Genomic DNA, 282,550 nt, shown 5'->3' on the forward strand with positions numbered 1-282,550 from the left:
TAAAGTTCACCCACATAGGATTTAAACATACACATCTACTGGTTACAGTGTTTGGAAGCAGTACAAAATTGTCTCCAGCTTCAGTCAACCTGGTAAACTATGAAAAAGCTAGGAAAACTTTACTGATAGACTGAATGACACCTTTAAAAAATGACAAAGTCTACAAATGTCACTCAGAATACTAACCCTTTCAGAAACAAATGCATACACACTAGATTTTTATACAAAGATTTTGCAGCATTTCCTGCCATGTTTCCCCTACGTCTAAGGACCACAACTTTGAAATTTCCAATACTGTAATACTTTAAGAAAACACACAGATATCACACCACCTATCTAAATAACATCCACAAAATAATTCCTCAACTTTAAGTTGTGAACTTGCACCAAGTTTTTAAACCTGATCAAATTGATACTGCTTGTTATTTAACATGTACACTGACATAACATAACCTCACTTGCAGAAGGAGAATTAGAAATTATATTTCATGTAATTCATGAATGAGATACATGGAAGTAGACAATGTCAATGACCCCTAGGTCAAAAAATAAAACTGTTATAATGAACTCAATGAAAGACAATGGCACAGAGGAGGACCATGTAAAGAATCACGTTCGTGAAAAGCCCTTTTCACGGTTACCTTTGCTCATTTGCATTACAATAAAATCTAGCATTGATGTGAGGCAATTTCAGGCTATTTTGCAGTTTTAGCCCGAAATTGCCTCGCATCCACATTGGATTACATTGTAATGTAAATGAGAAAGATAAACTATGAAAAGGGCTATTAAAAAGTGCACAAATAAAGCTCAAAATTTATAATACACTGCAAATAAATTGAAAATATAGAACTCATTTTGCTTTTGCCCAATTATCAACCTTTGTTCTTTGAGTTTTACAGTTACACCATCATTGGAAATTAGGATGATCTACAAAATTACTTGAAATCATTTCAAATTTTGAAACAGAGTAGGAAACAGAATGGTAGTTCATGTATATTCTGCAACTGAATGTTTAAGTGTAGACACTATACATTTTGCATCCAAAGGCTTTCATATGCCTGAAGTATTTTACATTTGTTTCTACACACATGTATGAGGGCTATTTTCACTTGTTCCATTCATGAGTGCATATATAATATTCAGATAAATTTTGGCCTGATTTCAGGGTTTTAATTACCTGCACCTATCAATGTTATCTGATTTGCACTTTCTCATTCCTGAATTTGAAATTGTACCATTATTTATTGATTGCCCTGCATTTCTGAAGTCTGAATGTCTGAAGTTTTTGACTGTTGGAATGGGTTTCTTCCCATAACCTACATGTGGAACTTCCCTGACAATTATGTTTGTTTAAGTTATAGATCTACATTATTGGGCTAATGAAGCCCTTACATTGCCAATAATTAGTTCCCAGTGGTTTTAAGAAATACTTTGATTAGCTGTAGTTTTTTATTTTCAGGTTATTTTTTTCAGACATGCTTTGGTAGTTCTGCTGCCATCATCGGCTCAATGATTACACTATGTTTCAGTAAAGTTGGTAGACAGTGAAATATGGCAGTTATACATATCTACATACTTCAAACCTCTTCACACGATACTATCAACTACGTAATTTCATCAACTTCAGTATCCTTCGCAGTTTCTGCTAAAATCAGCTCTTACATAGTAGTTAACCAATATTTATCCAAAATCTGGAAAGCCAGACTGGTAAAGGAAATATTTTTGCTTCTGGCTTTTCATGTGGTAACTGCACATTGTTAGCATTGGTAATCAGTACATGTTATATTTTGAATGTAAAAGTACTGAAGTAAAGTTTTTATTAAATGTATGAACAATTCAGAAATGTCAAGTATATATATAAAAGTTACCAATGAAAGTATACCACACAAGTAAGATATCTACATGATGTAAACTTTCAATACTCAGTTACAACTGTAGTATAATTATGCATACGTTAACTGCAAATTTGTGACTGCTCAGGCAAAAAATTATGTACACTGACAGGTTTCCGTTCAAACGGCAAAGAACTGTTCCCTTGCTGTATAACATCCATTCATGATCAATAGGAAGCCATTCAAATGGCTGGGGTTATCCATTTAGAAAAATATTTAGCTGTTTGAACAACTGCTGTTAGCCATTCAAAAAAATATTCATCTGTTCAAACAGTTGGGACTGTCCATTCAAAACAAAATGCAGCCACGGGAATAGCTGAAGTTAAACATTTGGAATTTCTCTCAGCAGAAGCAGTCACGATGTTTAACACAAACACAGATGTACTGTACACTTCAAATAACACTAATCCATTAGTTTACATAACCCTGGTTGTCAAAAGTAGCAGGCAGCCGGCAAAAATCACCATTTTTTTTGTGATCTGCTAAGCTGTGTGTCTGATTCTGTGCCGACGCATACTGATTTTCAAAATAAAAAGTTTCATGCTTGCCATTATCACTGCGTGCACTTTACTTTTTGCAACTGCAAGTCAAAAGTAGATAATTAAAAAACTGCATTTGTTTATCACAGCACTGTGAAGGTTTGTCATAAAGTCAATCTGTCGTTTTCTACAAAGTCTGGTATTGTTAAACAATGAGTAAAGTTTTCTTTAGAAAACTAAATGACATGTTAGTTAAGGTTACAAAAATTAAAATAATTTGATTTACCACAAACAGGGTAACATAAATATCAAGGAGTAATTACACCTAATAAAATACTCATAATCTTACTTTTAATTAACAACAGTCATAATTAATTTACATTCTATGCCCACAATGTGAAAAGACCCGTTAAAATTCACTCATTTGCAGTAAAAGCTTTTCCTAACCCATGATTAAAGAATGCAATTTTAATCTGAAAAATTATATACAATCGCCCTTCAAGTGAAAGGAAATGACAGTTTTTCCACTTGGGTAATCTTGCAAGCTAATAATCAAATTTTTTCCAATCTGACATCAAATAAAAGAAAGGCCATCCAAGTTTGTGAAGGTCGTCAAGTTAAAATGAATGTTGCGCCAAAAATTTCTTATTCATTCGATCGTGCTTAACAACTAACACATGCTTCTAAGGCTAAACTGCTCAGACACCGGGCGATTGCGGGAAAAAATCGCCGAGATAAAGAATGGATCAAGATAGTTATCTTACATGAACACGGACAAAACAACACAAAGAGTGGTCAATTCTAACACTACGGAAACACAACATTAGCGTAAATAACTTCGTTAGAACCTATTGTGTTCAAAAATAACAACACTGTTAGTCCTAAAGACGAACGCGCTCCAATAGCACAAACATGGTCGAAACCGAGGCATTCGATTTCTTTTACCCAAGACTTCTAAACGATATACGCTATGTTCGTAGAAGAATCCTTCTTGCCTAATACTAACACTTCACACAGCCGAAAGAGGATTACTTAAAGGCGGTTTACTAATAATCTTCCATTTATGCGAATGGTTTTTTGCGTTGACATTTTGCGTGAGAAAATATGCTCCACAATAGCGTTTACAAACGTGTGGCATTTTGTGACATCGGACACAGTCAAGGCAAATATAAACAAGTTACTCAGTTTAATTTACGAATCGTGTAAAACGTGCGAGCTGCTGTTTTGGTTTAGAAAATTTACAAAGTGTAGTGTAGAATATCAACTGACAGCAACTAGGCATTCAGTGGAAGCTAACACGCCAACGAAAGGCCATTCACTGAGGAATTTTCACAAACCCCCGCCGGAAAAATTGCAATGTTTAGAAATAGCGATTGTCGAGTTGGATCAACAAAACCCGTAACTTCTATTTAAAACAGAAGCATTGTGATAACTCACCTCCACGTTTCCTCTAATAGAAGCCATATGTTTCTGTACTACAGCTAAATTTAACCCATGTCGAAGAGCCGAGCGAAGGAGAAACAAACTCCAAGCACAATCGTAAAGATACACCAACAGCAACTGAAGCCGCAATTCCCGCAGTTCTCGAAATAAATTGCTGTAGTTGATAATTCGTAATTACACGTTTATATTCCAATGTTACAAATGATTCGAAGACCTTTTGCGATGGTCAGCTAGTCAGGGTGGCGATGCCGTCCCGCAAACCAAATCACAGATCTGCGAAGGAGTAAAAATGGGTTTGACCTTGAGAAAGGCTCCTATAATATTAGGCTCATACCGACCAACAGGCTGACTTCCAGGACAAACAGCACACTTTGAGCTCGTAAATTCAATTAATACACCCTGAAAAATCAAAGAGGGATAACTGGCTGTTGCAATGATATGAGGGGCGTCGGCACAGAATCATTCAGGGAACACATCCGGCATTTTTACCCGAGTTTTACGCACAAACGTCCCAGCTTCCCGTGAGAGAGGTGGTAGATGAGTTCGTTCAAAACAACATTCCATAAAGCGGATGCTCCATAATTCGACGTATATTTCCACACATGCAAATCGCCGATACAACCAGTAGCTGTAATGAAGTGCTCTGTAACCGTCAATGGTTTTGTAACTTGCCAATCTGGCAGCAGTTTGCGGAGCAAAACTTTCAATCTCAACAACTAATCTTCTCGGTCTTTAGCTAGCGCCGAGCATAACCTGTCACGTGACCATAAATTCCGATCCTTCCTTCAGATTGACTTGGAAATGAGGCTAGAGTAATAAAAGATGGCGCGGACGTCAAATTTCAGCAAATTTTGATTATTCCATCCATTCTTTTAATCCACTTATGGCGCGTTCCAGCTTTAAAGCAGACCGTGCCTCGCATTTCCGACAAAAAGCTAGACGGGCATGAATTTCTGAGCACTTTTCGTGACATTTGACGCTCAGTCATATCAAAACATTGTTAGGAATATGATGCCAAGACGTCATTCAAAATGAGGCCCACCGGAAGTGAGAAAAGATAAGATAAGAAATCAATTTGGAGGATAAATTTTCCTTTTATTGGCACCTCAGATAGCCTGGAGTATACATTAATATATATTTAAAACGAGTTACGGACAACGTAGCTTATAATACATTTGCTATATAAATTATTTACCGACTACCCTCCACCCCCTCCCCACTCCTCTATTTTTTACTGGGTCGCGTGGACTCGGCGGAGCATCATCACGGAATATACAGTTCACCAAATCACTTCCTGCTCGGCTTCTCGATCGTTCAATAGCAGACATTTATTATAGAATTATATACGTCAGGGGTGCGGTTGAAACCACACCTCAATGATGAACTATTTTCAGCTCTTATCTTCTTGACTTGCTAAACAATTTAAGCCTTTACCTGTTTTGTTTTTGATTATGTGTGGCAGTTTAAAGACATGTAAGGTGCCTAGTTACTGTTTCTTTTTAGAGCGGGAGAACTAAGAACGGGAACTGACGGAACACTTAATATGGTTTTTAATAATGACATGGATTTGTGACATCATACCTTTATATTTTGCAATATTTACAAGCCTTACGAAGGGAAATTGTACATTAATAATGCTAAAGCCAGGAGAGTTTCAGCTGGGGGATTTAAACTGAAGTAGGATTAAAACAAAACTGGCAGGGAAAATATGAGTTTAATTCATTAATTTGTTAAAACTAATAATCCACTTTTAAGAGCAAATTAACCAGCTCGCTTTAAATGGTATCTATTCAATCTGAGCTCTTTTGAAACAACATTTCTTACAAATAGTCGAGGATACCTGATCAACTTAAAAAGCTAGAGAAAAATGAGAGAGAACCTTGAGAATAAGTCGTGAAAATCAAGCGCCATTGCCGGTAATCCGCAAACTGGTTATATTCTGTGCATTCAGGGACACAATCCTTTCTTGAGACATATCGGCAGTTAAACTTCAGCGGCGGAGGTCACTCATCGTCTATTTACCAAACTTCCCTGATCTGACGATTCTGGCTCTGTAGGAGACGAATTCTGTCTAGTTTTACGAACTGGAGGTGTTTGTAGCCTGTTCGTGCACAAGATCTCGGGCACTCTAACGATGTCACACGCTACTCCGTGCTGCACTTGAATTGAGTACCAAATTCACCCGAACTGCTTTATTTTTACCGATTGACTGCTAAACTACAGAAATCCGGGCCGATGAACAATTGCCCTAATACCACTTGTGGCGTCATCACGATACCATTTTGCCAATAGACCTTCCCTGAAAATACCATAATATTTTTCAAACCACAGCCTCGCATTTAGGATGCAAAACCTTAGTGCTGAACGTGCCATGAAACAACTTCTCATAAAACTAAAATTTGGATAATTAAACGCGGGCCGCGAATATAGGAAAAAGTCTGAAAAGTAACAGTGTACTTATTGGTTTTCCTCTGTTTGTAATATTACAGAGGAACCTCCACTAAAATGAGTTAACAAAATCAGAGGAAAAAACTTGCGAAGTTAAGGCGTGCGACCACATCGCGATATCGATCATCAGGAGCGCTTTAGCAAACCACGAGTCCACGACGGCGACGCCAGCGAGAGCGTCACTAAACAAAAGGTTTCATGAGCACAACAATATTTCTGTAGCTTTCTGTAATGAAGTGCGTTTTGAGTCTTGGAACATTCCTCACCCATCATATCTGCAAAGCAACAGCGTGGAATGATCAAGTTCTACGAATTTTGGAGAACTTGAACTGCAACGATCTGCAACGGCTTATTTTTCGAATTTGATGACGTCACGGGAACACACCCTATCAACCGAGCAGGAGGTCTGTATGGGAGAATCTTAACGGAAGTCGTGCGTACAGACCGAACACGCAGTGCCAAAGTTTGCTCATCCTTTTCGTGTTTTTTTTTTTTTCTCATCTGGCTTTTTGGCACTTCCATATAGATATTGTTAGAAGAAAATACAAAAAAAAGTTATAACAATGGGGTGACAGGCGTACACAACTCATATCCACGTGTAATAGCCGCTTTGAAAGTTTTGCTCGAGCTAGTATATCTTTAATGATCTGCCCCTTTTGTATGGTGCGATAGGGGGATCTTTGAATGTTTCGCTAAGCAATAATCCTTTGTTTTTAGGAGTCACTGACTGAAAATATCGAGAAGGCTGGCCAGGTTAGAAAAATCGAAAATCCTGAAACTTTGCCTAAAGAACACTTTTAGGGAGCCACTTTCGAAAATATTATTCCGATTTTCTTACAATTTAAAAGTCTTCGAGAAATTCGCAATAAAAGAAAATATAGCTTTTTGCCTCATTAAATATGCAAAAAATATCTGGAAAATTGACAAAGTTCTCGGTATTCACATTGAAACAATTTGCAAAACTAGAACTCGGGGTAAACTTAGCATAAGAGCTTTACTTTTCTTCTATCTAACAATAGTCAACAATAGGAAGTTTTAAATTTTTCAAGCATTTTGAAGGATTCCGTCGACCGTTGAAGAATTGCCTTTTCAAGCCCTTATGAAAACGGCAAAAACTGCGTAGTTTTACGGGCTTAAAACGCATCTTGGTATGTCCGATATGGAACTAAAACAAGTACTGTGCAAAAGAGTGTCGTTTCTACTATGATAATATGGAAAAGAAAATTCTGGGCAATCGAGGTTCACACAGGTAAAATGCAAAAGTTCGCGACAGTCTCTTCTTAAATTTGCATAATGCGGTATGTTCAAAGAACTCTATTGTTGAGCACTCTAGTCTGTTTTTGTTCCATTTGTGGGCCATGCTTTGTGGGAAATATACAAAAAGAGAGTTTATTCATGTCGTTATTACAACATTGTTTCATAATTATACGCAAGATACAAAAAAGCTATATAAAAAGCCCAAAATATAAGTTCAAAGTCACATAGATTAAACACGCTGCATGTATTACGTGACTGGCGTCACGTAAGATATATTTTCAGTTAACTCCCAATTGGAATTCCTCGATTATTGAGGTTTAGGCACTTGATTATAATAGGAGCATATCGGGGTTTGTCTTTCCCTTTTAAATACACTCGATTAGTCTGCAAATATTCGAAAGGAGACTGGTCTTTTAAAGTAAATTTTAACATTTGTCTAGATTTTGATCTTGATGGAAAACGAATTAATTAAATACACGAAATGAAACGAAGAGGTTTTATTAACGTGATCCAGCCAGAACAAGAAAGCAACTTTTCTTGACAAATAGAGTAAGACTCTTTGAAATCGATCTCGCGATCTGACCTCGGTTGGAATTCGGCCTAGTTCAAACGTCGCGTTTCTGCCGTTCCGACCTCAAATAAATTTGTCCCGGCAGTGGCAATGACAAGAGAACAGCGGTGATTCCAAACGTCGAGTTCAATCAGTCGCGCAGAAGATCGAGAGACGCTTGCTTTGCTGAAGGCCATTTTAAATGCTACAAATATTAGCAACGGCAGCTGATGCAGCAGGCTATGAATTCAGTTCGGCACGGTACGTAAGAGCACGCCGAAGCCAAGTCGCGCTACACGACTTGCAAACTTTATTCATTCCCGAGGGGGGGGCGGAGACTCATATAAAAATAATGGGGGTGCTCGTCGTTCATTTTAGGGGTCAATCTTGAAAAGGTCCACCGCGAGAGCTTTTGCGGTACCTTTTACGGGATTGAGCCGAAAAATATGACAGGGGATAATTTGTTATGTAAACGGTTGACAGTTTAACCATCGATTTTCCCTCTTTGTTTATTATTTGGAAACTATTAAGGCTAAGTAATTGAAGACACCAACAAGGACAAAAAAAAACAGTTTTAGAAATATATCGAGTAGTCATTCTATGAAGAGACTTTTCAATTTTCAAAAAAGTTCACCTAGCCTTACAAACGTTTGTGTTTGCTGGCGCGCGTTCTTACTGCCCAGATTTTTTGTTCCAAATATTGATTGAAGAAGACCAAAAGTTAATCAAAGTATTTATTTCGACCCGATAATGGGCAAACTAAAACGCCTTTTAAGCCCGTAAAATTACGCAATTTTTGCCGTTTCCATAGGGCCTTGAATTCTTCGACAGTCGACGGAACCCCTCAAAATTTAATTAATATAAAGCTTTCAATTTGTTTAGTTTATCCGGTGTTCTAGTCTTGTAAATTGTTTCAATGCGAATACCGAGAACTTCGCCTTAGGCAAAGTTTCAGGATTTTCGATTTTTCTAACCTAGCCAGCCATTCTCGATATTTCCAGTCACTGACTCTTAGGAGGACATTTGACCAGGGTAGTGCCGTTAGAGGTCATAGGTCTGTGTGGTTTCCACTGTTACCCTCTGTTTTTGCCACGTGCTAAAAGTCCTACTCTCTATTGAAAAACAACGTCACGAATCTTGATCCGTACCGCGCGTCGTTAGTCTCTGATATATTTTGATCGTGTTACATATTAATGTACTACAAAAAGCATTTTTAAAAAATAATGTTGCACCCCCGAAAAGAACGACAGGTAAATGTCGAAGCCGAAAGGAAACAGGTCGCATCATATTACACCCCTACGTAGTACCTCCAATAACGGCCACCTCTCCACAACGACCCCTAGATGGCTGTTGTGGAAAGGTTCGACTGTATGTGCCTTTGTATCAACCTAATACTTTATAGGGATACTGAAATCTTCTGTGAATTTGCCACCTCTCTCATAGCCCCTACTGACTTAGCACCAAAAGATGATTGTGGGAAAAGTTCAGTGGGTGCCGCAAGCTACCGCCGAAAGTAACCATGACAACCTTTTAAGTAACAAGCACCCAAAAATCTACAGGGTACTTGGACAACAAAAGGCACGTGACCAGGGTGGCAAGGGGGACGGAGTTCACCCAAAGTCTCAAGCACCAGGGTCCTACCCTGTCCACGGGAGGTCGATCATCTGTATGAAAAAAACATGGGCGCATACTTTGCGAGCCTAACACAGATCACACGAAAAGGGTCCGTTTTGAGACCTTAAGGCGAACATGAAGGCAGGTAGACGATTCGCACGAGTCGATGTACATATCTGCCAAGCTCATATAAATATTTTTTGAAAGTCCGGCCAAATTCGGAACTGTAAGCTCCGATAAGCGATAAATGGCCCCCCTAGATTAGCACTTGCTATCCGCGGGCCAAATAACGTGTACCTTTACAATGAAAGAAAATAAAGATTATTGTTGTTAAAAAATAAGTGGAGAAAACAGAACTAAGCAAAATTACAGGCGACCCAAAACATGCATACAGTTCAGTGTCAGGAACATTGATGTCCAGCCAGTTGAAAATAATTAATGAGGTACTGTCGGTGACAGGGCGACGCGTGGACTCCGAATCACCCAGCAAACGTTTGATTCCACGCAACACTCTCCACAACCAATCAACCTTGGGCAGTTTTACACAAAGCAGGGATGGCGTAGTGGTGAGAGCGCTCGCCTCCCACCAATGTGTCCCGGGTTCAGTACACGGACCCGGCGTCATATGTGGGTTGAGTTTGTTGTTGGTTCCCTTCTCTGCTCCGAGAGGTTTTTCTCCGGGTACTCCGGTTTTCCCCTCTCCTCAAAACCAACATTTCTCAAATTCCAATTCGATCCTTGAATGCACGGACATTTCTGAACGAGTTCTTGTGAACTCCTTGGTGCTCCGTGGGTAAACAAATTCCATTTACATTTACATTTCATTTTACTACTTACACCACTGATACGTCTACTTACACAATTCAATTACTTACAACTGAATTACTTACGCCCTACTTACAATACAATTACAGGTGCTACTTACAATAATACAATTTGCATAAATTACTCCCTGATAAAACAATACGATACGATTACTTATTTAACTTACGATACAATTCTTACACTACTTACAAAAAAATACGATTACTGATGCTACTTATATTCATGTTATAGCATTGAGCAACAATTTTAATGATACATTCATATTAAAATAAAAAAGCCCTACAATAAGATGGGCATAATTAATTATTTTGGAATGAGTGCCCATTTCTTTTCAAAGAAGTTTTTCTTTTTGAATTTTTTTCAGTTTCATATTTAATCTTACGTTTCGATTGCAGTCCTTGAATTTTAGAAAGTGCTTGGCTTCTTCTGCAGCCCCACAAAAATAATTTTTCAATTATTATGAAATAGTTTAATAAATTTGATAAAGGGCATCGTTTGGATAAAACTCCAAATAAAACGTTTTGCGTAGAAAGATGGATTGGCTGATTCGATAGATGGTACCAATACGATTCGAAATCAGTCCAGAGCGTTTTGGAGTGAGGGCATTCATCGAAAAGGTGATATAAATTCCCAGGTTCATCATTACAAAAAGTACATGCATCGTTAATCCTAAATCCAATTTTGCATAGTTTGCTGTTAGTGTAGAGAATAGAATTAATCACCTTGTATTGAAAGGCCTTGACATATGACTCAAGTGCAACCAAATGTGGTGATGAGAAGATTTCTCTGAATTGTTGGGTTGTGAAATTAAAATCACTCTTCAATTTGTGGATAATATTAGGAGATTGAGCTTTTTTTGACACCAGGAGCGAGTAATAATCTTTAATCTTTGTCTTTAATATCGAAGATTTTATTTCCAATTATAAGTGATGGAGATATGGTTGATATATCTAGGCTGATTTCTTTTAAATGTGAAGGTATAGAATGATGGAGGCCCGCCCATTGCAGAAAACTGCTTTTGTCAATTTTGTTTTTGTTCGAAAAATAGTTATAGGAGTCTGTTGCATCTACGTTAATTAGAAGATCGTGTATGTAAATGATTCCCGACTTAAAGTAATTTTTATAGTAAACTGGTTTGTTGTCTATTCGAATTTCTTTATTATTCCAAATAATATTTTTCCAGTCACTTTCTGAGGCAAAGGATTCGTGGAATTCCGACCACCATAACAAAAGTTCGTGGTAAAATTGAAAAGATATCGTATAATCAGAAACTTCATAATTGTAATTTAGAAAGAACAGACCTCCTACGGGCTCTAACAGATGAAGTAAATACGTCTTCCATGTTGCATTTGAATCGTTAAATAGTCGTTTTAGCCAAGCGAACTTTAAAGATTTGACCATGCTTTCCAAACCTGTCATTTTTTGACCGCCTTTCTCATAATCGTTTATTGCTGACACGCGGGTTGCTTTGTCTGTTCCTTTCCATAAGAACTAGAATAACAATTGATTCAGTTTATTCACAATTTCCTTTGGTGTAGGAAGTAACGAACATACATAGACGAACTTTGGGATTTAATTATTGTCACTTTACCATAAATAGACAGGCCCCTAGAGGACCAAATATTAATGAGTTTTTCAATACTATCCAGCCTTTCAATTAAGTTCTTTTCCTTTAATAGTTTCTGATCATATGTGAAATATTCACCTAGAGCTTTAATCGGGGTTTTAGGCCACTTACTACCAAAATGTTCTTCTTTACTTTCTTTTAAAGATCCTATCCACATACCCTCAGTTTTTGAGCAATTGATCTTGAGACCGGAAATGTTTCGAAACCGGTCCAGTAGTTCAGATAATACTTCGGCTGAGTTAGTATCTACTAATACCGCCGTGGTGTCGTCAGCACACAGTAGAAGTTTCGTTTCTTGCTCTTCTCCGATATAAATAGTCTTTTCCACTGTTGTTGTTAAGGAAACCTCATTAAAAATTCATGTTTTGACGTCATTGTCACGTGTCGCGTCAACTAATTTTTATTCTCTCGGCTGGGGGGGATATCCCCTTACCCCTCTATCATCCGTGGAACGAGCAGGAATTGTTCTAGCCCTCCGGGTGCCATCTTGTTTTTTTACCATGGGTGCCGCCATCTTGAATTTTTAATTCGGCTTCTGATTGGTCCAGATGCCTTGACCGAGAGAGGTCGTGGGTCGAGTTGCCAGTGTCCGCCATGTTTTTGATCACATCGGTGCAATCTGGCCTTCTGATTGGTCGAGAGCTGTTTAAGGGGACAAATCCGGCCTTCTGATTTAAAAACTCACTAACGTATTGTTGCGTGACTTTTAGTGTTAACATGCAAATTTAGGACAGTCCAATCTGATAACGTCAATTAATTTATGCAATAATGAATAAATCCGCCATTTTGTTACCATATTTGGCATCATGACGTCATCTCTTGGTCACATGGTCGAGAGCCTCATTTGCAAACGTTAATGAGATGCAAATGTATTCGGTCCTGTATGAGCGTCCTTTACTACCTCGAAAGTTATGCAAATCCTCCACTGCGTCTGGAGTTTGCACAACTGTCTCGAATTCTCAGAGCCCCCTCGTGTTTAGATGAGGCTATGTAATCACGTAAAAAGTGTCCTATTGCTTAAATCGTGAAAACGATGGCGTACCATCTTTGGCTGAGAGGTTAAAACCAATCGGCCATTCAAAAGAAGCTTCGGTTCGGGAGGTTTTGCAGGCATAAATCATTTAGATCTCCTCACGTACGTCCCAGCTAGGATCTGAGCTACCAGTTTACCGGGAACTGGGCAGCAATACGGTCGGATTGAGAACTTGGGATTTTTATTGTAAGAAAGACAGCTACTGAGGCTATCAAGATTTATACTGGAAATAAAGCGTCAACTGTGCAGTAAGGAATTTCCGTTAGCCACACGTGTAAGATCAAATCGTGCTAAATACGAATTTTTATTTTGCTGCGAACCATATTCATCCATCTAACTGTAATTTTTTCGAGTGTTTTTCCTGCTTTCAATGAATTTATCCTTACGTTTGCTTCTTTCAAGCTAGTTCAGGTTTAATCATTTTGCAGCAGAATTCTCAACAAAGATTAACCATTCACCACGACAAAAGAATCTTGTTGAAACAGGTTTGTAATGATTTATACTGTTTTGGTAGGGAAAATAATAACTGGTCACACAAACCGCCGATATCCATGTGACTCGCGCGGTTGTAAGGTTTTTCCAAGCTTGTTGTAATTTATGGAAGCCTGAACGGCACCAACTTATGTTTCATAAAATGTCAGAAATTTATTCCGATGTGGATTGGATTTGGTATAAAATAGTGTTCAAAATTTTGTGATTCATTTATGTCAAGGGTTGTTAATACCATACCGAGTGGGCAGCCGAAATTAAGGAGGGCTGAGTGGGGAGTGGAGCTTGTAATGGGAAATTTAATGGTGGTCTATTACTCATAAATATTGAATTTAATTCTTGATTAAGTAATTGTGAGGGGTAACCTGTACTACCCGGCCCTTCCATGCTAAGTCCCTATTAATATTAGTCTTTCACCCCAGGCCCCTGGAGACCCCGCCTCTCAGGGACTAGGGCGAGAAGGCGTCTGACATCTCATATTACTGATCAATGCAAACAGTTCACTCTGCTTTTTAAACACTTTATTACCCTGCATCCTTTACAGTTATTGCTCCTTACATTTTCGATCTACTAAACTACAACTGAAAAACGTTTTACAAGCTCAGGGTAAAACTCGAAAAGAAATCTTCAGTTCAGTCATTTTCGGCCATATCTATATCCATATCCATTTCCAACACCGACATTGCCCGAGTTGCAGTTGGTTCCCTGTTGGCCAACTTTTGTACCGATGTGGCCAAATAGCCCGTATTGGCGGCGGCCATATCCTACATGGACATGGCCCAAGTTGGTTCCTTGTTGGCCAACTTCTCCAGCGCTGTCGCCAAGTGTCATGGAATGTGGGTCGTTAAGCTGCGTATCTGTAAAAAGGGCATGTTACAAGTGAAATAAACCCAAGGTGTTTCCTTGAATATCGATAAGTTCTCTTAAGGGCCAAAGAATATACATCGAGTTACGCTAATCGTACGCGTGTAGGCATGCAAAAACCTTATTTCGAAATTTGTTAGCGACAAAATTAGCACTTTTAGTGTAAATACACCTCAGCTTACGTTTCTTTGAGCCTCGACGTACTAGTAGAAAGAAACAGTTGTCAATGGTTCCTAATATACATTGTTACTAAGAGACAAAGTTTATGTCACCAAAAAGAAGCCTTAAGTTAACAAATGCATAAACAAACACTGAAGCAAACTAAAAGAACTGATTCAAAATAGCCCCAAACGACTTTTGATCGTAAGAGTCAAACCCAATCAAAACGTCAGACCAATCAAAAAAAAAACTTTAAAACGGGGTTATTTTTAACCTAAAATTTTAACTCTTCTTTCGGAGTTAAAATAACTCTTTGAAAATTACTGTGCACGAGAGAAAACAACGAACCAATCAAAATGCGAAACGAACCCACTACAGGAACCCAAGAACAAAGCAAACAAACGTTTTTGTTTCAGTTTTGAAATTCCAATGAAAAACGCTATTAAAGATAGACTGAGAGTCTCGATCAAGTTGTGAAATAAGGCGATAATTCTTGTGTTGGTTTAAGGCACATTTTAATATATGATAGAAAATTGGCCATATAAAATTAATTTTATCTTTGCTATAGCCTTACCAGTTATCATGTCTTCCATCTTCTCAGGATCATGTTTCAAGATCATGTTCCAGGGGCATGGTCCACGCAAGACCCACAGTTATCAAGATAATAACCAGGCACTTCATATTCCTTCAAACTGAAATATATAAAAGAAATAAATAGATCATCCTAGTACCTTGTAGAAAGTCTGGCATGACTGTGTGTGCCTTTTCTGTGCCTATCGTAAATCAACAACAGTTTCTTAGTCAATTTTTTGCGCCAGATGTCACGACTGTCGAGAAATGTTAGATGTAGAAAGGTTAGAAGGAAGAAACTTAATCATAGCTTGAGGTACAAATAAAACCTAACATTCCAACCTGTGCATTCGAAACTACGTAAAGAAACATATGCTAGCTTGTTATTGAACCGAGTCACCTTGTCACACGAAATCACCATTTGTTTCTCAACAGACAATGTTTGGATACTGTGAAAGTCTCCTTAATCCCCGTCGGTGGCGAACTGATCTATCAAGCAAACGGTCTGTTTAAATAACGTCCGAAAAATTAACATACTTACTGATTCATTCCACGGTTTAATCCACAGAGACCTACTTCAGGAAACGGATGCTAAAAGTCTACCTCGTTAATGGTCGCTAATTATATAAGCTTTGTGTAATGCTTCAATTTTTGTTTTCGCTAGAGTGCTCTTTGTACCACATAATAATAACTCAAATCCTCATAATAATTTTTGTTGCAACCTTTCTTTTATCTTGTATTTTAAGCGCTCCAAATAGAGCTTAAATGAGTTCCAACGTTTAGAAACCGTTGATACCTCCCCGGGTCCTCTGTAATTCCTTGAGCGTTTGGACTGTGTCTCATGGCACAAGTGAGCATAATCTGGGGCTAATTAAAGTTCTGTGAACTGTGCCATTTTATTTTTAAATTTAGAAGTCCTCAAAATTACTCATGTAATGCTTGTGGCTTGCAAATAGGGAGGAATAGTGATTTATTTATTGACCTAAGGTGATTCCACTGAATTGCAATGCGCATCCTTCCGCGCATAATCATTCCTTGGCGTCATAAGAGCAAGAGCATAACATTGTGAGATTTTCGGGGAAATAAGTAATTGTTTTCTCACTACCAGCGCTTTTTAATGCCAAATATAAAGGAGATAAGATTGACTGCAATACAAAAGTTCTGCTTTCAGACATTTTTGCTTGATTTCTGTGAACACGTCATTAGCAAATGCTAAATGTTAGGTATGTGCAAATGCGGCAAATTCTTGAATTTGTTTCACAATCTTCACTTCTTTTCAATCGAAATAGTTCACAATGTAAGATTTTGTTAAGCAGTTCGGGTGTTGAATTTTTTTAAAAATCGTGATTCCCATTTCCGAATACCATGCAGGATCAAAATAAAAGCCTCGAGGATTTTACAACTATCATTATGACCATAATGATCAGCCATGCATATTGTGCAAACAAGAGAGCTTCGCGACCATCATTTTGTTCCATTTTAAAATATTCATGAAATAAATACCAAGTGGACCAAGTTTTGAAAAAAATTGATACAAATATTTTTTCTTAAATTAAGGTTGTTTCGTGACTGATTTCTGAAAACCTTTCTGCCTTTCTGTGGTCGCAAGATCTAGAATGTGTTTGTTCTCAACAAAATTAACCTTACAGTCATATTTTGACGTTGTATATAACGTGTCTTTAAAAACATAATTAAAGTGCTTGTATTGTGCTTGGTATTTATAGCCTCATTAAACAAAACAAAAGCTTATTCGGAAAGAAAAAACTTCAGGAAGTGGAAATGCCGTGCAACTTACGACACGGTAAACAATTAAGATTCGATAACATCTTGGTCCAGAAGGATGCCGACTCGTCTTCATTTGGTTTGGTTCAATTCCCAGGGCGGGGTTTGATTGTATTCGTAGGGGGAGAAAGAAACTTCTTTCGTGTTGTGTCTGATCAATTTCTTCAATCAACATTAACCGGGGTTGAATTGGTGGATTAAAAATGAAGTTTGGTATTGCAACTGTTCAACAATTCCTATTAAGGTGGCTCAAAACAGTTTATAGTTGTTAGATTTTGATGGGTCATTATAACCACTCTTTTTCACTTGATGCTATAATCATGGTATCAAACAAAACTGTCCAATCATTGGTGAACACATTGCTATCATATCGTGACACGATAGGTGACCATAGCAACAGTGTGATATGCTAAAAACGCCCTTTAATTACAGCTTTAGGGGCTTATGATTCAAAAACGGCACGGTGAAATGTTTTTATATTATCGAATTTTAATAAGAATGATAAGACGCAACTTTTGGGAAAGCAATAAAAAAAAATCTGTAAATATAGGATTCAGAGCAACCTAAAGTTTTGAAAATTGGTAAATGTTTTGAGCCACCTTCAAGCTATTCAAGGTGACGAACTGAATGCATCCTGTCTCAATAATAATAATAATCAATATTTAAACAGGGTGACCCCTTCAGTCGCAGGACTGGTATCAACGGGGGCCCTGTATAACGTAAAATAAAAAGAGCATGTATAAATAATATATATCTATAAAAAAACTAACTACTTTAAAAGATACGCTGAAATGTTTAAAAAATTTAAAAGCTTAAAAAGGTAATAGCGTTCTCATAAAAATTGGATATAGAATTGAAAATGTTCTAAAAAATAACCTAAGAAAAAAAATCGGAGATAGCCTTGAAACGTTCCTTAGGTGGTAAAATCTTTATGTTCGTTGGAAGGCTATTAAATGTGCATGCACCATGATAATAAAAAGACTTTTTAGCGACATCTAAATGAAATTTAGGAAGTATAATGTCAGTGATTGACGATCTAGTGCATCTGTTAAAAACATGTTGGTTGTCGCTCTGGCAGCGTAACAGGAAATAGTCTTTAAAGTATAGAGGAACTTCTCCGACCAAGCACTTGTTAACTAACAGTGCACAGTGCTTTTCCATGGTTTTTGTAAGAGAGGGCCAGCGTAGGTTCTCGAGTATTGTTTCCGTGGCTATGTCAGGTTTAAAACCGTATACGATTTTCGCAGCTCGTCGTTGCAGGCGTTCAAGAGTCCTTCTGTTAGTGCTTCCCAGAGGGCAAAAGCACGTATCACAATAGCTTAATATCGGTAGCACCGTGGACAAATAGATCTTATTTGCTGCTTCCGTGGTTAAACAACCTCGTAATCGTGACAGGAGGCCAAGTCTGCTAGCAACTTTTGACCTTAAATAGCTTATGTGATCGTTGAAAGATAAACACTCGTCTAGCAAGACTCCTAGGTACTTGAACGACTTTACTTGGTTGACTTCCTTTCCTTCCATGCAAAGCGGACTATGAGATTCAGATCTGACTAGCCTTTGCCGAGTTCCAAATAAAACATACTCAGTTTTCTTTAGGTTGAGGAAAAGACCGTTTGCTGTTAACCAGTTAGAGACGTTATTGAGATCAAGGCTTAAGTTCAGCTGTAGTTGGTCAATGTTTGAAGCAGCAGTAAAAATAACGGTGTCGTCGGCATATAACATAACACTAGACAGACCAACGGCCAAAGGAAGATCGTTTATGTAAAGAATAAACAAGAGAGGCCCTAACACAGAACCTTGAGGTACTCCGCTACTGATGTTGGCGGCAGAAGAAAGGTGATTTTCAATGGACACTCTCTGAGTCCTGTTAGTGAGATAGCTCTCAAACCACGAGAGAGGCTGGTCTTGAATTCCATATCTGTACAACTTGTTTAAAAGACCGTCATGAGGAACAGTATCGAAAGCCTTTTTCAGGTCAATAAACACTGCCCCCGTCAATAGCCCTTTGTCCATATGACCACGAATTTTATCTGTAAGGAAGGTAACGGCCAACTGAGTTGAATGATTTGCGCGAAACCCCGATTGATAAGGCGAGAGAAGAGAGTTTTCTGATAGGTAGCTATGTAGCTGATGGAAGACAGCTTTCTCCAGAATTTTCGACAAGATCGGTAAAATTGATATAGGCCTGTAATTGTCCAGATCATCTTTGTTTCCAGATTTGAACAAGGGTACAACCTTTGCTTGCTTCCATTCAGACGGGACTGCACCAGTTTCAATAGAAAGATTTATCAAATGTCTTACACAGTCAGCTATCACAACTGCGCTGTCCTTTAAAAGTCTAGCAGGTAGACCATCTAGACCTGTAGCTTTCTTGAGTTTTAGGCATTTAAGTTGCTTAAGCACAAACGGTTTACCCACTGCTGTGAACTCAAAATGATTCTTTGTAAACAGCTCCTCGGTTGTAGAATTAAAAACTGGTCTTGCATACCGGCATGATTCAAATAACTTGTTCACAACAGAAGTAAAGTAAGTGTTAAACAATTCTGAAATGCTTTGTTTATCAGTAACAATCTTGCCCTCTGCCTTGATACAGGTCGGAATAGATTTCTGTTTCGTGTCCGGCATTATTTTCTTCACAGACCTCCAGAAAGATTCAGAATCGCCGCTGTTCTCTTCAAGTAGTGATCTACTATAGCTTTCCTTAGCACGTTTAATCCTTGCACTGACTTTGTTTCGGAGTAATCGATATGCCGCCAAATCGGTGTCTAATTTTGATCTACGATATTTCTTGAGACTGGCATCCCGAGCTCTCATCATCTGTTTGATTTCCAGTGTAAGCCATGGACAATTACGTCCTCTAACTTTTTTGTCGATTAGTGGAGCATGTTTGTCACATTCAGCCGATTATTTTATTTTTTCAGCTCGTTAAACAAAATGACACCAACTGCGTTGTCCAGTCGGCAATTTGTTGTCTTGTGCTTCCGAAGAAACTAATATTCATTAAATTATAAAAAAAATCAGGAATTCCATCAAGTTAACCAGCCAACCAGAACCGCAGTTTATCCCAAAAACCTCTCAGTCGACCATTTCAACAGAAAATAGTTGAGGACGTGCTTTATTAATTGGAAAACGTTGGAAATGGTGTCTACATAGAACACGGCCTAGCTATATAAAAGATTTCTCAGCATTAGCTAATTAGCATTTCATATTTCTTGTCTCCCTTCAGTCAGGTGTGAGCGTTCAATGCGGACCATCATGGACAATCGTTCGGTTAGTGTGACACAACAACTCCATTATTTTGACATTGCATCGGAAATGAAATTCTTTATCACTTTTAATAAAGTTTTAATTCTTAAAAAACTTTAACAACCAGGAAGTTGAGTGTCGAGGGAACTAAAGCGGGATTTGAAGTTTCGTCCATATTTGTTGAAAATATCTTTTTTCAGCTCGTTAAACAAAATGACACCAACTGCGTTGTCCAGTCGGCAATTTGTTGTCTTGTGCTTCCGAAGAAACTAATATTCATTAAATTATAAAAAAAATCTCAGATTAGCAGTTGTTCTATTTTGCGATTCAACAAAAAATTAAAGCACTCCACTGGCTCTAAGAAGTTGTAACCTAAGAGTTACATTATAAGGATAACGTCATGTTAATTAGCAATGTCTGACAACAGAAGCATATGCTTCCGCTGAAAACAATGGCCGGCTCACTTAATTAATGAATCGCATAAACAACTTCATTTCTACGAATTAACTGTCTATAAACATCTCGATAACTTCAAAATATTTATGGGCTGCAAACAGAGTGCAAAAGCAGTTCTGAGGCCAAATCGTTGATGCCTTCCTTGTCCTGTCTTATGTCTTGAGCGTACTTACCGAATAACATGACATAACAAGCCTGATTAAATTTCACTTCCTTGAGTAATTCGACCAAGTGGAACAGTAGCGTGGGTTGTGCCGTTTTATTTTAATAATCTTCAAGTCCTCAAACCTATTCACGTACCGCTTGTGGACCTTGAGGCTTTCAAATAGGGAGGAATAGCAATATATTTATTAAAGATGTTTCCACAGAATTCTATAATCGTTTGTGTCATAAGCGCACGTACACAACATTGTGATATTTTCGTCAAGCTAAGCTTGATAGCGAAATAAATGACTGTTTTCTTCTGAACGAGCACGGTGACCCCAACTTTTTAATGACAAATATAAATGAGATACGATTGACTACGATGCAAAAATTCTCGGCTTTTAGACATTTTTTACTTGAATTCTGTTAACAACACGTCTTTAGGAAATGCTTGATATTGGGTATGTGCAAATGCGGAGAATTTTTTAATTCTTCATTTCTTTTCAATTAAAAAAGTTCATAATGAAAGATCAAGGTCTATATTGTTGAACTGATCCATTTTTTGCAAGAAATGAATATTTTTTTTACAAATGACACTTCCCTGATCCCAAGTGAAAAACCTCGAGGGTCTTACAGCTACCATTGTGAGTATAATGGTCAGCCATGTATACTGTGCAAAAAGAGAGCTTCGTGACCCTCATTTTGTTTCATTTTTATAATAGTCATAAATTTTCCCGTGGATGATGTATGAAAACCTTTCTGCCTTTCTGTGGTCGAGTTTATGTGGTCACAAGATCTAGAATGTGTTTGTTCTCAACAAAATTAACATTACAAAGATATTTGAAAGTAAGTGTGTTTAAAAACATAATTAAAAGGCTGGTATTATGCTTGGTGTCTATAGCCTCATTAGAATGATTTCACAAACCCCGATTCTTACGTGCTAATTGGAATCCTTAAATGCTAATGTGCAAGAACAATAGAGCCAGTACGTTCTAAAGTGCACCGTTCTAATTTCGACATGGTTTCTCGCAAACACAAACAACAATGCTTCCAATGTTTTAATCTCTGTTTATCGAGCAGAATCGCTCTCGATCTAATTTCAATCTAGGTCTTGCTTGAAACTTGAACTGATTTAGAAAGCTTAGCTATGTGCACCGAGCAAAACAGGTTCAAACAGAAACTATATTTTAGTGGTCAAAATGCGTTAAACAAACCTTATATTAAACAGTTCAATTAAATAGCCGAGAACTGCCTGACTAGAGTAAATATTGCGAAAAACATGGCTTTTTTCTTCCTTATTTCTTGGCCTTATCCAAATAGGTATTCACTTTTGTGAGCAAGTCGTTCACATTGTTCATGGTGTCCATGGCTTTCTGACACATTTTTTGATGGGCACGTTATGCTTCTTTTGCGCGATCAATCTTTCGCTTCTCCTCCTCGTACCTACCATTCTCTCCTTCCGAACTATCCAATGATGAAGCGACCAATTCATTGTCAAGTTTTCTTTTAACAGCTTCCGCTTTTCGTTGACATGGAGTCATCAGCGTGGAATACTTTTACTGAAGTTTTACCTTTATCTTGGTTGTTTTTAGAACGCACCGACTCTTCTTCGCTTTCTGCGTCCCATGGGCGCCATAAATTTGACATTTTGAGAAAACTAGCTGAGGAACCTGTGAATGAATCTTCTCTCAATAATCAGGAATTCCATCAAATTAACCAGCCAACCAGCACGGACGTTTATTCCAAAAACCTCTCGACCATTCCAACTGAAAATGGTTGAAGAAGTGCTTTATGAATTGGAAAACGTTGAACAAATCTATTTGTTAAGGAAATGGTGTCTATATAGAACAGAACCTAGCTAAATAAAGAACTTCTCCGCATTGGCTACTTAGCATTCGGCATTTTTGTCCCTCTTCAATTGTTGGCTTTCAATTACCATCATGGGGATGGTTCGGTTGGTATAACAACAACTTCTTTATTTTGGTAACATTACAAGGTAAAAAAGTATTTTTTATCACTTTAAATAATATTTATAGTAGCCTTCTCATGTTAAGTAATCAAGTACACGCCGATTAGACGCCACAAATCAATCGAAAAATTATCATCTGTTTCATCAAAGCGAGGACACGTCGTGAAAAAGTTGATTTAAATGATTATCAAATGTTTGAAAGTTTGGCAAACCGAAACGAAATCGACTTGCGCGCCCGAACTAAGCACGGCTGTTACTTAGTATCTTCAAGAGATTATCGAGGTAAGCTTACCTTGATAATCTCTTGGTATCTTTTACCGGGTTGTCAAGGCTGCCGGTTTCCACTAGCGCTTAAGCATAAACACAAGCATAACCAACCTTTGCAGAGGAAGTCGAGTGATACTAAGTAGTACATTTTGTTAGGAAATTATCCTGAGAAAAGGTCGACGGCAATTTGGCAAACCGTTGATACCTCCCTTGTCCTGTGTAATTCTCACCGCGTCACAAGACACAAGTACATGAGCCTGATTGAATTTCACTGCCTCGACTACGTCAGTCGTGTGGAACGTACCGCTTAAATCTCTCAAAAAGGGAAGAATAACGATATATTTATCAATCTAGAATCAAAGGTGATTTCATTGAATTGCGCATCCTTGCGGCACGCACAATTTGTCGCGTCTTTAGCACTCCAAAGCGTGCACGTACACGACATGGTAACATTGATTCAAGCTAAGCTCGATAGGGAAATAAGTGATTGTTTTCTCTTGAATGAGCACAGGGGGCCCAAACAAGCGGCTTGTCTGTATGTATGTTCGAAATATATAGAAATGTATGGGAATATTAAAGAGTGTTAATATCGTGAACTGATATCGAGTAATGTCCATGTTAAAGCTCAAAATAAACGTAAATCTACCTCAGTTGTTGTGTATTGTCATTTCTGCGGCTCAAAATGGCGAATTTGAGCGATTTGGTGGGTTTTGTGTTGGTGGGTTAATCCTGTCTAAAGATTCGTTTATTATTATTATTATTATTATTATTATTATTATTATTATTACTGTTACTACACGTTATAAGAGGGAGACAACTTGTCTCCTTCTTACAAATGGGTAAATTCTTTACTTCATTCCTCTACTAGTAAAACATTTCATAATCATCAATGTCTATTTTGTAGGACAACTCCAATTTTTCCTTTACAAGCTTTACTGGTTTCTGTGAGTAAAAAGAAAGTACCCATGGATTAATCTTCTCGCGTAACGACCGCGAGCTTTTCAAAGTACGTGGTGTACTCATATTGTTCGTGGTTAAAAATATTTATTATTCAACTTTCATACACTGTACGAATTCCGATTTTCTGATTGGCTGATTTGTACCACGTGATACTGGGTTGTGACGAGACAACCACCTTGACGTCATTATCGTGGTGTAATAGCCGTGGTGTAAATTCAACACACCACTGTCATTACACCATGGCTTCGACTGACTCAAATACAGTGGTTTCAATGCAGTGTTTCTTTGTGCAGTGTATTCAATTTGAATGATAAAAATGTTAACGCACTAGCTGCTCGTGAATTATCGGGATTTACCTGTACTCGTTCACTAACGATGAACTTAAAATTTTCAATACCGCACGAGGCTTTGCCGAGTGCGGTATTGAAATTTCTCGTTCATTGTTAGTCAACTCGTGCAGGTAAATCCCGATAATTCACTCGCTGAGTGCGTTAACCTGTAAATATTTTGCATTTAAGTAATGAAAAAAGCTTTAAGGAGGCTGTCATTAATTTATTGGAACTTTTTTCCTCTTATCAGAAGTGCAATGCAGTAAATTCATTTATTGCAATAACGTCGCCGTAACTGTAGTGGGAATGCGTTTATAAAGCGAATGTTTCAATACATATATTCAAATACCTACTACAATTTATTGAGCAAGGTTACCGATAATTAATTAAAGTAATTTAACCGACTGAAGTACAACTCAGGGAGTAATCGGTAATTTAGATGTAGATGTTAGCATACAACTATGTGTTTCATGGTGGCAATAACACTTACTCAAACAAAGTTCAACACTATTAAATGTTTTAAATAAAAAAATATTTACATTCAATTCAAAACCGTGATCCTATTTCAAGAAGAGTACATTTCCGGCATTGAGGTCGGATGATGATGAACTTGAGTATGAAGAGCAGCAATTCGTCCTAAAAAATGAAACAAAGAAATAGAAATACTGGATAAAACACAGCAGGGGATACCGTGCGAGTCTTTTCCAATATTGTCTTCCTATCTGATGGTTTGTATTCAGCAGGGACGATGCTAGAAAGAGCCTAATAAAAGAGATCCTTTTTAATGTTATGTATATGAATTTTAATATTTATATGAAGTTTAAAGGAGCTCAGTCACGGTATTTTGAGTTGTTTTGGCCACATACAAAATTACCTTTAAATGGTAGGAAACCTGAAAATAACAGTTTAATAAGATAGAAAAAACACCAAAGAGATAATGATAAACCATAAAGGAACAAGGATGGCTAAGGATGGAGAAGATTAATACGAATTACAAACGACGAATTTGAAAAATTGTAGCTTAACGTTTCAACATGCGCAAACCATGACGTAGCTCCTCTAATGCTTGTCAGTGTTGGGGAAAACAAAAACTTACCCAAAAGGAAGGCTGACTTTCTTAGCTCTCGTCGCTAGAGGGAAGAAAAATGAGTAGACATCATACATGGAGGTGTATCAAGAAAAATAATCCAAGATACAATTATCTTAAACACTTATTCCTCTCTGCAGCGACATCATGAATTGCTCGTTGGCGTGTGAAATGAGAAAAAGAGTTCGGCGTTGAGGTAGCATAGAATAGGGTTAGGAAAGTATTGTACTGTTCAAAGAGTTTTCATGTTTTACTTCACGACTTATTGAAAGGTATTTCTTTACATCTCGAGTTTAATTTTTTTAAATGCCTTTCAAGAACATATCCCTTACAATACGTGCAATTCCATCCAATAACATGTTTCAGAATATAAGGAGACAACATAAATCAGAAAGTTACATAGAAAATTTTAACCCCGTGAATCCATGTTTTAAAGTCTGTATCATTCTTAAAGAAATCATTTAAAAGTAGCATCCCCACCTGTTGTGCCCGAGATTCAATGTGACGTCATCACCAATAAGCACAAATGGAGCCCAGTACTTCACGTCACTGAAGTTGGCAGATTCTCGCATATATTTCATGGCCTGATTGAGAGACTTACTCGCACTGTTTCCTTCTAAAAGATGCTGGTAGAAATGTCTCATAAATTCTTTAGTCGCTTTGTCATTGATCGCCCATAATGTTGCCACAACAGAACGAGCACCAGCTCCTAAAAAAGCACGCGCAATACCAACCACACCTTCGGCCATTATCTCCCCTCGGCTCGTATGACAACAGCTCAAGACAACCAGTTGCGCTCGCAATTTGGCATCCAAAACATCTTTCGTCGTCAACAGAAAGTCTTTCTCCTTTGGTTTTTTGGACGACGTGGATAAAATGATTTCACCTGTTTCTTTAAGACCATGTGCTGCAATATGCACTAAAACAACCGAGTCTATTCTTCTCAACACTTCAACTTTTGTTGCTTCTTCTCCAATGAGAGGTGTAGTATTCAGTACTTTGCCGATCATTTCTACTTCTTCTTTGGCAGATTTTAGCTGCTTGAAGTTCTTGATGTTTCCCACATACGGATCTCCAACAAGCAGTGCTCCAGTCGTACAGTGGTGCCGTTCTGGACACTTTCCTGTCAGCTGTAAACTGGTTAGTGAGGGAGTCAGTCGAATTCTAAATGTTTCTGATAGATACTTGGAATTTTGATCCTTGAGCGCGGCAAAAGGAACCAGAAATAAAACGCCATCAGGAACAATGATAATCTCAGTACTTTGGATCAATTCGGCAATCGGGCCAATAAGCATGTCATACCATATTTTCAAAGTATCCCTGCTGGAGTCGAACAACACAGATCCTTTATCATGAGCTTCGGGTGGAGTAACATCAATGTCTTGATACGTTTCCTCTATCAGAGGATCTAAGTTGTCTTCATTGATTGTTTTTTGTACAAAACGAATTCCATGTCCTTTCCCCAGGACCCAGAGATTTATTGCCCTCCTTCCGCCGGCGACAAATATTGTTTGTGATGAGTTATTGCTTGTAACATCTGAAATAATTGTTTCCAGCTCTCCACTTGTCCCAGAAAGAGCCAATTTTAAATCATATCGGGATTCCATAAGATCAGAGAGAGCTTGTGCACGTCCCCGCTCAGCTGTTTGAAGTGCTTCAACAATCTTGTTTTGTTTCAGCTGAACCATCAACAAAGCATTGTAGGCATCTTTATACAGCTCTCGAAGTTTGATTTTCCAATCGTCTTCCGAATGAAGAAGGTCCCTGATTTCTTCACAAAAGCTGACACTGGACTTAAAATGATATTCAGCGTTAGACAAGTCACCGAGAGAATGATAAACACGGCCAAGGTTACAATATGCACGTGCCTGTCCAGACATAGCTTTACAGTCTTTGGAAATTTGAAGATCTTGCTGGTGGCACTCGAGCGCTTTATTGAAATCTCCGAGAAAGTGATAGTCCCGGCCAAGATTCGCACATGCACGTCCCTGCCCAACTTTGTCACCGCATTCTTTCCACATATCAAGTTGTAAGTGGTGATACTCGAGAGCTTTTTGGAAGTTGCCAAGATCGCGCTGAACAAGGCCCAGATTAGCGTACGCACCTCCTTGCCCAGCTTTGTCTCCGACTTCTTCGGCAATCATAAGATGTAACTTGTAACACTCTTCGGCTTCTTGGAAGGATTTGAGAGAGCGATATGAATTGCCGAGATTAACATTAGCACCTCCCAAGACAGTTTTATCTCCTACTTCTTCTGCAATGCTGACTTCTTGCTTGTGGTAAGCGAGGGCGTTATTGAAATCGCCAAGAGAACGGTAGGTAATGCCAATATTACCATATGCACGCCCTTTTCCAGCTATATCTTTGACCTCTTTAGCAATACGAAGATCTTGTTGATGATATTCCAATGCTGTTTTGAAATGCCCCAGAGAGTGATAAGCAACGCCTAAATTAGCACACGCACGTCCTTGCTTAACTTTGTCTTCTACATCCTCGGCGATACTGAGATCTAGCTTGTGATGCTCGATGGCCTTATTGAAGTCACCGAGAGATTGATAAGCAATGCCAAGATTAGCATGTGCACCTCCTAGTACAGCTTTGTCTTCCACCTCCTCGGCAATACTGAGACGTTTCTGATAATACTCAAGGGCTTTGTTGAACTTACCGAGAGAGTGATGAGCGCGGCCAAGATGAGCGCATGCACGTCCTTGCCCAACTTTGTCTCCTACTTCTTCAGCAATGCTAAGACGTTTGAGTTGGTACGCGATGGCCATTTTCATATTACCAAGAGAACAATAAGCACGTCCAATATATGCACAGGCAAGTCCTTGTCCAGCTTTGTCGCCGGCATCGTTAGCATTATCAAGTTCTAACTGGTGGTACTCAAGGGCTTTCGTGAAATTGTTGAGATTAAAATATTTGATTCCAAGACTGCGTTGCACATGTCGTTTAGTATCTCTGTCCAGCACTTCTATGTTCTTAGCTCCGCGGTCTATCTAGAAATGTAAAAAAGACATGTGCCGCAAACTGTAACAACTAACGCAAAATGTAACGACTTTCGACGCAAAATGTAACGTTAACCCGATCTGTAACAACTGTTGCCCCAAAATGTAGCAATTTCTTTAACACGAATTGCAACAACTTTTCAACACAAAATGAACCAACTTCTTTAACACGAAATATAACAAAGCAAAATGTAACAACCCTGGCCTTAATATATAAAAAAGGAAATTCAGAAATATTAGCGTTTTTGTCAGTCTTATAGTGAGGTGGCTTAGGGAAAACATCGTTACCGACTGGAAGAAAGCATAAAATTTGGCACACAAACTCATTTTGGTCCTGCGAACAAATTTAGGCTGGGTGCCACATGATCCGATTACCCGGGGAGGGGGGGCGTGACACGCAATTTAATTTGTGACACTCTTTGCCAGCATGAAAACGAGCCTTGTATATTAAAATGTTGTAAAATATCCTTATAATCGGTTAACATTTGTTTAAGAACATTAGAAATAATCATTCGGTTACTATATTTATTTCACAGTGATTTAATAGTAATTATAATGTAATCACCTGACAATCACATCCCGAGATTTTTGTTTTCTCGCGCATACTGAATTCATAACAAGAATGTCATTACAGAATGGAGTAAACTAAGAAAAGCACACACATCCCGTGTTTATATTTATATTGTAAACTGTAAGTCGTACTACGAAAATATAATTTATGACAAGCTCGAAAGAAATCAAATTACGGAGATGTGTCCAGGGGTTGGGGGGCGTCTGAGGTTACCAGCTATCAAGAAAACTTTGAAAACTGGCTGGCAACACGGCATTTGGAACACATTCTATTAAGATCAGGTTAATGTTAATTATTGCTGCATTCTCCTGAACAGTGACATAACCCTGTACAAGAGAGATAAGCTTTGATACATTTACATCTGCCAGCACATTCTTGTTTGCAACCACATTTAAGGAGTTCTAGACAGGCTTTGGCCGCTTCAGGAAGGGTCATCCAGACAGGTTTCCACGTGCCATCCATGTCAAACCAACCCCATCCCTCGGGCGAAGGAACCATCTGAACGGCCTGCAGGCTTGTGTACCAGATGCTACTTTGGTAAACTACTCTTAACGCGTGCTGTAATAGCGAGTCCCACATAAGCAAAATTAGAATTCAGCTTTGCTACTTTTGTCCCTATCGTTACACATTTATCACTGCAGAAACACGGCATGAAATAAATAAGAACAGTAGAATAAGTCGAAAGCCTGAATTTCACTCCTTACAAAATGTTGTGAACTCAATTTACCTGTGTGGGAGGAATGTTCTCTAGGGTCCTGTTCCTTTTGGTGGAAATTTCTTTGCGGGCTTCATTTACATTGATCACATTGCTGGCCTTGTCGTAGAGAACTACGGTAAATCGCTCCAGAAGTTTGAAGATGGAATCATCCTTGTCCAGCTTGTAATAAGGGTGATCTTGCAGGAACTTAAATGCCTGTCACGTCAGGGAATGACTTCCATGCGTTCCAGGCGGACTTCTTACCAGTCCCAAAGGAACAGGAGGTCGTGTCGCATCCAATGAATGAATGAAACATAGGGAGTGCCCGAGACGTTTCAGGGCCAAGAAATGCGCAGGTGGCATTCACACTGATGTATTGGACATATTTCCCCATGCCCAAACCAGTCCAGATGGCTGCAGACGGATACAAAGCGATCAAGTCATGAAAAATCCCTATCATTACGACAAGACCATCCGTATCCACTTCGCGGACAAAAACCTGACTGTATCCTTTGTTCAGCACGTGTTGAACATGTACACCAATTCTTGTGTCGGCTTCCTCGTGGTCACATCTCTGTATATCGGTAGAACCTCTACTTGAGACTACAGATTCGTCTGAGGTGATGTTTACTTCCTTGTTCTCTGGAAACTAGAAGTTTGAAACTCTGCTTGTCAGGAGGGAAAAGAGTTCTTTCTTGTTGGTATTGTCTTGAAGAAATGGTTTCCAGTTTGGAGGAATCTTGGTGTCACCTGTTACCTTTCTTCTCTGACCCTTACCTCTCTTCTCTCTTGTTGAATCCTTGATACTCTTCGCCTTATACGTATCCCAAGCAATGTCCACTCGTTTACTTGATTGGAGACGATTCAGAATGAATGGGATAAAGACGTTTTCAGTATAGCTATCAAAGGTGGAAACAGTTGAGGATGGAAGGGCGTGAACAACAGCTGCTCCATCAAAGATCTTACAATCGTAGAGTGGAAGTGGATCCCGCTGCTTTGTGCTGGCAGGCTTAACACATGTCAAGAGGTCTGACTTCTTCCCGAATCTTAGCTTTCCAAACTAGAAGAGATGTGGGTAGGGCTGGTTTTCGTGCATAAAACATTCGTCTGGGTCTCCGCTTCGATGCTGGGTGACAATGTACAAACGGCTGAAAAAGTTGCAATCGCTTCTCAGTGCACTTACTTGTTTTTGGCTTGGGTTTTTGTCGTTTAAACAGCGGCAGACAATTATTCTTGATGGTATAATGAATCGATACAGTTCTATCTTCGATCACTGCCTTTATAAAATTCTTGTACTGATTCTGGTCCACACTCAATTAAATAACTATCAACCCAAAGTAATTAGGAAACCAAGCATTCTGTCCAATATAAATAGAAAGTTGGCCTGTTAAAATTAATCTATTTCGCCGGCTATCTCAAGCTTAAATTGCATCGTTAGGTAATCAAATATTCTGTTTGTCTTACCTCGTGTTGCCTGAACGAAGTTAGCCTATGATCAAAGGTTGTTTACAGATCACACTTCCGACATAAAACCAAACCTGATCCTCAACTGAATTCCTGGACTCGCGTTTCCCGTATTTGGCGTCTTTTGCATATCTTCCCGCGCTTGGCACCGGTTGTATATTATACTTTGCATACCTGGCAGCGATTGCATATTTTTCTGTTTCCCCAGTTTCTCATTCGCTTTATGAAAAACCAAAGTAAAACTATATTTAAAAAAAAACGATTTCAAACTCAACTGCATGCTCTGAAGTCAGATCATTCAACATGAGCCAAAAAGCAAGAAACATGCTATTTTCACTTGACATAAACACGTTAAGGCTATCTAAGTGAACCACACAACCTAATTTACAAGCTGTTGACGTATTTTGGTTTAATTTGGTGATCAAAAGCATAAAAGCTATGGATTGATTTGTCAGCCTCGTTTTCATGCTAATGAAGCTTATCGAGAATGGACCAAATTCGATGTATTAAAATTCAGCCTAACACAATAGACCTCAGCACGAGGCTCTGGGGATTAAACCCCACAAACTCTGTAACTATTCCCCAGAGCCTCGTACTGAGGTCTATTGTTTAAGGCTGAATTTTAATATATCGAAATTGGTCTATTGAAATGACGTGTCTTCCCCCCCCCCCCCATCATCGAATCACGTGGCACTCAGGCTAAATTTGTTTCTTATACCAACAAGATTCTTTGTGCCAAATTTCATGCTTTCTTCCACTCTGTAACGATCTAGCCTTAAAATCACCCTAAGCCACCTCACTATTAAGAGTCCCTGTCCATAAATATGAAAAATCACTCGGCAAGGTTCGAAAATTCGATTTCGCTCATATTTTTATGTTACATAGGCTAGGGTATGACAAAAGCTACTGGGTAGTTTTTTTGGCAAAATATCCTTTTATTTTAAAGAAAAATGCAAATTACCAAATTCCGTTAAAATCGTCATTTGACGCACCATTTTATTAAAAAAGTTCGAGAGCGTCGCATCCAAAACCGCGGTAATCTTTCGTCTTTAAAACACTCAAATAGTTTTGTACAATGTTTAAATGTGTACTGGGTTGATTTTGGGGAATGTTGCGTTGTCGTTTTGGGTGCAAAAATTAAATAATTAAATTTCGAAGGCATGTATTTCATTCACTTAAAAGTACTTCGTAAATATAATTAATTTTCACCATGTGCGAAACCTTCAAGTAAATTAAGATTCCTGTAAAAATTTCTTTGGGCAAATGATTGTGAGCGACGCGAGAGCTTTTCAAAGTACGTTAAAAATGCAAATATTTGACCTTCCGTCGTCAAATTTCAATTTGCGGGTTAGACATGCGCATGCGCCACATGTCCTATATTAAGTTGAAATAGACACAGAACAAAAAGCCGATTTAACGTGTTTGTCTCACTCACCATTCGTCACATATAAAGCAGAAAAGTTGTTTTCTGTTTACGCTACGTCCGATGTACGTCGCCAACTGTCAACGTATTTAATGGTCGACTACCATGAATCTGTGACCATCTTACGGCGCATATGATCACCACTACATCTAAGTCAAAAACAGCCGAGTCATTTGTAGATAGTTGCTTGCTTTGCACTGCACCAGAATATTACGTTTAACGGCAGCCAATATATCTATATCTATAACGCTGCTTATTATATGGCTGAGTCTCACAGACTGGTAACTACCGAATTCACGCATTTGATCGGCTGAAATAGATATTGAGCGCGGTCAAGATTTTCCCATCCAGGCCGGCTTCTAGACCAGTTTCATTTTGCAATGAAAAAGTTGCAAACTAAACTACAAAAATATTTTCTTCTAAAAATATTTACTCGTGGAATTCGAAGTGCGAAAAAGCCTGATGAGAAATAAAAGTAGAGAGGACAAGCAAACTTTGGCAGATTTAAGTTCAGCTCATCACCGTTACCAAGCTAAATGTCAGCTAGTACAAACCAGTTACATTAAATTAAATTAAATTTAATTAAATTTTTCTTATTTGCCATATAACAAACATCTTGTCAACCGGGTTAGTCGGTCTGTATGGGAGAATCTGGACTTCGGCCGTGTGTACAGACCTCCCTACGTTCGGTTTGTACTCACGACCTCGGTCAAGATTCTCCCATACAGACCTCCTGCTTGGTTCAGCTTGGTTAATAAGAGCTTAGTTATAATAAATGGGTGAACGACCTAAAGATCATGTTCATGCAAAAATAGTGATGTAGACGTTCTCCAAAGGTATATTCGTGCTATCCAAAATTGGTGTTGTTGTCCATCGGTTCAGAACGCAAAAGTCAGCTAAAATGTTTATTTAATAACACTAAAACAATTTCTCTAGGAGAGAATGCTGATTTCACAAGCAATGCACTCGATTGAACTAGCGATATTTCCATACCGTAGACGGAGAAAGTCAATTTTAAACTTATCTGCAGTGTTCCGTAGCGCGGTTTTGTTTTACATGCATTCGGGAAGGCCTTCGATTCAAACCTTGCAACCCGAAGGACGATATCAAGCTTCTTCAAAATGTAACTGATCTATATGCCTCCGTCCTACGGACTTCGTACTAAAAAGGGGATTTCAGGTTATTGGTTCGTACATTTCATGCCTTTAAAGTTAGACTTTAATTAAACATTAAGAGAGCGCATACGCAGCAATATATACCTTGTGTTCTTCCACAGCTACAGATTTCCACTTGCTTTCCAATTTATCTGTGCTTGCGTTTTTTTTGTTTAGAGCCATGCTTCTAATTTCCAGCAACATCGTGTTTTCTTGGTATACCTTCTCAAGGTTAATGAATGTCGTATGGGATGACGTTATCGAAGAGAGTTTATAGCTTAATTTTCAATGACAAAAAATCGATCAGAACAGCAGAAGTTTCACTCACACTATCAGAGAAATTTATACACCTGGGTAGAGAGAGGCACTGTAATAGTAAAGTATTTTGCCCAAGAACACAACACAATGTCCCCTACCGGGGATCCAACCCGGACCGCTCGATCCGGAGTCAAACGCACTAGCCATTAGGCCACCGGCCCTCCTAATGGAAGTAGTATTAGACAGCAAACATTTGAGCAATGAAGAAGGGAGAGGAGTTCTTTCCGTCCCTCATGTTATACCGTTATACTACTTTTTTCCACGAAATTTATAAGTGCGATTGTGTTGAACTCCATGGAGGCACTATACTGGGGATGGCTTTGAGGTCAGTCAATAAAATCTCAGCATGCATATGGTCTGTAGAGGCACTCCCGTGTGCTTACAAAGTCGGGTCAACGAGACATTTACGCGTTTTGGTGAGAAAAGAATAAAAATAACATGGGTCGCACCAGCTGTAAGCACTGCAGGCAGTAACAGAATTTGACTCAAACACTTGAATTGTACCACTCTGTCGCTGTTTGTTGTTTTACATACTCTCCGTAAGAAAATAATTGTAAATAAATCAAAGGATACTGCTAATCCTTCATTGCACCAGGAGATGGCTTCTTCAAACAGATTCAACTTCAAACAAGCACTTGCACCTAAAAAGGAACACTGATAACATTCATAATTTCTTCAAAGAAAAGCAGACACTTTAGCCTGACTGAATCATCCTCGTAGTCACTAAAAACTTTATTTCACCAAATGCCACGCAATTTTGTCCTGTACATGAAATATATAATGTGTCGACGTAAGTTAGCATAGAAATGAAATCCAGTTGCTGTAAACATAGTCAAACTTTACCTCTTTCTATTGCCTTCATGTAAGTTGGTTGGAATTGTCTCGCCGACTTTGCATCGCTAAGCGCCTCATGATAATTCCCTGTCAGTAAAATCGAACATTCCAGAATCATCAGTGCCCAAGTCGAAGGACGAAGAAAACATAAAATCTTAGACCGAATTGAAAAACTACATAACAATTCTCACCCAACTGGAAACTGACTGTCGCTCTGTTTGTGAACAATATGGCTTTTAGATTTTCATCCTTGCAGTTGGTGTTTATTCCTTGCGTGTAACAGATAATGGCATATTTGTATTCTCCTTTCCTGCTCTCTGAGTTACCTTCATCGTTGAAAGCCTCGGCAGTTGCTATCTCTAAAATCATGAACCAAAATAAAAATCGGTAGCACTTTCCATCCATACCATGCATAACGTTATTTCACGACTAGATGAGTTCAGAGGGCCAAAAACTAAAAGTAACCGATCAGATTGCTCTATTGTGCAATATTTCTACAACAACAATAACAACAACAATGCTTTATTCACTCTAAACACTTAATACACATTTGCATAGAAAATTACAATAACTTACATTATTATCCAACTGCAGCGAATACCATCCAAATAACAGTACAAATATACAGCGATATTGCACAATTATTTGTACAGTAGAAAACCTGTTTGCCGCACAGGTCGGCGCGCATACGCAAAACTGTCACACTCTCCCTCTCTCATTGATAAATTTATTGACTACAGCAGTTGGATAATAAATCTCTCATTAGATGTTTTGGTGTGTGGTATTGCTGTACATTTTTACTCGATTTTTTATTTTGACGAGCCCATACACAACTCGTAAAAATATACAGCGATACTACACACCAAAACTTCTAATAAGATTATATAACAAAAGATATGTGCTTATTGGACCGGGCACTGTCCCAAACTATGCCGCCCAACCATTCTCACTCACTTTTCTAAGAAAATTAACTTACACTAGAAAGATTCTTTTTCTTATTCTTTCGGTTCAACTTTATTTCCCTCTGTATTTTGAAAAGGCTAAGCCATTTCCTTATCAGAATTGCAGGCTCGAAGTTTACTGTGTCTTTCCAGTCGATAATCGTGGCATTTTTTTAAAACATTTTCTTAGCTCTAATTAACTGAGCAAGAGGTCTGTATGGGAGGTCGTGAGGTCTGTACATACGACCGAGGTCAATATTCTCCCACACAGACCGACTAAGCTCGGTTAATAAAATGTTTATTATATGGCGCAAACGAGAACAATTTAATTCGTTTAATGTAACTGGTTTGTACTCAATGTTGCGAACGACGACGAACTGAATTTAATTCTGCCACAGTTTGCTCGTCCTCAATATTTTTTTTTTTTTTCGCAGCAGCCTTTTTGGCACTTCCACAGATAAATATTGTTAGATGAAAATAGTGAATGATTTTGCATTTCAGTTTGCAACTTTTTCACTGCAAAACATTAGCGATCTAGATGCCGGTCTAGATGGGAAAATCTAGAGCGCTTTAAGAGTGCCTGCCCGTAAAAATCAGACAAATTCTTAATTTCGCGGCAAGGGTCGAAAATTCAATTTCGCTCATATTTTTATGGTAGATAGGCTAGGGCATGACAAAAACTACTAGATAGTTTTTTTGGCAAAATATCCTTTTATTTCAAAGAAATATGCAAATTACCAAATTCCGTTAAAATCGTCATTTGACGCACCATTTTACTAAACAAGTTTGAGAGCCTCGCATGCAAAACCACATCATTCTTCCGTCTTTAAAACACTCAAATATTTTTGTGCAATGTTTAAATGTGTACTGAGTTGATTTTAGGGAATGTTGCGTTGTCTTTTTGGGTGCAAAATAATTAAATTTCGAAGACATGTATTTCATTCACTTAAAAGTACTTCGTGAATATAATTAATTTTCACCATGTGCGAAACCTTCAAATGGACCAAGCTTCTGGTGGTTGAATTGCAGAAGTATGGTCTACAGATTCCTGTAAGATTTTCTTTGGGCAAATGATTGTGAGCGACGCGAGAGCTTTTCAAAGTACGTCAAAAATGCAAATATTTGACCATCCGTCGTCAAATTTCAATTTACGGGTTAGACGTATATTTTAGCATGCGCCACATGACTTGACCTATGTTAAGTTGAAATAGACACAGAGCTGATAATTTCGAAATTTTCTAACCTTATTTGCTGTAAAAGGCAGGTCCAAAGCCGATTTGACGTGTTTCTCTCACCATTCGTCGCACATAAAGCAGAAGTTTGCTTTTGTTTACATAATGTCCGATGTACATCGCCAACTGTCAACTTATTTAACGGTAGAATACCATGAATCTGTGACCCTCGTTCGACGCATATGATCACCACTGCACCTAAGTCAAAAACGGCTAAGTCATAGATAGGTCGTAGATAGTTGCTTGCTTTGCACTACACCAAAATATTACGTTTGATCATCATGGTTTGATGGCTTGAATCCCTGCTTGCAGCGGTTCCTTATTCGTCACGCAAATCTGTCATCCCATTTTAGGGGGTAGGGGTAGGACAATTTCTATCCTAATACGTAAGGCTCCGTAAGGCTTGGAATCACTGGGAGCACACAATCGTGTTGAGTAGGAAGAGATTAAATTAAGAAATGAAAAGAATGAGTAATTTACCATTGCCCCTGTTGTTATCTTTTACTCGACCACCGCCACCTACATGCCCCTGCGTAATACTGTAACGCTAAACTCATACCTAGGTCTTTTCGCGCTATGCAATTATTTTTGGTCTACATGTAATACAGTGGGCTACCCTCGGGGAAATGGGTGGCGACCGCTTAATGGGGCTAGCCGCTTATATAGAGGTTGGTGTACCTTGAATATTTAATTTTTCACTATCGGGCTATAAATTTCTTGGTGAACATGGAGTCAATTCAATACAATCATGATAGACGTGTGTTTGAATTATCACTCGTCATGCACCTTCAATTTCAGACTCTTATCTGCCATCGCCCTTTCCAAAACAAAGTTCTTAAATTTTGGGTGGCCGCTTAATATGGGTAAAGACAATAATGAAACCCTTATCGGAATGACCAAATGATGGCCGCGGAGGTAACCGGTCAATAGGTGTTTTATTTACAATATTTTACCGACGATAATTTTGGACTGTATTGACAACAGTCCTCTATTTTCTGTTACATACCAATGCCTCGCCACTGAGCAAACAAAACACGCCAAATAAAATGGCATGGCCAGGGCTATTTACTCACGTAATTACTAATTAAATTTAGTTTGTTTTTCTCACGAATTAGACACGTTGTGATTTCCTATTTTTATTTCGGTTAGTTCTTGCTTCATTAATCTATAACTTTTTTATGACGATTTTCTTAAAATTCTAGTGAGTACAGGCACTAGCTTTATCAGCTGTTGTCTGAAACATCAGAACGTACAACAAACGTGATTTGGACCGAGGTCACATACGCTATAGAATATGACTATATAAATATACACATATATTATTATATATATGAAAAAACAGATGAACAATGATTAAATTGCGTCACTTATCCTGAGAGTACTCTATACAAACTAGATCAAAATGTGCAGCATATGCCGTGACAGCATTGCGTGACGAACAATAACGGTTGTAAGATTGTGCTGCGCCGACACGCTTATCAGCAATGGTCAGCAATCGATCAAACGCAATATTTTGGCGCAGCGCAAAGCAAGCAACTATCTATAAATGACTTAACCGTTTTGGACTTAGATGCAGTGATGTTCATATGCGTAGAAAGATGGTCACAGATTCATAGTATTCGACCAATAATAGGTTGACAGTAGGCGATGTACATCGGACGTTAACCTTGTGTAAACAAAAGCAAACATCTGCTTTATGTGCGACGAATGGTGAGAGATCGACTAGAAACACGTCAAATCGGCTTTGGACCTGCCTTTTACAGCAAATAAGGTTAGAAAATTTCGAAATTATCAGCTCTGTGTCTACTTCAGCTTAACATAGGTCAAGTCATGTGGCGCATGCTAAAATATACGTCTAACCCGTAAATTGAAATTTGACGACGGATGGTCAAATATTTGCATTTTTGACGGACTTTGAAAAGTTCTCGCGTCGCTCACAATCATTTGCCCAAAGAAATTTTTACAGGAATCTGTAGACCATCCTTCTGCGATTCAACCACCAGAAGCTTGATCTATTTGAAGGTTTCGCACATGGTGAAAATTAATTATATTCACGAAGTACTTTTAAGTGAATGAAATACATGTCTTCGAAATTTAATTATTTTGCACCCAAAAAGACAACGCAACATTCCCTAAAATCAACTCAGTACACATTTAAACATTGCACAAAAATATTTGAGTGTTTTAAAGACGGAAGAATAATGTGGTTTTGCATGCGAGGCTCTCAAACTTGTTTAATAAAATGGTGCGTCAAATGACGATTTTAACGGAATTTGGTAATTTGCATATTTCTTTAAAATAAAAGGATATTTTGCCAAAAAAACTATCCAGTCGTTTTTGTCATGCCCTAGCCTATCTACCATAAAAATATGAGCGAAATCGAATTTTCGACCCTTGCCGAGTTATTTTCCATTTTTATGGACAGGGACTCTTAAATATCGATTTCAGCCAATCAAATTCGTGAATTTGGTAGTTCCCAGTCCTTGTGAGACAGCCACATAATAAAACTATGTAATAACTCTCCTGTCAACCAAGCTTGCTCGGGATCGTCATGGTGAGAATCAGCTTCTGGTCTCAGTTTTTTGTACCGACCTTGCTGCGCTGGGTTCGTAATCTCAAGACCCCGGGCAGTTACTCCTCCAGTGCGAAGAAGAAGCAGAAGCAGAAGCAGAAGAAGCAGAAGAAGCAGAAGCAGAAGCAGAAGCAGAAGAAGAAGAAGAAGAAGAAGAAGCAGCAGCAGCAGAAGAAGAAGAAGAAGATAGTACTTTATTCATGTGTCAGTTGAGGATCTAGCTCCTAAGTGACAAGGAGCTAATTGAGGACACAGTATATTAAAAATGGAAATTCAGAATATATACAATAAGAATACCTTAATACTAACTTGATAAGATATATGTATTGTAAGTTTTATAACTATCATCTTGATATTTCCATTTGTTAAAAGGAACAGTTGTATATGGAGAAATTTATGTTAGTTGTTTTAGGACTTAAGTGTGTACAACCAGTAAAAGAAAACGTTGCATTTTTAGAGTTATATTAGACCCGTTTGACTTGCAACTGACGCTTAAGTGATAATGTCCCCGATGACGGCGTGAAATCACAAAAATGTGGCACATGCTTGAAAAATTGATTTCCCTCATCTTTCTCTCAGAGATTCCCCATTATGAGTAAATAAACGTGGTATATTTGTTTTGTTCAGATCTACTTTTGTTTTCCAGAAAATGTGCAAAAACTGTACAGGATGCAAACCGCTACAAAATGGCGGACATTAGTGCGCCGAGTATCAACACAAGAACTTCGCTCCTGAAAAGTGGGAAAGCAAGTTCGCTTTTCTTTAATTTGTATATATGTGTGGCAGGTATTGGCAAATTATTTAAGCCGAAAATCAGGATTTTTCGTCGTTTTAAAATCTAATTTCGGAGCATTTTTTCAAGACACGTTTTTCCTATGCGGTATTACTTCAAATCACTTGAGATTAAAGTTGTGGTTAGTGGAAATGTTCTTCTTTTCAAAGGTATAAAGATTAGTTTGGGGCTTTTAATTACTGCACGAAAAATGCGCACTCTATTTCGGGAAAGTTGCTACCTCGAGGTGTCAACAACTGCAAATAATCGAATAAGAGTCTCTGTTGTCAAACCCAAACTTCCAAGCAAATCTTAGTGCTTAGCATCCTATTAAATAAAAATTCACTATTATATGCTCACCTTGTAAATCCAGTGCCTGAAGATTTTTAAGCCCGAAGACGCGCAATTACAGAGTCTTGTCCAAGATAATAGATCGCTCATGTTTGTCACGCAATGAAACTAAGTGCACAGGAAACGCAACAAAACCAAGATTAATTCTACGGTAGTGTGACTGCGTCTACGTGTATCGGCTTGAAACTAAACCTCCTAGCTGAGATAGATACTAGATCTCTAGTCAACTTTTGTTATGATAAGATTATGCAATTTTGCTCAATGTTATGTTGTCACATGTTTGAAAACATGATATAAAAATTGCACAATTAAGTAAGTAGTCTCATTAAATCATTAAATGTTTTGACTGAATACACATCAAACCCTGTTATTTTTTTTGTATTTATCCATTTGTATCACTGAGGCACTACTGGCGAGTGCCGTAAGATGTCGGATGATTAATGTACAATTCTCACCTCTACTGGCCGAAGCCTTAGATAGGGGCTCCTCCCAGGGGGTGGAACTTAGAGGGAAAGAAAATATCACCCAACAACAGATCTCCGTGTGCAAACACCGTGCACACAGTACTAAATGGTACCGTCCGCCAAATAGCTACAACCGGTCCAATTTGATATCCCGGCCTAAACCGCATTCAGTCGACGAAACCAAACCAGGAAAACCGCATTTACAGGCTGCGACAGTCAGTGCCTGTTACTTCTTTGCCAGAAAAAGTGCAGGCGCTATTTAAGCTAAGCTATATAAAATAAGCGGTGTTAAAGAAAAAGGAAAGAAAGAAAATTAAATTGAACGATAGAAAGGTAGAAAGATAGAAAGAGACAGACAGACAGACAGACAGACAGAGACAAACAGACGGAAAAAATTAACCTACGAGATACGTGTCGCCTGGACTTTTTCAGTCTGTGGCTTAGGGTCTGTTTACAAGGAGTGAGGGTAACCCTAGCAAGTGGGTTACCCTAGCAAGCGGGTTACCCTAGCACTCACACATTTCCTCTTTGTTTCTTCGTCGTGTTTACAAGGCAGCCAGGGTTACCCGGGTAGACGGGTTACCCTATCTGCGTGCTAGGGTTACCCTGGCAGGCGGGTTAACCTTTTCCCTTGCAAGCACTCCAGGCAGGGTTAACCCGCCTACCCGGGCTAACTTTCTACTTGTTTCCACCCCCTTTGAGTGTAACTGCGCATTAAGTTGTCCCGGGTTGTAGGGTTACCCTTTCTGTGAAATTTTGCTTGTTAACCCGGGCTATCTTTTGCCTTCCAGCTAGGGTAACCGCTTGTTAGGGTAACCCTCCCTCCTTGTAAACAGGCTCTTAAATGCCACCGTTGCGTTTTAGTTCAAGTAACTGTAAAACCATAAATTAGCAAAACTGCATTGACTTACCAGAGCTAACAGGAATAAATATGCCCGCACGTTTAAGTATGGTCTTTGATTCTACGGTCAGCCTTGCGCGATTTCCCATGGGCATGACTCGATAATATTTCTGGCAAGCGGCATCGTTGAAAACCTCTTCGCCACCCAGTGCATAAAGATGAGCGATGAGCAGGACAGATAGTCATCCTCAAAATATCACCAAGGGCAGTAAACATTGATGTCCGCCCTAAGATTAAGTCGGTCTCGGACTCAACATCACTGACGCCGACAGACTAAGCGTGTGCGGAAATGTCTTTTCCACATGAGAGTAACGGGAGAAAAAGAGCACATTTTTCTTTTGCCCGACCTGTTTTGTCTTGGGAGCACTGTCCCCCACCTATTCTCTGAAAAGAACAGTTAATTTCCATTCCATATGTCTTCAGTCTGACAGCACAATTTCTGCCGGTGTACAAAACTCAGTGATCGTCTGTTTGTCTAAGAAATTTTGAATGTCGCGATGTTCATTATATCATTAGGACTCATTCAACCGATCTGGTTTTCTGTTGTGTTGAACACTCCCATTTTTGGTTTTAATTTTTTGTTTTTATTGTTACGTTCCCGTTCCTATTGAAAGTTAATGTTTGTCTCTTTTCAACATTTTCTCCATTGTATGTTTGACTGACTTACCTTACGTTTCCGTCAGAGACCTTCTTCAGTTATTACAACTTTTGAATAAAAACGAGCTTTAAATAAGATTAAGGTGCTACTGATTACGTAATTACAAGTGACAACTAATAAATGTACAAAATCACGTGAAAGAGCAGAAAGTGGGGCTAATTAACAAAAGACAAAAAACAAAATCAACAAAGCGAAAAATGTTGAATGAATCAAAAACAAGCTACTATGAAAGTATGAGAGATAACAACTAAAAACTAAAAAAACAAACTGGCTAAAACGAATAAAATAACCGAAAAGGCAACTTGGCAAACATTAGAAAAAGTTAAACCCTCCCCTAGATATAACTGAAAACATAAACTGTACCAAAATCCCAAAACGAGGCCTTTGGAGCCTGAAAGGGCAATTTAGCAACAAAATCCCTGGAGGGGCCCTTAAATAATATTAATCATAATAAGATCCCCTGACAGGGCCTTTGAGTCTAATCAATACCTAAAAGGCTAACAAAATCCAAGAAAAGGGCCCTTGAACGATTAATCAGTAAGTAGTAATGGACGCTCATATGAGCGGTAACCAATCAGGAGCCGAGAAAGACAATAGGCTATTGTTTGGAGAACAATGGACGCTATTGTTTTCCACATCCAAGATGGCCGCCACAAATTTCAGCCAATCAGGAGCCGAATTAAGAACAATGGATGCTATTGTTTTCCAAATCCATGATGGCCGCCACAAATTTCAGCCAATCAGGAGCCGAATTAAGAATTCAAGATGGCGGCGCCCACGAAAGTCGGCCATGTTGGAAAACAGCCCACCAGCCTGGACGGAGGACTGGGATCGGTCTCACGGATTTCCATAGCGACACAAATCACGCCAGGGTCACGCAAAAAATGTCATGCAACTTCAAAATCGATACTTACAGTATCCTGTGGTCCTAAACGACAGAGGTCCATCCAACAAGCGGCCATGATGGAGACTGAGAGACTTGTGTCCGAGGCACTTATATACCTTTCTATTCGTTCCAAAGCATCCTGGGACGCTGACCTCATCGGGAACCAATCCTAGACTTGCCCCACTCCCTTCACAGTCGAAGGGGTAAAAATAGGGGTAAGGGGGTACTCCCCGTTCCAAAGCATCCTGGGCTGATGACCTCATCGGGAACCAATCTTAGACTTGCCCCACTCCCTTCGCAGTCGAAGGGGTAAAAATTGGGGTGAGGGGGTACTCCCCATTCCAAATCCTAGATTTGTCCCATTCCCTTCTCGCCCAAAGGGGTAAAATAGGGATAAGGGGGTACTCCCTCTTAGTCTGCTATTTAAAACCTTCACACGTTTTGAAAAGGACCAAAACAAAGTTTGTTGACTCACGAAATGGAAGTTAGAAGAAGTCGAAGACTACTAGGATTGACCCCGAAGTAGATGAGTTCAAGGACAAATGTTTCATCTGTCAAGGCGACCTTGTCATTGACTCCTTGACTCGATGTAGTGCGAAAACTTATTGCTGTGGAAAATTTTTGCACAAGAGATGTTTGCAACAGGAGTTACAATACTCAGATAAGTGCGGACATTGCAAAACCTCAAATCCTCGGGGGAATGAAGATGAGGCACAACTTTCACCTTGGGAGGAGGTGGTACGAGAGAGGATTACCAACGCAACGAATGCCATCAATAGGTATCGGCGAGGGGGACGGCCTTATCATATTCACAATCGTAATATTGTTTCGTGGAGGACCTTGCCGTACCATGCGAATCTTTCCATCTGGTTTGAATTTTATACAAGACTCACCATCTTCGTGCAGCAAAGGGGAAACGCTACCCTGTACATCCATGCCTATGTCAACTTGCCGTGGATGACCATTACTCAATCAATAAGACAGACGGTGTATGAAATGTTCAGTAGAAACATCCCAACGGAAGTAATGCTCTGCGTGCGCGAAGTAAAGTTTAGGTTATTGTTCCTGTCGTGGCTGCACTACGACGTTGAGGATGAAGTGATTATCAACAGATTAACTCTTCAGTCATCTTTTTCACCCCTCATTTACCCTGAAGACACAGCTTGGGTGTAACGTGTAACTTTTATTGTAACTCGAAAAACTCGTAAAACAAAACAAAAACAAAAACAAAGAGTCTGAGTCTCTATAACGTTTACTGAATAATGATAATAAAAATAATAACATGAGCTCCGAAAGAGAATTGGTTACAATTTTTAACTCTTTAACTCTTGACCGTCGGTATTCCACAAAGTGTCGGGAACTAAACTCGTTTCCAGTTTCACAGACTCTTGGTCCCTGGCCCCAAAACGCACGATATTCTGCCCTAGTTTTCTTTGCTTTTGGTCATGAAGTCTTTGCCTGATCCGTTCCTTATTCTTGGCATAGTAACTTCTCCAATACTCGTTGATCCGTTCCCTGTTGTTTTTACAGTATTGTCTTCGATAATTTCTGATGTGCTCCTTGTTCTGTTGACAATAGGCTCTCTGGCTGCTGGCGAGTCGTTCCTTGTTGTTTTCATACCATCTTTTACGACGGGTTTTGAGAATCCCGATGTTCTCTGCACGATATCTCTTTTGTTGGGCCAGGATTCGCTGTTTGTTCTTGGCATAATATTTTTTGTGGTAGGCCTTTTTACAGACAACCCTCTGGTCATTCCCTGACAGTTGATTGGAGCAATTCATCTTGCATGTGTGGCGTCTTACAAATAATGACTAAAACCCTGGAATCACACACTCTTATAAGAGTCACATGGCTAATTCAGGTCTTAACCTCTTCTTCTACTTCCTCCTCGTCATCATCGTCGGGGAGTAACTTCTTCCGCATTAGTCTGTTTAGCAGGAATTTTCGTTTTGCCACTGCCGACTCGGCTGCTTCGTCAAAATCCATGTCGTCTTCCTCAATAAAGCGTCGAAGAGTCTTCATGACTTTACGGTGTATTGCGTCGTGTTAGATACGGTGACTCCATTTTAGACGCTCTAAGTAGGTCCTTCGTAGCCTTCTTCTACTTACAGGTAATAGGACGTTGAAAGCAGCATTTTCGGCATAGTTTTGGGATTTTCCCTTATCCAGGAACTGCTGGACTTCCTTCAGGTAGGTTTCTTTGACGTCTTCCCCGACGTTTTGACGTAGCGGACTCCACGGATCTGGTTCATCGTCGTCCGCTTCTTCTTCCTCTTCGGAGCTGCTACTATCTTCATCTTCTTCCTGTTCCTCTTCAGGCTCCTCTTCATCCACCTCTTCTTCCTCTTCAACGTTCTCATCATTGTTATCTTCCACGGGGCCAAAAATATCTGTTGAACGATCATCCATGATTCTCGTCGACCTTCACCCAAGACAACGTACTTCAAATGAACCGAGTCGATTAAACTGATGTTTAATATACCATTTTGGGCAATGATCAGACATCCTCTCTCTTTCTTCGATGCCAGCGTGAGTATCCTTCGTGCGTCATGAGGTGACTATACACGCGTTTCCTGTCATCACTGGCGGGATGTAAATCCAGGACCGTGTACCCAAACGGTCGTTCGGTCACTTTTTGATACGCGTCCATCATGTCTTGCCAGCAAGTGGGAAAAGCCTGAAGCAGTAAATTCTTCATCCCTAATTGATCTCTCGGATTTTTGAAGGCTACGATGTAGTGGGCGTTCCTGGAAATACTCTTGGCGTATTTCCCTGGTGGAAACATGTCTTGGCACAAGTACAACACGGTGATATTTTGATGATGAGAGTGTTTGGTGAATAAGTCTAGCAACGCTTTGTCCTCACCTCCCTCTGCCATCAGATCGTCCAGTACGAGTAATCCACCCTTCGGAAACCATGACTTGAGATGGTCTGACTCTGGAATCCCTTCGTGAAATTGCACACCAGCGTCTTCCATGTCTCTAAATCCGTCTTGCCACGCCCCGTAGCAATAATGAATCGTAGTGGGAGGGTTTACAAACAATTCTTCCAAGTGATCCAAGAGTAACGATTCGGTAAAACAAGTCTTGCCACAACCAGAAGGGCCCACGAACAAAATACTGGAGGGTGTCTTGAACCGAAACGCTTCTCCCATTTCTATTCTACCAGGGATCCCATGGTGCTTTTCGGTAGGAAATGTGATATTTGGGACATCTCGTGTCTTTTCTGATCCACTGCTTTGACAACTATGTTTTTCGTGACGAATTCTACTGTCTGCACGGGAGAATAGTCTATGACAATATCGACAATAAAGGGACATGACTCCTTGCTAGTTTGACTCAAAATGAATTGAGGCAGTTAATGCCTTAGTTTTATACATGATTAATGATCGAGTTGACGAGTGTGGTGGAGGCGGTAGCGGTGGCGGTGGTGGTGGTGATGGTGAATGTGGTGGTGGTGCAGGTAATGGATGTGGTGGTGGTGGTGAATGTGGTGATGGTGGATGCGGTGGTGGTGGTGTAGGTAATGGATGTGGCTGTGGTGGTAAATGTGGTGGATGTGGCGGTGGTGGTGGTGGCGGTGGTGGTGAATGTGGTTTTGGTGGCAGTGGTAAATGTGGTGGTGGTGGTGGTGGTGGATGTGGTGGTGGATGCGGTGGTGTTGGCGGTGGTAAATGTGGTGGTGGTGGTGGTGAATGTGGTGGATGTGGTGGTGGTGGTGGTAAATGTGGTGGATGTGGCAGTGGTGGTGGTGAATGTGGTGGTGGTGGCGGTGGATGTGGATGTGGTGGGAAATTTGGTGGATGTGGCGGTGGTGGCGAATGTGGTTTTGGTGGCGGTGGTAAATGTGGTGGTGGTGGATGCGGTGGTGTTGGCGGTGGTAAATGCGGTGGTAAATGCGGTGGTGGTGGTGGTGGTGGCGGTGGTAAATAGGGTGGTGGTGTAGGTGGTGGTGGTGGTGGATGCAGTGGTGGTGGTGTAGGTGGTGGATGTGGTGGTGGTGGTGAATGTGGTGGATGTGGTGGTGGTGGTGGTAAATGTGGTGGATGTGGCAGTGGTGGTGGTGAATGTGGTGGTGGTGGCGGTGGAGGTGGATGTGGTGGGGAATTTGGTGGTGGTGGTAAATGTGGTGGTGGTGTAGGTGGTGGTGGTGGTGGTGTAGGTGGTGGATGTGGCTGTGGTGATGAATGTGGTGGATGCGGCGGTGGTGATATAGGAGGTGGTGGTGAATATGGTGGTTGTGATGGTGCATGTGGTGGTGGTGGTGAATGTGGCGGTGGTAGTGAATGTGGTGGTGGTGGTAAATGTGGTGGTGGTGGCGGTGGTGGCGGTGGTGGCGGTGGTGGTGAATGTGGTGGTGGTGGATGTGGTGGTGGATGTGGTGGTGGATGTGGTGGTGGATGTGGTGGTGGATGTGGTGGTGGATGTGGTGGTGGATGTGGTGGTGGATGTGGTGGTGGATGTAGTGGTGGTGGTGGTAAAGGTGGTGGTAAAGGTGGTGGTAAAGGTGGTGGTGGTGGTGGTGGATGTGGTGGTGGTAAATGTGGTGGTGGTGTAGGTGGTAGTGGTGGTGGTAAATGTGGGGGTAGTGGATGAGGTGGTGGTGGTGTCGTAAAAGATGGTATGAAAACAACAAGGAACGACTCGCCAGCAGCCAGAGAGCCTATTGTCAACAGAACAAGGAGCACATCAGAAATTATCGAAGACAATACTGTAAAAACAACAGGGAACGGATCAACGAGTATTGGAGAAGTTACTATGCCAAGAATAAGGAACGGATCAGGCAAAGACTTCATGACCAAAAGCAAAGAAAACTAGGGCAGAATATCGTGCGTTTTGGGGCCAGGGACCAAGAGTCTGTGAAACTGGAAACGAGTTTAGTTCCCGACACTTTGTGGAATACCGACGGTCAAGAGTTAAAGAGTTAAAAATTGTAACCAATTCTCTTTCGGAGCTCATGTTATTATTTTTATTATCATTATTCAGTAAACGTTATAGAGACTCAGACTCTTTGTTTTTGTTTTTGTTTTGTTTTACGAGTTTTTCGAGTTACAATAAAAGTTACACGTTACACCCAAGCTGTGTCTTCAGGGTAAATGAGGGGTGAAAAAGATGACTGAAGAGTTAATCTGTTGATAATCACTTCATCCTCAACGTCGTAGTGCAGCCACGACAGGAACAATAACCTAAACTTTACTTCGCGCACGCAGAGCATTACTTCCGTTGGGATGTTTCTACTGAACATTTCATACACCGTCTGTCTTATTGATTGAGTAATGGTCATCCACGGCAAGTTGACATAGGCATGGATGTACAGGGTAGCGTTTCCCCTTTGCTGCACGAAGATGGTGAGTCTTGTATAAAATTCAAACCAGATGGAAAGATTCGCATGGTACGGCAAGGTCCTCCATGAAACAATATTACGATTGTGAATATGATAAGGCCGTCCCCCTCGCCGATACCTATTGATGGCATTCGTTGCGTTGGTAATCCTCTCTCGTACCACCTCCTCCCAAGGTGAAAGTTGTGCCTCATCTTCATTCCCCCGAGGATTTGAGGTTTTGCAATGTCCGCACTTATCTGAGTATTGTAACTCCTGTTGCAAACATCTCTTGTGCAAAAATTTTCCACAGCAATAAGTTTTCGCACTACATCGAGTCAAGGAGTCAATGACAAGGTCGCCTTGACAGATGAAACATTTGTCCTTGAACTCATCTACTTCGGGGTCAATCCTAGTAGTCTTCGACTTCTTCTAACTTCCATTTCGTGAGTCAACAAACTTTGTTTTGGTCCTTTTCAAAACGTGTGAAGGTTTTAAATAGCAGACTAAGAGGGAGTACCCCCTTATCCCTATTTTACCCCTTTGGGCGAGAAGGGAATGGGACAAATCTAGGATTTGGAATGGGGAGTACCCCCTCACCCCAATTTTTACCCCTTCCACTGCGAAGGGAGTGGGGCAAGTCTAAGATTGGTTCCCGATGAGGTCATCATCCCAGGATGCTTTGGAACGGGGAGTACCCCCTTACCCCTATTTTTACCCCTTCGACTGTGAAGGGAGTGGGGCAAGTCTAGGATTGGTTCCCGATGAGGTCAGCGTCCCAGGATGCTTTGGAACGAATAGAAAGGTATATAAGTGCCTCGGACACAAGTCTCTCAGTCTCCATCATGGCCGCTTGTTGGATGGACCTCTGTCGTTTAGGACCACAGGATACTGTAAGTATCGATTTTGAAGTTGCATGACATTTTTTGCGTGATCCTGGCGTGATTTGTGTCGCTATGGAAATCCGTGAGACCGATCCCAGTCCTCCGTCCAGGCTGGTGGGCTGTTTTCCAACATGGCCGACTTTCGTGGGCGCCGCCATCTTGAATTCTTAATTCGGCTCCTGATTGGCTGAAATTTGTGGCGGCCATCATGGATTTGGAAAACAATAGCATCCATTGTTCTTAATTCGGCTCCTGATTGGCTGAAATTTGTGGCGGCCATCTTGGATGTGGAAAACAATAGCGTCCATTGTTCTCCAAACAATAGCCTATTGTCTTTCTCGGCTCCTGATTGGTTACCGCACATATGAGCGTCCATTACTACTTCAGTAACTTACAATATAGGAGAGGAAATTAATTATAACAAATTCTGTTTTTCGAATGAAATTTCTTTCTTTTATTTAAACCATGGGGTGCCAAAGAGAACAGCTGAGCACTCCAATAAGCCTCTTTTGTAATTAGAAGCCTATCGATCTCCTCAGAGTTGTTTGGGGTCTGTACCTGATCAATACATTGGAACGAAAAATCACCTAGAGTGTGTGGGATTTTGTTAAAATGTGTTGCTACTTCACAAGTTGTTTTGTTTGTGAGCATAGCAGACTTGTGATTGCGAAACCTAATTCTAAAATCGTTAGTAGTAGATCCCACGTATTGCAAGCGACATTTCTTGCAAGAAGCCAAATAAATTACATTTTCTGAATCACAAGAAAGTCTGGAATGAATAGTGTATTTTTTGCCCGTCTGAAAACTAAAAAATGATTTGGATTCAACAAAGAAATTTCGACAAAGGTCGCATCTATTCCTATCACATTTGAAGCAACCATTGTTGTGAAGAATTATTTGTCCCTCTTCGACAGTTTTGAAACGAGATGGTGCTAATAATTCTTTGAGCGGAGGCTTTGGAGAATTGATCAGAAACTAATTTAAAGGGATAGCCCTGGTTAACAAGGTACTCTTTGTACTCAGCTGTTCTCTCGACAGGAAAAATTTCTTCAGAGCAATTTCCTTTTAATCTTGTGGCTACTCCAAAAGGAATAGCCTTGAAAACATGCTAGAAGGTGGATGATATAAGTGACTGTCTGTAGGTTTGGACATCTTAATAAACCCATCGATAAGAAATAAAGTAAGATCCAGTTCGCGAAGCTCACGCTCAGAAAACACTAACTCAAATTTAATTGTAGGATACAGAGAATTAATGTAATCCGTAAATTGATGTAGAGCAGGAAGGCCTTGCTGCCAAAGATCAGAGACATCGTCTCGATATCGCCACCATAAGGACGGCTTTATATTGTACGTTACTGATTAATCGTTCAAAGGCCCTTTTATTGGATTTTGTCATCCTTTTAGGTGTTGAGTAGACTCAAAGGCCCTGTCAGGGGATCTTACTATGATTAATATTAGTTAAGGGCCCCTCCAGGGATTTTGTTGCTAAATTGCCCCTTTAGGCTCCAAAGGCCTCGTTTTGGGATTTTGGTACAGTTTATGTTTTCAGACATATGTAGGGGAGGGTTTAACTTTTTCTAATGCTTGCCGCGTTGCCTTTTCGGTTATTTTATTCGCTTTAGCCATTTCTTTTTTTTTTTTTTTTTTTTGGTTTTTAGTTTTTATCTCTCATACTCTGCCGATTATTTTCATAGTAGCTTACTTTCGATTCATTCAATATTTTTCGCTTTGTTGATTTTGTAAATACCCTTTTTCTTTGGCCATCGTAGCTTAATAAGAAATAACACGCAAACTGCGGTGATAAACATGGCAATAAGACGCATGTTAAAAACAAAGTTCATTTACTTGACGTTTCGTATGTTTCAACATACATCTTCAGAGGTAGCCGTTAGGAATAGAAGTAACAACTAAATTTAAATTTAAAATAAGTAACTAATTAACAATTACAATGACAGAAGCTGAGAAAAAAAATTGCATATAAACAATGCAAACTAATAAAGATAAAGCTTTTCGCTGCTTACATTATCATTTAGAGTGGGTTTTAATTCCCTTATCAGCAGAGTCTCTTTTATCTTGCAATGTGTATCTGTCCGACCTTTTGCTAATATATCAAAGTGGTCCCATTTGAAGTTGAGACCAGTTTACGTGACGTGGTCTGCAATAGCAGAAGCATGACAGCTACTCGTGATCGATTTAAAATGTTCAGTTTTTCTGTCATGCAATCTACGTTTTGTTTTTCCAATGTAGAAATCCTGGCAGTCCCAACAACTAGCCTTATACACAACTTTTGACAGTTGGGAACGGTTGATCCTATCTTTGTAGGGAAATAAAGATTTTATGCGATAAGCGCTTTGGAAAATAACCCTAAGATTAATGCAGCCATAAAACTTATTAATGCAGGTCTTCAGCTGTTTGGTAACAATTTTGCTTTGTACCCCTAAATAAGGTAGAACTAAGATTATTTCCTTTTTAGGGACTGTGGTGGTTGGATTCTTCAGTTTGCGTTGCTGCCTGTTCAGAACATCATTAATGTTGTAATTGATAACACCCGCAGGGTATCCATTTTGTAACAACAACTTCCTCAGTTCATTCAAACAAGAGCGCAAAAGAGAAGGTGACGAACAGACGCGGAAACAACGAAAAGTGAGAGTTCGGATGAGGTTTACTTTATATTTCCTTTTTATTTTCTGGTATTTTTTCTCAGCTTCTGTCATTGTAATTGCCAATTAGTTACTTAGTTTAAATTTAAATTTAGTTGTTACTTCTATTCCTAACGGTTATTTCTGAAGATGTATGTTGAAACATACGAAACGTCAAGTAAATGAACTTTGTTTTTAACATGCGTTTTATTGCCATGTTTATCACCGCAGTTTGCGTGTTATTTCTTATTAAGCTACGATGGCCAAAGAAAAAGAGTATTTACGACATTGTTTATATGCGGTATGGTCAGGAGACGTATGAATTTCTAATATGGTTGAATCTGACAAAAACTACGATGTTTCGTGCAAGAGCCACACAGTATGATTGTTTATTTTGTCATTTGGTGAAACATTGTCGAAGCGATGATAACAGTTTGGGTGAGAAACTAGATATAAAATCCCATCTTCAGGCACTGGATTTACAAGGTGAGCATATAATAGTGAATTTTTATCTAATAGGATGCTAAGCACTAAGATTTGCTTGGAAGTTTGGGTTTGACAACAGAGACTCTTATTCGATTATTTGCAGTTGTTGACACCTCGAGGTAGCGACTTTCCCGAAAAAGAGTGTGCATTTTTCGTGCAGTAATTAAGAGCCCCAAACTAATCTTTATATCCTTGAAAAGAAAAACATTTCCACTAACCACAACTTTAATCTCAAGTGATTCGGAGTAATACCGCATAGGAAAAACGTGACTTGAAAAAAAATGCCCCGAAATTAGATTTTAAAACCGTAAAATAATGGTGGTTTTTAAACACGCGCTGTGAATTCAAAATTAGACAAAAAAACCTGGTTTTCGACTTTAATAATCTGCCAATATCTCCCACACAAGTATACAAATTGAAGAAAAGCGAACTTGCTTTCTCACTTTTCAGGAGCGAAGTTCTTGTGTCGATACTCGGCGCACTATAGCTAATGTCCGCCATTTTTGAAGTAGTCGGCAATTGTAGTATTTTTCGAATTTTCTGGAAAACTAAAGTAGATCTGCGGAAGAAAATTATACCACGTTTGATAACTCATTATGGAGTATCTTTGGGCGAAATATGAGGGTGGTCATTTTTTGGACCATGTGCCACCTCTCACTCGGTCACGAAAAAAAGGCGCTCTTAACATTTGTCCTTTCCTTACCCCTTAATGTGTCATCAGGAAGCGATATGGCATCACACTTATCTTCAGCATTCGCCGGCCCTGAACTACTCGCCATCAGTGGTGGTAAACGTCCAAATCCTTGCTGATAATCTCTAAGTCATAGTCTGTAATGTAAAGAATTCATAGATGGTTAATTGGTCATTCTTGAAAGAATAACGATTGTAAAGTGTAGCCTGTTCTCCCAAAACCGAGATCGGGCCAAGAGAAACAAGAATAATGTAATTTAAGTTATTCTTCAACAGAATTGGGAAGCAACATTTTTGCTCGTTTTATATCTTTTTATTGTTTGATACAAAGCGGATAAACACTTCTCAAGACTGAAGGTAATGACAAGGAATGCATGATGCAGAAATAGGTCAATATTGCAGTCTGGTTTACGGCGTCGACCAAATCGGGATCGGACCGGACCGGACCACGGATCGGATCACGGGAAAAATATTAAAAGATGAAAAAAATCAAATTCACCATTCAAAATTTTGCTGAGCAAATTACGCTAGAGTGACTACTGTGAGCAGAACGTTTTATTTCATTCAGATGAGATATTCCTTTAAGTTATCTGCAATATAATATCAAAGGTAAACTGTCATAAAAAAGTCAGCTTGGTAATAATAAGACGAACGTATAAATCGAAACACAAAAAACTAAAAACACACTAGACAAATTAAACACCTGATGATGTCAAACAATTTCCGTTTTCGGGATAAGTCTATACTTTTACAAGATGTGAGTTTGGAACACGATATTTCTCACTGAAATAGACCCTTTTCATAAATGGCTGCCAATTTAAAATTCTTTTATGTGCATTTAAATTAGCCTCACTAAACTCGTTTGGGAGTAAAAGTTCTTTTGAATTATCAACTCAAAAACGAGGTTAGTCAGGCTAATTTTAATACTTACAAAAGAATTTATAATTGGCAGCCATTTCTGAAAAGGGTCTATAAAACGAAACAAACCACTGGTATTTCAAAGAAATATACCTGTTTTACAAAAAAATTGTAGGAAACGTTTTCACACTTAAAGACATAACAACGATCGTCTGAACGACAACGTAACCGGAAAAAAAAACATTTTAGGAGTTACGTCACAATATTTAGAGTCATTTTTAGGGTCGTAAAGAGTTGCATTTAAATAGAAAAAAACCTTGAAATGATCGTCTTCTAGGGTAGAAAAACACTTAAGAGGCAAGAACAAATCAGAACGGAATGAGGATCCTTAAGGATGGCAAAGATTAACAAGGATTGCAAATGACGAACTTGAAAAACTGGGCTAATTTTTTCAAGATGCGCAAACCGTGACGTAACACCTTCAATGTCCTTGATCTTACGCACGTGAGTTTTCTCATTTACTGTAACGCCAACTGTAACGCCAACTGTAACGCTCACATATGACACGAGAATGTAGCCGAGAATTAGCTACTGCTACGAACAACAATTTCAAAAACGAGAATGGGAGGTTCAAGCAAGCTTCGAGCCAGCTAACGTTCAAAGGATATAACTTGCACCTTCGCCGTTCGCACAAAATATAACTACATCTGCCTGTTCATTACAATTTAAATTCGTTATAAATTAGGCGCTTATGTGGCATTTTAAATGACCTCTTGTCATTCTCTGTAATTAACATGTCATTACTTGCGTCAAATTCGGGATTCTTGGCAGCAATGCATGCAACACGTAGGTGGTAATGCGTGGACCCGAAAATGAACTCTGTAGTTTCCCGTCCTTCATAAACGACTTGTACTCTTTAGTAGACGCAATTACATCATTTGGCGGATCAGGAATTTCGCCTGGGACTCGAATGGCAGAGTCACAGCCATAGCACTTAAAGGCATTAGTGTTCTCTAGCCATTTAACTTTATACTTGCGGGTTGCGGAGCTCTTCGGCTCTTGTTTCAGCGGGACCTGCGCTCCATTATGTCACGTAGACTTTATTTTGGCTTGTCACGCAACATTTCTTATTTTCATTTAACATAGTTTAATTTTCCACTTTTATTTTTAATTCAATATTATCTTATAAACGATTTGACTTTTTTTTTTGTTTTGGATTTTTTTTTTTAACTTTTCTTCTATGTGATCCGATCCGTGATCCGGTCCGTGATCCGATCCGTGATCTGATCTGTGATCCGGTCCGGTCCGATCCAGATTTTGTCGACGCCGTCTGGTTTATTCCTCTAGTCAGTGCTTTTTACGCGGTCAACACTCAGGCAAACGAGATGCGCCGCGGTGATTCACGTTCTTATTCCTTACATCTGCTACTACAATGTTATTTTGGATCGATCTATTGATGAAGTTATATACATAACTGAAACAATAGCGAAGCAGTAATTATGGGGGCTTGTTCGCCGTCTTGAGAGAACTGAAGCGGCGTTGAGTAATCATTTTATAATAACTGAACGTAAACTGTAAACATATTGACGTGCCCGAAGGTCCTCAAACGAAAAACATTGCAAAGTTGATTGCATTTCACGACTTATATCTACTTATCCTCAGAGATGCTAATGGTTTGTTTGCCTGTTTCAAATGACTGATATCAACCAGAGGACAACTGACTGATGATCCTTTTGCAGCCATTTCTGAAAACCCGAACACTAAATACGCCGCTGTTTTCGGAAAAAAGCGATAAACGAAAACTCTCACCTCAACTGGCTGGCTTTCTGAAGCAAAAGGCATCTTGTTGATGCGAAGTCATGATGTGAAGTTTGTAATTTGATTAGAAATTCATGAATTCAATAACACTCCAAAAATATTTCCCTGTTGTTTTGTTTTCGCGAATAGACAACAAAATCACAAGTCATTCAAATCCGACCTCTCCAAGACAAAAAGAGATAATACTGATCTACTTATAGGTAATTGATAAATCTGTATAACAAATCCGAATTACTACGAAGTCGCGATGGTACGCATATACCGCGACTCTTTAAGCGTAACATTTCAACTGTTCGTTGTTGTATGTCTGTTTTTGGTTGTCTGAAGCGTAACTGCCTGTTGTGTCAAGTGAAAGCCTAATAAATGGACTAATATCAGCATGGAGTTAAAATGTGATTATACGCCTTAGTTTCGTGAAATACCTCATTTCGAAGTTGCGAAAAACAGCGAGGTAACATCGGTGTCTTTTCCACTTCAAGATTGAAGTTTGATTTGCATGAAGTTGGTCTCAGTAATATATTTGGGGTATTGAAGAAGCGTGGAGTCAAGATGGCTGAATACTGGCCCATTTCTTGGACCAATACCGAACAAGTTTTTTTCAAAAACAAAACACTTTAAAATTTAATGACAGTTACAAAGTGGACACACAATGTTTTTACTCAAGTGAAGAAAAACCTGTGGTTAAACTATAGGCTTTGAACTTAATGTTGAGAGTGGAGTAGTTTGATATCTTCACGGTTGGTGTTGGCATCGTGGCGTCGAAACAAAATTACGGTATTAATAGAAAAACTACTAACATTGCATAAAGAAAATTCATCATAAAAATGACAAAAAAATGACATTCGCTCCGAAAAACGTTAATAGCGAGCTTTGTAATAATAAATTGTTCAAGACGCGTTTCATCATTAGTTTTCTTTTTGGGGAGGGGGGGGATGTAGACGACACTTCTAAAAGATTGAACATTCGAAAGGACTTCAAAGTCACCAATTTTATGATTCTTCCCACAATTCAGTTTCGACTTTAAAACATGGTAACAGTATTCTCGGCGTAAACGTCAATCAATATATTCTCGTAATTTCAATGACTACCGTCATTGGAATTACGATAATATATTGATTGAATATAATCCATAGTAACATTTGATTTGACAAGAGTTTGAATCAATCAAGGGATTGTCATGCTTAAGACGTGAAGTAGGTTTTCCAGGGTGAGATTGTTTTGTTAAATTAAGAAGCTATTTAAAATGGAAGGTTTTTTTCTCTTGAGACTAGGAATTCATTTGTTTTCTACATATATTATGAGTTAACTCGACCATCTCGCAAATCGACTGCAATGGAATAACAGAACGCTTGACTGTTGTTTCCAGATAGAAAGCAATATTCCAAGGTCTTCATTTCTGTGAAGTATACAACCTTCGCTGACGGTTTGAAAAGGTTGGAGCACACTCTTTTGTCAAGGTTAGTGTGAGAACGTTTTATAATAATTTTTATTTTTAAGAGGACACAGATGCTCGTGTGTATGCTTACGATGACTTCATTCTGTAAAGTCGACAGACGAGGAGACTTTGAATTATTGTCAATTGCTAACTGATAGAACACCTAATGCACGTATCAGATGTAGCATAGAAAAGAAATGCATAGCAAAGCGATCAATACGACCGGTTTGGTTCGTGTCGTTGGTCAGATAAATATTGTCCTAGTGTAGTCAACATTTCTGTTCCTCAAGGTGTTATTTTCTCGTGCATCATGAGGTAAACAGCTTCCATTCGTTTCGTGAGTGGGATTGTCACGGTCCAAGCGGGCAGTTTTCGAATAACTATTCCTGATTCTTGAGAAGACGCAGAGGAAACGAAATATTTTTAATGTCTACTTCTCAATTTCCAAGTTACAATAGTCTGGTATTTCAGGAAACGTTATGCAGATTTCAATATATGATTATCACCGATATTATCAAAACGTGCATTGCTGAAATGCCTACTTTTCTTTTTGAAGGCCCATTGCTCTTTTGGAGACTTGTTTAAATCTCCCGAAAATATAATGAAAAAAATATACGGAGATGCTGGCCTGGCAACATTTGTAACAGTGAAAGTGGCAGTGCTGATTTCGGATTATTGAAATGATCACTGAACTCTGAGGGTAATTAGTCTTGTTATGTCTTAGTCAAATGCAAATCTAAAGGATACGCTTGATGCATAAAAACATTGGTGCTATGTTCCACTGAACACTCCTCTATGTATGAACTTACTTACAATCCATCTACCCTACATTAGAACAAACCTTCCTGCCTTTGCTTCCTTGCTTCCTTGCTTAATTGGTGGCTTTCTTGCTTGTCTGCTTGCTTGCTTTCGTGCACGTCTCTTGCTTGCTTGTTTAAGTCTGGCTTTCACTGGCGACGCAAGCACAAGCGCAAGCACAAACGCATGACCAAAGTGAAAACGAATTTCGACGCAAACACAAGCACAGGGTTGAACACGGGACAATTGCATTCGTCAGTGTTTACCAATACCTTTGGGCATTACGTAATGAACACGGGCAATTGCATTCGTTAGTGTTTACCAACACCTTTAGGCATTACGCAATCCTTTTGTTTTACTTGCCATCGTACATTTTTCATATATTAGTTTTTCGTTCATAAAGTTAAAAAATTCTAATCCTCGGTGTGTGCGGTACGAATCGGAACTTCTTGGGCGTTTTCGAATATCGAGGACACTTGGACTGTAAGGGCATCGTTTAAAAGTTTGGTTTATAAAATCGTGTGGAATAGAATAAATGTTTAATCCGGTAAACAAGGGTCGCACAAGCGAAATCATCCAAACATTCCGAATTGTTTAGGCGCGAGGTAATCTGGAACCACAAGGATCAAAATTATTCCTTTTTCTTGTGCTTGCGCTTATGCTTGCGTTTGCGCTGAAATAAGTGAAAACGAAATACCGCTCGGGCATAACACAAGCTCAAGGATATTTACCACACGTGCTTATCTTCGGATGATTTTGCTTGTGCTTGTGTTTGCGTCGAATTTCGTTTTAATTTGGGTCATCCCTATTGCTTGTGCTTGCGCTTGTGCTTACGTCGCTAGTGAAAACCAGGCTTTATGAATAACTAACTAATGACCAATTTATTTCATTCAAAGCAGGTGATATCCTAGACAAGCGCTAAGTGATGTCGTGTGCTGCAACCGCCAGTCCCACTAACACAGGTGACGTTACGTCCAGACCAGACGACGGATCAAAAGGTAAGAATGGACAATACAAGAAACGTCAGATGCAAGTAATCATTTTACAGAACAACCAACATAACCTCTCGTCAATAAATATACTTCCACAACTTTATATACGTTCCTAATTTCATTTCACTGCAAATTTTCAGGGTGAATTTGTACAGAGACTCAGAGCATTACTTATGTGTGAACCGCTAGGAATAATTGAGCTGTGTGTGTTTAAAGCTTTGAACATGAACGATTCAGTTGAGATTTAACCGCCGTTCGGTTCAGTTCACATCAGTTGCCTTGACTTCACTTGACTGAATGTATATTGAGAAACAAATAGCATGAAGGAATGGTGTTGAGCCTGCAATTAGAAACAGGGGTACGTACGCTACACAGAACGCAAAAGGTCTGCGAGGAAACATATATTGATAAAAATAACTAATATCAAAAGTTTCGAAAACTTAGCATCAAAAGAGTTTTATTTTCTTCAGTAACATTTTGCTTTTTGACCTCAGATGAAACAATCGCCGAGGTTTTCAACAATGAAGGCGAAAGTGAATACAGAAAAGGAGAATTCAACTACGCCATCGTCTGTTACACTGAAGGAATCAGTGTAAACTGTAACGATAAAAACCTTAATGCTGAACTGTTCACGAACAGAGCGAAGGCCCATTTCAATTTGGGTGAGAATCATTCTATATTTTTCACAGTTTTTAATCTTTTTAATGGTGACTGGAGGGATTGCTTTGTTCTGTTCCACGCCTTGTTGTTGTGGTTTTAACAGTACTCGATGTCAACGATAGGTAATTATCACGAGGCAAAGGCCGATTCAGAGGTCGCCAGGCAATTCCAGCCAGGTTATATGAAGGCGATAGAAACAGGTAAACGTAGCTTTGATACAGTTGATTAAACACAGTAAAGTACAGTTAAAACCAATAAAGAGGGAACATAAGTATTTATTTGTTAAAACCTGGCGTTAATTGTTTATATCGTGCACTCTGCCAAATTCCACAGCTAAAATAAACCATAATCTGTAACTAATCTCTTACCCTTGTTCCGTACGTATATCCTCATTCTGAAGCCGATTTATATCTCCGCGCTGTAATACTAGCATAGACAAAAAATGTGGAAGAAAATTAAATTGCAACCGAATTAGTATGCGTCAGTTTCAGAACGTTTTCTCTATTTAGTATTTAAAAATGAGCTACGTCTGTTAGTATTTCACAAAACTTGTTTATCGTTTTGTGATTTCTGCACTGCAAATATTGGGAGTACTATAAGTGAAAGAAGAATTGCTAACAAAAGATTTATCCATTAAAATTAACTTTTCGGAAAAAAAAGAATTTGTAATTCTTTCCAATCAAAAGTTTGCTCGACAGGAATCATTTGACTCTCACTTTCTGGGCATGGGCGAGGAGCTCTCCCCTGAGCTTCAAGAAATTCTTGGGAGCTACGCCATATTCCAAAATGAAATCTTTTCTGTAAAACTGTCGTGTGGCGAATTGCATAGTACAAAACTTTGGCTCCATTTTCCCAGCTCGAAACATCTCAGCGACCAAATAAATGTAAAATACACTATCTAAAGAATGTTGTTGTACAGTATTCGTTCGTTAAGACTCGCTTCTTTTGCTCCCGTGATGTTAAATGACGTAGTTATGTCTTTCTTTACGACGCGACCAATATCCTGAATTGAGCTGTTAATACACTGTACGCGCCTAGATACGGACTATCAAGGAACTTTAACATGAGCCATAAGTGATGTGATTGTCTCTTTGTGGCAATATTGGGTGCGAGGACCTGTGCGAAGCTGAATCTATTTGAAGAAGCCATCACATGGTGCGATCAAGGATTAGCAGTATCCTTAAATTAACCTTTTTTACGGCATTGGTTGTTTGCTTAATTCCAACTAGAAGCGTAAGTAATTATATTGTTAGGTAAAAGAAGGGACGGGAGCTTATGAGTGCACTTACTATTCCGGAAAACATCACGACTACCTCATATGGTGAGGAAATCCTTGTTTTTACCTGTCATCCGAAACAGTCTAAACAGATATCTGCCTGTAAGATTCTTTTTTTAAATAACTTGCATAGTTAATAGCGAAACGATTCTCCGGCTCAATCTTGTAGACTATCGTCTCATTTCTCCCACTCGACTTACGGCCTCGTCGGCTAATTGACGACCGTTACTCCCCGCGATTTTGCCGACTAATTCTTAATTGTTTACTTTTTCAAGTTAGAAGCTATTGCCATTACAGAAGTATTACTTCGTACAGATGTATTGTCAGTAATATGTTGTAACTTGTGGCCCTCGGAAAATAAAATGACAAACCTAATGAAAAAGTTGAAAGGTACATGGAATTCTAAAAGTAACAACAATACTATGAATACAAATACATAATGTAAACGTCAAAAGCCTAAAATTATGAGAGAGGCCCGAATAGTTGAATTACAATAATATTTTTATGTTATTATATATTAACTATGAACAAGGCTGACCAAGACAACAGAAACCTGTTGGAACTAAGGACCATGTGTCTAAAGACTGAAGATACATGCAGCGGCAGTATAGAGAACGATTCAGAAACTGGAACCGTGGAGGAACAATTGGTGAGGAATTTTATCAAAATCTAAAGCCCCGGCCAAACGATCGCACCATTTCAACACAACATATTGCAACATTGTTGCACTGAGCGCGTTTGGTCAACCTGTTGCGACATGTTGGGTGTTGTTGGCCCAAGTTTGAAAATGGTCAAATTATTCACGCAACGTTCGTGGATGTTGCATGATGCTGCAGTCGTCTGGCCAGGTTCGTGCTACAATGTTGCGCCCTGGCATGCACACTAGTTCGATTTTTAATACTCAACATGTCGCAACACGTCGCAACAGGGTGGCCAAACGCGCTCAACGTGTTGCACCCAACAATATTGCGATGTGTTCTGTTGAAATGTTGCGATCGTTTGACCGGAGCTTAACAATCGTTAGCCCTGGTATGAGGCTTTCCATTTAATATAAAACGAGGATCGCAATCGTTGAAGTCATTAACATTAACACTCTGTACTCTAGTTGGTGAAGCATGGCCGCTTTTTTATTTGGGAGGGGCGGGGGGGGATTTTTTTCAGTCCCCGCTGGATACCAATCATTAAGCCATCCCGGAAGACAATTGCTAACCGTGTTACGCGACTCCTTGGTTATTTAACATCGCGTATCCAACTCGGGCTCGTGGTATAATTGTTATTTATGGGCTGGATTAATTCCAGAGAGTGTGTCGACTTTTTATTTTGTTCGTATCATTGTTGCAAAGAATTGAAATTAAATCAGACTAGTAGAGATGCTGAAAATATCTGAAAATGCTGTCTGAAAATCTCCCTATCATAAGACATTCTCTAAGGCGAGTTTTTTTAGGAATATTCACGATTTGATGTAATATATCAAACACGAAAGACCGTGTTTGACCACATTTCCAAACACCGAGAAGAGAGTTGAAAATACGACGCGCAGCGGAGTATTTTTGACAAACTTCGAGGTGTTTGGAAATGTGGTCAAACACTGTCTTAAGTTTTTGATATATCTTCTCAATCGAGACTTAAACTAAGCAGAAAAAGGAGAAATAAAATTGTTAATCGTTAAATCCATGGACTTTGTCCAGCCTACTTGTCGTCCCTCCTACAACAATACCACCCGCAACGGAGCTTACGCTCATTCTCTAAACTTCTTTTCACTGTCCCTACTGTGAACTCTGTGACATACGGTGAACGTGCCTTTTCTTTCTCCGCACCTATATTATGGAACCGTCTACCGGATTTTGTTAAAAATACAACATCTCTTTCGCCTTTTAAATCTGCCCTCAAAACATTCTTGTTTCGGAAATCCTACTTCTGATTTATTTTATTTCATGAGAAACTGTATTTTAATTAATTATTTCATTTATTTTATTTATTACTGTTATTAGAAATATTTTATAGGATTTAACTAATTTATTTTTTATAGTAATGTAAGTGCCTTTTCTTTCTCCGCACCTATATTATGGAACCGTCTACCGGATTTTGTTAAAAATACAACATCTCTTTCGCCTTTTAAATCTGCCCTCAAAACATTCTTGTTTCGGAAATCCTACTTCTGATTTATTTTATTTCATGAGAAACTGTATTTTAATTAATTATTTCATTTATTTTATTTATTACTGTTATTAGAAATATTTTATAGGATTTAACTAATTTATTTTTTATAGTAATGTAAGCGCATTGAGTTCTTTTAAATGCGCCCAAAAAACTTTATTATTATTATTATTATTATTATTATTATTATTATTATTATTATTATCGTCCTCACGTAATGTTTGCTTAGAGTCCTTAGGGCCGAGACCAAACCATGGTCCTGGGGCACTAGGGGATAGCCAGTTTTTAGCTTGATAGCACCCTCCTCAAAATGTGTGCTGTACCTAGCAAGGTTATCTTTTGTAGTTCACTGATGCTTAATTGGCCGGGAATTCTTCCAAGACAAGTTCCTAGTCCCTTTTTGATAGCTCCAAGTGCTCCAATGATAACTGGTATCGTTTCCGTTCTCATGCCCCACATTCGGCTTGTTTCGATTTCTAAGTCCTTATATTTGGATAGCTTTTCACTGACTTTCACGGATGTGTTTCTGTCTGATGGTACTGCCATGTCAATAAATTTACAGGTTTTCGTTTTGTGGTCTTTAATCACTATATCGGGTCTGTTGGCTGTTATTTTCCTGTCTGTGTGTATTGGCATGTCCCATAATATCGTGACATCCTCGTTTTCTGTTACTGTTTGCGGCTCATGGTCATACCACTTTTCTGATGTCTTTATATTATAGTTGTGACAGACTTTCCAATGTATATACGCGGCTGCTTTATCGTGTCTGTGGGTATATTCTGTTTTCGCAAGTTCAGGACACCCAGACACGATATGGTCAATTGTTTCGTCGTATTTGTTACACATCCTGCATAGGGGGCTAGTACCGTCTTTGATAATGCTGGCGTGGTATGATCTGGTAGCTAGGCTTTGGTCTTGGGCTGCGATTATGAATCCTTCCGTTTCACTGGTTTATTATTATTATTATAATCATTATTATTATTATTATTATTATTATTATTATTATTGTTAAAATCTATGCAACTTAAGATCAGATATCCAAACACCATCACGGTCATGATTCCCTTTGTTTAAACTTAATGAATTATTAATGACTTTGAGAAGACGATGAGCACAATTACAAATGTTATTAAAACAAGTCGGACGTATTTACTCATCATAAGACTCACTGAGCCGCTTTCATCTTAGCAATGTGGTGGGACAGACACTGTTTAACTGTATTTTATGATGACAGCTCCGCTAAGTGATGCCATAGTCTGCTTAGTAGCATTATGAGTCACAGCTGTTTGCCGGAAAGTTGTCACCTTTAAAGGAGCTCAGCCACTGTATTTTGACCATGTACACAATATAATCTTTAAACCGTGGGCTGAAAACATCAGTTTAGTAAAACAGAAAGAAACCAAAGAGATAATAATAAAATATAAAGGAACAAGGATGGTAAAGGATGGAGACGATTAACTCGGATTGCAAAGGACGAATTTGAAAAATTTAGGCTAAACGTTTCAGAATGCCCAAACCGTGAGATCCTTTACTCCGCTCAGTTATCTGGTCTAGAACCCACGAGTTTTCTGTAGCTTATTGGCAGCGATTCCTCCTTTCGTGGCTGCTTAGTGGTTAATTTCATAACCTACTCACCAGTATTCTGCTTTATTCTGGCTTACTCGCTATTTCTGTTATGAAGAATATGAGATGCTGCTGTAGCATTGGAATCAGTCAGTTACACAAGTTACTCCATTATTATTACTCTCGTTTTTACCCAGCTTAACGTATACCATTATTTCTTTCCTCACAATGTCACTCATCAACAGAATTAGTAGTTTGGTATTTCTAGAAGAGATTTGCTTAACAGGTTTTACATTTACAGATCACCCGTACCCAGCAACAGAGAAAAGATGTACCCGTTGAAGCTGCAAAAGTATACGTGTACCGCAGACTTGGCACTAAATATTCCAGTTTAAGGAACTTCAAGAAAGCCTTAGAGTACCACATGCTAGACCTTAGCATTGCCAACGACGCTGAAGACAGACCTGGTACAGGGGTGGCGTATGCCAATCTTGGCCTAGCTTATGACTCTCTTTCTGATTTCAAAACAGCCCTAAAGTACCACCAGCTACATCTTGGCATTGCCAAAGAAGTAGAAGACAGAGCTGGTCAAGGACGTGCATATGCCAACATTGGCAATGCTTATCGCAATCTCGGTGATTTTGAAAACGCCCTCGAGAACCACAAACTGGAACTTGGTGTTGCCAAAGACTTTGGAGACAAATCTGGGGAGGGACGTGCAAATGGCAACCTTGGCCTTGTTTATAACTCTCTCGGTGAATTTTAAAAAGCCCTCGAGTACCATCTACGAGATCTCAGTATTGCTAAAGACGTCAAAGACAAAGCTGCAGAAGGGCGTGCATATGCCAACCTTGGTCGCACTCATCACTCCCTCGGCAACTTCACAAATGCTCTTGAGTATCACCAGATAAGTCTTGCTATTGCGAAAGATGTTGGAGACAGACTTGGACAAGGACGTGCGTTTGGTAACATTGGCCTTACCTGTCGTAATCTTGGCGATTTCAAAAAAGCCCTTGAGTGCCACCAACAACATCTTGATATCGCTAAAGAGGTTGGAAACAGAGCTGGGGAAGGAAAAGCGTATGCTAACCTTGGTACTGTTTACAATAGACTCGGTGATTTTCAAAAAGCTCTGGAGCACCACCAGCTGCATCTCAGTATCGCCAAAGAGGTCGGAGATAAAGACGGAGAAGGACGTGCGTATGGCAATCTTGGTATTGCTTATCGAAATATCGTTGATTTCAATGAAGCTCTCAGGTATCACAAGCTACACCTTAAAATTGCCATAGCCGTCGGAGACAGAGATGCAGAGGGGCGTACGTATGGTAACCTGGGCCTTATTTACCGTGCTCTTGGAGATTTTGAAAACGCCATAGAGAACCACAAGCTATTCCTTGGTATTGCCGAAGATAGTGGAGACAAAGCTGGACAAGGAAAGGCTTACGCTAATCTTGGCCTTGCCTATCGCAATCTCGGCGATCTTGAAAGTGCCCTAAAGTACCACAAGCTACATCTTGGTATTGTCAAAGAAGTGGGCGACAAAGCTGGGCAAGGAAAGGCCTATACTAATCTTGGCCTTATTTATAGCAATCTTGGCGACTTCGAAAGCGCCCTGGAGTGCCACAAGCTACATCTTAGCGTTGCGAAAGCAACCGGAGACAAAGCAGGAGAAGGACGAGCACATGCTAATATTGGTTCCGCTTTTTACTCTCTCGGTGGCTTGTCCGAAGCTGAGCGTTTTTATCAGTCTAGTGTAAGGGTGCGCGAAAATATCAGAGATCTCATCGGTTCGAAAGACGATTGGAAGATAAGCCTTAGAGATCATTACAAAAATGTGTACTCAGCCTTATGCGATGTTCAGTTGCAACAAAATAAGACAGATGAAGCTCTTGTTACCGCTGAACGGGGACGTGGACAAGCCCTGATGGATCTCATGGAATCAAAGTATGGTTTAAAACTAACTCAGACAGGTTCAAGTGAGCAAATGAAAACAGCCTCTGACATTTCAAAGTACATTTCATCACAAACGGTGTTCTTGGTTATTTGCAGGAACACGATCAATTTTTGGGTACTGCAGAAGGAAAACAAACCCCTTTTTTTGCGCAAAGAAATCAATAAGGATTTGGAGTCGTTGATCAAAGACGTTTATCAACAAATTGGTGCTGGTAAAAGCGTTAGGTGCGACGATCGATCCTTAGATGGGCCAACAGAGGAAGATGTTCCTGACGAAAGATCGAAGGTGAGAGAGTCGGCACCAATGCAATGCGGAAAGGATGCCTTACAGGAACTGTACGGCATGATCATTTTCCCAATTATAGACTTCATACAGGGGCATGAAGTTACCATTGTGCCAGATGGTCCTCTATCCTTTGTTCCATTTCCTGCACTTCTGGATCAAAATTCCAATTATTTGTCAGACATTTTTAGTATTCGCCTGATTCCTTCACTAACCAGTTTGAAACTGATAGCAGAGTGTCCAGATTGGTATCACAGTACTTCTGGCGCATTGCTTGTTGGGGATCCCTGTGTGGAAGGTGTTCGTATCAGAGGAAAGAGACTCGAACAACTCCCGTCTGCTAGAGAGGAAGTAGAGGCGATAGGGAAGATTTTGGACACTGACCCTCTCACTGGAAAAAGAGCAACAAAAGCTGAAGTATTGAGCAGATTTACCTCGGTTTCGGTAGTGCATATTGCAGCTCATGGCTGCCCCGAAACAGGCGAAATTGTTTTGTCACCTAATCCTACGACAGTGGGCAAAAAACCCAAGGAGAAAGACTTTCTGCTGACGATGAAAGATGTGCTGAATTCAAAGTTACAGGCCCGACTGGTCGTCCTTAGTTGCTGTCACAGTGGACGAGGCGAGATAAAGGCAGAAGGCGTGGTTGGCATTGCACGTGCATTTTTAGGAGCTGGTGCTCGTTCCGTTCTCGTGTCACTGTGGGCGATTGATGACAAAGCCACTCAGGAGATTATGAAGCATTTCTACCAATATCTACGGAAAAGACAAAGTGCCAGTAAGTCTCTCAACCAGGCCATGAAATGTATGCGAGAATCTGATGAATTCAGTGACGTGAGGTACTGGGCTCCGTTTGTGCTGATCGGCGATGACGTAACAGTGAATGTTGGTCAAACAAGGTGGGTGTCTTATATTGTGAGTGAACAAAATAAATCTGCATCTCAAATTACTCTCAATTAGGTATTCAATGGTACGTTTTAGAAAATAGCCCAAAGAAAATACGTTTAAAACCGTGTTTCTATAACTCGATAGAAACACAGAACTAACGCAAAATGTTGATGTAATGATGGCGAGAGCAAAAAGAATTTACTTTTCGATGACCAAAGTAGAAAGTAAACAAGTTGTTTTCTATTTTCGTCGTGAAGTTTTTTAAAAGAAATAGAAAATATGTTTCCCGTGTTTCTATCGAGTTATAGATACACTCGTGGAAGTGTAACACGCACCTGTCAGCTTGTGTTCCCACAGCATTTCTCGTTCTCCCAAACTCATGTTTCTATATAACAATTAGATTATGAGCTCGAGATTTCTATGAAGTGATAGTTGATGAGGCCGATGTCTGAATCAACTATCGGCTCACAGAAATCGAGAGTGAATAATCTAATTTTTTCAGTAGAATTCTGGAATTTGCTCCAAACAACGTTTCCAATTATTTCTGGTTTTAGTATTAAACTTCACGATTTATAAAATTCGCGCGGACTGAATTTACAATTTGACATTTGCAATTGTGTACACGCTTTCAAAAAATTAGAGTTTTTTTTTTAATTCAAGAAACCGCGAATGTCTTTCGTTTAGTCTCTTCAGGGATTTGATTATCCATTTGTTTCTAAATGTCCTTTCAAAACTTCGGAGAAACGAGAAAACATTGCAATTTTGTCGCCCACACCTAGCCACTGCCCACTTATGGCTGATAATAGAAATACGGTACATGTTTTCTACTTCTTAAATGGTATTTTCTCGTCTTTTCCAATCTCTTACAAGGAGACCTAGTACGTAGCAGCATCGCAAACAATTTACAGCTCATTGAGAGGAAAAACTAATGCTACAAAGAGTACTTCATGTTGCTCAGTTTAGAATGCTAATACTTAAGGTGATTCCTCAGTATTGTATTGCGCATCCCTAATGCGCACGATTTTAGCGCCATTAACCAGCGCGTGCACATAAGCGCGTGCACGTACAAAACGTAAGAGATTTCCCTCAAGCTAGGCTCGATAGCAAAATAAATGCTCGTTTTCATTTAAACGAGCATGGTGACCTATATTTTTTATCACATAATTTTGGTGTAAAAAATACCCTCTTTAGGTTACAAAATAAAGAAAAATTTTTTTCGGAGCTGAGGGAAAAAAAGATATGGCTAAAAGAGTGCGCAAAACCGTTACTCGAAGATGCAAATTATGACCTCGAAAACAACGATTCGAGGAACATTTTGACTCAATGTCGTTTAGAATTGTGTGATTTTCCCATAAACAGTATATAACATTGTTTCAAATGCCCCAGACTTTTTGCCTAGCAAGAATTTTTCGCAAGTATTGCTTTAATAACCTTTGCTTCCAACTACCGCAAAAATGTAACGTGGACTGATGAAATAACGCTCTTGGTTAGGTATAAATGGGGTAAGATTGACCCATAATATCTCTTAATAAAGGGAGAATGGCGACCCATCCCTTTTATTGTATTTTTCGAAACAGTGCTTGGTAGGGAACATTCAGGGAAAGTTTCACATTGAGGTGTTTTCCAAATCATTTTCTAAGGTCATTCGGCGCCGACGCGCTTTTAAGCAGTATTATATATAACTGAAACGTTCAGGTTGAATTGTGACAACAAGGTAATTCGTGGGCACCTGATTTTGTCTCATCTTTGTAGAATAGTAGAGTCATGGTCAAAAGGGTTACACTTACATTCTTTTTTTTTATTTTCTATAGTATTGTTTCAGCCAACTAAGAAAGGCCCCTCTCTTTAAAGGTAAGTTATTTCGTTTCGTGTTCTTTAGATAGTTTTTGAAAATGTTCTTCAATAGCTTGAGCGGAAAAACTAACTCCTTCGTTTCCGCAATCACTGGTTATGCGTGTTAAGCACAAGTTCTGTAGTTAACTTTTTTCAACGTTGTTTTTTTCCTCTTTGGTGTTACGGCTGTTATGGTTCCTGAGATCCTTACATGTTTGCAAATACATTTATCGGTGTTGTTTGTTTGTTTGCTCACGGTTCCTTTTTTTCCCTTTTAGTTCCAGATCGAAGTAATTGCTTTCATCTTAAAAAAAATCTACAGAATGAATGAAAGAGCTCCTTTCGAGGCAGTAGCAGCCTCGTGTACAGTACTTAGTGCTTATCTAATGATTTCCCTTTTCAATTTGTCGCTGTACGAAGTAACCGAAACCGTCTCAAGGATTTATGAGAAAATCTTCTATTTTATAGATGTTCTATCATATCTCTCTTTTCAAGGATCGAAAACACAAGAAAACATGATCACCAACTTCGTTTCAGAGCGAGATAAAGCATTCGATAAAAATACTGTGATTTTAAAAAATTGACGCATGTAACTCGGCATGATCTCACGGATTTTTTAACAAAAATATTTAACAGGTTTCAGAACAGGCAACATTTTTCAATCCTTTATTTTATAAGTGAGTATGAGCGTTAATTATTCCAAATATTGTACAGTACATTTCAAGTCGTCGTATATGTAGCTACACAAAGAGCAGTGGAATTTGATGTTATTTGTGGCAAAAATTTAAAAAAATGCTTTTCTGTGTTTTTGTTATTTTTATTTTTTGGCCAAATATAGAGGAACTGTACAGAAAGTGATCTACCAATCCACTCTATCAATGTTATGATATGTTTGGCGATTTTAAGCTTTATGATTATCGTCTAAGGTCAGGCGATGAAACAATTGAACCTCTCTACCTTGGCCCGGGCCTTGGCCACTCTGAGACAGAATTCGCCGTGAGTAGTACAGGATGGCCGCTGTAGGACTTTTCAAAAAAGTAAAGTGTATGGATCAGCGGATAGTGAGGCGGAAAAATCCTGGCCGTTGTGGAGAGGTTGCCGTTAAAGACGTGGCCGTTAGGAGGAGTTCGCTAGCATTCTGAAAGTCGAACGCGACTTGTTTCGATTAAAGCGTTGTCGAATGAATTCGGACTGTCGCTGCATGCGGCAGTTATTTAATATCAACTTGATCCCATTCTAAAAGCCACTTGCATGCAACAGCCAGGCTTTTTTTTTTTTTTTTTTTTACTCTCTCTTTTCCACTTTTTTATTTTAACCTTGTGAAAAAAAAAAAATACAGAAAAACAAAAAAGCGAAAGAGCCAGGCGTTTTCATTCGATATCGATCCTGCTGTGCTCCAATGCAAACATTTTACTATTTTGGACTGTTTTGCACAACGGTTACGTTTGTACAACGGCTAATTAATTCTGTCCCAAATTGCCTGTTGCACAGGGAGGTGCAAATGTAACTTTTCTAATACTGCTTCCTCCCCGAGTGTGTAAATGCTGCAGCGCAGTGATACTCCTCAAATCATGTGACTACTTACACTGCGTGGACTGATCTGAATTTTATTAAATGATCAACACACAGGCGACCCAAGCTCACGATGCGGGGAGTTATTATTTATTTTTTTTTAATCTTAATGCGAACGTTCAGCGTGACGTATACGGCCGACATCTACTAAACAATTAGATTGAGCTCGAGATTTGAGAACGTGATAGTTGACGAGGGCGCAACCCCAGTCAGCTATCACGCATGGAAATCGAGAGCCAATAATCTCATTGTTTTAGTATAAATCTATCACTCGTTCAAAACTTTATCCAAATTCTCTTTACAGGCCAAGAAGCGGCCATCATTTTTTTTTTAAAGATTACACTGCTACGGTACTCGCTATCTATCACAGAATAGATAATGAGTAGCGTAGCCAATCAGAAAATATAGAATTATACTAATAAATATTAATATAAATCTACTAGCGTTCTATCTCGAACGCCGTTCTCTGATTGGCTGCGCCCTGGTCAACTATCACGTTCTCGAATCTCGAGCTCAATCTAATTGTTTATTAGTAGAATTCTACAAGTATACTAATGCAAATGTTGCAATCTGATTGGCTGAGCTACTCGTATACTATCAGCCATTAGAATGCAGTAGCTGTCGGTAGTCCACGAAATGCGACGTTTTTATCGTTTTTCCAAAGTTTTGGAAGAAAGTTTAGATATACATGGATAATTAAATTCCTGAGAAGACTAAAAGAAAGACATGAACGGATTCTTGACTTTAAAAACTTGAAATTATCGAGAAACCGGTGCGCGCGCGTAAACAACTGGAAATTTACCAAGGGCAATTCAATACCTGCAATTTTGTTAAAGAGTAAAGTTCAATAATGCGTCGAAAAATACTTGGCAACTATTATTTGCGTTGATTTAAGTTAGAATTCTACTAAAACAATTAGATTATGAGCTCGAGATTTCTATGAGGCGATAGTTGATGAGGCCGAAGGCCGAATCAACTATCAGCTCATAGAAATCTCGAGCTCATAATCTAATTGTTGAGTAGATGTCGGCCGTATATGTCACGCTGAACGTTCGCATAAAGATTAAAAAAAATAATAACAACTCCCCGCATTGTGAGCTTGGTGCGCCTGTAATGGATATCGATATCAATAAACTAAACTGTTCTCGTGAAAAGAGGTGTAGACCGAGCTGGGTAAAGGCCAAATGGTATTCCTGGAGTGTAACCTCAAATATACCGGAGATAAATCATGATACCGTTAAATCCCACGTTAAAGGCTTAAATAACTTCATAAGGGGTTTGGGAGGGCTTATAAACGGGCTGGGAGGAGCTTATATCTGGGAGGCATGTAAGCGGAATAAAAAAAATATTCCGGAATGACGAGAGAAAACGTATTTGAGAGACAAATTAAAGCTAAAACATACCATTACATTCAGAGCTATTACCCTATTACCCTACTAACCTATAACTTTCGATTTAAAATTTTGATGGTTGAAAAGAAACGCAAAAAAGAACGGACTTATTCATTAGATGGGTTTACATCCGGGGGGCTTATATCCGGAATAATATCTTTGTTAGAAAACAGAAGGGCTTACATCAGGGGGGGGCTTATAACCGGGGGGGGGCTTTAACGTGAGATTTTACGGTAGTCGTGTAATCATTACTGTTACCCTAGAGTATCTACAATTTCGATTCATATCTCGAAATGAAATTACTTGGACTGAGGAATTCTGAGATTATCTTGGCTCTTCAACAGCCCCGCACCGATTATTTAAAGAGAGGTTTTTCCTAGAGGAGTGCTATGTTGTGGAACAGCTTTTCTCATGAGCTCCGATCTACAGTTTCTTTAGGCGAATTTAAACGTAAACTGCGTCATTACAGCTTTCAATGAGACAGGGCATCCTTGAAAAGCAACTTTAGTGATATGATATGTTTTAATTCTTATAATGCTATTAATATTAATTATTAGTTAATTTAGCTAGGCAAACTTAGGTATTTTACACTTTTAAGTAGTGCTAAAGGAATTTTTACCGTGTATAAATAAAGTTTTCAATCAATCAATCAATCAATCAATCTCAATCAGGTTACAGCTTTTTAGCTTTTTTTTGTTCCACTACAGTTAATTGTTCCTTCCTCCGTTAAGGTCTCACAAATGTCTCATCTCTTGTGATAGAAAGTTTTCTTCTAAAGGGCCAAACTCTGAGGTTTCGTGGCCACTATGTGTCGGGTATCCGCAAAGTCTTTATGTGCCGAGTCAAACTACCTGTGACTCTGAATGAGGTGGCTGCGCACCAAGAATGAGAGACCACTTGTAGATTGTTGCATTTGCGAGTTCCAGGCAATTCTGTTGATATGAATGAGGCAGTTGCGTTCCACTGCCATCGGAGCCACTCACGAGTCATATCTATCTTCCTCTTGGACTGTACAGCAGCTTTTTCCCGTTTGTCGCCCACTCCAAAGGAACTGGTCTCTAAATTTAGCTTCGCTACGATGTCTTCAAGGCCGGGATCAATGAGATTATTTCTAACACTAGTAAGAGACTCTTTCAATGTTTTTGAAAACGTTAATGACGTGTTGGGTTGGAGAGTCGTGGCAATCGTCGTGGCTTTCGAAGAACTTCGTATCTTCGTTACTAGCTCGGAGACATTCAGCGAGATCCCCCTGGTCGCTTGTAAATGGCGATTACGTGTGCAATAGTACCATCGAATCGCACTTTACGGTTTCGCGAACCTTCCATTGGCAGTCGAAAACCGTAGGTCAATCGGCAACGGCCGTCTTGTAACTCAGGAACCGATTTCCAAATTTAACATCCGTGCGATGTCGTTGCGGCCAAGATCAATGAAAATATTCCTTAGACTAGTAAGTGGCATCTTCATCGTCTCAAACACGTTAACGACGTGTTGAGTTGGAGACTCGTGATAATTCTTGCGGCTTTCCAAAAACTTTATATCTTCGTTAGTAGCTCCAAGGCATTCGGCGAGATCTCTCCCATCGCTTGTAAATGGCGATTCAACGTCCAATAGTTTCATTAACTCGCATCTTACAGTGTCGGAAACCTTAGATTGGATATTAGGCAGCGGAGATCCGTACTTGAGTCGATAACGGCCGCCTTTCTGTAAAAAAAAAGAAGAAAGGGGATTAGAATCGAAGTCTTCAAATCATGAGAGTCAACTAAGTGAAGAAAAAAGACCTGATACATTCTTATCGCTACAAGCAATTAACACTATGGTCTGCAGCATGAATGAATAGAGTACAATGCCAGGAGTCTCTCTCAGGTAGCCTCTAGACTACAAGTAGTCCCTCTTTCGCTTAGTCCGTCGAGCGAGACGCGAAAGAAAACTCCCGAGAAAAAATGGCCGCGTCCCCAGGATCTCGCGCGGCCATTTTTTTCTGTGGCACTGACCACAATAATTTGGTGATATCCATTTACCTGTTGGGTGGAGAGAAAGACACTTAGGATAAAGTTACCAGCCCAAGAAATCAATGCTTCAAGAACGAGCCCATGAACCACGGTCAGACTGAATGAGACATTCCAAATCAAGAAGAGCAAATCAAGTAACGCCTTTCCGTTATATACGAAAACACTTCGAATAATAACGTGTAAATAAATGTGGTGAACGGGAATAAAGGTTATAGTGAAGTTGAATTTGCTAAAACTTTCAGAGGTTTTTCTTCATGTCGTGTTCCTGATTCCAAGGCAATAATCGATCATTTATTCAGAGTTTGCTACTACAAATACGTTCCTTCGAAACTACACTCGATCCATAATAGTAAGTTACACGACAAAAAAATTTTCCTGATTTTGTGAACGAAATCTTATTCAAAGATACAACATGTTAGACTGAGAGTTACGGTTATGTATTCTCCAGCAAACTTGCAACATTCTTCAAACCATTACAAAGAATCATAAAAATAAAATTGTTTCTAATTTTCTCCATTTACATGCAGGTTTTGTTTTTCGTGTGTAGCTAAACGTGCGCGATAAATTTTAATCGCAAATAATGGTTACTGGTTATTTGAAAAAAATGAGGTTATGTGTTTTTTGCTTGCTTTATTTTAACAGCATTTGCCATTGCTGTGCCATAGCGTAAAAACATATAGCTGCGAAATTGTTATGAATAAATAAAAGCCAAAAAGAAGGAAACTATTGTGTTCTTGGGCAAGACTCTTACATTTGCACAGTGCCCCTCTCCAACCAGACCCCAGTTGTTCAAAGGGTGGATAACACTATTCACAGGACAAATCACTATCCAGTAGATACCGATAATGAAGTTTGTTTTGCCAACATTTATCCATAGGATAGTGATTTATACGGTCTCGGTGGATAGCGTTATCTACCCTTTAAAGAGATATTCGTTTAATATACAATGATAAGCGTAACCTCAAGTGATCCTGGAAAGCAAGCTACGATAGACTAGTAAAGGACCTTGGAGAGTATAACAATACTCATTGGCTTAACATAAAAACCGAATTAAATCAGTTGCTTGCTTGATTAATCACACTTGTCAAAAACAAGTCGAAAACATCTCCAAAAACGTGTACTTTTGAAAGCAACAGATAAAAATTGCAAACCTTCGTTAGGCCGATGTGAAAGACCTTGAAATATTCCCTCCAATAAGAGTGAACGTCATCCATATCGTCTTCGTACGCTGCTGAACAGAAAAAAAAAGGTTTGGTCAATATTCAAGTTATATAACCAAGCAAGCGCCACGAGAACAAACCAAAGTAAATAAAAGTGGGATCGTTGTGAATATCCGGATCAGCAAAAGACAATAAACAAACTTTAAAAAGACGCCAGGCCCATAAAACAGCTGAGAAAATGGTACTCTCCAATTTGCTTTAAACAAGTAAGTACATGAAAGATCTTAAATTTGAACTGCGGAGAAAGATATGAAGACATGATTGATCATCGAAGTTATATGCAAAGCTTTATTAGAAGAGATGAAATTAAATCTTGAAAAAAAATGATTCGAGCGCATGACCTCTGCGATACTGGTGCATTTCACAAACTGGCTCGAGTCCTGGTTCGAGTCTCGGTGTAGGCTCGATTTCCGCCGCTTTCTCGAGTCCGGTCTACGTTCCTCCCCGAGAAGAGACGGCTGGACGCGTGAGCGGCAAAGCATGTCTGTGACGCATCTTCATAATGTAATTCTTGCGGCGCTTCAGGCGGCAGGAAATGTCATCTGATGACAATCATAGGCAGGCACACATGACGCCTACGACTCGTAAAATTTGTGGCGTTTTTTCACATTATTGTTGCGGAAGGGCTTTACATGCTGTGTTCTATAGAAGAGTTTTTTTTTTTTTTTAAAGTAGAGCAGAGCTGTTTGACTATACTGTAGCAACTGTCATGTCAAAGGTCACACATATGTTGGTGTAAATGGCGTTGACACCATGTTTATGTTTTGCTTGTTCGGTTTGCTTTGGCTCATTTAAAAATTTAATTTTGTCTGGCTTCGCCAGAGACTGGTGTTGCTTCTCTTCAAGAAGACTAAGGTACACATCAATTTGACTGGGTGTTTTGTTTCTTGAAATCGATGTTTGCGTTTATTCCTCCCTTTGTTTACTTTGTTCGTTATCTCATATTCTGGTACCACATGATTCAAATATAGATTCTAACGTATAAGTCTGTTGACTATTTTTCGTGTTGTATATGCTACTATGGTTTAGATCAGGCAAGATTTCATCAGTTGACGGTATTTGGTCAAATATCCCACTAATGGGATCGCACTTCATATCGAACAACTCCTTTGCTACTGCGAGAAAGCTAATTTATGCAGCCTGCTTGATTCAGGCAGGCAGATTTCTTATTGGTTGAAATTAACAATGCCAAGTCCACGAGTCCAGCCGTGAGTTCGGGGGAGGAGCGCGGGCTCTTTTCCCGAACAGCGGCTGGTAATCGAGCCTAGTCGCGGTGTCACAGTGATTTGGGTATCTCTGAGTTTTGGGTACCCCTTAGCCAAATCCCTAGTGTTTTGGGTACCCGAAACACTGAAAGCGTAAAGGTCGGTAAAATGGGGCCAAGTGAAATCGTCCATAATTCTGCTCAAAAACCCATTTGTCTTCTTACGAAGCTTTGTCTCAATAAATATGACAGCCCGTCTGGTCCAGTACCACAGTTACAACGACATACAAAACTGGATTCACGCGCCATAGTTCCTTTAATGAACATGCGCTGGGTGCCTATCGATAACCCTTGAAATGCACGTTATTTTACACAAGAGAGACGCATTCTAAACTAGTTCGGCGATTGATTTTCATCAATATGCGAGCGAACACACTGAGATAGGGCCGTCAAGCAATATGCATGTCTAAAGCTATGCCTGACCTCTGTGTATGTAGGCTGTCTGAAACAGCAGAGGTGGCGGAGGGAGGGAAAAAAAACCTGGGTCATGCGGGCGTGCATCCTGTTTCAAATACCGCATGCTTATTTGGGGAATGTTCCAGAGCAAAAGATCGACTAGAAGATTTAAAGAGAACTGTCAAGCTTTATATTGTTCCTGGTCAAGTCTGAGCTAGAATTCGAGGAAGGAATTTGTCCCATACTTCCATTAAAAAAAATTCTCAAAATTGGAATATTTTTTTTTTTTTGGAATTCACTGGTGCTAGTATATACCTATAACCTAGAAACTGTGTGTGATAACAAGGGCAGCAAAGGTGTTGACGGCCTTAAACCTGCAGTAGCACAGTCATTTCTTATTGTTTCCTTCATGGTGTCATGCTGCATTCCATCACCTCCCAAGGTATTTTTAAGTGTCTTTTTCCCTCTCAGTTGAGTGCGCCACCATGTGAAGGTCTATTTGTGCAAATGCATATCTAATGTTCCTGTCATTTAACCCCTTTTGACTGTAACAGCTGCTTTGGTATATTTGTCTAATCAAAATTCCATTGTGATGGATGTTAGTTTTACTTTGTGTAAGCTGTTTCATTCAATTATTTTGGAAATGAAATATGTTATTAATGGCCTACATGTAGCTCCCCATGCATCCCATAGCTCAGTGGTTAGAGCAGGCAATCATCATCTGAGAGGACATGATCATGACTTCAAGTCTCTTTGTCCCACACTTTGTCACGTGATGAACATTTCCTTTTCACCAAAAATAAGATTTGTTGCCTTGTGTTCTTTCTTCTGTTCCTCTATCTGAGGAAATCGTATTTATACTCTTACTATTGCTTGACAAGAGTGAAGATTAATTATGTCAAATCTTTTCAAACATACAATAGTTTAAAAGAAGCAGTCTGACACTAAGTGATGTCAAATCTGCAATTTCCCAAAATTTTGGGAACTTATTGCACAACACTATTAAGTTGTATTTGGTTTGGAGGGCTGATAGTTACAGTGAATATACAGTAGATAATGGTATATTCTATCCCGTAGATACTGTGCATGCATGTACTGCTACATGTTTGGTTTGGTGTACGTGTTGTCATTATTTTTATTTACGTGTATAGTGGAATTCCTGAGTTTGTTTGAGCCTGCTAATTGTTGCAAGCATTTTTTTCTCTCTCTCGGTAAAATTTAACACTATAACAGTATATGTTTCTTTTGTTTGTTCCACAGTTGAATCACTCATTACTCATGGCTTCCTCGCCTTCCTCTGCGTGTGACTGGTGCAGGGTTCGCAAAAAACTTGAATTCCAACTTGCCCTTGGGACAAGTAGCTCTCAAATTATTTTTGCCATAGGCAATTCTTAATTCTTTTAAAGTGGTAGTATGGTCCAATTTTATCCGTACGAATTTTTAAGTTAATCTCATAGAATTCTACGAACGATAAAAAAACGCTGTTTACTGTTTGCAAATATCTGCATTGGTTCCGGAGATATTCAAGTTTGAAAAATGGGTAAAATAAGCAAATGAGAGGACTGGTGACGTCATACACTCATCCAAATATTACATCAAGTTATTAGTACAGTGGAACTCTGCCTTACGACCACCCCGTTAATACGATCACCTCGTTATTATGACCCGAAAAAAAGCTCATTCAGTCATTCTCCTATTTAAAGAACTCCTTTAATACGACCACCCCGTTGACACGACCAATTTTCCATGGCCCGAAGGTGGTCGCATTAACGGGGTTCCACTGTACCTACATACATACATACTTTACTGAGACTCCCTTCAACAGGGCTTTTCGGTCACAATATTAACTATGAAAACTAAGAAAACAATATTAACTAATAAAACCTATTTACAGTAATTTAATTAAATTTGAAATATATTCAAAATTATTCAAAATATGTCCAAAAAATTATTTCGTATGTACCATATTGTTAGAAAGTGTCCGCTTAAAACTATCAATTTCTTTAGTGTTCTTATGATTGTCGGCTAGCCCATTCCATTCCCTTGGACCCCGAAAGTAAAATGCCCTTTGTCCCATTGACAATTTACATCGGGGACCACAAAATTGTTACATCCCCTTGTGTTCCTGCTGTGAACTGTTGAACGTTTAACAAAATATTTATCTAAATAATCTGGAGCTAAGCCATTTACACATTTGAATGCTAAACCTTCTCGGTAACATCTAACCATCTAAGGGATCTCCGTCCCTGAGAGATATGGTCAAACTTCCTTAGACCTAATACAACTCTGGCAGCAAAATTTTGTACCAACCGCAGTTTGTGTAGATTACGTTTAGATGTGTTCCCCCACACTGAGGAACAATAAAATAGTTTACTGAAAAAAAGCTATTTATAAGTAATAAAAGTGTTTTCTTGTCTAAAAGGTGTTTAATTCTACTTATCTGTACTAACTGTTTCATGCAACTAGAAGCTGTTTTAGTGATATGTACATCTTAGGTAAGATATTAATCAATATACACCCCGAGATCCTTAGCAAACGAAACTAGTGAGATAGTTTTGCCTAACAGGGCTAAGGAGATATGAGGTAGTCTCTTAAGAAGTTGTGCTGAGCCAACAACCACTAATTTTGTCTTCTCAGGGTTTATAAGTACAGAATTCTTTACACACCATTTATGATGTTCCTAAGATCTTGGTTTACAGCTGCCATAGCACTTGATGAGTCTGACACAGAAAAATTAAAGTGCAATTGACTATCATCAACATACGCAGCGGCTTGACTGTGAGTAATAACATTGATTAAATAATTAATGTAAATAGTAAAAACCACAGGACCCAAGATTGACCCCTAAGGTATACTCCATTTGTTAAGGGTAACAACTCTGAAACTGAATCTTCGTATCGTACTCTTTGATATCTACCGGATAGGTAGCTACTAAACCAGGTAGTTACTGAAGTTTTGAGGCCCAGTTTTTGTAATTTTTCTCACAACAGATTATGATTAAGGCTATCCAAAGCTTTTGACATATCAAGCAGTGTAAAAACCGCAAGCTGGCAGAAACGAAACCTTTGTGCGTATAGCTGTTTCAGGTTTCAAGTTATGAATCGCAACGGCTCTGTACCCTGTCAGTTTCTGTCAAACGTGTTCATTATCGCTAGACAACATTAGTATCATGAGACTATATGAGGTCTTTGAGTCCTGTTGCAAGCATTTGTGTTGGCCTCTGACATAATGACATCTGTCCATTTTCGACGCTTGGGTTTGTAATCTTGACCCTCGATCCTTTCTAGTTTTTCTAATCTTTTAACCTTTTTCAGAGCGCCTGGCTTGTTTTGGCCAGTATGGCCACACTGGATGGCGGTGAGAGTGATTTACCGAACGAAGTATGCGACATTACAAATTGCGTCACCACATATTACGAAAAGGATGTGCGAGCAAGCTCAGATTTCAAGGAAAGTGAAGACGCTAAAAGCTTTGAAAGAAACTATCGGGTGTGTTTACGGGCCATCTCCTGAATGTGGGAATGAACAGTCTTTTTCTTTCACTGATACGTGGACAAAAGAAAGCAAAACAGTAAACCGTTTCCAGAAAGAAATGTTACAATCATTTACGCTTACTTATCTGCTACCCGTTGAATCTTTTTGTGATCTTTTATGCGATATCTATATTTAAAAAGTTTCTGTGTTAATCATTAGGTTAATTATTAATTTAACGAATTAATACTTAATAATAATGAATAATAATGGATAGTTGATTATTAATTTAATAAATTAATAATTAACGCAGAAACGACTTCGGAAAAGCGGGAGGGGTCGAGATTTTCAGGCAAACAAGTCGGCATGTTTTTAACGAGCTACGAGTCCAAAAACGTTTTCGTATTTAGCTCGTTTTATTGCAATATGATTTGTTTTACTGTGGTGTTCTAAATAATAACAGCAGTAGCCACATACCGTCATTGACTGCCTATTTTTTGCCAGTGTTTTCGTAGATTGAACTCATATCGCAATCGGTTCAGTTGTTATCTCACATGAACGTTTCGAGCGTGAACTTTGCTTACCTGGCTGGCTTTCAAGCAATATAATTCGTGGACCGACCCTTTCTGAAAACGATCGACATATTTGTATGTGAGATGAATGTATAAGGCGCGATTCTTGCCAAAACTTTCTCCGCAAAACACCGCGTTCTGTCACGAAGAGCGAGCAATGTCGCGTTTCTCGTCCCCAGTTTCCATGGTCTACGCATGGAACGGCTGGGACCATGAACCCTTTTGGTGACCTAAACGCCAGCATTTTTAAGACTCGGGATTTCCTACGGAAGCCCGAGTAAAAAGGGCGGGATGACGGGATTAAAAGGAAAAAATGGGTGGGAAAGCGGGGTCTGAGAACCCTATTGTAGACCCTCATGGAACAAATAGACAAAAAAGTAGAGAAGTCAAAGAAATATCAGGTGAACACAATAACGACTTACTGACAGGTTCAAAATGTCAACAGACTGGCAATTTTGATCTCTTGACAAACTTTCCTGCCCTTTTTTATTTACAAAAAATTATCGTTTTATCTGTACCATATTCTTATCCAATATCTGTGTATTTGGTGGAATTGTCGATGAAATGTGGAAACTGGGGGAGAAAATGTTTGATAATCAGAAAAGAGACTGTCCTATAAAATGGCTTCAGCGCTATATGTGTAAATCTGTCGCAATTTAAATGAGCTGTATGTTCTCAGCCAATGAGAAGCGCACAATGTATATTTATGAAAACAGTGTTAAAGAAATCGCGTCCTACTCAAATGTTTTTTTTTTCTCGCCAGAGACTATCTTCAGAGTAGACAATATAAAAATTATAAGGAATGTCATTCTTTTTCATTCTTCCAATCTCCTTTTCCTGCTCTTTTCTCTCTCTTTTCCTTCGCTTGGAGTGTTTTTAAGGCCTCAGGAGTCGTGAAATCATAGTGCACATGGGTGTTTTGGTTCAAAGTAGTGACACAGTTCTCATAAATCCTGAGTCCTATATACATTAATACGGCATTATTTGAGATGATGAAATAGCAAAAGAATAGATCGGAAGCTGCAAGTGTCCGTCTAAATCTAAAATCAATCTAAATGTTTACTGAACAGAAACTCCCGAACGGGATATATGTGCACAGGGACACGGTCAGCAGGTGTAGAAGTGGCTTTTAACTATGAGGTCACTGATGTCAATTAACGTCTGGGTCTATTATAAGAGCAACCTCGTTCCCAGGCTCTCTCTCCTGTACCTCCCTTTGCGACTGGTCACGTGACCACCCAGAATCTTGGTGGTAAAAAAATCTGTTGCGCGGGAGGGGTGGCAGAGTGTTCTGATTGTTGCTGTGACAAACTTTGTGGGTTTTGGATCCTTAAGCAGTAGCGAAAAACTATCCGCTTTATCGGAGTTCGAAGTCTAATTTTGCCGATGAAGATTGCTGCATTATTTCTGCTGTCTCCAAAATATAGAGGACTTTCGTGACCCTTTCGTTCACAAAGAAATTCGGCAACCGAATGGAGCACAATCTTTTGCACGTGAAAAACGTCACGTAATGAATGGAAGTGAAACCAGTGGATCAGTCTCTCGAATCTTTGAATTCGGAGGTAATTTATTTTCTTCTTTGTGCGGTAATTTGGATTTTAAAACGTATTTCTATTACACGGACTTGCATTTAATTTACAACAATGCAAACGGTTATTTACAGTTTTGTTGACATAAGCCCACTTATATTTCATCTGCATTAGGTTTATGCAGCTGTATATTTAGACAGATGTTCAATGGCATAATCAAGAATTATATTTTGCGAAATGCTAAATTAAGAATCGTTTCATATAGTAAACAATGTGCCCTGAGGCTAGGTTAGTTCAGGCAACATAAAACGGGGAAACAGTGTTAGTTCTTAGTTAATACACTGGATATATATACATATAAGTATGTTCCTTTCGACCCGTGTGAAGCTTAGCATATGACTCGAGAATTTCAAAGTTGTATTTGCCTGTGTGTGGTTAATTTAGCTGTGACCAGCGATCATCTTTCTTTCGCTTAAGTTAAGATCGACAAAAATGTATCCGTTGACTCTACCCCGCGGAAAAAGTTTGTGTCACAGGTGGTAACGTGACCAGCCGCATCCAGGGTCTTTCTCCCGCCAACAAGGGAGGCAGAGGAGAGAGAGCCTGGGAACAAGGTTGGTATAACAGAGGCTTTAGAGCATTCAGCCTGAGCTCGAACCTGGACTTGAACCGGCACTCGAGAATGGACGAATTCAAACAAATGTAGTTAAGCATTCAGAAAGAACAGAATGTGAACAGAGTGAATCTTATCCCAATGTTTCCTTTATGCCTACAGATCATTCTAAAAGGGTTCCATAGTACCAAGAAACGTAACGAACGGAGAAAAAGCTTACACGCGATATCGATCAGAAAACAATGGAATTACAGAAACGATACATCAAAAACCTCTTAGATTCCGGACGACACGCGACCAAATTAACCTATTGTCAAGGGGTCTCAAATTTATCTCCACGCCAGTGTCAAACGAAAGTCACATAAGGCTACAACTTTTAAACGATTTCAAAGCGTTCGCTAGACGAATGCGCCTATAGTATATGTTTCATGGCCAGAACAAAGAGCCACACCCCTTTCACGTAAAATCTAACTGGGAGCCGCCAATTCAAGCCTGGGTTGCACTAGCAACATATTTAGGAGGCCAAAACACAACTGGCGGAGGTCAAAATATTTATGCTAGGAAACAACTTGCCTCACAGGGAACGTAAAGCCATTAAAGAGCTTGAACAAAACACAAATATCACTGTTGAAAAGGCAGATAAAGGGACGACGACTGTCATTATAAATAAAGACGACAAAATACGAGACTGACAGGTACTACTGGACCAAAGAGAAAACTACGAGTCCCTTGCGCTACCAATCGATGGTGACAGAAACATCTCAAAAAGTCAAGGAACTCATTAAAGCGCTCTACCATTGTAATTATATTGATGAAATGACAGAGAAATGGCTATACATAACGCCAAATCGGCCACGAATTCCAGTTTTCTGTACCCTTACAAAGATTCACAAACCAAACCCGGTCGGAAGGCCAGTCATATCTGGCTGTGATAGTCCATCAGAACGAATCTCATCATTTGTTGATTACTTCCTTCAGCCTATTGCTAAAGTTCAGGAATCTACCTTAAAGACACAACAGATTTCTTAAACTTTATAGAGAAAACTAAGGTCGCAAAGGACACAATACTAGTGTCAATGGACGTTAGAAGCCTATATACTAATATCCCACAGCAGGAAGCAATCACAATTGTATGCAAAACATACGAAACATTCCACCTACACAAACTTCCCATACCTACCCTTTACCTCGAGATATGCTTAGGCTTATCTTAAAAGAAAACTTTTTCCATTTTAACGGCAAAAATTATCTTCAAACACACGGTACCGCAATGGGTACAAAAATGGCAGTCTCTTTTGCCAACATTTTCATGGCCGAGGTAGAAACAGAAATCATTAACCGCCGCCACTTACAGGTGGCTGAACACAGTTTTTGGTACCTGTGTTTTATTCACCTTTTTCTCTACAACCCGTGATCCTTCGGTCGTCAAAAATGGCAGCAAGCAAGTTAACAACACAAACTTTGGTTTTTAGATGGTTAAGCTGACGTATGTGCCGTTGCCACCCTTCACCTTGGGCTGACTTCACCTTGGGCTGACACCTTGCCGTGGTGGTGAAGCTTGTGTGTCTTCATGACCCGGAGAGCTGTGCCGGCGGGGACTTTGTTCCCTGGCAGGTCTAACCATGCCGGATTGGTCGAAGGGTAGAGGCCAGACGAAGAACAACCCCTGGTCCTCCAGGTTGGGGGTTGGGCGGCGGGCTGATAACCCGCTCCCAGAAAATGCTATTTATTACAGAAACCGAAGCTAGAACTACCACTGCACCCTATCGGGAAGCAGGGGTAAAAGATGTTAACACCCGGTTGGAACAACGTGCGAAGCAGCGAATGACGCATAAAAGCATGTTACGTGGAATGAGGCAAAAGGCACTGCACAAAATAGGGTTAGGTGGCGCGCGCTAGTTGAGGACCTATGTTCCACTTAGGAACGAAGAGGATTAAGTAAGTAAGTAATCTGCCGTTGCCATGGCAACATGAATTAATATAAACAGGCCTTTAAAATCGGTTTTGTTTATTTGTCGAAAATCTAGTCATTATATTTTCTTTATGATTTGCTTGCAAGAAGCCTGTAACGATTCTCACAAGTTAACACCGTTTTGCTAATAATTTAACAGAAAGATCTTTAATTATCCCTTGTTGAAGGTTCACTAGAATATCTAGAATTTCCTTCGTTAAAGTTCAATTATTTTCAATACTCCAGTTACTTATTTCCTAAAGTATTTTCGTGCCAAATTTCGTGAAATTCTAAAGAGTGGTTCTCGAGAAATATGCGTATTTTCCAGAGTGCAATTTTTCATTCAATCGCAATTTTTTGACTTACTACGCATGCGCTGCATTTAACTAGGTTCTTTCGGTAAGAAATAAAAAGCTGAGAATTTCTGGGTTCTTTGCATCGTTACCTTTTCTAACATATCTTGGTGATAAAAGACTAAAGCAATCAATACACTGCGTTCAGTTAGAGAGAAAAATAGCACAGAAACTGCGGGTGTTGAGTGAATAAAATGATCGCTCTATTGACGGCATGTTTGTTTTTTGCAATCCTTGTGCGCGCGCTGAATTGCATCAGCAGAAGTGCGCGCGAAAACTGTGTTCGGCCACCTTAAAACCGCTCACTTGGAAAAGATACATCGATAATGTCTTTTCTCTATGGCACATAAACAAAGAGGAAATAGACACGTTTATAGAGCTAGCACATAACTATTATCCAACCATAAAATTCACGTCTGAAATTTCAGATACAGAAATAACTTTCCTGGATTCATGCGTATATAAGGGCGAAAGATTTAAGAAGGCATCCACTCTCGGCGTGCGCACGCACTTCAAACGGATAGAAACTTTCCAATACATACACGTCACCTCCTGCTACCTTCAGGCGTCGGGAAAGGCTTTATCAAAGGCAAGGCCTCAAGACTTCTGAGAACCAACCTTTCAAAAGCTACATTTGAAGAAAACATTACACAGTTCAAACGTAGATTACGAGACAGAGGTTATCCAGATAACCTTTTAGAAAATACTCTCTCAGAAATTACATTTAGCGAAAAAATGTCGGCTCCACAAAATAAACAAAAAACACGCAAAAGAATTTTGCCGTTTGTTACAGACGTTACAGAATGTCGCCCATCTGTGCCTAATCAGAAAAATATTCTTCTAAATGGCATTGAATAGAAAATAAGCCTCTGCTAAGAGACATCTATAAAGACCCTCCCCCGCTATCAAACAGAAAAGGGAGATCTCTGAAAACGTACTTGTTAGAGCAATGCTTTCGAGGTCAAAGTTTTCCAATCTTGACCAATAGGAGTCGTGTTTGGCCTGTCAACCATCTGTATCATCATCATCTTATTTACCATTTCGCAAAATATAATTCTTGACTATGCCATGGAACATCTGTCTAAATATACAGTTACATAAACCTGATGCAGATGAAATATAAGTGGGCTTATGTCAACAAAACTGTAAATAACCGTTTGCATTGTTGTAAATTAAATGCAAGTCCGTGTAACAGAAATACGTTTTAGAATCCAAAATACCGCACAAAGAAGAAAATAAATTACCTCCGAATTCAAAGATTCAAGAGACTGATCCATTGGTTTCACTTCCATTCATTACGTGACGTTTTTCACGTGCAAAAGATTGTGCTCCATTCGGTTGCCGAATTTCTTTGTGAACGAAAGGGTCACGAAAGTCCTCTATATTTTGGAGACAGCAGAAATAATGCAGCAATCTTCATCGGCAAAATTAGACTTCGAACCCCGATAAAGCGAGGATTTAAAGGACTTAAACCCCACAAAGACTGTCGCAGCAACAATTAGAACACTCTGCCACCCCTCCCGCGCAACAGATTGTTTTACCCAAGCTTCTGGGTGGTCACGTGACCAGTCGTAAAGGGAGGTACAGGAGAGAGAGCCTGGGAACGAGGTTGCTTTTATAATAGACCCAGACGTTAATTGACATTAGTGAACTCATATTTAAAAGCCACTTCTACACCTACTGACTGTGTCCCTGTGCACATACATCCCGTTCGGGAGTTTCTGTTCAGTAAACATTTAGATTTGAATTTAGATTTAGACAGACACAGCTTCCGATCTATTGTTTTGCTATTTCATCGTTTCAGATAATGCCGTATTAATGTATATAGGCCTCAGGACTTATGAAAACTGTCACTACTTTGAACCAAATCACCCATATGCACCATGATTTCACGACTCCTGAGGCCTTAAAAACATTCCAAGCGAAGAAAAACAAGAGAGAGAGAAGAGCAGGGAAAGGAGATCGGAGGAATGAAAAAGACTGACATTTCTTATAATTTTTATATTGTCTATTTTGGAGACAGTCTCTGGCGAGAAAAAAAACTTTTGAGTAGGACACGATTTCTTTAACACTGTTTTCATAAATCCAGACATATATACATTGTCCTCTTCTCATTGGCTGAGAGCATACAGCTAATTTAAATTGCGACAGATTCACGCATATGGCGCTGACGCCATTTTATAGGACAGTCTCTTTTCTGATTATCAAACATTTTCTCCCCCAGTTTTCACATTTCATCGACAATTCCACTAAATACACAGATATTGGATAAGAATATGGTATAGACAAAACGATAATTTTTTTGCGAAAAAAAAGGACAGGAAAGTATGTCAAGAGATCAAAATTGTCGGTCTGTTCAACTGATTTTGAACCTGTGAGTGAGTCGTTATTGTTTTCACCTGATATTTCTTTGATTTCTCTACTTTTTTGTCCACTTGTTCTACGAGGGTCTACAATAGGGTTCTCAGACCCCGCTTTCCCGCCTATTTTTTCCTATTAATCCCGTCATCCCGTCCCTTTTTTGCCTGAAAATCTCGATCCCGCCCACTTTTCAAAGTCGTTTCTGCGTTAATTATCAATTTGTTGAATTACTAATTATCCTAATAATTAACACAGAAACTTTTTCTATATAGATATCGCATAAAAAATCACTTAAGGATTCAATGGGTAGCAGATAAGTAAGCGTAAATGATTGTAACATTTCTTTCTGGAAACGGTTTACTGTTTTGCTTTCTTTTGTCCACGTATCAGTGAAAGAAAAAGATTGTTCATTCCCATATTCAGGAGATGGCCCGTAAAACACACCTGATAGTTTCTTTCAAAGCTTTCGGCGTCTTCACTTTCGTTGAAATCTGAGCTCAGAACTTTTCTTTCTGAATGAAGGCATTCCTGCTAGCACATCCTTTTCGTAATATGTGGTGACGCAATTATTTATAGTGTCGTATACTTCGTTCGGTAAATCACTATCACCGCCATCCAGTGTGGCCATACTGGCCAAAACAAGCCAGGCGCTCTGAAAAAGGTTAAAAGATTAGAAAAACTAGAAAGGATCGACGGTCAAGATTACAAACCCAAGCGTCGAAAATGGACAGATGTCATTATGTCAGAGGCCAACACAAATGCTTGCAACAGGACTCAAAGACCTCATACAGTCTCATGATACTAATGTTGTCTAGCGATAATGAACACGTTTGACAGAAACTGACAGGGTACAGAGCCGTTGCTATTCCTAACTTGAAACCTGAAACAGCTATACGCACAAAGGTTTCGTTTCTGCCAGCTTGCGGTGTTTGCGCTGGTCAATTTATGAGGTCACGTAAGAATTGAATTCCCGTATCCCGCTCCCGCCCCTGTTTTCAACTGAATATCCCTAATATCACGACGAAAAAAAAGCCAAAACCCGTATCTCGCCAAACCTGTCGAAGACTTTCTTTTATCGCAAATTAATAAAGGAGGGTAATAGCATGCTCCATACTTATCAAACGACAATGGCTGTGGTAACATTAAGGCTCTTAACTAAAGTTAGGACAAGGGTAACTTTAATTAGCTCCCTAGCGGAAACCCCCTATATAAAAAGGACGGGGTTGCTTGCTGTACCGTTAAGGGGTTAATTAAAAAAGCGAATTTGGTACCTCGTGGGGTGTTGAGCCTCAAAAGGTCCACAGTGGGAGCTTTTGCGGTACCTTTAGTTAGCTACCCGGGGGAACCCCCTACATAAAAAGGATGAGGTTGCTCGTCGTATCTTTTTGGGGCTAAAAAAGCGGTTTTGTCACCTCTTGGGGTGTTCAGTCTCAAAAGGTCTACAGTGGGAGCTTTTGCAGTACCTTTCAGGGTATTAGCTGACTCGAAAAAAACTTCAGTGTTATCTAATGTGTTGCTTTAGACTAAGTACCTCTTAGAGGTGAAAAAGATATTAAGAAACGCCCACAAATATATTTTGTAACGTTTCGCTAATTACACTGGAGTATGTTCACTATGTATGGTTCGTGTTAACTGTAGAAGTATTTTAGGCGTGAATCACTAGTAGGCTATTTAAGAATTTGTAAGTTATGCAAGAGCCACTCGAAGGCATCTCTTTCAACTTTGCTTTTGCTGTTATGTGGTCGGATACTGAACGAGCGAGCGTTCCCGCTTCGATCGCGCAATCCTTCACTGAGAGAGATCCTTTTCATGAGACTGTATCACGAACATTGTTTCCTCGTCTTTTGGACGTTAAGTTTAATCAGAAGTTCGCTGCATTTAAACGCGATCTCGACGAGAAACAAGCTGCCACTCAGTCTCAACTGTAGAGGCTAAAAACGGTATCCAAGGCTTCGAGTTCTTTTAACTCTAAAGTACAATACGAGTTCAGCAACTCTCTGCTGGATGCAACAGACGGGACCAGCAAGACCGTCTCGAAAGGAAACCTTTCAGCAGACAAGTTATTTCGTTCCGCGGACAAGAACCCCGCTGTTTGGGCAGCAGTGCAAGTACGAATCGGACGAACTCGCCGAAGATTCAAAGGAAGAGAAAAAGCTCTGATCAGCCGGAATACGAGCGCTAGCAAAGATCCGGGAGAAAAAGCGGAAAAATGCGTCTAGCTGGCCAAGTTTACAGCTACCCGCTCTACATCCAGTGAAGCTCCATCTGCTCATGGTCTGTCCACTGGCAATTATTTTTCTTCTAATCAGCCTTTTTGTTTTTTTCGCATGCAGTCCTTTCGTGGACGTCAGCCTCAACTAGCAGACAAGTGTTTCAGCTGCGGCCAAAGAAGCCACTGAGCAAATCCATCTTCCTGCCCAAGCCGTTTTAGAGGAGCCGCTGCAGCCCCTCCAAGCAGTAAAAATACATACTTAGGGCAAATACCAAGCTGCATTGAAGAGAATGGGATAAGATGAGTATATAATTTATTCAATTTAATCAAATGATTGGAAGACTTTGACCCAGTTGAACTTATCGATAATTTTGTTGAATTATTTGATTCAAGGTTTTTTGGAAGTCTTGAAAAGACAATTTACTTTAAGGGGCTGAAAAATTTCCATAGCTGTTCATTCATCGTTCGCGTAAATTTTGGATATATCAATTGTGTCCATTACTTTTGACTTTGTCATGGCAACCGCAAACTTCGTATAGGTTTGGACAAAAATCAACTTTTTCGACATACTTCTGTATTTTTTTTTCAGCTTTGTTCATCATTTTGCTGAATTTCACTAAATTGTACATTTCATAAGCATTCAAATTATTTTTTTACTTTTTAAGAAAATAGTAAAATCCAAGATGGTGGATCCAAGATGGCGGGTCAAATGACGTCATGCGACATCACAACCAAAAAAATATGTCATTATTTTATAGAGGGCTTTCTATTTAATGAATGTAAATTTACTTCCTGTGCCTTAATAGAACGAAAACCCAAGGAGGGGTTTTCATCCCCCTTGTGCCACGATAGGGGTATTAGTCCGAGGGTTAACAATTGCACTAGCCCTGATGACCGAATGAATGAATAAAAGACTGATTATCAGGACGGAACGCATTATATTTAAGTTAAAGGCAACCTCAAGGTTAATGTAGAGTTTTGAAATCATATTGGTGCTTGCTTTATTCGCGATACTATTTTTGATGGGTATTAGATTCTCTTTATTTACATTCTACCCACAGCTCAGTTTTCTAATAATTGCTTAGCCATCCAGTCCAGTATAGTGATTTGTCGAGCAGGCTATTTCTGATCTTCTGGCCACAGGTTCAGTGGTCGAGTGAGCGTGTGCTCCTGCTGTTGTTAACCCGTTGTCAGTTTCCATACAGTTGGAGTTCTGGAAGAATAATGTTTCGTATCTCAATTCCAGTGTTTTGCAGACGTTGCTCGCAGACTATCTCGTATTATATGCTCGGATGTTAGCGCTATTGAATTGGCTGCTTTTATTGCTGTTGGTAACATGCCTGTTTTCGCACAAAAACTGAGGTTCTATGTAGACGAATACCAGATCGAGTACCACGTGGAGAGAACTCCACTGTGTTTGTTTTGCTTTGAAAAGTTTGCACATCTTCTTTCAGGGTGCTCTGTTAAGTGGTTTACTGACAACCAAACTGTACCTTTGATCGTCGATTCTGGTAGTATGAAACTGTGTTCGCTTCAACTCGCCGGTGATATATTTGATACCGCCAAGGAAAGTAATATCAAAATCGAGGCTGGGTTGAGACCTCGTTCATTTAAGGAGAAAGCTGATTACCTATGCAAGATCGTCGATTGATGACTGGTCAGTTAAAGATAGCTATTTTCAAGAAGTAACCTCTTACTGGGGTCCCTGTTCAATTGATTACTTTGCCAGTTGAAAAAAAAAAATTCAAGTTTTCCCAGTTTCTATTCGAAGATTCCCTAGCATTTAGTTGGGTAGGAGAAACCTGTTGGCTGGTGCCACCTGTTTCGTTAGTTAAAAATGTCATCCGCCACATATGTTTTTGTCAATAGAACTGGTTACTCTTTATTGGCCTTTCAGCTCCCTTTTGGCCTTTTTTGGTGGATCGTAGGTGGGGTTTCAGATCTTTTGTTATTGATTTTCTCTTCGTTGAGAACGGTAAAGATGTTTATCTGCATGGGGCAAATAACAGTTCCCTTTTGACTCGGAGAATTTTAGTTGCTTGTCGGGGCTGTACTGTACAGTGTCCAGTAGAACCTGTATATGGAGAAGTCATGCCGCGCGGTCACGATTACGCTGGTTTAGGCCTTTGGGCCATGTCATCTTTGTGCGGGACTGCCCGTTTATCATGTGTTGATCTTAGGTGATTGCACTGTTTTAGACCATTGGGCCATGTCATTTTTGTGCGGGACTGCCCGTTTATCATGTGTTGATCTTAGGTGATTGCACTGTTTTAGGCCGTTGGACCATGTCATCTTTGTGCGGGACTGCCCGTTTATCACGTGTTGATCTTAGGTGATTACACTGTTTTAGGCCGTTGAGCCATGCCGTTTTTGGGCAGGACTGCTAGTATATAGTGTGCTGAATGCAAGATTTAGGCCTCTGGGCCTTCCTTATGTTCTGATCTGCGTGTTGTTGCATTTTTTTTCTAATTGTTCTCACATTTCGTTTGTTATCTTTCAAGTCTACAAAGTGGATGTGTGTTTACTTCAAAGGTTGCCCACTCAAGAGATCCAGACGGCTTCCCAAGTCAACGGAAGGTCTTCCCTTGCGTGCCTGTAAAGCAAAGGCCCCTTCAACAACAGAGCGTTATTCAATTGACTTTCAAACATTTAGAGAACGGTCTTCGCGCTTTGAGGAAGTCGCTTGTTTGCCGTCTGAGACGTCTTTTGCTCCTTATTTGGAGTATTTTGCTGCAGCAGAGTTCCCTCTACTCCACACTTGAGTCTGCCTGTTATGGCATAAATTGGGCACACCATCGGTATGGCTTTCCGATTTGTGATTTGACTTGTGATAGAAGTGCTCTCGAGGCGGCTAAAATTGAGCATGCAAAACCTGTTTCCACAAAAAGGGGGGCGCTGTTACTCCCGAGATGATGTTGAGGATATATAATAGGTTTGCGGGCCCCAAGGCCAATCCTTCTAATCTTCACTTAACTGCAATTTGCGTGACTGCCTAGTCGGCTTTTCTCCGCGGCAACGAGTTAGCTAGCCTTCGTTGTTGTGACGTTAGTTTTTGCGATGCATTTGTCAAGATTTATATAAATAAGAGCAAAACAGATTTTTATTATATGTAATTTTTAGTTTTAATTTTATGAATTTATTTTCTTCGAAGATATAGCATATTATTGCTCTCAAAAAATTCGTATTAAAATAAAGTTTTAGACTTGGCAGGCGTTTGCGGAACTAGGATATCTTATACACTTGTTTGATCTACATACCTTAAGAACTGGGGCCGCTTAGGAGCAGGCATCAGCAATCTACACCTTTTATGTCACCGCAGATGGAAGACTGATCGAGCCAAGGACGGCTAGCTACGGCTATATTACGATAAGTTAGAATCTTTACTTTCAGTGTCTAGAAGTTTGCACACTTAGATTCCTTTGTTCTCTTTCTTTATCTTCCAAAGCGGGCATCAATAAACGTGATGCCCGCCCCTGATGCTGTGTTTGTGGTTATTAAGATTAGTTAGAAAATATTTTATAATCGTTTCAGGGTGATTAGAGTGTTTTATTAAATCCATTTTGAAATCACTGGTTTATCCTTGCAATCTGATTGGCTCTCAGTGGCGCGATTTATTCACGAATCGCACTATTTTTTGCTCTAAATCGCATCTTTTTCTCAGCCAATGAGAATGGGACAGTAAACCAAAACAACCAATCAGATTTCAAGATTAGTTTAAAGTAATCAATAAAATTTCAGGAAAATGAAAGGCAAAAACCCATTGTGTGGAGAATTTTGCAACTACATGTACTATTGCCAAAACTTTGTTGTTGTTGTTTTTCAAAAAAAAAAATTGACGAATTTAATTAATTACAGTTTTTGAATGACGATTATGAGCTCCCTCAGGCTGACGAACTACTTTAATGGAAGCTTCCAGCTTTCAGTGTCCATTTTGACGAATATTTTGGCGATTTTTCTTCAACATCTGCTCAAGATCCGTACGATACCGAGTCCAGTAAAACATAAACAAACGAAAACCACACAACAACAAATTCAGAGCCATCTCAAGTAGGTAGATGTTTCCAGATTTCCGGTTGTTTCAAAGGAAGCAACAAAAGAGCTCAACTCGGTCGCTGTGAGTAAACATAGTCAAACCACGCCCCGCTCCACAAAACAGTGAATGAACGAACGTCTTACGAAGCTGGTGCAAGTCTCGCCATCTTGGAAATATCTTGAAACAAATGGCGCCGCAAGAGCTTGACAAGGTCCTGAGTATTGCGTCCTTCGCCGAGGTCACAAGAAGAAATGGAGATGATAACGAGCTGGACTCCCTTAAAATCATGCCATTAAACGGTATTAAAGAAAAAAAAACCGTACCATCCACTGGGCATCATGCACTCCAAGGAGTTTCACAACTCAAAAGAAATCCATCGCTGAATTACGCAGGATGCACCTTCAAATTCCTTCTCCAAAGCCAATGAAAAGTCTCAGCCTCAACCACAGAATAAAGAAAGGCCTTCCATCATTGATTCAGGCGACGAGAATTGAACTTTTATACCTGAAGTAGAATATATTCGTTCTGACTTACAAACTGCTTGTTTCTTTGTCATGCTCGGATGAGTTTTCGTCACATGACATCGTTTTGCATACTAAATGAGACCTAAAGGCTGCTGTATTTTCACTGCTGTAATTTCTTTATGATGATGTAACGCTCGCTGTATCCTGCATCAATAAACGAGATGCCCGCCCCTGATGCTGTGTTTGTGTTTATTAAGATTAGTTACAAAATATTTTATTATACTCTAATCACCCTGAAACGATTATAACATATTTTGTAACTAATCTTAATGAACACAAACACAGCATCAGGGGCGGGCATCTCGTTTATTGATGCAGGATACAGCGACCGTTAGATCATCATAAAGAAAATACAGCAGTGAATAAACAGAAAAATTAAAAAGCAAAGTTGAAAGAGATGCCTTCGAGTGGCTCTTGCATAACTTACAAATTCTTAAATAGCCTACTAGCCCCTTAGGGCTAAAATACTTCTACAGTTAATACGAACCATACATAGTGAACATACTCCAGTGTAATTGGCGAAACGTTACAAAATATATTTATACTCTAATCACCCTGAAACGATTATAAAATATTTTCTAACTAATCTTAATAAACACAAACACAGCATCAGGGGCGGGCATCTCGTTTATTGATGCCCGCTTTCGAAAATAAAGAAAGAGAACAATGGAATCTAAGTGTTCAAACTTCAAGACACTGAAAGTAAAGATTCTAACTTATCGTAATATAGCCGTAGCCAGCCGTCCTTGGCTCGATCAGTCTTCCATCTGCTGTGACATAAAAAGTGTAGATTGCTGATGTCTGCTCCTTAGCGGCCCCTGTTCTTAAGCTATGTAGATCAAACAAGTGTATAAGATATCCTAGTTCCGCAAACGCATGCCAAGTCTAAAACTTTATTTTACTACGAATTTTTTGAGGGTAATAATATGCTATATCTTCGAAGAAAATAAATTCATAAAATTAAAACTAAAAATTACATATAATAAACATCTGTTTTCCTCTCACATGTATAAATTCTGACAAATGCATCGCAAAAACTAACGTCACAACAACGAAGGCTAGCTAACTCGTTGCCGCGGAGAAAAGGCGATTAGGCAGTCACGCAAATTGCAACCAAGCGAAGATTAGAAGGATTAGCCTTGGGGCCCGCAAACCTATTATATATCCTCAACATCATCTCGGGAGTAACAGCGCACCTCTTTTTATGGAAACAGGTTTTGCAAGCTCAATTTTAGCCGCCTCGAGAACACTATTATCACAAGTCAAATCACAAATCGGAAAGCCATACCGATGGTGTGCCCAATTTATGCCATAACAGGCAGACTCAAGTGTGGAGTAGAGGGAACTCTGCTGCAGCAAAATACTCCAAATAAGGAGCAAATGACGTCTCGTCAGACGGCAAACAAGCGACTTCCTCAAAGCGCGAAGACCGTTCTCTAAATGTTTGAAAGTCACTTGAATAACGCTCTGTTGTTGAAGGGACCTTTGCTTTAGAGGGACGCAAGGGAAGACCTTCCGTTGACTTGCGAAGCTGTCTGGATCTCTTGAGTGGGCAACCTTTGAAGTAAACACACATCCACTTTGTAGACTTGAAAGATAACAAAAGAAATGTGAGAACAATTAGAAAAAACAAAAATGCAACAACACGCAGATCAGAACATAAGGAAGGCCCAGAGGCCTAAATCTTGCATTCAGCACACTATATACTGGCAGTCCTGCACAAAAACGGCATGGCTCAACGGCCTAAAACGGTGTAATCACCTAAGATCAACACGTGATAAACGGGCAGTCCCGCACAAAGATGACATGGTCCAACGGCCTAAAACAGTGCAATCACCTAAGATCAACACATGATAAACGGGCAGTCCCGCACAAAAATGACATGGCCCAATGGTCTAAAACAGTGCAATCACCTAAGATCAACACATGATAAACGGGCAGTCCCGCACAAAGATGACATGGCCCAAAGGCCTAAACCAGCGTAATCGTGACCGCGCGGCATGACTTCTCCACAGACAGGTTCTACTGGACACTGTACAGTACAGCCCCGACAAGCAACTAAAATCCCCGGAGCCAAAAGGGAACTGTTATTTGCCCCATGCAGATAAACATCTTTACCGTTCTCAACGAAGAGAAAATCAATAACAAAAGATCTGAAACCCCACCTACGATCCACCAAAAAAGGCCAAAAGGGAGCTGAAAGGCCAATAAAGAGTAACCAGTTCTATTGACAAAAACATATGTGGCGGATGACATTTTTAACTAACGAAACAGGTGGCACCAGCCAACAGGTTTCTCCTACCCAACTAAATGCTAGGGAATATTCGAATAGAAACTGGGAAAACTTGATTTTTTTTTTTTAACTGGGAAAGTAATCAATTGAACAGGGACCTCAACAAGAGGTTACTTCATGAAAATAGTTATCTTTAACTGACCAGTCATCAATCGACGATCTTGCATAAGTAATCAGCTGAACGAGGTATCAACTCAGCCTCGATTTTGATGTTACTTTCTTTGGCGGTATCAAATATATCACCGGCGAGTTGAAGCGAACACAGTTTCATACTACCAGAATCGACGATCAAAGGTACAGTTTGGTTGTCAGTAAACCACTTAACAGAGCACCCTGAAAGATGTGCAAACTTTTCAAAGCAAAACAAACACAGTGGAGTTCTCTCCACGTGGTACTCGATCTGGTATTCGTCTACATAGAACCTCAGTTTTTGTGCGAAAACAGGCATGTTACCAATGGTAATGAAAGCAGCCAATCCAATAGCGCTAACATCCGAGCATACAATACGAGATAGTCTGCGAGCAACGTCTGCAAAACACTGGAATTGAGATACGAAACGTTATTCTTCCAGAACTCCAATTGTATGGAAACTGACAACGGGTTAACAACAGCAGAAGCACACGCGCACTCGACCACTGAACCTGTGGCCAGAAGATCAGAAATAACCTGCTCGACAAACCACTATACTGGACTGGATGGCTGAGCGATTATTAGAAAACTGAGCTGTGGGTAGAATGTAAATAAAGAGAATCTAATACCCATCAAAAATAGTATCGCGAATAAAGCAAGCACCAATATGATTTCAAAACTCTACATTAACCTTGAGGTTGCCTTTAACTTAAATATAATGCGTTCCGTCCTGATAATCAGTCTTTTATTCATTCATGCAGTCATCAGGGCTAGTACAATCGTTAACCCTCAGATAATACCCCCATCGTGGTACAAGGGGGATGAAAACCCCTCCCTGGGTTTTCGTTTTATTAAGGCACAGAAAATAAATTTACATTCATTAAATAGTAAGTCCTGAGCTTGCTCTATAAAATAATGACATATTTTTTGGCTGGGATGTCGCATGACGTCATTTGACCCGCCATCTTCGATTTTACTATTTTCTTAAAAAGCTGTGCAAAGTTGACTTTTGTCCAAACCTGTACGAAGTTTGCGGTTGCCATGACAAAGTCAAAAGTAATGGACACAATTGACGTATCCAACATTTACGCGAACGATGAATGAACAGCTACAGAAGTTTTTCAACCCCTTAGAGTAAATTGTCTTTTCAAGACTTCCAAAAAACCTTGGACTTTGATTAAATTGAATAAATTATATACTCATCTTATCCCATTCTCTTCAATGCAGCTTGGTATTTGCCCTAAGTATGTATTTTTACTGCTTGGAGGGGCTGCAGCGGCTCCTCTAAAACGACTTGGACAGGAAGATAGATTTTGCTTTGGCCGCAGCTGAAACATTTGTCTGCTAGTTGAGGCTGACGTCCACGAAAGGACTGCATGCGGAAAAAACAAAACAAAAAGGCTGATTAGAAGAAAAATAATTGCCAGTGGACAGACCATGAGCAGATGGAGCTTCACTGGATGTAGAGCGGGTAGCTGTAGACTTGGCCAGCTAGACGCATTTTTCCGCTTTTTCTCCCGCATCTTAGCTAGCGCTCGTCTTTCGGCTGATCAGAGCTTTTTCTCTTCCTCTGAATCTTCGGCGAGTTCGTCCGATTCGTACCTGCACTGCTGCCCAAACAGCGGGGTTCTTGTCCGCGGAACGAAACAACTTGGCTGCTGAAAGGTTTCCTTTTGAGATGGTCTTACTGGACCCGTCTGTTGCCTCCAGCAGAGTTGCTGAACTCGTATTGTACTTTAGAGTTAAAAGAACTCGAAGCCTTGGATACCGTTTTTAGCTTCTACAGTTGAGACTGAGTGGCAGCTGGTTTCTCGTCGAGATCGCGTTTAAATGCAGCGAACTTCTGATTAAACTTAACGTCCAAAAGACGAGGAAACAATGTTCGTGAAGCAGTCTTAAGAACAGGATCTCCTTCAGTGAAGGATTGCGCGATCGAAGCGGGAACGCTCGCTCGTTCAGTATCCGACCACATAACAGCAAAAGCAAAGTTGAAAGAGATGCCTTCGAGTGGCTCTTGCATAACTTACAAATTCTTAAATAGCCTATTAGCCCCTTAGGGATTCACGCCTAAAATACTTCTACAGTTAACACGAACCATACATAGTGAACATACTCCAGTGTAATTAGCGGAACGTTACAAAATACATTGATCGTTTCAGGGTGATTAGAGTATAAAACAGGACCTTGGTACATCTTAGGAGCTCTTTTCAACATTTCTGAAGATCATCTCCGTCCCGTTTTACTGTCTTAAAGATGAGCGTTTTCGAGAAAATTGAGGGTGAAGTTTCAAGGTGTCGAAATTACAACAAAATGGAGCTGTTTTAAAATGTTATTGCAAACTATGTCCAGAAGACTTGACTGAAAGCTATTGTGGTCTTAAATGAATCTTATAGCATCTAATTACCTCGAGTGAAAATTTCAGAGAAATCCCTCCATTTGACTGTCACGAAACTGGATTAATTATAAGTTATTTGGCAGTGTCATTTAAAATGGGGTATGACGTCATAACGTTGCTATGGTATCTCAGACCTTGATAAAACGTACCTCATTTGAAACTTTCATCTTTCTTTCTTGAACAGCATCGTCACCCAAAATTCCAATCAAACCACCTTAGCAGGGTTAAGTTCCTGCTGCAGGGTACCAAACAAAGTAGAGGGCCTGGGTGCATGTTAAATTTTCAGAACCTCAGGAATGCTATTTCAGGCATTCTGGCAGAACCTTTGCACTACTGTAGAAGCAGTCTTTGAGTGGCCCCTTTTGAGCCATATTTCTTAAGCATACCCCAAACAATATATATCAAAGCTATATATTGTCTCAAAATTCTTTAATCCCGACCTGTAATTTTTCAGATGAAATCTGTAGGGGCTCAGGCCTTCCTGACAGTTGATATTTACTGACTCAGTGTATGTGATGTTGTAAGTAAACATAAGATGTTGATCTCAAATCAACGTTTGACCATGTACTGTAGTGTTAATAATACTACCTAAAATGACAGAAATATGATCAAATGCACATTACAATAAAAAATTTTAAAAAATCCAAACAGGCAAACAAGAATTCTAAAGGACTAAAAACTAAAAAAGTTAAATCTTAAAACTTCATTACACCTTAGCTGATGATTAACCAGGTGCATTTTTCACAAGTAAACTACAGGTACATATACATTCATAATATTGCAATCATTTTCCAGGTATGGGTACACAATATATATTGCATTGACACCAGAAGAATAAAGACCCACAATTCACTCTATGGTAAAACTTAGAGATAACCAAACTAAACTCCAGGTCAACTTACAAAGTCTCCACATAACCACAACATGATATAAACTGTACTACAGGTTGAAATTACATGGACACCTCAAACTCAAAATTCAAACAAAAATTGTTAGAAAATAAATTTTACATTAGCTCTTTAATTGCACTGATTTCTTTGTGCATGATTATTTTTTTCATTATCATACATAACTGTTTTATCACATTATTATATTTAACAGTCAAAGTGTAAAAGCAGAATGATGGTAGAAAAAACAGTGATCTATGAAGCTATAACAGTAAAAAGTGACATTATTGAGTTCTGATGGACACCACAGGGTTCGAAAAAAGCACCATCCGGTCGTCAGGGACAAGTAGGTTCTCTTCTTGGGGAGTAACTTTTTATTCACTCTTGCACCATGGACAAGGCATTAGGGAAGCCGTTTGCCAACTAAATCATTAAAGTGGTACTACGACGAAAACCACATCCTTCCTATCTAAGCCATTTTAAAACATAGACAAATAGTCTGTACCAGAAGAAAAATGCTGCTTACTATTTTCAATACCTCTTTTTGTTCCAGAGCTACAGATATTCAAGTTTTTAAAATATGCAAATTTGCTGAGTGATGATGTCATAAGCTCAACTGAACTTTGATCAGATATGATGAACAAAGATATTTTAGCCAATTTGAATCAGAAATGTTTGATTCTTGGCAGTATCATTCTACTAGGGGTGCTCTGTAATATGAGCCTAACATTTTTGTTACTGTGGCAACATACTGGGTTCCAGACTACCCTGATATTAAAGGCTTTTCTGGCCACCTTTAGCGTTGTATATTGATAAATGTCAATGGTGCCTGATCTACATGATCCAGCAAGCATATAAACACATGTACGTCAGGTCGAGTTCATGGTCTTGCTTTATGTCTTTTGAGCTGAAAATCGCTAAAATATTGAAATCAGGTTGGAGGAAACTGGAAAAGAGTGGGTTGACATGGGAACTGAAATTAATGTAGCAGTAGGTGTGTTGCAAGTAGAACTGATAGCCTACCAAGTTTCAATGGTTTCTGCTGCAAATTGACCAAGATAGTTCTATTTATATACTAATAACTTGATGTAATATTTGGTTGAGTGTATGATGTCATCAGTCCTCTCATTTGGTTATTTTACACATTTTTCAAACCTAGATATCTCTGGAACCAATGTAGATGTTTGCAAACGTTAAACAGCATTTTTAATCTTTTGTAGAATTCTATGAGATTAACTTAACAATTCATACAGTAAAAATTGGACCATAGTACCACTTTAAAAGAGCAAACTAAGAATTGCCTAGGGCAAGGAAAATTTGAGAGCTACTTGTCCTAAGGGCAAGCTGGAATTCAAGATTTTTGCGAACCCTGCACCAGTCACACGCAGAGGAAGCCATGAGTAATGAGTGATTCAACTGTGGAACAAACAAAAGAAACATTATATACTGTTACATGTATACTGCTAAATTTTACCAAGAGGGAGGAAAAAATGCTTCAAATAATTCCCATTCCCACACACTTCTCTTAGCTAAATTCTGTTGTGTAGGAGAAGTTACCTCCTAATTCCCTTAGGTAAATCCTGTATTTGTGGGCAACAAATACACTCCCTAGCCTTATTTGGTTTAGAGTTATTCCTACAGTTTCCTCAAATCTGTAATAAATTGGCAACCATTTGTTCAGCAAATTCAGTTGATTCAGTTGGTTTATTCTGAGCTATACACGAGTTCTCAAGTCAAGCACTGGTTTAGTTCAAAAGCCACATTCTCAACCTTTGATATGTAATGCATTATTTTGTTTTATTTGTACATTTCCTTAAGGCTTTAGGTTTAGTTCGTTTCTTTTATTTCATTAGTTTCAGTTAGCAGTTGCTATTTATTTGCCTTTACTAGTTTTGTGTTTTTGTTTAGCATTATTTCCTTAGCTTTATTGACCTTCAGTCTAACACAGCATGTAGCTTTATCTCCATTTATTTTATAGTTTTTGCCAGTAAATATTGTATTATTCACTTACCACATATCCTTGTTGATTACCTGTGATTGTTTGCGCAAATCCATATTCATTTCAGATCTGTTCCTTTATACGTTTGTAGCATGTTTTTATTGCAGTAATTACTTGTGTGACCAACCTGTACACAGCTTAACACTATTGTGTAATCCTGTAACTTGAACCTTTTTTAGTTCTGCATTTGTTGACAGTTTTTGTCACTCAATTTCCTGTTTCTTTATTTTCGTCATGCAATCTTCCTATTGCAATTGTCTTGTTATTTGCACCAAATTACTTTGTCATTTCTTAGCTAAGTTAGCTTATTTTGTTTAATTTTACTCTTTATTAACATTAGGTTTATTTTAGTTTGTTTATTGTATTTCAGTGTTACTTGATCCCATTTTTTTTGTTCCTTGTTCCCGTTGTTGTCTCCACTATTTTTGTCAATAAACTCATAAATCGTACACTTGTATCTGTCGTTGCTACATCGACTGTTTTGGCCATCTTACACATGTATGCACAGTAAGTATAGGATACAATATACCATTATCTACTATATATTCACTGTAACGATCAGCTCTCCACACCAAATACAACTTAACAGTGTTGCACAGTAAGTTCCCAAATTTTTGGGAAATTGCAGATTTGTCATCACTTAGTGTCAGACTGCTTCTTTTAAACTATTATATGTTTGAAAAGATTTGACATAAATAATCTTCACTCTTGTCAAGCAATAGTAAGAGTATAAATGCGATTTCCATAGATAGAGGAACAGAAGAAGGAACAGAAGAAGGAACACAAGGCAACAAATTTTATTTTTGGTGAAAAGGAAATGTTCATTATGTCACAAAGTGTGGGACAAAGAGACTTGAAGTCATGATCATGTCCTCTCAGATGATGATTGCCTGCTCTAACCACTGAGCTATGGAATGCATGGGGAGCTACATGTAGGCCATTAATAACATATTTCATTTCCAAAATAATTGAATGAAACAGCTTACACAAAGTAAAACTAACATTCATCACAATGGAATTTTGATTAGACAAATATACCAAAGCAGCTGTTACAGTCAAAAGGGGTTAAATGACAGGAACATCAGATATGCATTGGTACAAATAGACCTTCACATGGTGGCACACACATTACAGAGCTCAACTGAGAGGAGAAACGACACTTAAAAATACCTTGGGAGGTGATGGAATGCAGCATGACACCATGAAGGAAACAGTACTGCAGGTTTAAGGCCGTCAACACCTTTGCTGCCCTTGTTATCACATACAGTTTCCGTGTTATAGGTATAAACTAGAAAGTAACCAGGATAAAAAAAACTACGCACAGAACTAATTACCACTCAAAGAATGTACTATCCAAAACCAGGACATACTCTACCTTCCAAAAAAGGTGAGAGAAGGCACCATACCCGGATATACATGTAGAACTGCTTACAAAACAACCACAGTAGGGCTTAAAACACACATGTACCTAAGGACTGAGATGGTGCTCTACTCAAGTTAGTATGGAAATATGGAAAAAAGAGAGAAACCTCCACTCTCTATTCAAAAAGGAGAGAAATTTAGGCACGAACTTGGCATACCTGATGAGATTCATTTTTTTGGTGTTTGGTAATATATTATAATAAATATTAAACAAAGGAAAACACCAACTTGTACCAAGGGTAAGACTGAACCACAACAGCCCCAATTTAAACAACGAAGAAAATGAACTAGTTTCTAGATACAACTGTATGCAATAAAAATAAAAAATAAATAAACCAAGGCAGAACACCAGTGATGCCCAAGACGAAATATCAAAACCACAAGAATAAAAGATATCTCAAAAAGAACTAAAGGGCCAGATTTTGACCAAAAGAAGATCAGTCAATGGCTCAGAAGAAATGCACTAAAAGCAAAAACAAAATGGCTAATATTTGCGGCACAAGATTACAGTTTGAACATGACCATGAACAAGCAACAGTCACTGGAAACAAAGTAACAGTATTCTAGAAGCCAACAAGCTAAATAAAGTCATCAAAGAGTAGAAGAACAAAACCTATACACATGATTGCAATGCAAGGGCCAGTAATGTCTCATTATAGATTAAAAGTCGCAGAAAAAGTTTTCTAAATACAAAGAACCTGAAATTGAGACAACTGGGATGTGGGGACTGAAGATAGAAACAATACCAGTAGTTATAGATGCCTTAAAGGGCTCATAGGGAATGGATTGACAAAGCACACAAAGAAAATTACTGGGTCAATTAGCTCCAGTGAATTCCAAAAAACGATTCGAGTTTTGAGAAGTTTTTTAACAAGTATGGGACAAGTTACTTCCTCGAATTCTAGCTCAGACCTGACTAGAAACAATATATAGCTTAAAAGTTCTCATTAAATCTTCTAGTCGATCTTTTGTTCTGAAACATTCCTCGAATAATCATACATGGACGGTACAGTATTTGAAACAGGATGCATGCCAGTATGACTCGGGTTGTTTTTCGCTTCGCCACCTCTGCTGTTTCGCGCTTTATATTACTGCCTATATGTTCACTTTCAGAGTAATTTTGAATATCCTAGCGAATTTGGACAACAGTTATCCATTTTATTTGTAGGAATTTATATAACCTTAAGCCAAAACGTAAGCCTATGTAACATTCCAAAGTTCATTCCAATCGAGATCGTTCTGTCTTCGATGTCGAATATTACCTTAAAAACATCTAAGAAAAGAATTTTAAACAACGACAAGGACGGAAAAGGCGATTTTCTCTAAGAAAGAGAAAACTACGTAGCTAGCTGAAATACGATTTCATTTTCTAAGATGCAAATGAAGATAGAACCTCCTGCCATTCGCCATTTTGTTACCAATTACCGTGGACATTTATCGCTAGTTTATTGAATTTTGCTGCTTTAATTTTATCAACATCATGGAGAAAAACAATCTAAAAAACATAAAAGAACTTACCTGGAATCTTGCTGGGCTTGAAACGTCGTTTCGAAGCAGTAAACAAAGTTCTCACGCAGCAAAATAAGTCAGCCATATTCACGACCAAAATTATGTCGAAAGAAAATGATGAACGCTACGTCTAAGAATATTTTATAAATGGCGCCAAACTCAGCAAAAACCAATCAGCAAATGAGAAAAGAGACATGTGATAAAATACTGTCTGCTTATTGGCTATATTCCCGGCTCTTTTCCAGATCCCTCCGTTTGAGCGAGAAGCTGCGCCCGCAGTACGAGCGTCCGTAAAAATAAGGCAACACTCGTATCATGTCCGAGTATATCATATTAATTCATGCTGCATCAAAGGAACCGAAGAATCCTTGCCCAAAGTGGATTCTTCCTTTGACGCACCATGATCCGAGAGATCTTCGATTGATCTGTTTTTTAGATTACGCGCGCTTTCATGGCTTCCTATGGCTTGATTTTTTACAGTTTTTTGAACTTATGAAGGGCGCGACTGACTTTTTCGCTGAAAAGAAGTTCTCCTAAGACTTTTTAAATTTCAAGATTTTTCTATAGATACCATTAATTAGTAACTGGACTTCGTGGCGTACAATTCGCGGAGTAATCGTGCTCGTAATTTCAAAATTTGAAATTACTTGCGTGATATACTCACATAATTGTACTCTACTCGATCCATTTACTATTACTAATCGAACTCAGTCGAACACAATAAATACCACCAGATATTTAAGCACTCTGTCGTAATAACAGCTACAAATTTATAATTAACTAGCAATATCTTTATTGAAATAACCTTTCGGCATGGAAAATACATTGATTTTACAGATGAAGGACTAATTAAACCGACTGTAAAATCGAAAAGTCGAGGCCTTATGTAACACCTAGTCCAAAGATATAGATACTGAAATTTGAAAATTCCGAAAAGTAAAGTTCAGCGGAAGATAAATAGTTCATCTTATCTCGCTGTAGTTCCATTCAAATTTTATGATTTGTTTTTATCAGCCTATGGAATCTTAAATAACCCGAGTGGCCCACGTAGCGGGGGATTTGTTGGAGATAAATCTCCTCTCGCAGTTCATTTATTCGTTGTTCTGGGACATACACCCAAGCTTGTAACATTGGCACTCCCCCGTTTTACGTATACTACATGTACCGTACCCCCATTTCCAGTCGAATGCATTCCGACCGAACGTGAATTCAAACTCGACCGTTGTTGCCACATACCCGACACATCAAATTGAATGCGATCAAACCTAATCGAACCCGGGTCGAACTCAATCGAAACCAATCGAACGTAAATCGAACGTTCGATTGAATTCGATTGCTCTAAATATTTTGCGAGAGCCATCGAACTTAATCGAACCCAATCAAGTGACTGGTGCTCGATCAGGTTCGATTGCGTTGGATTAGTTACGTCGAGCCAGTGCGGCTGATTAATACTTTCTTATTCCGTTCTGCCAAGCATAATATATAGTGTGATTGGGACACGCAATATCGATTTCAAATGCTATACAAGTTTCTTAACAAATTATATATGAACAGCTATCACAAAAGAGTTATTTTCCAGCCCTTGAATTGTGTTTCTAAGGTTGCATACTTCATGTGTGAGTATAGCCTATGCTTTCCTGTAACGCAATCCAATCTGAATACCATAACAAAAACAACAGAATCGGCTGGTGGTAATAAAGTGAACCACTACTAGACCACTGAAATATATATAGACCCATACTTAAGATTTCACATGGTTGATAATGACAACCAAATTTGATTGAAGCTGAGGGATAAGCTATGATACAATGATGCAGTGAATATATACTATATATGGTGATAAAGAAGTTCTTGTGACGATTTTCGCTACAATCGATGGGAAAGCCAGAAATAATTAATAATAATTGCTAACTTTTTTTTTTTTTAAGTTTGCTATTTCAGTGTCGACCTACCACGATATTGTTTTTATCGCAAATTACTGCAAGCCGAAGCAAGGACTATTTGAAAAATTTGTGAAAACATGCTGAAATTAGCCTCAGGTCAACTTGAGTTGAGTCTTCAGCCCATTTCAGCTGCGGACGTTGCTCGAAAGAACTGGTTTGGGCTAAGGGTCATTTATCAGCAATGAGTTCCAGCTAACCGAAAGGTTATAATTGTAATTTAAATTTGATAACAAATAAAATGTATGTATGTATGTATGTATGTATGTATGTATGTATGTATGTATGTATGTATGTATGTATGTATGTATGTATGTATGTATGTATGTATGTATGTATGTATGTCACTGTATGTATGTAAGGAATAGAGTTTAGCATTCTGAAGAACTGTTACCGGTTAGCAGGAGTTCACAGCAATTTGATTTCACACCCAAATTCTGTAAATAGTAAGCACAATTGCAATAGATCAACTGACCGGACCAGGGGAATTGTATTCTACTTAAAACTGACAGGGTTGCTGCGAACACCTAACGCGTACCAGAGGGGTTATGTTTTCGACGAAATTCATTTTAACCCTTGAGAAGTTCCGAGACTGTTTTACCGAGCACCAAAATCCTGTACAAAACACAAAGTTACTTCAAAAGGAAAAACGATAATTTTTCCATTATTTCAAACAACAAGTACTTTGGAATGGGCACGACGCTCTGAATCTAGCTGAAGAACTATAGCAGCAAACCGTCCTTCTGGAGTCACTGTAATGTCCTGAATGCTAGAAATCTTTTCTTCGCCGTATTGGATTCTTCGCACAAACTCTCCACTTTCGGTGTATATGAGCATATCTACACGGAACTTTTTCTTTTTAAAACCAGCGACGATGAGATGCTCACTTGCAGGATGAAATACAATTCTCGGATATTGGTCGTGAGTGTGGTAAGATCCTTCCACGTTAAAATTGTTAATAAGGTCACCTTGTTCGCCAAACACTTGAATATCTGAATCATGTTTGTTCAGTACCATGACACAACCGTCATTAGCAGCAGCGATAGCAAACACGTTAGGTTTCGGTGTTCCAACTCCAATACTGCGGATAAGCTGTCCATTAGGTTCGTAAACGTCTATCGTTTGTCTCGAGTCTGTTACCAGCACATTTTTGTTGTCGTTAACTGTCAGACTGCGGCCAGAGAAGCCTTTCCTTAGGAGGAAGCCTTTCACCAAGAGGGGCCTTTTGCCACTCTTTTCAAACATGCACACTCGATTTTCCTTAGCCCCAGCCGGGTCTCGCACTCTGACGAGTACATAAAGGCAGTCGTTGCTGTCAATGGCTACGTCCCGAACGTCGATGTTCGTAAGTTCATTGACAGGCAAGGGACAGAAAGAGTATTCAAACTTCCCGCCTCTGTCGAAGACCTTTACGTTGTGATCCCCTCGGTCTGCTATAATGAACTCTCCTTCCGTGCTTGTGACTATCCCCCGTGGATCCTTCAGCCTGTTCTCCTCTTCATCCTCCTGACCGAATGACCATGGTGTAACACAGCAGTGCTCCATTCTCAGCTCACGCAGTACATTTGCTACTCTTGAATCGCGCAATGGATCAACTTTCTCTCCTACGCCGAACGCTCGTCTTCGTTTCGTATTCACACAAGGCCAAGTCATCAAAAGGTTTGCCCTCCCAAGTGTTTGAACGATATCGTATAAAACACGATTCACGTAACAGACCCTGGAAAATGTTAGTCGGTATTCGACCTTCTTTAAGGGATTCGGAAGAGACAAGAGGTCCTTCCCTGACGAGAGGTCCTTTCGCGTCCTTCTTTGAGCGGCGAGCCTGCGACTCAAGGAGTCCATCGGAGTCTTTCCTCTTTTAGCGGCGATTTTGTGAAACATGAACCCGCTGGCAAAAGTATTTTGAACGTCTGGCATGCTGTGCAGCTCTTCCAGGTACAACATACATGGAGCTAATGCATCCTCGGGATACTCTATTTTCTCTAGTGCTGTCGCCGCAACGCGAATGGCCATTGCTTGAATGCGATCGAACAGGCACAGATCTTCGTTATTAAAGGCTTCTGTTGCTATTAAATAGGCCTTCTTAAACTCTACTTTTGCATCTAAGAGCGCCCTCTTAGATTCATTCGACTCAGTCAGTTTCAAGTTTTTTAGTCTCTTGGCCGGAGAAGTTGATGATAGTGGTGTCTTGCCTTCAACACAAGGCATTTTGACAGACCTTTCAGATACTGGTAGGCTGCTGTCTTCATCTGATTCCACTACACGTCGCTCCTCAGTGTCGAACAGCGTAAAGAAGTGCAGTACTCCTTTCGAGAAGTGGCCGATACTTTCCCTAAGATCCTTTCTTTCTGCCATCTCTAACTCAGCATGGTTGAGTTTACTTACGATGAAGTTACGAAATTCGTGATCAGCTACATCATTTTCTTGGAGGTTTGCTTGTTCTGCATTCGTATCTTTGTTCACAAGCAAGCCAACTGCGGATTTGAATATGACAGTCGATACAGCGGAGAACATGACTTGCTGAAAAACAAGTGTCATGAACTTACAGAACTGATCAGTAGCATAACAGTAGCTTCCCAAGGGAACCAAATTCGTCGGACAGGAGTTATGCTTCACAAAAGACTAAAAAGCTACTTTAGTTGAGGGAGCCAGTGTTTTTCATATTCACATAAAATGCATACTTTTAGGGGAAAGGGAACAATAGAAGTTGAGAGGTTTGTTTACGAGACAGATTTTTTGTTTCCTTCTGCGAGTTGTTGGAGGGGTTGCTGTGACGCTTAGGTTATCTGCTCTCGTTCAAACACTTTCCTCTCAATGCTTTTGACCCTAGTTTTTTATACCTACACCAAATCAAAGAAATTCACGAAAACAAATAGACACGAAGTCTTTTTCGAGCAATGATCTAGTTGATATTGAACAAGATTTTTATCTTTATTATCATTCTAAAAAGTGCACTTGATACAAAAACAGGGTAATTATTCTCGGTCCATAAACTTTCAAACAATAAGAGCTCGATAAATGGTTTTCATCCAAGGTTGGGTGATCCAGTGTTTTTTAGATTTCCATTAAGTGCCTACTTTTATGAAAAAGGGAACAATAGAAGTTGAGAGGTTTGTTTACGAGACGGATTTTTTTCTTCCTTTTTAGTTGTTGGAGGAGTTGCTGTGACGCTTAGGGTATCTGTTCTCGTTTAAACACTTTCCTCTGAATGCTTTTGAACCGAATGTTTTATACCTGCACCAAATCCAAGAATTCACGAAAACAAAGAGGTGTGAAATCTCAGAGAACTCTTGAACAATGACGCAGTTGATATTGTACAAGATATTTATTGTTATTGTCATTCTAAAAAGTGCACTTGATACAAAAACAGGGTAATTATTCTCGGTCCATAAACTTGCAAAAAAATAAGAGCTCGATTAATGGTTCTCCTACAAGGACCTGACGCCAGTTAAATAACATTTGAATGGAAAACAGTGACAAAAAGGACTAGGCATACACTAATAAGTAAATCCATTAAAGGTTTCTGCTCAATGTAAACAAAATGATGACATCGAAAGTGTAAACAGTGTTTGCCATTAGAACAAGCCATGTTAATTGCAATTTCTTTGTTTTCCCTGTCAGAAAGTGACTCAAATATAGCGACAGAATACACACACGTCTCATTAATAATACACCTCTCTTACAATAAGTTTCGCAATGTTTATGTCCTTCGCTGAATTGGTTTTCTTGATCAATATGCACAGATAACAAAATTGTCATGAAAATAATATGACGTAAATTTCTACCTCGCATGAAAATTCTACCAAATGTCTGCTCACAAGCTGTTCTGTTAACACCTTAGTGTTACATCAAGGAACCAATGTTTACCAGAGCTATAATAAACCACTTTGGCAGAGTAGCATTTATTGTTTTAATTTGATGTTGAGCTTGCTATTCTTGTTCTTATGTACATCATTCTATTTACACGATAAGAACCTTTTCGGAATCCTGCGATCCATGATAAACTATAGCAAAGCGTCCTTCTTTAGACACTGTAACCCTCGACACGTGATCAATACCCTTTCCATTAAGTTCAATGGTGCGAACATGCTTACCTTCCACGGTGTATATGAGCACGTCCAAACGCTGGTAATTTTTCAGGTTTTTTTTGCCAGCAACCACGATATGTTGCGTACTAGATTGATAAAACGCAATGTTAGGAGAGAAATATAATCCTTCTAATTGGAAGTTCACAAGATGTGTACCCATTTCACTGAACACGTGAACATGGGAACCATCTTTGTCTGCTACCAAAACACGACCATCATGAACAGCAGTAATAGCTAAAGCATCCTTCAATATTTGGGCTCCAAAACTGCAAAGAAACTGTCCATCAGTCTTGTACACGTCGACACAATTTCTAGAATGTTTTCTCAATACCAGTACTTTGTCTTTGCCGCTAATCGTCATCTTACAACCTCTGGACCCTTTCACGTTAAACTTGTGATCTAGGTTTGCGTTCGTGTCAGAAACATAAACAGCATACCATGGAAAACCCGTGGCTCTCTCCAGTCTGACAAGTACATAAATGTTATCCTGTCTGTCGGTGGCTACATCTCTGATCGATAATTCTGTACCTTCTCTGTGCGGTAGGGGGCAAAGATACTTCACAAACTTGCCACTACGGTCAAACACCTTTACATTACGATCCTTATTGTCTCCTACTACAAAATGTCCTTGTCTATTAGTAGTGATACCTTGTGGCATCTTAAGTTCGCTCTCCGGTGTATCGCCTTCCTGCCCAAGAAGTCGTGGTGTAACGCAGCAGTCAGCGATATCCGATTTAAGCAGTGCGTTAGTTACTCGTACATCTCGCAATGTGTCAACTAGCGTTTCTTTTCCAGTATCAACGCAATGCTTTTCGAGGTCTAAAGCTTCTCCGACATTCAGCATTACATCATATATTGCCCGATTTACGCGACAGACATTTGCAATAATTTTTCTACGTTTTTTCCATCGCAAACCAGCCCGAAAACCATTGTCGAGAGCGACTTTAAAATTGTTCTGAACCTCTCGCATAGAGTGCAGATCTTGAAGACACAGTTTACACGCTGCTAATGCATCACTCGGATGGTCCACATTCTCAAGTATTCTCGCCGCAACACGAATAACCATCGCTTGGATTCGGTCAGTAGTTTCTAGCTCTTCATTACTGAAGGCTTCGGTCGCTTTTCTGCCAGCGTCTTTGAAGCATTCCTTTGCATTCGAAAGCGCTCTGTTATCGGCATCATTTAAGTCAGCGAGCTTCCACCTGTTTAGAATGTCAGGTATATTAACAGCAGTCACCGACAATGGTAACCTGTCCTCGGAATTGTTTTCGTCCGTTTCCGCTAAATTTTGTTCTGTTGTCGAACCTCCATTGCCACATTGTGTTTTTTTGAGCACCTCAAAAAGATAGACAAGGCCTGTCCTAAAGTGATTAATACTTGTGTTCAGATCCTTTCTTGCTAATCCGTTTAACTTTGAACTTACTGCACTGATTTCGCGGACGATCCAGTTGCGAACTGTCTCATTTGTTACGTCGCCTCCTCTAAGGCTTTCAGTTACTTTATCTCTGCCTTTATTAAGAAGCAAGCCGATAGTGACTTCTAACACGCCAGTTACTATCGAAGACATCAAAGTTTATAAATCGGTATTCAACTTGAAACTGCTGTATTCTGTGAGAAAGATCGGTTGTTCGCTAACATGGGCGTTACCGCAAACTAGTTTTGTTTACAAATTTGTATATCCATACATCAGAATTAAATATCATGCTCCAGTGACTCGAAAATGACTCAAGGTCATTGAGTTTTGTTAACACAATGGTGTTCAACCTCTCAAGACTGGTCGAATAAAATGGGAGTGCAAACAATAGTGATAAAGGGTTTATGTATGCTGCAGTAGATATTTATTAAAGGATTTCTTTAGGTTTTGCGTGCGAAGAGCTTCCCATTGCTTCTCAGTGCTTTTTACAAACAGATAATGTAAAAAATATGAAGAAATATATGGTGGCGCTGAAACAAAGCAGTGGCACAAACATTGCCGCCGTTCAGTCGAGAAACAAAATTTCACTCATTAGAAAGTATTGGTATATTTTAACTAACAATTAGATTATGAGCTCGAGATTTCTATCGCCGGGCGTGAACTGACTCGACTAGCGATTATCTAAATCCTCTTCACCGACACTTGGGCAAGGATTCTTGGGTCCCTTTGATGCACCATGATCCGAGCGATCTTGGATTAATCTGTTTAGTAAAGAAACGCAAAATCCGTTTTCGGAATTAAGAATCCAATCTTAGATTTTCTTTAAAAAGCAGCCTTAGTATCCAGTGAGAATTGTGGCCCGACTTCAATGGATAACTTTTCCGCAATCGCCTGAATAGGGCCCACCTCAGGCTTCGTGCTTCTGCCGCGCCGAACTTAATTGTAATTTGGTTCGACTGTAGCATGGCAAAAAAAAAAAAAAATAACGATGATTCAGACGTCATGCCGGAGTCAACCAAATTCAGGATTTACTGAAGCCTCGTAACAATTGTCCTACTAACTCCCCGCGGGAGCACAATCTCCCCAAAATACATTAATATAGTTTATGAATTTTATTTAGCGCGGCAGGAGCACTGCGTTTGAACCGTTGTCCTGCGAGAGTCGTGTAGCACGGCAGAGCTTGTCGAACTTAAATGTTTGCCGAAATTAATTCAAAAGTTTGATTGTCGAACTTAATGCCTAGATTCAGTTCGGCACGGTAGATGCACGACGTCTGAACCGAGCCTACTCAAAAATATCACAAACATATTTTTCTAAATATCTCTAAGTACCTCTCATTTTAGAAGAAGATTCAGACGCTTCGATGTTACCAGCATCTGCCATTTTGGGAAATTGCCAGTTAATTGCTTTTAGCGATACGGAATACATTTTTCAAGTGGGAAATCAATACACCGAATTTTCTCTGGCATAGAACTGAGTATTGTTTGAACTGCAAGGAAACAGCAAGGAAAACACAGGTTACGGTTACGAATATTTCTCATGATATTTTTGCTCGCACGCGATTGGTCTAAACGCGTCGCGTAACTGAATGTACCCTAGACTGTTCACAGCCCTCTATTTTCTCGTATTAACAAATTGACTTCAGTTTTTTACGCGTCTGTCCTCTTACTGATGATAAATTGCGTCATAACATTATCAAAGTGGCTGCGGAACCACGAGCCACACGCGAGTGGTTCCGCAGTAAACAACAAGTTTTTAACCGCCATCTTGACCTGAGCAATCAAGCTCTCCCGTGGGGCGACCTACCAATTTGTTTCCTTTGTGATTGTCATCATGTGAAACTGAAGTCTGCTTTGCATTGTACTATGTTTTAGCAAAATAATCTCTTGTTAGATCAGAAGATATGTATACTTGAGAAATTGGAAGAGATCACGAACTTAAGCCCAATAAGTCACGTCCGACTAGTTTAATGAGGTTTTGGCCGTTTGGCTTTCTTCAGCTGGATAAAAAGCCATGTTAGTACAAGATTGAAAGGTTTGTGGAGTCGGACTAGTTCAAAAACATTTGTTACTCCGAGTTTGCTTCAGGCGAAGCAATCGTCAAATCCATAGTCTTTGTAAAGGTGGTTACCAAAGAACAAGCTACCAGGGATACGAGGCTGCTATACGTCATCTAGCCATCTGTTGGAAATCTGTTCTCTTCTCGGAACAAATAATTTCCGCGTACCGGCGCATAGTATCCGAGCATATTTTCGCGCCAAATAGAGGTTATTTATTTCACCCAAAGACTTCTAGACGTTCTAAAAGTCCTTTACGATAATTCTCCCCAGGCCTGTTGGTTTCGCCGTTGGACTTTTCGCGACTGTCGAAGACACCTCCTTTTTCTCGCTTCGCTCGAGGGAGATGAATACCCAGCCCGTAAAGTCAGCGGCTAACCCGTTTATACCGGAACACGTGGTATATGCCAACACCAAAAAGATGGCGGACAAATCGCGTCTTGACACTACTGTTGTGTTCTTAACGTTTATTTTAAACATGTCTGTAGCGAACATATCTGGATTTGTGAGGTAAAAGAATGATCTGTCTTTTTAACTGATTCAATTGCTTCATCACTTTTCATTTTGGTTGTGTTCCGCAGACTGGAGCCGGGGAAATCGCTAGTTAATCAGGTAAACTCTCTTACTTTCCCTTATACAGGGAACATCTGGTTCACTCGCTAGTGTTAACTCAACATTTCTGTGATATGAAACTATTAACATGCTACAGAAACCGGATTTAAGTGCCGAGAGCCATGAGCCAGCCGGGCTTAAAGAAGCTCTACTTAAAACTTTATGTCTAAACTACTTCGAGCTTCTTGAGATTTAAGGCTTAGCAAAAATGTCTGTGATTGTATACTACATCACCAGGTTCTGTACCACAGAAAGACAGTAGTGTACCATTTGGTTCAACTGCAGCCAAGCAGAAGTTATGAGTTAAGGATATCGTATCCTTCAACTGTAAGTTATTTCTCTAGATTGTATATCGTTTTTGAATAACCAGGGTCACTGTGCTGTTGCTTCTTGTAAAATTGTTGTTATTTAGAGTCCCTGTCCATAAATATGGAAAATAACTCGGCAAGGGTCGAAAATTCGATTTCGCTCATATTTTTACGGTAGATAGGCTAGGGCATAACAAAATCTACTGGATAGTTTTTTTGGCAAAATATCCTTTTATTTCAAAGAAATATGCAAATTACCAAATTCCGTTAAAATCGTCATTTGATGCACCATTTTATTAAACAAGTTTGAGAGCTTCGCATGCAAAACCAAATCATTTTTCCGTCTTTAAAATACTCAAATATTTTTGTGCAATGTTTAATTGTGTACTGGGTTGATTTTAGGGAATGTTGCGGTTTTGTTGGGTGCAAAATAATTAAATTTCGCAGACATGTATTTCATTTACTTAAAATTACTTCGTGAAAATAATTGATTTTCACCACGTGCAAAACCTTCAAATGGATCAAGCTTCTGGTGGTTGAATTGCAGAAGGATTGTCTACAGATTCCTGTAAAAATTTCTTTGGGCAAATGACTGTGAGCGATGCGAGAGCTTTTCAAAGTACGTTAAAAATGCAGATATTTGACAATCCGTCGTAAAATTTCAATTTATGGGTTAGACATATATTTTAGCATGCGCCACATGTCTTGAGCTATATTAAGTTGAAATAGACACAGCGCTGATAATTTAAAGTATCCAAATATTCAAAGTATATTCAAAGTATAAAGTACACCAACCTCTGTTAAGCGGCCAACCCCTATTAAAGCGGCCACCTCCCATTTCCCCGAGGGTAGCCCACTGTATTATATGTAAACCAAAAATAATTGCATAGCGGGAAAAGACCTAGGTACAAGTTTAGCGTTACAGTATTACGCAAGGCATGTAGGTAGCCGTGGTCTAGTAAAAGATGACAGCACGGGCAATGGTTAACTATTCATTCTTTTTATTGCTTAATTTAATCTCTTCCTACTCAACAAGATTGTGTGCTCCCTGTGGTTCCAAGCCTTACAGAACCTTACGTATTAGGATAGAAATTGTCCTACCCCTACCCCCTAAAATGGGATGACAGCATTGCGTGACAAACAAACAAGGAACCCTGCAAGGAAGGATTCAAGCAGCAGTAGATCAAACAATGATCAAACGTAATATTTTGGTGTAGTGCAAAGCAAGCAATTATCTACAAGTCACTTAGCCGTTTTTGACTTAGATGCAGTGGTGATAATATTAGTCGAAAGAGGGTCATAGATTCATGGTATTTGACCATTAAATAAGTTGACAGTTAGCGAAGTACATTGGGCGTTGTGTAGACAAGAGCAAACTTCTGCTTTATGTGCGACGAATGGTGACGGAAACATGTCAAATCGGCTTTTGGACCTGCCTTTTACAGCAAATAAGGTTAGAACATTTCGAAATTATCAGCTCTGTGTCTATTTCAACTTAATATAGCTCAAGACATGTGGCGCGTGCTAAAATATATGTCTAACCCGTAAATTGAAGTTTTTTGACGGATGGTCAAATATCTGCATTTTTAACATACTTTGAAAAGCTCTCGCGTCACTCACAATCATTTGCCCAAAGAAATTTTTACAGGAATTTGTAGACAATCCTTCTATGATTCAACCACCAGAAGCTTAATCCATATGAAGGTTTTGCACGTGGTGAAAATCAATTATTTTTGTGAAGTACTTATAAGTGAATGAAATACATGTCTTTGAAATTTAATTATTTTGCACCCAAAAAAGACAACCCAGCATTCCCTAAAATCAACCCAGTACAAATTTAAACATTGCACAAAAATATTTGAGTGTTTTAAAGATGGAAGAATAATCTGGTTTTGCATGCGAGGCTCTTAAACTTGTTTAATAAAATGGTGCGTCAAATGACGATTTTAACGGAATTTGGTAATTTGTATATCTCTTTGAAATAAAAGGATATTTTGCCAAAAAAACTATCCAGTAGTTTTTGTCATACCCTAGCCTATCTACCATAGGAATATGAGCGAAATCGAATTTTCGACCCTTGCCGCAGAATTAAGAATTTGTCTGATTTTTACAGGCAGGCACTCTTCATAGATTGGTAACATCTTTTTGACATTTATTTGAAATTATAACTCAGGCTTAATTTTCGCGCAATTCTATTGGCTACTTTATGTCACGTGGTGGAAAATTACTGGGCAGTTATCACGCAATAACCTCCACCTGCGTCAATAATTGCCCTGCGACTGTTTCTGTCAAAAAGAAACAAAGCTAAAAAGAATAAATCCAGCTCTATAATTTCACCTTTTCAGCTTTATTATTTTTCATGGAAGAAAAACAAACTCTTTTGATGGGATCTGCTGATTATGACATGAAAAAAAAAACTGGTCGCCAATGCTGTTCTGATAAGTACAAAAGAGTCAACACAATATGCCGAAAATTAATGGGAGGGTTATAAGATAAAAAAAACCCCTTTCTGGCTTGCTGGCATGTTGGCTGATAATGTCCTTGGCTGAGAGATTGTCCTCAAAATTTCACATTTGCCCTCAAAGCTTCACTTCTCAGCCAAATATTCATTTTTCAGACAGACTCTCAGCCGTGGACATCATCAGCCGACATACCAGACACCAGAAGGGCTTTATTTACTAAACGTTCTGTGGGAAGCAAAACTGTTTAAAAATTGGCTGAATGCTACTGTGGAGCTCCAATAGGCCCTTTGCACGATCCATTCACACAGTGCGGAATTAATTATGCTGGGACGCAAGTTACACAGTGGGACTTCCAAAACAAAGGAACTCGCACCAGTCCAGCCTGACTTTCCTTTGTTTTGAAAGTCCCACTGTGTAATTTGCGTCCCAGTATAATTAATTCCGAACCGTGTGACTGGATCCTGCAAAGGGCCTATTCTGGGCCTCTCTCTGTTATGCAACGTGGGTGTCTGGAAAACCTGAATAGCGAATAGCGAATAGTCGAGAATAATAAATAGCAAATAATAGCGAATAGCGAATAGTCGAGAATAATGCAAATAGTGGCGAACAGTCGCGAAAAGTGGCGAATAGTGACAAATAGTTGTTAATAGTCACCGCTTTAGATCTAATATTGTGTTAATTAATTATCCAAATACGCAACAGAATTTCGTTGAATTTATTACCTTTTCTTCTCTGGACTCAGGCTAGGGCTGTCCATCGCCAACATTGAGAAAACAGAAAACACAAGGATAACCTAATAAAGACGTATTTACACTTTTGCAGTGGTTAAAACAGAAGAAATTATGTTTAGAAACACCTTTTGTCCTGATAAGCATCTGTGCTTTTTAGCAGGAAAATCCCATCCTACATTGCTGTGAGGTTTACTGCGAGATACTGGGTACCCTATTTGCTATGATTTGCCACTATTAATTTGCCACTATTCAAGACTGTTTGCCACTATTTGCACTATTCGAGACTATTCGCTCTATTCATACTATTCGCTATTCACAACTATGCGCTATTCGCTATTCAGGTTTTCCAGACACCCATGCAACGTGACAGAGATAAGGCCAGAACTAGACAAATCAAGAAGATGCAAAAAACCCTTTAAAAGTTGTCAAAAGTTCCTTGAAGACTTTTTCAAGTGGCGATGGTATGGCCATCCTCAAGGGGGGGGGGGGGGTGTACTCCCTTACATGGGTTGTATAGCTATGTGTGGCCCCAATAATATATGGTTTTTCAGCCATTCTCTATAAGTAATCATTCGGTTTCGAGTTCAGTTTGGAATTAATTTGCGCAAGTGAGTTTTTCAAAAAGCTGAAACTGCACAAGCCACTTTGGTGAATTCAATTGCAGCTTTTGAAACACTCACAAGTGCAAAGTAATTCCAAATTGGACAAGAAAAGCTGTATGAGTACTTATTAATAATATAAACATGAAAAAATTTGCATGGAGGAAGTGCCGGAAGAACTCTCTTGAAGCCATTTTTTCTTATTCAAGAAAACTTTTTTCAACGTTTCTGCACAAAATTTTCATCATTTTACATGATATCATTGGCTTAGAAAATTTCCTATTGTCTTTCAGTCAATCATAATCCAGAATTACGATGTGTAATTTGCACCGGTGTTACACTTTTTGCACTGGTGTTACACTTTGTGCACTGGTGTGACACTTGAACTGCACTGCTCTCAGTGTCTCAGTGTCTTAGTACTGCAAATTGCATAAAGAATAACAAAAACTTTTGCTCTTATATTTGTGCAATTTTTTACTCTAATTGTTATTATAATTTCAATGCATGAGGTATTTTTGAGAAAATGACATCATTTTCTCAAATTCTCAACCAAGACTTGGAACAAGGAAAACTAATGGCGGCCGTAAATTCTCGGAAAGAAAGGTCCAAAAAACGTGAGTTCTAATGCAAGATATCTAGGAAAGACCTATTGTGTACGAAAATGTAAAAAAAATGGATATCGGGAATTTGATCTTAAGGGCACTTTTGATAAGGTAAGGGTTTTGGGAAATGGACTGCACACCCCCACCCAATATTTCTGGGAGTATCCTCACCCCCAGGGGGACAATCCTGATTGCAAGTAACACCCATTTTTATGGTAGACACCAACAGATTTCTATATGCAAATGATACCACAAGAGGCTCTATTACAAGGAAAAACAAGGAAGCTTCTCAACATTGATAAACTGGTGTTCAGTAGTGACATAACGGTATGGTCAACTTTTTCTAACACATATTTAATCCAGAACTACCCTCACCCAGAAAATCACACTGTATGAAATAAATATTTATTCCATTTAGCACAAGAATAATCATGTGATTACTTGCTCATAATACACTTGAAAAATACATTATTTATAGTCTATTTATGGGCTATACATTAATTGATGATTCAGGCAGCAGGCAGTGCACCTTGGTCTTTCAGAACCTTTTAAAAAAATTTCTGAAAATATTCTGATAACCTACCAATAAATGCAGGGGCGGGTTAAGGGGGGGTAGCTATGGTGGCTAGCCACTGCCCTTTTGAAGAAGCAAAAATAAAAAATTGAAATAAATTGTGAATATTGTAGCAGAAATGAAAGGAAACACTCTGGCAAGGTACTTCATTGTAATTTCTTCTTTGTGATATTGCTAGTATTTGAGGTATAACAGTTTTTAATAAGGTTCCAATTCTCAAATTGAAACATTTTGGAGAAAGTATGCCCCATTGATTTCTACATCCATTCCACCCCCCTTGAAAAATCCTGGATCTGCCCCTGATTAATGTTGGAAAACTTCTGAAAGGTGATCCTCAGCAGTCTTTGGTGGATGGAAGATGTTATAGCCTCTGTTCAGATGATGCCAAAGAAATTGTACATCTATGGTAGAATTTCTTTCAATTGCTTCGTGGGTTGGCAAAAACCTGTCTGTTGGGCTGGGTCAGTCTGTGTGTCCTCTATAAGAAGTGTTTCTCTGGCACTGAATGATACAAGGCAATTATAGGCATTGATGACCCCTAACGATTGGTACACTTACACCAAAAAAAATTGGCTGGAGAAGACACTCAATCAAAGCAAAGTTCAAGCTTACCTGATTAGGGGGTAAAAAGGTGTCATACATCTTCAATTTATTTGATTTATATTCCCGAGAAAAATGTTTTAAGATTTTCCATGGCCAGTGCCAAGTACAGCTTAAAGGGACACTGTCAGGATATATTTGCTTAAACCTGTTATTTAAGAAATAGAAAACATGTACTGCATTTCTATTGAGCTATAGAAACATGAGTGGAAGTTTGGCCAAATGAGAAATGCTGAGGGAACACGAGCCGCAGGCGAGTGTTTCCACAGCTTATTCCAGTTCTCCCAAACTTTCACAAGTGTTTCTATAACTCGATAGAAACACAGAGAACAATGCAATGAAAGAAAGGGAAACAACTTGTTAAATTTGACTATTAAAATGTAAATTCTCTTTGCTTGTGCCATCATTACGTCAACAGCTCGTGCTAGTTCTGTGTTTCTATCAAGTTATAGAAACACAATTTTTAACCAGTCAGCGCGTGTATTTTGTTAAGACTGTTTTCTAAAAATTCATGAAAAGGTCCCTAGATTTATGTAATAAGAACTTAATCAGCTCTAACTCAATGATTAAAAGCAATTTCTTGAAGAAAGTCCACTCTGCAGCAACATTTTTGCAAAATTCCAACGATCTTGGAGCCAAACTTGAACCTTTAAAAAACGATTTCCGGAAGCGTTTTCAAAAATCCATATTGCAATCCGTTTACATCCTTGCCATTATTAGCCATCCTCACCTCCTAATGGGTTTTAATTATTTGTTGAGTACTGCTCCACGAAATAAAACCATTATTGCTCAGCTTCCAAAGATTAATACATGTTTTTGAGATTTCCAAAATCATGCTAAAAATGGTGACAATGTCCCTTTAAGTCCCTGGAAAAAAAATAAAAATAAATAAATTAATTTAATCCCTATGTACTAACTTAGACATATATACCCTCAAATAAGTAGTATTGTTTGTTACTTTACAATTGCTCAGCACTAGCTGTTTCCCTAACTGCAATTTCCTCTGACTGCAGGAACACTATGTCAATGTTACAGCCATCAGAACAGGTGTTCCATATGACACAGCAAGCTTAGCTGAGCCTGTAGTTTACAACATAGGTAATTGTTAACATCTATAAATGTGTTGCTATGAAATAGAGCAGTATTATACTTTGTTAGGGCAGCTGTTGTGATTACTTTATTTATTATACGTTGAACTCACTATCTCTTTTCTGATTTGCCGAAAGTGTACAGTGAATTTTTCAAAATCAGCGCCTGTGGTGTCATCTAGCTAAATACAATAATCATGCATGTCAAGGACACTCAAGGTCATGGGTAATCATGCTATGTATGACCACGGTGCATGATTTCCAAGGGTAATCATATCAAGTTTCTGCACTTTGTGTTGCTTCCCGTCAGTGTAGAAGCAAAAACGTGACTTCCATTTTTTTCATTCAATGTATAGTAAAACAGTTATAACATTCTGTTTTACTGATATCCAGAATAATCAAGGTCTCAGTAAGGGTTATCAGTTGAAGCCTTTGGCTGACCTTGATTATTCTGGATATCACAAAAACCTCATCCAATAATAATAATTTTTATATTAAGCAATTATTGTTTAATATAAAAATTATAGCCTTGATTCAATATTTTTATTAAAATCCATGCATTTTACTGACAAATGTTTAATGTTACAATTTTAGGACATCTCCTTAAACTGATTGCTGTAATCTTAGTTGTGAGAATTTTGGGATGCATTTATTAAGACAACATTCTTTACATACCTCTACATGGGTGTAGCCTGTGAACACAGTCAGAGCTGTAAAACAAAAGCCAGAAATCTGTCTGTGTTCTCAGGCTAAAATGTATGAAGCTAAACTGGAAGTGCCAGAGGGTTAAAAAGCTCCCCATACAGAATTCTTTCCTATTCATCTCACTATCATCATCAACTTTGTCTTTTTAATTTCCTCTTTTTAATTAAAATGCATTATGTTTGTTTTTTTTGTTTTGTTTTTTCAGTTCTAGAGGAGCTGTTACTAGGCATACCATGGCATTCCTGGAGACTTGTTGTTCTTGTATTACTTATATTTTATTTAACTGTAAAGTATTTAATTCCTCGTTCCCTTTCTTTTATTGAACAAAGCATAAGAGTCCTTGAAAAGAGGTGACAGTTGTGGTACCCAGGCGAAGGCTTAATTACCACCAGGTAAAAATCTAATTAAGCATTAGTTCTGTGGTTCAAGTTTGATTACAGCTAATCTTGGATGGAGGGTGTTATGTTTAACTCACCTCGAGACATGGGTTAAATTGCTTGCTCACAGGTTAAATGAAGGAAAATTGAAATCAACTGGTGAGGTTGTCTTTGTACAGTGAAGACAGAAAAAAGACACTGAAAATCTTGAAATCTCAAGCTCATAATCTAATAAACAATTAGATTATGAGCTCAAGATTTCTATCATATGATAGTTGACGGGGGCATATTCCGAGTCAACTTAATCATGCATAGAAATCAAGTGCAAATAATCTAATTGTTTTAGTATAAATCTATTAGTCATTCAAGACTTTATCTAAATCCTCTTCACAGACACTTTGAAAACGCCAAGAAGCGGCCATCACTTTGTTAACTAGTGCACACTAGCATGCTACTCACTATCTACAACAGAATAGATAGTGAGTAGTGTAGCCGATCAGAGAACGGCATTCGTGATAGAACTTTAGTAGATTTATACTAATTTTAATAGAAACACTTGTGAAAGTTTGGGAGAACTCGAAAAAGCTATGGAAACACTTGCCTGTCAGCTCGTGTTCACACAACATTTCTCATTTTCCCAAAATTCTACTCAGTACACACAGTACATGTTTTCTATTTCTTAAATAACATACACTTGGCCTAAGAAAACTGCTAGTGTATGCATGAAGGGGAAATGATTGCATTCAGCAGTTTTCCTATGCCTCAAAAGTGCATTATTTTCCGAGAAAACAAAGAACATTATTTTCCATTTGCTTTAGAATATAGCACTGTGAAAAATTGAAAATATTTACACTGAGAAGAGGCATTGATTGCACTGGCAACTCAACATAAAGGACCCAAGTGTCCTATAATTTCCAGCCGTTACAAAAAAATAATGCACACTGAGTTCCAATAGCAATTATGGAGCAGGGTATAATAATATGATATTCTGTTTTATTAATTTAGTCAAATTATTCTCATATTTTAATTGGTTTTTACTTATCATCTGCTGGAGGACAGAAACAAAGACAATGTCATTGGCATTCTTTTCTCTCTTTGCTATATCTAAGAAGTAGATTTCATATTGCCATGCATCTGTTCAGTAGTAGATCACACAAGACACCAAAATGTGGTAAGAAAATCAGTGACACGCTAGACTGTCACACCATATGCCATTTTATTGTTTGTACAGTGTGTCACATTTCAACGTCATCTGTGACCTATTACTGAACAGACACATGGCAACATAGAGGCTTTTGGTTAAATAAATGATGGCCACACAGACAAAGAACTGTATCAGTCCTTGATACAAATCTGGACAGAGCAGCTATTTTGCATCAGATTTCTTATGGTTTGTGGTACTGGCCCATGTTGTTCGAAAGGGGGATAATGCTATCCACCATTTTTTTCTTTTTAAAACTCGTCCACTGGATTCTGCTTTATCTGATGGATAGTGTTACCAAGCCTTAAAACAACTGGGGCATGATGGTTAACTTGCTACAAAGGATTAACAAATACATATGGGAATTCGCGATGCAGTTAAGTTGTGTTTCTTGTCTTTTTCTGTGGCAATTGGACTCTAAGGGATGTTACCTTGGCATTCAAAATCAACAGGGTATTGTGAGGTGCTAATTGTGTGTCAAACTCAGTTAGCCCGATGTTCAGTAAAAATTAATGACCCTTTGACCCTGTTTTCAATAACGCTCTCTCTACTTTTCAACTCTCTACCCCCCTCCCACCCCCCCCCCCCCCCATATGCTATATTGAAAAAATGACAATAACTGGAACTCCCTGGTTAAAGGATGGATGACACTACATGCATCAACTGTTTCCGGTAATTCTGATCCAGTGGATAAGTGGTGACAAAGCAATTTTTTTGTAAACTGGATAATAGTTCATCCAGGACAGGAACATTGTGGCCATACTCCAAATAATAGGTTGACAGAGACATCCAGCCTTGGTTTACAGTGTACATCTTTGATACTGGACATCCATATTATGACACCTGTCAAAACAAGGTATCTGCTGACCAGTATCACATGACCATATCACAGGCTCAAGTTTACAGCTCATTGAGGACATGTGACCAAGTGCTGACCAAGTGCTGACCAAGTGCTGGTTTTTGATTGGATCGCAGGCTCATGTCAGGTTAACTTGTTGAAATCAGGGCAGGATTATTTGGAAGCCAGTTAACGCTAACCCAGGATTAAGAGTTAACTGAATTATAACATTTTCTTCTATAGAAATGTTTCTGCTGCTTTGTTTTGTGTATATGGTGATTAGTAAAACTCAAAACAGAAGACTGAACAATATACAGAAAACTTCATGGCAAAGTTACAAAACTCAAATCAAAATTCTACCTTTTCCTGGGTTAGCTTAATCAGGCTCTGAACAACCCGGCTTAGGAGCTATGCTTTTAGGCTGGCCTAAATCTATATATTACTGGTAGGTTTGAACCTTTAGAAACTACTGGCCCAAGTTGTTCAGAGGATATATAAAACTATTCACTGGATAAATCACTGCAGCACAGTTTGCTTTGCCAACTCTTATCCACTGCATAGAAATTATCCAGTGTATAGTTTCATTCCCCCTTTGAACAATTGGGTAATAACATGTGAAATTGGTGCAGCTTTCTTCCCTACTATAATAGTCAATTATTGTCATAGCACTGTTCCTGTTAACGTTGAAATAAAATTAAAACATACAAATTTGTGTGCGCCAGTTGTGAAAGATTGAGTTTGCACATACTTTGTACTGTAAAATACACCTTGAAACAATATGTTTTACTGACAGAATTTTTAATAAAATATTTTGTACACAATTATTTACAATTTTATCTTACTGAAAACAGGTTTTCTCTTATTGCTTGCAGATTTAACTAAATTAACATATTAGTTCACCAATAACGCTAAAGGAATCTATTTGTTCAAGAGTACCACTGTAATGTGTGTTCAAGTGGACGAGGCATATTACAACAATAAGATCGTCTGCTGCCTAAAAGAAAGGATTTGCAATGTAAATAACTTTGTGTTTTTCAATTGTTTCAATGTCTCTTTCTAACTGTTTCATTTCTGCTTCCATGCGTTCTTTGCGTGCCTTCTTTGGAGCCGTATCGGTGACCACAGAAAGTCCTTGGTACTGATGATGAAGCTCTTCCCAATTCTTTTTCAATCCATCAAGTATGTCTTGTCTGTGGAACACAAAAACTAAATTTTGAGCCAAACAAACATATACAAAATCACGTTGTTAAAAGTTATTTTAAAAGAGATGGGGCAAACTTTTGCTTCTACCCCTTGCAAAGAGTGACAATGACCCTTTCTGTGCAGGAGTATATAACACCAAGAGAAACCTATACTGTGAGGAACACAAGTGACTTGCCAGGAGGGAAGGAGCCCCAATCCTCTTAGTTGCTTCATGCTATGGAATATGGGATGGGCTGTTAATGTAGACACCACTTTGGTCTGAATGCAGGATAATCAAACAAGGTTGCCACAGACATCACTTTTCAATATTTCATAACTTTTTTTCATAAAAAAACTTCACTGATGAAATAAATACAAAATGTCAGTAGTAGCTTCTAACTTCCCTTTGCAGCCGTCCTTTCCACCCATTCATTTAGACTGAAAACAAAATTCTCTGACTCTTCCCTAAACAAGAGTCCCCCCCTGAACACTTCCTGACCCGTGGGAACCCTGCAAAAAAAAAACACACAAACAAACAAACAAAAGTGTCTTACCTCTGCTCTTCTGTCAAGTTCTTCATTGCTCCCTGTCTAAATCTTTCCTGGACATAAGCATCGTACTCCATCTGAGCCCTTTCCACTTCAGCCTTTCTTCTTTCAAGGTAGGCAGGTGTTTTTCCATAATCTTTCTTGTTTACATATTTTGGTGTCAGCCCTGAAGGCTCCAGTGGATGCGTGGCTCCCCCTCTAGTGTCGGCAAACTTTTTCTCCGGTTTCTTCGGCACAGACATGATATTCTCCACTGCATTTGTTGTGATGTGATTCTTGGTAGAATTTAATCCCATTAATGGTTTCTCTGTGTGTTTGGGAACTGCTGGACGCCTCTTATCATGGTCTGGATACTTGAAGTCAGTTTCTACCAAAATAAAAGTAAATTTATAAGCATTTCTGGAACACATGCTATCTTAAAATTTGAGCAATATGATCTTGTTAATTCTGCCTGTATATCCTGTATCATGAACTGCAATTTTTTACAGGAAGTCTCAATTCATGCTGATGCACTGCTTCAACATTACCCTTAGTACAATTTGGTGTTTTCCTTTGTTCCATTCACATTAAAGTATACCACCAAGCACCAGAAAAAAGAAAACGCATTATTTTACTACCACACACAATAGCATTTCAACTGTTGGTACAAGTACAAGCCTACCACAAGTTATAACACAGGTTGGACTTGGCAGACACACTGAAAGGTTTAAATACTATGTTTTACTGTGGCATAAAACTTACTAGAGAACTTTGTTTAAAGTGCCTATGAAGTGAATTTTTTTTTGCGTTTTTCTGTCGCTTTTTATGTCTACTTTTTGAAATTGCCAAAAGTGAATAATGTTAGAAAGAGAAAAATTTGACTTTTTGCTGTTCAAAGTTCAAATCTGACAACCGAAAGTGGTTCCACTTTGTGTGCAGCCAAAACGAATGTATTACAATGCCGTGATGTAGGAAATTGTTCAGACCACTTCATTGCTACTTTCCGACTCTTGTACATTGGAACTTTCACTAGAGGACATATATCCATCACTATCTGACATTTTACTTGCAAAAAAATGGCAAACTTTGAAGAAATCTCCTATGGCAATTCACATAGCTACAGAGGCAAAGTGGGGTAAGCAAATTGTTAGAACAATTTCCTATGTCATCGCTTGTAAACTCGTTGCCAGTCTCCGGACCCACTGTTTTGCTATGCTGAGCTCACTTTGGGTGGCAAAAAGTCAGATTTTTCTTTTTGTAACATTATTCACTTTAGGGAGCTTTGAAAAGTAGACAAAACAAGTAACAGATAAAAGCAAAAAAAAGTTTCACTTCACTTCAAGTATGGCTGACTTACTATTCTATATACAAAAAATACAAGGGTCTGATAACATGGTGAATTTCACCAGGTTGAAAATTCAGCCTGGTCTCCCAATCAAATTTTCTTGAACACCAATGCTTTAAGAAAGGTTTCCCTACAGACGCAAGAAATGCCAAATGGTATAATGGGTAGTGGTTGCTTGCCACTGCTTGATGGAAGTTCACATGAACTTTGATCAAACAACCATCAACTAACAATACCCACTAGGTCTTTTGGCACTGAAGTCTACATAGGACAACCACTGTCAAAACAGCTGTTGGAGAAACCAGGTTGGAAATAACAGGCTGAAAAAGGCCTATGTGTAATCAAAATACCAAAAAGTGAAGTTGGGGGATGTGCAGTGATTGTGTTTTCAATGAAACAGGGTGTCAGCTATCACTCTCACTCTTACCACTCTCAGCTACTGAATTATCATTTGAGAACACTTCCAAAATGTAGAAACATTGGCCTCCGGCTCGGGTTTCTAAAATTTTCTCAAGCTCCCGTCGTTTTCATACCAGGATGCAGCCTGGCTAATAACGAAAGGACTTTGACCATAAATTATAAGAACAGATATTGTGGAAGCGAATGAGATATTGAGCGAGCAAAGTCTTGTGGCAAACAGAAGGCAAAACAATTCGTGGTAAAATAAGCATAAGTTTTACCACACAAGGGACAGAAGCGAAGAAAATTGTGAGCAAATACTTTGATTGCATAAATGAACAAGATTGTTGCTTACTTTCTGGTAGCTTAAACTCTTTCGAGTGTTTTGCCAAAAAATCTTTCGGTTCAGTGGCAGCAACTTTCGGTGGCCCCTGTAAAGAAAGAAAAAAATGTCAGTCCACAAGGAATTAAACATTGTCGTTTGTCAAAATTCAAGCAACAACAAATCTTACCATGGTTTTGGAACTTTGTTTTTTTGTCCTGTACTCCTGTTTTGCGTTTGAAGCAAAATTCGAGCGGTACCTGTGATACAAATTATTTAAGAAAGCAATGTTTAAGTTGGCAAAAATGGGAATATCAAAAAGACTCTGTTGTGCAGAAAAATCTATTCCCTTAAATCACAAACAATGAAATTTAAGTTGTCGTCAGGGACTCGGGATTGTGGACCAACAAAACTAAAGCTTACATTGATGGCTTCGGAGGCCTTTCTTGAATCTTTGGAATCAAATTATATATGCTTTCTTCATGAATATCTCTGCTTCTCGAAGACACTTGCATAGCCATGGCTGGTTTCTCAGTAAAGCGAACTCGAGTTTCAACTATTCCCTCGTCTGCTTAAGATGGCGGCTCTTCTCTTATAGAAGACAAGGGTGTTGACTGCCTGTTGCTAGGCAATGATTATAGTCACGTGGTTTTGTACGTGTTTGGTTTGCGGCTGCCAGAGTGGCTGCCAGGCAACAAAGTCGTACTCAGTTTCCCTTGAGGGTATCCTGGTTCCCAGGGTCTCTCATCTTCCCCCCTGGAGCGAGTGAGGAAAACTTGGCTCTTGAAATGGTTTTCTTGCTCACGAAATGTTTATTTGTTTTCTTGATCGAGACACGGGTTTTACGCCGAGATGCTGAATTGATTTTCATTGCAATTTAAAAATTCATATTTTGGCAGAAGAAAAAAAAAATGGTACCGCGTGTTTTCCACTTAGAATACAAAAGCAAAACCGACACAACGTAGGATGATCTTTTGAAGATTGTACCTGAAGAAGGTTGGTTTGGCCGGCCGAAATATAGTATACCTTCAAAAAATCATCCTACGTTGTGTCGGTTTTTGCTTTTGTATTCTTCATTTTATATGTAAAGCCGATTAGATCACTATTGATCCAACGTATACCAGCAGGATCATCGTTCCGTTTGCTTGCTTAAACATTTTATTTCCACTTAGACCCCTTGTTTTCCACACCCCGTATTTTCCACAGACCCGGGGACCCCAGCCCCGCGTTTTCCATCAAGTAGGCTGTCCCAACAAGTTAACAACTTCATGTAAGCTACCGTAAATCCTCGAATAAGCGCCCCTCCTATCGGCCAAAATTTAAAATAAGCGCCTCCTTCCTCGAATAAGCGCCCTGCCCCCATTTTGTGGACGAGTACTGAGACAACAAAGGATGTATAGTTTTCGTCGTGTAGTATTAGATTTGTACATTGTTTCAGTTTGTGAACACGTTAAGTGAACACGTTGAATATGTTAAGTACCAACGGTGCCGCGATTTAAACTTTAGCGATAAACAGCTTATGTTGTGGTTTACGCGCCCATTTGGGGAAAATTAAATGAGCGCCCCCCATCTTCTCCTAAATTGGAAATATGCGCCCCGGGCGCTGATTCGAGGATTTACGGTATATCTTCTGTCCTGACGTCAATAAGGAGCCATGCGCCAATATATGTTAACATACAGGAAAGGCACTGAAATCGGGCAACTATTCTCTCTGGGGGCTCCGCACAAAATAGCCTTAGTACGATGATAACGTAACACTAAACATATTGCGTGCAGTCCGTGGCACGTGTCTCAATGGTGTGGAACCCTTAATATGTAAGGCCGCTCCCTTATCGTGATAGCTCATTCTGTCTTTTCGGCTGTTTTTCTTTTTTCGCGTTTCTTTTTCATCGTTTCATCGCTGCGCCGCTCTCCTTATGGCTAACCAGGTTCCTGTTGTACCTGATGTTGAACAACTGGAAGACCCACTAGCAGTAGCGCTAGCCCAAGCCGGGGCCGTTCAGGGCGTTCAAAATGCTGTTGGCGACGAGCAATCCGCTGTCGCGGCGCAAGTTCCCGTTCCTCCAGCTCAACCTGTTCCTGATCCTAACACCGACGTGGTAAGCAGTTCTTGTCTTTTGTTGGCCTGCTGTCGTTATCGTTCGTAGGTTTAACTTTTATGGTGGGTTTGTCTCACTCCTTAAGCTGTATCGAATTTTTTCCGCCCTTTGTTGTGGTGAGTTAGTTACTCTCTAGACTCGTAGTGAGGCGGTACGCAGCTCTTACAAGGTTCGCTCTGATTGGTCGACGTAGTTTTAGGATTAACAAAATTTTCAACAAGAAGTAGATTACTTAAAAATATAGTAAGGAACGAATACCAAGAAATAAATATAAAAGGAAATATGTAAAGATTTTGATGGGAAAGGATATCAGCAACGTAGATCGAATGCATAGGTTGATTTAAGTTAGTTTAGACTTGAAGTTCTTTGTTACTTTTTTGAACTGGAAGATTTGCCATGTTGCCCAGGCTGCTCTTTCGCCCAGTTGCCCTTGTTGCCCTTGTTGCCCTTGTTGCCCTTGTTGCCCTTGTTGCCCTTGTTGCCCTTGTTGCCCTTGTTGTCCATGTTGTCCATGTTGCCCACCTTTTTGGCAAGGGGGTGCCTTAACAGTTACACGTAATACAGGAAGAAGACATAATTAAACCTGTTCACTCTTTTATTATAAGAAACATTTGATATCAATACTACTTGACTATCCCATTTTCTCCAGCAGGCAGTCGCTGCAGCACCAGTCATTAGGTGGCTCGGACTTCAAACCTGCACATCGACTACAAGAGAAAGATATAATACCTAGTTAGGTAGTTAACGTGTGATTGGAAGCTAAGAAATTTTTGAAAGAATCGTTTCCATACAGTACAATGAAATGGAATTGGTTACTTGGTTACTACTGTTGGACTAGATTTGGTTCAGTAATCCGTAAGTTTTGTGTTTTGTAACGTCAGGTTCACAGCGACCGTTGAAAGGCTGAATTGTCACTTGCTAGACAACTTGTCGCGATGAGACTAGCGTGTGTGGGAGATGCTTTACTAATCGAATAAAGCCAGAAATCACGGAAAATCAGCTGTGATTGACGGTGATTTAATTGACGATAATCGAACGTAAACTGAAACATAATGTAATGAATAAACTAATTACCAGATAATAGAAGATTACAAGATGACAAGAGTCACGAAACAATAATAGCAAACATTCCAATCATAACTGCGATATGACAATACTTCCAGTCAAACTTCTCAGTAAAGATCTAATTAAAATCATCAGTGATCCCAAGCAGATACGCATACTGCTAACTGTCCTGATACAATAAATGATAACACTCTAAAACTTGAAAGCAGTAAAATTGTACGATGCGATAAAAACGTGCTTGCGTGAGCGCCACTGAAAGCGATGTGGGAATTTACTAGCAAGGAAAGGACTTAACTGAATTATCAGAGATTCTTATAGGACAGTTGCTAAATAGAAACCTAAGCTAGGGGGAGTGTGAACTATAAAGATCTATCGCTAAAAACAAGATGAAATAAAAACTTTGAAAACTGGGGCTCTGCCACGTGTTGGACTCAGTACAATAGGCTGTTGTATAAAAAAAACCGAGACTAAAGGTACTTAAGGTTAAAAAACGTCAAAACTTGAAACTTATACTAAAAAGCAAGCATAGAAAATAGTTTGTACTTACACATCGGTTCCCGCTTGCACTCTAAATAGTCAAGGGTAGCTTAAAACTTAATTTACTTGAAAACACGTACTGTGCACGCACGATAACTGAAACTTGAACTACTGGCGGGAATATGCCGCTAACACTATCTATATACGTCCACGTGTAAAAACTGATGACGTCATTGCTAAGCAACAAATTGGCGAATCAGAAAGAGTTAAGATTACTCACTTAATTAGAGAAGCCTCGATATAGTGTTCATTACATGTTTGATAGGTTATTTCATACACTTACAAGTGGTACCACTGACGGCAGTCGGTAAACTCAACCCAGTGGATTGGTCCCTTTTTGTTCCCTGGAGGTGAGCTTTCTCGGTACAATTGACAAACATCACTACTGCCACTTTCTCAATATAAAGTGGGAAAGGAGTTGCGATTAATGTACCAGAACCTCGTGGTATTGTTTCGAGTAGCATTTACAATGACGCATTTTCTTTGTGACGCCAATAGCCCCAGCTACAAACGAAAAACGTCCAGTTCCTGATATAAAATGATAAAAGCTTGTCATTCAGAAGTTCCATTTAAGTTAAAAAAAAGACAGTTAGTTACAAAAAGACGTGAAATTTTCCATAATAGAATACATAAGCAATTTTCGACCAAACTTCGCTTAAAGAACAATGTGTGTATAAAGTTACCGGTAAATATAACTCCATCTGCTAAATTGCATTCACTGCGAGTAATTTTGTAACTAACATTATTCCTATAATTTTCTCCTGGTTCCTCGCTTTGTTCAGCTGACACTGCAGCCTCTGTGGTACATGAAGAAAAGACAAACAAACGAGCCTGAACATTTCCCATAGTAAAATACATCACGCGCTTTTAGACCAAAGTGTGCAAAAGTTACCCAACTTCAGAACAAATGTGGATATCAAGTTAACCATAGCTCTGGTAAATTGCATACATTATGAGAAGTCAGTTTCTAACTAAAATTATTAGCATTATCTTCTCCTAGTTCGTCGCTTCGCTCAGTTGACACCTCAGACTCTGTGATACAGGAGGAAAAGACGAACAAACGAGCCTCAAAAGAATTTTCCAAAAACATGATTTGCTTCCAAAATAATGAACTACGCAGGCCTCCAGTAAACAAAAATTAACTTGTAAAACGTTAACTAAAAACTCTAGAAAACGGAAATTACCTTCATCACTTGTTTCGCCGTCTTCAGTTAAGTCCACTGAATCTGTCGTTTGGTGGAAAAGTATGTATGAAGACATTTAAACCCTGTAAAATGTAATCTAAATGGAGTAACACTTTGGCCAATAACAATCAAAAGCTCACCTGACGAGATATCTCCAGTACACATGGAGCGTTTCCGCCTCGTGGCAGAAGAATAGCCCTTAAGAAAGAGAATGCAATACAAACAAACATTAAGATGAGTGTTTCGCCATTTATTTTGCATTTGCGCGCCATCTGGAGCCCTGAAAAATAAATCCCAGCAATAAAAGAGGTGGGGGTATAGCCCTACCAGCCCTTCCCCCCCGTGGTTCCTGGTCAGACACAGTCTGTCGGTCGACCGTTCGGCTGATCGGTTGTCGGTCAGTCAGTCAGCTCTCCATCAATAATTCAATTAGGTAGATGGATGATCTGTTCTTCGTTTGTTGGGCATTGCGAAATTGGTTTTTAGTAAAATGTAATTAACAATGGCACTGACCAAATGAAAAGCATCTCTTTTAAAGAGGCGTCATCTACCTGTACTTCTCCTCTGTAGATGGAGTCATCTGAAAAACAAGATATTGTTCCTCAAACTTACTGGTCTTGTATAGAACTGAGCCAAAAAAACCCATTAATTTCATCAATAAACTAAAACAGGCCTATGCTACTGACTGATACCTCCAGATCTATTTCCTGATCGCATGCCCCTTTCTTTTTGGAGGTCGAGTAATGCAATGGTGAAAAAGGTGTAACCGTTACATCTGAAAACAACATCAGTGATCTTGGTTGGGGACTTCTCAAGAAGTACAGGGGGCCGGAGCTTTTGAAAATGTGGTGGAATTATTTAAGTTTTAGATTTAGTTCTTAACAATAACACAAAATCATCTAAAAATAATACTGTTTTCCTTTACCCTTGTAACTTTAAGTCATATTGCCATCTCTATTGTACACCAGCCAAGTGCACCTTATTACATTAGATTTTCGCGACACTTAAATTCCGCGATTTGGCGGAAATTTTGTATTTTCAATCACTTTAACTTCGCGTTTTCGAGTGAAACAATTTATATCCTTGGCAAGGTCACTTAAACGTGTCCTTGAATTTAGTAAACCGATTTTATCAAAAAGTACAATAACGTCAAAAGTAACAAAAACGCAACGGCTGGAGTAGTATACAACAGAGAGTTCTGCGACCAGGACACACGGACACAGTGACGTCACAATACCCCAGAGGTTGACGTCATCAAAAAATGATGACATCATAATCTAAATATAGAATACAGAGAGTTCTGCGACCGGGAGGTTGACGTCATCATCATAATCTAAATATAGAAAGTGACATCATCGGGATGGAGGGGTGTAGGGTGTCATTGGAGGTGTTACGTCATAATCTGAAAATAGGTAGAATGATGTAATAGGATTATTTTTAGTAACAGAATTCATGTAATGTAAAGTTTATATGAAATATGTAATGTAATTTTTTTTCATGTAATTTTCTCATTATAAAGAGGTGAAATTTTAGGAATATATTAGTAAGCTTAACATGGGTCTGACTCTCTCTGCTCGTCGAATACGATTTAACACGTACCGCTTACTGGCTAGAAAGCTGATCACTCCTATAAGTGAAATAGTTTTGCTGAAAGAAGCATTTTGTGGTCTGCCAGGTACCAAGCTTTCCAAGTTAAAGAACCTTCATTCTGAAGAACCCCTGCCTAATTCCGCCCATTATTGAGTATAGAATAGGAAGAAATACATTTCAGCAGGGTAATTTAGAAACAGAATAAAATATACTTTATTTCTATTACGTGTACTTAATTTTCCGACCTGGGGAAATATTAATTACGTATAGGCGACATGGAAATTGCTTTTCCGTGTTTGGACCGTCAATTTGTATTTTCACTATAAATAGACGCTAAGCAGAAAAGAAATTTCCTTTGGACATGATTACTACCGGCTTTAGTGCCTTGGGCTAAAGTCTATATGAATCTTATACGCCTCAGTCATTATAAAAATCTATGATTGGGAATAAATCGATTTCTATTCGACTGTTAAGGTACTAGACAGAACAAAACAACTCTGTTTGTTCAAATACAATAGAGTTTTCCATTGCTTCTTTGTTATTGCAAAATAATCTCCCTGGGGTCATTAACGCCTAAAGTTATGCAAGCAGACAAGACCGAGAAAATGAACGAACAAATGTATTTCAAAGACGTTTATTGCAATCAACTACTCTTTAACTATTTACAACTCTCAGAGCTCTCACTTGCCAAGTGATCATTACAAAGTTCTACAGTTTGTTCTTTTTATCCGGTCATGATCAAGTACACTGAACCATACTTTGTACTCAGAAGCCTTTTCGATAATTCTGTTTACACTGGCTGCGAAGTTATTAGTCGTTTATTTCAATTAGTTGCTAGCTTGATCAACGTAAAATCACACACGTTGGTATAAACAGCAGGGTGCCAATTAGTGTGTAAATGTATGGTGTCGCGCGATGATAATTTCCCATTTTCATGATCTGTTTGTGGTTTGAAGTATTCGGCAGATTTCTTCCAGTGCTTGAAGTATAAGTGGGATGGATGGTTATGGCGATGGGTGGGCGACTTTGCTGAGAAGAGGGCTGTAGTAATCGCTGGTGCTGGTTTTATAACCGGGTATTATAATTACAATCGGCGATTATCATAATAGGCTTGGAGGTTTAAAAACTTTGTATGTCACATCACACAAAACTGGATCGTTGGCTCGAAGATCTATAGTAATGAGTTGTGGTAATAGTTCTAACAAGGCAGAGATATTAATGTGACGTAAATTGTTATCTCGTTACTAGTAAAATGGAAGGGTAGTTCTCAACCCTTGTCTGTGAATCTGGTATGGATGACATACCAACGCTTGTACAGTCGATAATCTACTTCTCGAAGCAAGCGTTTGAACCGCATAGAATAGCTAGCAGAATGAGTATGGATAAAGACATCTTGTATTCTGGAAAATGCTTGAGAAATTTGAGATTTCCTTTACCGTGAAATTATTAACTGAACTATCATCTTTACTATTAATTTTTCGTTAGATATGAAAAAACATCTCTCGAATGACACGCGCGTTCTTTCTTCTCGCGATCCCACGCGCTATCTCCACGCGTACCATCTCCACGTGCTATCTCCACACGTGCTCGGAAAAAAAAATGGCCCTTTTGGCCCCTGTGGCCCGTTTGGCCCTATAAATTCCGTGTTATAATCGGTTTTGTTCAATTAGGTTCAAACTTTCACACTATTAACATGGTGAATAGAAAATGTAAGCACTGCCCCATCCCAGGGTGTGGGTCAAACTTTTTAGTTCGATTAGCAAACCATTTGAGTCAAGTACACGAATTGACAGACATTGAGCGAAAATATTGGCTACAGTTTGCTAAGTTACAAACAACCAACATGGTTCGTGTTTATGAGAAAGAGGCTGAACCTAAGACTGCTTGGGAATAGGCTCTAAATCTGAAGCATACAGTTCAATCAATTATTTAAAAGTGTGGACCCAAGACTTAAACATCCCTTCCCGGCAATTGTCGCAGGACGAACCTGTTGTGGTAAAAGTCAGTTTGGAAAACGTTTACTTGAATCGGGGAAGGAGCTCATCGACGGAGCTCCTGAAAACCTCAGTTGGTGCTACGGTATTTACCAACCCGCCTACGATGATATGTTGGGTATGTTGACAACTACTCCAAACATCAACTTTGTCGAAGGAGTTCCTAGCGACTTAGAATCTATGATTGATCCCTCCATCAGAAATTTGGTAGTCATCGACGATTTAATGTAGGAACTCAGTAACGATCAGCGAATTACCAATCTGTTCACGAAAGGTTGCCATCACTGCAATTTGAACGTGATATTTATACTACAAACATCTTTCACCGAGGAAAGGAATTGAGGGATACCGTACCAGTTTGAACTGTCATTAGTTGTATTTCTATTCTTAGACGCTCGCATTATTCACCAAAATTCCAGGTATTGCACCATCTCTTTAAGAGCTTTATTTAGCGATGACGTTATTCTTTTCAAAAGTTTTGACTTAGAAACTTATCTTTGAAAACGTATTATTACTTTACACAAAGTGCATTTTGTGCGGTGCTTCAGCATTCCCGCCTGTCATTGGAAATGTCACAAACATCTAAAAAGTCACAAATAGGAAAGCGGCGCAACTTCTTAAGGTATAATTAGAGTCGAATTAAGCATTTGCATTATTATATCCTCAAGTAAACCAATCAAGTGTTAACACGTTACAACATGATTTGTAACAACATTTACTGCATACCAGAGCAAAACGTAGTTAACAATGTTCTTGAGCTCTAAAGGACTATGGTGGAACAAATGAACGGAAACGTGACAATCAGATGTAATCTTACGCAATAAAACAACAGTTACACCCAGTCGACTCCGCTGGATTTTCTATATATTGATTAAAAGTGTTAGATAGTGATATAAAGTTCGCATCGCCCCAGGGAATTAGCCATTGAAAAGAATTGAATCTATCGGAATGTGAATTCATGCAAAGAACCTCTCAACTTTGATTTTGGCATCATTCGAATAAAAGATGCCTGTGAGTATCATGATCAGGTAAAATTCCACTCTTGTAAGAATCAAATTTTTCTTTCATTACTTTCTCTCGATTAATCGTTACATTGTAGACTTAGATCAATTCTTTCAGTTCTCATTACTTATCTCTAGAAAGTGTGTTGGTTATATAAGGAGAGATTAGATGTTGATTACTCCTGGGACCTACATAATCACATGTAAAAGTTAAACAGTGGAAATGAAAAACTGGATTACCGTGTGTTCGCATACCAAAGACTCCCCGAGCAAAACCGAATTAACAGAAACGTGAGTTTATAATTGCATTTAAATTGGATAGATTCATGCTTCAGTCGATGGATAATCAGGTAAGCACTCGACAAGGCATGATGATAAAATGAACTTTTTTTTATTCTTGGTCAATTCGCGTAGTGTGAACTAATTTAGTTACTTTTAGAAGAAAAAGCAGCCGAAAAGGCCGAATGCAAAACAAACCTTACACGCAAAAGGTAATCTATCAAAGGAAGAAGATTAAACAATATAGCTTTACTAACCAAGAGAGAAATATGAAATGAAATAAAAAGGATCCCCCTTACTTTTCTCACGTTCTTACGTTTGAGAAGTTTCATTGAAATAAACGACTAATAACTTCGCAGCCAGTGTAAACAGAATTATCGAAAAGGCTTCTGAGTACAAAGTATGGTTCAGTGTACTTGATCATGACCGGATAAAAAGAACAAACTGTAGAACTTTGTAATGATCACTTGGCAAGTGAGAGCTCTGAGAGTTGTAAATAGTTAAAGAGTAGTTGATTGCAATAAACGTCTTTGAAAAACATTTGTTCGTTCATTTTCTCGGTCTCGTCTGTTTGCATAACTTTAAGCGTTAATGACCCCAGGGAGATTATTTTGCAATAACAAAGAGGCAATGGAAAACTCTATTGTATTTGAACAAACAGAGTTGTTTTGTTCTGTCTAGTACCTTAACAGACCGAGTAGAAATCGATTTATTCGCAATCATAGATTTTTATAATGACTGAGGCGTATAAGATTCATATAGACTTTAGCCCAAGGCACTAAAGCCGGTAGTAATCATGTCCAAAGGAAATTTCTTTTCTGCTTAGCGTCTATTTATAGTGAAAATACAAATTGACGGTCCAAACACGGAAAAGCAATTTCCATGTCGCCTACACGTAATTAATATTTCCCCAGGTCGGAAAATTAAGTACACGTAATAGAAATAAAGTATATTTTATTCTGTTACTAAATTACCCTGCTAAAATGTATTTCTTCCTATTCTACACTCAATAATGGGCAGAATTGGACAGGGGTTCTTCAGAATGAAGGTTCTTTAACTTGGAAAGCTTGGTACCTGGTAGACCACATAATGAGGCTTCTGTCAGCAAAACTATTTCACTTATAGGAGTGATCAGCTTTCTAGCCAGTAAGCGGTACGTGTTAAATCGTATTCGACGAGCAGAGAGAGTCAGACCCATGTTAAGCTTACTAATATATTCCTAAAATTTCACCTCTTTATAATGAGAAAATCACATGAGACATTCCAACTTATTTATGAGAAAATCACATGACTTCTGTTACTAAAAATAATCCTATTACATCATTCTACCTATTTTCAGATTATGACGTAACACCTCCAATGACACCCTGCACCCCACCATCCCGATGATGTCACTATTCTATATTTAGATTATGATGTCATCATTTTTGATGACGTCCCCTCCATCCCGATGATGTCACTATTCTATATTTAGATTATGATGATGACGTCAACCTCCCGGTCGCAGAACTCTCTGTATTCTATATTTAGATTATGATGTCATCATTTTTGATGACGTCAACCTCTGGGGTATTGTGACGTCACTGTGTCTGTGTGTCCGGGTCGCAGAACTCTCTGTTGCATACTACTGGCTGGACTATACGTAAACAGTAACATAATGTGAGTCACTTAATTTTCGCTTCATGTTATGTTCGCGAGACTTGTTGTTCGTGTCACTTTAACTTCGCGATTTTGTTTTAAAATCGCGAAATTCGCGAAATTAACGTGTCGCGAAAGTATCATGTAATAAGGTACTTTGAACTGGAAGGAGTTACCTCCGTTGTCGATTGTCTCAAATGTGTGCCAATTCCTGTTATAAATTAGCATGACTCACCCCCAGGGGTAGCTGAAAATTGAACGACCCGCCCCTTACCAATGCAAGGGCTCAAAACCGATGATCCATGCACAAATGGATTAATTTTGACTTGACTGAAGTAATATTCGCCGAGTTGCTTATATGCAGTATAAAACAACAGACCTTCCCATAGTCTCTTGACATCCACTTTTATTTCATTGAGAAGTCTGACATACTATTCTTTGTCAGTACCTTTCTCCCCCTGACAATCAGGAACTTCAGTTACTACTGAGTCACTTTTTTTCCTTTTCCCCTTCCCTCCCTCGTCATTGCCACCCATCGTGACAAACAGGGGCAGTTTCCTGTGGGGTATGAGCTCTTGTACCAGTTGCTAATAAGTCGATAGAAAGCCGGAATAATTTAATTTAATGATTTTTTTTTTAATTTATGTAGCGCGCTGTTTCATTTACTGTTGAACCTCGTTAATACAGTCACCAATGGGTCATGAAAATTGGACCGTATCACAGTCAAACCAAGTGAAGCGTACCCCTCAAGATTACATTAATGAATTGATCATTTTAATGTTGAGCCTGCTAATCGTTTCAAGAATGCACTGATAAATTGCTTATTTGAATATTGAACTCGCTCGTCATTTCAAAAATCAATATTAAATTGATTTTTTTGAACAGTAAACCCTTTAGCCATATTCTTGGAATGACTAGTGGGTTCAATTTTCCAATAATCAATTCATTATTGCATTCTTGAAACGACTAGTGGGTTCAATATTCTAATAATCAATTCATTATTGCATTCTTCAAATGACTAGCGGTTCAATATTCAAATAATCAATTAATTAATGTAATCTTGAGGGATACGCTTCACTTGGTTTGACTATGACGGGATAGGGTCAAATTTTATGACTGGCCTTAATTGAGTGACGTCTTAACAGATATATCACAATTGTACTTGTAAACAACTTTTCTTTACTAAGCATAGGAATGCAGATCTATTTTTTTTTAAGTAATTGAACCTTCAATCAGTACGTACACTATTACCAACAGAAAGATGAACATAACTGGTTTGAGTGACCGTATAAACGGGTTAAAATTATAAAGGATTATACAGGTTGGGATTTCAGACGGTGGCCTCCGGTCGTGTTAGGGACTTTAGGGAACTTAAGCACAGGTCGCTTTAGAGGCAACGGTAACTTACATTTACTTAACGATTTGGAATGGCCCTCCTTCAAAACAGAGGGAAATCTGCTCGCCTCACATTACTTCATAGAGCTATTCATGGTGAATCAGCATTAGAAATCCAATGCTATATCAAAAGGCGTAATTGTCAACTTCGATCTTTTCACAAAGACAAGTTCATCGAACTAACTCCGAACACAGAAAGCTATAGGAACTAATTTTATTGTAGAACTATTAGAGAATGGAACGCCTTACCTAACGATGTTTTAGATGTTAGAAAAGTCAATTATTCAAGAACGCTCTTAGATTAGAATGATGACATTTTAATTAGGTTCTAATTTTTAAATTTTAATTAACTTTTCTTAGTGATCTTTTTAAATTATGTGCATATTTTATTATATATTTTTAAGGTTTTTTACCCCCCACGCTGCTTTTTATTTTTTTTTATTTAATGTCTTGCAGTGATGGGAGCATGCCTCCCTTTGCAAGACCCCCATAATGTAGATGTAGACGTAGACGTAGACGTAGAACTTTAGCAACCGAAAGAGCCTTGGAAGAGAACAACGTTGTTCCCGCCAAAATATAAACGTTAAGCAGCTAGATGAGTTTTGCAGCAGCGATGTCGGTAACAAACTCTGTTCGCTTTTAAAATAAGCTGTTTGAGAGAATGTCATCCTTCAGTGAAATGAGAAACCTGCTTCTTTTTTTGTATGACAGTAAAAGCATCTATGACGAAGAATTTTTGATCTTGTACGAAAGTTACAGTTCCAAGAATCCAGAATTCCCTTACAGCTCCTACCCAAAGTTTGATTACGACCAGATGGATGAATCAGAGTGTTTGGCGGAGTTCAGAGTGTGAAAGCAGGACATAACTTTATTGGCAAATGCTCTTCAATTACCAGTCACTTTCCGATGTCTGCAAAGAACAACTTGTGACCGAACTGAAGGGCTTTGTATGCTTCTGAAGTGCTTCTCGTTGTGAGTTACAAGGACAGAATATAGCAGGCCAAAAATCCAAGTAATCACATGCATAGAGCAGTGCGTAGTGTTAAAACGAACTCGACAAGAACTTCTGACTATGATGTAAACAGAGTTTAATTGACAGAGATCAATGTTCCATACAAACTCAAATGAAACGAATCACGTGCCAAGACGAAGGTAGAATTAAACCACGTGCTGTAAGCTTAGCTGTAAGTCGTATGATGTAAACCGTATGCCGGTTCGAACTGAAATACAATAACGAAAATAGGAGCTAACGTAACTAACATACTGAAGTATAAAGATAAAATAACATAAATGAAGAAACTATTGCTAACATTCTCAATAACGTCCGTAACATGGAAGTGTAACATAATCGGCACTTATACTGATCGTACGGAAGGCTGGAAAATGATTAATAGGCTACACGGTGTGTAACTTGGACGGTACTTTTATAGCAAAATAACCCTATATTGGAGATATGGACCTAATCAAGTGCGATTCCGAGCATACAGAACTAACCGATTTAGTAACGATAAAAGGAAACTCAACCGAAACAAATAACAATAGAAAACCTAAGAACTAACCCTAAAGAACAAGGAATAGATTACTCACTTTGGTTTGCACACGCACTGAACTTGACTTGATAGAATAGACGAGTAAAAGTGTATAGAGAAACTATGGCCCAATGCCGAGTAGAAGTTGACGCAGTGAAATCTGCACTTGAACTGACCTAACCGAGGAAAACCTCGTGGATATATCTAACCGGAGAACACGTACGCAAAACCTAGCGGTTATGACTATTTTCCTAACGGACATAGCAGCTGAGGGCTGGTCAACCACAGTAGATTAAATAAGTAAGTAAGGCCTTGTTTGAAAGTGACAATTACTTGATAACATCTACGGTAAAGTAAGTTCCTGCGACAAAAAACGAATCAACATCACGTTTCAAAACCAACACTCGTATCCATGTCGCTATTCAGACATGATTCATCGTTTTGAAAGACCAGTTCCTGAAACAAGCATGATTACCAATACAGTGATGGATCATATTTTTTTGAGCCATGGTATGGGCGGCTATCACCACCAAAAATACAAGATTATTAAATGACCAAACACAAGCTGTATAAGAACTGTCTGCTCGTGCTTGGCGAGCTCACGGTCCTCCTGCAACGGGCCTGGAAAGAGGACCTGATACCTCAAGACTGGTGCCTTGTGGATGGCATCCAAATCCCCAAAGAGAAGAACTCAGTTGGCATTGGCAACTTTTGCCCGATTTCGCTGCTTAACGTAGAGGGCAAGATCTTCTTTGGCATTATCGCTCGCCGAATGACAAACTTCATGGACAATGGGCTTATTGATACCTCTGTACAGAAAGCCGGTATCCCAGGGTTCCCTGGATGCCTGGAGCATGCTCAAATGATCTGGAACTCTATCTGGACGGCCAAGCAAGACAAAAGTGAACTACATGTGGTCTGGCTTGACCTTGCCAATGCCTACGGATCAGTCCCCCATGACCTGATCTATCGTTCCCTCCACTTCTTTTACATCCCAGGAAAGAGCAAAGTGCTCCTACAAAAGTACTTCGACTCAGCCTTCATGTGCTTTACTACCCAGCACTACACAACCAACTGGCAATCGTTGGAGATTGGCATCATGATGGGCTGCGTCATCTCTCCACTCTTGTTCATCATGTGTATGGAGATGCTGTTATGGGGAGCCAAAGATGCAACTGAGGGGGAGATAGTGGATGGAGGCATAGTGCTACCACCAATGAAAGCGTTTATGGACAATGTTACAACTCTTACTGAATCCAGGACTGGGACAGAGCTTCTCCTTCAGCACCTGAATGAGCTTTTTGCATGGTGCCGTATGAAAGCCAAGCCTAAGAAATGCCGCAGTCTCTCCATCGTGCACGGACAAGTCAAAGAAATCCACTTCTCCATTGGTGCCGACCAGATTCCAACCGTTAAAGAGCAACCTGCAAAGAGTCTGGGCCGGTGGTATAGCATCCCACTTACTGACTGCCATCGCGGTACCGAAATTGAGAAAACTGCAAAGGACGGTTTAATAGCCATCAATGAGACAGATCTCCCTGGAAAGCTGAAGGCATGGATTTTCCAGCATGGCCTCCTTCCTCGTCTGCTTTGGCCGCTACAGATTTACGAGGTAACACTCACTTGTGTTGAAGCAATCCAACGGCACGTCAGCAAATGCCTCAGAAAATGGCTAGGGGTCCCTCCCAGCCTTACAACTGTCGGGCTGTACAGCCACTCGGCAAAGGTACAGCTACCACTTTCTTCCATTGTGGATGAATTTAAGGCTGGCAAGGTGCATCTCCACATGGTGCTCTGGGATTCACCTGATCAAGTGATCTGCGAGGTACAACCCGTGGTGAAATCTGGCCGGAAATGGACTGCTCAACAGGCCGTAACTGAAGTAGAAGCCAGCCTTCAAACTAAGGACATCGTAGGGCGGTGCAAGATAGTAGAGCTGGTCTGGGTAATAACGTACATCACTGGTTCTCTGCGCAGGGTCCAAAAGGCTGTCGTGAGATGGTCATTGAGGAGGTACGCGCCATCGACGAAGAAAGAGGATCAGCTACAGCAGCTGGGTTTGCTAAACAGTGTGCTTGGTCGTGCTGGGAAGAGGCAGAACAGAGAAAACTCAGCTGGCCCACCCTTTCCCAGATGGAGCCACCGAGGATCAGCTTCCTACTGAGGTCTACGTACGACCTCCTTCCTACGCCTACAAACCTCAAACAGTGGGGTATTATCGACGACGACATTTGCCGTGCATGCAACCAAACGCGTGCCACTCTACAGCATGTGTTAACGGCTTGCAATAAGTCACTTCAGAAGTACACCTGGAGGCACAACAAAGTGTTGCGGGTTATAGCCGAAGCCACACAGGACCAATGCGCTAGCACTAATAAGGCACCAGTTAAGGAGATAACAAATCAAGGCATCAAGTTCCACAGGGAAGTTGAGCAGCCCCAACCAGCCGCTGTGAAGAGAGCGAAACAGTCGAGGCTACTTACAGGTGCCCAAGACTGGCAAATGCTGGCTGATATATCTAAAGCCCTGCATTTTCCATGTCACATTGCCATCACAACTGTGTGCCCAGACATCGTAATCTGGTCCGACTCCCGTAAATGTGTGCATCTGGTCGAACTAACTGTGCCTTGGGAAGGGAACTTTGACTTTGCTAACGAACGCAAGAGAACCTGTTACGAGCCTCTCCGTGCTAGCTGTGAAGATCATGGCTGGGCCTGCAGTGTTATACCCGTCGAAGTCGGTTGCCGCGGCTTCATTGCAAGATCGACCAGGTCCTTCCTGTCAAACATCGGACTCCCAAAGAAAGCTCTCCGAGCAACAATCAAGGCTCTTCAAGAAGAAGTGGAGGTAGTATCTAACTGGATCTGGCAGTCATCGCGTAGTGCCTAAATCTGCGCTGATCACAATATCTTATTAAACTGCATCCAGTAAAGCTCTCTGCTGCCTGGACTCTCCTTGTGCATACACCACACGTTTGCTGCCATTACGCCTGACCAGGCATCACCCAGTGGCATCTGCCGCTGGCGGCGCCAGGAACTGTAGTCCCGTTGCTAGCCGCTGAAACTACCATAGTTCCTGGTCAACGGCTGACGAGGGTGATGCCTAGCAGTTGGCAGTTAAAGCCTCTGTATGAATTCCCCCCAAATAGTTTTGGTGTTCTTCTGTTAAATGGTCTACTGAAACAGTGAATGATTTAGACAATTTAGAAATGGTTCAGTCACCAATATTAAAATGGAACAAACTAATAAGAATCAGTTTATTCAAATGAGAATCCATCTGACTACGATACGTAGCATGATCAGATCTGACAACAAACAGTCGTGTTCTGTTTCAAAATGGTGTAATTAATGGTGAAACGGTTGAAGCAATGGACAAATCATTTAATTCACCAAGAAATGGTTCAACTCCCCGATCAATGGTTTAGTGTAGTGCCAACTGATTTAATGCAGACACAAACAGTGCAGTACGAAGTCAAATCATTCATGCAAACAGCAAATAGCTTAACTTAATGTTGAGCTGTTCAGTCATAGAAGCAATGGTCCAGTGTAATTAGAAATGATTGAACTAAATTAGCAGTGATTTAGCGTGGCACGAAACGAAACAGCCTTCTTTGCGCACTGAACCACAAAAAATAAAACAGTGAAGTGAACAAGTCAAGATTGAAATGGATCAGTCAATGTGGGGTCTGAGTAATACCATCATATTTGGCACCAAATTAGCAGAGTGAATGACCGTGACACAGGTCAAACAGACTCGGCGAGCTTGGCCAAGTGTGTTGCGGACAACTTTGGTAAGTTTGCTTCTTTTTATTTCATTTTGCTATGTATTTCTCTCCAGAAGATATATCTTTGCGAGTGCCAGAGAGAACCTAGAAATTATGACAATATTTATGAGATCAGATAGGATATTATATCAAGGTTAAAGAAGGTTACAGTCACGAGCCTGAACTCAAAGGAAATGATGACACCTCCAGTTTACTCACCTTTGTTCTTTGTCTCGTTTCAGATTTAATTTTTTTGGACTATTTTCCACTATGGTACGGATTTTGCTCTATATTTTAACGCTGTTTTAAATTGATCATATCACGGTTTTCGACGACTTCTTGACGGGTAGGGAAAGCGGTCAGAAATTACAGTGTTTGTATGGGAATCCGATGGCAAACAACTTTTTGCAAAATCAAATTTTACACAATTTGTGAATCAAGACATTAAAATATCAGGTAGAAGATTGTATTCACCAAGTTTGAAGGATGTAAATTGGCTGGAAGACGATCAATTAATTTTTCTAATTTTCCATACATTTGTCTGCAATCTTTTTCCCGCGAACTGCATCTACCCAGTCAAATTTACAAACAAATGAGTGGAAAATAAGAAATATTAACTCAGCGTCTTCTAGCCCAGCTACATCCTTGAAACTTGGTGAATACAATCTTCCACTGACCTAGTATTTTAACATTGCAATTCACAAATTGTGTAAAATTACATTTTGGAAAAAAGTTTTTTTGCCATCAGATTCCCATACAAACACTGTAATTTCTGACCGCTTTGTCTGACCCCTCAAGATGGCGTTCATTGTTGAATATTAATCCGTGTTGGGCTAAACAGCTTTAGAAAGTGTTTGCTTTTGGGAGAAATGCCTCTTTACAAAACGTGGCATATAACTAGACGGGAAAAAAAGACTGTGGCAGCCAGTGGAAGGGGTAAAAAAGCCTGTGAGTGTGGAAGGGGTATTTGACATCAGTGTTTTCCCCCTGGGTAATGCATCAGTCAATTCCAGCAGTGCCCATCCCCACCCCGAGCAACCGCGGAGCATTTGCTGACATTGTCAGTCCCGGGGGTGGGGCATTCGCAATTTTATCGTGGCCCGGGGACTGGGCATTTGCGTACCCCGGGGCAACCCCCGGGCATTTGACACACATGTTTTTAAAAGTGCCATGGATGAATTCAGCGGAAAAGACGAGGCATTTGTCGAGCAATGGCTTGTCCGTCAGGGACTAGAAAAACTGGTCAATGTTTTTAAAGGTATGTTTTCTCAATTTTGGATATTTCTTCATTATTTGTAAGCATATAAATATAAGTGACAAGGTGAACTATATTTTGTTTTAATATCACAAAACAATCACTGATGTGAGCACGACTATTTCGCATTCAAAACTAGCCTGGCATTTTTTAAATTCATGAAAGTGGAGTTAAAATACGTAAGATTTGTGAATTCAAATGATGTGATATTCAAGACAGATCTTGCGAGCTTTATAAAATGCAATGCATCATCATTTAAAATGTCTTGATTCTTCACAGAAAAAGTAGCCTGCGAATACAGGCGCCTATCATCGCTCGCGGCTGGGGTCACGTCCACCGCAATCCCAGCGCAGTTTTTGAAATAGGTTTTAGAGTACTACGAATTCAATGATTGAATTCGCACTGCTGTTTAATAGGAATATGCGCATTTTTAATATTACAAGGTGACAACACAAGACAATTGAAGCCCTTTAAATTGCAGTGAAACGTGATGAGCTACAAATCACCCACGTAGAAAACTATTTATATTTGAAAATCTCATATCATATGTTTGTAGTTGCTTCTCTTTCTTTAGAATTGTTTTCATCTTTTGTATGTTGCTAATACATATGGAATAATATAATTTTCATGATCTGTGACCGGGTTTCTGATGCCATCGTGGTACAAACACAGCAAACATTTTTTCTAATCGATGATAAATATAGTTATAAATTAAAAGATTGTATAATAGATGACCAAATCTACCACGGAAAAAGCTCTTTTGATGAATGTAACCCTGTTAGGAATTGAGCAAGGAATTGCATTTTTAGTTTTCCTATTTTAATAATATTAAGTACAACGTTCCTATACTCAGAGTGGAAAAACTTTGCACCACAAAGGGTGTGGAAAACTGAAAACAATTGCGGCCTTCCCAGCTCGGCTGTATTCCTCAAATTTGATCAGAATTAAAGTCTTTCATCTGTTTATCTTTATAAACTGTCCGATTCAGGAATATTTGGAATTTTAATTTTCTGTGAATGAGTCTATTTGACATTAGTGGCATTGTTCGCTGACATGGCTGTCGGGTAGTCTATATCGAAACTGCCCTACTTTTATTCTAGAGAATGAAATAGATGGAGACGCATTCCGCCTTCTGGACAGGGATTCCTTGAAGGCTATGATCCCAAAACAGGGTTTGTTGCTCAAGTTTGATCAAAAGTTTAAGCAAATTGCCAACAACCTGGAGACTGCATCCCCTAAAGTGGTTTTAACTACTGGCAGCACAACGCCTGTTGTTGTGACTGATGATGTTCAATCCTATCCATCCCCATCCCCTGTATGTGACGAACCGTCTCAAAAACCGCTTAAAGAAGAGATTATCAAAGAGCAATCAAAAATTTATGGCAGATTCAGGGGAGATGCGAAGTTGACAGCGTGGCAGGAAGCTGTAAATGCTGCAGCCCTCAAAATAGCCTTGAAGTCGCCAAATGAAATGTGCGACAGAGCATCCTTAAAAGCAAGCGCTGAGGCAGATGCAAGGAAAACCTTTGTCTACCGTAAGAAAACCGGTTCCAGATCAAAATTTGCTGAGTCCGAGAAGTCTGTACCCAAAACGAAAAAGCAGTCAACTGATGACAGATCCAAAGAAATCAACTTGCTTTCTGTGGAACTTCAGTCACTAACAGCGCAAAGCGCAAATAAACAAAAGGAGGTTGCGCATGCAAATAATTTAAAGGAAAACGAAAGATGCACAAGTTTGCACAAAGAGTTGCGTGCTATGTTAGTTGAAAGGCAACAAGTACAAAATAAGCACTCCGATCTTCACAAAAAGGAAGCAAAGCATTAAACTTACATGGCATGAAGAACCACTTCCTCAAGGACCACAGCAACTGCAACATCGACAGACACTGCAACCAAAGTGGACATAAGGTCCTTTCTACGAGTCAAGATGACCAGCGATCCAAATCAAGATGGCTGCGAAGAGAGTGCAGAAGTGGTTTCAAAAAAGAGGAGGTTGGATTTTAAAGATATCAGTGGCAAGGGTATTGTGGTTGGAGTGGAGGTTGCGGATGATAAGAAGATTGGTGGCGAAATGGTTGAAGTTAATGGAGCAAAGGAAGTACCATGTGTGGTGCTTGAAGATGAGGCAGTGTCTGATAAGAAGACTGATGACGAGAAAAGTGAGGTGTCCGGAGTAAAGGTGGCGTCGTGTGCGAATGTTGGTGATGAATATAATAAGGTAAGGTAAGGTAAGATAATAAGAAATTCTGAAATTCTGAAGCATACAATATGCAGCAGTTACAACTTGTTGAAATAAAAGGCAAGTAAACTGTATGGAATAATAAGAAGACCAGTGAAGACAAAGATGAAGTGTCTGGAGTAAAGGTGGCAACGTGTGCGAATGTTGGTGATGAAGTAGTGGATAATGAGAAAACCAGTGAAGAGTCTGGAATGAAGATGGTTTCTAGCAGTACCACTAGCGAAGGTGTTGATCATTATTTTTTATAGATTCATGCCCCCAGAAAGCATTTGATCTGGGGAAGGAATCAGAGTTAGAAAAGTTTATATACATTCTCACAATGCAGGAAAGGAGAAAACTAACTGACACAAAACGTCAAAAGATTTCGGAACAGATACGAGAAAGTTTGTTTGAAGGACTAACCCTTTCCGAATATGTGTTGGCCAAGGAGGCAAAATGCCGTTTAAATCATAAAGATTGCCTTTCTTGTAATCCCATGATAAAAGCTGGAAACTTGGTCCTGAAGAGTAAGGTGGTTCCTTTGTCTTTTGTGTGGAACAGTTCCTTTGATGGCGTACCTTATGATTGCGAGAAGGCGCAACGGCGATTGCTACAAATGCCTCTGGCCACGATAACGATCGATAGCAGAGTTTACCTGGTTGAAAAAGATTACTTACAAGGCGCTAACTACGAATCAGCGAAAAGGGAGATCACTTTCAGGCATTCCTCTCAGGAGATGAACTACACCTCTCGCACAGATTTCAACTCACTACTGACCTTCGTCGCACAAAGTGAACCTGAGAAAGAAATTCTGAAGCATACAATATGCAGCAGTTACAACTTGTTGAAATAAAAGGCAAGTAAACTGTATGGAATAAGCCGTCTGAAGAAGAGGTCAGATAAAGTTAGTGCTGCATCAACGATTGCAAAAGAAATCCAAACCAGGAGTAAGACATTAGCAAAAGAAGAAAAGAGAGTGTACTTGGCTTCTTGCGGCGTAGATCCAAAGGATATCTTGTCAGATAGCTCCGAATCAGATGGTTCAGATTTTTCCGATGACACAGAAGTCTCCCTGGAAAGTCTTGATAGTGACATTGACCGAGAAGTGAGCAACAGTGAATTTAAAGAGGTTCAAAAGAAAGGTCATTGGACAGAAGAGCATTACCCACCAGCAACAAACTCTGAGAGAGATGCTAGACCTGATGACAGCTGGACTGTTCAAGCTCTTGATGTGAATGATGCCGATAACAGAGAAATCCCCTTTGAAAGTCTTGTTAGTGAGAGTAACAGCAAAGTGGCTCAGAAGGAGTTTGAAAAGACTGACAAAAGCGATGACTGGAATGAATGCCAAGATACACCTGAAAGAGACAGTTGGAGACATGCTAAACCTGATGGGAGCTTGAAGGATACACCTGTCATTGATGTTAATTCTGTTGTTGTCTTAGACGAGTTAAGAGAAGTATCATGGAACTGGTTTGCCTTTGTGACACTACTGGAAGAGCAGTTCAAAAATCAAGGTTATACTTCAGCAGTATTTGATCAGTTTTTAATGGACTTTGCTAGACACTTACCGGAACTTGGATTGGATGAAGAGGAGCAAAGATTGACTGAGCACTCTCGTCTTGCATATCTTGAACATTTGCGTCAAAAAGAAGCCGATGTGGGTAGAATATCTGATACTCCAAGCAATTCCAGTGACGACGAATATAATGAAGAGGTGATACCTGAAACACAAAGCGAGAAAATACGCCTGAAACTCAAACAGATCGATCAGAAGTCACGTAAGAAAGCCAAGAAAGAAATTGAAGCGCAACGATTGTTACGGAAGAAGGTGTCACAGTCTGCTAAGACCATTATTATTACTTATCCTGACATAGGAGAGGTTATTGAAAGTTTTGTACAGGAAACTGATGTTGGAGCGGACAGTTGGCGAAGAACGGGGTGTATACATTTTCTGGCGATCAGAAGAAAACGAAAAGAGTAACATTTAGTAAGATCCAAGAAAAGTTAAAAGAGCATTATGGGAGACATTTTAGCTACGGCACAGTTGTACAGTTGTGTGTTTCGAGGCACAAAAGGCGCCTCTCAAGTAAACGCTACAAAGGGGTAGCTAACATTAAGTATCAGAGAGCTAGGAAGTGTTTTTCAATCAAGTACAATCCTGATTATAAATGGAGCTGGTCACTGTACAAAGTTCTGAATCAACTGCAGTCGGATGGGAAGCACATAATGCTACTTAATCGAGATGATCAGGCAGGGTTCAGACTAGACTCCACTTACATGCACAAGAACCTTCCAACATTGTCAGTGAAACCAAGTGCCCCACACGGACTCACTTTTTGAACAAGTACTCGGCACAGCTTCAGGTGACAAGTTACAACTTCTCTAAAACATCAACCTCAGATGAAGTGTGCATTGGAATTGTGAAAGCATCAGGTTTGCATGAAAAGAGTCCTTCTCAGCATACCGCTGACTTGCAAAAAGTCGAAAACCTTGATGTCTCAAGACACATCTTTCTAAGCGATGGGGAGGACATTGCAAAAGAAATTGAATGCGTAAGAGTGGATGGTGGGGCAGATGAAGGGCCTGTTCATCATGAGGTTCAATTTTCGTGGACTGTGCGGCACGTTGTGAGACCAACAAAGATCACAATGGTTACTAAAAGATGTAGTGGAGACAGTTATCTTAATCGTGTCGAGCTGCAAAACGGATGTCTCAGTAAAGGCCACAGCAACACCTTTATCCCATCAACCCTCTGTGGTTCTCCATTCAGTGAAAGTGGTGGGATTGATGAAGATAAGTACAAGGCCAACATGTCTGCGGCGTTGGATCAGTATATAGAATGAGTGGATGGCACACCCTGCATGAAGACAAAAATCCACCTTTCAAGAGGAGTAGAAGACCACATCTTTCTTAAACGACGACCACAATTGTTAGTGTTTCTGAAAGGAAGTAAGAAAGACAAGGAAGATTTGAAACTAAAACCCCACCTTGTACAACTACTTCTCTGAAATTTGGCAGGTGCGAAATAATCATGTCGACGAAAGCCTTCCTCTCAACTACGCCTTCATGCTGAAGTGCTGTGGCAGGAAAGGGTGCCCACATCCATTGTGTTTGAAAGGTGAGGGTATCTCTGCCCATTTTCTGCAGTAATAACGAAACATCTTCTTTGTTTGTAAGGTGTCCTGTGATACATACTTTGGAACATTATTGCAATTATGGGAGACGTCAAATTTTTGATCAGGAAGCATTCCATCCGTGATTATTATTTCACTATGACTATTAAATAGCCATATTCTTTATCATGTCATATAGTCGTTCCGAGTGGTGTTAAGATTACTAGTAATAATAGCGTATTCATGTACAGTCTTTAATTTTCAGTCGCACAACCTAGTGGAGGTCAGTTGAGTCAGTCACAAGAGTCCAGTAGCAGTGCACCCCCTGTAAAAGTGTACTGTGTGTGTGATGGACCTGAGGAGAAAGGAAGGTTAGACAATTATATACTACACCTATATTTGAGTCATCTGATCTGATATGGAAACTTAGAAAATATTTTCAGTACAATGGATGATATTTGTCATCATGGTTTGTTAATCGTTGCTAGGTTCATGATTGCCTGTGATCAGTGTGGCAGTTGGTTCCATGGCAATTGCATGGAAATTAATGAAGACATGGCAGCATCGATGGAAATGGAAAACATCCCCTTTGTGTGCCCTGAATGCAAGAAGCCAGGTATGCTTGGAAAATGCCGGTGATTCGTTTTATCGTTTCGTGATGGAAAGGTTTCTGTTTTACTTGATGGCATAAAAAGAAAGTTTTAACACCATACTGCAAATACAATCCTCAACGGAATCGCTTTTAACAGTACACGGTTTTTTCAACTGAGGCTCGGAGTAAGACTTCATCTATTAATGGACTTCGTTGTAATTTATAGGAATTAAGGTATCAGTAAGGGGAAAATTTGCAATTTTGCATAATTTTACTTTTATAAGCGGTTGGATAAATCTTAAAGTAATCTTTAAGATAAAAAAAACTCCACGAAAAAATCTTATATCTGCCGCTAGTTATTGCACGAGAAAGATTGTTTTGGATATTAATTACTTAATCGAGAGTTGACAACTTCTGTCAAATGAATTAATTGTCGAGGCAAGAAGTCACATGACATCAAGATCATGCTGAGTTGACACATGATTCGCGCACCATAATCAGTGCCGGATGTCTTTGAAGAAAACAGAGCGATCTCGCTAAATTAGCGGAAAGCGGCAAAGGGTTCGTTTTACAATCAAGAAAAATTGCTGCATGAACGCGACAACGATCGCGATCATGAAGCCAGCGAGCAAGCCGAAATGAGCGCAAGCCGCGCTAAAATACTGTTGCAAGAAACTGTCGACGCAGAGGAGATTGACGAAGAGAAGTAGACGAAATTGAAAGGCAGATCGATTGTACAAAATTAGAATCAGCAGTGCAACATTTCTTTTTTCTTACCCAGCTATTGTCATTTCTTCCAGTATCTTTGCCTTTGCATCAACATCAGTCGATGTAATCCCGTTTACAACGTCCTCTCCAGCGTTTCCCTTTGTGCGCTTGCATTTTCTCGGGAACCTACGGGCCTTTGGCATGTTAACAACCGATACGTAAAATTTCGAATGCTAATATAGTAAACCAAAAGATAATTTCACGTTTACTAACTTTGGAATTCTGACTTCACACATGAAAAAGCGGTTTATTCACTGGTGAATAATTTACCGCGTGCTGTCGCGGAAATTTGTACCTGTTCCATGTTAACTGTCACAGTCCTATTGTTGTACAGAAAGTTGATTCCTCTGCGGTGTCTCCCTGGGTGTGATAATCTCATAACACTTGGATGCCGCCGAATTTTATTTTTTCTCTGTTTCTCAAAAGTAAAAAATAGGCGAGTTGTACGTGCATTTCGAGTTCCAGGTCGGCAGCCCCTGGACCAAATTGGCTGAAATTCGGAGAGAATGTTGTCAGAACGATCGCCGACAAAACCGTGTCTGCGAATTCTGATTATGCTTTTCATTAAAAAGTTATGAGGCCTTTTTTTCGCGGGCAGTCCTATTTTTTTCCCTTCTCTAACTTTATCCTCTTGTAAAATAATAACAAATGCATGTGCCAAAAATCTGAGACAGTTTTTGAGGTCAATGTGTGAAGAAACGGATGCCATGTTAATCGTTTTCTCCGACCTAAATTTAGCGGGAGTATACCTTGATTTATGGGTTTGTGAAGCTTTGTAAATATATTCACATTTTCGAAACACGGTAAATTTTTACCGTTTTAAACAGGTCAGGTCATAATCTGTAGTTATTAAGCTTCCAGTAAATATACGGTTTATATGGGTTTTTGTTAAAGCCATGAACGCTAGAGCGGACCGCGTGCGGATGGTCAAATTGGTTATACTGATACCTTAAGGAGTTGCCAATTCCAGTGAAATGGTTTCCTCTTGGACCCTCATTCAGGCTATTTCCTTATCCTGTCATTGATGCAACTAGAAAGGGACCAGGATGCAAAGATTGTGGCGATGGATGTTCTGGACACTACGTAACAGATCTAACAAAGTACTTGGCTCTTTATTCCCAAGGCAAGGCAGTTAGGTCACCACCTCCTAGTCAGATTCTTCAGGAATACAACAAGAAGGATGAGACGTTCCTGGAGGTTGATATTGAGAACCTGGCTAGTAAATGTCTCCTCCCTTCCGACGAGGTTAGGCTTTGGCTTCAACATCTTCAGCAAGTAGCCGAAAACAGGAGGAAGGGCACTGAAAAAGCCAAAGCTTCCCGCCGAAGGAAAGCAATAGGTGCATTAACCAGCGTGGCGAGCACTACATAGTGTTTATTTTTTCACACGAGAGAGAACAAGGAGTGTTCGCACAGCAAAAAGCGGAAAACTGTTCCTTCGCGCAAAATGTCGTAACTAGACTACGAGTAGTCCCTCTTTCGCTTAGTCTGTCGTGCGTGACGCGAAAGAAAACTGCAATAAAAAAAAAGGCTGTGCGATCTCCTAGGGGCAAGAAGCAGGCATCTCGCTCCGAGGATTTCACGTGGCCATTTTCTGGTCACGGTTTTCTTTCATGTCATGCACGACAGACTAAGCGAAAGAGGGACTACTCGTAGTTTATGTTGTAACAGGCCATTACAAAGTAGCGTTCTCGTATGAAAACCAAACCAAAACTTGTGCAGGCGGACATACACATGTAGTTAAAAATAAGTTTTTTTGCCTCAAGAGTCACAATTTAAAAGATTTGGTGTCTTTCAAGTCGGTTTCATATCCAGGTTTTGTTTTGACATCATTTATGTGAATTAATAAAATTAGACTAAAATTTTTACAGCATGTCAATAAAACCCTTAATGCGTTCATGACTAAACTCAGAGATCGGGGAATATTCGGTAGCAGCGCTTTAGTATTACGCATTTTTGCTTACTTTTATACCGTTGTTCTTGTTGTTGTTTGAATTTTATAACATAGAGTGGCCATTTTTGTGGATGGAGGGGTCCAGCTTTGTTATGTGCTTTTGACACTGTTGAACAAAATAATCTAGGTTAAAATTTTTTGGTTATTGATTCAACGAACTGTTTATAATCAAGTATTGAAATAAAATATTAAAGTTGTGAGATTTCCAAAACAACGATACTTGTTTTATTGTAAACATTGTTAACGGGATTGTCGTTATTCTAGTCGAAATATTCAAAACAAACGGTTTTTATACAACAAACTATTTTAAGTTACAAACAAAATATAAAGGAATAAATATAATTAGAATCAACTAACACGAACTGTTGTCCTAGAAGTCTTACCTCTGCATTAACATACTGAATAGTTGAACATTTTATTCACTGATCAATTAAAAAAACTGCAGAGGTGTTGGAAGGCGACGATCCCGGGGGCAGGGCATTTGCCCTCATTCTTCGTCCCCACCCCGGAGCATTTAGACAGCTTCTGTGTCCCCACCCCGGGGAATTTGCCCATTTTTAAAAAAAAACGCTAATGCCCGGGGGGGGGGGGGATGGGCACTGCTGGAATTGACTGATGCATAAAGAATTTGACGTGAAAATAGGTTAAAATGTCAAATCGCCCTGGATATGCCCGGCCCCCCTACCCTGGAGCTTACCATTGACTAGTGATAAGCGTCGTGTGACGGCAAACACCGAACATCGGCATGGAAATCTGACCTGCAAACAATGCACTTTGTACACGGTTAAAGTATATATATTACACTTTTCTGGCATCAGTTCTTTACATCCAAACACCCACTTTTTCGTTTAAACAGCAGATGCCAAAAGCAGGAAAAACATGATCACTTGGTGACTGCTTTGTTTCACGCAAACGTGATGCTTAATCCCTGTAATGTCTGAAAAGGAAAAGAAAGAAGAGAAATCTTTGTAGTTAATTAGCTCTGTCAAATCATGTTTGTAAGCCCTATGTTGGGATAAATAGTGACATCTACATCATTGTTTTATCTTACTGCTTTTTTTCCGTGGATTGGGGGGAGGGGGCAGAGGAGGATTGTCTCTCCCAACCTGCTTGGGCTTTTAACTGGTAATTATTGTCTTCATGTCTCTACCGAATCGTCCACAAGGAGGGGGTGGATATTAACAACATTTGCTGTGTCATTTCTGAAAAAACTGAGACCCCCTTCCCTCTACAGGAGTCAGTTACACATTGCTCAGCTCCCTTTCAACAGTCTTACCATTTCTGGTATCATGACAATGTAACCGGCCACCTCTTGTCAAGATAAAAAATTATCTTATTTTCTAATTAATATTTTATTGGATTATTTCTGGAAAACGTTATGTTAGTTCTTGATGAAGGTTTAGTTTTGAGTCTAAACTAAACTCGTCCAATGTTCATTTTAGAGTGCATCTGCGAATCAAGCAACAGAATCAGGCACCCTTCTACGAAGGGCTTTCGAAGTGTTGGGTGCAGCTCCCTCTACTTCTGCCTCAAGTACGTCTGCTTCTAGTCCATTTTCTGGTATTAGGGAGCTTAAGCAACCAGGACGACGACCTGAGGGCGATGACCAGAAGTAACGTGAACGTCACTGCGCATGCGCGAACCAAGAATTCCATCGTCATCTTGTCGTTGACGACTTGAGAAGGACCTGTGTCACGTTGTTGTGAACTTCTGAACTTCAAAGCACTTTTCCTCATTATAAGGTGCGTGTTTATCAACGTTTTTTTGACAGTCTATGGCCGGTGGAGTTTTTATTCTCTTCTTCGGTTGATTTAAACCTCCCTGTTCAGTTTTCTTAATAGATATAAAATTCTAAAACCGACTAACTCTTTTTTTCCTCAACACAACATATGTCTGGTCAAGGGGTGAAAGTGACCACGTAAGCTTAAGTTTATTTTAGTATATTTTATGAAAGAGTGCTGTTTATCATTTTTGTTGAAAGAAAAGTTTTAAATGGCAGTACAATATAGCTCTGCGTTCGGTCAAAAGCTGTGTGTAAGAAACTCCCGGATTACTTGCTACTAAAAAATTTTGCGTTTTGTTCTTTAATGGAGACGCTCTTAAACAGCGAGGAATTCTTGAGATCGGTGTGTTTACATAAGCTTGAATATGTACCTGTCAGGTTTTCCGAATCTATTTTCGAAATGTTTGATTTATAGAGTTTACAGCCATAGCCCTGACCCTAACCCGACAAAATCACGGGAAGAAAACAATATTCTTGTGAGAAGCGTGACGACTGTTATCTGGGCCGATTGCAAGAATTGATTAAATTGACAGACTTACGTCGTTTGCTCGCCAAAGGAAGGAGTATCAAATGTAGAACATATCAGCCTAAAGCATGTTGAAAATCAGGAAAACCTTTTGCCAAATAGATTTGTTTATATCAGCAACACCTAGAACTGAATTTAATTCTGAAATAACTTTCGTAAAATTTAATATTTTTAACTTTTGCCGCCTGGATATTATTATAAATGAAGCTGAAGCTTAATAATTCCTTGAAGACTGTTGATGTTCAAAAATTGAATAACCTGCTTTCGAACTTTCCATATATAGGTGCAAAATTTCTCCGCAAAATTAGATACCGTTTTACAGCCAAATGTCTGAAACATTAAAATTCTAGTACTCTACAATCTGAATCTTTTCTATTTATACTTTGGCAGAAATCCGAACTTTGTTTGGAATAATGACCACGACATAGCTATGTGCCGAGAAGTCCTCGTAGAAGAACCGTACTGTTTTAAAATGAGAAGTACCAAAAGAGGCCAGGCATGGGAATCAATAGCAGAGAATTTAAACGCAATGCCATCCCTAAAGCCTAGAGTTACAGCACGGTCTCTGCGTGACCGGTATAACTTACTAACTAAGAGAATGCAAGCTAAATTGAAGATGGAGGAGAAAAGCACCGGTATTGATGTGGAAACTTCGGAGCTTGATGTCCTTCTAGAGGAAATTCTAGAAAAGGAGAAACCCGCCAAAGAGAAGATAGAGAGCAATGATGGAAATAAGCGAAAAATAATTGAGAATGACAAGACAGCAGCCGAAGATATGCGTCGAAGCAAGCGCTGGAACGTATGGGGCAAACTGCTAAAAGAAAGAAAGGAGGCGATGACTCAGAAGCTCCAAAAAAGAAGATTCGCAGGAGCACAGCAGATGCTGTTGAGTATTTAAAGGAAAGGCCTGCTAAAGAGATTGCTTTGAAGGAGCAAGAATTGGAACTGAGGAAGAAAGAACAGGAGAACGTGATGGAGAGGGAGAAAGAAAAAAACAAACATCAAGAAAATTTGATCTCCACTATGCTTCAAGAACAACAACAGCAGCAGCAACAGATGATGATGGCCATGATGAATCAACAACAGCAACAGTCGCAGGCATTGTTAACTTTTATGGAAAATTTATTCCAAAATAATTTTTCCAGGTAGTTCGCCAGTCGATGAACAGTTGAGTTTAGTATTGTACGCCTCATTAGAAAACGTCTATATTTTAGTATCAGTGATTAAATATATTTTATATGGATTACATTGATATTTAATACTTTGGCAAACATCTTACAGTTGTGTTCATAAACTCTTTCTTAATACAGTTGCTGGAGACAATTGTTACATGCTCTCTTTTCAATGTGAAAGCAGTTGTTAAAAAAAAAATTTTCGTTGACTTAACTTGGAGAAATACTCTTCTAATGTTGGTGGATCAATATTACAAAAAGTAGATGTATTGTTGCCATAAAGACAGGTTAAGGCATTTTGGAGAAGAGCAGAAACAATATACATTTTGCCAATGCTACTAAGTCCAAGTTTTAAATTTTTCTTGAAGTCCAAAAACTTGAAATAATTGTCCCCAAATAGCCATTCCACAGAAGACCTTACAGTAGTCATTGCTGTATCGTAAGCCTTCATTTCGTCAGTCAAAACTCCAAATCTGAAAGGGCCCTGAAGGTGCAACCTTAGCGGATAGGCGGGATCGCCGTAAAGGCACATTGGCTGACCACTACGAGAAAAAGCGTGCTGCTGCAGGCCTTGCATCAGTCCTGAATCTGTAAGCATTGACGCATCATGTTTTCTGCCTTCTGAAACAAGCAGATGAGAGAAAAAAATTAATAACGGGACCAAATTAATTTCACAGGGAATTAAACACAGACACGTAACATTTCTATTTTATGTAAAAACAAATGTATATATATTATATATATATAATTAGCTGTAATACCAAACGCAGTTTAGACCCCTGAAGGCGTAAGCCGAAACGCATCGGGTCAATAAAGGATTCAAATGAACAGATGTAGTCCATTCTCCTTTGTACAAACTACATAATCTTTTGGAATGGCGACTACGACACGACAAACAAGAAACAAGAAGAACAGAACTCAGGACGAAGAAATGCTGAGCGTGGAGACAAATGAGTGCATGGAAGACAGCAATAATGATGTCACACCATCTGCAAGTTTTATCACAGCAAGGAATCGGAATTCAGAACCAACAGAGCTTCCAACGGAGCTTGGGTGGAAGATATACAACATCAATGAAAAAAGCATGAAGGGTTGACTGTCGAATTAACATCGACATTAGAAGATAAAGACAATGAAATTTTCAACAACAAATGGAAGCAAATTTTAAAAAACTGCTCACGGGAGCTTATGTCATGCCTCGTTGAGCACTATGAGAGGCAAATAACACTAAATGCGACTGTGATAGTGGATGCTTATGAGTCACTTGACAAGATAGAGGGCTGGACTGAGAGGGATAAACAACAATTAAAAGAGGAAGTAAAATCGATAATCAACGGTAAAGAACAAAAGATAAAAGAGGCAAAACAAGAGAAGCTGGAAACACCCCGCAAGAATAAAGAAACAGTGCAACCCCGAGACGGGAGAATGAAACTTATGCTGATGTTTTGAAGAGACACATCTGCGAGAGATTGAAGCCCAGTTGCTCTGAAAAAAGAGAGAGCACAAGACCAAATAAAGGAGATGGCCAAGGGAGGGGCAACGTACCTGCTAGACGAGAAAACACATGGGGCCGCTCACACTATCCACAACAGCTAAGGTATTTTGAACAGCGACAACCCTTTTTAAAATGGCACCCACCCAACAGATCCAGATAAAAAGACTAGACTACAAATTTCGTTGAAATAGATTCACCAGTAACCAGACTTTGGAACAGAAAAGGACAATGCACAACGGAAGTTTCAAAATAACCAAACTTAATGGATCATACAAAACAGAAGAAATTTTGAAGAGACCAATAGTAAACTTATCTGATATTCAACTCACTCAATCAGAAACAGATCTACTTCAGAAAGGACTGAACTTTTGTCCTACACCTCCTCTTCCTACAATAGATCATATTAACAAGGATATTGATGCCTTTGCTCGCAGACTGAGCCTCAGGGAATACCATACCCCAGAGAACATAGATGAAATAACTGACAATCCCGGCTACCAACCCACAATACTTGAAAAGCTGAACCACAGGTAGCAAAAGACATACTGTAGACCCTCACGAGAACCATATTTGAATACATATATTGAAAAGCTAAGACAAGAAATCACCAACAGAACAGTACATAATTGTCGTTCTCAACGCAACAATCTTAGTAAGTGTGAGCGATTAGCTTTGGATAGACTACGTACTAATAGAGACATAATTATAAAACCCGCAGACAAGGGCGGAGCTACAGTTATTCTCAACACAACCAACTATCTACAAGAGGCGAAATGCCAACTAGATAATGACACGTATTACAAGAGGATAGAAGAAGATTGCACATCGGTACATGAACAAACGATTAACCTTTGCATAGACTATCTCATGAAGAACGGAGAAATACAACACGACGTAGCAAAACTTTTAAAACCTGCGCAATCTAGAACCCCAATATTCTACATGCTCCCTAAAATACATAAAATCAATAACCCTGGCAGACCAGTTATCTCCTCCGTTAACAGCCACACGGAGAAGATATCAGCTTATGTGGATGAATTCTTAAGACCTATTGCAGAACGATTACCTTCCTATATTCGTGACACGACAGACTTTATTCAATGAATGAAAGTCTCGCGGAAAACTACCCGTAGAATGTTATCTAGTAACATTAGACGTTTCAAGCTTATATACAAATATTGACATTGATGAAGGACTCACTGTCGTTCAGGAGGAACTTATGAAAACGGACCAGGCCAAGCCATCACCTCAAACTTTGACATGCCTTCTTGAAAAGGTTTTTAGATTGAACAACTTCACTTTCAATGACGAACATTTTATCCAGATCAAGGGGACAGCTATGGGAACCAGAGTTGCACCCAACTTCGCAAATGTCTATATGGGAAGATTCGAAAAGAACTTTGTTTACAAAACAGAGTGGTCCAATTAGGTTATAATCTGGGTACGGTTCATAGATGACATTTTCTTAATATGGAAGGGGACAATTAGACTCCTTAACGGAATTCATTGACCACCTGAACAATGCAGCACCGTCAATCAAATTCACACACGAAATATCCACTAATTCAGTTAACTTTCCAGATACGACAGTCCTAAAGGATAGACAAGGCAACATCAACACAGACATCTATCAGAAACCTACAGACACATCCATACCTAGACTGGACTTCAGCACATCCACCACACCTCAAACAAAGCATCCCGTACAGCCAAGCATTGAGATTGAGAAGAATATGCTCTTCCACTGATACACTGAAGAAATGGATAACCGAATACGCTGATTTCTTTGTAGCATGTAACTACCAACGGACCAAGGTTTTATGAGAAATGCAAATAGTCCTTACAATGACACAAGAACAATGTCTACAGACCAGAGAAAAGGAATCTACCGATCGTATCCCCCTAGTCACAACCTTCAACCCACATACCACCTTTATTGCAGAGATTGCAAGAAGAAACTGGAACTTCCTCCAGTCTAAAGAAAAAATGGCCCACATCTTCGACAACCCACCCTTAGTGGCGTGCAGACACCCAATGAGTCTCTGGGATAGACTCGTCAGTACTAAATTCAAGACAGTTAATAACACTCTTGAACTAAGAGGCTAGGAAGCATGGGGAAAACCAAAGTGTAGCTGGTGCAAAGGAATCAACAAAACCACCACATTTACCAGCAGTAACAACAATAAGACCTTCAAAATATTCCACTCTGTAAACTGCCGGTCATCATGGGTTATTTACATCAGTGAGTGTAACATCTGCAAACCACAGTACATAGCCAAGAGTGAAACAGCGTTCAATCTTCGCTTAAACAACCACAGAAATCATATCAAAAAGGGAATCAGCAGTTGTGAACTTATGGAACACTTTCTACATAAAAAACGAACACATAACTTCGACAATAATGTGATCATTACAATAATAGAACAGATCAGGAAAGATAATATAACCAATGAACAGAAAAAAGATCTTAGACACCGGGAGATATTCTGGCAAAAGAAACTGAATACCATGCAGCCAAATGGACTTAACAAACGAATTAGCTAACCATTCAATATAATTGCAGTGATCTTTACAAACTTCTGGGTACACAAATTGTTTTTAACATATGTTGTAAGGGTTGCTAATTACTGCAAACTCGTAATTGATGTACATACACAATTATGCTATACAATTAAGCAATTTACGGATGAAATTACCTTTAACACGTAATACAATTAACTATAATACCGAACGCAGTTTACACCCCTGAAGAAGGCATAAGCCAAAACACGTTGGGTCAATAAAGGATTCAAATGAACAGATGTAGTCCATTCTCCTTTGTACAAACTATATACATATATATAAAATTTCGGTTATATGTTCACCAGCGAAGCCAAGATAGTGCTCTACTTGCGGTGAAGGAGCAGATTAAACAATCATTAAACAATCGTTCTTCAATATGGCTTTGCTGTGGCCATCTATTAATTGCTTGACATTGAGCATGCAGCTGAAGCTGAGTTTCAAGGTGTTTCTGTTAAATATTTTCCTCAGTTTGCTGCATGTCCAACATCAAGCAGTTAATAGATGGCCACAACAAAGCCATATTGAAAAACGCCAAAACAGCACAACCACGGCAAGATGAAGGGAAAAAGTGCAACTGTAGGAAAAAAGAAGAATGCCCACTGGATGGAGAATGCCTGGTGAGTGAATTTGTGTATCAAGCCACAGTTAATACCCAAGACACGAAAGAAATATACATTGGTCTCACAGCAAACCAGTCTAAGGCAAGATACAGAAACCACCAGATGTCATTCAGGCATGAAAGGAGAAGAAATGAGACCGAGCTCAGTAAGCACCTGTGGAGGTTAAAGGAGGAAAATAAAGACTTCACAGTCACGTGGAAAATCCTCGCTAAAGCAAAGCCGTACACAAACCTTACAAAACGTTGTAATCTTTGTACCACTGAGAAATTCTTTTTAATGACAAAGCCACACATGGCAACCCTGAACAAGCGCAATGAGCTGATTTCAACATGTAGGCACCAGTGTAAGTTCATTCTAAGGTACAGTTAGACACAGCACGTATCAAACTTTGTAAATTTAGTTTGTAAATTAACGACTCGGTGGGACTTAGGTATTGCAAGCGCGCGCAGTTTATTTCAACCGTTTTCATCACGTGAGCATATTATTTCAACTGTTATGTTAACCATTGTCATAACGCGATCATATTGTTGATGTAGACCCAACGCTTCAGTGTAAAATGGAGTTTAACTGAGGAGTGGGTTACCTTTTCAGTGACCTACGAAACAGTTCTGTATTAAACATCCATCCACCCAAGACTTGAGTAGTTCACCTAATTGTTTATATACATATATACATATATATAAGAAATTCCTGTTAAAGACCGTGCTCGCTTAGCTTTACCAATCATATCTCTGCATGTCATGCCACTGGGCATTGTTCTGTATTTTCAAATTTTGCATATCTTCTTATGTATCCGTTATTTTTGGCAGTGGCCTGATGATTGCTTCGCAAGGAGCATGAAACTCTGAGTAGCAATAAATGTCTTCGACCAAATAATCCAACTCTGAAAATCTATATATACATATATACATATAACCAAAAAATGGAGTGAAATTCTCATCTACTACAAAGCGCTCAATAGCCGAACTAGAGCGGGAATAACAGTAAAAACTCAAGAGCTAGGTTATATGGTCATTTAATCACTACTCCAAGTTTCATGCCTCCCATTACTGTTTGCGTATGCTCACTAGCTCGCTAGTTTGAGCACTCTGGTAATGGCTTAGATACTACCACATGTGTAGTATTTGGGGCGGCTTTTTAAGCTTAGCCTCCATCCTAGTCTTCAGCACTGCACTGATGAGGCCCAAAAGGCAGAAACAGTACTGTCTGCAGTTAGTTATATATACATATATATGTTTCCAATTAAACCATTTGGTAAAACAACAGACCGGAACTTTAAGGTATGGACCCGCTTGTGTCCATTGTACACAACCCACTGACTCTCTTCTGGGCGTGCGGTTGGCCGTACGGTGCCATCGATAAATCCAAAACAGTTGTCTAATGGCGAACCTCTCGACATGATGGGTGCCGTGTACATCTCAAGATGATCGGGACTCGAGATGTCAAGATTCGTCTGGGTAAGTCATCGACCCCCGCGATTACTTGACGTCGTCGTCGTCGCTTTCGTCGTGATTGCTTAAGCTCCCTAGTCCTACTACTACTACAACAACTGGAAGCTCGGCTATTATCCAGGAGCACCGTCAGCTTTTTAACCTGCAAATGGTATGCAAGTGTTTTTTTAAATAAGTAACTGAAGAAAAATTGTAAACCTCTTCGTTGTTTCAGTTTTTAGTGCTTTCCAAACTAATAACGTTATTTTACGTTACGTAAACAACTCTCCGATACTTCGTGATTCCCTTATTCTTGTGGAAACGGTTTTTCCTAAAATGCAGAGTGCGGAAAACATTACTTGTTTTGGTATGAGACATCAGCCTGGCATCAACGACATGCAATATTTTTGCCATATTTCTCTAGAGAATGCAGCCATACAGTGCTAGTCGGCCCACGGGAGTAAGGGGACAGCGTGGCAGGGGCTCTCTACAGAAAGGTAAATCAGCAAACGTGCCTATGGATAAATGCATTTGTTCTTTTTACTCTAATAGTAACTGTGTCGATATAATTGACTGGTTATGTGAATTATCGCAATGAAGTACCCCCATCCTGTTTTCTCTCGGTTACAATGCTCGGGGGTAATATTACAAGTCTGAAACTGAACTTAATTATGTCATTTCCTTTCTCTTTTAGAATGAACTATCAGAAGAACTTTCGTTTGTCTTTCTAATAGAGAGCAGGATAGAGTTCCCTCTACGGCCAAAAAGCTACGTCTTAAAAGCAACGGATTGGGGGAAAAGAAAATTCTTGGCAAGTTGGACATTCTATTGTTTCGCCATCCTTGGCAGCCAGGTTTTCTTGATGAGTACTGGTGGAAATTGCTTGACCATGCTGCCTGACACTGGATCCACAGCTGGCTGCAGGAGGAATCTCATAGCCATCAATAACAGGTTCTGCGGGACTCTCAAACATCCAGTCGTCATCTGAAGGTATGTCAATTAGATCATCCTTGCAAGGCTTTTTCTCTGCTCTTTGGTCTGACATGTCATCTGTTTCCCTATCTTTCTTGAACTCCGTTTCTTTACAGATATACAGATCCACCTTAGAGTAAGGCTTTGCTAGCTCTTGCTTATATTTCGTCACTCCCGGGTACTTTATGAACCAGCTTTTGATCAGGATACAGCAAGATGTAATCTTCTTCTCCACAGAAAACTTGATCGTGATCTGTGTGTTTTTTTCTTTTACGGTAGCCTGGTACACCGCGACCCCATAATCTTTACCCACTTTCAACGCCACTCTGCTCCCTCTCACTATCAACCTCGTTCCCAGGGTCTTTTTCCTGGCTTGGGGGTGGGGCGGGAAAAGGCCCTGGGATCGGCCGGTGAATCCTTCATATTGATTGGTTGATTGTTTTAAATAATCAATGTAAAATTTGGCCAAATAAAGATAATTTATGCATTATGCCAAAATAAAAATGGCGGAAAGTATGTCCACTCCGACAAAGATTTCTCCTCGCAATCCAGTTTGCAGACTCTGTGGTGATTCTCATGAGAGTCGCTATATGCTTCGGGTATTCAGCAAAGCTGGTTCATCAAAAGATGTGTGCGCCAAAGTCCATAAAACGTGTGGCATAAAAATTTCAGAAGACGATATGACGTCAAAGGCTTTATGTAGGGGTTGTGTTTCATTCGTGAACAAGATGGAACAGTTTATTCAGAGAGCCCAATCCAAAGAGAATACACCGTTGGATCAAAGCTCAGAATATGCTGTAAAGCGATGCATTCAGCTGTCACCTTCTTCGCTTCAGCCGTCGAAGCATTTATCATCGAATATGCCATCCGAAAGCTCTGTGAACGTGGATGAGCCGTCGAAGCCAATCACACCAACAAGAAGGTAGCTCTCCTTCTCAACTCCACAAGCTGCAACAATTTTAATGCCTAAATCAACCGGAGATAACTGCTCAGCCTCTTCTACGGATCAGCCGAGAAGAAATACTTCGACGTCTGCAGAACAGTCGTCTTTCTCAACACTGCAAGCTGCTACCAGCATAACTGCGGTACCAATGTCTAAATCAAAAGGACGTGATTGCACAATCACTTCCTTGGATCAGCTGTCGAGGTGAACGATATTAAGTTTGGTAGAGCAGCCTTCATTTCCAACTCAGCAAGCTGCAACTGTCCTAAGGCCTAAATCAACAGGAGACAATGACTGTACATCATTATTTGAAGGGCAGTCATTATTGACTGAAAGACAGCAGAAAATGATTGTACAAGCTGTCAGCCACAAGGATGTAACTGTATTGGCGGCTATCTTGAAAGATCACTGTCCAAGTGCTGTGAAAGAGTTGAAGAAAACCGTTAGTGAGGAGTTGAAAACATCGTGTGCAGAGCTGTGCAAGCGTTCTCAAGGTTCCATTTTATATGGAACTGATTATGACAGCATGAAAGACTTTGATTCCAGCAAAGTTTGGCTTGAATTGAAGATGAACCTCCCTTTCTCTGTTGAGCTCATGAACACAGTGTCTGGGAAGGAGAACTCCGTCACAGAAACAAAGCTTGAGCTTCAAGTAAAGTACAGTTTTTTTGTACTCGATCGTTATGAACGAGAGGTGGCATGAACTCAACCTGGTGAAACGTGTGAATACAGTTCTCATCATTGCAGGTGGATGTACCAAAAAGGTCAGTAATATAATATATAAGTTGATGATGTATAAAATTTCATTGCTTTCCTTTATTGTCCCTTACTCCCACTGCATGAGTGGGATCAATTGATACATTGAATACAATCTATGGTTGATCCTCTTTTCATACAAAGCTTGACAGAACTTTTGTTATTGTTTGGTAGTTTGGTGTCAACAGTGAGTCATTAGTTAGGCTGTGATTGAGATTGTATTTCAAGAATTCATTAAAAAGCATGTAATGTATAGGATATTTACACAGCGGCGTGAAGATGTGAATTTTATTTTTGGGTGGTAAAGCAAGATTCTACAAACGAGTGCAGCAAGTGAGAAAAATATTGTTTTGACACACCATGTAATCAGTTGTCTTTTCATGTATAGACAACTAACTGTTTGCAAGCACAACCATGGAAGTCATAAATATCCTCACTAGCGGGGATATGGCCAATATGCCACTTGGGTCCTGGATTTAGTTTCCTATGGATTTTATGTGTATTACATTTCCAGTAGAACACTCATGTCCATATAATAATAAGTGATCTTTGCAATGAATTGAAAATAAGAAATCAGTATTGCATGTATGCTGAATTTGACACTTTTATTTCTGCTCCCCTTTTAATAGCTTCAAGAACGACTGAATAAACTTGGTGTGTGCCTGTTGACTGGGAGAAGGGATACCCTGCTAAAGCTCTTAGGAGGTCACTTTTCAGATATAGTGGTGCAGCAAGTAAAGAAAGGAAGTGTGTTCCGAGGCACTGGTGACAACTGGGACCTGCAAATTTTGAAGGGTCACATGAAAAAGGAAATCCAGAATGATGATCTGCACTTGTTTGCCAGTAACCTGATTGAAAACAGAATTGACTTCAATCACTTGCCCAATGACAGCCCCAAAGGCAACATTAGAGACTTCCCTCGACATAATTTTTCTTTAAATGTACCGGAATGGAAAAGGTATGCAGAATGTGCCAAAATCATTGTTGGGCAAATTGTTCTTGAGTTCTTTCCCAAATTTAAGTTCTTGAAAGCTGTTATCCCTGAGCACATTTCTCATGAGTACAGCCAACAAATGTCAGAGAAGTCCATCATAGTAAGCCTGCCAATCATCAATGCAAATGAAGCAAAGTATGATGATTGTGTTAACATTTTAAGAACTTATGAAAAGTGGATTGCTGAAATCTATGTTCAAGCAGGGCTGCTAGATGAAATGCCACACACAGATAATCCACCAATTCCTGAAGGACCTGCAGCACCTGGACAGACAAATGCACACCAACAAGACACCCATGATGACCCAATGAGAGATATGAAGATTGCATTTGCAGGTGATCAGCTAACTCGTGTGAGATTTCCAGGTGCCAAAGATTTGCTGTCTGGTTCGCACACAGCAGCTGATCGTTTTGAACATTGCTCGCCCTTTAAACCAGTGATGTGGCATACCAAAGCATGCCTTTTACAGTATTCATACTCATTTCTTCACAAAGCAGAGTCTGTCAATCAAGTTGGCACCTTAAAGTACCGTAATTTCCGGCAGTTTACCTGCACAGCAGATTACCCACACCGGTCGTTTTTTGCCAAAATGAGAAAAAAGATTCAGCAGATTACCCGCACTGGCAGATAACCCGCACCAAAAAACAAAAGAAAGTTATGCTAAATAGTTCGAGAACTCACAAATTTGAAGTGATCGAGCGAGACTAAGCCTTTCATGTTCGTGTCAATTTGAAATAAGATAAAAGTTTCTGCTACTTGGCCACCAATAGGGCAGTTAAAAGCACTCTCCTCAGCATTACTTTCTTAAGTTTGATTTTACAAGTTAAATATCCAATGTTTTGATGTTTAAGACTTAACAGAATGCGAAGCGTTCGTTGTTGGAGCAATCGATCGTTGAGCGCCATTTTTGTAAGGTTGAGAGAAAGCTGGGACGAATGTAAAAGATCCTTATGGGGTAGGGGTGAGGGGCAACCAAAAAGTACCCGCGAAACAGCAAAACTGCAATTTAGAACTTATAACAATACCTTTAATGTGCTAAGTAAAAACGATCTTCAAAACTCTTTTAAAACACTAGAAATAACAAACAGTTCATTCACTTCTAAAATGTTCGAAAAATACTTGAAACATGCATTCCTTCACTAAAACCTAAATGATCCCAGGCTAGTGTTCAGTTTGATCAAGTTCAGTTTAAAATCCATTAAAGTCCTCATCTTCCGTGTCACTATTAAACAAGTCAATTAAATGGGCATCCATAACAGGATCCAGAGCGGTCACGGATTCCATTTCGTCATAGTCACTGATGTCCGACTCATCGCTCGCTCTATCCTCGGCACAACCCGTAATGCCTGCCTTGCTGAAACCATTTGTGATTGACGTTGTTTTCACTGCCCTCCATGCTCGAATAACCCAATCGCAGACTTCCACATGTGTTGCCCTCCTCATTTTCCCGGTTTCGGTGAAGGTGTGTAGGCCCTCCGACATCCACTTTTCCCACTCGGCACGGATATGGTTTTTAAATGAGCGATTCACAGAAATGTCTAATGGCTGCAATTTCTTAGTAAGGCCGCCAGGAATCACTGCAGTGGTTGTTTTGTGCTCGTTTTTGAAAGTGTTCCGAACATCTTCATCGATGTGCATGCTGAAACTGTCGAAGATCAGAAGCGATGTTCTGTCGAAGAAAGACACAGGTCTTGGTCGCCAAACTTTATCGCCCCAAACAGCCATTCCGTCGCGATCCATCCATCCTTTGCCGTGGCAGTGGACAACCACACCATCTGGGAGCTTTTCTTTTGGCATTGTTTTGTGTTTAAAGATGACCATTGGTTTGAGCTTTTTCCCTGACTCCGAGCACGCAAGTACAACAGTGAAGCTAGTTTTCTCGTGACCGGTGGTTGAAACAGGAACGCTTTCAGCGCCATTTGAATCAACAGTTCTGGAATGAGGAGCATCAAATGACATCGGAACTTCATCCATGTTGAAAACACGATCTGCTTGGATGTAAAGCTCCTCTTTTCTTCGCGAAACAAACTCGCGAAAGTTCACAACTTTCTCCTCCCAGTCATCTGGCAGCTTCTGGCCAAGAGTGGTTCTCACACGCACGGATAGGCGATTTCGGCGCATGAATCTGCTACACCAGCTCGGACCACCAACAAATTCAGCGACATTCATCTGTTTTGCCAACTCCTTCGCTTTGAAACGGATCATAACGGTGGTGACTGCACGGCTCTTTTCTCTTTGGCTGATGACCCACTCTTTCAAAGTTCTCTCCAATGCAGGAAACTTCGCTTTACCAGTACGGCAGGTGCGTTGACGCTTTGGCATTTTGGTCATTACAGCCTTCTTCTTTCGCCAGTAACGGATCATGGATTCGTCGATCTCAAACTCTCGTGCTGCTGCTCTGTTACCGATTTCATCTGCCCGGGTGATAACTCTCAGCTTGTACTCAAATGTGAAACTTTGTCGTGGACGTTTCAAACCAGGCATTTTTAAATTGAACTCGTATTAAACTAGTAACTGACTTGTGGATGCACTTATCGTAAATGATTGATGTCTGTAAAACTTATTGAGTCAGTTAGCCTTTTATAACGATTTTGCATCGAAGAAAACGTTATTCATTGTTTTTGTTAACAAAGCAATTTCCAGCGTGCAATTAGTAAATTTTCACACCCAATGTTTTCGATATTCATTGAGAGTTGAACTGACTTGTAAAATTTGGCTCGCAATTTTCTCAAAAAAACAATATCTCGGGATCTACTTGGTCTTAGAAATCGCTTGAAACGGGAAAATACTTTTTAAATCAAGGCAGTACTAACTGTAAATTTTCCACTGATGCGTCGAGTATTTTTGTATTATTTCTTCACTTGTCAGTGTTTTGTTTACACTCGTGCCGACAATGATATTTTTTATCACGTTCCACTAATTATGCGGCGCCATGAATTCAACAGATCACCAAGATATTTATGGTATCTCAGGTTCTACTGGGTCTAAGAAATTGCTTGAAACGGGAAAATACTCTATAACTCAAAGCAGCGCTAGCTAGGAATATTTCGCTGATACGTCCAGTATTCTTGCATTTTTTTTAATCACAGTCAATGCTATTTTTCACTGTACGCGTGCCGACAAACGTCGGCATCATGTTTCAGTTAGGCTTTGTGTTTTCCACAAAAGACACGTTAAAAGGTTTAAGTGAGAATTTTTCTAAGCAAAAAGAAACTAGCTGTGAAATTGACAAGGTAAGAAAACTATCAAAGCACAAACGCGTAGCGAAAAATTTGTTTATATGGAATTTTTTTTTTGTATGATTTCATCCAACTTGCATCAGCTATAATCAATCAACGTTTAAAAGAATTTTATAGCAAATAAAGCACGATACAAGAGTTGAAAGGACGTGTTTCTCGTTTAAACAAATGAGGCATTACACAGGTTTGTGGCAAGCGTATATTTAATGACTCTTATCTTTGTTTTATCTTCTGTCAGTACTATAATAATTACTGTTAAATACTTACGGGAAGATTAAAAAATTATCAGATAACCCGCACCACCCTATTACCCGCAGCAACAGTAGTTTACTGAAAAATTAACGCATTACCCGCGGGTAATCTGCCAGAAATTACGGTACTTCAGGGAGAAATACAATAGGAGGAATGCTACCCCTTCCAAAGTTCTCGACTCCTATGAAGGAAGCAAAGAGTTGTTCCTCAGTGTGGGGAAAGCCTACATAGTAACTGCTGCCCTGAACTTTTTTGGGACGTCAGACCTTGAGGAGAGGCCCTCATTACATAAATTCCCAGAAAACATTGCACATGAGACCTTAGAAAACAAGAATACTTTGATGATGCTTTTGGTAAGTTCATTGACAAGTTCCTTTTACAGAAAGTAGATGTCAATGACTGCTGCAATGATGATGACTATGTCAAGAATTATGCCCTTTGTTTTATTTTCTTGGCTATTCTTGTCATGCAAATGAAGGACACTGCAGCAGAGGGAGATGGCAGCAGAAATCTCATCAACCAAAAACTCTTGCTGTCAGTTTTCAAGTCAATGGTGGCTTACAGCAAATATGCCATTGAAATGTTTGTGAGTATAACCCAAATTGAGTGTCTATTAACTCCACGCCTGGCTGAACAGTTCAAATGGGGATTTTTTGTAAATTGGAGGGGTGGTGCTGGAAGGAATATTGAAGACGACCTGGCCCAAGAAATTTCTAACTGTTGCAGTAAAAGCATTGTCCAGAAGCAGGGACCAAACAAAACCCTGAACTCTATAAGCAAGGTGTGCAAAGCAACCACTGGCATCCATCAGATTGTAGAAGAATTTGACTCTTCTCTAGGGATCCACAAGACATCTGTGCAACATACAACACGTGACTCACGTAAAGATGAGAAAGAAATGATGTCTGACCTATTGCGATTGAATCCTTTCAATCATATGCCAGCAAGATTTCATGACCGCTTCCCTGACATTAAAAGGTCTCCTCTAAGGTATTTAAACATTGTGGACTATCACCAGTGGCTGGCCAAACACTTGGAAGAGTTATCAACTTAGACATACACTTAAATGAAGATCACTGAGGGCCTAGTTAATCAATAGTGTTCTTTAGGAGAGTAAATCAATGTTCACAGTATTTGCGATTTATGATGATGTTCTAATCATCATCAGAGATCATCAGATCTACATATAGTATTGTCCTCAGATATAAGCGAAAAGAACAAATGTAAAAAAAAGATCAATGTCACGGTAACAATATAATTAATTAAATATCAATAGTGTATTTTAAGAGAGTAAATCAAAGTTCACAGTATTTACAATTTATGGTGATGTTCTGATCATCATCAGAGTTCATTTCAGTTTTACATCTAGTATTGTGCTGAGATAATCATATATCCATGATGAGAACAAATGTAGACAAACTGATCAGTGTCATGGTAACAACAGAAATAATTAAATATCAATAGTGTATTTTAAAAGTAAATCAAGATATATCTACAGCAGTTCACAGTATTTACAATTTATAATGATGTTCTGATCATCATCAGAGTTCATTTCAATTCTACACACAGTATTGTGCTCAGATATATGTGTGATAAGTGAAATGTAGACAAACTGATCAGTGTCATGGCAACAACACAGAAATAATTAAATATCAATAGTGTATTTTAAGACAGTAAATCCAGATATATCTATAGCAGTTCACAGTATTTACAATTTATGATGATGTTCTGATCATCATCAGAGTCCATTTCAGTTCTACACATAGTACTGTGCTCAGATATAAGCGAAAAGAACAAATGTAGACAAACTGATCAGTGTCATGGCAACAACACGGAAATAATTAAATATCAATAGTGTGTTTTAAGACAGTAAATCCAGATATATCTACAGCAGTTCACAGTATTTACAATTTATGATGATGTTCTGATCATCATCAGAGTCTATTTCAGTTCTACACATAGTATTGTGCTCAGATATAAGCGAAAAGAACAAATGTAGACAAACTGATCGGTGTCATGGCAACAACACAGAAAGAATTAAATATCAATAGTGTGTTTCAAGAGAATAAATCAAGATATATCTATAGTAGTTGACAGAATTTACAATTTATGTTGATGTTCTAATCTCCCGAGTTCATCTTAATTCGACATGTCAACAGGAGTATGCTCAGATATACAAATGCAGGCGAACAGAACATTTTATGTTGATGCTCTAATCATCATCAGAGTCCATTTCAGTTGTACACATAACAGTGTGTGCAGATATAAGTGAAAAGATCTAAGAACAGTTTTCATCCCATATGCCAAATGATTTTAACAAGTCTGCTTCTGACTAAATAAATTCCACTCCCTCCACAACCTTTGCAGCCAGATTCTTATCTACAGAAATGTCAAATAGCATTGAACACTCTGATGTCATTTGGGACTTGTGGTCAGAAATTGCACTCTTGATTAACCTTTCAAGGATAACGTGGTTATCGTTAGATAGAAATCTGACCTTGCTTCTAATAGCTTGGGGTAGATCCTCTTCAGTTGTTTTGAACTTGTCATCGCATATGCAGCAACAGTTCTCTTATTGAACACTGGAGAATCCAAAGTAATCCAGAAGGAGTTTCCTTTGACAGGTGTCTTCTGATCTACAATATGACCTCATTGATTCTTCCACATGTTTTTTATTATTTCCAATATCAGAGTTATTGTAATAAAGTGTAGCACATGATGAAAGTCCTGTACGGCCGGCACGACCAATTTCTTGCATGTAAGCTTCTAGGCTACTTGGTGGTGTTATGTGAATGATGTTGGTCACATAAGGAGCATCAACACCCATGCCAAGTGCTGATGTTGCAAATAGCACCCTCACCCTCGATTGTTCTTTCTTTATTTCTGATATTATGTCTTTCTTCATGCGACTCGTTTGGGGGGCATGAAACTGTGCAAACAGTCTTGCAGTGGGTTCTAATGTTTCACCAACACACTGTTTGGCTTTCAATATTCTCTCAAACAAGCTATAAGCATATCTGCAGTATTTCAGTTTTAGGTAAATGATTGTCATTGGGTAGTTTTCTCTTTGAATTGCCAGTTCATTGGCTATGGGTTTAAGGATTCTGTCAAAACCTTCATTCCCATGATGATTACTCAGACGCACTCTCTTGTCCAGCTATATGTCCACTCAGTTAGGGTTTCATGCAACAATTTTACAGTCATTTTTCAATCACAGACTTTGTTTCAAGTCTCTCAATAAACAAGGTGGTGCAGTTGCTGTCAGAGCCATTGTAGGTACATTGGGAAAGAATGCCTTCAACACTCACAGGTCTTTGAAGTCTTTTCTAAAATCTTCACCCCTGAAAAAGAAACCCTGAGCTACAAATCTTCAAACATAAGTGCAATGAGACATACTAACAAAATTTTTAAGAGTAAGAATGTTTACTTAGTAGTATCTTGTTATTATGGTTCAGTTGTAAGAGCATGGCATGGAGACAATGTGTGATGTTCCAATAAGCAGTGTAAATATCATAGAATTCACTGATGAATTATCAATATAGTTCATAGAGTAAAATTGTCATCATTTGTAAACAGATAGAGAATAGAGCAGATTTTTTCTGAACTGTAGTCGCAATGTAAATACTTGTCGGTGCCGTAACCGTGATTTAGATTTCCCGGAAATATGCTAAATCTGTAACAAACATGACATGAGCTTCGTCAACAATGCAGGCAACGATATTCTCCTGGAAGACTTTGCTTCCCATTAGCTCTCGACCTTCCTTACTTAATAGAGCCTCTGGATGGGCGAATACAATCGAAGTGTTGCCATTAACAACATCTCAAGGAAACCTCGTTGAATCCAGGACCACGTGCTCGCTTGGTTCTTGTTCATTTCCAAACAAGTTCTCGGCCGGTTCCTTCTCGTTTACAGCAAGCTGTAAGACATTAGCGGTTATCCTGCGAGGTTTTAAGACTTTCAGCTGATCTTCAATGATGGAATTGAATGGACATACCACAATAACTGTGTTCTTGGTGGTCTTCACGGGAATAAAATGAGGTAGAAGGTGAAAGAGCATTGACTTGCCAAATCCAGTAGGTAGGACTCCAATTAACATCCTGACCTTTCAGTATATATTCAAAGCACTTCATTTGAAGAGGTTTTAAATTTAAAGGTGGAAAATTACCGTTATTTAAGGAAAATCTGACTCGATGAAGCACTGACAAAAATTTTGGTTCACTTGACAAGACCGCCATCTTGAAAGTTCCGTTTAACATATGATAATTTTGTACACCCAAGATATTTGGTTGTTCCGAGATCATGTGACCAGCCGATCCCAGGGCCTTTTCCCGCCCCACCCCCAAGCCAGGGAAAAGACCCTGGGAATGAGGTTGTCTCACTATAGCCAAATTTCCTTCTTCGTTTTCAGTTAAGCAAACGTTAATCAGAACTCTATTGTCCACAACCTGTTTGGGACTGGATCCTGGATTGTTGACTTTCCTTTTAAACCCAGCTTTGTTGTTTGGCTTGTTAAGCTTATATCCTATGCATTCTTCCACTTTGGAGGCCAAGTATTGCAATGAAGACTTCGTAGATGAAGAGAACGAAGCACATTCATCTTTGGGTGTACCTATTCTTGCATTCGGATGTGATACACTGTAAAAACTGACTAGTTAAAATAACTATTTAAAATAGTCGTAACTAATTTTAATAGTCATTTTGACCATTCTAAAAAGGCGAAAATTTCGACTAAATGAAACAGTTAAAGTAACCTTAACTGAGAGGTCATTTTGACCATCTATATTAGTTATTAGAATTCCAACTTTTAAGATTAGTTTGAGTGACCAAGACATAAGTTGCGGAAAGACTGTAATTATGACAAGGAGCAAAAAGACATAAATGAGGAAATTGATCACCCAAGCTCCTCTCAATAACTCCTTGCAGCAAGTTAATACCTGAAATCCCTGATGCTTCATTTCCCGAACTGTTCAGCCAAATAACACAAATAAGTTCTGGACACAATTACGATTGAATTGACCAGCCTTTAGGAGGCACTAAAAAACTTTTAAGTCACTTTACCCATTCAAGAACGGTTATATCTTCAACTAAAGGAAGCAGTTGATGTCACCCTGGAAATGGAAATGTTGCTTTAACCGATTGATGTGATATTAGTTATGATATAGCTGTAATTATAATTCGATGCATTTTTTCCTTTTCAAATTGGCCAAGAGCCCACCACGTGACCTGCATATAACTGCCTACAAGTAATGGTCTGTTCGTGTGTAATTGTAACCGCACTCTTGTGTTAGTCCGTGAGCCAGGCAGCCAAATTTAGGCTGTCGGTATCATTAAGGGTGAATAAGTTTGCTGGTGTTTTTTGAAAGGCCCTGCTATTCTAGACTTGGAAAATCCATGATAGCACTGGATCGATGGTAGCTCCTGCATGCTGACTGCATTTATTTGCACCCCCTCCCAAGCTATAGCACATTAGGCCCAAGTTAATGTTCAATTATATGCAAATACAAATGCTTATAGAATGCAATAAAAGTAAGTGTGGAGACATAATTAGACTTTTAAGAGTCTACATGTGTTTGAGAACATTTTGTTTCATATGCGAGCCTGCAAATTTTGGTCAGCGGTTTGTTAATTTATGCCATGTCTGAGAACTCTGTTGCTTGATGTATCCGCCATTTTGAAAAGGCCAACTTCGTTAAGGTAAGTGTTTAAACTACTAGATATCTATCAGTCGCTTAATTATTCCACAAAGTATGAATTTTATAAACATTATAGTTTTGTGTACTCTTGATTTTGAATGAACCAGTTTTAAAAACTTTGTTTTGATTGCAAAATAGCATGACAAAGACGACAGAGCTGAGGCACACTAGATACGAGATGTTCAGTAAAACATAATCTAGAGTACAAACAAACAAAGAAAAACAGTCCATTTCTGTCGTGGCAATCAATAGCTGGAAATATCTTTAACCTTCTTCATAAAAACTCTAGTATTTTTTTTAAAACTTGCCCTCCTTTATGCAAAAAACTCTGCTTCTCGGTTTTTTCTGATAATTCACCTTTTATCTACTTGGAACTTAAATTGTACTGTGTGTTATAAGAAAACAAATCAGCTCCCATTAAATCTTTTTTGAACTGTTTTAGAAATTAGCCTTTCAGTTCGATCTAAAGTTTGAAAATACTTGATCTATTACTGGTGCTAATTTACTAGTGCATCTATAACGTATATGAAATCATTGATATCATTTACGCTATTGTTTCAGAGTAAATAATAGATTTATTTAATTCTCCATTTACTGAGCTTGCGTTTGCCATTCAGATTGAATGGAAAAGGACAAGCACCAGTGCATAATACACTATGCTGCATGTGATAAGGAGGAAGAACATCTTGTGTCTCCAAAGGACATCAGCTCTTGGCTGGCTTTGCTGGAAGCAGCCAAAGTTCGAAATCATCAGGCAGTTTTGGATGTCGCCAAAACAGTCAAAGAAAATCACATACCAAACATCACATACCACCGAAAATGTAGAAGTCTATTTACTATGAAAAGAGACTTAGAATCTATTAAGCGAAAAAGAGAAGAGTCAGTTGATGAAGACGCCAATCCCACAAAAAGGCAGTGTAGGAGAACATCCACTGAAGGGAGAGTATATAATCCTGTATGCATTTTCTGTAATAAGGTTAAATTCATGAAAAATCCAAAGTCAAGGGAGAAACTCATCCAGGCTGTAAAACTGAGGGCAGATACAACACTCCATCATTGTGCAATATTAAACAATGATGCAAGAATTCTTGCCATAACTAGCAGAGACATAGTGGCCACAGAAGCCCACTACCACGCTTCATGCTATAGAAGTTACACTAACATTAAAACCAAAAAACGTGATCATGTAGGTGATAAAGAAGTGGACAATTCTTCACAGGTAACTGAAATGCCATCATACGAAGTAGCTGAAGTAGAAGCATACACACAACTTTTTCATTACATCAGAAACGAGGTAATTTCATATAAGAAGGTCGTACCAGTTGCCCAGCTTGCGGAGAACCTGGAAGCGTTCATGTTAAGCAAGGGTGAAGCTCTCAAAACTGCCACAAAGAAGAACATCCGTAAAAGGCTTGAGTCAGAACTGGGAAATCCTATCCATATTTTCCCAAATGATTCTGGAAAGTTGCTGTTAGTTCCTGATAGCTTATTGTTTAAGGATGTTGTCCTTGATAATGATAATCTCTGTAAAGAGCTAGCAATCTGGAAGGTGAAGCTAACTGATGACAACAAGATAACAGACCAAGCTTCATCACAGATCCGGGAAGTTATAAGAAGAGATATGAAACCGACTGCCTGGCCTTGCAACCCGTCTGATCTGTCAAATGCTGTGGAAATGCCTACCCAGCTGCATTGTTTTCTAGTTGGACTGCTAACTGGAAACCCTCAGAATGAAAAGCCATCAGAGAGAGTGTCAAATCTCATCCAGTCATTTGGTCAAGACCTAATATTATGCTGTCACATGCGGTCAGCATAAGCTTCCCAAGCATGTGGTCCTTCCTTATGCTGTCAAAACATTAACTGGAAACACAGAGATAATCAGGATACTTAACAAGTCTGGCCACGGAATGTCATATACTCAGCTTGAGGAAAACGACACCACTTTGTGTCTACAAAAGCTGACATCAGGTCTGGATGAAAGAGTGTCACTTCCTGCCTCCATTAAGCCACACGTCTTCACAAACCTTGCCTGGGACAACTGTCATGGAATGCTTAATTACATCCCATAGGAACAGCTTCTTTAGAATCATATTTATTCTGTAACACTTGATTGTGTGATTTGTATTCTTTCATTACGTAACCAGTTCTGTTCAATACTTTGTAATTAGTCCTCAACCAATAGTTTTCTTTTCCTTTCTTTGATTGCAACACCTTGCGTTTGCATATTTAGGGTTTTTGGGGTGATACGTGTTGAGAGGTTTTTCTGTGTGTAGAAGCAGCAGGTTGAAGTGTAGTTACGAGCGAGGCTAGAAAGTGGCAGGAACACGTCTGGAAGCACATTTTCATTACTGAGAAGCCATCAGTAAACCATTCCTAAATTCACGACAAAGAGCCATTTGCCGGGGAACGTGAGTGCTAAATAGTTGGTCGAAGCAATCAAAGGACAAGCGTAAAGTTCTGTTGAAGCAATCGAAGGACAAGCGTGCGTAAAGTTCTGTCAAAGCCACTGAAGGACAAGCGTAAAGTTCTGTCGAAGCAATCGAAGGACAAGCATAAAGTTCTGTCGAAGCCGTCAAAGGACAAGCGTAAAGTTCTGTTAAAGTCGGCCATTGTAAACCGGACAGCTGAAGTAAATCAGAGAAGTCAAGTTGAAATATACCGGACTGAGTGAAGACGTAATCGGAAGAAGTAAGTTGAAAGGTGGGAGTAATAAACGGGAGTTTGAATTGGTTCGTTGTGTGTCATGTGTTGGTGGAACATTGTTGGGGTCAAGTTCATGGACAAGAACTTCAGACGCAAGGTGAACTGAACTGAACTATGGAAACGCCTTTTTTTTAAGGAATATTCTTGTAAATAGATTAAGTGTACTGTAATATTTAGCTTGTTTATTATATTCTTGTAAATAAATTAAGGTTAATTATTTAGCTCATTGTATTATTGTTAGTTACCCTATTTAAAGTATAATGTTATTTTAGTGTAATTGTTATAATAAATGCTTGTAGACTTAGGTAGTTGTTGCGTGTTTTCTCGGGTTCGTTTATGCTTAGTTTTTTTTTGTTAGAGAGAGCCCACCTTTGTGGCGTGGTTTCGTCACAACAACATAGACAGAATTGAGGAAACCTTGTCAGGCAAAGGAACATCCCACCGTGTCAATGGAATCGTTGTACAGCCTAGAGTCTTCGGTCCTGACCCACCACGAAAGATCTACCACGCATTGACAAAAGGAAACAGAGGACTTTGAGCACAGAACATCAACCCCAACTTGACGTATATGTCGCTGGCCCTTGTGTGGGACCGCGTCCTCTCAAAACCAAGGATGACTATGCTGGTGAAGCCAACAAAGCTGCGAGAAATGCAGAACAGAAAAACATGCTATGGATCCTTGCTAGGCAAGTCAATTCAGACATCCAAAAGGTGCCTAGTTGGACCGGATTTAACATCCAAACAAGGGATCAAGTTCAAGTAACACCAGATGTCGAACAGTGTTTGAGATCCTTAACCAGTCAGAGGAAATCAGGAAGAAACTTGATCTATCATCAATTGTCGTTGTCATGGATCAAGCACTTTACGCAAAAGCAGCGGAAATTGCATGGAAGCAAGACCAGTTTTCAAACATTGTTTTGTGAATTGGAACATTTTACACAATTTGCATTGCATTGGCTATCCTGGGGCAATGATTTGGAGATAGCGGTTTGAAGGACATCTTCAATGAATCACAGATAGTTGCTGAGGGCTCCATAAGTGGTGTCATTGATGGAAAGCATTACAACTGTGGCGTGCGGGCACACAAGTACCTGTATGAAGCACTGATGAGGTTAGCATGGACTGAGTTCATGAGAAGGCTTGAGAAAAGCGATCCCAATCATCGCATCACAGTGGCGTCTTTTCTTGAGCAGGTGGATACACTGGCTAATAATTTGAAGGAAGAGAGCTTAGACCAGCTGCTTCAATGCCCAGTCCTGCCTCAAGTGATGACTATGCGGAGAGAGTTCCTGAATCATCTTCGTCAAAGTAATGGTGAACTTTCAGCATTCTGGATGTCATATGTGGATATGGTAGAGGGAATAGTTCTTGGCCTGTTGCGAGCATCTCGTGAAGGTGACTGGGATATACATCTCCATTCCATACGAATGATGATCCCTTGGTGTTTCGCCTATGACAAGGTGAACTATTCACAATACCTGACCCCTCACTTTGCTCAGATGACAAATCTCGGTGACAAAAATCCTGAAGTACAGAAGGCATTCAAAAAAGGCAGTTCTTCCGTTCAGTTAGCCAGCAGCAATCCCTTTGGGAGGATTCCAGTTGACCAGACAGCTGAGGTCACAGTTAACCCAGATACCCAGAATCCTGGTGGAACCACACGCTTTAGCTTAAAACCTGCAACTGTTCAGCACTACTACCTCACAGCAGAATACTGAAGTGCATTTCTCGTGCAGCTAAGAAACATGGTACAAGGATCCAACTTGGAAACGCAGCATACAGAGCTTCAGTCATCAAGAATAAGGAGAGATGAGCTGGCGGTTTCGTCCATAGTTGACCTCATCCAAGGCTGGGTTAATCCATTTTCCGAGAGCCAAGAACTGATTAGCATTTCAACTGCAAAGAAAGCCCCCAGAGAGATTGCCACAGACCTGAAAACAGCACACGCAGTTGGTGAAAGATGTTACTCAAAGTTTAAAGACAAGAGGATGGAGAACACTCCTCAAATCAGAAAATTCCATGACCCTGTGAAGACCAACAAACTTAAGACATTCAGTGACATGAACAAGAAGAAACATGTGCAAACCAACGAGCTATCAATTAGTTTGAGAGCAGACAGGTCCTTGTTTGGAAGAATCATAGTTATTGCACAAGAACGAAGATTGCAGATGGATACCATCCTTTCACACCCTCTTGGACCACTTCCCTGGGCCTTGTCAACTCCAGATGGCCTTCTGAGAAAGACCAACGAGGCCTCCCTGGCATCACTGTTACAGAAAAATGTTCAGTTCTCTGAGGAAGTCCCTGTAAATTCTGCTGCAGTTATTGATGGCATGTCTCTGGTGCAAAGGCTAAAGGGAGATCAACTGACCTTTGGTGATGTCACTATGACTGTCCTGTCTATGACAATGAAAGAAGGGGTGTCGCATAACAGAATAGATGTCGTATTTGACACCTACAAGGAGCTATCCATTAAGAACAGTGAGCGGCAACTGCGAGGTGAAGAGTCAGGACACCAGCTTGTTAACATCACTAGCACACAGATAGTTAGGCAGTGGAGGAATTTCCTGACAAGAGTAAGCAATAAGACGAGCCTTATCACCTTCATCGTCAACAAGTGGAGAAAGGAAGCATGCAGACAGAAGTTGGAGGAGAAACTGTTGTATGCCAATGCTGGTGATACATGCTACAGAATCACTGCAGAAGGTAGTGAGGAGTTTCCAACACTGAAGTCTCAACAAGAAGAGGCAGATGGATGACTGCTCCACGCTTCCCATGCAGCTAATGAGGGCTTCAACTCTGTTCTTGTCTGTTCGGAGGACACTGATGTATTTATCATGTCCTTGGCATTTAGCAATGAGATAGGAACTTCCCTGTTCATGAACTGTGGAACTCGTACACGGACAAAGGTTATTGACATTACAATAGTTGCTGCCTCACTTGGTCCAGAAGTGTGCAAAGGTGTTCTCGGAATGCACGCATTCACTGGGTGCGATACTGTGAGCGCATTTGCAGGAAAGGGAAAGGCACAAGCATTGAAGCTATTAAAGAAGAACACAAGGAGCCGAGAAGCCTTAACAGAGCTGGGAAAAGAGTGGGGCCTATCTCCTGAATTAACAGATAAATTAGAGGAACTTACTTGTCTTCTTTACTCTAGTAACACGGTCACCAAGAAAGTCAATGAGCTGAGGTACCAGCTGTTTTGTTCAAGAAGAGGGGAGATAGAAAGCCACCAGCTTCCTCCTTGCAGAGATTGTCTTGTGAAGCATGCAAAGAGAGCAAATTATCAGGTTGCCATATGGAAACGGTGTTTAGAGAAAGACCCACAAGTTCCGACTCCTGTTGGACAGGGATGGAAGATTGAGCATGAAGATGGTGTTGCCAAGTTAGTTGTTGACTGGATGGACGTAAAAGCAGCACCAGAGGCCATACTTGAGCTATTAGCGTGTAACTGCACTAAAAAGTGCGTCACCCCTAAATGTCTGTGTCACAAATGGCCTAAGATACACTGATATGTGCAGGCTTGCTGAATGTGAGAACCAAGGTTCTGTTCAAGAGATCGAGAGTGCTGATGATGACAATCAAGTGAGCAGTGATGAGGAATATTAAACTGAACGCTAAAGAAGTTTCTGTGAATTCTCACAAGTACTCTCTATGTATGCTTTCTATGTATGCCAACTGGTAAATATAGAAATTAGGTCAAGTGACTCATTTACTTAATGATATTCTTAACTATACCCACGTTAAAGAACATCAGAAACATTAAAAAGAGCAGGTTGAATTGAAGTGGATTGGAGTGCCTCGTAGTACAGTCTTACAATTGTCTGTCATGTAAAAATGCCATTTTAAAGGCCCTGGTCACATGTCCAGTGATGTAAACGACAGGATAAACAACACAAAAATATAAAAATCATATTTGTAAAGCAATGTTGAGTAAGTGTTTTTGCAGATTTTGATGGACATTTAAAGCTAATGAACACACATATGTCAAACCAACTTCAGCCTCGTTTCCATGCCAAAGTCGTGCTCTGGTCATGTGACTAATGAAATGAACCATTTGTAATTAAAAATGAATGTGTGAAACAATGGTACTGTTGTGTATGTGTTCTGTTCATTTTGGTGGACATCTGAAGCTACTAAGCACAAAACAAGCTTCAGCCTCATTCCCGTGCCTGAGTCACACTTTAAAGAGCACTGTTATCTACTAGTTACCATAGAATCATTGCTATCATGCTTTTCCCTACCATTTATGGTCTAATCTACTTGAAAACCACCATAAACCTTATTCACCCCGGATGATACCAACCAGCCCTACTGGCTCACGGACTATGTAGCCTGTGAGCAGGCTCGTCCGAATTCTTTAGTTTCGCGCTCATTGGCCCACTTTGCTTACCGAATATATTTTTCCGTCCTCGCCGGGAGCCTGTTCGCAGGCTAGCTCTTGTGTGGAAATTGTTAATTAACATGACTAGTTGGATGACTGGGTGGCTAAAAGCAAATTAAAGTTATAGTATTGAGTACAGCAACTATTATCTGTACTCAACAACACAAATGGAACCAAATCGAACGTTCGATTAATCCAAGTTAATCGGTTCGGTAATTTCACCGCCAAGATAAGACGCGAATATTGCGTGACAAAGCCATCAAATTCATGATATTCCTGATGGTGTTATTACAACACAAAATAGTTTTCTTTATATTTGTGTGCACAACCTTTAAGCACCTCAAACCTTTTACCACCCAAGAAAATGAGGCTGGGACTCTTATCGTAACAGAAAGTTTAGTTTGTGTTGAGCTCTTACTCTTCTCCATTTGTAAATTGCGTGCAAGTATGAGCAAGAAGAGTATCAGTTGGCCAAGCTGGAGTTTGAATTTTTAGCTGAATGTGCATGCGAACACTAACATAAACAATGTAGTGGCGATCTATTATAAACAATCAATAAGCATCTTTTTTTAAGTTTCGGTTCTTTGGGAAAGTTTAGTGGTGCTTGATACTATCTAAAAGTGAGTCGGTTGCAAGTCACTAAGTCACTAAGTTTTGCTACAACAAACGGATCAGAGTAGAACAGTGAAACTTCATGCGAGATCGAGTGAAAACTACAAGATTTTGGAATTTCCTGCCACGTCCTGATTGATAGAAACTATCAAAGATACCGCATTTTCAATGTTTGCGAAAAATTTACATGTCAATTTGGCCATTGTCAATTTAATAACACACTTGACCACTTCTATGCTTTCAAACTCAATGAGTTCATTCAGTCCTCCGGGATACAGCTGAAACGATCGGCCTCTGTATTACCGACTCAGAGATTCAACTCATTTGATTAGTTTTCGGAAAAGTTGTTAGTATAAATATTATCGGGAGAGATGGAATTGCAGCTGAAGAAACACTCAACCGAAGAACACGTTCGTTTTCTGGGTGAAAATGCGTTTGAGAAACTGACGACTTGATTGAAGTTTTCAAAAGTAAGCCAAATATCACGTGCAACTTCTTCGACCACCCACTCGTTCAGATCATTGTCTCATAGACCTTTCTTTCTCACAAAGCTAAACCCTGTTGATGGAGGAGACTTTCCTGATTCCGATTTCCGCACCATAAACTTCATTCATGCCCAAACGGATCGAAAGCATGCAAGACCGCAAGAGGTCAGTCATCGCGGCATGGACAAAGCAAACACATACGGTATGATTTTCTAGCTCAAGTAGCTAGGTATAAGGCCTACTACTACTGGGTTTGCCCAAGTTTCTGTGTTTCTGTTTCTACTGATATGTATGTTAAAACTAAGGTATACTAAACTCTGACTAAACTCGCCGGAAGGTGCATAAATTTTCCCGCCTATATGTTACATCAACGTAGCTGTGAACGTGCGGTCTACTTCAGTTTATATTTTGACTGTAGTGACTGAGGCTGGAATTAATTCAAATTTAGAAGGACAAATTGTGTTAAGTGGCGGACGTATAAACATGTTTTTCGTTGTAAGGTTGTTTGAAGTTTCGTAGGTGTATATTTGTCTTATCTGCTTTCCCGCCTAAAAAACAGTAACTTCTTGCAATGTAGCCAGGCATCTCCAAGCACGACTTTGTCACCACGCCAAAACGTCTCTGAGTCTAGCCCTGTAAATTTTTTCCTATTCTAAACATATCGTTAAGCTATGTTTTAATGTACAATTTGATTATTGCTGACCCCATTTCGCTCACACAGGTAAGGTGACACATTTTACATATATAGTTTAATTTTATGACTTCAGTAAAATGTAGGGTTATGTTGTGCTATTAAGATACATGTACTAACTTAAAATCCAGTGGCAGTATTAATGATCAACAGCCACCGGTAGTAACGAAAAACTACTGTTACAATATACGCCTCTTCCGGTTGATTGTTATTCGTATTGATTGTGCAATGACGATATATCGAGTTACGTGTGATCCGAATAAAGTTCTCATATCATCCTGCACATGGTCGTGTACACAACCTGATACATGGTGTCAGAAGTAAAACTACCCCCATACTAGTGAATACGCCTCTATAGGCCGACCATTGCTGTTACTACGAGTATTACACTCATTTCAAGGAACACAGTCGCTCTACACGATGCCAGAGACAGAACCGTCGACGAGTGCCCCACGTGCGCTTACATTTACGTCGAATTTCCTGATTCCTTCGCCGATGAACGTCAAGGGCGATGCAGTGAACAATTGGGAATTCTTTCGGCAACAGTGGACAGACTACGAAGTCGCCACAAGCCTCGACAAGCAAGAACAGAAGATTCGTCTGGCTACATTTCGTTCCGTAATGGGCAAGGAATGTCTGCAGATATTTCTAAACCTGAAACTCAGCCCCGAGGAGCGAGACGACATAAGCGAATGCATTAAGGCGTTAGAGTTGTATTTCAAACCGAAGAGAAATGTAGTCTACGAGCGCTACCAATTCAACATGTGCACACAGAACCTCGAAGAGCCCGTGGATAGTTTCATTAACCGATTGCGAAAGGCCGCATCCACGTGTGAATTCGGAATGCTGACAGACGAGCTGATCAGAGACAGATTGGTTATTGGTCTACAGGATCATTCAACAAAACTGCGTCTCCTGAAAGAAGAAACTCTAGATCTCAACAAGGCCCTCAACATTTGTAGGTCAAGCGAAGCTGCAAGCCACCAGCTAAAAGCCATGAAGATAGACGAAAAAAAGCCACAGAGGAGGTCCGTGTTGTTCGAGAACGCAATTCACGTGATCACAAGAAACGTGATCCCAAGAAACGTGATCCCAAGAAACGTCAAGATCAAGCGCCAATGCGAAAAGAGTGGCAGTGCTTTAATTGTGGAGGAAAACAGAGACACAACCTCGAAAATTGTCCGGCTTACGGCCATGAATGCAAAGCATGCAAGAAGCCCAACCACTTCGCGTCAGTATGCAGATCAGCTCCTAGACGACAAGTTAAACAAATAGCCGAGGAAACCGATGATGAACAGGAAACAGACTCCGATGAATTCTTATACCAAGTCGAAGAAGTTTCGTCAGTGCAAGCCAAAGGGAAACAGCTCTTCGCCTCGCTCAAATTCTACGACGCTAACGCTCGTTACAAGACAAAATTGGATTGTCAGTTGGACACAGGAGCGACGTGCAATGTTCTAACTCATCACGACCTGTCAGTCATCAGCCAGAACGGAAATCCGGCTCTCCAAACAAGCAAGGTCACACTCCGTTTGTTTAATGGCTCGGTGATGAAACCACTTGGAGAAGTGAAACTCAACGTTCTCAAAGAAAACAAGCAACGGCACGAGCTCAAGTTTCAAGTTGTAGAAGGAAACAGCAAGCCGTTATTGTCCGCAGAAACTTGTGAAATGCTAGGACTACTAAAAATAAACTGTGAGCCGACAACGTTAGTTAACACTATTCAAGAAACCAAACCACTGCTCACCAAAGAAAAGGTCCTCACTGACTTTAAAGACGTGTTTGAAGGCCTCGGACACATTGGCAAAGCAAGTTTCACAGTTGACCCAGAAGTCACGCCAGTGCATCACGCACCCAGACGCATTGCAGTCACGCTACACAAAGAAGTCAAAGCAAAACTAGAAGAGCTTGAGAAGAACAACATCCTAGTAAAGGAAACTGAACCCACTGATTGGATCAGCAGTATGGTCGTCGTTGCCAAGCCCGGCAAAATCAGAATATGTCTAGATCCCAAGGACCTTAACGGAGCAGTAAAACGGCCAAAATACCAACCTTAGAAGAAGTCCTTCCACGGCTAAGCAACGCCAAAGTCTTCACAACGCTAGATGCAAAGGATGGATTTTGGACGAAACAAGCAGCAAAATGACCACCTTTTGGACGCCCATGGGCCGGTACCGCTACCTCCGCATGCCGTTTGGCATCTGTGCCGCACCGGAGGAATTTGAATGCAAACTACATGAGCACCTTGGTGACTTGGAGGGCGTAGAAGTGCTACGAGACGACATTCTGGTGATAGGGTCTGGTGATACTCTGGAGGAAGCCAATGCAGACCACGACAAAAACTTGCTTCAACTTCTGAAAAGAGCTCGCAAGGTTAATCTGAAGTTTAACAGCAAGAAGCTGAACCTCCGAAAGCCAGAAGTCAAGTACATGGGTCATGTCCTCTCCAGGGAAGGGCTCAAACCAGACCCAGATAAAGTGCAAGCTGTCAGCGAAATGCCCAAGCCCACCTGCAAACAGGAAACACTCAGTCTTCTTGGCTTTGTAAACTATCTCGCCAAGTTCCTTCCCCGGTTGTCAGAGATTGCCCAACCAATACGAGAACTGACCAAGAAGGATGCGAGGTTCATTTGGTCCAGACAGCACAATGAAGCCTTTGAGCAGATCAGAAAACTAGTGACAAGACACCCAGTGCTCAAGTACTACAACATGAATGCCGAGGTAACCCTACAGTGTGATGCCAGCGAGAAGGGCCTCGGAGCTACATTGTTGCAAAACGGACAACCAGTTGCGTTCGCCTCTAGAACACTCTCACAAGTAGAGCAACGGTATGCACAGATAGAAAAGGAGTGCCTGGCCATCGTCTTTGGCTGTTCCAAATTCAGCCAGTACATTACAAGAAGAGGGAAAATCACTGTTGAGACTGACCACAAGCCGCTACAACCCATCTTTAAGAAGTCTCTCCTAGCAGCCCCAAGCAGACTACAGAGAATGCTCCTGCGACTTCAAAGGTACAACTTAGAAGTGACGTACAAACCAGGATCCCAAATGTATGTAGCAGACCACCTGTCAAGAGCTTATCTCAAGAATCAAGACGATCAGCCTCACGACGACTTTCAGGTGTTCGCTCTAGAACTTCAAGAAATTAACCCATTGGATACAGTCAAGATCACCAGTGAAAGATTAGCACAACTCCAAAAAGCCACAGAACACGATCCTGTAATGCAGACACTCAAGAGCACCATACTCGTGGGATGGCCTGACACAAGAGAACAAGTTCCTATATCCATCCGAGAGTACTGGAATTTCAGAGAAGATCTCACACTGCACAATGGCATACTCTTTAAAAGCCAGCGCATTATCATTCCTCGTGCGTTGAGAACTGAGGTGATATCACGGCTACACGCCAGTCATCTTGGAATAGAAGCATGCCTGAGAAAAGCAAGAGATCGAGTCTACTGGCCAGCCATGAACAGTGACATCAAAGAAGCAGTAGCGAAGTGTGACGTGTGTGCCGAGTATCAAGCGAGTAACCCTCAACAGCCACTGCAGACTCACAAGATTCCAGACAGGCCTTGGAGTCGACTAGCCGCAGATTTGTTTACGCTTCACTCTAAGGACTATATAGTCCTTGTAGATTATTACTCCGACTTTGTCGAAGTCAGCCCTCTCAAGCAGACCACCTCGTCAGCCATAATCAAGTTCATGAGAGTACAGTTCAGTCGATACGGTATTCCGGATATCTTGGTTTCCGACAATGGACCACAGTTCGCCAGCAGAGAGTTTGCCGAGTTCGCAAAACAGTGGGAGTTTCAACATGTCACCTCATCTCCTTACCACCCAAAGTCCAACGGAAAGGCAGAATCAGCAGTCAAAGCTGTCAAAAGTCTCTTCAAGAAGGCCCTGAAAGATGACAAAGACCCCTGGCTAAGTTTGTTGTCCTACAGAAATACCCCTACAGCTGAAATACAGTCAAGCCCAGTCCAGCGGCTGATGTCAAGAAGAACAAAGACACTAGTTCCCATAGCAACCAACCTGCTGTATCCTGAAGTCCCTGAAGGAGTGCCAGACAAAATCCAGCAGAAACGTCAGAAAGCCAAGAGCTACCATGATAGAAATGTCAAAGTGTTACCAGACCTCGACATTGGTCAGGAGGTACGCATTGCTCCACTCCACAGAGGCAAGTCTTGGGAAGCGGGAACCTGTCTACAGAAGCTTTCTGATAGATCCTACCTGGTAGAAGCCAACGGAGAAGTGTTGCGGCGAAATAGACAAGCAATCAAGCCAACTCCAGAAGCACTACCAGCATCAGAGGATGACCCCGAAACAGCCCTGTCACCGCCCACAGACTCTCTGTCCAGCACAGCCAGTCCTGTGCCCAGTCCACCAGCACTAAGATCGAGTTCTAGGACTATCAAACCACCCGTGAGATTCCAGGACTACGTGTGTTAAGGACATGGACCATAGTTCTCATACCTTTATAGTACAGTTACAGTTTCAGAACAATGAACAATAAGATGCTATTAGAGAGAAAGTTTAGTTTTTTATGCGTTGATAAAAGGGGAGATGTTACAATATACGCCTCTTCCGGTTGATTGTTATTCGTAGTGATTGTGCAATGACGATATATCGAGTTACGTGTGATCCGAATAAAGTTCTCATATCATCCTGCACATGGTCGTGTACACAACCTGATACAACTACGACTACTCATTTCTTGTCATGCTGCTTCGTTGTCAATGTTCAACCTCCATGAACATCTGTGCCCATAGAGGAACTGATACATTATTGTTTCATTCAAAGACATCTGTTCATCTAGAATCTTTAACAAGAAAATACTGCTAAATATGCTTGGAGGACTGAATTGTAGACACAAAGAAACGGAAACTATACAGCTTGTTTTCATTGTTCATATTGGGCATGTTATAAACATGCACATTTGCATGTGCTCTGGATTCTACTACGTTAAAGGTTGAGAAGTTGAAATCCAGCAGAAGCCATTGTTTTGTCAAGGCAAGATTTACATGCTTGCCTCTTGACAATTTCCAGGCTGAGGTTGTCCCTTGTGGCAGCCTTGCTTGAGCAACCGCATGGGTTCTTGATTTCTCATTTGACCTGGCTCACATGATGGAAAATATTCCTACTAACAAAATTCAAATTCAGTTCTCTTTTTCAAAACTATCCTCTCCGATTCCAAAAATATGAACAGCAACACCACCTGGAATCAACAAGCAGTAAACCTCCAGTTCAGTGCTCCAAGAGTGGAAAGAATAATGAAAAAAAGCATACAAAGAAAGAATCATATATTAAAATAAAAAAAAAAACTCAATAATTGTTTTGCAAAGTAGTTCAGCTTCAGCCAAAGTAATAAAAAAAACTTAAATTGAGTTTGAAAATGAAATTAGAGCAAGAAGCAAATAGCAAATGGTTATTTTTTATGGAAGAAAACTAAACTGACTTTCAGATATACCAAAAAGCATGACAATAAATCAACATTTGCAAGCAATAGAAAAGGACAATATTCTAGGGGGCGGTACCTTTGGAACAGGTGTAAAGGGTGATATCAATGCTAAAATGTTTGTTTCAAGTCCTTTCATATGAAAAGTCTAAGATCATTAATGAAAGTATTGTTCGTTCCTACTTCTCACTCTATTACTGTTTACTTTTTGGAGTTAGCTTAGATCCAGATCCAATTATAATTAAACCAATTTATTGAATGTGATCAAGAAATTATAACACTAAGCAGACAACTATTTTAGGAAGCTAACATCTGCAAAATGTTAGACAATTGCTCGCCAGAGCACATAATCTTGATAAATTTCAGCCATCTATTTGATTCGCACACTCCCCGAAATTTAGGCTACGACTTAGACAATAAAGAAAATGCCAGTGGCAGATCTGCATTAAAGAGTTGATTATTTGAAAATTGAGCTTCTTAGTTGACTTGTTTGCATCCAGCTAATATGACATTACAGCTGTCATCACTTTTTACATTTTATTCCTTTTTAGCCTACACTGTATCACACATTCAACATCCTTCTCATAGCATGAAACAAACGACACCCTCAAAATTGACCAATCACAACCCATCAGCATGACCTTAAATTGTGGCCAATTTTGATTGAGTGATATGAAACAAATAAGGTCTGCATCAGTTGTGATTGGCTCATTTCAAGAGCATGCCTAAAGACAATGTTGAAAGATGTGCACAATGCATGTAACTCTGAATGAGACCATGCAAACATCATTATTAGTTAACAACTGTTGACTTGAACCTTGATCTTCACCTTTTCAAAATGAGTGTATTCTTGACTGGTTAAACTTTCAGATAATCAATTCATTGATGCACTCTTGGAGTCTGTTATTGAGATTTTAGAAAATCACATCATGTCATTTTTTGTTATAGTTAAAAAAACGATTTATGATTTGTTATTCTTCTAACTTACTTTAGAAATGGAAAACCGTTTTATCATGGCTGCTCTTCCACATGTTCTTGGGGAGAAGAAGTCAGCCAAACACCAGCCAGGTGTTAACTTTTGGAAAATTGTGCCGGTAAGATTACTTTTATCAGCTATGGTCAATGATTCCCAGAATTGAGAATGACATATTTCAAGTTATTGAAAGCTGTAGTGATGCTTAATATTTTAGTATAAATATTTAATACACGCAGCAGAATTAAGGTGGCTAAACAGTTTTCACGCACGCTTAGCATTGCAAAAAACAAACATGCCGTCAATATAGTGATCATTTTATTTACTCAACACCCGCACTATCTGTGCTATTTTTCTCTATAATTGAACGCAGTGTATTGATGGCTGTAGACTTTTTTTCAAGGATATGTTAGAAAAGGTAATGATGCAGAGAACCCAGCAATTCTCAGCTTTGTTACCGAAAGAACCCAGTTAAATGCAGCGCATGCCCAGTTGCTCGAAAAATTGAGACTGATTGCTTTTGCAGAAACTTGCCGATTTCTAAGAATCCAGTCGTTAGAATTTCAAGAAGTTTGGCAAAAAAAATAGATCGGAAACCACATGAATGATCTATCACAAAAAATCTGAATTTTGACATGGGGAATTTTTAATAATACAGAGCATGCAGTGAAAATGATTTACAGTAAATTACGAAAATTGTCTATGTCAAAATTTTATTAGAACGGTGTCGACAGAAGGGATTTAATGTCAATTCGTGGTGGGCAAATGATGAAAAAAATCTAACGACTGGATTTTTTTAAATAAACAAAAACCATTTTTTTAAGCCTTGTTTTTAACCAGCCCCATTGCCATGGCAAGAGCACACAACTTAGCCAAAATGCAAGAATAAACCGTTCTGTGGTTCACCTTGACTCTTACAAAAAATGGGCGCCATAGGAGTAATAGTTTAAAAGCAATGGTGAATTAGGCATAGCCACTTGAAAACTGTGTTCGGCCACCTTAAAAGAACTCAGGAAACAATAACCTGCATAACTGGTGGTTTCAGTGGGCTTTTGTGGACTGGAATGAATGGCAGAGACAAAACCAGGATAAGAATGGTGGTTTCTCCCTATTTCTTGTCCACCATTCTTCGCAAGGCTTTGACTTTGCTGCTTGTTTCACGCCATAAAAGCCCACCGAAAACCGTCCTGGAGTATGCTCCCTTATAGTAATATGGGCTATATTGGTATGTGCGGCCCCAAAGGGTATGGTTTTTCAGCTGTTTTTTGGTCATAAATAGGGTATTGATCTTGCCCATTTTGGTAATGAATAGGAATGGTTTTTGCACTCTAGTCTTCAATTGGGTGTGTTTTTTTAGAAGAAGCTTCTTTTTTATCATTATCGATAAGACCATGAGTAAAAGTCCTTCACAGTGCCTTTAATGTCGGTCTCAACTAGGTAACTACGGCAGGCCTAAAACAGGATGTTGTTTAAATGATCAGGTCATAAATAAGGTATCGAACTTTAACCAAGTGTTAGCACTGTAGTGGATGAATATCGGCCCAAGGTCTTGACACTACGGACCAAGTGCAGACTGACTTGGGAATTTTTTGTTGTACAAACACTTCTATAGCCATGCTTCAATCCTGTCAGAGTTTTCAGATTGATTTGTTTTGTCTTGTACATGCCTGGATTATGTGGTAGCTTTACAGCTAATTTTTTTTATCTACAGCCCTTGCAGTCGTATATGATTAATTCATTTAGTACCAATATTTTATTGCCACAATACTTTAATTAATGATAATATTTTCACACTTTTTTTAAACATGGTAAAAGCAAGTTCAGAATAGCACGATACTTTTGTACACTACAAAATTTTAATTCAAGAAATACCTATTTGGAAATGTTTGGTTTGTTATAGAATGATTCTGAAGTGGATGCCAATGGAGAGGTTGAGGTGACAACAGCACCTCGCCTTATTTCAACTGGGGGATATTTCAATGACATCCAGTCATTGATGCTAGCAGCGGAAGGCATGGTCGTGTGCAAATTTAAGAAATTTGATATTGTAAATGCCATTTTAAGCCTAATAGGCAGCTACTTCTTATTTAATGCTGATTACCCAAAGGGCCCAGGTGGCCAAAGCAAAAAACACATATCTATTTTTAGAGAAAATTTTATTGTCAAATTTTACAAAGCAGAATAGACCTGCACAGCTTCCGATTGGTGTGCAAACAGTAGTAATGGAGCTTAAGTAATGCATCATCTTACTGTAACATAAGTATTATCCTACTGTAACAAATTACGGAGATTCATCAGTTTTCCAAGGATAAGCATTTTTGTCAAAGTATATCTCTTCAGTTCCCTGCCCCCAGGTGGGGATTGGGTCAGGTTTCAGACTATATTGTTCTAGTTTAAAACACTGTATTATTTTTGAAGGGTGATTATTAAAGGAAGTTGCAACAAAAAAATATCTGTCAATATGATCTATTTTATGTTGTCATTTCAACTTATCAAAAACAGTTATTACTACTGATACATTTGGGATTAAAATAGCAAATTTGTTTAACCGATTTTTTGTTGTTGTTAAATTGACAAGAAGTAACTAAAAAAAAGGGTTCTCTCAGATGCACCCTGGATACCTTTTTAATTAGTCAAATGAACCAATTTGTGTGGTTACAAAACTAAAAAAGAATAGTCATTTTAACCAAAGGTAATGGTTGTTCCAACTTATAATAAACAGGTTAAAACTACTAATTTTAATTGGTTAAAATGACATGAAAAGTGGCGGCAAAGCAACTAAAAAAAATGGTTGAGACAAAACAATCAATTGTTATTATGATTATAATAATGATAATAATAATGTTTTTTTGGCACATTTACAAAACTCAATGCGCTTACATTACTATAAAAAATAAATTAGTTAAATCCTATAAAATATTTCTAATAACAGTAATAAATAAAATAAATGAAATAATTAAAATACAGATCCTCATAAAATAAAATAAATCAAAAGTAAGATTTCCGAAACGGGAATGTTTTGAGGGCAGATATCAAAGATGAAAGAGATGTACTTTTAACAGAATCTGGTAGACTGTTCCATAATATAGGTGCGGAGAAAGAAAAGGCACGTTCACCGTATGTCACAGAGTTCACATTAGGGACAGTGAAAAGAAGTTTAGAGGATGAGCGTAGGCTCCTTTGCAGGTGGTATTGTTGTAGGAGGGACGACAAGTAGGCTGGACAAAGTCCATGGATAATCTTAAAAGTGATGAGCAGAAGTTTGAATATAATCCGTGATTCAACAGGTAGCCAGTGTAATTCTCGAAGGGCAGGTTTGATGTGGTCGTATTGCTTGATTCCAGTGATAAGGCCTGCGGCAGTGTTTTGCACTCTGAAGTTTATCCAGATCCTGTTTTGGGAGACCATAAAGGATACTATTACAGTAGTCCATACGGGATATTACAAGCACATTAACTAACAGTCATAATAATTAGTTGTTTCAAACTAAGAGGAACCAGTTAATTCAAACCATTTTAAACAGTGATAACAACCCAAAAAAAGGGTTCTCTCAGATGCATTTGGCAACATTTTTAAATGGTTATTTTAACTAGTCAGTTTTTACAGTGTATCTCTGCAACTTTGAAACCACATTTGAGGCAAACTTTGTCTCCAGGGTTCAATTTAGATCCACATGAGACACAAAACTCTGCCATTTTAGATGCGCCAAAATGGCGGGAAAACCGCTGATGCTGGTAGACTGCTGGCACAAGGAACACCTGAGAAAATATTTTTTTTCGGATTTGCAAAATAGTTTTCTGGATTTAGCGACAATTCTTGGATTTGCAAACTTGTTTGGGATTTGCAAAATAATATTTGTGGATTCAATAATTTTATGAAGATTTGTAATAGTTTTGAGATTTGATAAACTCTTCAGCGATGATTTCCAAAAAACATTACAATTTGAAATATTTTTTCAGATCTCGTAAATATTTTGGGATTGTCCCTTATTGGCTTCTGTACTAACCTGCTAGAAACGAAAACAGTAGTAGGCAAGTGCCTGTGACCAGATAATCAAAAGGAACGTGGAAGAGTCTTCTTGCATTTGATTTCCTTGGTATTTGGACTTTAACTATGGTAGAAAAGTCATGTTTAGCTCACCTTCTGTAAGATATTACATTCAAATATTAAGCACTGGTGTATTCAAAATCCTACACGATAACCTAGTTTAACACTTGCTTGGTGAAAACTGGCTCATAATACAGAACCAACCACTACTCAGAGAAATCTTTAAAGATCCACCAATCATATCTTTCAAGAAAGGAAAATCCTTGAAAGATATGCTTGTTAGAACGAAAATATAAAAGGTTCTCAAATGTTTCACACCGGTATAGATTGTGCGGCCTGTCACCCCTGCCATCAATTACCGTTTACGTTTTCCAGACAGAACCCTATTCTACCCGTGAAACCACTAATTAGCAGATCAAAATATTCTACTGTTCATGTATATACCTTGAACATGAGAGTCTACTCAAAATACACACAATACACAACATATTTCCTCATATTTAAGAGGAATAAACACATATGCTGTATACTACTACATGACTCTACATTTCCAAAAAACATGTTACAAAGCCTAAATTTTTCACAAACAAACCTTTTCAAAAACAGAACTCAGCTTAACAACAAACAGGATTGAACCTACAGCAACCTGATTGGATGGCGAGGACCAATCGGAATGCAATCGATCCTACTTACAGACGTGTGTGGATATAAAAACCCAAATTGATCCAAAGCATGGCGGATAGGAAAAGAGTTCAGTTGACCTCTTCCATTCCACCTCATATAGCAACTGACGAGAATCGTAAGATTAGAAACCGCGGTCTTGCTTGAAACAGATTCTCTGATCTCAAGAGAAAATGAAGGATAAACTTAACGAGTTGCTCTCCCAAAGCATCCTGAGCCCATTGAACGACAAAGGTTACGAAGAATTCGAAGCCTCAAATGACAAGGACTTAGAGTTGTACGGTGGCCGAGAACTGCCATTAAAAATATTCAAATTTGTAGGAAATATTTTTGTTATTTATTTTTTTAATTTTGATTTATTACTTATTTTCTTTTTAAAATAAAAGCAAGTGAAAGTAAAATGTAAAATAGAAATGAAATGAAACCCAGATAACTGAAATCAAATCAAAATTAAATTAATTGCCCAGCCAAGCGCTGCCACTCGTGTGTTGTTTTTTTCGGTCCGAAAAAAAAAATTGTTTGTGGCCAAACGCTGCCACATGGCTGAGGGCTGCCAAACAAAGCCAGAATGCTTTGCAGGATTATGGCAAGCTGTTTGTAGCAAAATTTAATCCTTGCAATATATGTTTAATCCTTTAAATAATGGTTTTATTTAAAGATGTAAATAGGCATTCAATCCAATAGTAAATAAAACTTTTGGTTCTATTCAATCTTTAATTTTCATGATTCAATCTAATACCTGGAATACTGATTCAATCCAATACCTGGAATATTGATTCAATCCAATACCTGGAATATTGATTCAATCTAATACCTGGAATATTGATTCAATCCAATAGCTGGAATATTGATTCAATCCAATACCTGCAATATTGAGTAACTGAGCACTAGAGAGCACTGAAAACATGGCGGGCGAAGGAGAACTAGATTTAGAAGTTGAGTTTCCCAAGTGTCTTGAAAACATCTTGGATAAAACGGAAATAATTTTTGAGAATTTTGACTCAGAAGTTGCAGAAGCACATGCTTGATCAAACCATTAGTCTGCTTAGGTAAATGAGGCATTGCTACAACCGAGACACAGGGGACACGGAAAATTTAGATTCCATTACTGCCGCTTTTGTAGATGTAAATTAACCAATTTTTATGTGACAGACATATTTGTTTATCTAAAGCTAACTTTTTGTGGCAAATAACATAAACTGTGGCAAATTTTCCCACCACAGTCATTGGTCTTTGGTATTGTGCATATTTCTGCTGTCCAATCATTACTGGCACACTAAACTTTGAACTGTAAACAAAATTTTTGCTGTGCCACATACACAGTCAAACATGTTTCTCATAAAAACTGCTTGTGTAAACCTGGCTTTATGTTATTTTTGAAATAAGAATTACATTTTACAAGACAGTAATCATTGAACATTGGGATGTGTTTTAAGTTTTTCAATGTTGTTGTCCAAAGTTTGGTTCTCATGTTTTGTATTATTTAACCTGCATGTGGTATTTCTTTCCTAAAAACAATGTTTTTCTTGATATTCTATGACAAACATTGCACCAGTTTGTTGTGAATATTGTGGCGTACCCAGAGCTCGAGGCTAACACTACTGCCAACTAGCCACACATTTCAGTTTTGAATGGTAGATTTTGCACTTTCGCTAGCCATTGTGACAATCATGATGGAATGTAGCATTGGTCTACTGGATGAAAGTAAAATTGAGAATTATCCTGACAAAGTAAAACTGAAAAGAGATAACAACTAATGAAAACAAGGAAACCATGAGTGGATTTCATGAAAATAATTGCCTTAATAAGCATATGATAAATATTTATTAATATCTATTAAATAACTATTATTAAGATGTAGAATATTTCCAATTGTTTCTGGCTGAGGAGGGATACATTCTACTCGTCCATTGGTACCAATGGTACGATTGGTACCAATGGAATAGCACTCAATCCATTGCAATTCCATTGGTGAAGCGCATGTCATCATAAAGACTTAGAATATTTCTGATGGCTTCAGGCTGAGTAGGGGTCCATTCTACTTGTCCATTGGTACCAATGGTACGATTGGTACCAATGGAATAGCACTCAATCCATTGGTATTCCATTGGTGAAGCGCATGTCATTATAAAGACTTAGAATATTTCTGATGGCTTCAGGTTGAGTAGGGGTCCATTCTACTCGTCCACTGGTACCAATGGTACAATTGGTATCAATGGAATTGCACTTATTCGATTGGTGTTCCATTGGTGAAATGCATCTCATTATAAAGTCATAGAATATTTCCAATTGTTTCTGGCTGAGTAGGGGTGCATTCTACTTGTCCATTGGTACCAATGATACGATTGGTACCAATGGAATAACACTCAATCATTGGTATTCCATTGGTGAAGCGCATGTCAGTATAAAGACGAAGAATATTTTTTGCATATTCTTCATTCTTAAAGCATTCGAGCCCAAACACACGCTAAATACAATTTATATTCTTTGTTCTTAAAGCGTACAAGCCCAAACACACACTAAATACTATGTATATTCTTCATTATTAAAGCGAGCCCAAACACATGCTAAATACAATTTATATTCTTCGTTCTTATGCCATTTGTGTTTGCATAAAGTGTGGGAGCCCAAAAGGGAAGCCGGTCGTTTCGCCTACAGGATGATTCGCCTACAAGTTGATTCACCTACACTTAAGACGATTCGCCTACACGTTCTGAGATGTTTCGCCTACACTGAAGTCGATTTGCCTACAAGCCAATACCATCAAAAAGTAAATTAGTAGAGGAGAATTATCACATTTAGCGACTACAGTTTCACTCGCCTCATACAGTTCGTTTGCTTATCTGAATGCAAATTGTGACCTTTGTGTGTGACATGTGATATGTTTTCATTGTCAAGGGAACCCATTTACCCAGATTTACCCAGCCCACACACATGTATTATGCAATTGTCAGTGGCCCAAGTCTAACGTTCACAAGTTCTACAGCCTCTTGGAAGATGTCTCTTCCCATTTGACTTGACTCCCTTAAGGGATGTAGCCTTTCCAACACAAATGACTGCACTGAATCATGTTGTCCCAGATCAATTTCTTCAACTACAACATTGTTATCAATGTCCAATGGAAAATTGTTTCCATTCTATCCAAGACCTCTGCAAGAAACTTAGGAAACCCAACTTCTACATCTAGTTCCCCTTTACCTGCCATGTTTTCAGTGTTCTCTAGTGCTCAGTTACTCTTATTGCTGTTGGCCACGCTCAGCCCAGGAAGATTGCATCAATATTTGATGTATTGGATTGCATCAATATTTGAGGTATTGAATTGAATCAATATTGCAGGTATTGGATTGAATCAATATTGCAGGTATTGGATTGAATCATGGAAATTAAAAGATTGAATAGAACCAGAAATTTTTTTTACGATTGGATTGAATGCCTATTTACATCTTTAAATAAAACCATTATTTAAAGGATTAAACATAGATTGCAAAGATTAAATTTTGCTACAAATGGCTTCCGATAATTGAACCAAAAATTTTATTCACAATTGGATTGAATGCCTGTAATTTGTAAAGTCAAAGTCAGGAAACCAATCCTTTGAAATACCACCTATTACTGAGGTGCTGATGCTTGATCTCATTACCAAGATCCCTTCAAGTAAGGCGATTGGATGTGACGGCCTTAGTGCGAAGGTTCTTAAGTTAGCGGCTTCTGTTCTGGTCCACCCCCTTTGTCGCCTTATGAATCTTTACATCTCTACTGGATGTTTTCCATCGACATGGAAAACTGCTCAAGTCACTCCCTTGGTCAAAAATGGCTCTCGTGAAAACACAAGCAACTATCGACCAATTTCTGTATTACCTGTTCTTTTGAAGATACTTGAACGACAAGTTGCAACATCTCTCTTCAAACACCTACACAGCTGTGATTTGCTATACAGCCTCCAGTCAGCTTTTCGACCAAATCATTCCACAGAAACGGCGCTGATTAAATTAACTGACGAACTGCTCTTTAATATGGATAATGATATGGTTACTGGCTTAGCTTTTGACGATTTTAGAAAGGCTTTCGATGTAATAAATCACAAGCTTTTACTTAAGAAGCTATCTATTTATGGGGCCAACGATTTATCATTAAAGTGGTTTGGGTCATATCTCACTGGAAGAAAACAATATGTGCGTGTAAATGGCTGCTGTTCCACCAGTAAGCAGTTGTTACAAGGAGTGCCTCAAGGATCAATCTTAGGACCCATTCTCTTCTTATTGTTTGTAAATGACATGCCTTTAAGTATACGTGATTCAACACTGGATGTTTATGCTGATGATACAACTCTATCAAAATGCTCTAGCTGGGAAAATGTTCCTCATATGACACAGGCTCTCAATCAAGATCTCAAACGTTTAGATGAGTGGTTGGCACGAAACTCTCAGAAAACGAAGTCCATGCTTCTTCTTCTTCTTCCTGGGCGACTCACCTCCTTCAATTCTGAAGATTCTAGTGACAGGCAAACGTAACAGGGTGGTACATGCTGGTAACAGGCAAACGTTTGCAGAACCTTGTCACCTCTACCTCAGTAGATATTAACTTGAATGGAAGTAATATTGAACATGTTACTGATTTCAAACTTCTTGGGGTAACGTTAGATCAGGATCTTTCATTTAATCGCCAGATTGAGGAGTTATGCAAAAAGTTGGTGAAACGTATTGGACTCCTTCATCACATAAGTCCTTATTTGAAACGCAATCAACGAGACATATACTACTCTACGATCATTAAACCTGAAATGCTTTACGATAGCACGATTTGGACTTCTTGCAGTAAAGAAAATCTTTTGAAAGTCCTGCGTCTTCAAAAACGTGCGGCTAGAATTATCCTCGATGCCGAAAGAACAGCACCTTCTGTCGGCTTATTTAACACCTTAAAGTGGGTTCCCTTTTATGCTGAATCGTATATAAATCGATGCACTCTAACCTACAAAAGGCTGAATGGCAAAACCCCGGAATATATAGATGATTTACTTATCAGAAACTCTGACACTCATAATAGATCAACCCGTTTTTGTAATATAAACTTAATGTGCCCGTGATTTAAGAGAATTACTGAAGGGGGTCGAGCGTTTGCTGTGCAAGCCACAAAAGAATGGAACAAATTAAGTGTGGACATCAAACAGAGTACCAGTGTAAAAAATCAAGTGCTCCCTTTTTAAAATAATTTTAGATAATCAAATTCTTAGCAAACTATTCCTGTAAATTTTTTTAAAATTTGTAAATAATCACATTTTATAAATATTTTACAATGTAGGCTTAATTATTTTATTTCAATTATTTTTAATATTGTTACGATTGTACTATTTCTTTCTTTTTCTAAAATTTTAATTTTTGAGGGCCATTAGGTTATCAGTTTTAATACTGTCAAATGTTACCCTCGTAAAATAAAGTCTTACCTACCTACCTACCTACCCACCATGCCTATTTACATCTTTGAATAAAACCATTATTTAAAGGATTAAACATGTATCATGAACTTTTTGATGGTAGTGCTGAGGTACTTTACTGTGCTGGTAACCTGTCACAGATGGCAATTGACAAGCTTGTCTCAGGCCACAAACGTAATGTCTTCTGTGACATTGTTGGGCTCAAAAGTCTTAACACTGATTAAGTATGTTTCTACTACTAAGTTAGGTACCGGTATTCACCTTTTCAGAAAAAGGTAAAGAGAAAAGCACATGTAGTGTTGTCACATTCCAAAAAGTTGTTTGCTGTTCTGTTGTTGTACACAAGTATTTTAGAAGTTTTGATATTTTAGGCTCAGAGATCTTAACACTATTAGCGGTAAATTAGGTGCAAAATTGTTTCCATTTACCAAAACAGGTTTTTCACTAAGGAAATATCTTTTCAGAAAAATGTTAAAAGAAATGTTGTTGTTATATTCTAGAAAGTGGGTTGCTGTTCTGTTATTATACAAAGATATTTCAGGAATTATCCTGCCCACTTCCCACACCAAAGTGCATTTTGCTGTGGACCTCCTTCCTTTGACATATGCATTACCCTTTCCTGAATATCAAATGATCTTCCACATGTAAGATGATTTTAGGAATAGTCTAGCTGTATTTCTCTGTTAGTTTTCTTGTGACTGCACAGGCGTTCTATCATTTTGCATTTCAGATTCCAGAAATACTGTTGAACAGCCTTAAATATTTCAGACATCATGAGGAGAGCTCTGGAGTTTAAGAGGTTTTGTAAACTAAAACTCAGTTACATATTAAAAACAGTTAAACACGGAGGGTTTTTGAAGTCCATACTATTTAAATGTAGTATTATTTCAGTCTTCCAAATGTGAACATGCATGCTTTTAAATGTTATTCCTTTTCCAAGAACTAAGCATGGTGTAACTTCTTAATCTACACCAGGACAGGATTAGCCAGTTGACCAATTATTGCTAAACATGTGAACATAAGCTAAGGCAGGGGTTGTACTAATGCTTTTGGTGTTTACATTGGACATAAAACCTGTCATCCCGTGCTTGCGACAAGTGCAACCCTTTAGTCAAGACCAGACATAACTATGTCCAAAGGACCTAAAGATCAAAAAAGTGGATGCCCTGCTTCGAAGCAGGTCATATCTTGTCTAATGGCCATAAAATAACAATTGTTTGTTTTTCTTCTGTCGCAACGTCAATCAAATCTGAAATACTGGCAAAAATTGGATTTTCACAATTCTGCGAAGATAACATGTGTGCACAGCTAGCTACAGCTATCGGTTCAAAATTTTTGTCACTGGTTTTCCCTACAAACGTTTTATCTGGTCCTTATGGCAAATTTCAAACCATACCAATTTACAAATTTGCACTATTCACCTGATTATTCTCAGTATGGGGATGGCTTGTTTTCACCCTTTAGCTCGCAGATTTTTTCCCAAGACTTGCAGCCTTTGACCTCACAGCCGTCTTTTGACCGGGCTTTTGAACATCGCCAGCCAATCCAGCCATCACCAGCTCCTTCAGCTGCCTCAGGAGAAGCAAAAAAAGTCCAACAAAAGGAAGAGATGAAAAAATTCCATTGCGGCTTTGGGCTGACAATATTGAAAAAGTAGAAAGCAAAGATAGCTGCAAAGCCTGGGAGGAAATCTCCAAGGCACAAGGCCTAAAATACACCGTCAACCAGTGCCAGCGCAAAGTTAAGCACTCAAAGAACCAGTACAAAGAAAAGAAGGACTGAAATTGTCGGCAAAGCGGAGGAAATTTATGCAAAAGTCCTCATCGCAACATAATTGATTCTGTCCTTGACTGCTGTGATATCATCACATGTAACAACATGGAGCGAGCTGGTACACAGGCTTCAGAAAACAGTGGAAGCTCAGAAAATAGTCCAGAAACAAGTGCTGCTGAAGCGCCGAGCAGTTCCAGTTCAGCTGGTTGCACCGCCCCAACAGCCACTGTTAGTTCAGTGGCAAGAAGACGCGAAAGGAAAAAGTGAAGGGTCAAAAGCAGCCTGCTCACGTGCATGACAGCGACAGCGAAGATGATACAATTGGTGAGGTCACCAAAAAGCTTGCCACTGAAGAGGAACAAATGGTTAGTGTTACGGAGTGGATGCAAGATTTGCAAGCACAGCAAAAACAGTGAATAAGGAGAAAGCACGCACACAGCATGGTAGCTACACATTCGCACGGTTCTAACATGACACGCTTATCGTGCGTATATGCAAAAGAAAACAATTGCTTTCAAGTAATGTGCTTATGGCCATTGTTTGCATTTGGCTAACACGGTAGAGCTTTGTATTTTAACACGGTAGATTGACACGGTTACTTCTTTGTATTTTAACACGGTAGATCGACATGGTTATTTCTTTGTTTTTTAACACGTTAGACTCGTTAACACGGTAGATTTCTTAATTTGCATGCAACTTACCAGATTACATCGCCAGGAAAAATTGTTTTTGGCCAGCTCTTTCTATTGCTGTTCTTACATAAATATTTCTCCAGCTTTTTGTACCAATGTTTGCTTTTCCGTAGAAAAGACTCCAAGGAAACACCTCGATTTCACTGTTGTATGCAGAACGTAAAAATGAGATAAGTGCAGCAATTTATCCCTTTGCATTTTCCACACACATACTTTCACGAGGTCAATGTGACTGCTTTGCACATGTTCAATTGGTTCTGTTTCCGTAGTTACTGTAAGCGACATGGTTGACCGCATTTTGGAAAGTGACAAGTGATCGAAAATCATCGAATTATAATTATGGAATCTCAAGAGCAAGAATATTCATACTTTCTAGGCAGCGAAAACTACTTGGAATCCGTCGTAGAAGCCTATTTCAACCTTAGACCGGTTGAGGACGAACCAGAAGATGACAACTCTTCTGATTTTAGCAGCGACGAAGAAGGCCATCAGGATGACAACATTGACTCTGATAATGACTTTGAGTTTGAGTTTTTGGAGGTTGATAAATCCGAGCATGCAAAAGTGGAGGTATTCATGAGTGAAGGCTGTGGATGTATGCAAGGCGACCAAGGAAAACCATGCAGCTCTACAATTCAAACTGAAGACATAATCGACTGTCAAAACAACTGTTTTGAACTTTCCTCCACCGAACTTGATCTCGTAACTTTAGGGACAATACATAGCTCCTTGAACTGTGACGAAGTCAGTAATTCAGGAAGGATGGAAAAGAAACGGCAGCAAACCAGGATGCCTTTTTATTTTCACAACCACAGAATCTGTTTGAAAACATTCCTGTTCATGCATCACCTTCACAAAACAAGATTTTACAGTCTCGTCAAACATTACAGGAATAATGGATTAACTCTTCGCATTCATGGGAACAAGAAACGCCTTCCCAGCTCTGCTTTGAGTGCTGAATCTATTGAACGGGTCGTGAAGTTTATAACGAATGTCGCAGAAGAGCAAGCTCTTTTATTCCCTGGTCGTGTTCCTGGTTTCAAGAGAATGGATGTAAAACTTCTACGATCTTCTTTAACAAAGCACAAGATGTGGAAAATTTATCAAGACGCTTGCATTACCGCCAGCCAAGTAGCTGTTGGCTATTCAAAGTTCTGTGGCTTGTGGAGGCAACTTTGCCCATTTATAGTCATCATGAGACCAGCATCAGATCTCTGTTGGACTTGTCAAAAGAACAGCAATCAAATCCACAAAAGTGCCAATTTACCAGAGTTCCCAAAGGCAGAAGTTGTTAGACAACAAGAGCGACACTTACTTCTGGTTGAAGGCATAAGGGAACTTTACAAATACTGTTGTAAAACCACCAAGGATGCTCTCACTGAGCACCTCAAAAGCGTTGATTTTACAGAGAAACATGCACCATGCAGTCTTGATGAAACAGTGCATTATCTGTATGATTATGCCCAGCAGCTTCACTATCCTTCTGACCCTTACCAACCTGGCCCGATTTATTTCAAGACGCCCTGGAAATGCGGGCTTTTTGGAGTTTGCTGAGGCCATACCAAGGCAAGTAAACTTTTTAATAGATGAAACTGTCCTAACAGGGAAGGGAGCAGACAGTACAATATCTTACATTCACCACTTTTTCGAGCGTCATGGACTAGGTGAAACACTTGCTCAGGTCGATGCCAACAACTGTGGAGCACAGAACAAAAACAATGCCTTTATGTGGTACTATCTTTGGAGAGTAATGACTGGCCTCCACCATGAAATTGAGTATAATTTTCTTCTTGCGGGTCACACCAAATTCTCACCAGACTGGTGCTTTGGGTTAGTGAAACAGAAAACTCAAAAAACATTTATTTCATCGCTCTTTGGTATAGCAAGGGCAGTAGAAGAATCTGCCACTGTAAACCCTGCTAAATTTGTTGGCCTGCACAATGGAACAGTCCTTATCCCAACTTATGACTGGATGACATATCTTGATCAATTTTTCAAGAAGATACCCCGTTTAAAAACCTATCATCACTTCAGATTTGATAAAGACTATCCAGGCACTGTGTTTTGCAAAGAGTATTGGTCATCAGAGGAGATTGCACTGAACATTCTTCAACGTGACATGAACTTTCCACAACCTGATTTGTTACCACCTGTGATCACTCCAAAAGGTATCAGTCGTGATCGGGCGGAATACCTTTACAAGGAAATTCGTGAATTTTGCCATGCAGGAACCAAGGATCTTGTTGCTCCAGAAGTCAAGTAGACATTTTATTCGTATAGGAATTTTATGGGAACACAAGTATTAGCTATATCTATATCTATATCTACATTTTAATAATTGATTGACTCGTTTTGTTCAGAAATGTTTCCATGATAAAATCTACTTGTAATTTTATCTAGGAAGAAAGTTTATACTTCTTTTAGATTCCAATTTCTTTTTAATCAAAGAAGTTGATTAATTAATTGTAGTAGTGTTGTTTTCCTAAACGAGAGTAGTTTTGAAACAAAGTTGAGTGATTGTGTATTTAATATATATCTTCAATAAATTTGATGTGATCTTTGTAATTCTGTAATTGCCATACATGTTAAAGTCAAAGCGTGGGCAAATTACTAACTTTTCTGTACCAGAAGCAGGATTATGTCTTTCATCTTTCAAAACTCACAGCACTAAATGTGCCCGGGCAGGTTGAAAATCTTTCTTTCCCATGAAAATGAAAGAGTGAGCAGGGTTTTGAGTAAAAGTCAAAGCGCCTGTGCATTATTATTCAAAATCTTTTAGTTTTTCCCAGAAAATCAATAAGGTGAGTGAAGTCCTATTGTTTCTTTTAAGTGAGATGTAGGAAAAAGCTTCGTTCTTCTTTTGGCAAAGAGTGGTCTCAAATTACTGTTCAAATCAATACTAAGTGTAGGGGAAAGAGAACACTGATTCAAAGGCTTAAGAAACATACTTTTACTTGAAACCAAAAATAGATGATGAATTTGATCATTTTTAAAAGGAGGCGAACCTGGCACAACATTTTGGCAGAAGTTTAACAATGGACAATTGCAAACAAATACGTTGTATTTGAAGGTTTCAGAAGTAAAATAACGCAGAAGGTAGTTAGACATCAGACTCAAAAACATTTTATTTTGGCCAATATTTCCTCCTTTTAAGATGGCAGAATTTATTAAAAACTGTTGTAACTAGATTTCATAATTCCTGTTGCTGTAGAGTAAGTTCCTTGGTCACATCAGAATTATTTGCTGTGATGCGAAAACACTACTTAAGTTGTAGATGTATTTTAAAATGAAAATTTGTATTATTACAGGCTCTAAGGGGTGTTGAGCATTATTTTTTTTAAAAAAAAATTATGTATGTTGCTGTGATGCAAACAATTACTTTGTATTTGAATATTTCAGAAGTAAGACTCTGGGAAAAGTAGCTGGACATCAGATTCGTTAATACTTTATTTTGAACATTATTTCCCACTTTCAATGCAACAGAATTTATTAATTACAAACTCCTGTAACTAGATTTTATAGTTCCCATCACTTTAGATAAGTTGCTTGGTCGCATCAGAATTATTTCCTGTTATGTAAAAACATGAGTTAATTTGTAAATGTATTTAAAAGTATAAGATGACTTTAAAATAACATAGAAAATGATTTTAAAAACGGTCCTTGCTTTATTACAGGCTGTATGGGGTATTCAGCAGTATTTGCCAGGAATTTTTTGCTCCCGGAATCTTACCTCTGGAAGAGAACCCATAGCTCCTCAAAAACTTGCCGGAGAAATTTGGAATGACCTCGAATCCCAGAAGGAACAAAACAACTTTTCGGCAACGCCTAGTCAGTTATAGCTACATGTACTTATAATAGAGTGAAAGTAATAAGCCCTTTGTTTTCTCGTCTTGAGTCGCACACTAAGCACTCGACAAAGCTCTCGCCACTTCGGTGTTCACAGTAGTTTCTAGCAAGTTTCTAGTTTCGAAAGATATGGCATGACAAAAAGCAGAAGCATATCACCTATGCTTCTGGTAAAAGCGAATGGGGTGATATTTACATGTTGGAAGCATGAGAAATTGACAAGGCGTTCAATGTCTCATCGAGCAATCCTGGGCTCGAAAAAAATGGTTTGTGTTGAAGAAACAAGCTTTGTATGAATGAATGTTCAAGCTCAAATGAAAAGCACGAATGAAAAGCACTGGCATCCTCAAAATTACAACTTCAGCTAAACAATGCTGGATTGAATTTTGTATAACAGTCGTCATAACTAGAAGTCAATTTTGTGGAAACTCTTAAAGCGCCCCGCATTGCACACCCCAAAAAATTGTAAGTTCGCTCCGTACACAAAATTAATAATATGCTATTCAAAATGAATTCAAACATCTGAAACACCGAAATGATAAACCGTCTGTGGTCTTAACAAACAAAGTGAATTAATAGGAAATTTCTGTTACAAAATATCAAAATCTCCGAGCTCACTCTCATGGAATTGTAAACAACTTGTGACTGACTCTGAGCTCCCCTGGTAAAAAGCGACAAAATCGCTCACTGAAATAAAATTATTCTATCTGGAAGTTGACACGATCATTGTGTTAATACGTGCAAAATCGCACGCAAAAGATCTTAACACGTGGCTTTGTCGGATCATGTGTACTATAGGTGGACTCGGTCGATATATCAACCAATATATTGGTCGATATATCGGTCGACTGTCGGTCGACCATTGACCAACTATCAACCGATTATCGGTCGACAGTTGACCGACATTCGACAGATAGTAGCCCGATGCATCGGCCGTTATGTAGCGATCGTCTGCCGGTGAAGTATCGGTCTAGTATCGGTCAAGTATCGATCAAGTATCGGCCAAGTATCGGCCAAGCATCGGTCAAGTATCGGTCAAGTATCGGTTGACTATCTGCCGACTGTCGGTCGACTATCGACCGACTATCGACCAACTATCGGACGATAGTTGGCTGACATTCGACCGATGGTCGACCGATGCATCGGCCGATATGTAGCGATCGCCTGCCGGTGAAGTATCAGTCAAGTATCGGTCAGGTATCGGTCGACTATCGGTCGACTATCGGTCCAGTATCGGTAGTATCTTTCTTCTTAATCTTCCTAAGATAATTTGTCATTTTTTTAATAACAATTTTGTCACGAACGCATTTTGTTTGGGAGGTTACAAACACGATGACCTCACATGAGTACCTTATAATTGGTAGTGACCAGAGTTAAACAAGAGAAGATGAGGTCATTTCTCATTTCTCTCTCATTTACTACAGCTTATAAGTTGGTCTTGATAGAATTGGTGCCGGTCTCCTCAAACACGCAGTTGACTTCATTACTCCTTTTTTAACGGCTTTGTTTAATGCGTCCCTTAATTTAAAACGATCTTTTCCCTCTAAATGGAAAACTGCAAAGGATACACCTTTGTTCAAAATAGAGGTCGTTCAAAAAAGTTGATAAACAGGACTTATCTAATTATACCCTGGGTGCCAGAGGGTTTTTTTTCTGTCGCCGCAAAACAAAACAAAAAAATAGTACCCAGTAGGTACATGAGTCTAATGCGTCATGGATTGTTAGTGCGGTTGAAATATGTTGAAGTAGTTTTGGTATTTATGGCATAGAGCAAGAGGTGTAGTAGAGGTTTGGTAGTAAGAGTGGTTCAGAAGAAGTCGATAATATTTGTTTTCTTGAGTATATATATTTAGAAAGTTGACGAAATGTTATATTTGAAATAGGAAAAACATGTTACTTAGGGTTTGAGTTCATCGATTCATGTTAAAAGATTAGTGCGTTGTAGACCATAGGAAGATCGTACAGATTTAGAGGGGGGGGAATCCTGAAAAATTTGTTTGCAAAAGCAAAAAAAGCCCAACTAAACTTTTTGCAGGCATCAAAAAAATTGTCTGCAGGAAGATGACACCGGAAAAAAAATGTTTTCACAGACAACGATACAGAAAAAAAATTGTTTGTCTTGGAAAAATTTTCACCCCCCAGCTTCCAAAAAAATAATGGTCCGCCCCATAGATATTCAGTATTCTAAATATCCTAAATCCCATCAAAATAAGCCAAAATAGATCCTTTTTCAATTCCTTTGCAATTTATGCAATACTGCTCAACAAAGATTTCAATTTCCTTAAACGTTTCGACACAGGAGAGCAAAGAAAACATTGCGTGCAGAATGTAATTTAATTAAGCAAAATGTTTTCACTATTAAACACTACAAGCAGTTGAATGAAAGAGTTTTGTTTTCATGACTGAGAACAGCTTTCAAATAGTCAATACATGGAAATAACAATCAGATCAGAATTCAATAACTATTTGTAGTGTATCTCCATATATGGTATTTCCTTATTTGGAAGTGACCATGTGCTTGAATAGAAGAGACCATCTAAAATGGTGGATTAAAACGTTGTGTTGTCAAATCCAGTCTCTGTTTGTTCCGCAAACACCACATTTTGGCGACAAGGATGCGGTCACATTAAGTGGATTACCGTGCATATCTCCCTTCGACTGCATTGGGGAACCAGCCACACTGGCTCACTGCTGGGACAAGTGGAAAGCTGAGTTCGAACTATTTGTGGCAGCTTCGGGGGTTGAAGACAAAGTGCAAAAGCGAGCTCTACTTCTACATCTCGCAGGACCTGGAGTCCGTGAAATTTTCAAAACGTATTCAGCTGAAGTGCGAGGAGACAACAAAGAGTTCGATAAAGCGATGAAGTGTCTCTCGGACCATTTCAAAGTGAAGAAGAATGTACCTCTAGCGAGACAAAAACTGCTTGCCAGCCAGCCGAATCCGGGCAAAAAGATCAACAACTTCGTTATGCATTTGAAAAGTTTAGCGGAACACTGTGACTATGGTGAAGAAGAAGATAACCAGGTGAGAGATATTGTGATTTCGCATATCACGAATAAGGAACTGAAGGGCAAATTCTACCGCGAAGAAAACCTTAGTCTGACCAGACTTCTGGAAATCGTGACCACCTATCACCATAAGGATGCCTTGGTTCTCGTAAGCGAAGAAACTGTGAATCGTACCTGGGAAGACCGAAGTAAGGGCGATAAAGGAGCGAAGAGCAAGCAGCCATGGCAAGGCAAATGTTGGAGATGCGATAAGACAGGTCACATGGCGAAAGATTGTAAAGTTTCTCGTAACCATACTTGCAGCAAATGTGGAAAACGTGGGCACATGGAGGTCTGTTGTCACACGAAACAGGATAAACATGGCAAAGGAAGAGGCAAATCTGGAAGAAAACGAGAAGGCGTACGAACCATAGGCGACCAGCCTGACCAAGATGACGTGGAAGGAAGCGAAGTCAGTAAAGATGATGGATTCTATGTCTTTAGCACCTCAGATGGTGAGTCAAACACTTTACCTCTTATGATTGAAAGTGAACCTGTCAATGTCATCATAGACTCAGGTGCTACCTGCAACTTAATGTCTGAGCAAGTGTTTGATAAAGTGTCCAATGGAAAGCTAGAGTTGTTAGAGACTGACAGGAAAGTTTATGCTTATGCATCTCAGCAGCCGTTAAAGCTTAGAGGAAAATGCATGTTGAACATTAGTGTACCTAATACACAAACGTCGTTGAAAGCTGAGTTCTTCGTAATGCCAGGCTCCGCAGACACATTGCTGGGCAGGAGCTCTTCTGAAGAATTAGGTGTCTTGAAAGTGGGTGTTTCTGTGAACTCTTGTCAACTCAAAGATGTTACTGATAAGAGGGCTGCCCTTAAGGCAAAGTACCCTCAAGTGTTTACTGGTCTTGGAAAATTGAGAAATTTCCAATTAAAACTGCATGTAGATGAAAGTGTCACCCCAGTTGCTCAAGCTATGCGAAGAATTCCGTTCAGCAGGAAACAAAAGGTTGTTGACAAACTAGAGGAACTTGAGAAGCTTGATGTGATAGAGAAAGTGAACGGTCCAACAAGTTGGATTAACCCCCTTGTTAGTGTCGAAAAGCCAAATGGTGATGTTCGCATATGTTTAGATATGAGACAAGCCAATCGAGCGATATTAAGAGAAAAACACCCTGTGCCTACCACTGAAGAGACACTGCAAGAAATTTCAGGGGCAAAAGTGTTCTCCAAGTTAGATTTGAACATGGCATTTCACCAAGTAGAACTTGCTCCAGAGTCAAGAGACATTACCACTTTTGCAGGACCTAATGGTCTTTACCGCTACAAACGTCTGATATTTGGTGTCAATATGGCCACTGAGAAGTTCCAACACATCATCTGGCAGATACTCAAAGATTGCCCTGGCGCTCACAATATTCATGATGATATCCGTGTAGTTGGCACTTCTGAAGAAGAACATGACGAAAGGTTGAATCAAGTCATGAAGAAATTAGAAGAGAGTGGCTTAACACTGAATTATGAAAAGTGCCAGATCGGCGTGAATAGCATGGAGTACCTTGGTAACGTGTTAACTGACGAGGGATTACAAGTATCTGGTGACAAAGTTGAAGCCATTGTGCAAGCACCAAGACCAAAGGACCAGTCAGAGCTGCGAAGCTTCCTTGGTTTGGCACAATATTGTTCAAGGTTCATTCCAAGCTTCGCAATCATTGCCAGCCCACTGTGGGATCTAACCAAATCACATGCCAAATGGAAATGGGGCACTGCTGAAGAGAAGGCTTTCCAAGCAGTCAAAATGCAGCTGACGCAGGCACCAGTCATGGCATTCTTCAAACAAGGAGCGGAGACCCGTGTCACCACAGACGCCTCACCAGTAGGTATCGGAGCTGTCTTGGAACAAAAGCAAGCTGATGGCCTGTACAGACCTGTACACTATGCTAGCCGAAAACTAACTCCACCCGAGAGCAGATATTCTCAGTTTGAGAGGGAGGCACTGGCGGTGAAGTGGGGCTGTGAGAAGTTCTTCCTGTACATCCATGGAAATGAGTTCGAAATTTGCACTGACCATAAGCCGCTGGTCACTGTGTTTGGTCCACATTCAAAACCACCTTCAGCCAGAATTGAAAGATGGTTGTTATACATGCAGCAGTTCAAGTTTAGCATCAGACACATCCCTGGCAGAGAAAACGCCGCTGACGCATTGAGCAGATTGCCAGTAGATAGTACTCCTAATGCAGCCATCAAGCAGACAGAAGAATATGCACGCAGCATAGTTGCTGATGCCATACCTGCAGCATTAGCACCCCGCCAAGTTGAGAGAGAATCAGAGCGAGACCCTACCCTGCAACTGGTTCGCCATGCCATAACTTCTGGTGATTGGTCGAAACTCCAAGGAACAACCTACAAAGCTGTTAGAAATGAACTCTGGATAATGGGACAGCTGGTTATGAGAGGAAACAAAGTTGTCATTCCAGAAAAGTTGTGGACCAGACCATTCAACTGGCTCATGAGGGTCACCAAGGGATGGTGCGAACGAAATCTCGATTAAGAGAGAAAGTATGGTGGCCGACCTTGACAAACAAGTTGAAAAGTTAATCCGAGCCTGCTACCCATGCCAGCTGGTTGGACCCAGACCAAAGCCAGAACCAATAAGGTCAACACCACTGCCTCAAGGCCCATGGAGTGAAATTGCTGTGGACTTACTAGAGATTCCAAAGAAGGGACACTTGCTCGTTGTAGTTGACTATTATTCTAAGTGGCCAGAAATAGCTTTTCTGACCAAGACAGATGCAGGAAATGTGATCAAATGCATGGAGAGCATGTTTCGCACTCATGGTTTGCCTGAAACCCTCAGAAGTGATAATGGTCCACTGTTTGCTTCACGAGAATTTGAAGGATTCCTCGAGTACTTATCGATTGATCACAAGAAGGGCATCCCGTATTGGCCTCAAAGTGATGGCGAAGTAGAGAGGCTCAACAAAACCCTCCTGAAGGCAATCCGAATAGCACAACTACAAGGCAAAGATTGGAAGAGAGAAGTACAAGACTTTCTTTTCCAGTATCGCAGCACTCCCCATACAGTCACTTCACTATCTCCAGCTGAGCTCCTTACGGGCAGAAAGTTAAGAGATAAGTTGCCACAGGTTAAACCTTCTTGTGATCAGGCTACTGAAGCAGAGTGGCAAATTCTTCTCAGAGAAAGGTATGCTCGCAGGAAGCTAAGAGAGAAAGAGTATGCTGACTCAAAGAGACATGCCACAACAAGTGACATTGCAGAGGGCGACATGATCCTGCTACGTCAGAACCGCGAGAACAAGTTGTCACCAACATTTGAGCTCGAGCCGTATCGAGTAGTAGAGAAGAATGGAAATGCAGTTATCATTGAGAATTCTTCTGGCCAAAGTAAAATGAGGAATACTGGTCACATGAAGAAGTTTGTAGACCCAGGTGCTTCAGGAACTGAGCCCCCGGCTCCGTCAAAAACAACTGACACACCCAAAGAAGGAGCTAGTTTCGAGCAAGATTCGATGGATGGAATTCAGCTGGATTCCCAAAGACAAACTGTACCTTCTGCAGTTCCAGAAAAGCCGGATAGTCGTCCAGTCAGAAAAAGAGAGAGCCCTAAGTGGATGAAGGACTTTATTTGCCAAAAGTGACTGAACTCTAAAGACTGTTTATTGTGTATCAATTGTCGACATTTTATTCATTTGTTTTGAGACATTGAACTGAAAGAGCCAAGATTAGTTCATATGTTTTTTTTATTAGACTTTGTGGAGCTCTTTATTAAGTTAGGGAGGGATGTAGTGTATGTCCATATATGGTATTTCCTTATTTGGAAGTGACCATGTGCTTGAATAGAAGAGACCATCTAAAATGGCGGATTAAAACGTTGTGTTGTCAAATCCAGTCTCTGTTTGTTCCGCAAACACCACACTATTAAAGCGAGTTTTCATTCAGTCTTAACTACTTTTTGGCAAGTTTCAATATTTATGCAAATTCCGTGCGAAATGTAATTTGATTACAGTCTTGTTTTCAATCTCTAGATTGAATCTTGAATGGTGAAAACAAAACTCTTTTTAATGAAAGTTGCATTCTGTGAATGAAATCCTGCTTCAGTTGAATTGAACAATCAATTGCTGACTACAATCTTATTTAATTTTCCATTTTTTTCAAAGTTATTTTTTGTTTAAGAACACAAATGTCACTTCCGGTTTTTTTTCATCAAAGGATGTCGATTTCGCGTTGCGTTTCCCAGGGATTATAAAAAAACATGTAGCTGGAAGGAGAAGATTTTCAGTGGCTTCACACTTGAAAACGAGGATTCATATTATTTTGCACTGTAAAACATTTATTCCAATTACATACATGACAATTTCTTTTACAAGTGCGTGTCGTGCTCGAGCTCCGTTCGACCGTTGCTTTGTTAACAACATCCTTGCTTCCTGATTGGATTACGATCACCGCACCAAGCCCGCAATGAGGCGGGCTATAAATGTTTAAGCACAATTACACCGAACGATTATCGATCCCGAACCATTCCCTTGGGATTGCTAACAGCTTTTTTCTACTACATAGAGTCTAATGCGCATGCGCATTAGACTCAAAAACCCTCCGGCACCCAGGGTAATCTAATTACAGGCTGATTTCAATTTTGCTTGCAATTAGCAAAATCTTAGAGAGGGCAGTTGAGACTCAACTTTATACCTACCTAAGAGAGAATAATTTGATTTCGTCATAAAACTAAACTCTTATTATTAGGTAGTAGTTTTCGCCTAATTAAAGTTGAGTCCATTTGAATTTCTGCTGATGACATGCTTTCCTCTCGATAACGTGGACTCTTATACGTACTTGGGAAAAGTGATTAACAACCGGTTCTCCTGGTCTGACCACATTGAGTTTTTCCAAAATTAATAAGTTGGGCTTTTTGAGACGTTTTAAGTGCCACCCCCTTAGTGCAAGAGTTACTTTTTTAAGATATTTATTTTACCTCTTTTTGACTACGAGAATATAATTTGGAATGATAGAAGAAATGCCTCCTTAATGTTTGAGCTACAAGTTTTACCAAATAAGGCTACTCGCCATATATTAGATTATCCTAAACATTTATCTGCAACTGAAGCGATAAAGAGACTTGAATGGGAGCCTTTAGTGTGCCGTAGTTTGGAACATCATGCTGTTTACATATGTAAGTTAATTAAATAGCAATCTCATTCAATCGCGATTTCATAGTTATAATACCAGCTCTGAAAATAATACCCGTTAATCTATTGCCAACAGAACATGGGGCCACTGGACGTTAATTAATCTGGTTTCAGGAATATTGAATAAATTAGACATCGCTGACGGCATTTAAACTTGGCTCGTAAAAGGCCGTTTTATGATCGTATCGTTTTAATTATTTCCTTTAGGCTTTTGTACATCTATGTTCTAAGATTTTCTGTTTTATAATTTGTTTTTATTTTATTTTCCTTCAAATTTTGTACATATAGTCTTAGATGTTATATTTCTTAATTTTTTGTTAATTTTCATATATGTACATTTTCTGAGGACCCTTCTGTAAACCACTTTATTGTGATGTTGGTATCCTCATTAAAGACTCCCACTACCCAACACAAACTCTCTGTAGCCAGAACCCTTCTCGACAGAGCAAAGAAGATCCCTTCAACTGAGGATGGCAAATTACCTGAAGTACAACACGTAGTCGACGCACTCCATATGGCTACACGGACCACTTCATAAAAAGCTGCCAAAAGACGACAACACCAGCAAATCTGTCTCAAACACGCAGAGGTTTAAGCAGTAAACTCTGCGGCACCCACCTACCCGAAATATAAGGAAGCACCCCCTTTTTCTGGATATCCGCATAGGAATGTCATGAATGGTACACAATTCGCTTATTGTAGCCAATCGGGTAACACGGTAATTTCAAATGATATAAAGGGGTTTTCTCAATAAGAAAATCTTGAAAAAACATTTAAATCAGGAATAATGGAGCAGAAACACTCCAGTATGCTACGATAAGTGGTAAGAGTATTTGGGACACTGGAGCAATTATGACAACCTTGGGGCTCAAAAGTTCATATTTCACTTTACCCTCCCCCCATTCCCCATCCAACAATGTTGAGATATAGCCGCAGTATTGAATGACCAACACTGCACCGGGGGTGGGAGGGAGAGGCAATCACGAATGTAGCCTATTAGGGAAAATAAGGTGTCCCACTGACTCTTTAACCACTCATTGTAGCGTCTGCGAGCAGCCGTCTCACAGATTAAATAACACGCAAGTAGAATTAACTTCGGCACAGCAAAACTGTGTATATCATAAAACCAATTTTTGTTGGAGCAATTTTGCTTTACGAGTGTGCTAGGCCATTGCATTAGCGATGTTTGAATTTATTTATAGGTAATAACTACCCGTCCAAAGGCGAAACAAGTTATATATTATTATTATTATTGTTATTATTATTATTATAATGAACCTGGGAACGAGTATTTTAATTGTATTTGTTATTATTAATTTGTTATTGCCATTTTAGGCAGCAACATGCTCACACGAAGCACCAAAGAAAGTCCCCACCCCCACCCATGACTCACGCAAACACACACACCCTCAAATGCTAATTTCGGGATTTCTCCCCACACTACCCCGTTGATTTAATGACTACACCGAGCAGTAAAAACCAAATCGAAGATTTCTGAGAAAGATCCAATTTCTTGTATTTTACTTTGTAGATTTCGTGCGTATTACCCACAGTTGACCACGTTTACCACAGGGGCGTAGCTACCTGTACGCACGTGCGTACCTGAAAAAGCCGAAAATAAAAAAGAAGTAAACTAAAATATATGTACAAGTATCAGGCAGTCTCTTATACATGTTGAAAAACATAACGCAAGACTTAAATTAACTAGGTAATTCTAAGTTTGCTGGGAAGAGAAACAGGATTGCCTCTGTGGCTGTAACGGGAAACTGGCTAAATTTACGACTTAGTTATCATGTCATATCAAGAAAGAACGCTTACACTCACAACATAACCTCACCATTACACTCGCGTCATAAACAGAATTTTTAAAAAGACATGTGAAAAGGTTAGGAATCACCGACGCGTAGCCAGCTCACCGAGCGCGAAATTCAAAATTCTTCGGAAGCGATAAGTGCTACAAACCCGGCCTTTGTGGGGGTGGGTGCAGCAATGATTGTTGTAGCTTGGACACATCTGAAAGACACACATGGATGATAGGAGTTCTGTGACACCCCTAAGCAGAATGATTAAAATAGGGAAAAAAAACCCCCCACCATAAAACTCACTCGCGAAGCTCGCTCGTTTTATGATGGGGGGCTTTTTTCCCTATTTTAATAATTCTGCTTAGGGGTGTGCACAGAACTCCTATCATCCATGTGTGTGTTACTGTTACACTACTACTCAGGAAAGTTTTCTCTGCGAGAGCGTGAAGGGTCCCTTGAAGTTTGCGAAGAGGGCCCACCGCAAACGAAAAGGACCCACCGCAAACGAAAAGGACCCACCGCAAACGAAAAGGGCCCTGCGCAAACCAAAGGGCCCCACAGCAAACAAAAGGGCGGTAGCACTTTTTGAAGTTATTTAATGAATTTTAAAGCGTCGAATCATTAGTGTCTTTAAAATTGGCGCGTTATCATGCTAAGAACTCTAACAGTGATGAAACAAAGCTCAAATCCTCCGCTTTTCCCTTTTGCTCGTTTTCCTTAACGTCATTTATAACGTGATTATAAAAGTTGATGACGTCTTAAAAGGGTGGGCGGACATTAAAAACTTATCCTGAAAATTACTTACTTTATTAAATTAACTGCGTGTGTGTTTTTAGATTATTCAACTACTGGCGCAAGGAATATGAATGAAAACATGTTGTCCGCAAGCCGGAATATGTGACTCGTATGTACTCGTATCCTGACTCTAATGTACTCGTACTTGTATGTTACTAGTATGTATCTGTACGTACTTGTATGTTACTCATATGGTACTCGTGTCACTCCTGTGGTGCTGTAGTCACCTTTCAAAGGCAACCTTGACACCTGGGATCATGTTCTGTACCTACCTTGGACTTGCGGTTAAACTTTGATTCATCGATTTGTATAATAACGCCTGGGTCGCCTAACTGTGGGATTGGGTGGCGTAGTAGTGTTTCCCATGCAACCTCCCGGCACCTTCGCGCAAACTTGACCAAAACTTTCTGTGATGCTGTCCCTTCAATCTCCATTACTTTCAAGGAATCACTCTGTGCCCATTTCCAAAGAAAGTGCAAATGTCTTCCTAAAGAAATTCTGCTTCCAGCGAAATATGAATTTGCTCTCACTGAGGAAGCACGTCTACATCGGAGACATCTCCTGTTGAAGTTTTAAACATATATTTTTTAAAGGAAGTTTTTTCATATTTTCTAAACATTGAGCAGGAAAAATTGGGTTTAACTACTCACCAAATGTATGGCGAGTGAGCCGCATCGCCTTCCGACAATTCACACAGTTGACACTTCTTTTCAAAAGTCTCCTCCTTTGTAACCAGTTTATTACACGGAGTTTGTTCCCTCTATTAACTCCAAATATAAGGGGCCCAAGTTCATCCCGAAAAAAATTGGGCATTCCAGGTAGCGTTACTTTCACTTAACGCGAATGGCAAAAGTCCTTGAAAGATCGCAGTTTGCTCCCGAAAAGAGCGCTTGCTACTGAGAAGCCAAGGAAAAGACATCTGGAATTTGTCATAAATGTTTCAGTTAACATATAGTTCATATATGGCACCATTTCCGCTAACTGACTAAGTTTGTTTTTTATTTTTAAGGCAAAAGAAATACTGCCGAGCCTAGCACCTTAAGAAAAGGAAGGATGAAAGCTTCAATAACAATCGGATTTTGCCCTAACCCTAACCCTAAGTCTTCTGGAATTTCTTTGGTACAGGCTTCCTCGTTTTATAAAAAAAAACGTGACTTATTTTTTTTCTCGCAGAAACAAATTTCCAAGTCGCTTCCCTTGTTGATATGTGATATTTAAAGTAGAAATTGAAATAAAACTTGCTAAAAAAATGTGCTAAGTTGATTGGTATACGATTGTTTTAAACTAAACCTGACCAGAGTCACATTCAGTTAAAGGGTTTGAAAAAATGCCCAAACAAAGAGAAAAACACCCACGCACAGGATAACACCAAAGATCAAAAGAAACTGCCGCGCGTTTCAGGCTGGGTCTTTCAGATCGCTGTGTGCATATTAACCGGAAATTTTACATTTTTGGTTAAGAGTCGGCATACTTCAATAGGATTACCACTGAATTTAAGCCTCCGACAAAGATTTAAGTCTGTTATCAATTTTCTCTCAGAAACAAATGTTGAAATAAAAACTAGTGAGCAGCACTATTCATTCCGTGTTATCGCAGAGACCTTACCAAGGAGGGTAAAAATGTTCATGAAGGAACTTAGCACTAAGGGGCTAACCATTTCATTACTGAGGGTGGGGGAATGTTGAAAAAATCCAGCCATAATATGTGCACTGGAAAAACATTCAGATACGTTCACAGAGCCGTAAAGAATGTTATACAAAGGAGGAAAACATCATGCATGCACATGCCCTGAGAAAAAAAAAAACTTGCGTATAAAAGGGTTTGAAAAAAAAATGCCCAAATCAAATCATTCAACCAGCCCCCTTAACAAAAAGTGAAATGGTCTGCCCCTTAATGCTCACAGTTTATTGCTTGGGGTGTGAAGAGAAAAAACACCCACGCGCAGGATAGTCAGGATATACCACCAAAGATCAAAAGAAACTGCCGCGTGTTTGAGGCTGGGTTTTCAGATCGCTGTGCGCATGAATGAAAACCGGAAATTTTACATTTTTGATTAACAGTCGGCATACTTCAATAGGATTACCACTGAATTTAAGCCTCCGACAAAGATTTAACTCTGTTATATATTTTAACCAATAAAGAGCTACTTCAGGTCGCTCATTTTATCTGAGTAAAATTATATCTACTGAAACTGCTTGTTAGATGTTTGTGTTTTGCCTAAACTAGATCTGTCTTAACCAAATCGGAAACGAACCAAAACGTTTGCTTTGTAATTGTTGCCAACAGATTTAATTCTGCTTTAAACATGTTACACCTTCAGCTGAAACGACGCATTGTGGGGTGACACACAGAAGGTTAGCGCGTGTGAAATTCACACGAAGCATTGATCATGAGATGGCTGAAGATCATCTAATATGTACGCCCCCATGCAAAGAATAACAGGTATTTTAAAAATTCTCCTTCTTTTAATTACCGCTTGTAAACTGCACGCACGTGAACGTATTTGAGCAGCACATTGAAGGCTGGAAGTCAGCCATTCTCTTTGTGAAACTTTTTTGGTACTTTTTGTCATTTTGTCATGATTTTTTTCATAAGCAGTATGGCAAAATAAAAACTAACTAATGTAAGCCACAACTTGAAAAAATTTCTGTCAAAGAAAATAGTCTCTGGCAATTGTTAATTTCAACAATGTCACAGAATGATCTCCAAGGGTGACCTTGGCCAGTATATATCTCTCTTCAAGTAAGGTGGTAATATTATCTGGTACCAGAACTCTCTTTCGTTATGGCTGAGTCGCGGAAGAAGAAGTGTAGGATATGTGGTTTGGCAGATGGGCACACACTCATCAATTGCCCAAACAAATGCAAGTTTTGCGGCGACTCGATTACGCGTTGCAATTGTTTAGATTCCAGTTTAGTACGTGGAGTTATGGACTCTGAAACACCCAAGAAGAAGAGTGCGGACATGATGCCGAATACCAGTAAACGAAAGGCGGGAACCGTTGATCTGGACGATTGGTAAGACATAATGTTTATATGCCAATTCGAGATGAAAAAATCAAAACAAATATTTTAAAGCTAGTCACCTTATTAGTATGATGATTTAGCGTCAAGGTTATTTAGATTTAAACAGACTAAAGAATATATGTATATATCGAAAATAGATAACAAACAAACTTGAAACAAAACAAATCAGTTACAAAGGACCGTTCAGATAATCAATGGATATCCGTTCAAACAGGCATTTGTGATTTAACTACTTTGTATCATTTGTTTACAGTGTAGAGGAAACCAATAAAGCCACCCGCGAGAAGATAGAGAAGACAAGTATGGCCAAAAAGTTCAAAGATATTCAAAGTGACCTCGCAGCTGCCCGAGAACGGATTCGGCAATCTGATGAACTGTACAAAAAGAGGGAGGCCGAGTATCAAGCTACCATAGCAGCAATGCAACAAAGAGTTGAGGAGCTAGAAGGTACGCAAAAACAATTATCGCAAATGTATGTTTCCGTCGCTTTTTGTCAATTTTGTGTACGCAAACTGTGGAAGGTTGAATGACCGGGATGGTAGGAGCGCGAAACGCACAGAAATTAATTACACTCTATTTTTCACAAAATTATAACAAATCGACAAAATATAGACGTTCTCTAACTCTCAGTCTTGGGTATGTTCTTAGCATGTTCTTAAAATTTTGGTAAATCTCAGTTTCAACGTTCTTATAAAAAAAGGTTCATATATAAGGGCGTATGTTCTTCAGGTTTTTTACCGTTCACCCTCAGGGGTGTCTCACGTCGAAACGATGTAGTACACCTGGGTTAAACTGCAGATACCTCAAACCCTATAACAAATTGAAGTTTTAAGAGCTGTCTGTTTAAATATGCCATCCTTTTTGTAAGAAATTGATCTGTAGAATTTTTCATACTGTCTAAAGGCGAGCGTTTGATTTGGCTTTTGAACGCTATGACTCAAAGCCAATTTTGTATTTCACTAATTTGATTTGATCCTGGGTTTCCGGACTTAAGGCGCTAAAAAATGGTGTCTGCGTTTTATCATATTGGACTCAAGTGAAAAGTAACAGAACATTTTCGAAAAGAGCCGGAAAAAATGTTGGATTGGTCACACACTGATGTATCTCTAAGAAAAAGTTTTGAGAATTAACAATTGCAGACAGGGTTTTGTTGTTTAAGACGGTCTCCGCGGAACATTTGAGCAATAAAGGCACAAATAAAGATACCAGAAAGAACTTGTAACATGTTAACAGTCTGAATATAGTTTTAGAAGAACTTATCAAAACTTTAGCTAACCCTAACCCTAACTCTGTGTAAAATCTCCACCGTTCTTGTTACTTTTTTGCGGGGGATCGTTTGCGTGTAGAAACAATCTACAATCGATATTTAGCGAACAATAAATGTTAGGCATTATTTGAGGCGCAGCCTTGGAAGAATGAAGCTTAAGTCAGTCCAGAGACACGAGTAAGGTTAAGTTAGCATTTGCTTAATATATTTGTATTTGGCTATGTAGGGGCGCGGGCGACTTTTCCGGGCAAAGACGGAGACGTTGAGGACGAAGATACCGACGAAGGTACCGAATTGAGTGAAACCGGAGATGAGGAACCAAACCCCTAGGAGCCAAAAAAAGACAAGGACTCAAAGAATCACCCAGGTTTGTTGGAAATACATTGCCTCCTTAACTTTAGTATCGCAGATCGTCACAGATAACAAAAAATCTAGAGAAAAGAGACGTAGGCGTTAGGGAACGTTTAAGATAGTACGTCTCTTACAATAGGGCAGCAAAGGGGCGGGGGGGTCATGGTCACGCACAAATTTTAACGAAACTCACGTGTCACGTTTACTTGAAACAGCAGATTATGTCAAAAATTAACGAATTTCGTTTCTGTTCTCGCTATTTTCACGCGTCACTCTCTAATTTTTGCCCTTATCACGCGTCACGCATAAACCTCTGCTACCCTCTTACAAGTTATCTGAAAATTTTCTACGAACTATTGCCGGACGACTATTTTAAACTCCTCAAATATAAAATACTAGAAAGTTTATGTGAAAAGTGATAAGGTTTGGTAATACCGCTTAGGACTTTCTAACTCGCTATCACACAATATCGCCTGAATGTAAACGAGTAAGTATACGATTGCGGCTGCTAATTCTAGAAGAAAACTGATGTACATGATAATTTGACAAATATCTGCCAAACATATCATTTAGTGTAGGTGAAGTTTCAATATTTCATAAATTGGGGAAACGAATGGTAATGAATTCTGAATTAGGACTTTTTCTTTCTAATATTCCAGGATTGGTCACAGGATCCAATTTGCAAGGGATCCACGACAGATATCTAGGCGTTCTCCAAATAATGAAAGATAACCAGTGCTCCCTTGCGGAGGCCATGCGACGTTTCGGTGTCCCTCGAAACACCCTCAGGGTCTTTATTGGCATCTGCGAATTAAGGGTCGTCGACGAAGAAAAGTACGAGAGGGTGGTCCAATCTGTTACGGAAAGGACGGGTAAGACGTCGGTAAAATTAATCGAATCAAAATGCAGGGAAGCGCTAAGTGATTATCGCGCCCAATCAAATAGGTTAAAAAGCGAGGGAAAGCTTCTCCCTTTTTACCCACAGGATGATTTTTATTTGGGAAAATAATTAAAAATAATAATAATTTAACTAATTCATCAATTATCTTCATTTACCCTATTAAGCTCCACGTTCTATTTTATACTTTAGCAATGTGCTATTAACAGATTAAAATTTTGGCTAGTAATTGCAGTTATGAATTAGAGTAAAAAGGCCTTATTTAATATGTGCCAAGAAATGTTTTAGATCACTAAGTTTTGGAAGACTTTTGATTTGTTGTTACTTTACTTTATGTTTAGTTTTTAGGCTTTAAATGTAGATCATCGTAATAACAGAATGCTATGTAATAAGTTTGTTGCACTTTTTTTGAAAACGAAAAAGAGTAACCAAAAATTACTGCTTTTGGAACGAAATTCGTAGCTATTAGTAAACTGTTGATAATTATTATTTACACATCCAATTTTATATTGTACAAAACTATAACAAATGATGAAATAAATTTAATGATTGAAAGATGTGAAGCAATGTGAAGCAATTATTATCTTAATCACCATTAACATCATTATTTTTAATGGACGGAAATTAGAAAATTGAATGGGAGAGGGGGAGGAGAGGGCTGAGGTGAATTTGCGAGCTGCAAGCAATTTTTTGTTTTGCGTCATTTTTCCTACAGAGGAATGTTTTCGGGAAAACCCTGACACCTCCTTAGAAGAAAAAACAAACAATTTTACTGTGCTAATCTCTTGGCGCGAGAGTAGTTGCTTCTCCATCCACTCAAATTAAATAGCTCAGTTTTACCACTCGAAATATCTTGCCTTTGGAAAGAAAGCCAATTAAAATTTCGTTAAAATACATGCTTTCAAAAACCATTTCCATTTGAATTTTGTAATATAATTTTTTTTTCGGATGACATTGCTTTGCTCAATAATTCATTTCTTTTTCCACGTTTCCATGCTCTTGGTGCGATTCTCGTAGCCGTGTTTATTGTGACGCACAAATCGTGCAGCACCTATAATTCGTGCTTGTAAAACCCTCTCCTCCGCAGAGGCTTATTTGTGCCACTAAGAGGCTGGGAGAGAGAAAACAAAGCGCAGTCGCCTTTCTTTAAAGGGGGGACTGGTGGGAGGTTCTGCAGAATAAAGAAGGGAGAGGTTTAAACAAGAGATATATAGGTTGAATCTACTTGAAAAAGATATATAGAAAATAAATCAATTAACAATATATTGAAAAAGATATGTAGGTTGAATAAACTTGAAAAACTGGGTAGGGTAAACGACCGAGCACTTAGGTATGACATGTATTTATAACAAAGACCCTTCCGTAAGAAAGACTGCTCAATTTGATTGGTTTACTTAACACATTAAACGGGTCGTCTCACCCAAGATATGTTAATTACGCTAGACAGATGTTTTCAAAAGAAGACAAGAAGACACTCACCATTATATCTAATTGAAGAAAAGTTGTCGTACAAGAGTGTAAGACCGTACGCTACAATACCGAAAGGTTGTGTGGGTAACGGTTGTTTGCCCTTGCTTGATCGAAGCTCACAGTTTTAGCCAGAAGGAAGGAGAATCCATGAACATGCGTGCTCATGCTATCTCCCTCTATTGCGTAAAGCAGCGAGAACTTCGACCAAGCAGTGCTAGGGAAAATTCAATTGGCTAACTTGACAAAACTTTGTTTTTATTCAACCAAATTTAGCAATAGTTTTAGTGTGTAGGTGCAAAGTAGTTGATGATGTCATCGGGACACGCCCAATATGTAACGTGACCTAGAACAAAATACTGAGTTTTATGCAAGAAACTTACAGTTTTATCCTTAGTTTGTAGTATCATGTCAACTCTTACGTTACTCTTAAGAATTATAAGCATGCGTTTTCCGTTAGCACGAAATATTGAAAATAAGGACAAAAATTGTTCCCCGCTGACCACCTTCTTGAATGCAATTTCTACACTTTTTTTAGATTTTAATAAAACGCTTGCCTACGTTTCAAGAAAAATGTATTTTTTTTTCGATTTAGGCTTTTTTCTTCCCGAGTAAAGTAGGAATTTTCGTCAGCACCTGAAGTAAAACTGAATGTTGACTGATTAGTTGAAAGCATCGTAATTGGCATTGCTGCAGTAAGTTGGCTTCCTCATTGCTCACGTACGCTTTGATACATTTTTGGATGCGGCAAACTTTAATTACATCTTGCTTGTTTTCAAACAGCTTTAACAACGTTTACTGTAAGTCACTATAAACTGCGTAAGATATTATCTTGCCTTTGTGTCTTACAGCAGTTTTCTTATGTCCTTTGTTCAATTTAAGTATGCTTTAATTTTTGCCCATGGCTTTCATAGACTTCTGCAGTGAGCTGAGGGGGAAACCGCTCAAAACACGACCCGGTATAGAGTGATTTTCGCTTGACTTTGAAAAACAGTTTCCAGTTGTTAGCATGTTTTCTAATACATCGCCAAAAGATGCATAACCTCAAAGTTCTTAAAGTTTTGTTTCCTTGCTGAATTTAAAATTAGATGATTACCTGATATGTTGAAAAGTTGTTTCATTCACCAATAGTTTTTGAGTTCAGAACAAACTGATTTCTCGCTGAAGGCGCCTTGTAGCACACCTAATATGGAAATGGTATGGTATTGTTGGAAAGACCAATCAAAATTGCTGTAAACTGGTGACGCTTACAAGAGAATATGGGAAGAACAGCTGAAAGGAAGCTAATGATTGGGATATTTCATTTGGATATTTTCGATGGATTAGTCCGCAATTTTTGCATCTGGTATGCCGCACCAAATTTATACATTCCCTCTTTCTGGTTTTCTCTCCAGTCTGGCATTTCTCTGGCCAGTTTTTATCGCTCGAAGTTGCAAGAAATTAGAAAATCACTTGTATTAGTTCGCTGAAATGCGTTGCGTGTTCGCCGTCGTATCTGTTCGATAAACGAAACAAAATGCAGGATTTTTTTTTCGTTTGTTATTTGCGTTCTGTTTGCTCTTTATCGACAGACGGGGATACTTAATTTAAATAATAATGACACGGCAGAAAGTATCGGTCAAGTGTCGGTCATGTATCGGTCAAGTGTCAGTCAAGTGTCGGTTAAGTATCGGTGAAGTGTCGGTCAATTGTCGGTCAAATATCGGTGAAGTATCGGTCAAGTATCGGTCGAGTATCGATGGACTAAGACTATATCGGTCGACATATTTATCGGTCGACAGTCGACCGATATATCGGTCGACTATCGACCGATATATTGGTCGACTGTCGGCCAACTATTGGTCGACTATCGACCGATATATCAGTTGACTGTCGGCCAACTATTGGTCGACTATCGACCGATATATCGGTCGACTATCGGTCGACTGTTGACCGATATATCGACCGAGTCCACCTATAGTACACAAGATCCGCTTTGTCTTTAGCGTGCCAAGGAAAACAATGGCTTTGATCTTTATGAGGGAAGTGACTTACACGCAGCTACCGTGTTTTAACGTTTGAGTGTGCCATGTGCGTGTATTCACCTTATTCACTGTTTTCCCGTGAAGGGTCACATATGGAAAATAGTAAGAGAGAATGAACTGTCTGAATAATGAATTGAACACACGAACTATTGTTTTGTTACTGTTTAATGAGATTTAATGCAGTGATTTCTTGTCATTACACATTGATACGTTATATGATCATGATTATTTTAAAGTACAGTGAGTTTTATTTTAAAATATCAGAGATAAACTAAAGCTATGATTCCATGAAACGATTTAAAATAAACTGATTATAGCGAATTGTATGAATGATTGGGCACATTTTAGCATGAAGGAACATTTTAGAGCTGATCCGTACTAGCAACAAGTCTGTTTTTATAAGTTGCAGTGATTGACAGAATTTGTCAAACAAGTCACATCGCCAGTGTGGACGTAGTTTCGTCATGCAACAAGATTGTGCTGCGGCGAGCAAACTTCAAGGGTTCCATCGGCTTGCCTCTGAGGAACGCCATTAGCGACAAAACAAGTTAAAATAACAACTTTTGTATACATTACAAGATCTAAATGTCAAATAAACGCTATGGAGTGCAGCATTAAATAAAAGGTAAGGTTACGCTTTCGCGTCTATTCCACGCAAAATGGCAGATGGCAACTTTCCCTTTCCTTATGCTGGAGATTTCTACTCTTCCAGAGTGGGTTTTGAAGAAGAAAATCGGCGTTTTATTCAGCCATTGTACCATCCCTTATCTAGTCAGCTGTCTAGTGTTCCATCTCAGGTCCAGTATGGCCACAATACTCAAAATACTGCAGATTTCTGGGGTAATTCTTCAAGCTCATCTGACTCACCACCGGTACCAGTAAACGAAGAAGAAGAAGAAAGCAAAGGAAGCCGAAGGTCCTACGACAAGTGGACTGAACCACAAGAGTGTTTCCTCACAGACTTGTCGGGAGAATATAACAATGAGCTGGAGAGTGTTCAAAGTCACTGATACTGGATAAAAATATTAGAGCGCTTAAACAACAGATTTCGGTCCTTGTGGTGTGTCAACCAGATCCAGCGCAAAATCCACTATTTCAAAGCACAATTTAAAAAAGTGAACAACTGGAACAGAAAGCAGACAGGAGGTAATAGGAAGAGCTGCCCTTATTTTGACAAAATCAATGAGATTATTGGCAAAAAGGACTCTGTAACATTTAAGCATGTTGTTTCACCAGGAAACCCAAGCCCCTCACTGCCCCAAGGGGATCAAGAGCAGCAAAGCAATTATTATTATTATTATTATTATTATTATTAAAGTGAGAGGCATGACGAGGAAAAAGGTGACGGAGACGATGAAGCGATAAAAGCAAAAGGAAAGGCTGCAAAGTAGACAAGAAGAGAGAGAAAATTCAAAAGATCTGCTAAGCCTTCCCTCAATGACAGTTTCAATGAAGAGGAGGAAACCAAGAGGGCCAAGAAATTTGAGAAGACCATGGAGAACCTGGAAAATCAAGGAGCTAAAATGGTGGATACAATGCAGAGTATAATGACCTCAATGGAGGCTGCTCAAACCCAACAAGTGCAGTTCATGGGGTAATTTATGAAGCTTTTTGCTGGTATGACAAAGCAAATTCAAAACAAGGATTGATCGTGTGATCACGAGTAGATAACAAGTGAACTCAGCCTGACATTTAAGTTTTGTTCTGATAAACATTAAAGAGCCTTAAAACGGACTCTTGTGGGATAATTATGATGAAACTTGTTTGATTTTTTGTGGTTTTTTCCGAGCAATTGCAATAGTCATAAATGAGATCGTATGATTTCCTTCTGAAGATGTTTCAACTGGGAAGGGGTTCTTGATATATTATAACACAATATTGTAAGACTTATGTGACACTTCAAAACATAATACAATTGAAAATCGCTTTAAAAAACAAAACGTTACTAGTTTCAGTGTCTGTATATCAGCACCACTGGCCAGGTAAACTCTTACTTTTACAATCGGTTTACATAGTCCATTAGAATTTGTCTGACATGTTCTCCATCCCCAAATACATCATCATTATCATCATCACTCCCATCATCATCACCATCACTAGGAGGCTCATCCCAGAAATCACCAACCCGTATACAGAAATTACGAAGTACCAGACATGCTATGACTATCTTGCTGACAAAGCTAACCTTGCTGTCCAGACACTTGTGCAGTATTCACCATCTGCTTTTGATTAAACTGAATGCACACTCCACTTTGATACGGGCAGATGAGACTTCTTTGTTAAATTCTATCTCGTGGGGATCATTCGTCGTTTCAGGAAAGGGTTTTAACAGTCAGTTTGATAGAGGGTAGGCGCTGTCTCCAGCTAAATAGGGTCGTATGTCATTCCCACCAATTGTAACTGTTGGCCCTGTAAGAATCTCACAGTTTTCTGCACGAGTAAAAATATTGCTATTTCGCAACACTTGTGCATCGTGCATGCTACCCGGATAACCAGCTTGTACATCAACAAACGTCATAGTTCCATCCACTATTCCCTGTACAACAATGTCATGATCCTGGTATCGACTAAAGTAATTGGGCCCATTTTCTACTGGGGTTTTTATCTTAATGTGGGTGCCGTCTATAGCACTAACAACATTAGGCAAAGCAGACCACATTTGGAAACTTTCTCTTGCATCTATAATGTGTTACTCGGTTTCGGGAAACTTGATATATAAATTCTTCAGTTCTAAGAGAGCGTCAACAACATCTTCCACTGCCTCCAGTACTGTAGATCTCCCGACATTGAAATTAGGACCTATAGCAACATAAGAGCTTCCATGTCCCAGTCTGTGAAGACCTATTGCCAGTATTTTCTCTGGGGATATGCATTTTCTCATTCCAGTGTCCTCTCTTGTTAGCTGTGGTCTCAGCTTGTTCAGCAAAAGCTTGAATGTCCTCTTATCAAGTCGAAGTTGCCTTCGGAAAAATGTTCCAGGAACATTCAGGTCTCTGTAGTGGATTTCAAACCACGGTTCTTGAGGCCTAGGAAGAGCCCAGTGGTATGGATGTCGTCGACGAAGTATTTGTCTTCTCCTCAGTCAATCGTGATCTTCGTTTTCTTTAAGCAGCAGGGCCCTGTTCTGTAGTCGACTCATCTGATCTACACAGCTTAAGAGTAATGCTATCTGAAACTGGAGTGTGTGATGCCACGAAAAAAAATAATATTAAAGAGCAAGAACACCAGAACAATCGATATTAGTTTCGTGAATTGGTGGTTGTCCATGGTTGAAACTCTAGTGGGCCTGATGTAAGGCAAAGCGTCACTGTCACGCTATCACGTTCGTTTTTCAACTTGATCTTGAATTAAGCAGCCGGTTGTCATGAAGTTGTCATTCACTTCAGTACATGTGTGTACTGCAAATGCGGATCAAAAATTGCTACGATTTTGTCACGGTCATATTACATGACGCGCCATGCTTGCAACAACAAACAACTTAGTTGCTAGTGCGGATCGGCCCTTAGCATGGGTCCATTTTGGGACTTCCGGCTCAAAATATTTAATTCTCTTTTCAGCGAGAGGACGTGGATGTTATTGTTAGATAACTGATAGTATCAAGTATCAATAGCATGCATACTTGCTATATATCGCGTGAATTTTCAGTTGCACCGTAGTTAGTCTGGTTAAAGGATCAGAGCATTATCTGCTGTAGTATAACCAAAATTTTCATTTAGAGTAGTAGAACCAAATTTTCATCATGTTGATTGCACGATCTCTTCGCACCATGCCACGAGTTAATTACACAGCCCTACACTCAGGCTCAGGGATGTTCACGCCAGAACGGGCTACAGTTAATGAGAACGTTGCGTTGCTGAACACTGAGACCATCCGTACATCTGTTGGGCCCACTGCCATGGTGCAGGAAGACCTCTTGCCAGGTTCCTTTTCTGCATCGGCTGCTTCTCAGCTAGACGCCCTGACCTTAGAGGTGAAGAACCTGCAACAGGAGGTTGAATTGGCGAAGTTAACTTCTCAACAATGGGATAAGGAGCACGAGGTGTTATGTGCGAGTCAGGTTGCTTTCTCCCCATCTGAGGATTCACAGCTAGATGCCCTAACATTGGAAGCTCAGCACCTTCAAAAAGAGATTCATCAGGCGCAACTAGTTCAACAGCAGCGCCAAAAGGAGCGTGAGGTGTTACGCTTGTGATAGGAGTTATCTGCCTTGCAACGCGACAATTCCGGTGCCGATCGACAACGCCCAGAGGTGAAGGTGACTCCCACTCCATCTCTGGTTCTCAACGTCCTTAGAAAAGCGAGTAACCTATCCAGGAAAGTGGACAAGAAGTTGTCGACTTTAGGGTTGACTGCTGTGAGGCCTGGCTCCAGTTCAGGAGAGGACGATGAACATTCGTCAGATGGTGAAGAATCAGACGCAGTCCGAAAGCAGCGGGGTAAGCAAGCACATCGCTTGAAATCAGGCAAAACAGCCAAAATAACTTCTCGTATCCATCATCCTCAAATTTGGCCACATAGCGAGCTTAGTTTGTTACATGTTAGTAAATATATTTCGTACGATGATTTGACAATCGAGGAATTTATGGCTGGATATTGTGCCATTCTGCGCTCTTCGTCGGTTTCCGCCGCCGAAATAGATGCCCGCATTTCACATCTACAGGATTTGATGTATTTAGCGATTCAACATGAATGGTCCTCCGTTCGGGATTTTTACACCGTTGTTTTGCTAGAGATTGAACAGGGACATTTGCGCTGGGGCAATTCCTTTGCGCATTTGGAATGCCACTCCTTGCGTCTCCAGCCGCGATCTGGGATTACTCAACGATCAGCATCCATGTCATCATCTGCAGTGCTATTTTGTCAAGATTTTCAACAGAATTGTAAACACACAAAGGATCATTACAGTACGATTCGTGGTGAGCAGAAATGGCTGCAACATGTGTGCGCTAAGTGCTGGATCAGCAATAGGCACGTGGCCCGACGTACTGAATTTTCGCCTGACTGCCCTTTGTCCTCCGGCTCTCCTGAATTAAAACAACCTACCTCCTCTACTTCATGACAGTTTGGGTCGCTCGTCAGGTCCAGATGTTGCATCATTTCCAAAGTTCCTTGCTGACTTTTCTGCAATTCCTTTCACAGCTAGTGACAGTTTCATTTCGTATAATGTTTGTGACTATAGAGATAATCCAGATGTTCCGTTTTTGTCTGGTACTCGTGACCATATTGAGATGCGTGACTTAGAGATTCGAGTGATACGTATTTTGATGCTAGTTCTCCATTGACACTTGATCTGTCATCTTCTCCTGTCGTCCAGGACTCTTGTGTCAGTACCTTCACTTCTACAGCCTGTGTTGATTCTGTTTTTTCTGCTAGTGACAACCTTGAGTTCTCTCAAGACAGTGCCCATACCGACAATCACGACAGTATTCATCACTCGTCAAGTGTTGAGCGTGACTTTAGATTACCTTCTGTACTGATTGTTTACCTTTCGCTTATCCTGATTGGGTTTTGGTTTCTGGTCAGCGCTTTTCCACAGGCGTAGGAAACGGCTATTCTCTTCCGAGTACAGACAATGTTTGCTCACAACTGCAAGACTAGCTGCTCACCCTCCATGAGGAGGTGTTTAGTTCTGGTCTTCCTAATTACAGTTCCTGTCATTGCCCAGTGCTCACTAACCTTAACATTCCAGAATGGCAGGAGTGTTTACAAGATTACCATGACCACATTGTGTGCGACTATTTGCAGTATGGGTGGCCTGTAAATTATGATTACGCTAGTTTTAATTTTCCTGTCAGTGATGACCGTACACACAAGGGCGCTTTAGAATTCCCTGATGTGGTTACTCGGTATTTGGACAGTGAAATCGCTTGTGGTGCAGTGGCTGGTCCTTTTGACACTGTTCCATTTTTGTCTGGGAAAATGGCACTTTCTCCTCTAAATTCTGTGCCTAAATCTGATCGTATGGAACGCCAAATCATTCTTGACCTTAGTTGGCCTTTCAGTACCTCCGTTACTGATGGCATTTCTTTGACCGAATATGATGCATTCCTTTCCATTTGGTCTATCCTGCTATTGACACTGTTGCTGCTTGTGTTGCTCGCCTTGGTTGTGGTTGTTATATTTATAAACGTGACTTGCATCGGGCATATCACCAGTTTCTGGTTGATCCTCGTGATTATCCTCTGCTAGGCTATACTTGGCAGGGTCATCTCTACTTTGAAACAGTTTTACTTATGGGGCTCCGCTCTGCAGCTACGGCCTGTCAGTGCATCACATCTGCGGTGTGCTACGTTTGTTCCGAGGCCGGTTTTACTGTTCTGAACTACATGGATGATTTTATGGGCGTGGAGGCAGCTTCTCGGGTGTGGAAGTCGTATTTTTATCTCGAAGATCTTTTGTCATGCTTGGGATTACACGAGTCCGTTTGAAAAGCCGTCCCTCCAGCGCAGAAAGTTACTTGTTTGGGTGCTGAGGGCAACACTTTAGACATGACTTTATCAGTGGATTCTTCTCAGCTCGCCGCGCTACAGTCACTACTTCAGCTGTGGCTCACCAAGCGCATGTGTACTCGAAAGCAGTTGCAGTCGTTAGTTGGTCATCTTATGTTCGTGTCTTGTATTCTTGAACTTTTGCGGTGCTTGAAGGCACCTCATGATCATCTTCGCCTTACATCTGAGTTTAAGAAAGATCTTCATTGGTGGTTACGTTTTCTTCCGCTTTATAACGGAGTTTCTCTTATTCCGACTTCACCATGGACATCACCAGATGCAGTTTTCTCCATGGACGCTTGTCTTTCAGGCTGTGGGGGTATTTCCTCCATGGCCTTCTTCCATTCTCCTTTCCCAGACAGTGTGCTACAGCGTTGCAGTGCAATTCATCACTTAGAGCTTCTGGTTATTATGGTAGCTGTGCGTCTGTGGGGTCATCTCTGGTCCGGACAACGCTTTCAAGTTTTTTTGTGACAATGAGGCCGTAGTGACGGTTTTAAACTCAGGTCGCACCAAGGATCCAGTCTTGCGCCTCAGTGTTTGTGTGAGATCTGGTTTTCGACTGCTCAGGCTCAGATCGAGTTACGCGCAGTGCATTTAACCTCTGAACACAATCGAGTTGCAGATTATCTGTCTCGTTGGCATCTTTCTGCTACTTACCGTGATTATCTTATTAACAATCATCTGCTTGAGGAATTAAAAGCTGAACATTTGTCCCCCGACGTCTTTGATTTTGTGGCTAACCTTGAGCCTTGTGTTTCATTTCAGTAGCTAAATTACACTGTCTGCCCAGACAGCTCCAGTTTACTCGATGTGCAGCTTACGCTGAAGGAACTCATAAAAATCACCAGACTCAGTGGAGAACATTTTTCTTGTTTTGTTTATATTTTGAGTTTTTGCCCCTTCCGGCCACGATAGATACTTTAGCTCTCTATGCTCAATTTATGAGTCGTTCATTGACTCCACCATCTGTACGAAATTATGTTAGTGGGGTTAAACTGTTGCATGTAATTACCAGGCATTCAATATCTCAATTTACTAGTTACGAGTTACGTATCACCTTATGTGGATTAGAGCGTTTAGCCCAGCATGTTCCCTCTCGTGCACCCCCCATCACCCCTGCCATTCTTTGCAAGTTGGTGTCCCAGGTGAACCTTCAGGACCCTAGTCTTGTCTCCTATTGCGCTGCTTTTTTGTTCACCCTTTTTCTGCTGACCAGGGTATCTAACATTGTTCCTAGGTCACGTAGCCGTATGCATGCTTCTTTTTGTCTAAGACGTTCCGATATTGTTTTTACTACAGATGGGTTGTTAGTTACTTTTCATCGCACTAAAACTATTCAGTTTGGGCAACGGCACTTATCATTACCCTTGTTATCGATGCCGGGTTCTCCCATTTGTCCAGTACATGTTTTCCTTGGTGTGTTCCCATGTTCCTGCTCCTAGTGATTCCCCTGCATTTGTTTTACCGGGGGCCGGGGGAAAATTAGTCCCGATTGTTTAGTCTCAATTTGTCTCAGTCTTTCGTGACTTGTTATGACGCATGGAGATCCCTGATTCTGATCGTTTTCGCAGTCATTCTTTCCGTCGCGGCGCTGCTTTGTGGGCGTTTCATTTAGGGGTTCCTGGGGAGATCATTCAGGTTTACGGCGACTGGGCGTCCGATGCTTATAAATCATATTTAGAATTTCCTTTTCCGCCAAGCTTCAGCTTGCACAGCGTATGCATCTCGCCCTCTCTCCTTAGTTTTTTTTCTTTTTTTTCTTTCTTCGGTTCCTTTTTGGGTGTTTGGCGGTCAGAGAGGTTTATATGTTAGTTATATTGTACTTGTAGGTTTTATTCGAATAAACTTCTCTCTTATGCCAAAAATGAACTGTGTTATTGTGTTATTCTTATCGCGTTACACATCGGGAATTGGTCCATTTTGGGACTTCCGGCTCAAAATATTTAATTCTCTTTTCAGCGAGAGCGTGCGGATGTTATTGTTAGATAATTGATAGTATCGAGTATCAATAGCATGCATACTTGCTATATCTCACGTGATTTTTCAGTCGCATTGTAGTTAGTCTTGTTAAGAATGGCTGACTGTTAGGATCGAGAAACGCCGGTCAACGTCCCATTTGACAAATCGCTCATATTTTGCCCAAAGATACCCTTAGGTGACCTGATTCTAAAAATCATATTTAAAGGTTCCAGCGAATTTTTATTTTTCAGAAATTCGCGAAAATTTCAAAGCGTGGTCAAAGTGCGGTTTTTCGTGTAATAAAATGACCGAAATAAGGTGCGAGGACGAAGCGCTGCTAAAGTCTTAAAATAAACTCAATTGACTTCAAACTTCACACAAATGTGGAACAACCACTCTAATTTATTCCTCGCTTTAAACTAATCTCAGATATGTTGATATAGTGGTTTTCCGAACCATTTTAAAAACAGCTATGAAGCGTGTGAAAAATAACGGCAAAATATAGGTCATGTTGAACAGCATAAAAATGGATCTGGTACCTCACTTTCCGATTATTTTACTTTACAGCCTTAAAATATCATTATTAAAGATATACCATGCCAAGTTTCATGCTCGAACTCGCAGTATTTCCCTTTGTGAAAAACGAAAATCTATGTCAATGTGTTGGGCGCAAATAACACAATAATTATGCACGAACCAGAGACAAATCAATTTCAATGGCGAAAGTAAAAGGCTATCATTAATTAGAATCCCGTCAATTCACTGCTATCAGTAGAAACATACTGTCCACTGCATAAAAACTGTTTTTAGACGTTTTCGAGCCATTGCGCATTAACTTTGTTTAATTTCTTGTCCGCCGTCATGTCTGGTTTGTCATCCCGTGTATTTCCTTAATGTCAACAACACGTGAATGGTTGTCATAACAAACGCAAGAGATTTCCTGGAACCTTAATGTTTTCGATTCACCAAAACGCTTTAAGTTCGTTAAGACACAATAATGTGTCAACTTGGTATGCTTTTTAGCATCAAGGACGTTAAAGGACTGTAAATTAATCGAGTTGAAATATCTTGAAGCAAATCAAAATCACACCCTTATTCTAATTTGGTAAACAGCCGATCTCCGCTCAAGTTCAAGAAGTCGAGGGGTTAATCCGGCAATGTATTACCGGTACAACAACAAAATCAAACCGAGGTCATCAAAAGTGTAAGTTTAAAAGTGTAGTGGCAAGTTCCAAATAAATTTCGCCTATATAAATTGGAAACAAGATGTGAAACGGTCTGACCCGAAACAAATAAACAAAATATTAATACGACTAATTTAACCCGAAAATGTTACAGAAAACATACCTAAAAGCCATCGATTCCCCTCGATACCACTCCGCATTGCTTTAAAGAGCCCAAGCTTTCTGCTGTAAGAATCAGGGGCCTCATGAATCTGTATTTATTATATCGGCAACCATGCTGCGTGGCTGATATTCGAGATTCAGTAAAAGTTGTCACACAACCGTACGAGCAGCCCAGTCACGCTTTCACTGCTCTTGCACAAATGTTCAACATTTCGCAATTTACATAAACCGACTACAAGTTTAAAGTAGTGAGAGTAGATTGAAATGCGCTTTTTAAAGCTGTCCTATCGAGGAACAATTATTTCTTGTTTTTGAATGGCTCTTAGTTGTAGCTACAGTCGGGGAGGGGGGGAGAGGGTATTCCCGGAAATTTCGGATATCTGTATGCCGTGGAAGATTAAGTGGTCTCCAGCTCTTAACGCCAACACTGAAACACTAGATGATTCTCGAAGTATCACAGGGGTCACTAAGCTAAATAATTTTGAGTGTAGCACCGCTGAGTCAATTAACCGTTGGCGCGCATATTGCATTGACCGTAGACAGGTGGAAAAACAGTTCAACCGGAAAAGCCTGTTGCACATTGTAATTTAGCGTTGTCCAACACGCAGTCGGTCTGGTTGTAATGTTAATCGTATTTGAGAGAATCTCAAGTTTTCTTTCGACACATACTGGGGTGACATACTACTAGATGGGCGTGGCCGGGAGCCACAAGTCAAGTCAGTCAATTTGCCATGCTTAACCGAGAAGAGTGATAGTGAGCCACTAGTGGAAGGACTGCAGATTGTCCCTACGCTTTACCCTAATAGGCCTCTGTGTTATTCTAATCAACTGATGCTGAGCTCGCTCCAGGGGGGGTGGTGAGATGAGAGACCCTGGGAACGAGGTTGAGACGATTCGGCCATTAGTTTTTCCTCTTAAGTGTCTTCCTCCTCTACTCTGTCCCCTTCTCTACAAAAAGTTAACGATCCTCCCCCCTCCCCTCCCCCCCTCCTGCAAGAGGTGTTTGCTAAATACCGAAGAAGCCAAACACTGGCAGTTCCTAAGAATACTTCCGCCAAGTGCAGTTGTTAGTAAAATACTTCAGAAGCGCCGAGTTTGGAGCTTTTCCGCGCACGAGTGGGAGAGGTATATCTAGTGCCATGTCTTCGCACCTGCACGGTAGCATACACAGTTTCAGGTTCTTTAGGTCACCCTCCATCGCCAAGGCACAGGAGTCTTGCTGGTCATGTACCAAAGGATGCTGGAGCTGGAGTATTTCTACAACTTCCTTTGCCTGAATAAAATTTCTCTCCTCTTCAGATGCCTGAACATGCATCTCATCAGGATCACTTTGGCGCATTGCGGCACTTAGATGAGAGAAAAACTAGCACCTGAAAAAGACGAAAATTATAAGGATCCCGGGCACTGCGCATTCCCGCGCCACCAGTTCGGCGTCAACCTTTCGGCCTGTCGTTTGACCAACGTGGAATTTTGCCATAAGATACGATTGCTGCTTGTCACTGACTGCCCTGAGAGCCCAAACCTTTTTTAAAACAACGAGGGCTTCCTGGTGACCTATTGTGGCTTTGAGTTAAGCGTCAACGCCTGCTCCAAGCAAGGTTTGTAGCACATTTTGGCTAAGTCCATAAGGGAATAGCTTTCCAGGGACTGAGTTCATTTCTCCAGCAACAAGTGCCTCTCTAAAGTAGACAGCCTATAAAAGACACGAATGCAGCGGCCTTGAAGACATCAATACACCCCTACCGTGCATGGTTACTATCTATGGAAACCTCAGCAGACGCTTCCTCGGTCACACCCGTTGATAATGGCACTGATGTTAAGGTCGCAGTCACTCCTCTCGGTTAAGCATGGCGAGTTGACTGACTTGACTCGTGGCTCCCGGCCACGCCCATCTAGTAGTATGTCACCCCAGTATGTGTCGAAAGAAAACTTGAGATTCTCTCAAATACGATTAACATTACAACCAGACCGACTGCGTGTTGGACAACGCTAAATTACAATGTGCAACAGGCTTTTCCGGTTGAACTGTTTTTCCACCTGTCTACGGTCAATGCAATATGCGCGCCAACGGTTAATTGACTCAGCGGTGCTACACTCAAAATTATTTAGCTTAGTGACCCCTGTGATACTTCGAGAATCATCTAGTGTTTCAGTGTTGGCGTTAAGAGCTGGAGACCACTTAATCTTCCACGGCATACAGATATCCGAAATTTCCGGGAATACCCTCTCCCCCCCTCCCCGACTGTAGCTACAACTAAGAGCCATTCAAAAACAAGAAATAATTGTTCCTCGATAGGACAGCTTTAAAAAGCGCATTTCAATCTACTCTCACTACTTTAAACTTGTAGTCGGTTTATGTAAATTGCGAAATGTTGAACATTTGTGCAAGAGCAGTGAAAGCGTGACTGGGCTGCTCGTACGGTTGTGTGACAACTTTTACTGAATCTCGAATATCAGCCACGCAGCATGGTTGCCGATATAATAAATACAGATTCATGAGGCCCCTGATTCTTACAGCAGAAAGCTTGGGCTCTTTAAAGCAATGCGGAGTGGTATCGAGGGGAATCGACGGCTTTTAGGTATGTTTTCTGTAACATTTTCGGGTTAAATTAGTCGTATTAATATTTTGTTTATTTGTTTCGGGTCAGACCGTTTCACATCTTGTTTCCAATTTATATAGGCGAAATTTATTTGGAACTTGCCACTACACTTTTAAACTTACACTTTTGATGACCTCGGTTTGATTTTGTTGTTGTACTGGTAATACATTGCCGGATTAACCCCTCGACTTCTTGAACTTGAGCGGAGATCGGCTGTTTACCAAATTAGAATAAGGGTGCGATTTTGATTTGCTTCAAGATATTTCAACTCGATTAATTTACAGTCCTTTAACGTCCTTGATGCTAAAAAGCATACCAAGTTGACACATTATTGTGTCTTAACGAACTTAAAGCGTTTTGGTGAATCGAAAACATTAAGGTTCCAGGAAATCTCTTGCGTTTGTTATGACAACCATTCACGTGTTGTTGACATTAAGGAAATACACGGGATGACAAACCAGACATGACGGCGGACAAGAAATTAAACAAAGTTAATGCGCAATGGCTCGAAAACGTCTAAAAACAGTTTTTATGCAGTGGACAGTATGTTTCTACTGATAGCAGTGAATTGACGGGATTCTAATTAATGATAGCCTTTTACTTTCGCCATTGAAATTGATTTGTCTCTGGTTCGTGCATAATTATTGTGTTATTTGCACCCAACACATTGACATAGATTTTCGTTTTTCACAAAGGGAAATACTGCGAGTTCGAGCATGAAACTTGGCATGGTATATCTTTAATAATGATATTTTAAGGCTGTAAAGTAAAATAATCGGAAAGTGAGGTACCAGATCCATTTTTATGCTGTTCAACATGACCTATATTTTGCCGTTATTTTTCACACGCTTCATAGCTGTTTTTAAAATGGTTCGGAAAACCACTATATCAACATATCTGAGATTAGTTTAAAGCGAGGAATAAATTAGAGTGGTTGTTCCACATTTGTGTGAAGTTTGAAGTCAATTGAGTTTATTTTAAGACTTTAGCAGCGCTTCGTCCTCGCACCTTATTTCGGTCATTTTATTACACGAAAAACCGCACTTTGACCGCGCTTTGAAATTTTCGCAAATTTCTGAAAAATAAAAATTCGCTGGAACCTTTAAATATGATTTTTAGAATCAGGTCACCTAAGGGTATCTTTGGGCAAAATATGAGCGATTTGTCAAATGGGACGTTGACTGGCGTTTCTCGATCCTGTCACCCATTCTTAAAGGATCAGAGCATTATCTGCTGTAGTATAACCAAAATTTTCATTTACCCAGCCCACCCTCCCGTGGGTCAGAGAGGTTTATTTGTTAGTTATATTGCACTTGTAGGTTTTATTCGAATAAACTTCTCTCTTATGCCAAAAACGAACCGTGTTATTGCGTTATTCTTATCGCGTTACACATTGGGAATTATGGAATATTGGACTTTCATATTATTAAGCATCTGAAATCACGATACAAGTGATGATCAAGTTTAAAAAATAGACAGAAGTACAATCATACTTTACTTTTTACCTCATGGTATGACGTAAGTCATGCTATGAGGTTTAGGGTTTGGGGGTGAAATTCAATTAAAAATCACTCACTCACTTTGTTAGACAAAATTTAAGGTGGCAGAAAATTTAAGGTGGCTCTAAATCCTACGCACAGAATTTTTTTAAACTTTGCCAAAAGCTGCATCTTATCATAGTTATCAAAAGTTGAAATTATAAAAAAATTTCACTGTGCCGTTTTGGAATTATAAGCCCCTAAAGCTCTAATTAAGGGTGTTTTTAGGAGGTCATACTGTTGCTATGGTAACCTATTGCATCATGGAAATGATAACAACGTTTTCAGCAATGATTGGGCAGTTTTTTTTGATACCATGATTGTAGCATCAAGTGATAAACAGCGGTTATAACGACCCATCCAAATCTAAGTGATGGAAACTGTTTCGAGCCACTTTAATGTAAATAATGTGGAAATTACTGTAACAGTTCTTAGCCATCCAGTTCCAAATATTCATGTGGTGGGTATCTATCGGTCAAAAACTGTTAGAATTTCACAATTGATTGAAGGTCTTACTCATCTCTATAAGTCAGTATTGACAGAACCTACAATTCCTACTATGTTGCTTGGAGATTTTGATATTAACCCAATGCAGGAAACCCGTAACGACTGTAACAAAATGGAACAAAAAGCTCTCAAAGCATTTCTAATCACAAACAGAGGGTACACACACCAGGTGGTCTGTGACGTCATTGCAGGGGCCTGGGGAAAGAAATTTTAATGCCGTATCCCATAAACAAATGTGCGCACCAATTTTATCTGTTTTCGAATCATGGCAGCTGGTTGGCATGATGTGAGCTTGATGTTTTAAAAATACTTCGCCATCAATGAGTGAGAAGACTTGTCATTGGGTAGCTTGTACAATGCAGTTATTGCCAAGACGAGAAACTCTGCATTGTTGAATGCTTTGACAGCTTTTGGTGAGGAGCGTTGCAGACAATCCAAAATGTAAGCTCGATGTACTCCTGCGTTGTATGAGGTTAGCTTGTTTATTTCTATGTTACCCTTGTGAGATAACTTTAAGAATTCCTAGGAATTCCTAGGAATTTCCTAAGAATTCCTAGGAAAGAATTCCTAGGAATTCCTAAGAATTGCTAGGAATTCCTAGGAATCGAAGGTGTGAATTTTCACGGTAATTCGGACTTGGAATTCCTAGGAATTCCTAGGAATTCCAAGTTTACATGGAGCTGACTTGGAATTCCTAGGAATTCCTAGGAATTCCAACTGAAATATACTCACCTTGGAAATTCCTTAAAATTCTAAAAAATTCCTAGGAATTTCTGAGAATAACTTGGAATTTGTAGGATTTTTTGAGAATAGGTTGGAATTTTTTGGAAAATCTGAGAAAAACTGGGAATTTTGTATCATTTGTAGGGCAGACAAAATTTTGATGATTAATGTCCAGCATTAAAATAGCAAATAAAGTCACTGATATCACATCAAACAGGTTTTAAATCAATGGTTTATTACATTGGCTTTCGTGAATTTAAACATAAGAAGAATAATATTATCCTGTTTCTTTTTCATTACATCAAGAGTAAAAAGTAAAACTGAAAACAGATATGAAGGTCAAACTTTTACATGTTTGATAAAAAGAGAACTTTTTCAGATAATTTACTTACTATTTTGGTTTACAAATCCAACAATTTTCCATACACAAGATTTTAGCTTAAATTATTGTTATTATGTGGAACAAATCTGGATTTTCATGAATGTAAGGAATCAATGATAAGAACAAAACTGAAACAATCCTTAAAATTAAAAAAAGATTCAGTTTGGGCAAACTTAGCTGCTGTTCAGTTATTTCTGTTGATTCCACAGCTTCTTTTGTTGCCCTCTAATTAGGGTGTCAACAGCTAGCCTCTTCATGTTCATCTTTGTTGTATGACACCTAAAACAAAATTAAAAAAATACATTACATTGCGATATATATGAAGTACTGTAAGACTGAGATCCAAATATTTATGTGCTCACAGTTTAATACATGCAGCTAATTAAGACCTGACTGTAAGCTGGTTGAAATGTTAAAAGAGAAGACTTGATAATTGTGAAGGTGCTTGTATACTATTGATAAATATGTTACATAAATCTTGTGCCTACAGTAGATTAAATCAAGGTTTTCCTTCTTCTATAAGCGTATCAACAACTCTCCAATTTGAGGATACACTGTATATATATCACGGTTTTTAGCCAAATTTAGACATTAGAAATATTAAAAAAGACACTTAAAACATTAAAGGAACATTTACACTGTAAATAATAGAGTAAACACAAAAGAATATACAGATGGACAAAAATTGAAGATCAACACGGATTGCCATACAGTCAGGCTGAAACACACAGGAGACATCAAACTCATGCACACTGTGGCTGCCTCGTTGGAGTTTTTGTCAAGAACTAATGACTGGGATCAGAGAGAACTGCTATATTTATTTCGTTTGAACAAGTGAGGCGAGAGAAACGACTTGTTCCTCGCAAATCAAATTGTTCAGGCACGCACTCTGGCCAACCTAAATTGTTTCAACTCTGCTTTAGCCAGAATTCATTTCATGCCATGACTGAGTGACCCACTCGTGTATGATTCGTGATGATAAAGTTCATTCAAAAGCTTTTGTCTAAATACAAGAATTTACGTTGTATAATATAAGGTTACTTGAATTCGATTACTCACCAAATAATTCTGTATACGGCTAATCTGCCCTTTGAATTTTTCCCCGTTGAAACATCCACAGGAAGACTTTCTTTTAGCTCCAAATCTTCGCCAAGAATAACTTGTTTCTCGTTAATGACACTCACGCTGTTTTCTTCTGATCACAGGACCGCAGCAAAAACCATTTTGATATAATTTTGGAAGTGAAATCTACTAAAACGCACGAGCGATCAACCGTTAACACTGAATTCAAAGATGGGCGCCAAAAGAGAATAACGCGATCTTTGTCACATTCAGTCACCAGGATAGTCACGTGAAAATTCGCGTGCTGTGATTGGTTCAGTTGATCAGTTGAGGAGAGAATGGAAACTAGAGAAGAAGGAGAGAGAGACTGGCAACGAGGCTGCCGGACCAGTCGCTTTCGATGGCAAGTCTGTTTCCCTTTCCACGCTGTTTTGGTGGTCTTCTGAAAGATGGGTCTTGCTTCAAAAGGAAATAACTACACAAACTTTTTACGAAGAAATCAAGGAGGAAAATGGAACGTACTTTAACTGGTTGATCTGTTCTCGATGGTTGTCAAGATAACAAAGGATCGTGAGGCACTTAAATCAAGTTCACTGCAAAGGTAAGGAATCCAATTTTATAGGGATTTTCTGTTGTGATGAGCTATAATTGTAAATAAATCAAACTAAGCAATGCATTGTGTGCTCTTTAAAAACCCCAAAGGCCGAAATTCACCTAAAAGGTTTCAGATCGACCTGAGGAACTGAGATAAATTCTGCGAAATAAGCTTAAGCTTGTTGTATTAGTCCACCAAATCTATTTTGAGAGCCCACTTGTTTCAACACCCAGTCAGCACAATGCAGCAAGTATAAATTTGCAACGCTTGTCATTTTTCCTTTGAATTATTTATAAGGATTAACATGATATGAGATCTATAGTCTTTTCAATACATCAAGATGTAGGTTTTTTTATTTGCATTGTCATTTATTCATGTCAGTTATTTATTTGTTTCCCACCGACTCATAATCTTTTTGATTCTTTTGATTTTGTTGTGTCATGAATTAAAGTGACCGCGAGGACAAGGAAATGCAAGAAACATATTGATGATCCCACTATACCCATACCAAAATCTACAAGATTCGACCACATAAATTGCTTAAAGCAGTCTTCACAGACCAGTTGACGTCATCTCCCTCTCTTGCATCCCTTTTTCTTGGAGATCATTTCCAGCACATGAACAGAAGACCTCAGAGTTTTCGGCTCACCTGAGTGAGATGGCTGTTGGCAAAAATGTTGTGGATGACTTTGATGGATTATGGAGTGAACCTTTATGCAAGAATTGAAGCTTCACAGAAGCATTTGATGAAACCGAGTTGCCTATACCTGAAAAGACTACAGAAACACCAATTGATGTAATACACAACTCAGATTTGTCCACAGACAGTGATTCAGGCAATGATGTTGAAGTTTCAGTTGCGACTCCTCTGAAGAAATTGAGAACTCTAACACTGATGGCCATTCACTGGACTCCCCTGATGAAAGTGAAACTAATGGTTCCCAAGAAAAAACATTAATTTTTCTGCCAAAGAATGTGCCTGTATGGCTATTTTGGCCTTAATTTCAAGACATTGTATGACAATGAGAGGCTGCTAAAGATATCCTTGTTTTAATGAAACTACTGGTAATTTGTCCAGAGAATGTCACAGTACAGTTTTACAAATGTACAGCAAGTGTGAGCTTTTCATTTATGACATCTGTGAGAGATGTCTTCCTAAAGTCATAAAGGATCAAGTCAAAAATTGTTCAACAGTGGGCTGTGATGGGTATGTACGTGAATCTACAATTATATTAAATATATACATGCATATATACACGTATACTTTTGGTTTTATTGAAATTGTAAATAATGTATATTCATTTATGCTGACAGAATTTTTTGCGTAATCTATTTATCAAATCTAAGAGCATCCATTTTTCTATCAGTTAAACTCTGGGTGTTTGATTTAAGGGTCCATACGGGCACATATACACTAACAAATCACGTTGGATCTAAAAAGCAATGTTATCAGTGCTATAGTTTTTTGTTGAGTTGTCAGACTTAAACTGGAATTAATGTACATTTGTTTGGAAATAATTATCTTGGAGCTTGAGAACAATAAAAAGGTATGGAACTCCAGAGAAATGATTGTGTTGATTTTTACTAATTCACAGAAAATGATTCATGCACTGAGTTCATCTTTAATTTTGACATTTTGAGAAATTTATAGAAATTTCCAACAATATTTCATGTGTTTTAGCTATTCCCAAAAATTCCTAGATATTCCAAACACATTTTTTAAAACAGTCTGGGAAATAATAGGAGTTCCTAGGAATTCCCAACAATTCCCAGTCATACTTTTCACTATTCCCAAATATTCCCAGAAATTCCAAGGTCTTGGATTAAGCATAATTTGTATGGCTTGGAATAACTTGGAATTCCTAGGAATTCCCAATAATTCCCAGTCATACTTCCACTATTCCCAAATATTCCCAGAAATTCCAAGGTCTTGGATAAAGCATAATTTGCATGTCTTGGAATAACTTGGAATTCCTAGGAATTCCCAGACTACTGGGAATTTATTTCGCAGGGGTATGTACTGGACATTGGCTTTATCAACAGTAAATGTTACTCATAGTAAAGCTGTTATTGGTTTTTGGGAATGGTGTGTTTGTCTTAATTTTATTTTTTTGTGTGCTGATTTTAAAGAAGTTTTGATGGAGCCTTCGTTGCTCTCTCGAAGTCAGTTCCATTGTCGCGGGTGGCACAATTGCTGCGGGCATTTTGACGTGGCGACATCCAACATTTAAAGTACGTAAGTATTGTTTCTTTTGCTGGCTAAGCGTTTTTATTATGGCTTTTTATTGTTTGTTTGGATGTCTTGTCGAGCCAAGGAAAATGTGCTTAACGCCGAGTCAGTAATTCGTCTTCATTGCCCATTTCAAAACTGGTAAATTTTACAAAAACAAAGAGTTTAAGCGAACATCTTTGTCTTTATCTGGAGCACAAACTGGTTAGCTTGCCAACCTTCCGGAAACGAGTTTCATTTAGACAATGCGCAGAAAAATTTCTAGACAAGAGTAATCCTTATTCAAGGAAGCAAAGGGTCAGCGAGCTGCTGAACTGTCTGAATGATGAAGAACTTGTGGATTTAGTTTTACCAAGGATTGCCAAAATTGTGTCACCCGTCGACTTTGTATCGCACAGAACTGTTGGAACTCGCGATTTTCACAGCAAATTATGCAAGTTCAGAAATGAACTGTACCTGCACTATCCAGAACTTCAAGTGCTGTTTTGTCCAGAGCCCTCACTAAGCACTGGTTTCTATAATCAGAGGCAAGTGTTAACTGAAATAGTTCAAAAGAACAAACCTTATTGTTGCGACTAGCTCCTCGAAATTGACCATGTTTTTTTTTCAAGGATGTTGTTATGCCTTGTGTTTTTAGAAAACAGCACTCGGCATTTATGGAATTTTCTTGTGGAATTGTGAGGTCACTTATGATTGGACAAAAAGAAACACAAAATGTACTGAGAAACAAGTGGGGGAAAAAATTGGAAGGGCCCATTGGCATCAATCCAATTTTAAGTAAGGATGAGATTTTTTGTCATCTGAATGACACCTGCCAAGAATTACTGAAACAAATTGGTCTTACTAGAATTCAATGAATTTGGAGAAGTGTTTTTAGGTCATGTTGACATCGAAAAGTACATTTCATTGTTTCCTACCCAACCTGGTACTTAAAGTGTAATCAATACAGCCAATAATTGTCTGATTCTAATGGATTACACTGATGGCTTTCCTTGGCTAAAATGGTCTCGTCATTTGACAGGAGAAACCAGTGTAAGGAGTGAAACTAACTGAGCCTCACAATTTACTAAGTACAGTTTTAACTGGTAACCTTTGGTTGGGGAATGATGACTATGAGACAAGAAAATGTGGTCAAGCTTTTTACAAACAACTTAAAGAGCTAAAAACAATTTAACACCCACTGACTGGGCAAGAAATTAAAAATTATTAGATGAACATGTGGGGGATGGTAAGGAGAGGAGATTATCTATTGGCAGTTCATCTGCCAAATCCACTTATCCAATCCCAGAACCCCCAGAGCACTAGATCCAACTGGGCAACATGAAGATCATCTGTCCAGAACCATTTTGGACAGTTTCAGATGCAGAGAGTTGCCAGAAAAAATTGAGACTGAATTGTGTGGAAAAGCCCCCAACAAAGAAAAGCACAGAGAGTTTGCCAAACAAAATCTTGGGAACACTGGGCGTAGAAATTTGAATGGTACACCCCTTTCTGAGTACTACCCTGGTACTGCTCACCTTGGCATTCAATCAGCTGAAATGCTATGTTTGCGAATTGCATAAATTGCAGCAGGTAAAATGTGCGTTTTCAAACTAGTTTACACTGACAGTGATTGTATTGTGCCAGAAAAACCCACCAAGGCACCAAAATTTTTTCTTTAGCTTTACTTTCCTTGAAACAATGGAGGTAGGGATCTGTAGGTTGGTTATGGATTTTTCCTAGAACTACACAATACGAATAACAAAAACCAAAGTATAAAGTGCCATTTTCAAAAATCGTCAAAGTACTTTTAAAACTAGGAAATAATGTGCATGTCTTTCACAAGTTTGCACCCTTTTTAGGATATTTAGAAATAAAAAGAGGGCTACCAGTACACTAAAAATCCTGCATAGTTGTGAAAGCCTCTGACGTTCTTGGTTTGGAAATTACTGAAGATTCCATAGTTCTAGGTGTCAAGTCAGAACAAAAGATGGAGAGGAAGGTTCGCAGGCACTTGGCTACGCAGAGTTCTATCATTGAAGCAGACGTCAACCAGAAATCGAGTGGTAAATGGACAGAGCAATGTATCCTGGCTAGTGACTAACCACCATACCGGATTACGGTAGGACTGATGCATCAAAGAGAGTCAAAATTCAGCCAGTTGAAAGAGCTGCTACTAAAAATTCCACCCTTGAAGCGAGCAGCCGATGGAGGCCTACAGGCAACTTACCCACCAAGTTCGCACTTCCATGGAAATCCCGAGGAAAGATATCCAATCCTGAAAGATCCGACTCTCCTCAGAGCCACACAGCTAGCTTGTTTAGATCTGTTAACAACACTTCCACCACAGAATAAAACTGAGTACATCGTCAAAATGTACTCACTGATTCAATGTACATGTAAATTCAACACTCTCCCACAGGAAAGAATCGAGCGCTGACGAAATCCGAAAGAATTATATGAAGACATCCTAGTAACTAAGCTTTTGACCTTTCACTTTCAGTCTAATTTAGAATAAATATCTCTCTTCCATGGAACAATTTCTATGTCGCAAACCTTCCCGCATGGCAGCCAACCAGCCACCATGATTTGAAAACAGATTGAATTGGTGCGTGTGTTGGTTTATGGGATACGGCATTAAAATTTCTTTCCCCAGGCCCCCGCAATGACGTCACAGATCACCAGGCAGTTGATTAACCAGTATACTACTGACTACCGTACACAAAGAGATCACATAATTTTATATAAGTATACCACAACATGTAAAATCTGCTGGTACACTGGAGTCATACTTTTGTGATCACAAGCCCATATACATTTCCCTGTAAGCTGTCTGAAGATATTATTTTGCAAAAAACTTTGCCTATACACCTGAACCACAGTGATGCAGAATGTGAAACCTACAAATTACACTATAAACTGAAAAGTTAATTTTTTCATACAAAAAAGGAAAAAGTACATCATATTTCATGCACACAAAGAAAACAGAATTATTTATTGCATAGATAGAAAAATAATGTTTTTCATTAACTCCCTGTCTGTTTTGAACATTCCCAACTTCTTGAACTGTATGTAACTTTGCTATAATTTGCATAATAGAAATACAGAGATTTGAAAAGCATATTCATACATGGGTCTAAGAAAAATTCATCCTTGGATGTGAGGATGGAAACTACTACATTATTTTCCTCAAAACTTTCCCTGAAAAGGACAAATCAAACCTCAAGCACAATATAGAATAGGGTAGGGTACTAACTTCTGTTTAGTGGAGCAAAAAGAAGTAAGAGGGGGAGGGACAAAACAATACAACTAGATAATTAAGCAAACTAAGTTGATTTATGCACTTGTAAGTTACATTGCAACCCATTATTTTTTATGCGTATTATAGGTGCAGAATTTCCTACTATCAACAACTGATGCACATGAAGTATGGAAATGACATCAACTCTGCAGTATCTGCAACCACAAAAATTATGCAAGTGACAGAAACAAGGTGGTAACAACACAATTGTGTCGCTATGTCTATAAATTAGGTTACAGCTGCAACAAACTGAAATGCTTCATACGGAATTGGCAAGAACACAAGTAATCAAGTGCTTACTCCATGGAAAAATTTGACAACTACAGATAACTATACCAATTTTCCTCAAACACACTAAGATCCCAAAATGTTAAACTTCTCCGAACACAGAAAGAACAAAAGGAACATCACTGCTCACAACCATATGAAATGACTCATATGAGTATGTTCAATGGCATATAATTAGAAAGTTGGAAATACATTTTACAACTCCATCCATTACTTTACAAGAACAAGGAGGTGGTGATGAGGACCTCACCACCTCCTTAGAAATTCAGTAACAAAGTACACTCATTATGCTGTACTGTAGTGAAATAGTAACATAAACTGGAGCCAAAAAACAAGAGTGGATAAAAAAGGGAGAATTGCTGTTGCAGCAACAAGAAAATTTGAATGCTTAAGAGGCATCAAAATCTCAATAGCATTATGGAGATCAAAACACACAAAAGTCAGTGCATAATGTACAAACCGCCTTGATATAGTAGTAGCTACATGTAAATGTCTAAAGTGAACTTACTACTTCTCTATCAAGGATACCAATTGAAATGATGTAAATCTATTCCAATGTTCGACTGTCAAATTTTCTTTCCTGCACATTACACATAATGTTGACAAACATTGTACATAATTTCTTCGTGTTGCTGTCATCATACTTGAAGCATTTTTGAGTGGTACATTACGATCGTCATGCAATATTCCAGGAGATTAAATTATACAAAATAACTCGTCACAATAGCCTAGACTACTTGAATTCTGTCTTTTCTCTAGGAGTCTGGCAAGAGGTTTTATATCATGAACTGCGTACATGTGATCACTCCATCCTAATTCGCACGTAGTCTCACGTGTATTACTCCCTCTTTAGTCAAAAATCCAAATAGTCTACATTAAAGTATCGCTTCTATTGATGAGTTCCACATCTAAAACTTATGGTTGCCTAAGCAACCCAGTAATTACAAACGCATTGATGCTTTTCTGCCACACGTCCATCCCTCAAATTTGGACAATGCAAACCTTTACCTATATCTTAACTAATTCTTCAGAAATTCAAAATTTAATAAATTTTTTCGCCATTAATACGCTTACAATGCTGGCACGTGTGGCCTAAGATCAAAGGTAACTTTGCAAAGAATGCCAGATCACAGGTTACATCAAGGGTGCCATCAATTCATACTATGAGGTTGCTCTAAGGAGCCTTTGATTATTTTTGCAAATGGAATAAAAAATAAACTGTTTTTGAGCTATCTATACGTTGCCGCAAACAAAGTCCTTTAGTGCACTCCTTATTTCATCAGCATCTCCAACAACTACATTATTGTTTCCATCGTTGTTGGGTGGATCATCATCATCGTCATCATCCCAGTCATCATTAGCTTCTGTACAAAAATTATGAAGAACAATGCATGCAATGGTAGTCTTGATTGCAAAATTCAGGAAGCTGTCTAGGCATTTCTGTAGCACTCTCCAACGTCCCTTTAAAATTCCAAAGGCACGCTCTACAACACCTCTTGCTCTGCTAAGCTCTTTGTTGAAGGTTTTTTCATCGGGATCATTTGCTCCCTCTTGAAGTAGCTTTATGAGCCAGGGTGTTAGTGGATAAGCACTATCTCCAACTAGGTATTGACCTATATCATTCCCATCAATATCTACCCATGGAACCTAAAGAATGTTTCCCTGTTCAGCCTCTAGATAAATGTTACTGTTTCTCAAAACTCTTGCATCATAAGCACTCCCAGGGAATCCTGCAACTGGCGTCAAGGAATTTTCCAGTGCCATCTACAACCCCTTGAACAATCATATCATGCTGCTGGTAACGACTAAAATAGTCAACTGCATCTTCTCTGGGCGCAATGATTGGGATATGTGTCCCATCTATAGCACCTGCAACATTTGGCAACTGAGATCTGGTTCTCTCAAAAGTTGCAATACACTCAGTAATCTCCGCAATTGTCATAGGGAACTTGATGTAATGATTTCGCTGAAACCCATTTACACACATGGGTGGAGAGAGGCACTGTGAGAGTAAAGTGTTCCGCCCAAGAACACAACAAATTTGTCCCCAGCTAGGGCTCGAACCTGGACCACTCGATCCGGAGACAAGCACACAAGCCATGAGGCCACTGTGCCCCCAAATTTTTAAGTACATTAATGCAAATTGTTCTGTTCTTTATCTGGAATCATTTTTAGGAGTCCGTATGCTACACCAAAATTTGTTAATTCGTGAGGCATCATGCTGCCATAAAGAGCCTTTCTTTTTTTCTACAAGAACAATATAACTGCCTATATTTACAAAGACACAAGAATTCATGTAGCCATTTTGTTTTCCGTTGATAAATTAATTGTCTTTTTGCTTTTGAATGATGCGACATGATTTGGCATTTAATTTATGATTTTAGGACATACCTAATTTAATTTTGTCATTTTTGTTCCTGCAGGATAGCATCGCACCCCAAAAGGCCAAAATTTCCTGTATACAATTTAAAAAGGATAGTTATTTTGGTGAATCTAAAGTAGCAAATTTGTTCAAGCAAGTTCACAAGTTTGATTTTGACAAGTTCTGGTGTTGATAAACAGTCCACCATAGGCCAATTATTTTCTTTCTCTTTAACAAAGAGGTGGAATTATAAAAAAGATTATACAATCAATGCTGTATCATGATCGCACAACGACATTGCAAAATTTCTTCTAAACAACATCAAGCTTGATTGTAACACCTAGCATCTAATGTTAGGCAGCGTGATCTTTACCTGCCTCTTGCAAGAACATCAAACGTTACATTTGTGTACTGTACATACTAACTAGAACTTGTCAAAGAATAAGATTTGTCCAACATCTATTAACTGAATTCCTATTAAATGCACATGTGAAAAATCATTTGGGATGAAATTTTGTCAATGAAATATGATTTCATGGGTGTAATGATTAACTATAACTTCTTTTACCGATTGTTACATAATTTCCGTTTCAAGCAAAGTTAGTTTTAGGGCAATGAAACAAGAGACATTCCTAATTGTACAGGGATGAGAAAGACCATTGTAAGCCTGAAGAGATTTTATCAAAAGGACAAATAAGGATAATACCGGAGAAAAGAGATACGAATTTCACTATTGTGATTTGCATGCTTTTAGAATACATCAATTAGTTTGTTATCACGGTTTTCGTTTGATTTCATTCATGCTAAAATAGTACTTTCGTGTACGCTTTGTATACAAGTGATTGCATAATAACACATGTAACATATAGTTTCCAAATTGTTTGTAATTGTATTTATTTCGCAAATTGACCTTTCAGTTCTTACGTTTTCAAGTGCTCCAGAAGATTATCAATAAAGATCATCAGTTCAAAATTAAGATGAGTGCTTGGAATCAGTACGTCTCTGCCTCCACAAATCCCTTATGTATTTAGGAATCGAAACCCGCTACAATGTAAGTGCCCTTAAGAAATGTGAGTGACAGAATTTGAAGGAGATTACTTAGCCTACTGGCTAAATAAATTCATCAGTTCTGGTGTTATCACCAGACAACACTTGATGTTTCAGAAAATTGATGCCTTTATGACTTTATGAACAGTTAACACAGCCCAATCCAGTCACAAACTGGGAACATTGGCCAACTCTGTTTAGCTTCTGTGAATCTCTTGCTGAAGTAGCATCAAGAAAAGGATACATTTTCTACCTTGGTGATAAACACTTTGGTCTCAAAGAGCACAGAGACATAATGGCACAAATACATTCCTACTACAACCCTGGACCATCACTATCCACTCTGGATTCACGAGTACTAGCACTGGTATACAATTCTGGTCCACATCTGAGTAATTTGATGTCACTGTTAACGCTTTTAGATACTCTCAATGGCATGCCATGCATTACAGCTCATGGATTAAAGAAGTATTTGGTTGTGACTCATTATGATGGGATGCCTTTGAACATTGGAACCTTTCCCAGTCAAGAAAATGGCGAAACTCTCTCTGATGGCATTGTTCCCTCAATTAAGCTGGAAACAATGAGAGAACTTAAGCAAGGTGGTAATACTGCTGTGCACAAGTTCATTGCAGATAACTGTTCCTGGATAAGTGAAGTGAAAGAGTTTGATGCCTTTGATACCTCTGGAAAAGTTCATGTCAATATTTTCACAAAGGTATCTTCATCTGGTGGTGATGCTGACAATGTAAAAAGAAAATTGTGTGAAGTGCTTGAATATGTGGAGGCATGTACTAATTGTATTTTGTCTGGGAATGCAAAGAACTGCAAATTCTCCTCTTCGATGGAGGTTTGTACAAGATGTAAGACACTTGACTTCGAAAAAGAGCCATGCATTAGTGCAAAATGCATACATGTTTCTTCAGATCAGGCCGCTTCCTAATGCAAGACCCACATCAAATTGAATCAAGTTGCCTCTAATGACATTAAGGACCCAAGCTGCAGATTTTTTTGGTTTTGGACTACTCTATTTCTGTAAAAATTGTATTTCTTCTTTGCGTCATTCCAGACTTAAAGACATGCATGATACATTTTTTGTGGCACTTTTATCATACGCCTGGGCATCACACACAACTGCAGTAAGGAAAATGAAATCTGTTGCTCCAGCCAGTGTCTTTGCATTCAGAGATGCTCACAGTGATGAGATATGTTACCAAACTGTCTCCAAGCTGCTGGAAGATATCATCAAGGAATGTGTAGCGATTGTCACGACACTGATTCCTGAGCAATACAAACCCACTGCTACTGAAGTAAAGAGTCACAGCATCCTTGGCTGGCCCCTCTATGCTATCAGGAATGTAAATGGAAACTTCTTTGGACTGGTAGGGTTTTAAAATAATTGCTCTTCTGTTTTTGTTTGTTTGCAGCATTGTTGTTATTTTTTTCTACTGGTTTATTTACACCATGCTTCTGAAAAAAGCCAGTAATTATTAATAAATGCTGCTGGAGAGTAGTAACAAAAGATTTAGCTAGAAGTGTACATGTATCTGTGCTTATGTGCTTAGTCATGGTATCTCCTCCTTTAAAAATTCATAGGTGTGTAATGTATTTCGGAAAGTTTCTCCATGTAGGGTTACAGTTGAGTTCTGAAGGTAAAATGTCCACAAGGAATATCAACAGGTCATTACACATGTGTTTTAACTAACTAATTATATTAGTCAACATTTTTTTTTTCTTTTTTGGGCGTAAAGAAGCTGACCTTGTTGCTTTTTTGACGTTAGACCTCCCCCTATTTGGAACACTGAGTTTCAAATGCTTGCTTAAAGTTGATGTTGAAACTTTTTGAATTTTTTTGCAGATGCTGAATATGAATTTGTTGACATGGGCAACAGACATATTCCAACCAAATGCACTGCATTGAATGCATGGGATCAGCCAGGTACCTAGTATAATTTCATCTTCCTATATGCTGTATATACTGTACAGTATAGCTAAAAGCTGTACTCTATTCATTTTATAATGGGTGATGTTGGGAGTCACAAGTAAATTCACCAGTACTTCTTACATTGTATTTACATTTACCCTAGGCTTATTTTTCTGTGATGTAATCAATATGAGCAGCCTATCTGTATGGTAATTATAATGACCAAGCTATTATAAATACCTATACAGGCTGGAGACAACAATTGTAGTGGACTTGTAAAATGACTGTAATTATTTTTTCAAGACTCAAAACAGTGATATAATCTTGAAATCAGTCCCATTCTCTGTCAGAATTAGAGAATGCCTAATCCCTATTTAGATTACATTTAATGCCTATTCTGTTTTGGGATTTACAGTGCATTCATGTGACCATACATGTAATAGTATCTTTTCATTGGATTCAACCCATTCGCTGTCGAATTTTACTGAATTTTACACCTTAATTTATACAAGGTTATTTCCATATCAGGAACTAATGTTTTGATGCTGGAAAACAAACAGTCCAAGTTAGGTTGATATCCAGCCTCTTGTTTTATAATAAACCCCAAGCCATATGGTACCCTCCCCCCCCCAAAAAAAGGTAATAACTTTCTTCATTTTGCTTTTTAGGTCCAGCACATTAGAGCCCTATGTTAGCCTCTAAAGCATCATTTAGGCACCTAGCTGGCATTGATGCCCTTATGAGCCTGGAAAAAATGAAATTGCATTTGTTAGTAACAAAGGAAATTCCTTTATTCGCTTTATTAAGGGGTGTTCACTCTTTTCAAACAGATAAATTTGTCAGTACTTTAAAATTACAGCCTGTTCCTACCAACTGGAAACTTGAAGGGTTAGCAGTTGTTGGCACTGACACAATTGCAGTCACAGAAGGAACCACCCGTTACTTGGTACGTATGGAATCAACCTTCAATGCTGGTTAGCTTATCGAAGTAGTTGATAACTTGCAATCTCCATGTGGCCTTTGCCTGCCCAAAACGGAAGGAACTGTCTGTGTTGCTGATGGCCACACCATTAAACAAATTGAATTAGAAAGCAAATCTGTTGGAGTCATTGCCAATGGTTTTAAGAGCAATCGTCCCAAAATTTCGCCTAGAGGTATGCAAAATGAAAAAATCGAAAATCCCCAAACTTTGCCAGGATATAGGTCTGGATGAACTATTTCTAGAAAAAATACTGTAAGTTCGATTAGATTTTTATTTTACGCGAACGGCAACAAAATCGGTTTGGCGGCTCCCACATCAGTTTCACGAGCTCCAAACAACGCATTATTTGAGCTTCGCTTAAAAATAAACAAAACGGTAAATCTGGTCATTGAATATCTTAATGAAAAGAACACATGTTTACGAACAGTCTGAAATATTATTTGTCCGATTCCATCGCAAACTGAATTTTGGGCGATTTTTGCTTTTCTTCAATATTTCACTCATTTTGGCGGACAAAAAAAAGGCAAAATTGACAGGGTAAAATAGCACCTTGGTACATGGCATGGAGCTACATCAAGTTAATCCAGCGAAAGAACAGGGTTTCTTCTTCAAATAACTGCAATAAAATTTTTGGGCTACTAAAAATGCGAAATTTTAGGGCGCCAGACAAAAGTGGCACAAAGGACAAAACACGCCATTCCTTGTCACGCAATTAGGGGTGAAAAATCAACAATGCACTCGTGGAAAAGACAATAGGCCAGTTTTTTGGCATAAAATCGTTACTATTCCGAATAAAAAGCTACTTTCTATCAATATTTGTCCTGTCTACTGCTCAGGTTGCCTGAAATTTAAACTTTTAGCGATTAGTTTTCGAATCAAAGTACAAAATCCTCATGTTTTTAACGGCCGAGGACGGATACAATTTATAAATTGTAACAAACCGTAAAATTAATATGTTTGCGTATTTATATTTATACTATTGTAGTTAATCTGTACATACCATCTATCAGCGTCAAGCACGGACTGCATGTGTATTGGCTTCACAAGTTGTTGCCGTTAACTGCCCCCCGCTGCTCGCGAAATGGGCACGAAACACAAATACTCGTCCTTTAAATTCGTGGCACACGGCAATTTTGTTCGGGGACCTCAAATTATCCTTGAATTCTCTTTTAAGAGATTTTTTTTCCTTTATTCTTTTCCTCCTCTATTGCATTTACTAATCATGACTAATCTGTTGAGACATGTTTTGACGCTTCGTCAGATAAGCTTTCAAAGCTTATCTGATCATTTGTCTGGAACTTCTTGACATCTTGATTAGTGCAGAACATTTAATGTCTTTTTTTTTTTTTTTTTGGAAATTTTGTGCTTTTACTCGTACATGTAAAGTTATCCTGCTTTTAAAGCTGTAAGCTGCCCACATTTTAATAGATAGGAAAAAAATTTACACGTGGGTATAATCGTGTGCGTCCGGGAATCATCAAGTACTTAGCACGCAATGACTGATACGAACACTTTAATTTCGCTTTCGATATCCACGAAAAAACGTCGAAACCACCCAACAACACATAATCAGATTACTTCAGACTCGATAATCTGTGCTGCGTTTGTACAGTTGCATGATACACGTTAAGAAATGGCAACCTGTGGCTACTCTGAACTTGTTGGAGGGCCGTGTGGATGCAGTAGTTCCAACCCAGTAAATTCTGTGTGAAACGATAGAAAGATGCGGAAGAAACATCAAGAGTCATTTGAAGTTCTTCGACTGCTTTGATTCAACTTTACAAACGGAGGCAAATCTTCTTCTGGCAAGAGCAAGTAACATGTCAATATTTCTCATAAATTGTGTAGACGTTATGCAAGGTATAAACAATGAAATAAGTCGAGATGGTTATTGAAGTAAGGCAATGCCTTGTAGTTTTGCTTCGGTTTTTCCCCGAGTTATGCACGCTCCTGTCACTGGACACTACTAATACTAGCTAGCAAAATAAGAGGTCGCAACATGAGGATTATTTTTTAATTGCGTGCAAATAAACTTACCATCACAAGGTGAAGATGACTGATCCACGTTACTAGGCTGTTGTCCCAGACCTCTTTCGTACCGGGTTGTTAAGTGACCTTTCTGTTACTCCTCCCTGCTTGGACACGGCAACAGACTAAAATATTCTTATCCCCAACCCCATCAGGAAAGCAAAGGCCAAAATGTACTAATTCCCCGCCTCCCTGGGAATGCAAAGGGAAAAAAAATGAATTATCCCCCACTCCCTTGAGAAGGGCAGAGTCAAAGCCCCCACAAAGCCCCACCCATGCCCTATGTTTTCCCGGGTTGGGGGTTGGGGGTTTCCAGTGACAAGTGCATTATATTTATCTTGTTAGTAAAAGCGAAAAGGAACTGTTTTTTCGTGAAAGTATTACCAGTCAGATGTACAGAATTTCGCGTAGCAGTTATGAAACCCCCAGCGCAGATATAAGGTATACAGGTGGGTGAAACTTTAAAACGAAATGATTTCCAGACATTTGGGTAAACATCACTGATGATGAATTGAGTCGCGAATGACACCTTGTTGAATGATAAACGCATGTAAATTATCTTTAAATTTTCAGGGATTTTCGAGATAAAAGAGCATCATTTGAAAATGTCAATTTGTCCACGACAACGAGATGCATATGGAATTAGATGGCGTTGTCAAAAAAAGTTATGTTCAGTCCCGCCAGACTGGAGTGTCCATAAGAAGAAAGAATTAAAAGGAGACCAAGGAGTCACAATTCCACAATCTCAGCTACTTTATAGACTCACTTCTGTGCTTGTTCCAGTTGCTTCGCGTAAGTCAATTTTTTTTCAGTGCATTGACCTGAATTTTTGTTTTAGACCTAGCATGTTTTTGTCTATTTATTGCCCTAATTTTCTTGTTTCCAGCAATTTGTAAGCGCTGTCGGCTGTTTCTAACCAAAGAGTCAAAATCCACTCAGTTTGAAGCGCCATCCATGTCAACTGTCTCAACTAAGGAGATCGCCGCGATCCCACAAGCGGGTGAGCAAGAAACAAAGGGTATTTCATCGCCCTTGGATTCAGCAGAAAGTGACCCAGTAAATGTAATGGCCGAGCCTACAAGCAGATCATTTATGTTACTACCTGCACCTGGCCTGCGTAAGTGGCTTTATTGCTCGCGGGAAGGAAATGTTTTTCGTGCGGGAAGGCGGATCTCGTTCCCATTCTCCTCGCGACTGCGCCTTGTGCTGACAAGGCCACACTTCTAACACTCTGCCCGGCAAGCTGCCGAGAGACCTTGTTCACATGCGCAGGCCACAAGTTTGTTTTGGAATATTGCATTTTCTTGTGCGTGTGTGTTTTTTCTCATAGGTATATATTTTCAAATTCAAATTCATTTTGTTTCAGGAAAACGAAAGCACCACTGGACTGTCTCAGGCTCTGAGAAACCTATCAATTGTGACATCAGATGACAGCCCATACACAACAGAAAGTACTGGTACTAGCAGCGCCAGTGATTCCTCCAGCAACTATGAAAACCAGACCCTTTGTCGCTTGAAGTTAAACGAGTTTCGTAGCGTCAGCGGCAAAGGAACTATAAATTAACCCAAAAAGCGCTGGGATCAGTTAAGCCTACGCACCAAGAATGTTCGCATCTCGAAAGCAAAAGATGCTGTCGTGGCGTCATTGGAGGTCATCTCTCCTGGAAACCCTGCGTCGTTGTGGCAAGCACTGAAGAGTTCACAGTCAGTGGAAGCATCCCTGTGCACAACACCCCAAACTTCAGCCGATCAGAAGTATCTGGAAGTCTTAGCAGAGACATATCAGAACGCCAATAGTTGGGACACGCCGACAGATATTGTCAGTAATAGCTGATCTGATTCCATATTCAGTAATCCAGCAGTTCATACCAGGCGATACTGAGTATCGAATCAAAACTGCACGACAGCACACAATCCACCACGGGCGCGGTGTTCCTTTACCTGCCTCTAAAAGCCCAAGAATGCGTGTGGACGAATCACAGTTAGATCACTTCCTGTGTTTCATAACTAGTGCACACGTTGCACAAGATTTACCATTTGGCCAACGCTACTTGTACTTAACAAACGGCAAGATCCTCGAAACTCCGAATACCATTAGATATATGATTCCTCAGCGAATAACTGACCAGTATAGTCAGTTTTGCTTGGAGACCAACTTCACACCTTTCAGCACCTCGACAATGTTGCGTATATTGTCATCATGTACCGCCACAGTGAGAAAGTCACTTCATGGACTGGACTACTTTGCGGCTGAGGGAGCGAAAGCTTTTGACGATCTGGTGGCAATTGTTGAAAAACTGGGTGAGAGACAGTGGGTCCTTAGATGCCAGCAGGCACTGAAGGAGGGAAAACAGTACTTCAAAACAGACTACAAAGTAAGTATCGCCATGCATGCTTCATTTTTCTTTGTAAGTCATTCAAGTAGGGAAATGAGTTTACTTATTTATTGGAGACAGGGTACTCACTCGGAACGAGATACTTCTTATAAGGTGTTACCTTGCCTCCGAAACGCGCGAACTATACATCCGTGAACGTATGGAATCAGCTCTAAATAGATTTAGATTTACTCCAAGCGACCAAAATAAATCAGTTACAACTCTAAACTGAAATGGGGACAGCGGGCAGTACTGGAAGATGGGTCTATTATTATAAAGTAAATCAATCATAATACCGGACATTATGTCTCTAAATAAGTCAAAACGAGATCAACACAGACGTTCTCGAGGCTCTTTTAGAAGCTTTTACCCCTTCAAGACATTTCAAACAAAATGGCTAATATTTTGACTCTAGTTCATAGTAAAGCAGCTAAAAATCCTCAATCTTTGGATGGCAAATTCTAATATAGCTCATAGCTTATGGCGGAGCACTCCTTCGCTCTTCATGAAGGGAAACTCAAAAAAGGGGAAACGCGTGTAAAGTATTCTGTTGTTCCGTTTTCATGGTGTGTATATACACTGTACAACATATCATTTTTTATACTGATCTTCTGTCACATTTTTCTTAAATGGTTAAGGTCCATATTACAGCAGCCTCACACGTTCCAGATGATTGCAGCACGCACGCTCTAAGTGACCCTAAAGAGGACTGTCTCCGTGTGGCGTGTGACCATTCCCATGACAAGTGCTGTCCTTCTTGTGACCAGCTGAAATCCATAATGATGGAAATTGAGTCTTCATTAAGATCCTCCGAGTTGAGAGACGAAGACCGGGATGACTTGATGTACACACTTCAACAAGCCTATCAGGCAATTGAATCATGGAAAGCTCATCAGTTGAGATCAATTCAGCAGGACAAGGCAAGAATGAGTCTTCTAGAAAACCTGGAAACGTCTTCAGTTCTCATCACACAGGACTGGGCCATGAAGTTCCTGCCACAAAAGTACAGGGAAACGCAAGCTGATTGGTTTGGCAAAAGAGAGATTTCTTGGCACATTAGTGTTGTTGCCCGCAAGATTGCCGACAAGCTGCAGCACCAAGCGTTTGTTCACATAGTCGAGAACTGCAGTCAAGACAGCAACGTGGTGGTCAGCACATACGACACACACTCCAACAACTCAAGAAAAAACATCCGGAGATTAAGACTGCCTTTCTCCGACAAGACAACGCCGGATGTTACCACAGCTTCACCATGTTAGCTGCTTGCCGACTTATGAAAGAAGCGACTGATATAAAAGTTTAGAGAGTGGACTTCAGCGACCCCCAAGGCGGTAAGGGTCCATGCCACAGAAGAGCAGCAACGATCAAAGCACACGTTCTTCGCTATATCAATGAAGGCCATGATGTAATCTCTGCGGATGATCTGAAACGAGCTATTCTATCTCATGGTGGTGTCAGAGGTGTCCGAGTTACCTTGATTGATTCCACAAAGCAGCATCCAATCTCGTTGCAGGGGAAACTGGAAGGAGTGAGCAACTTAAATAATTTCCATTATGGAGAGGAATGTCTGACTGTATGGAAGGCATTTGATGTGGGAGAAGGAAAGACCATACCATGGTCTCAGTTGCAAGGTAAAAAATATATATATTTCTTGCTTACTTTTACCAAATTTTTATTTTCTCGCGCACTTTTTTTTCGCGTCACGCTCGAAGGACTAAGTAAGGGCTGCTCGTAATATATCAGGGTTACCGCTAATGTAATTACTTGAAGAATCTTAGGTTCGGTTTATACCCTTATTACTGAAGGCGCTTTTATTTCAAATGCCATTGCCACAAAATGCAACAAAATCTCGTGTCTTGTCTTGTTTAGGTATTTTTTATGCTCTCTTTTCATTAGTCCAAGTGGGTTCAGTGAAGGATTCAGTATTCCCCGAGAGTTCCTTTTCTCCTGGAGACTTCCAAAACGTCTCTTTGTTTGATAACACGCGGTTTCCTGTTGAAGACAATCCAGAAAACACCGTTCAAGGAGAGCAAAACATTGCATCTGCTGACAACGAACACGCTGGTCTTTTTTCCTGTCCAGTTGAAGGATGCGTGAGTACTTTTCAGCGCCATTGTAACCTGGAGCGGCATATGCATTATGGCAAGTGCAAATTTGTAGAGGAAAGACACTCCCTCCTCGACAAGGCAAAGATTCTTTACGCTGAAAAACAACAGGAAGGATAAAGCGCACGGCCATTTATTGCCGGTTCTGAGCTTTCGGAGCAAAGTGTTCAGGCGTTACCGCAGGGCTGGGCATTGCGATCTACGAAGAAGGCTGCCCGTTTCAGTGCTAAGCAGAAGGCCTACCTAGACGAGAAATTTAAAATAGGAGAACAGACAGGATTCAAAGCAGACCCCGCACAGGTGGCTCAAGATATGAGACATGTAAAACATGAAGACGGGAGCCGCAGATTCACTGTAGACGAATTCCTAGCGCCACAGCAAATAAAATCTTATTTTTCAAGAATGGCGGCAAAATTCAGGCAAGGAAGTCACGATGTTGCAGACGAGTGGGACGGTCAAGCTGTTGCAGAGCAAGAGGCGTACTCCTCCGCCCGTGCGCACATTCTTGAAGAGTGTCGGCCGACCCACCCGATCACTTACGATACATACAATCCCTGTGAGCTGTATGCAAGAAATAAGCTAACCAAGCTCAGTGTCCCTATTTTGCGCATAATATGCAGCCACTTTGAAATGGAAATTGACAATCTTCCACCAAGGCTAAAAACGCTCTATGTTCAATTAATTGAAGAGCTTGTGAGATCGTGCTCGTGTGCATAACTGCCTTAAATTTTTGTGTACATTCAGATGTTACATACATCAATTAGGGTAACCAGACCATTACCCATGCCTCCGTCATTTAGTTTTAGTTTTTCACACTAGTTTGGCCACAAAACAACTTCGAGCTAATAGCCTATAGCCACCAAATCTGTCAGGATGTTCATGATTAACAGGCCCAGCGCAGTGGAGTAGGTGTAGACGTATCTTGTGAAATAATTATTAAACAAAAATAGAAAAAAACTATTCCAGTATTGAGGTTCGCAACAAAATTGTACTAAAAATAAAGGAAGTGTGACGACCACTTTTTTTAATTACAGTCGAACCCCTATTAAGCGGCCACGTATTAAACGGCCACCCCTTTTAGGCGGCCGGTAATCGAAGTCCCAAAATCCATTTCCCCAAGGGTGGCCGTTTGATAGGGACAATAGGGTTTGAACTGCAGAACACGTACAAGGTATGTGGGCGTTCAGTAGTCTGTCACGCAATTCTCACCGTTTGCAGCGGTTGGCAGTTAACGGCAACAACTTGTGAAGCCAGTACACATGCAGTCCATGCTTGGCGCTGATAGATTGTATGTACAGATTAACTACAATACTCAAATTGAAGTATAAATACGGCAAAGTATCGATTTTACGGTTTATTACAATTTACAAATTCTATCCGTCCTCTGCCGTTCGAAACATGAGGATTTTGTATTTTGATTCGAAAAATAATCGCTAAAAGTTTAAATATCAGGCAACCTGAGCAGTAGACAGGACAAATATTAATAGAAAGTAGCTTTTTATTCGGAATAGTAACGATTTTATGCCAAAAAACTGGACTATTGTCTTTTCCACGAGTGCATTGTTGATTTTTCACCCCTAATTGCGTGACAAGGAATGGCGTGTTTTGTCCTTTGTGCCACTTTTGTCTGGCGCCCTAAAATTTCGCATTTTTAGTAGCCCAAAAATTTTATTGCAGTTATTTGAAGAAACCCTGTTCTTTCGCTGGATTAACTTGATGTAACTCCATGCCATGTACCAAGGTGCTATTTTACCCTGTCAATTTTGCCTTTTTTTTGTCCGCCAAAATGAGTGAAATATTGAAGAAAAGCAAAAATCGCCCAAAATTCAGTTTGCAATGGAATCGGACAAATAATATTTCAGACTGTTCGTAAACATGTGTTCTTTTCATTAAGATATTCAATGACCAGATTTATCGTTTTGTTTATTTTTAAGTGAAGCTCAAATAATGCGTTGTTTGGAGCTCGTGAAACTGATGTGGGAGCCGCCAAACCGATTTTGTCGCCGTTCGCGTAAAATAAAAATCTAATCGAACTTACAGTATTTTTTCTAGAAATAGTTCATCCAGACCTATATCCTGGCAAAGTTTGGGGATTTTCAATTTTTTCATTTTGCATACCTCTAGGCGAAATTTTGGGACGATTGCTCTTAAGCAAGCTTTGGACGTAAATTTGTCATCAAATGGGGATCTTGGTGTGACTGATGTCCAAGTACACAAAATTTCTTCAAAAAGACCTAAATGGAACCTACAAGGTTAAGCTCACAGTTGGAAATGGAACTATTGGTTGCTCCGATGGTCCTGCTGCCAAAGCACAACTTTCAGAGCCCACAGGACTGTGCTTTGACTTTGGCAGTGCCATTTTCCTTGCTTTGGTGGAAGCCAAAATGGCTGCATTAAGATTTGCACTGCTGTGAACTTTGCATGTAACTTTATGGCCAAGGTAAGAGAAATTTACCACGTGATTGGATTTCTCCCCAAAAAGGAAGAAAACCATTTGGCTCAGCTTGGAAAGAATCCCACATCCCCATTTGTGGAAGGCACCAACAAGCTCATAGATTCATTAGCTTACTTAGAGAGCTTGGTAGCCCAGCGGAGAGAGCATCTCAAAATGGCAACAGCTGGCCCTGAGGGGACTGTGTACCATGCCTCAGTTCAAGGCTTTGCAGAGACTGTAAAGGGTTTAGAAGCTCATATCCAATCACTTGAGTTGTTAGAAGAGAATCATGTTTTAAATTATTTAAACCTCTATGCCTTTGTGAATGAATCCCCTAAGGAGCATGGGTTTGCAAAACACAAACCAAAAGGCCAGAACAGACATCCTACTGTTCAACAGTATGTGCACAGCAAAGGTCACCATGAAGTGGAACTTGTCAGTGCCCACATGCCTATCACACTAACACATTCAGTGCTTACCAGCCCAGCCACAATTCCAGATTGTCTTCTGTGAAAACTGTTACACAGTACCAGCAATGGAGCAAACAGTTTTGTCCTCAACAGCAGCTGGTGACCAATGAGCAAACAGAAGAGGACCCAAAGGTGGCAAGAATGCTTAATGTCTTGACGAAAGCCAGACCATCCCAGAACATCAGGGACTTGTGTAGGTACAAATGTGGGTATGGCCCTTGTGTGACCACTCAAAAAGATATGCTCTTGCAAGGAGGTTTAGATGGGTGTCAACTTTGCTTCCCGGCATTTGATGAACTGGTGAGAGCACTTGAAATTAGGAGAGGAGAAAACACCACAGAGATTGGCCGTGTCCCATCCACTGATTATTTATTTGTTCCTGGGGATATTGTAGCAGTGAACCCAGGGACAGATAATGAAATCCCCAGTGCTGATAAATGGTGGCTTCTCCAGGTCAACAAGCCACATGCATTGAATAGAGATTTTGGATATTTGAATAGAGATTTTGGATTTTGGCTCAATGAACACACATATGATGAGTCTACCTCTGCAAATCATTTAATTCTTCTACCAGATTCAGTGAAGGTCTACTTTGGTAGCATTATCAAGGACAACAAATTCCAGTTGTTGTGCCAGTGAAGGAACTGAATTCAGATTGGCAAAATGGACATGTAGTGTACACATTAACAAATGAGTATTGCAACAAACTGGATGATGTCTGATGCTCTTAGGCAAGAGTTGAATTTAGTGGAGTCATGTGTTGAGGAAAGAGGTGTGGATTCAGACAGTAATGATGATGGTGATCAACAAACAGACGTCCACAAGGTGGAACTCACAGCTATGCAACATAGAAGGAGAGTGATGAGAAATGTAGATGGTCAGGTCCTGACTTCTAACAGGGAACTTTCACATCTGCATCCAGTGAGGCAAAGCCAATGTCATCTACAGCATTTAGCTCACACTGAGGGGGGATTGGAAGCAGAACGAAATCGTGTGGAATTTGATGACCATGCAGAAGGAGATACAGAATAAATGTAAATAATTGACATTAATTATTGTTATCTTATCATGACTTCAAATTCAATAAGTAAGAGAGAGAACTGTACAACTCAAGTCAAAAATGTGATGTTGTCTGCTTTGAAGATTAGTGAGGATTTAGTCAATTCAATGCAATTCTGTAGCGTGCACCGTCTAAACAAAGTAGTGGAAGGCCCAGACCGGTCATTGCGCATTTCACTTATCGAGAAGATTGAGACCTGGTTTGGCAACAAAGATAAAACCTAAAAGGCAGTTGTTCTAGCCTTGCCGAGGACCTGCCTCTGGCTGTACAAAAAATCAGAAAAATGATATTAGTACCAGCAATGAGGGAAGCATGAAAGATAGCAGGTATGAGAGCTAGATCACTCGAGACCGTCTTATTGTAAACAGAAGGCACATTACACCTTTCATCAAATTCCAAAAAAATGGAGTGGAAACAACAAAAGCTGAATCACAAAATTATATCAGACTTGTCTTAATGTTATTGTTTTTTCCTTCCTCCTCCTTTTTTTTCTACAAATCAAGGGCTTATCAAATTTTGATATAAATGTTTACTTTTATTCGGAGTGCCAAAAAAAAATATGCTTGTTTAAGGTCTTTAGTGTTTGCGCCAATTACTGTTATGTAATATAAGAGTTTGATTGACATAATCTGATGATCTAGAAGCACATGATTGCTGTGTATAAGGTTGGGAGAATTTTATAATAAAATTAACTGCAATGTCAATGAAGTGTGTTTTACTGCTTATTCCATGGTGTGTAACACTAAATTTGGCAACGAGGATGCTCGGACTTCATGCCACACTGTGATCACAAGGATCAGGGTGACGAGATGGCAACTGCATTAGAATTACCTGCCGTCCAACCTTTCTCAGCTACAAGTGACCAAACGATGCTCGGGCAGCGCTGATTGAAATGGGTAAAAGGTTTGCAATACTTTCTTAATGCGTCGAATATTACCGACAAGAAGCAAAAGCGTGCTGTGCTCTTACATTTGGCAGGTGTCAAAGTTCAGACGGTTTTTGAAACTCTCAGTGGTACTTGAGAGGACTATGATACGGCACTGGCCAAACTGACTGCATATTTTGAGCCAAAGAAAAACATTCCATTTGAGTGACATGCATTTTGTCAGGTAACACAAGGGCCAACCGAAGGTATGGAGGCCTATGTTACTCGTTTACCAGGCCTTGTGAAAACCTGTGAGTTCGACAACGTGGATGAGATGATTCGAGATCAAGTCATTGATAAATGCGCCTCACACAATCTTTGCCATCAATTGTTATGCAAAACCGACTTGAAACTGGACGGACTCTTAGACATTGCTCGATCGATAAAAGTGTCTAATCTGTACGCAACTACAATGGAAGCAAATTCTGAACAGCCAGGGCAGCAACTCAACCAGATTTCTACTAAGTCTTGGGGCCCAGATCATCAAACAAGAAACAACAATAGAAAGAATTTGAAGAATCCAAGCGGCAGGGGCAAAGGCACAAAACAGGTTGTATGTTTCTGTTGGAGTTGTGCGGGACATTGCGCAAAGGATCCTTCGTGTCCTGCGAATGGCAAGACATGCAGTGCTTGTGGCAAGCAAGGACATTTTGCAAAAGCGCTCAAAAAGCTGCAAGAGAAACAATTCTGCGGAGTGCTACGCCACAAAGGAATGGACTTTGGTATGTGACAACCGAACCCGAGATCTCTGATGACGAGTATCTGTTTGCAATCGGAGAAAACAAAGAGGCTACAACTGTCCCAGTAACTGTTGACAATACATCGATTCCGGTTATTATTGATTTGGGTGCGAGTGTAAATGTGTTGGACAGTGCTACGCTCACCAGATTGATGGATAATGGATTTGTGCTCAGGAATTCGTCTGTCAGAATTTATCCTTATGGACCGGAAACGCCACTCCCTGTCAACGGAACGTTTAGTGCAAATGTTTCAATGCCTCAACTTCAGACACGTGCTGACTTTGTGATTGTGGAGAATTTCAACATGGGATCTCTTCTGGGCAAGAAAACAGCAACAGAGCTTGGTTTGCTACGAGTTGGACCTGAACTCCCGAGCACTATTAACCAGATAACAGTGGGCTCTACCCAACCGATTGTAGACAAACATGATGCAGTATTTTGCAGTGTCAGCAAACTGAGAGATTATCAGTTAAAGATCCATGTTGACCCAGAGATCACCCCGGTTACGCAACCACAGCGTCGGGTGCCATTTCATGTTCACAAAGATGTGGACAAAAAGCTAAAGGAGTTACAAGATCTCGATATTATTGAAGATGTCGAGGGCCCAACGCCATGGGTTTCACCTTTAGCGGCCATTCCAAAGTCCAATGGCGATGTGCGAGTTTGTGTGGATATACGTCGTGCAAACAAAGCTGTCATTAGAGAATGTCATCTGATACCAACCCTTGAAGAAACATTGGCTCCCCTCGATGGAGCTGCTGTGTTCTTAAAACTCGATTTACGATGGGGATACCACCAAGTTGAACTGCACCTCGAATCGAGAGTGCTTATGACGTTTTCAACGCACAATGGACTTAAGGGCTACAAACGCTTAATCTTTGGCCTGTCGTCTGCACCGGAAATGTACCAGTATGTGATCCAGTAAACCTTTTAAGGAATCCCCGTAGCACGGAACATTTCCGATGACATCATTGTGTATGGCTCTGATTAGAAGAGTCACGACAAGAGTTTGGATCTGACACTCTCACGCCTTAAGAGTAAGGGACTTACACTTAACTGGGAAAAGTCTATTTTCAGCGTACCAGAATTGGTCTTCTTTGGATTCCAGATTTCTGCCAATGGCTTAGCACCAGATGTAAACAAAGTGGAGGCAGTGAAGAATGCAAGACCACCACAAAATGCAGCAGAGGTGCAAAGTTTTCTTGGGCTGGTCAATTACTGTGCGCACTTCATTCCGAATTTTGAAACCCTTGCAGAGCAGAGGGTAATCACACCCAGAGTGGCACACCCACAGAGTGGGTGTGCAGCAAGATCCAGAAGGATGCCTTTGATCAGCTTCAAGATGCTCTCAGCAGTGACTGTGTTGTTGCACATTATGATCAAGCAGCAGCCACAGAGCTGAAAGTGGATGCTAGCCCAGTGGGGCTAGGTGCAATTTTACTCCAATGCAGCAATGGCACTGTTCGTCCTGTAGCCTATGCTAGTCCCACACTGACGGATGTTGAGCGAAGGTATTTGCAGACTGAGAAGGAAGCTCTAGCAGTTGTGTGGGCATGTGAGTGGTTTCACATCTACTTGTACGGCAAACCGTTCACTCTGTACACTGATCACAAGCCCCTGGAGATTATTTATAGCCCCAAGTCCAAGCCTCCACCTCGGATTGAATGATGGGCACTTCGCTTGCAGCCATACCGGTTCAACATCATTCACATGGCGGGAAAGACAAACCCAGCTGATGTAATCTCACGATTGCCACTGGACAACCAGCTGTTTCGTGAATGGAACACTGCCGAGGAATACATTAATTGCATCACAATACATGCGGTTCCAAAAGCACTCACCCTTGAAGAAATTGCCAGTGCAACTCAGGGAGATTCGATCCCGCAACAAGTGAAATGCTGTTTGAATGGTGCTAAGTGGCCAGACACGCCAGAACTCAAACCCTATACGCGGGTTAAAGATGAACTGTGTGCGAGCTATGGAGTCATTCTGCAAGGTTCTTGGAATGTCATGCCGAGTGCTCTTTGGCAGGCAACCCTTTCTAATGCACACGAGGGGCACCAAGGGATCGTGCGGACCAAACAAATGGTCAGAGAAAAAGTATGGTGGCCAGGTATTGTGAACCAAGTGGAAACAATGGTCAAGGCTTGCCTATCCTGCCAGTCTGTTGCAGACAAGCCTACAGCAAAGCCACTTCGACCAACAGAGATACCTGCCAAACCATGGCAAGAGGTGCACATAGACCTCTGTGGACCCTTTCCTTCTGGAGAAAGCTTGCTAGTCTGTGAAGATGCAGTACACACTGGCCCGAAGTAGTGATTCTCCTTTCCACTACATCTGCGGCCATAATTGGACATCTTTGAAAAATCTTTGCTCATTCTCGACCCCAGAGCTCTTCTCTTTTGTGCATGACGGACAGCGAGAAGAGCTCTGGGAAACTGGGCCAGAAAGTCTGCTCTGATTGGTTTATGATTGAAACAATAAAAACGTTTCTGATTGGTCAATTTATTACATGCTACCTGTAATGAATTTACGGGAAAACTTACAGCACTGCAGGGAACAGTGAAGGAAATGGACGAAACACCGAAAAAACTGTGCAATCGGAAGGTCAAAATTTGCCGTTGCTGCAATTCTTATTTGTCCAATGTAAATGATAACATAGATTTGTTTGGAAAAACGGCTCAAAGGGAAAATGTGATCAAGAAACTAAAAGAAGTGGGAAAGATCCAGGTGCAAGAGAGTGATGAAGATTGCCTAACAACAAAAATCTGCAGGAAATGTTTCCAAAAGGTCACAGGACTTGTGAAAGCTATCAATGACTTCCGAAACATTTGCTCGCAATCAAAAGAAATCCATTTGGTGGATTTAGATAACGCTCGGCTTAAACGTGGCAGAAAGCCTTCAACACCAACACAAGAATTGCTTGGAAAACAAAGGCCTACAGTTCCCACTGAGTTTACGACATGGCACTTTGACACCACCGCCTTGACTCCGGCCGATCAAGCAGCTCATGAAGAGTGCATCTCTGAGTTGAGAGTTCAGATTTCTTCACTTTTCTCTGGCAAGCAAGTTCCTACAAACACGCGCGATATCCTTCCCTTACCTGTGGCAAGCGTGAGAAGTGCCTTGAGTCCAGACAAAGAATTAAACAACAGGCCTCGGAGATATTAACGGATGCTGGTCTTCGAAACTCACAGGTTCGCTTTATAATATTATTTTTAAGATTTAAAATAAATTAAACAGAGCTCGTGAAAAAAAGTTCCAGGAAAGAAGAACTTGTTGTGCGTTTTTTGAAAAAATTGTTACGCCGGTATTTCCATCCAAGTCTGAATAAACTACCCCTGTTGATATTATATGCAAGTTTAATTAAGAAAAGAAACATAATGGACAAAATTGTTTTCATTAATGACCTTCCAGCTCATCAAGTCATGCAAAGACGCCATACCAGAGGACATTGCCAAAGAAGTTCTCAGTGTTGATAGCATCAAGGGGGCCGTCAAGTTACAGCTACTTAAAGAAACCAATGACCAATGCCAATCACTGTGTAAGGACTCGTGGGGAGCCGTCGGTTCTTAAAGACACATCAGTGGAAGCTTTGGAAAGTGTTGGGTGGTGCAATGTTATGAAAGAAATGAAGAACAGGCCACCAGATATACTAGACTTCATTGCAACAGTGGCTGCTCCCAGACTAAAGAAAAATGTGGATGCTTGAGTCCCTCCAGTGTGCATGGTTTATGCAATGATGGTGAACCAGAGGTGGCAAGAGCTTAGCTTGGTCCAAAAAATTGCGACAATTATTCTTGGAGTTGGGCGCAGCAGCAAAAAGGTAAATTTAACCATGGGCAGATCCAAAATATTCAAACAGAAGGGGCCAAAGGAATTGTGGCAGAGTGCAAGTAAAACCCTCCCCTAAACACAATGAAAAATTCTTCTCTAAAGATGGTTGGATTTTTTTCAAAAATACAAGAAAAAAGGGGGACAAAGGTGATGTTTATCAATATATTTGATCATTTAGTGGTAAACTGTATTGTGCTGTACTTTTTCCAAGAAGTACATTACCTCTCATCAAAATGTAATTATAACCATTCCCTATCCACAAGTAAAACCCAATGAGACTACATAGAAGTGTCTGCTTGGGGGTGTCCAGCTTTTGGTCAGAGAAGTTTAAAATCTAGAGTGTCTAAGACAGAGATGCCTCAGCTTCTGTTAGGGATAAAGTTTTATAAGAAAACTGTGTCAAGACTTACTGGTACTTACAGACATTTTCATTCAGCAATCATCTCAAAAGTTTTTATAGGTGCTGATGTATAGCTTTTAATTAATTTGTTTCACATTTATGTTTATTATTATTATTATTATTATTATTATTATTATTTCTTGCGATATGTACCATGCAGACCTTTGAAAGAATGAGGAGTCTTGGTATCTGCCAGTCAAGGGCAAATTACTTGAAAACTATGGATGCCATTGGTAAGCATTCATTTACAACAGTTTTTCTTAAATCATAAATTATTTTAAAGGGCATAAAATATATGTATTATTGCTATTTTCCTTCTTGTAAGTTAAGTACTTTTTCTTCCTTTCTTTGCAGGTGATGGGCTTGTACAAAAGGTTTGTGACATAACAAAGGAAGACAGTTCTCTGGAATTAAGAGCTACATTTGACAATTTTGATTTCAAAATTTTAGCAAATGTCATCCTGAAAAATCATAGGAACTATGATTTTCATTGGGTAACGCATTATTTAACACTTGATTGAATCTCAGGTGCTGGGCTTGATGATACAAAGCCGATGGTGAATGACATTAGCACTTTCAGCAATTCCAATTACTTGCTTTGTAAGGGTGAGCTTCAGCTTTTCAGAAAAGAGTTCATTGTCCTTGTTAGCAGAATACTGGTAGAATTATTTCCATCTCAGTTCCTTGGAATCTTTTATCCCTAAGCATATTAAGCATCGCTTCTCTGCAGAAGTGGCAAAGAAATCTATTGTCATCAACCTACCAATTGTTCCATACAATCAGTCAAAGCATTCTGATGCTGTGCAGTATCTTGAAGTGCCGCAGGAGCTACTCACTGAGGTGTATGCCCCTGATGAGGGAAGTATCACAGAAGAAGCTTCACAGTTAGAAAAACTGGAAAGAACAGAAACACTTCTAAAAGGTGTGTGAAAAGAATGTCACAATAAGTTTTATTTATTTTTTTGACAATCAATTACTAACCCGTGGTGTATCAGGGGTGAGTACAGGATTTTAGAGAAGGGGCTGAAGCTGCTGCTGCAGAACCCAGGTTGCAGCAATCACCCATCTACTCAGCAGGTTCAGAATTGAATACTTATGTAATTTATTATTGAGCCATGTTTTTATCTGCATTATTTTGTTAATCATTAGCTAAGGTTAACATTTTTGGTTATCAGTTAATGAAAAAAGAGGCAGTTGTTACATAGTTTTGAAGTAGGCAGCTTTATTGTTGGAGTTGGTGGCTGATTTTGCCATCTTGCTTAAAGAATCAGGTGATTAGCAAGTAGAGTAGCTGGGGGAGATCATGAAGTAGATAGTGATTTTTGCTGGTGGCTGGGTACTTCTGACAAGCCTAAGAAGGAACAATAATTTTCTGTTGGCTCGGATCTGAAAGAGACAGCCACTAGCTACTAATTACTTAAGGGGCTTGTCAGGAACAGACAAGAGAGATGGGGAGAGAAAGGGACAGCTACATGTAAGGGTAAGTTAAATAAATTAAACACCCGCAAAACACTTTGAAATTATGCAATATAATCACTTGGACCATGTCAAAACTTTTTGTGGACATTAAAATAGTTTTTACCCAATCTGTTACTTGTAATAATTAATCAGGGACATCACCAAGTGAAAGACAATTTTTTTAATAGCTCGACTCATAATTTTGAAAATGAGTTAATAAATGTACAAAACAATATGCATATAATAATACATGATAAAACATATTTAAAACCTCACTAATTAAATCAACTACACGTAGGCATTTTTTTTGGCTCATTGTTGTTTCAAAAAGATCAAGAGCAAAGGGAAGTAAACACAGATTCATTGACCAGAGCAAAGAGACCACCCATCCAACCAGGTGCATATTACATAGATTACATTTTATATGAAGTTAAATTTATGCATACCCTAAAATCAAATGGTTTTGGCTCTTTTTGGTTACAGGTCATTGGCTTTTTAATTCACGATATTATTTAAAGATTTCATGGTACAACTGCTACATGTATTTCACTCCAGATAAAACTAATGGTAATACAGATGGCTTAATCGCTGAGAAGTTTCAAAAATTTGTAATATTTAATATATACATGTAGTACTAAGATACACTTTTTGAGCAACAATAAAATGCATCTTGCATTCACTGTTATGCATTTTGCAGGTCACATTGTCGCTCTTCTCCAACAAGTACCTAACCAGGGACCTATAGTACTAGGAGTGGGGAAGGTAATAACTCCTCCACCCAACATTGTGACCAACACTGAGACTGCATTGGTGTATGTAGCTCATGTTGAGGCTGCAAGTCCTGAAAGAAACACACACAGCCTGCATGTTGGACAGTACGTGATTTGGCAGAAAAACCTCTTAGCATTATGTGGTCAGAACAAAGCAAGTCAAGAGGAAAACAAACAACAACCTCAGTCTGAACCATTTACCAAGCCAGAACCTACAATATCAAATGTACCACCACAGGATCCACAGAAGGATGAGAAGGTACTCACGTGATACAACTTGGCACATTACTGATGCAACTGCATGATACAGAAAAGGAGGGGGATGGTGAATGTAATCTAAGAAATGCAAAACTATTAAGAGCAGCTTCGCCTAAATATCAACTAGTCTTGGAAATAGCAAAAAAATCGAATTTCTTCAAACTTGCCCAGAATGAAGCCCTATGGGCACTAGTTACAAACATATTGTTTTAAGTTCGATAAATCAAACATTAATTTTTTTGCGCAATTTTTTCTTTTTGATGCCCCAGATCTGCCAAAATCGATCGAAAATGAGCGGAATATTCAGAGGCTCATAAACTCAAAAGTGAAAATCTTCATAACAAACTGATTGCACATTGTATTTGTACTTCATTTCTTGTATGTTTAGAGCTAAACAGATTGCGATTTGATTAGAACTAAAATATTTGACGATTTTTCCGAATTAACAACCCAAGACACCTAAACAAGAGGTCTACATTTAGCTTATTTTCAAATGCTAAAAAGGCGTTCTGGTACATTGCTTTTCCCAAAACAGCCAGTTTGGTCTAAAAGAGCATAGTTTCTTCTTCAAATTAGTGAAATAAAATTTTTGGGTAAATAAAATCACGAGCGCTGAAATAGTGAACTAAACGCAGCACTTCCTCCTGAAAACGTGACCTTTGACCCAAGCGTAACAAAACCGATTACTGCAAGAAAACTCGGAAAAAAAGCAAATGCTTTGTTATTTTGAAACATTTTCTAGTGATATCAATCCGAAACCATTATTACAAGAAACTATTTCCAGATATGAAATCTTACAGGGTCAAAGAAGGAGCTAAAGGGTGCATTTTGACACAAGAGCTTGTTTGCTGGGAATTTAAGTCAATGACCGTTCATGAATTCCAGTGAAATTTGCGAACTTGAAGTATGTTAGCTGATACTTTATACTGATTTATACAAGAGTCGTCGCGACCTGTGTAGCTCTAAATATACAAGAAAGGAAGTACAAATACAACATGCAATCAGTTTGTTATGAAGATTTTTACTTTTCAGTTTACGAGCCTCTGAATATGCCGCTCATTTTGGATCGATTTTGGCCAAATTGGGGCATCGAAAGGAAAAAATTGCGTAAAAAAAATAAGTTTTGATTTATTGAACTTAAAACAATATTTTTTGTAACTAGTGCCCGTAGGGCTTCATTCTGGGCGAGTTTGAAGAAATTCGATTTTTTCGCTATTTCCAAGTCTAGTTGATATTTAGGCGAAGCTGTTCTTAATGCTTTATTTCAGATCTAGACCTAGAGGAATGAAGTATGCATTTGAAATGATGCAGTTTACAACATGTGTTAAGGCCCTTTACACTCAGAAAGTAGCCCTTAGGATTATACATGGACAGTTTGTTAACTGGAGAGGTGGTGAAGGGAAGAATGTTGCCAATGACCTTAAACAAGAGCACTTTGTTAAAGGCCACAAAACTTTTCTGAAGGGTCTTGTAGCTAACAAGACACTCACAGCAGTAGAGAGGGCTACAAAAGCTTCTTGTGGTTTGAAAGGTGTTTCAGATAATTTTGATAGACAGTGTCAAATTGCTCCTGACTACACCCTTCACACATCTCTGAGTAAGCAAGATGACGAGAGGGAAATGATTGAACTTATACATAGTCGAAGACCATTTGTGTTTACTTCAGGTCGTAAACACAACTCTTTCCCCACCGTCCCAAAAAGTGCCCTCGACCAGTTGGACATTGTAAAACTGGATGCTTGGTTAACTAGACACAAAAGGAAACTGGCAGCCTGTAGATTTGCTGGAGATGACACTGATGGGATAGCAGCAGTGATATTGAGGATGAGAGTGACAATGACTTTGATGAAGAGTCGGATGTGGATGAAATCAGTCCTGATTAGCCACACAAAAAGTGTAAAGTTAGAAATCATAAGCACATCTAAAAAGGACAAAGTTTACTGTCAGTCCAACATAACTTTAGCCATCTTACATTGTTGTAAGAATTTTACAAATTATGTCAGTTTACACA

General features: G+C 39.4%; 18 protein-coding genes, 5 long non-coding RNA genes and 11 pseudogenes across 35 annotated transcripts in view; 20 read left to right on the top strand and 14 right to left on the bottom strand.

The window, feature by feature from the left end:
* LOC145486260 (rho GTPase-activating protein 21-B-like) overlaps positions 1-5,042 on the bottom strand; it is a 33,519-nt gene extending 28,477 nt beyond the window's left edge. The window contains exon 1 of the mRNA XM_081464887.1: positions 3,809-5,042. Within this exon, the coding sequence (XP_081321013.1) occupies positions 3,809-3,835 (27 nt within the window). The 5' untranslated portion in view covers positions 3,836-5,042. The remainder of the gene's footprint in view (positions 1-3,808) is intronic.
* An 8,636-nt stretch (positions 5,043-13,678) lies between these two features.
* On the bottom strand, positions 13,679-16,424 carry LOC145488220 (uncharacterized). Its single transcript, XR_014049489.1, has 3 exons — positions 15,651-16,424; positions 15,255-15,372; positions 13,679-14,514 (listed from the first exon to the last, which is right to left on the bottom strand). It is a non-coding gene; the product is annotated as an uncharacterized LOC145488220 (long non-coding RNA).
* A 7,634-nt stretch (positions 16,425-24,058) lies between these two features.
* On the bottom strand, positions 24,059-31,443 carry LOC145487787 (uncharacterized). The gene is made up of 7 exons (XM_081466594.1): positions 31,402-31,443; positions 30,521-30,823; positions 30,131-30,412; positions 29,794-29,979; positions 25,971-28,486; positions 25,500-25,533; positions 24,059-25,154 (listed from the first exon to the last, which is right to left on the bottom strand). The coding sequence occupies exons 1-6, from the start codon at positions 31,441-31,443 to the stop codon at positions 25,521-25,523; spliced, it is 3,342 nt and encodes a 1,113-aa protein (XP_081322720.1). The 3' UTR covers positions 24,059-25,154; positions 25,500-25,520.
* Positions 31,444-32,768: 1,325 nt separating this feature from the next.
* Positions 32,769-58,776, bottom strand: LOC145488377 (hsp70/Hsp90 co-chaperone CNS1 homolog). Of its 3 annotated transcripts, XM_081467232.1 has the most exons (6): positions 58,704-58,776; positions 53,765-53,889; positions 35,148-35,315; positions 34,966-35,043; positions 34,696-34,763; positions 32,769-34,026 (listed from the first exon to the last, which is right to left on the bottom strand). In XM_081467232.1, the coding sequence occupies exons 2-6, from the start codon at positions 53,838-53,840 to the stop codon at positions 33,880-33,882; spliced, it is 537 nt and encodes a 178-aa protein (XP_081323358.1). In that variant the 5' UTR covers positions 53,841-53,889; positions 58,704-58,776; the 3' UTR covers positions 32,769-33,879. The 3 variants fall into 3 exon arrangements, with proteins under 3 accessions (XP_081323358.1, XP_081323356.1, XP_081323357.1); XM_081467230.1 differs by having other exon boundaries at positions 33,963-34,763; XM_081467231.1 differs by lacking the exon at positions 58,704-58,776 and adding an exon at positions 56,419-56,529 and having other exon boundaries at positions 33,963-34,763.
* On the bottom strand, positions 45,780-46,228 carry LOC145486797 (uncharacterized). Its single transcript, XM_081465509.1, has one exon. It carries the CDS (start codon positions 46,140-46,142, stop codon positions 45,780-45,782), a length of 363 nt encoding a protein of 120 aa, XP_081321635.1. The 5' UTR covers positions 46,143-46,228.
* Positions 46,226-47,052, bottom strand: LOC145487397 (uncharacterized). The gene has a single exon (XM_081466161.1). It carries the CDS (start codon positions 47,050-47,052, stop codon positions 46,231-46,233), a length of 822 nt encoding a protein of 273 aa, XP_081322287.1. The 3' UTR covers positions 46,226-46,230.
* On the top strand, positions 56,811-60,721 carry LOC145488379 (hsp70/Hsp90 co-chaperone CNS1 homolog). Of its 4 annotated transcripts, none has more exons than XM_081467235.1 (5): positions 56,811-57,884; positions 58,419-58,562; positions 59,557-59,658; positions 60,147-60,314; positions 60,435-60,721. In XM_081467235.1, exons 3-5 carry the CDS (start codon positions 59,586-59,588, stop codon positions 60,539-60,541), a joined length of 348 nt encoding a protein of 115 aa, XP_081323361.1. In that variant the 5' UTR covers positions 56,811-57,884; positions 58,419-58,562; positions 59,557-59,585; the 3' UTR covers positions 60,542-60,721. The 4 variants fall into 4 exon arrangements, with proteins under 4 accessions (XP_081323361.1, XP_081323360.1, XP_081323363.1 ...); XM_081467234.1 differs by having other exon boundaries at positions 59,560-59,658; XM_081467237.1 differs by lacking the exon at positions 58,419-58,562.
* Positions 60,722-61,919: 1,198 nt separating this feature from the next.
* LOC145488375 (uncharacterized) lies at positions 61,920-70,774 on the top strand (annotated as a pseudogene). Its single transcript, XR_014049497.1, has 3 exons — positions 61,920-62,237; positions 65,610-68,443; positions 70,244-70,774. The product of XR_014049497.1 is annotated as an uncharacterized LOC145488375 (transcript).
* Positions 70,775-108,799: 38,025 nt separating this feature from the next.
* Positions 108,800-110,911, bottom strand: LOC145487441 (uncharacterized). The gene has a single exon (XM_081466215.1). The coding sequence runs from the start codon at positions 110,845-110,847 to the stop codon at positions 108,979-108,981; it is 1,869 nt and encodes a 622-aa protein (XP_081322341.1). The 5' UTR covers positions 110,848-110,911; the 3' UTR covers positions 108,800-108,978.
* Positions 110,912-112,196: 1,285 nt separating this feature from the next.
* On the bottom strand, positions 112,197-113,964 carry LOC145487789 (uncharacterized). The gene has a single exon (XM_081466595.1). It carries the CDS (start codon positions 113,962-113,964, stop codon positions 112,270-112,272), a length of 1,695 nt encoding a protein of 564 aa, XP_081322721.1. The 3' UTR covers positions 112,197-112,269.
* A 1,998-nt stretch (positions 113,965-115,962) lies between these two features.
* On the top strand, positions 115,963-125,354 carry LOC145488378 (uncharacterized). Its single transcript, XM_081467233.1, has 6 exons — positions 115,963-116,377; positions 116,449-116,479; positions 116,717-116,806; positions 121,401-121,508; positions 123,369-123,453; positions 124,354-125,354. Exons 1-6 carry the CDS (start codon positions 116,214-116,216, stop codon positions 124,500-124,502), a joined length of 627 nt encoding a protein of 208 aa, XP_081323359.1. The 5' UTR covers positions 115,963-116,213; the 3' UTR covers positions 124,503-125,354.
* A 963-nt stretch (positions 125,355-126,317) lies between these two features.
* LOC145488376 (enkurin-like) lies at positions 126,318-131,237 on the bottom strand. The gene is made up of 5 exons (XM_081467229.1): positions 130,763-131,237; positions 130,530-130,599; positions 130,373-130,448; positions 128,301-128,661; positions 126,318-127,754 (listed from the first exon to the last, which is right to left on the bottom strand). The coding sequence occupies exons 1-5, from the start codon at positions 130,858-130,860 to the stop codon at positions 127,559-127,561; spliced, it is 801 nt and encodes a 266-aa protein (XP_081323355.1). The 5' UTR covers positions 130,861-131,237; the 3' UTR covers positions 126,318-127,558.
* Positions 131,238-132,255: 1,018 nt separating this feature from the next.
* Positions 132,256-133,658, top strand: LOC145488392 (uncharacterized). Its single transcript, XR_014049502.1, has 2 exons — positions 132,256-132,438; positions 133,091-133,658. It is a non-coding gene; the product is annotated as an uncharacterized LOC145488392 (long non-coding RNA).
* Positions 132,434-136,304, bottom strand: LOC145488391 (uncharacterized). Of its 2 annotated transcripts, XR_014049501.1 has the most exons (5): positions 135,917-136,304; positions 135,738-135,804; positions 135,365-135,422; positions 135,225-135,266; positions 134,292-134,568 (listed from the first exon to the last, which is right to left on the bottom strand). It is a non-coding gene; the product is annotated as an uncharacterized LOC145488391 (long non-coding RNA). The 2 variants fall into 2 exon arrangements; XR_014049500.1 differs by lacking the exons at positions 135,738-135,804; positions 135,917-136,304 and adding an exon at positions 132,434-133,145 and having other exon boundaries at positions 134,474-134,568; positions 135,365-135,659.
* An 8,896-nt stretch (positions 136,305-145,200) lies between these two features.
* LOC145487790 (uncharacterized) lies at positions 145,201-147,539 on the top strand. Its single transcript, XM_081466596.1, has 2 exons — positions 145,201-146,475; positions 146,628-147,539. Exons 1-2 carry the CDS (start codon positions 145,201-145,203, stop codon positions 147,537-147,539), a joined length of 2,187 nt encoding a protein of 728 aa, XP_081322722.1.
* A 2,574-nt stretch (positions 147,540-150,113) lies between these two features.
* LOC145488385 (uncharacterized) lies at positions 150,114-151,493 on the top strand. The gene has a single exon (XM_081467241.1). It carries the CDS (start codon positions 150,825-150,827, stop codon positions 151,491-151,493), a length of 669 nt encoding a protein of 222 aa, XP_081323367.1. The 5' UTR covers positions 150,114-150,824.
* Positions 151,494-151,595: 102 nt separating this feature from the next.
* Positions 151,596-154,255, top strand: LOC145487791 (uncharacterized; annotated as a pseudogene).
* A 700-nt stretch (positions 154,256-154,955) lies between these two features.
* LOC145488389 (lysine-specific demethylase 7B-like) lies at positions 154,956-169,037 on the top strand. Of its 2 annotated transcripts, none has more exons than XR_014049499.1 (5): positions 154,956-155,007; positions 155,268-155,373; positions 155,491-155,618; positions 159,758-160,057; positions 161,015-161,047. XR_014049499.1 is itself a non-coding variant. In XM_081467244.1 (5 exons), exons 1-5 carry the CDS (start codon positions 154,956-154,958, stop codon positions 168,365-168,367), a joined length of 417 nt encoding a protein of 138 aa, XP_081323370.1. In that variant the 3' UTR covers positions 168,368-169,037. The 2 variants fall into 2 exon arrangements, 1 of the variants encoding a protein (XP_081323370.1); XM_081467244.1 differs by lacking the exon at positions 161,015-161,047 and adding an exon at positions 168,328-169,037 and having other exon boundaries at positions 159,758-159,848.
* Positions 161,984-168,338, bottom strand: LOC145486798 (uncharacterized). Its single transcript, XM_081465510.1, has 3 exons — positions 167,700-168,338; positions 164,948-165,043; positions 161,984-162,500 (listed from the first exon to the last, which is right to left on the bottom strand). The coding sequence occupies exons 1-3, from the start codon at positions 167,888-167,890 to the stop codon at positions 161,984-161,986; spliced, it is 804 nt and encodes a 267-aa protein (XP_081321636.1). The 5' UTR covers positions 167,891-168,338.
* Positions 162,890-166,074, top strand: LOC145488383 (uncharacterized; annotated as a pseudogene).
* An 8-nt stretch (positions 169,038-169,045) lies between the features above and the next one.
* On the top strand, positions 169,046-176,299 carry LOC145488394 (uncharacterized; annotated as a pseudogene).
* A 779-nt stretch (positions 176,300-177,078) lies between these two features.
* LOC145487792 (recQ-like DNA helicase BLM) lies at positions 177,079-178,453 on the bottom strand (annotated as a pseudogene).
* A 61-nt stretch (positions 178,454-178,514) lies between these two features.
* LOC145487493 (ATP-dependent DNA helicase Q1-like) lies at positions 178,515-179,711 on the bottom strand (annotated as a pseudogene).
* A 4,565-nt stretch (positions 179,712-184,276) lies between these two features.
* LOC145488381 (uncharacterized) lies at positions 184,277-186,186 on the top strand (annotated as a pseudogene).
* Positions 186,187-186,203: 17 nt separating this feature from the next.
* Positions 186,204-187,179, top strand: LOC145488384 (uncharacterized). The gene has a single exon (XM_081467240.1). The coding sequence runs from the start codon at positions 186,294-186,296 to the stop codon at positions 186,966-186,968; it is 675 nt and encodes a 224-aa protein (XP_081323366.1). The 5' UTR covers positions 186,204-186,293; the 3' UTR covers positions 186,969-187,179.
* Positions 187,180-196,099: 8,920 nt separating this feature from the next.
* On the top strand, positions 196,100-198,296 carry LOC145487793 (uncharacterized; annotated as a pseudogene).
* A 23,665-nt stretch (positions 198,297-221,961) lies between these two features.
* On the bottom strand, positions 221,962-223,967 carry LOC145487445 (uncharacterized). Its single transcript, XR_014049407.1, has 2 exons — positions 223,603-223,967; positions 221,962-222,335 (listed from the first exon to the last, which is right to left on the bottom strand). It is a non-coding gene; the product is annotated as an uncharacterized LOC145487445 (long non-coding RNA).
* Positions 223,968-226,032: 2,065 nt separating this feature from the next.
* On the top strand, positions 226,033-229,034 carry LOC145488296 (uncharacterized). The gene is made up of 2 exons (XR_014049493.1): positions 226,033-226,803; positions 227,850-229,034. It is a non-coding gene; the product is annotated as an uncharacterized LOC145488296 (long non-coding RNA).
* A 7,695-nt stretch (positions 229,035-236,729) lies between these two features.
* Positions 236,730-239,628, top strand: LOC145487009 (uncharacterized; annotated as a pseudogene).
* Positions 239,628-240,666, top strand: LOC145487010 (uncharacterized; annotated as a pseudogene).
* Positions 240,667-265,668: 25,002 nt separating this feature from the next.
* LOC145488382 (uncharacterized) lies at positions 265,669-269,570 on the top strand (annotated as a pseudogene). Its single transcript, XR_014049498.1, has 2 exons — positions 265,669-266,082; positions 266,721-269,570. The product of XR_014049498.1 is annotated as an uncharacterized LOC145488382 (transcript).
* Positions 269,571-270,618: 1,048 nt separating this feature from the next.
* LOC145487794 (uncharacterized) lies at positions 270,619-271,730 on the top strand. The gene is made up of 2 exons (XM_081466597.1): positions 270,619-270,968; positions 271,049-271,730. Exons 1-2 carry the CDS (start codon positions 270,619-270,621, stop codon positions 271,728-271,730), a joined length of 1,032 nt encoding a protein of 343 aa, XP_081322723.1.
* Positions 271,731-277,543: 5,813 nt separating this feature from the next.
* Positions 277,544-281,158, top strand: LOC145486559 (uncharacterized). 4 transcript variants are annotated; one of them, XR_014049303.1, is made up of 4 exons: positions 277,544-277,642; positions 278,214-278,286; positions 278,408-278,975; positions 280,209-281,158. XR_014049303.1 is itself a non-coding variant. In XM_081465248.1 (4 exons), exons 1-4 carry the CDS (start codon positions 277,544-277,546, stop codon positions 278,612-278,614), a joined length of 225 nt encoding a protein of 74 aa, XP_081321374.1. In that variant the 3' UTR covers positions 278,615-281,158. The 4 variants fall into 4 exon arrangements, 3 of the variants coding, with proteins under 3 accessions (XP_081321374.1, XP_081321373.1, XP_081321372.1); XM_081465248.1 differs by having other exon boundaries at positions 278,408-278,427; positions 278,582-281,158; XM_081465247.1 differs by having other exon boundaries at positions 278,408-281,158.
* LOC145486558 (uncharacterized) overlaps positions 281,155-282,550 on the top strand; it is a 5,456-nt gene continuing 4,060 nt past the window's right edge. The window contains exon 1 of the mRNA XM_081465245.1: positions 281,155-282,550. This exon is cut by the window's right edge and continues 4,060 nt beyond it. The gene's annotated coding sequence lies outside the window, so the exon portion shown is untranslated.

The sequence above is a fragment of the Orbicella franksi genome, chromosome 5 (genome assembly GCF_964199315.1).
Source record: "Orbicella franksi chromosome 5, jaOrbFran1.1, whole genome shotgun sequence".
Taxonomy (NCBI): Eukaryota; Metazoa; Cnidaria; class Anthozoa; order Scleractinia; family Merulinidae; genus Orbicella; species Orbicella franksi.

Excerpts from the sequence above, each read along its gene's own strand:
- LOC145487794 (XM_081466597.1), top strand. The coding sequence starts at position 270,619 with ATGGCCAAGGTAAGAGAAATTTACCACGTGATTGGATTTCTCCCCAAA. Across the intron at positions 270,969-271,048 it reads GAATCCCCTAAGGAGCATGG|TGGAACTTGTCAGTGCCCAC; the intron begins GTTTGCAAAACA and ends GTCACCATGAAG.
- LOC145488385 (XM_081467241.1), top strand. The coding sequence starts at position 150,825 with ATGATCCCAAAACAGGGTTTGTTGCTCAAGTTTGATCAAAAGTTTAAG.
- LOC145486798 (XM_081465510.1), bottom strand. The coding sequence starts at position 167,890 with ATGTACACGGCACCCATCATGTCGAGAGGTTCGCCATTAGACAACTGT. Across the intron at positions 165,044-167,699 it reads TTAATTGGAAACATATATAT|TGTATCAGTGGAAGAGCATA; the intron begins GTATATATAACT and ends CCATTTCTTCAG. Across the intron at positions 162,501-164,947 it reads TGTGCTGAAGTCCAGTCTAG|AAATGTTACGTGTCTGTGTT; the intron begins GTATGGATGTGT and ends TACATAAAATAG.
- LOC145487397 (XM_081466161.1), bottom strand. The coding sequence starts at position 47,052 with ATGTCCCTTTATTGTCGATATTGTCATAGACTATTCTCCCGTGCAGAC.
- LOC145487789 (XM_081466595.1), bottom strand. The coding sequence starts at position 113,964 with ATGTCTTCGATAGTAACTGGCGTGTTAGAAGTCACTATCGGCTTGCTT.
- LOC145486797 (XM_081465509.1), bottom strand. The coding sequence starts at position 46,142 with ATGGATGATCGTTCAACAGATATTTTTGGCCCCGTGGAAGATAACAAT.
- LOC145488389 (XM_081467244.1), top strand. The coding sequence starts at position 154,956 with ATGCTGAAGTGCTGTGGCAGGAAAGGGTGCCCACATCCATTGTGTTTG. Across the intron at positions 155,008-155,267 it reads ACATCCATTGTGTTTGAAAG|TCGCACAACCTAGTGGAGGT; the intron begins GTGAGGGTATCT and ends TTTAATTTTCAG. Across the intron at positions 155,619-159,757 it reads CCCTGAATGCAAGAAGCCAG|AGTGCATCTGCGAATCAAGC; the intron begins GTATGCTTGGAA and ends TGTTCATTTTAG.
- LOC145487790 (XM_081466596.1), top strand. The coding sequence starts at position 145,201 with ATGACCAAACACAAGCTGTATAAGAACTGTCTGCTCGTGCTTGGCGAG. Across the intron at positions 146,476-146,627 it reads CTGATCAAGTGATCTGCGAG|GGTCCAAAAGGCTGTCGTGA; the intron begins GTACAACCCGTG and ends TTCTCTGCGCAG.
- LOC145488384 (XM_081467240.1), top strand. The coding sequence starts at position 186,294 with ATGTCCTTGGCATTTAGCAATGAGATAGGAACTTCCCTGTTCATGAAC.
- LOC145488378 (XM_081467233.1), top strand. The coding sequence starts at position 116,214 with ATGAATACCCAGCCCGTAAAGTCAGCGGCTAACCCGTTTATACCGGAA. Across the intron at positions 116,480-116,716 it reads GGAAATCGCTAGTTAATCAG|GTTCTGTACCACAGAAAGAC; the intron begins GTAAACTCTCTT and ends CTACATCACCAG. Across the intron at positions 123,454-124,353 it reads GCCTGTAGTTTACAACATAG|TTCTAGAGGAGCTGTTACTA; the intron begins GTAATTGTTAAC and ends TTGTTTTTTCAG.
- LOC145486559 (XM_081465246.1), top strand. The coding sequence starts at position 280,175 with ATGCATCTTGCATTCACTGTTATGCATTTTGCAGGTCACATTGTCGCT.
- LOC145487787 (XM_081466594.1), bottom strand. The coding sequence starts at position 31,443 with ATGAGAAACTGGGGAAACAGAAAAATATGCAATCGCTGCCAG. Across the intron at positions 30,413-30,520 it reads GTAAGGGTCAGAGAAGAAAG|TTTCCAGAGAACAAGGAAGT; the intron begins GTAACAGGTGAC and ends TCAAACTTCTAG. Across the intron at positions 28,487-29,793 it reads AGAACATTCCTCCCACACAG|ATAGACCGCGGAGCTAAGAA; the intron begins GTAAATTGAGTT and ends TTACATTTCTAG.
- LOC145488376 (XM_081467229.1), bottom strand. The coding sequence starts at position 130,860 with ATGGCTATGCAAGTGTCTTCGAGAAGCAGAGATATTCATGAAGAAAGC. Across the intron at positions 128,662-130,372 it reads AGAGTTTAAGCTACCAGAAA|AAACTGACTTCAAGTATCCA; the intron begins GTAAGCAACAAT and ends TTATTTTGGTAG. Across the intron at positions 127,755-128,300 it reads AACTTGACAGAAGAGCAGAG|ACAAGACATACTTGATGGAT; the intron begins GTAAGACACTTT and ends TGTGTTCCACAG.
- LOC145488379 (XM_081467235.1), top strand. The coding sequence starts at position 59,586 with ATGTCGTGTGCTGCAACCGCCAGTCCCACTAACACAGGTGACGTTACG. Across the intron at positions 59,659-60,146 it reads ACCAGACGACGGATCAAAAG|ATGAAACAATCGCCGAGGTT; the intron begins GTAAGAATGGAC and ends TTTTGACCTCAG. Across the intron at positions 60,315-60,434 it reads GAAGGCCCATTTCAATTTGG|GTAATTATCACGAGGCAAAG; the intron begins GTGAGAATCATT and ends TGTCAACGATAG.
- LOC145488377 (XM_081467230.1), bottom strand. The coding sequence starts at position 53,840 with ATGGCGAGTAGTTCAGGGCCGGCGAATGCTGAAGATAAGTGTGATGCC. Across the intron at positions 35,044-35,147 it reads GACAGTCAGTTTCCAGTTGG|GGAATTATCATGAGGCGCTT; the intron begins GTGAGAATTGTT and ends TTTTACTGACAG. Across the intron at positions 34,764-34,965 it reads CATGAAGGCAATAGAAAGAG|GTGCAAGTGCTTGTTTGAAG; the intron begins GTAAAGTTTGAC and ends GTTCCTTTTTAG.
- LOC145487441 (XM_081466215.1), bottom strand. The coding sequence starts at position 110,847 with ATGACACTTGTTTTTCAGCAAGTCATGTTCTCCGCTGTATCGACTGTC.